Below are 288,358 nucleotides of genomic sequence, written 5' to 3'. Positions count from 1 at the left end.
AACTCTCATATCTCAGTGAGCCGCGGCGACCCGACTGGAGTCCTTTACATTACGCGATGCTCCATCACTCCCCCTGTAACCAGGTAACCGCTCTTCCGCAAGCACACGCCGAGGGAAGGTAGGCGTTGATATAAATCACTCCGGTGCTCGGCAGTTTGTGTTTATGTGTGTGAGCTTGGCTGTAAGGTACAGGCTGAAGTGAACGGTGTGTTTGCACTACCAGAAAAATCATTAAGACCGCAAGAAAGACTGCTGTGTGTTCATGTGCTGTATGATTGTTTTTCCCCAGGTATAGCAGGGACAAAGGCTTTTTCAAATTCATCAAGGGAGATCAATTCAGAGTAGACAGTGTCTAAATATTTTTTGTTCCAGAGTGTTCTTCAAGAAAAGCTTAAGGGAACAGCTGTGCTTTGGTTTACACTAGAATATTGACAAATCTTAAAACGTGCTTCTGTGGAGGGTTAAACAAGTAAAACCATAGTAACCACAAATCTACCATGATCTCAATACAGTAATGCATTCAGGTCTAAAACCTTACTAACTGCTAGTAATAATGATCTGAGAAACCAAGCTTTTCAACCTGGTTATCTTTTATAGAGATCGTCTTGGTTACGGATGTAACCTCAGTTCCCTGATGGAGGGAACGAGACGTTGTGTCGAGCCGACAGATGGGTTCGTCCCTGAGAACCAATCGCTTCCGACTTCTTAGAAAAGGCCAAAGAAAATTGGCGAATGAAATTTGCATGCCGGACTCCGTCCCCGGATATCCGGGTATAAAAGGGAGACGGCGTGCCTCATTCATTCACCTTAGTTCTGAGGAGCCTGAGACCTCTCACGACTGCTGCAGCGGGCAGCACGTGTTGTGGCAAGAAGGACACAACGTCTCGTTCCCTCCATCAGGGAACTGAGGTTACATCCGTAACCAAGACGTTCCCTTTCTGTCGGTCTCTCGACGTTGTGTCGAGCCGACAGATGGGGTTCCTATGGAAAATGCCACAACACTGTGCCCTGTCACAATCTCTAGCGAAGCGACGGTGACTGGCCTGGGCGTGTCAGCCGTGAGCGCTACCGCGAAATTGTAACCTACCAGTGGGTAGGTAGGGGGTCCCAGAGCTTTACTTGAAAGGTGAGAAGGCCCCTGCCTTCGGCCTCACAGGCGGCGGCCTTGTTTCTGTGGGGGAGCCCCCGGAGAGGAGATCGGCTCTGCAGTTTTACCTGCCTGGCGATGATGTAGCACAACGCACCATCGAATGAGAGTGCTTAGGCTGATGATTATCCTCGACATTGGGTCTTGCCGCAACGTCGAGTTGCCGAACACCGTGGTGTAGAGGGTGAGATAATTCCCAGAGAGAGAGAAAACTCTTAGAAGTGGGCTGTTGGGACAGGGCAGGAACCGTCCCGGATCGACCACCAGCTATGGAATGGCTGGGATCGGGCCCGAAGGTATTCTCGATCTCCCTGGGGTCTTCCCATGAGGGCCGTTTTGGCTTCCGCCGTGGCTGCTGACGGGGTGGTGGTCTGCTGGGAAGCAGACGGTGCATGGGATCTCGGCGGCCAGAGGGTGGTCGAGTCGCGGCTGGGGAGGATATACTTGATATCCTCTGTCTGCTCCTTTACTGTCGAGAACTGCAGCTCGACAGTATCACCAAACAGCCCCCCTTGCGAGATGGGTGCATCGAGAAAGCGGACTTTCTCGGCGTTACTCATCTGTGCAAGGTTCAGCCAGAGGTGTCTCTCCTGGACCACAAGTGTGGACATCGCCCGACCCAGGGCCCGCGCGATCACCTTGGTCACCCGTAGAGCGAGGTCGGTGACGCCGCGGAGTTCCTGCATAAGCGCTGGGTCGGTCTTACCCTCGTGGAGCTCTCTCCGCGCATTGGCCTGATGGACCTGCAGGATGGCCATAGCGTGGAGAGAGGAGACAGCTTGGCCCGCAGCAGAGTAAGCTCTCGACACCTCAGATGCCGAAAAGCCTACGTGCTTTGGACGGGAGTCTAGGTTGAGCCCCTGGGGGACATCGACGTATTCTCTAGCTGCCCCACCATCGAGGGAAGAAAGGGCGATGGAACTAGTTGACGTGTACGCGCCGAAGGGGAGCGTTCCAGGTCGTACTAGGTTCCTCATGCACTTCCGGGGAACACAGCACTGGGGGCGAGTGCGGCTTGGAGCCGCTCTCAAGCCCGATGTACCGTGTATCCAGCCGCGAGCGTTGGGAGAGGCAGTGCGGTGCACCGCAACCCAATGCCGGCGGCCCGGGAAAGCATGGCTGACATTTTGACGTCCGCTTCTTCCTGAGCTCGACCCCCTGAGGGAGGGAGCTTCAAGGAATCGTCGGAGTCTGATGCCAGTAAGTCACCCTCCGATGCTGCAACAGACATATCATCACGTACCGTGTCCGATACGTGATTGAGGAACAAGACGGTGGGACCGTCTCATGGGGAACGGTCAGACGAGCAAGACGAGGTGCGAACGGTCCGAGAGCCAGTGGCTGACGGATTAGCGCTCACAGTAATCCTCATATCACCCTCGCTGCTCGCCGTAGCGGGCGGCAGGGCCGTAGTCCTGCCGTCACGGAACGGGAAGCAGACGAGGTGGTGGCTGAGTCCCGTGGGAACGCAATGTCTGAATCGTCAACCGCCCGCAGTGCGGGCAGGACGTATCCACAACATCTGCCCCAGCGTACTGGAAGCAGACATCGTGTCCGTCCCCCTCCTCGATGAGTGTGTTGCACCCACGAGAACAGCGGGACATGCCACGCTGGAGAAATTTGCTCTTTTAGAGAAAAAACTCGAACACTTCTGGAACCGCCGAGACGCCCAGGGGAAGTCGCCACAGGAAGGGACAGTCCACTGCACCAAGTCGTAGAACAGGCAGTCTTGTAGTTGCTAATTGTAGCGAAGTCTGTTGATCATGAGCGAAGGCTCCGAAGAACAAAAGGTGAATGAATGAGGCACGCCGTCTCCCTTTTATACCCAGATATCCGGGGGCGGAGTCCGGCATGCAAATTTCATTCGCCAATTTTCTTTGGCCTTTTCTAAGAAGTCGGAAGCGATTGGTTCTCAGGGACGAACCCCATCTGTCGGCTCGACACAACGTCGAGAGACCGACAGAAAGGGAAAAACAATTAAAAGTATGCTTACGTAATAGAGCAACATTTAAAGAACTGCAAAAATGTAACCTTGAATTCTTTAAGAGACACAGAGTAATCAGTCAGATAATTCTGCAGTGATGTCTGCTAGAAGCTACATAATGAGATATTTGAGCTCAGGTTGAAAAGGATGAAGCTGCTAGCTGAATGTGACGTTTGGTGTGAGCAGCACCACTGTAAGATGGACATGAGGCAGTAAATGAAAAGACAAAGATGGTTGTGGGTTTTCATACTTAATTTGACAACAAAGTATTTTACGACACATTTGCTCCAGTTTTCTTAAATTTTTAGAAGCTCTGGTCAGTTTTTTAATATGATCATTTTTTATTTTCGTTTGATATCTTTAATCAAAATGCCATATGCAAAAACTTGCTAAACAATGAGATAAGGGATGTCACTTCACTTTGTAAAATCATGTTCAATATTAAAGGAGCTATGTGGAGCTTTTAGCGGCATCTAGTGGTTAGGTTGTGAATTGCAACCCACTTTCAAAGCACGACGGCAGCTGACACAGGACAAACATGTCATCACGTTTTCACTTCTTTCATAAAGTATTTACGAAATGCAAATAATAAAACATAACGCTTCATTATACAGCTCTGAAAACATACACGTAGGTATATTATATTGCATTTCTGTCAATAGATACTCCTAAATATTACACACAGCACCTTTAAATATAATATATAGCCTAGCATAGTTTCTAGTAAATGCACACCATGTATTGTGCAGACCTATCTTAAATGTTTTCTCTTGAAGAAGTATCGTGTAGAAAAGATTGCGGCTGTTTCTTTGTGAGTGAGCTATAAACCCGGTCCCAATCTGATGTTCTGCCATCAAGATTATGTCATTGGTTGCAGGAAATCAATAGCTCATTACTTGCACTTGACTCAAAGATCAGTGCCTTGTTTATTTGCAGCATCTATGGCATTTCAAAACTGTTGCTGTAGCAGCAAATCCCACCGGTGCTTTCTGAGATCCATCAAAACTCAAAGCCATAAGCATCCATTCAGTTCTTAAACCAGCCATACCAATTACACCATGCCTTTCTCATAGAAAAACGAGCTTCATTAGTGGCTGAACATGGTCATTTTTCTTATCCGAGTTCAGACGTAGGCCAGCTGACTAGCTGGGTTTGTAGGCCCGCTCCCATGATGTGCTAAAGGTCATTGCTCAGGTGCACTGGCTGGTTTTGTTCCTGCATCATTAAGCCAGCATGTGGCTTGTAAATGTCAACAGGTAAATCCTCCCCCCAAGCCTTTCACTATGCTTCAGACCATCATTTGTGCAAACTCTTCTTTTCATTTGCTGGCTTGCAAGCATCAGATATTGTCTAATTTCCAGTTTATCACAGACTGATATTGGCGTATCAGAATTGGTTAAGCGTTAGATTGACTGGCTCATGTGATCTAAAAACAGAGTAACACTTGGTTGTCATATATTCATAAAATTGTCAGTAGATTTAACAGTAAAATACCGTATAAATGCTACAGTATAAAACCGTATTTCATAAAACATGCGAAACCCGTAGAATTTACAGTGGAAAGATGTAATTAGTTTTACGGAGTAAGACCGTACATTTAACAGGTAAAAACATATGAAAATACGGTTTATTGGAGTAAAACATTACAGTACACTGTATTATTTGCCGTAAAAAAAGAACGTCTTAAAAATATTCTTATTACAAATAGGCTACATAAACATATCTGACTCCCCTGTGCAGTGTGCACTTAAACCAGTTTTAATATGTGTTATAAAATCATCTTTTTCTGTGTAAAGTTGTAATATAATGACTTCTATACATTGTTTAGCTTAAATTGTCTGCCTAAACCCCCCAAAAAATTTCACCTTGACATTTGTCACTTTTGATAATTTAAATATTGTTTTTATGTAATTAGCAGTGCTTTTACATTTTTAGATTGTGTGAAACAAATTTTTTGTCTCTGAACTCAAGAATGTATTTTATGGTAAAGCAATCAACTCAACAAGCATTTAAAACATAACCGTTAAGCATCATCCAATCAAGATATACGTTGCGCCTTGGCTTCGTGAACAAAGGATGTGATTGGTTGAATACTCATTGGCGCGGAGCACACAGTAACGTAAAGTTTGCGTTCCCGCGTTTCAACAGTGACGATTCTGATGAAGCACTGTCGGAGCTGAACTACAAATCAGTGGAATATATATATATATATATATGTATGGCATTGGGCATATTGGTAAGTTGGATTTAACGGTTTTAGCAGTGTGTGATTTTAAACACGAGTAGAATGTACACTGTTTTCACGGGGCATAAACATATTTAACTAGCCAGCGCATGTAGGCAGACTTGCAAGTCCTAAAGCGTGAGAGCTCTTGATCCGTGGAAATATTCTGTAAAATATATGTTTGTTAAGTACTTTTGCTAAATAGAATCAAGCAGTGCATCGTTTTAAATACGAGTAAGTTAGCATGTAGGCTACACTGTTTAAACATGTCTGGCAGCGGATGTAGTAAAACTCGCAAGCTCTAGATGTCCTGCCCAGTTTGTGAAATATAATTTATGTGTTTGAAACCGTAGTAGAGTGTGTATTTATTCACGTAGTTTAAATGTTTAGCTGTCAGTTCTGTGTGATATCAGTGCAAATCCTTAGGTAGCATGTTTTACATAACAAACTTCACCTTAAACCACGGTGCGTGTTCAAGTGTGCATTTTTACCGTAAACAAAATAGATTCACGTGTTGCTACTCCACATGCCCTTGCTGTCACAAAACTAGAAGTTTTGAGAGTACAGAAATGGTTGCTCAGAGGATGTGAAAGGCATGATTCTTCTACCTCTCTCCTGTTTTGATGAGAAAGAGGAGCTCCTCCATTATGTAGAAGAGACAAGCCTGGCAAAGGATGTGGAGTTAGAAAACCTGCCTGTGACGCCTTGCATTATTGTGTGTGTGGTAAGTGAACGTTTTGTTAATATACAGTAGAACCCTAAAGCTTTAATGATTAAATGTTTAACTATAAAGTTGAGTTTATAAGTTTACATGCCCCTTGCAGAGTATGCAAAATGATAGGGATTAAAGTGATAGTTCACCCACAAATGAAAATTCTGTCATCATTTACTCACCCTCTTATCATTTTAAACTAGAACACAAAAGAAGATATTTAAAAAAATGCTGGTAACCGAACAGCAGTGGCACCCATTCATTTCTATTGTATGGACACGAAACCAACACAAGTCAATGGGGGCCAGTTAACAACATTCTTCAAAATTGTGTTCTGCAGAAGAAAGTCATACAGGGTAAATGCTGAGACAATTTTAATTTTTGGTGAACTATCAATTTAAGAAATAAGATACAAATCATACAAATTGCAATTTTTAATTAGTTCTGCACAGAACAAACTGTTCCACATAATATATGTTTTACATATATTCCACAACACAGATTAATAACTCGGTTTACACAAATCTAAACTTTAGAACTGGTTTATTTCTATTATTTCTAAAATCTATTTTGTGAAATGGTTATTTCAGGGCAGTACTAAATAAACTGCAATTTGTATAATATTCTTGCCATACTGTATATGTAAATACACAATAATCTTACGTTCATAAATTTATGTATATTGCATTGAAATGTATCTACAGGACCCTCCTGCTATGCTGCTGTCCGATTCATGCTAGCTGTGGACCGCAAGATTGTGAATGATGACATCACTTCTTTCATCTCTGCTGTTTGCCTAATGTTCTGCAGTTATTACTGCTCCAAAATTAACTACCCTACTGAACTGGCGTCAGTGCTTGAATTCCTGCAAAGGTATGTAAAGAGACTTAGGAGGGGAGATTCATTACGGTGTAGCTTAATTTACAGACTTATAAATGTTTTTTTTTTCTTTTCAAGGTGTTTTTTTCATCCTCAATCCGGAGAAAGGGAATAAAGGAGGTGGAAAAGAAAAACAAAAAGCTACTCCCAGTCTTCACCCTAATCGCTGACCTTTCTGATCATGAATGGCGAGAGACTTTGTAAAGGTGGTCTGCAGACTGTTTCCAAGTTTATACTCGGGGTGAGAGACTTTGTAAAGGTGGCCTACAGACTGTTTCCAAGTTTTAATCTCTTAAAGGGTTATTTCAGGCTTGAATCAAATTTTCCCCATGTTTTACTTACCCTCAAGGCATCCTAAGTGAATGTAACTTTCTTCTTGAGGAATAATGGAGTCAGAGTAATAATACCACGTATCCTTTTACTTCCAAGCAGTAGAATGGGAGTGAATGGGGGGCAATTTTTTAAATCTCCAAAAAGTGCATCCATTGATCAAAGAGCGGCTCGACACGGCTCCGTGGTCTTAACAAAGGTCTTCTGAAGCGAATCCATGCGTTTGTTTAAGAGAAATATACATATTGACAACGCTATAAAGGATAATGTCCAACATCCGCTGCAGGCGAGCGAGAGGCTTGTTTCTCCGGCAAATGACGCAGAGTCTTCACCCTAAGTAAGTTCCTGTGACGAACACAATTTTTCGCCAATATAAACACCGCCTCTTCTGGGCGGGAGCTTTCGTCGCCATCATTTAACGGAAAAACAAGCCTCTCTTTCGCCTGCAGCGGCTGTTAGACATTATCCTTAATAGCGTTGTCAATATGCATATTTCTCTTAAACAAACGCATTGATTCGCTTCAGAAGACCTTTGTTAAGACCACGGAGCCGTGTCGAGCCGTTCTTCTTTCATCGATGGATGCACTTTTTGGAGCTTCAAAAAATCCCCCCCATTCACTCACATTCTGCCGCTTGGAAGTCAAAGAATACGTGGTATTATTACTTTGATTGCATTATTCTTCAAGAAGAAAGTCACATTCACTTAGGATGCCGTGAGGGTAAGTAAAACATGGGGAAATTTTGATTTTAAGCATGAAGTATCACTTTAAAGGGATAGTTCTCCCCAAAGTGAAAATTCTGTCATTTCCTCACTCTCAGGTTCTTCCAAACCTGTATACATTTTTTGTTCGGTTAAACAAAAAGGAAGCTATTTATAAGAATGTCAGTAACCAAACAGATCTTATCCCTCATTTACTGCCATAGTAGGGAAAAAAAATACTATGGGAGTCAATGGGGGATGAGATCTGTTTGGTAAATGACATTCTTACAAATATATTCCTTTGTGTTTAGCAGAACAAAGAAATATATACAGTACAGGTTTGACATGACAAGAGAGTGAGTAAATGATGACAGAATTTTCATTTTTGGGTGAAGCATCACTTTAAATGTAGACTGGACTGAACGATTTTAATTAAACCACTGTATACCAGTTGAAACACGAGAACAGAAAAATGCACTAATATTTTGTCTTAAATGCCTGCCAGTCTTTATTAAAGATACTTGGGACCTCACTGATGTCTTTGTCTTTTATAGATTTTGATGGGTTTTGATGATTTGATTTAGGTTTGCAAATGTAAGATATTTATCAATTAGTTTAATAGTAATTTTAATAGTTTCTTAAAGGTTAAATCTGAATGTTTAGCAAATAATTATAGGGTTTAACTGTAATTATTACAACATAAACCTTTAAATTAGACAGTGCTGAACTGTAAAAAAGATGGTTATGAACCGTAATTAATACAATGTAAACATTTATATTAGACAGTGTTGAACTGTAAAAAAGATGGTTATGAACCGTAATTAATACAATGTAAACCCTGGAATTTGACCGGTATAAACTGTTTTTATAACAGCACAAACAAGTAAATTAGACAGTTATGAACCGTAAAAAAGAAAATTATCAACTGTAAAATATATGGTACAGTGGGTGCAATCCCGTAAAACCAATAACGTTGCAACCGTATTTTTTACGGTGGATTTCTGGCTACCACAGCTGCCAGTTTTTCACCGTAAATTTTACGGATTTTTTTTTACAGTGTAAGTGTCATCCATCTGCCTCCAGGCTATGTATGTGATGATGTCAGCTGACATGCCAGTGCAATGCCGATGACAGTTTAGTCACTAAATATACAGGCTATACCATCTCCAACAAATTAGTGTTATCCAAGTCTTATCAAGTCATTCTGCTAGGTGGCATTCTTGCAAAGCCTGAATCTGGTGGCCATGCAAAGTTTCAATAACTAATCAAATATTTTAAATAACGAAAAACAAGCAAATAAACAAAAGTGCAATTTTAGGTAAAATCCTAAAATATTCTAATGCAGAGTAATAGGAGGAGGCAGTCTGATATATCAATAAGTCAACTAGATGTTTTAAACAAAAAGTTGGACGTCCCATACTACATTTCCATACGGAGTGCCTTAAAGTGGTCAATTTTTTCCTACTTGTAATGTCTCTGGTATTATTAGGTCGTGACCTCATTGTGCTGGTATATATTTGTATTCCACCAGTAGATGTCAGCACATTTGTAAACTTTCTGTAATCAATTTAAATATTGATTAACATTTTGCTTAAAGGTCCAGTGTGTATTTTTTTCGAGGATCTATTGACAGAAATGCAATATGATATACATAACTACAGTGGGGCAAATAAGTATTTGATACACTGCCGATTTTTCAAGTTTTCCCACTTACAAAGAATGGAGAGATCTGTAATTTTCATCGTAGGTACACCTCAACTGTGAGAGACAGAATGTAAAAAAAATCCAGAAAATCACAATGTATGGTTTTTAAATAATTAATTTCCATTTTATTGCATAAAATAAGTATTTGATACAATAGAAAAATAGAACTTAATATTTGGTACAGAAACCTTTGTTTACAATTACAGAGGTCAGACGTTTCCTGTAGTTCTTGACACACTGCAGCAGGGATTTTGGCCCACTCCTCCATACAGGTCTTCTCCAGATGTTTCAGGTTTTGGGGCTGTCGCTGGGCAACGCAGAGTTTCAGCTCCCTCCATAGATTTTCTATTGGGTTCAGATCTGGACACTGGCTAGGCCACTCCAGGACCTTGAAATGCTTCTTACGGAGCCACTCCTTAGCTGCCCTGGCTGTGTGTTTGGGGTCATTGTCATGCTGGAAGATCCAGCCACGACCCATCTTCAATGCTCTTACTGAGGGAAGGAGGTTGTTGCCCAAAATCTCGCGATACATGGCCCCATCCATCCTCCCCTCAATACGTTGAAGTCGTCCTGTCCCCTTTGCAGAAAAGCAACCCCAAAGCATGATGTTTCCACCCCCATGCTTCACGGTTGGGATGGTGTTCTTGGGATTGTACTCATCCTTCTTCTTCCTCCAAACACGGAGAGTGGAGTTTATACCAAAAAGTTCTATTTTGGTCTCATCTGACCACATGACCTTCTCCCATGCCTCCTCTGGATCATCCAGATGGTCTTTGGCAAACTTCAGACGGGCCTGGACATGTGCTGACTTGAGCAGGGGGACATTGCGTGCACTGCAGGATTTTAATCCATGGAGATGTAGTGTGTTACTAATGGTAACTGTTGAGACTGTGGTCCCAACTCTCTTCAGGTCATTGACCAGTTCCTCCCGTGTAGTTCTAGGCTGATCCCTCACCTTTCTCAGGATCATTGACACTCCACGAGGCGAGATCTTGCATGGAGCCCCAGTCCGGGGGAGATTGACAGTCATATTGAATTTCTTCCATTTTCTAATAATTGCGCCAACAGTTGTTGCCTTCTCACCAAGATGTTTGCCTATTGTCCTGTAGCCCATCCCAGCCTTGTGCAGGTCTACAATTTTGTCTCTGGTGTCCTTAGACAGCTCTTAGGTCTTGCCCATAATGGAGAGGTTGGAGTGTGATTGATTGAGTGTGTAGACAGGTGTCTTTTATACAGGTAACAAGTTCAAACAGGTGCAATTAATACAGGTAATGAGTGGAGGACAGGAGGGCTTCTTAAAGACAAACTAACAGGTCTGTGAGAGCCAGAATTCTTGCTGGTTGGTAGGTGATCAAATACTTATTTCATGCGATAAAATGGAAATTAATTATTTAAAAATCATATAATGTGATTTTCTGGATTTTTTTTACATTCTGTCTCTCACAGTTGAGGTGTACCTACGATGAAAATTACAGATCTCTCCATTCTTTGTAAGTGGGAAAACTTGAAAAATCGGCAGTGTATCAAATACTTATTTGCCCCACTGTATATGTTCAGAGGTGTATAAAGACCTTACAAAATGAAGCGTATCTACGCATATCTTAGAATGAGCTATATCTATCTACATACACCGCGGGTCCCCTTGCATGGAATTCGCCATGTTGTTTCTAGTAGCCCAATGAAGCAAAAACGCAACGACAAATTAGTCCTGTGTCATCCAACGTAGTGCTTCAGAAGGGAGGGGTGGAGTGAGCCGTTGGTTGCAATTTGCAACCTCACCACTAGATGCCGCTAAAATCTCCCCATTGCTCCTTCAAATCTAAATCTCAGATGATATGCAATTTCTATTTGCTGATTCACACATACACTGAAATAAAAAATTGTGAAACATAAGAGGGTAATAATAAAAAAGGCATTTTTTCCTATAGGTTTTGGAGTCTAAAATTGGCAGCAGATGGAGAATGCTGATTGTCCAACTATTTCGATGGGTAGTTATCTAAAATGAATTGTGTACCATTTGTACCATGTGTACCATCACTTTATATACGCCCTTTGTTTAGTCACGAGGCGTTAAAAGTCGACGATAAACGCGCGTGATTATCGTCCCGGTGTGGACAAGCCATTAGGCTTCATTTAAGTTCTGATGTATGAAATTTGATGTTGATAGATTGCTGTTGTATCAAAATCGATTATTTTATTCACTGCATTTGCAGTGCAAGTGGAACACTGGAAATGAGAGTGAGAAATCAGTCACAGACCATCAGACGCTGTCAATTTACGTAGCGTATCCATCAAGCTTACTCCCCAGAAGCCCTCTCTTTTGTTCCTTTCTGCTCAGAATAATCACGCAGATTGATATTCGGCTGGTGTTTTCGCTGAGAATACTCTCTAGCCTCATTACATTCCGAGTGACCTGAAGGATTCTGAAGATAACACAATACCTCACCAGATCCATGAGCCCAGCTTGGCCTAAAAGTCTGTTTGCGTTCACACACGCCGCCACATAAATTTATAGCCTCTTGGATGGCTGCATGGAAGCTGAACTCTCTTGACTCCACTTGATTGTGTTTGTGTTCCTCTCTTTCCCTCCCTCATCCTCTTTCAAATATCAGATTTCATTCGTTGGTCATTGCACTGACCCCCATCGCCGACTCTTAAAGCGCTTTATTTGTAAGTCAGTGTGATGTGTGAGTCATAGCAATTTCTCTCTGATTTACTGAAATAAATACTTGCGGAATGCGGAAAACAGAAAAATATTTTCTACCTTGAGGTGTTTATTCTTGCAAGTATAGCATCCAGTAATCTTCCCCTTCTGTTATGGAAAGCGATACTAATGTTACCTAGAAATAATAATTCTGCCATTCATGTAATTCAAAACACGTAACTCTTTCTTTTGAAGATATTTCGAGAAATGTTTTAGTGGTGTCCATACAATAAAAGTCAACGAGGGCCTGTAATTTGGTTATCGGTGTTCTTCAAAATATCTTGTGTTCTGCTAAAGAAAGACATTTAAGGTTTACCCTGTAAAAGTTATAGTTGAATGTGTGGTTGTTTAGGAAAACAATAGTTTCCCAACAAATAAAAAATCTGTCCATTTACTCAGCATCATGTTTCAAACCCCTATGTTTTTTCATCCGTACACAAAAGAAGAAATAATTTAAGTAATGTCTGGTTTGGTGGATTTAGAGCTACATTACTACTTTAAAGTTCAAGAAAGTATGTGTGACTCACTGCTCATTTTAAAGTACCATGATCTGAAGCAGCCTGATACTTTAGAATTTCACAGTAAAATCATGCCCTTGGATATGTCACCCCAAAGCCTTTTCACTGGCATACAAATATAAATGGGTACTGAAGTGTTTAATTAGAAAAAGCAAAAGTCTATTTAATCTCATTGCTGTCTAGGCGAAACAATTACGACATAAATGTTTTTTTATTAGGCCAGGTGACATGATTATCTAAGCTAATTATAAACATTTAATTTTACAATCTACTGTATAGCTAAATACTATTATACAAAACATGTAACGTGATATCATAAGGTGTCATAGCTACTGGCATGATTTTACTGTAAAATTATATATTAGGATGATTTTCAAACTTGAGGAAACCCTTCAGAATTACTTTAATGTAAACTAATTCTGTGAATAATTTGACTTTTAATTTGTCAATTAAACCAGTTAATCTAGATGTTACCACATAGAGCAAGCTGAAGTCAGCTGACAAACCATTTTCTACAATGTATACTCTGCAAAAAACAAGATCACCCATAATGCTGAGGCAGAGATGACGGATGGCGGCACATCTAGACTTGCAGTAAATGGCAGCACTTTGATGTTCGCTCATCACAGTCCTATTGAAGTCAACGTTTGGCATGTTGTCATGTCACAAAGTCCACAAGGCTAATAGGAGAAGCAAGGGTATAGATAATGTAAAAGAGTGTCAGCCTAACAAGAGACTTACTGTGTTACCCTGTCAGCAATGTAATGAGAAGTGAAATCTGTACTTTTCTATAGGAAAAAACACAGATAGTGGTTATTACATTCTCTTTGTCACGTACGCACAATAACGTATCAATAGGGCTAAATTGATACATCTATTGAAAACCAAGCACTGGTGTGTAATCAATGTAAATAGCGGCTATTTTAGTGTAAACTCATTAGAAAAGAGTTAAAAGAGAGAAATTAAGGGTTGTACAGTTTATTTTTGCCATTTCTTAAAAAGAACTATGCATGTATTAAATGTGAATGTGATTCACAGGTGTAAAATATTACCATCACTTGTACACATGTATTCCCGTTTCAGAAAATAGAATGGAAAGCAAAAATGTGATCCTTTCACACAATACATGACTGTATCCACATCAACTACAGCAAGCACAAATTTACACAGTACATCAGTTACTATATATTTGATTAAATACTTTGTCTTTTTTACACTTTAAAAATATTATTTCAGATGGTATTACTATGATGGTTTCAAGAGTTGTGTTGAGCTACAAAGAGAAGAAAGACTTTTGTAATTTAATGAAGTTCCATAAACACTTCTTTTTGACTCCTTGTTTGGTTGTCGAAGAAAACCAGTGGATTTCTTTAGTACCGCTGTTACAGTGAAGAATCTAAAGACAAAAAGAATAAAAGGTCACTTTTTGCATCTCTGCACATCCTCTTTTTTTTTAAAAAAAGAGAACATGTATCAAAATTACTGTCTTTAACTTCCACCTGAAAACTCGTCTGTAAGTCGCGTCAATTGCAAAGTAACATCAGAACAAAAGCCTTTCTCTGTAATTGAGGGGGCATCTGGAATCGTATGCGTGCACTTCTCCCCTATCTCTGACTCTGTCTGTCTCTCGAGAGAAGAACTTAGAAACAACACACACTCACAAATGTGTCATGTAGACTTAGAGCAGCAGACATCCCTTCTTCTTGACCTTTGTGGGTTGTGGGCAGAGCACAGCACGTATGGCTTCATCAAACACTGTCTTCAGACCTCTCTGAGTAAGAGCAGAACACTCCAGGTATTTTACTGCATCTGTTCCCACACAAACACGAGTACACATAACATATTTGTGTTTTAGAAGGAACAAACAAGTTTAATAGAATTTATTTGAGAACTAATGTAATGTTTTTATTAGGGCTGTCAAACGATTAATCGCGATTAATCGCATCCAGAATAAAAGTTTGTGTTTACATTATATATATATCTGTGTACAGTGCATATTAATTTTCTAAAATAAATGCATTTATGTGTATGTGTTCATAAATACAAAATTAATTAGCACAGTATACCGACATACATTACGTAAACACAAACTTTTATTCTGGATGCGATTAATCACGATTAATCGTTTGACAGCCAAAGTTTTTATTATATCAATATAGCTCATTTTTTAATATGCAGGGTTGTTCTCAAGAATACTGAAGCATTTCAGCCTACATTAACATAGACCCTTTGAGTGGGATACTTGGTACCAGATGTCTGGGTGTATTAGGTGTGCACCAATCTGTCATATCTGTGTGTGTAGGAGGACTAGCCCATGTGTTCTCCCAAATGCTAGTATGAATCACACTGAGAACCTTGCATTTGCATCTAAATATGTAATTTTGTGTATTCCGAGACAACGTTTTTATTATATTCTTCAAAGACACAGCAGAATAGGGAGGCTCAGAAATGACGTATTTTTGTATGCAAAACCCGGAAGCTAGTTAGCATTTTACTAACTTCCGGTTCCATCGCTCCAAAGTCTAAGGGATTTTTGAATGGGTTTTTGGTAAATTGCCCGTAATAAGGTCTTTGTATTTTTGTATAATGTGTCTATATTGTATTTTGGCTTCAAAAGTTAATTTGTAAAGATTATCTTGATAGACAAAATGTGTAAACATCATAAACCATTGTAAATCACAGAGCTTTTTTTGCGATCTTCCAAAAGCCTATGGGAAAAATCCCCATAGGCTTTCGGTCGAGGGAACCAGCGGGGTTACTTCCGGGTTAGCCTACAAAAATACGTCATCTCTGATCCTCTCCATAAACTGTATTCGGATGTGTATTTGTAATAGATTTTGTCTCTGTTTAAAATTGAGGCTATTTTTGTTATTAATGCATTCTTGCATATGCATATTAAAGGGATACTTTACTACCAAATCAAAATTTCCCCATGTTTTACTCACTCTCAAGGCATCCTAACTGAATATGGATTTCTTCTTGAAGAATAATGCAGTCGGAGTTATAATACCCCGTATCAATGTACTTCCAAGCGGTAGAATGGGTGTTGACTTTTTGAAGGTCCAAAAAGTGTATCCATCCATCAAAGAACTGCTCGACACGGCTCCGTGGTCTTAACACAGGTCTTCTGAAGCGAATCAATGCGTTTGTTTAAGAGAAATATCCATATTGACAGCGCTATTAACATTGATGTCTAGCTTTCGTCATCTCTCGAATGCGCGTGAACCAAAGGCTTGTTTTTCCAGCATATAACGCAAGTTCCAGTGACGAACGCTGCATTTTTTGTTTTGTTCCAATAGGAACTCCAGGTCTACTCTGGCGGGAGCTCTCGTCACCGCCATTTGCCGGAAAAACTAGCCTCTGGTTCACACGCATTCGAGAGATGATGGAAGCTAGACATCAACGTTAATAGCGCTGTCAATATGGATATTTCTCTTAAACGCATCGATTCACTTCAGAAGACCTGTGTTAAGCCCACGGAGCCGTGTCGAGCAGTTCTTTGATCGATGGATGCACTTTTCGGAGCTTCAAAAAGTCAACACCCATTCAGTCCCATTCTACCGCTTGGAAGTAAAATGATTCGTGGTATTATAACTCCGACTGCATTATTCTTCAAGAAGAAATCCATATTCAGTTAGGATGCCTTGAGGGTGAGTAAAATATGGGGAAATTTTGTTTGGTAGTAAAGTATCCCTTTAAAGTTCACCATCTTACCTATTTCTTTGGCCAATGCAAGACCCTGTGGGTAAGTGATTGGTGCCAGTTTTTTCTCCTTTAGCTTTTCAATGGTCTCCTTCTCGTCTCTCAGATCGAGCTTGGTGCCAACCAGAATTATTGGAGTGGAAGGGCAGTGGTGCCTCACCTCCGGGTACCACTAGAGGGAGCAAAATAGCAAACCAATAAAGTTTTTTGGGGTTTCTCTACAAGTTTGTCTTAAAGGTTTTCTATAAGGCATTTTATTAGTTGCATTTTGTTCATTGCATAGCAGATAAAAGAGATATATGGTGTACAAGGATTTGTGCTTCACAAGGACTGGCCTCTACATGGACTTTTTAATCTGAAACTCAAACATTATTGTTTCCACACACAAAGCAGAATCCGGAGCGGTCAATGCGCACAGTCATACTTCAACAACAAGAGAATCTCTAAGCCCACAACAGTCCTTGCCATCCAAAGACATGCAGAATTTTTTAAAGCTAAACATGGTTTAAAACACAGAAGTTAAATAGGTAATAATCAGGTCTGTTACAAGTCCAAGAAATTAAACACGATCCTTATAGTTTTAAGAATGCTGATGAACTGAACACTAACGCTGTACATGCACACAACAGATAATTTAAAGAACACTTAAAAAAGGAAAGAAATATCTTCTCAGGACAAACGCTGCTCATCCATGACTCAGGTTCTAAAATGAGCACGTGTTATTCATCTGTTCCTTGATGATCCCACGTCTGATCTACTGAAGGTAAATAGCTTACCTTCTGTAGATCAGATGTGGCATCTGTATGATCTGTACGTGGGCTTTTGTATGAAACTAAAGGTGTTTTTGTTTCCTCTCTTCAAGCCTATTAGTAAGAGACTTCAAAAGGGCTGACAGACACAAAATGGTGGCTGATCTGAGATCAGCATGTCTCCAGTGGCATTTACGAGTGTTTCTGATAGGCGTGTGGGTGGGGCCCCGATGCAGATTTCTGAGCCTCACTTTCTAATGCAGTCAAAGCATACCATTATTGCAGCACCCCATTTTCGCATTCTATCAGCCCGCGCCGGTAATGAGGAGTGATCTCTGAGCACTTAACTTGACAGGTGATTGCTTCTAGAGCGTGGATTTTGTTAGCACGGCCCATGTGACTTCCCACAGCCCTCCTGTACCACCCCGTCAACACGCTCTCCTACCCTCTTTAAATAGATTTTAATTTGTCTCCTCAACCTCGCACAATCTATCAAGACTGCATTAGCATATGGGCAGTGTTTCCATGGTTACTCCTTGAGAATATACTGTACAAATAATAAAGGAAAGGACCGGGAGGCTAGAGATAGCTTCTGAAGGTCTTTGATTGAGAGTGAAGTTTGTAAACTGACGTGGATTAAGCCTCAAAGGTTTCTGCAATTGTTGATTTAAAAAACTATTTGCTTTTCATTCCATCTTTCTCTTAAATGTGCTGCATGAGCCCTGATAAAGTCTAGCATAAAAGCAACAACTCAAAGGAAACTTCTTTCTTTCTCTTTTATTTCCAGCCTTTGTTCTTTATCTTTAAAAGATGAATGCCCGTTAAAATATGCCAAAATTAAAAAAAAAAAAGATCAGTCCTAATCTGTTTTTTTTTTCAATTCGTTTTGCAATTAGCATTACAAATGCAACTTTACATTACCAAGTTCGTTTCAGATTGTCCTCCTCCTATTCAGTATATTTAGTATTAGCAATACATTTACTATCACTCTACATAGCCAGACATACAGTCTGATCGTGAACTAACAAAGCTAGAAATCTAATTTGGTTCCCTTAAAACTGAAGATGATCTTCTGTTCAAAGCAAGCATGTAAACCAATCACATCACGCCTACCCATCTATTGTCATCTGTACTTTGATGTAAAGTCAGACCTTGTCCTCGAGAGTCCTTTCAAAGACTGAATGGTGTCCATGTTGTTTGTACAAACAATACTCTTTTAATAAGAGCAGGGACAACTCAAGGACATCTCTTTTTCTACTTTATAACTTTTCTTGTTCAAGCAATTGCTGTTGGAAGTAAAGACCACCGTAACTATACAAAATCCTAGAAACACAACCCAGATTCAACGTTCATCCAACTACCTGGATCTACCTTGGATCACTTGAGCTTTTATGGACCGTATCACACTTCTATCCCTCCTGCTCTATAGTTCACTAGATGTAGATCAGATCATCTGACAGTCCTTCATTTAAGGATCACTCTTCAAAATGCTCTCTGTCAGGTTGATACCATAACATGGTAACTTTAGTGTGACACTTAGTGCTGTATCTGTCTGGCATCTGTACACTTGCATATAATGGAGAACAGGCCAAGGTCATCTGAATTGCTCGCATCTTTATTATGCTCGCTCTGGGTTTTTGTGGGTGTGAGGCACATAAATAACTTTATAAAAAGACTTGGGATTTTATTCAAATGAATGTATTAAATGAAGCTTTTGACTTGGAAAAATATGCTGTGTGAAAAGGGCTGAATGCCAGCGATAAAACTCAGCCTTCGCTTCGTGAATGCCTGAATGCTAACAAGGCCAAAGCATTTTTACAGTGAATGATGTTGACATCAGGTACCCTTTATGACCAGTTCTCTTTTGTAAATATCAATGCGTCAGTGAAAGTTTGCAATGCATCAAGGATTAATGCACAGTGGCATCTAGTGTCTAGTGCAATGCAGAGCAAGTGTTTAAGAACAACATAGGGACATTCGCATAGCCAAAAAAGGTATTTAGACTGTATTTGTATTCCGTTAAGATCTACACTGATCTATGCGTGAGGACTCACCTTGGCTCTGACGTTTTCAAAAGATGCTGGGCTCACCAGGGAGAAACAGATGAGAAACACATCCTGCAAAACACATCAAAAGACCTTCATTTAATCATAAATAAACAGTGGTGGACAGTAATGAAGTAAATTTACCTGAGAACTGTACTTAAGTACACTTTTTGAATATCTGTACTTTACTTGAGTATTATTTTTTCTGAGTACTTGTACTTTAACTTCACTACATTTGAAAGACAAATATCATACTTTTTACTCCACTACATAAATAAAAAGGTCCAAAAGTAGAAAGTGGTTTCTATGCAGTTGGGTTTCCTGTGTGCGCAATTTATCTGGTTTGCGATCTGCCAGGACCTATTACTGTTGCCAAGTATTTCAGTTTTCTATGCTCGCGGTTTTCCGGCAAGCTTTGAATGGCCATTTGGCAGATATTTTTAACGCAAATCTGGCAACTCTGGGATCTTCCCCGCTAAACTAATGTAAACGTAGGCGCTGCTTCACCATTGATAGCGCTCTAAAAAGTCAAATAGAACAATAAAGACGAAAAAGGCACATGTTAAAGTGTGGTGTAATCATCTGTGAGTTACGATCAGTCAAAGATCGTAGAAACATTGTCATGAAAATGATAGGCATAACGGCTAAACGGTAAATAAGCATCACATACACCTTGAGCTACGTGTGCGTGTTAACTTCTGATCTGCTGCTATATCATTTAAAGCGATTTGGAAAATGAATGATGTTTTTACTGAAGTAACTATAGTTGAAGTATTCCTGTTGAAATAAAAACAATAGAACCCTGCCCAAAATACAACATAAAATGTAATGGATTTAATGGTAATAATGGAAATTGTACTATGGATACTTGTTGTCTACTTGTATGTGATGGATTCTATTGATGGGATGGTAAATCCTATTGGAATAAAACCCAAAACACACTACAAAGAGGAATTTAACTTAAAAATCTCATTCTAATTCAAAAATGCATTGTTTTTTTTCAGCAGGGATCCACCACAGTATCCACAAATTTACCATTTTCTATAAATAGGAAACATACTCCAATTAATATTCTTTAGTAAAACCACAGCAACTAAAAATACCATAGTTTCATTATAGGCTACTAGCTATAGTTTATGTTTGCAGTTAAATTATGGTAATACAAATGGTAATAAATCCAACAAACACATGGCTTCTACACTTTACTATTTACAAGAACCTTACTACTTACTGGTAAATTGCTGCTAAAACTGGTAAAGGGAATATACAAAATCAAAAAACACTGCTCATAAATTCATATAGGCCTAGGGGGCTAATGAGGATAATTAGACTAAATGATCATACAGGATTATATCTAAACGAAACATATATGTGCTAAACATATAAAGCTCTTAAAGGAGTTGCTCACTGCAAAATTTGCCCCCATTGACTTTCCATAGTAGGAATAAAAACGACTATGGAAAGTCAATGGGGGCAAATTTTGAAGATAACTAATCCTTTAATACAACTGATACTGTGAGCTACTCAGTGTATTCAGTAGGTTGCTTCAAAGGCAAAAGGTATACGACAATAAAACAATGCACAACTGACATAAAGGAAATTTACTTTTAATACTTGAGTACTTTTAAAAGCACGTACTTCTGTACTTTTACTTAAGTAAGAATCTGTCTTTACAACTTTTACTTGTAGTGGAGTAATATTTGACCAGTAGTATCTGTACTTTCACTCAAGTAAGGAAGTTGTGTACTTCGTCCACCTCTGTAAATAAATAAATAAAAAATGTGCACATTGCTTGCGAAACTTGTGTGTGTGCACATGTGAGCTGTTTTTATAGCTCCACTGGTAGAGCATTGAGCTAAGTGCAAAGGATTTTCGTTTGTTCCCAGGTAACACAAATACCGATGAAAAAACAAAAAAGATTAAGTGTATGCATCGCTTTGGATGAAAGCACCTATATGTGACAGCATACCGTCTGTGGGTAGGACAGTGGCCGCAGTCTGTCGTAGTCTTCCTGTCCAGCTGTATCCCAGAGACCCAGGTTGACTGGTTTGCTATCCACCATAACATTTGCTGAGTAGTTATCAAACCTAAGAGAGGATTGAGCTTATGAATGTCATGAACAACAAAAATTAACCACTAAACACATTTTCTGTAGTACTCACACTGTGGGAATGTACTCCCCAGGGAATGCATTAGTAGTGTAGCTGATGAGAAGGCAGGTCTTTCCCACAGCTCTGAAACATACAAACAACAAACAGAAATCTCTTAGTACAGTATGCTGAAAAATAAACAACACGGATGTACCTTCTGTCATATACAGCCGCGGAAAAATTAAGAGAGCATTTCAAAAAACATTTCAGCTTTTCTGAATTGAATATTTATAGGTATGTGTTTAGGTAAAATTATCGTTTCGTTTCATTCTGTGAACTACATACAATAATAAAATCGTTCTATTTGCATTTATTTGCAGAAAATGAAAAGATGCTCTGTATTTTTCACACCTAAAATACTGCAAAGAAAACAAGTTCATATTCACTTTTAAGCAATACAAAAATATTTGTACATGTATTTAGGAAAACTGCAAAAAATATTCATGTGTCTTGTCACGCTGTCAGTCTTACACATTACTGTTGGATGACATTATGTCACTCCTGAGGTTTGACTTTGTTGAAATTCAACAAACACTGGACGGGAATGACCACAATACAAAATTTTCTCCACGGTTGTACATGTTGCTAAAATGACATCAAAGTGTGCTATAGGTGGTGTACTGTAACCATCCTATAACAGGAACAACAGGCAGTGTACATCCATTGTAGACCCACCCTTTTATTTTTTTAATACAAAGAACATTCTTGTGGTGTTTTAATGTTCCCTTTTTCAAAAACAAGGATTATACTTTGAATGTTTAAAACATGACCACATAAAGAATTTCCATATGAAAGAAAAATATCTCTGTATCCTCACGATTGTCTTTGAGATGAAGTTCGTTTTGAGTTGAACAAACGTGCTGCTCCTAAAAATCCCATACTTACGTGCAGAGCTGTTTTTTATTCATGTACATTTTAATGTATTCTTGTATTAAAGTAACAGAAAAAAAACGATTGGAAAACCCTCAGGGCAAAATAATTCAGATGTACTCAAAATTGCATTCAGACAACTTGAAGTAAAATCTACTGTCACGTTGACATCACTGTGATGCTACATACAGTTCAGATCTATGACAACAAACAGAACAATTACATTTCAGGACAAATGTGTTTGTAGTGTAAAAATGACAGGATGACATTCAGTATGAAATGAGGTCACTTATACATAAACACGCTGGGAGGGTAGGAAAGAAAGATTTCAGGGAAGTGCATGTTGCTGCATGCAGACTGGGAGAATGTGGAATGCTGGGATTCAGCAGCCTATGGCTACGATTCTCTTGCATCACACTGCAGCTCCAACACTCGAGAGCAAGGCCAAAAACACAAACCTCAGGCTACGCACGTTCAGTCACATCGTAACTACCAGCTATCCTTCCTACTCTCATCCCTGCTGTTTCTAGAACTTGTGCATTCACATTCATGTCGAAACTATAAAATACAAAAGCACACACAACAAACACACGCCACTCAAGAGTTCTCTAGACTTGTGTGCACTTGACTCAAGGGCTGGGCCGTGGAGCACTGAACAGTAAAAGTTGTGCATTGAAAAAACCTTATTATGAAAAAATTATAAAAAGCTGAAATGTAACAATATCCGGAATTCAGTCACTGAACTCAAAGTCGAAATCAAACATGCCTTAAATAACCCAGCATACTACAACAAATTGCCATCTACACCAATTTCAGTACACACTTGAGGCAGCGCGCTAAAATCTTAATCAGAAAACAGCGGGAGATGACCGTAATGAGGTGCTTTCTGAAGCTCTTTGAAGTCGTGTTGTGATTCGGATACAGAGAGAAAGATAGATGCGGGGAAAAAAGAGCGAAAGGGAGCTCAGTATGGGGTCTGGCATTGTCGTGACAGGATGACAGGAAGTAGGGCGGTGTCTGCCAGGAAGAGAGACAGCAAGCCTCTTTTTGAAGTGTGTCTTTGAAAATGCTCCCTGGGTAGCTGAAACTTTCTCTTTTCTCCATTTCATTACACTCGATTGTTTCCTGCAATTCTGTCAATCCTAAAACAAACCGAAGGCTTTATGATAATCCATGTACGTCTGCTGTACTGTATGTTACAGATCTGTGAAAATGACATCAGTGAAACTGCAAGCCATCACTTATACCTTAGCGACGCTGGCTGGTGCAGAGAGACATGTAAACGGATACACGGAAGGGTTTCATAAATGACAGTAGGGCAGAACATGTCTACCCGGAAGTCAAGGCAATTCTGAAATTTGGAGAAAACAAGACATGCCATGATCAGGGTTAAATTAAATGCATGGTTCACCCGGTGTAACTGTAAAGTCAATGCACCTTTTTCAACCAACATGTATCAATGCAATAGAGGTCAACACATAACCCTGATAGACCTACGAGATGTTATTCTTAAATCCAGCAGGCTCAACCTCTGCATCACATTTATGACGTTAAAGGAATAGTTCACGCCCCCTTGTCATTTCAAACCTGTATGACTTTCTTTCTTCTGCAGAACACAAAAGAAGATATTTTGAAAAATGTCGGTAACAGAAAACCGTTGGTCCCCATTGACTTGCATTGGTTTTGTGTCCATACAATAGAAGTCAATGGGGATTGACGGTTTTGGGTTACCAACATTCTTCAAAATATCTTCTTTTGTGTTTTGCAGTAGAAAGAAAATCGCACAGGTATGAAATGACAACAGGGTGAGGTAATGATGACAGAATCTTCATTTTTGAAGGAGAACTATTCTTTTAAGTCCAGTACTATGAGGAACCTGTGTTACAGAGCAGCATCAAAATCGCTCTAGAGGAAGTGAACAGTTTCAAAATGGAGAACTGTGTACAGGGTTAAAACAGGATATCCTATAAGAGAAAGCAACCATCCTCCCCAATTCTCGCCTGCTGCCTTTTAAAGTGGCCAAATGAACAATGCACTCATAGTCACGAATTGAAACTCGCCTTAGTTATATGTCCACAGTAACACGTATTACTTTAAACCTACAGCCTACATGATTACATCCTGTGTAAACCTGCAGCAGCAACATGCTGCTTTCATTCTGGTCCTATAATTCATATGCATCGCCATTGCTTTCTTGAGTCACAGCATTATATAAAGCACTTGAGATGAAGTGATGTCGCCAGATGAAAACTTCATATATATATATATACTGTATATATATATATATACTCCATCGAAAATCCCCCCTCCCACTTTCTAAAATCAGCCTTTGACATTGAAGTGTGTTTCAGACTCATATGTTTCAACATCAAAGTCACCTCATCCTCCATCTTGAATCATCACTGCCTGAGAATCAACATTGTCTAGAAACACCTAAATTGTTTATCAGTGTTAAAGGCTTCAGATTACCAAACGGAAAGCCCATAATTAATATGATTTATTTAAAGTGATCATTTGCAAAGTTTAGGTGGTTCTATACAGTAACTGAAAATACTGTAAAGGCGGGAATGCTGCTTTGACTGCAAGACAAAAATGATCTGATAATTGGATTAAAACAGTTGATAAAACCAGTTGTATTCCTGGCACTGATATGGTGAACACTTCACGGAAATCCCATTCGGGTAACTAGAAACAACCCAGGTGTTTACACTGTAATGATGTGTCTTTTGAGAGATGTGATATGATGACGTTCTCATCATTCTTTTGTCACTCAGAATAAAGAAACCATACAGTATGAAAAACTTCCTCCACAGAAACATGACCCATGTGCTCTTTCCTTTTTCGATGAAAATCAGTTGCCATGCACTGAACTTCCTGCAATCTCAAAAACTCACTACAATAAAGACAGAATGTGTTCTGGTCTGTTTTTATATTAACTTGCCCGTAAAGAGAAGCTGAACGACAAGCCCTTGAATATATGTGCAACCTACAATCTGTCTGTCAGCAAAACAGTGCACATCTCTGTCATTTTTGCCAAACAGGAATGGAAATGTACAAAACCTGATTAACGTGACTATGGAGAAATCTACATCAGCTTTTTGTTTTTGATCCTTAAAATTAACAGAGATTAATAAGGAAAATATATATATTTTGAGCCTTAGGCTATATAAAGTCATGTAGGCTACTCAGTAACTCATGTGACTTTAACATTAAAAATGAGGAAATTAAAACAACTGAACAGCCTAAGTAAATACAGCAGTTAAAAGACCACACATGAACAAGTAGGCTACACTAAACAACAACAACAAACAACACCCTTGAAAAATGATGATAAACAGATATATGTATCAAAATGTATTGAAGAATCTCGTCACTCACCCATCTCCCACCACAACACACTTGATCGCTTGCATTTTGCGTTACTTTTTGAGAAAGTTTTGCCGGCTGTCGCTGTAAAACAACTGTTAAGGAACTAAGTTGTAATACAGGAAACAGATTTGCTTCTTCGGTATGTCAGTACCTCTCTCTATCACTCCCTCACTCTTTCCTTCTATGCTCACACGCTCATGTGGTTGTGACAGTTTTAAACGCGTCTGTGTCGATATGAGGAAGTGTTCAACTTTACTCTGAGGCATCCATACGCGCTTCATAAAAGTGCAAGGCACGAAAAAGGCCACACGAGGGCGTAAATGTGTAACAATTGTTGAACACAAAACGTTACAAATTAGTTTGTATAAAAAACAATAAATAAAAAATAAATATTATTTTGTGTTCGTGTAGCTCAATTGGTAAAACATTGCGTTAACAGCGCAAAAAATCAAGCGTTTAATTCCCCCACACAAACTGATTAAATGCGCAACCTAAAACCGTAAGTCGCTTATTTGGATAACTCTACCAAATGCATAAATGTAACTTAAATAGTTTACCATCAAACTACATAAGTGTGAGTTTAAATTCTATAAATTGTCATACTAGTAATAAAGGTTACTGCGAAGTATCGTTTATCGGTGTGATGCTCAGAACAGATAAGTTTGATGGAAACATGCTGACTTGAATTCTCAGAGTTCAGATGTCATTTATGGCTGTGACGTCACTCCAGTCGGCAACACTCTGCGCTTCTCTGTCAGTTTCATTGAGATTCTTACTCACTGGCAGCGACTGCCTGCTTACAGTTACACATATGAAGGTACGATTTTTTTTGTTATAGGTTTTCTTAGCTTTGGCAAGACATTATTCCTCCATTGTTACTTTGTAGTTTTTGTGTAACAGGTGTTACAGGCTACACATTTAAAGACTTTTCTATATATGCTACCTTTTCAACTTACCTGTTTGATCAGTCTCAGGAAATAATATTTACTTTAGCCTATTCATTTTTCTGATATATTTATTTTGCGCAATATGATTTTTCTGATGGACTGTTTTTTGTATTTACTATTATTTTGCTGTGTTATAATAGGCTATGTATGCTGAAAATGCATGACATAAAAATCATAATATGTGTCGATTTGATTATTACTAATAATGAAATATAGCGATAGCATCATGCAGTACTTTTAATACCACATTTAAAGGGTTGTAATATTTGACACTGATCTTACTGTTTTATCTCAGCATCCCTCTAACACAGTCAACATGGGATCCCAAAGAAAGGACAGTTTCCTCTGGGGAAAAGGTAAGCTGTGTTATTTTTATTTTTTATTGTTTGCTTGCTGTTTTGATGCTGCTTCATAAATTTGTCTATGAGCAGTTGTTGGACCCTTGTAATACTATCATCTAAACTTTTGTATCATCTAAACATCTATTAAACCGAATAATGCGCTTTTATACATCAGCAATCAGTGGTAAAATGATGGACTGCAGTTGTAATCGTTGCCCCTCTCGTGGGCTTTGTTAATAGGAGCGCTTCCTGTGACCCAAATTCGAGTCGATTCCTGTTCCCCTTTCTCTCCCCCATGAGTACACAGTTCCACAGTTTAATACATTACAAAAAAACAAGTAGATGTAAGTGAAGAAATCAAATTAAACTAATGCCAAATTGGATAGTCATTGGGATAGTTCTCCCCTTTTTAGTTCTTAATGGTAATTGAGATGTGATATGAGATGCTTGCTTAATGTTGATGTATTTCTGTTCTTATGCCATCATATCTTCAGCACCTTCAACCTTCACTCCAATAGAAAAGAAGCAGATTGAAGTCAATTATCACAAGCATGTAATTCTTGATGATATTCAGGTATATGCCATTACAGTCAAATTCAACACAAAACTCTTCCTCGTGTTAATTTAATAAATAACACCAAATATTATGTCTAATAAGCAATGCAAAACTAAAGTCTAGGGATGTATGTGACTTTGGGAGAATTTTACAGTATCTGCATGGTGCAGCTCATCCTATTTAAACTTTGTTTTTTTCTCACTGACAGAAACTCAGGCTGGAGATCGAAAACATGATGACAGAAATTCAAACAATGGAAGCTGATGAAGAGAAGTGAGTATTCACCACTGTCATTTGGTGCTGCGTTACCATGGTAGCAAGAGAAAGTATCGGTTCATTTTACAACTGAGTTTTCAAATCCCTACAGAGCATTTTGCTGTACAGTTTCCTCATTGATTTGATTTGTTTAATCATTAGCTGTTTTAAAATCCACTTTTATAATGATCACATCAGTGATATGGCACTGTGGTTGTTTGGCATTGCTGCTTAGATTAATGGTAAAATACACTAAAGTGATGGTTGAACTTACTTTTAAGAAAGCACAGTGGAGTATCTGTGATCAAATTAAACACTTATTCTTAACACCTATTAAACCCGTTAACTCTAATATGTCTGCAAGAGCTAAATGAAAATAAATATATCAGAATCAGAAGGAGCTTTATTGCCAAGTATGTTTACACACAGAAGGAATTTGACTTGGCGACAGGAGCTTAGTGCAGAAGAAAGTGTACACATGGTGCAAACATACATTAAATAAAAACAATAATGCACTATATACAAAAAGTGAAACAATATACAAAAAACAACATATCATTTTTTAAAAGAGTGTACAGATGTGTTATTTACAGAAATATATATATAGTGTGATTCACAGTTGAGGGCCTTTACATGGGCATTTTCATAGACCAAACAAATTGATGTGGCTCATAAACACTTGATCAGAGTCAGGAGTGCTCGGTGTGCTTTTATTGCCGTGTGTGCATGCATGACATTTTGCATGCACAGTTGCATCTGCAGCATGTTCATAGGATGTAATTCTAGCATGAATACAGTTAAAGGTTGAAGAGCAGCACACCGGCACTGTGCGTGGGCTTGTATCTGTTTCCTGTTTCTGGTTTAATTTTACGAGAAGAGGTTTAGCCCTAGATGTCAACCATAACACTCAACTTTATTTATACGGCGCTTTTTACAATTTTCATTGTTACAAAGCAGCTGTACATGAGACATATTGACTATAAGCAAAACAATTAAAGTTATACCTGTAAAAACAAGAAAACGGTGAAAACACAGAAGACAGACATACCCACATACAAAACACTCCACACACACAATATTCACACGTACTAACACACATAGACATAGACACACACACACACACACACGGACATGCACGCACGCACGCACAGTGAAAGCACACATTTAAGATAAAGGAGAGAGAAACACAGGTCAAAGATTAAACTATAAATTCCTATATGCAATATTAATTAAGTAAAACTTTAAAATTCTAACACAACCATCCCCCCACTCATCTATTTGTAAATCAACACCAGGATTCACCTAACACACATAAACACAATGGATATGTTTTGATGGCTGTATTTCATTTTTGTCGCCAGTTTTTAAAACCAGTTATTTCCCCCTAGTAAAAATGTGATGAAGAACAAGAGGATCCAATGTGGAAAAAAGAAGTTTAACATGGACCCAAAGAAGGTACAGTATAGTATAGTACAGTAAAGTATTTGGCTGTAGGACGAAGAGGATAAAAGCAAACAATGTCACACTGTGATGCATGTAAAGACACAGCTTGGAGATTTAGCTAAAGTAGGCCAGAGGAAGAGTGGGTGGAGAACGCTAGAGAATGAAGATAGAACCACATCCTGTGTTTTCAGCAGTACATGCAGCCTGAAGCCACATATCATTTTCTAAGTAGTCACAGGTCACTGTTTTTAAAAATAACCATTGCTTCACCAGTCCAGTGTGAATTAAATTTCACAATTTTAAACATCAGCGTGTATCTAAAATCTTTCAATAAAAGTTTAAAATTAAGCTTCAGTGAACAATCAATGTACTTCCAGATTGACTATTAGACTACAAAGTGATGCTTGCTCTTGTATGATACGTCTTATTAGCTGTTTGTCAATGAATGGTTGGTTTGCAGTGATGCCAGAGGTCTGTGGTATAATAAAATTGGGTTTTTACAATAAGGTGTTTATTTCCAGGGTATTCAGTACTTAGCAGATAATGGCCTATTGGAGTGGAAACCGGAGGCTGTGTCAGAGTTCCTCTACAAAGAGGAAGGCCTCAATAAAACAGCCATCGGCAACTTTTTAGGGGAGAGGTACGAGGACGATATATTATTCTGGAGAATGCTAACAGTGACTTTTTACTCTGATCTTTAAAATACAAAAGCAAATGTTCGGTTCTGTCCACAGGGAGGAGATCCACCTTCAGATCCTGCAAGCTTTTGTTGACCTTCATGAGTTCTCAAACCTTAATCTGGTCCAGGCTTTGAGGTGTGTGGAGAAGGTCATCTTTTCTAGTTTCATTTCTATGTCTCTAACATCATATCACACATTCCGATTGATTTGACTAATTGCCACCACTGTGACTGATTTTTATGTGGACACAGGCAGTTCCTGTGGAGTTTCCGTCTGCCTGGTGAGGCTCAGAAGATTGACCGTATGATGGAGGCTTTTGCTCTGCGCTACTGCACCTGTAACCCTGGGGTTTTTCAGTCCACAGGTACTAACACATTTAAAGGATAAATTTGGTGTTTTAACCTACATCTCATGATGTTATTTTTAAATGCGTCAGATGGTGAAGCTAGCTAAAGTAATGCTGATTTATTCATGAAAAAACACAGATTCACGACTATTTCAGTCACAAAGCACCCCAAACTGACTGTTCATGTTGTTGAATGGCAGCTTGTATTGCTTATTAACAGAAATATCTCATATATTACTAAGTAGAAATCACTTGTTGCTGTAGTTTGGTCAAATATAGTTTTAGGGCCTTTAATTAACAGTAGTCAATAGTCTTGCTGTATCTAAAATAAAATCTTTTTTTGTGATCAGACACTTCCCCGGCTGAAAAAGAACAGCGGTAAAACTGCAATAAACATTGAATTTGTGCTCAATTGTTTATGATCAAACTCTGTCATCTCAGAGCACAGGTTTCCACTCATAAGGAGAATATTAAAAAATCTAGTCTTGAGAATTCATATTTTTCAAATGCGCAGAATACAGCAAGATATTTATGTTGCTACTAAAAAAATAAAATAAACTTAAAATATTTCACCATCTTCAGTGTAGTTCCTTTTGGCTAGAAATGTTCTCTTGGCATTTTATCAAGCAGCTATTCTATTCTGTGCTCTTATTAGCTGCTCTTTCTTCATTATTCAGTCAAAAAGTCATTTATTTCAAATACATTTTATTAAATAAAACTAGCTTTGTAATAAAAAAAGGTTGTTTGCACAGTCATTTCTCTTTGAAACTAATTTCAGACACTTAAGCATAGACCTTGAGACAATGAGAAACATTTCACTCAAGTGTTCTTAAACTTTGGACCGTAAATATATATATCTTACATATTTATATATTTATATTAGATATATATATACCTAAAGTTGTTGTATAGTAATGGTCTTGCTGACACTAAACAGCTATGTATAACATCTATGCTTTTGTGTGTGTGTGTGTGTGTGTGCATGGCTGTTACAGACACCTGTTACATCCTTTCTTTTGCAATCATCATGCTCAACACAAGCTTGCACAACCCCAACCCCCCTTACATATTTATATATTTATATTAGATATATATATATATCTAAAGTTGTTGTATAGTAATGGTCTTGCTGACACTAAACAGCTATGTATAACATCTATGCTTTTGTGTGTGTGTGTGTGTGTGTGTGTGCATGGCTGTTACAGACACCTGTTACATCCTTTCTTTTGCAATCATCATGCTCAACACAAGCTTGCACAACCCCAATGTAAAAGACAAGACCACAATAGAGCGTTTCATCAGCATGAACAGAGGAATCAACAATGGAGAAGATCTCACCGATGACCTGCTGCAGGTGAGGGAGGTCACAAGGCCCTTACATCTAAAACAATCCAAAGCCAAACCATGACATCTGATAATTCAATGATGAGCTTGTCATCAAAAATAAGCGCTCATTTTTTCTCTTTTCTGGAATGTTTAGAAACTTTATGAAAGCATTAAGAATGAACCCTTCAAAATCCCAGAGGATGATGGTAATGACCTCACTCACACCTTCTTCAATCCTGATCGAGAGGGATGGCTTCTAAAAGAGGGTGTGTTACTCATTTCAACTGATTTTGTATAATAAAACTTTTGCTGAGCCAAAACCTAGATTCATTTTATAAAATACTTTTTTGTTTGCATTTTAAATTTGCTGTGTGTTAATTCAGAATGTTCATAACAATTCTGGTTAATCTATAGGTGGTAGAATCAAAACCTGGAAAAGGAGGTGGTTCATTTTGACAGATGGCTGTCTGTACTATTTCCAGTATACAACTGTAAGTACTCTTTTTTTTTTTTTACAAAAAACAAAACCCCTTAAAATCAGAAAAGTTGTCATTTTGGATCTTTTTCCATCTCAGGACAAAGAACCAAAGGGAATCATTCCACTGGAGAACTTAAGTGTTAGGGAGATGGAAGACACACACAAACAGGTACTTCCACGTTCTTTTCATTCCACCCGAGCGATTTATCAAACATGCTCAATGATCTAACAGATAGTGTATTTCCCTGTTAGACCTGTTGCTGTACTTTGTGGTTATATTAGTCATCTATGACGTATTACTATATCTCTGTGAGCTCAATCTAGATTTATTAGCTCTCTGTCCAGATCCTGATTACAAATTCTTTTTGAGTCAGCGTCTCATAATACAACATGACATTTAAATAAGCACGGTTAGCTGTTTGTCTGGAATGTAACCTTTTAAAAACTATGATGTATGCATTTCATCTTTGGAAATGTGTGTGTGTCTGTAGTACTGCTTGGAGTTGTTTAGCCCTCAACGCAAAGGGGAGACAATAAAAGCTTGTAAAACCGAAACAGACGGGAGGGTCGTGATGGGCAAACACCAGTCCTACAAGCTAAGTGCTGCTTCTGATGAGGAATGTGCAGAGTGGATTCAGGCCATCAGGTACCTGACAGCTCCTCATTCAACAGCACCATATACAAAAAAACATGGCAGTTCGAATTGAAAGTCTTAAAATAAATAAGATTGGTTTTGATACTATGCATATTTTATGAGTAAGCAAATGGTTAGAATTTGTGGGAAAGAGGAACTATGCACACACTTAATTATATATTTTTTCAAAGTAGCCATTTATGTATGTTGTCATTCACAGAGGAACTGAGAACACCAGCATCTCTCAATCTGTTTCCTCTCTTTTTCCCAGAGCCTGCATCACTAAAGATCCATTTTATGACCTGGTATCTGCACGCAAGAAGAAGATTATCAATACCGAACACCATGACTGAGGCAGATGAATGAAAGGCTGAACTGAATAGATTTGATTTTAGCAACACCTGACACAAGCCATCTGAACAGTTTGGAATAAAGAATCTCACCGTGCATGTAGCCATTGGTCTCGCTTAGTCAGCAGCGTTGTTGTGGTTGGGAGTTCTGTGAGGAACAATTTTAGTATTTATTTGAAACTACAAGAAATGTTACAGTACAAATCAGCTGTACATGACCCTTCGAATGTTTCTCTCTCTCTTATTTGTAAAATGTTGTAATATAATTGTAACTTGGCACTTTGTAAGAATAAATGTAAATAGTTTGTTTAGTGTTTTGAATAAAATATTTTGAAAGGACCACTTGGCACGTTTTTCCATTTGACCAGTATACAATTTTAGATTTTACAATTCTAGTTTTAATAAAAAATAATACAATTTCTTAACACAATCAGGTTGCGAATGCCTTTAAAATGCTTTATTTACTGCTTTATTTATTAAAGACACAAATCAACTTTATTAATACAACTACTAAATGACATTGGTTATTATTCTGAGGTAGCCTAAGTTTACTTTACAAGGCAATTTGTTAATGTATCAAACAATATAGGTGAATAAAGTGCACCTTAACACACTTAAATGTGCTTAAAGTGCTCTGTTTTCACGCACTAAAGTTGTACATGATACAACAATTTGTTTTTAGTACTTATTAGGATAAGCTTAAGTGTACTCAACTGTTATTTTGAGACAATACTTTTATATATTAAGTTAAAAAAATAATGTGTGACACTTAAAGTGCATTATGGAAGTGAAAATAAAGTGTACTTGATTACCTGGGAAGGCTCGTTTACGACAGACAATACACACAATCCTCCAGCAGAGGATGCTGACGATCAACCATTAAATTGCTACAAACGTTTGTATTTTCAAGGGTTGCAGCTGTTTTCTTTGCAAAAAAAAAACTCTATACTGTGCTTGTGGTCTAAAGAGCCAACTCCCCTCTTCCCCATCTTTTCATCTCCTTTCATTTCTTTTTGCTGCTGTATCAGATATTAACCTATGTGTCCATGTATCCCAGTCATACGCAAATTGATGACTGACTCAGTCTTGGCTCATACCTGAAACGCTTTGCTTTCTTCATGCGTAGGCCTAAACCATGAATATTTACATGCGTTAGCTACAGGACTAATAATACTCTTAACAAACAAGGGAGCACAAGTGTCGCGCCTTTGTTAGCCAAACAGAGCTGTTGACCTATCTCTGACGACGTCGTCTGGGATTCGAGTACCATGGCCTCGTTTTCTGGATTTTTTCAACCTTTTTAATGTATTAATAATGATAAATACGTGTTGTAATAATAAATACATAAAATACCTTTGTATGTATTTATAATAATAAGTGTAATTGTAGCTGTTAGCCACTTCACAACTGAATTTAATGAACGTTTAGCAGGTGAGGCTCATGGTCATTTCATTTTTCACAGGTAGTAAGTGCAAGATCACAGCTCGACAGAAGAAGTATAAAGAAAAAGGAAGTATCCGTTTATTTAAGGCCATGGTCCTTTCACATATTTGCACTCGCAATGAAAACGAATTGAATGCTTCACATCTATACTTAAGTGCAATGAGGAAATGACATTCTTTGAAGGAGCCGTAGCTACAGAGTGGGTGTTTGCTCAAATGCAGTGTTTGAAGTGCAACAAACTTGTATTAATCATCCCGCTCTGACGTAGGCCTAAAGCCAAAAAACCTCGGGGTTGCATTTTTCCGAAATCCGACAAGCTTCGCTGTAACTGATCAGGCACTTTTCATGTTTCACTTAGTTGCTTATTTGTCAACTGTGGACCTTTCCCCGCCTTTCTCTGATGGAGTCACACGCAGAGCATTGAGGAGGTGGAGCTGATTTTCACAGGGTATGTGGAGCAGAGATCATAAGCATCTATTGAACAGCAAATGTCTTTGATATACAAAATGAAAAGAAAAAGCATACATGCTCACACATACTAAACTTCATCGACCTATGCGTTCTAAGTCAGACAGGAAGTCACGTGACCTCTAAGTGAGGATTATGTTTCAGTCATTCTTTGTCACAGCAGTTTCTTGCAATGTCAGCATTTTGAAAGTTATTACAGTCGAACAACAATAACAACCTCACAATCTTGTCAAACTCATTTCAACCACCGACGTTATTTTATGGATAATCACCATCCACACCTTGTCCAATCTTGTTTCCATAATTGTTGGATGTGAGAAATTCCCTTTAATGTTACAGTATTTGCTGCTCATTTTCTTGTTCGACCTGTCCTAGTGTCTAAAGTCTTGATTTTCAAGCACATGTTCATGAATGAGATGAGAATGATATCTCAAGACTGAATGCAAGCCTTCTTCTGGTTACGCCTCCGCCCTCTCAGGCCTAAAAACAAACAAAAGAAGTCAAACAAACACGGTTAAAGATCGGGTATCATACTATGTCATGCACTCTGACTTCTTTACACTGTTAAAGCTTCTCATGCTTAACATGGTCAACTTGTTCAAAAACGAGTTGGACGTATGACGTAGTATTTCTGTACTTGATACACCCCCCGAGCACTCCAACTTGTTTCTGAAAGCTTTTTTATAATTCTGGATCCCTATTCCTTTTATTGGCCATTCTCCAGGAAAAGCACGGCAAGGCGAAAGAAAGAGCCCGCCCACGAGCCAACCTTCGAGCGAGACCCGCTTACCATCTAGGTTATCTGCGCTGCGTCAAGATGGGCTAGGTGTGAAGTATAGGTGTGTCTGTTTGTTCACGGCTTTCAGTGATGGATGTTATATAAACGGTGGATATAATGCTGGATTTGATAGAAACTGATAGATGGCGCGGTCCCAGTGCTAAAAGATGCCGGACATGAACTGCACCGCAGTAAGTCAAACTAAGTCATACGTCTGTGTTTTTTTGGCAATCGGCGTGTACATGCATAATGTACAAAACACGATGTGATGATGTGCTGTAGTTCCATCCCACTCTCCCCACTAGTCCCACCTCTAGCAGCTCGTGTTTTTCCGGAAATAATCGCACAGCTGTATCTCTCTTTTATAAATTTGATCAAACTAAATACTCTTCGAAGATACGACGTGTGCAATACTACTGTATAGGTACTCAAGATTCATATGAGATTGGCAGAAACTGCCTGTGATACGCCATCTTTAAAACAAACACTGCACCACAAAAGCATATATGGATGTAGTTTGGCATTCTTTACGTACCTTCCTCGCCGAATGTAGGAATAGCCTGAAGAGAGGAACTCCTCGGACCCATTTTGCTCTTTTTACTTTTAAACTTCACCTCTGGTGGATTTGCTATAATCTCAAAGGTGTCGTCAAGTTCATCTGTGCTGCCATTCTCCGAGTTCTTTTGAAGAGTTGTGGAAATACTGTCTTTGGATGCATCTCCCTTGGTCTGAGTGACCAACCAAGATGCTTCATTGGAGTTATTAGTAATCTTAGTGTCTTTATGACTGATCTGTTTGGGATCTGTGCTTTGATTGGTTGTTTTAGAGATTGTGTCTGGATTCTGATTGTTTGCTCTTCCTTTCAAGAAATGTCGGAAGGAACTGCGCTGCTTTTTAGAACCAAACGGAGAGAGTTTTTTCCCATCACCCTTACCGTCCTCTGTCGCACCCGGGGACTGTGTCTTGACAACGTCCCCGTTGGTGTAGATTTGTTTTTCAATATTATTCACAGAGTCATGATCATCATAGTCCCTAAGAGCTGAAAGATCCTGCAAGGAGCCAGTTATACCTAGACTGTTGCCGACAACCAAAGAGTACTTAGGATTGTGGTATTTATGTGCAGGAACCTTTAGGTCAGTCTTTTTGTTGTCCTCCAGCGAGACCTGGAAACGAGATGTGGACACAGGAACTGCAGGTCGGTTGGGTTCTGCTGGCGTTTTCAGCACGGGAACGGACAGAGATGGCTTGCTGATGTGAAACTCCTGGTATAGATCCACTTTATCGGACACTGCGTACAGCTCTCTGAAGTCATTGTCGAAGAAGTCAACGATTTGTCCTGACATCACAGTGATTGTGTTGCGGTTCATTCTGGAGGAGCTCCACGTAAAGCTATGGAGACGGAAAGGGTAAATAATTCATTACATTTATATAGCGCTTTTCTGGGTACTCAATTTTTTTAAGAAAATGTAATGAGGAAAAAAGTTAGTTCAGTTGTTGGGGTGTGTGAAGAGGAACAAACTAACCTGTATGATCCAGACATCACTTTCTCCCCATCCACCAACATATACTTGGAGCAGAGTGATCCTGGGAGACGACCGAAAGACAGAGCCAAGCCTGAGCCTCTCACGGTTCGCACCCGCAGGTTCTAAAACAAAGGAGCGCAATTGAAACGTGCTATAAAAATGCACGTAAAATGGTTGACAGGGTGATCTGGGTGATTCAAAGAAAGACTGAGGTGCTACACGCCTGACTTGGGCAAGCATCCAAGGCGAAATCGACAGTGTGAGGTTAATGGAAAAGAAATCCTTGCACACAGAGGTGTGGCGAATTCATTTGCACAGCGAAGACTCTAAAGAGAAGAAACCTGCGGTTACAAAAGCACCCTGAATAAAGCTCAAGCTGGCAAAGACGAGGGAATAGCAGAAGCGTGAGAGATGAGAGCTCTTCACGGCTCTCCTACATGAGATCAAGTTGCCTGTTTTTTCAGAGTTCTTTTGAAATCTGGCTGTTCTCTTTCAACATAACAATACTGAAGTCTGTTGCTCAGTGTACAGTCTCAGGAGAAAAGCCCAGTGTCCCATATTAAAAGCAATCACACAGATAATAGATGAGACTTGCTGGCAATGTATCGGTGCTATTCAGGGTAGTTATTTTGCGGAAAGCCCTGGGTTGTATTCTGCAGGAGCTGTGCAGGTGTCATGTGTGTACACAAAACCGGGAAGTCAGTTGAACCCTGTGGCAACAGACAGTCATCCAGAGATTCAAGTTCAAACACCTCCCCTCTAGGTCAGCTGACTCTGTGGTAACGTGTGCACTCATGCGTGATGTGGTAAATCACGTGTTAGTATTTCACCTATTCTAGAAGCAGTAGCGCATGATAAGGACCGTCTGGAGTTCTCTTAACATACGCATGTAATGATGTAGGTTTGGGATAGTTCACCCCAAAATTAAAATTCTGTCATTTATTCACCCTTGCGTCATTCACCATCTGTATACGACTGTATATGTTTTATCTGTGGAACACAAAAGAAGATATTTTGAGAAACATCTTCAAAATAGCTTTCTTTGTGTTGTGCAGAAGAAAGAAAGTCATACAGGTTTGGAATGACACGATGGGGAGTAAATCATGGAGAATTTAAATTTTGGGTGAATTTTCCCTTTTAAGGAAAGCATGTAGCTTCAACTTCATCTCAAACGTGTTTTTTTTCATTATAGCATTGCTTTATCAAACTCAATGCTATCTACCATCATACTTTATATGTCCAGTGTATGAAATTTAGCGGCATCTAGTGGTGAGGTCACTCCACCCCTCCCTTTCGAAGCACTACGGTGGCTGACACAGAACTAAGATGTCGTCACGTTTTTGCTTCTTTGTCGAAGAAGATAACATATTAACGAAACGCGCACTGTAGAGCAGTTTGTCCGTTTAGGGCTACTGTAGAAACAACATGTTGAATTCCCGTGGTGTAGATAGAAATGGTTCATTCTAAAGTAATAAAAACATAACGCTTCATTATGTAAGGTCTTTATACACCTCTGAAGACATAATTATGTATATTATATCGCATTTATGTCATAAGATTCTTCAAAAATTGACACACAGCACCTTTAACCAACATCTCTGAAGCAGAATTGCAGAGAGCTTGTGAATTGCTCACCCTCAGATGCTGTGCAGAAATCTGCAGTCTGCTGCTCATGTCCAGGAAGTGAGGCAAGCCGTTTTCCTCCAGCAGCAAGTACACAGCCACCCCCCTCTTACTCGCCGCGTCAAAGAGATCCTGCAGGATCAACAGGTCCGTCAACAGATCCATGACCACGGCCACCAACTGAAAACCAAGGAAAGTCTATGAGTGGTTAGCACTTAGCCCAATAAACTCCTTAAAAGGCAGTTGTATTGTTATTATCCATTTTTGATGACTCTAGTTGTTTGCACAGCCGGTCTCAGCTTGAATGAACATGTGCAGTCTTATAGTGGACAGGTGAAAAAAAGAGCATATATAATTCAGCACAGACACATTAAAGACAAGCTGATTTACAGGTTCAGACAAATCAATGAAAACAAACCTGACATGAATGTGAAAGTTGCTCAGCTATGAAAAAACTTGAAAGATCATTCAAGCAAAAATGGCCTGATAAAAACAAGATAATGTTGATTTTAGTTTCTTGTTTACTTGCTATTCTGAAGTTCGAGCAATTTACGGCTTTTAGTAAGACATGCAATACATGCAAATTTCTATGACAACTTGCTCTAATTTGTTTAGGGTGAACTAGCAAGCCTAGCAGGTGACTGATGCTTTTAGTTCTAATAGGCATACAATTAAAATAATGTTTTGTGGTTCTTTCCCATTCACTCTTTCCCAGCATGCACTGGGACATAAATAATTAATACAGTTGCATTGTTTTCTAGTTTGTTTTCTGGTTTTACTTTCACATTTACGAACTTAAAATGATTGTTCATGTGTTAATGTTGTGTGTTTTTACTGTATTTTTTTAATGTTCACACATTACACACTTGTAATTGACAAATGTATAACAAACACTTTTCTCTTAACATGAGAAAACTTGAGATATAGCACATATTCAGTATTCAAAGCCATGTAAATGACAGGAAGAATTTGCATAGAATGTTTGTTAGATTAGATTTAACGTTAGAAATCAATGATGGATTTAAACTCAAGGCAACGTGTCCTTTTAAAATCATTCAAGAACACAAATAAAACATGAACATATGATTTCATTTGAAGTTTTACGAACACATTTTGCCCAGAGCAAGCTATTCATGTCACACTTGCAAACAGACTGAATCAAAACGCATATGCGTTGAATATGTCAAATACAAACCACATAAAACATTGAAAATAAATGAAAACTAGAACAGCACAAAAGCTTAAGTATGTGAAAAAACCCGCTGTAAAGCCTAGTTATTTTCTGGTAACATTCCCTTTCTTCCTTACAAACTCACATCATACTCAAGATGCCCAAGTTCAGTTCTAGATAAAAACAGAAGGAAGTGATAAGCATTGAAGATAACTGTAACGATACATTCAAGGAAAAATCATTCCCAGGAATTTTTTGTTAACCCGTTGCCCATAACACTCAAGCACAGATTAAATGAATATAATTACAATATCAAATAACCATATACGAGAAAAAAAAAAGAATGTCGACAACAAATTGGACCATTTCAGAAAGGTTTTACCAGCCTAACCTGTTTGACTGATGGCAAACTGTCCATTTTCAAGCATTAAGGAACTTTAAGCACAGAAGTGGCAGTACAAAATGGGAATTTGGAAAAGACACCTTTATATTCATTTGGTCATGACATAAGTAAATACAATGTTCTGTTGACATAATCTAATGCTAACATTGACTGGATGATTGTTGACTGTGTTGTCAGGATATGTGTGTCACATAAACCATTAGAGTCTATTTGAATATATCAAGAACGTACAAAAATGGCAATTGGCTGTGTATGCCAATAAATGATTAAATAGTTTGAAATATAAACATTGTTGAAAGATTTACATGCCTTGTGTGACAGGACATTAGCAGCTATTGTAACCGGTGGAATGGAATGAAGTGGGACTCCAGCTCTTAAGCTTTCATAAATCATTAACCTTATGAATCATCAGTGTGTCATTATTACTAATTTAACACTGTTAAGGAAGAGACATCATCTATTTATGTGTGTAGAACTTGGTATTGGAACCCAAGGCTTCTGGTGGTGTGATTGACAAGGAAACAGGATAGAGGAGGGGTTGGGCACTTACAGTAAAACTCCAAGGATTTTACCTCCTGTCCTTACGTCACGTTTCTCACACAAGATAACGGTCATATGATCCATGACACTTTAACACCATTTTCGTCTTTGAGAGTGACTGGTCTGTAATCTTCATAATCACTGAACTCAATGGAACACAGAAAACTCACATCTTTGTACCTTGTATGTAATAGTTTGAGGAATTTGAGTAAATTTGACATAAAACAGAAATAACATAGATTACATATTATTTCCTAATTCCCAAACAGTGTTTGTTTATTTAGAAAACAATTCAGAATTACATTTTCATTTACAATGTTGAACTTCTATACTTTTTTATAAAATGCAGTGTCTCTGTTGCACGCTATTTAGTAGGACTAAACGTCAATGAACAAACATTCATGGTGATAGAGAAATAAGGCCTCAGGCCTGGTCAATTGCCACATAAATGCTCTTTCATTATTTAGTCCCACGACAGCTGTTTTTAAACACAGTGGGGGTGAACTTCATTTAAAGGTTGACGTCAAACTCAGAAAATAAACTTCCTGGCAGGGAATTTTACATACAGTCACATGACATAGGCTACATAATTACAGCCTCTCATAAACGTTTATGGAGCTGGTCAATATCATGTGCTTTCAAACACAAGGAACAAACAACAATCCCATTTTTTCCCCATGTTTTGTATGATAGTGGTCTGGGAACTTGTCATGGCCACAACCACAAAATAACACACACCAAATAAGGCTATTGAAGCAGCATGAGTTAAAAAATAAAATAAACTTTGTTTTGTATTAGCATCCGACTCAGGACACTTAACAGATGCTTACCTTTGTAGATTCTTGAATGAGTCTGCGCACTACTTCTTTAATATGCGGACTGTTGGTTTTGGGTGGGTGGGTGTAAACCGACACCCGTGTCACCCCTTTGTAATAGCCGTTGCTGGGCCAACCGATGTCCAGCGGAGGGATCTCTGTATCAGACATGGTCGGCCAGTAGGTAGAATGCACACCTGAGTCTTCGCTCGTATCATGGGGTGACTGTGAGCAACAGGTGTCCGAGTCACTGTCATATTCCTGAAAGGTATCCCGCATCAGTTTAATTTCCCTGGCGGAGAGAAAGTCTTTAATGTTGTCCTCTTTCAGACGCATCTTGAAAGCGCCGTCCCCGTTTTTCAAGAGCTGCTCGAGCGCGGCCCGCTGCTCCTCGCTGTAATAAAACGCCGGTCTACATTCCGGTATCTTCACGTTAACGTGTTCATCGTCCATGCATATCAACTGAGACTCAGCCATGGCAGCGGTGCTCCAACGGATCACCTGTGAAACACTCTTCCCACTTTTACCTGTTTGAATGGTTGATTCAGGTGAGTCAGCAAGAGATAAAAGAAGCGTGTGGGCGGGGGTTCGCTGGAACGGTGGGCGGGGGTTCGCTGGAACGGTGGGCGGAGCTTCATCTTACCGTAGCTGTGTGTGTAGGAGGATTCCGGTGTTGTACCTAAATTCGACTCCCCGTGAGATTAGGACTCGGATTTTGATACAACACTTTCATTGAGTGGCGTCATTGTTTTGTTTAATCACAAAATATCCGATAAAAACTAACAACTAGCTCCCAAAAATAATACTTATGTTTTAAAGCAAAAAGGTCATGTTTATTTAGAACATACCAATCATTTGTATTTTCCATTCTGCTTATCAAAACAATAATTATACAATAACTCTTCTGCCTGGTTTCTTATTTGTAAAAACATTATTACAATGTTTAGTGTCCTAAGGAAATAACTTCTTGACATGATGATGAATGAGATAAGAGGGTTATTGTATGAGGGCAATGTACAATTCAATATTTCATAAAGGAAATGATCACGTCCTTTGGGGAATTTGGCATATAAGGGTAATGGTCTATTTCTTCGTACCTTATTTATTAAATAAAACACTTGGAATCTCAGTTCTCTTGAACGGTGCTGCAGCCATCCTTCTAAAATCGAAATTCTTGAAATTATGGACCAGTCCGTACATTAGTCAATATGTTACAGACCGGCACTCTGAGACAGAATGCTATAAATTATGTTTTGACTGTTGGCAAGGTGGTTCCACTCCTCTGAGCAATGGGAAGGTGTCAGATCTGATCAGTGTAATTGGCAGGGAAAAGACCGGTCCTGCCACGCAATCGTCCTTTCCACCATGATGCATCAGAACGGTCCAGAACTTCAATGATGTCTCCTGCACTGAAGCCCAACTCATCATCTTCCTCGGCTGTGAAGTCATATACGGCTCTGACCTGTATGGTCGACCTCTGACAGACACAGACACATATATCAAAGTGTTAGTTCTGTATAAGGTGTCAGTTCACACACGACAAAAACACTGTCATTTATGACATCCATGAAAGCCGTGTGTGTGTGCATTTGTGTTTGTTAGAACTTTTAGTGTTGTACCGGAGCAGTTTCTGAGCTTCGTCGAGGAGCAGGGCTGTTCCTCCCGGCATGAGGCACAGTGTTAGCTTTGTCCTCAACACTTCCCCTCTTACTCTGAAAAAAGAGCACATTTACATTTCAGGGGAAACAATTATGTATAGACCTTTAGACTGAACTTTTAATTATTTTTTTACTGATAACTTTTGTCATGACTGTGAGAGCAGTTGTCAAGGTGAGTGAAGCATTGTGTACTTATACTGGAATTAAAAATTTTTTTTAAACATTTTTTTTAAAATAGTAAATTCATGCATGCTATATTTAAAAAATTTTTTTGTAAATGAATATGCATGAAACCAGTTCGGAATTTAGATTACATTTTTTTGGTCTGTGTTTGGAATAAGCTGATACCTTCTGGTTGTGATCTGCTGTGTTGCGGTGTTGTGTTGAAGATTGGGGACCACCATAGCCGCCACCTGGGGGGGATCGAACTTCCGGCTGACAAAAAAATGTACACATCACATCATTATTTATCTGCTGTGCGCAGATTCTTTCAAGTTAATTCAGCATATTTCGCAAAGATCTGATAAAAATCTGGAGCATATTTACAGGCTGAGGTGCTCTTGGCTCGGCTTCACTTCCATCTCTGAGAAAGATCTCTCTCTGCTTGGATATAGAGGTGGACTTGTAGAAGTCCACCAGCTTGTTGAGGGAGGTAAACCTCTCTGTCCACAGGTAATAATGGCCCTTATTATCCTTCATAACTTTAAAATGTTGTACGTCAAACTCGTGTCTGTGATGGAAAGAAATGAAAAAGAAATAATTGTACTGTACAATGTATAGTAATACAGCTTAGATTTAACACCTTTTGGAATTTTTCGTTCTATGTCATAATCCCCTTCATTTTGCTCATTTAGTGTTTAAAGTCAAATTTATAAAGGCATAATTATCACGTTTTAAAAGGAACTTTGCTTTAGCAAACGTTTTTGATTAACTTTTTGATTATCAGCCACAAGCATTGGTGAAAGAAGTTAAATGGTAAAATAAATGTGGTGAAGGTTGTTATAGAATAACATAGTCAAATTTCCATAGGTAATTAATTTATATATGGCAACTTCACAGTGTTTTAAAGCAGTTAATCCAGCTAAGCAGGCTGTTCGGGGTCACTTTACAGTGTAATTACAAGAAGGTGTGTTAGAGGATGGAACTAAACTCTTTAGGAAGCAAGATTATCTACTCCTGTATTAAAGTATTTAAGGTTTAAATCCTTAATTTGCTGTAAAAAGTAATCAAATAAAAAACTGAGAGCAAGTTTTATTAAAAGCATCATAGAGCTGCAAGACCCACTATATGCACTGGAGAGAGCTCTTATTTATTCATATTAAAGTATTTAAGGTTTAAATCCTTAATTTGCTGTAAAAAGTAATCAAATAAAAAACTGAGAGCAAGTTTTATTAAAAGGATCATAGAGCTGCAAGACCCACTATATGCACTGGAGGGAGCTCTTATTTATTCTCTCTATTTGTGAAGCTCGCTCTCCTAGCCTCCCACAATCCAGTCAGCGTGAAGCTTTAGGTGATTTATGACAGTATGGCTGAAACAAATGGACTTTCTGACTGCTGTAATAAGATGGATGTTGTTGATGCGTTATTGATGCATTATTGATGGAGTATTTCCATAAGCTCAGTGTGGGCTCAGGTGCAGGACTCTTGGGATATAAGGATCTTTTAGCTTTGTGGTTTATGACAATTTTGAGTATAATCTGTTCACAACACGGCAAGGTACAGTAGACAGTGTCGTGGCCAGATGAAATATGAGCATTTTAACCCAAGCAACATAATACTAACATAATTACACAGTGACTTTTATGGGATAGTTCACCCCAAAAAAATATTTCACACCCTTGTATGACTAGTACGAACACAAAAGAAGACATTTTGAAAAATGTTGGTAACCAAACAGCACTTGCACACACTGACTTCCATTGTTTGGACACAAAACCACAAGACATTTCTCAAAATATCTTCTTTTGTGTTCCACAGAAGAAACAGTCAGACAGGTTTTGAGTGACATAAGTGTGAATCATTATTTTTGGGTGACTTGTCCCATGTATGCAGGCAAAAAAGCACATAATATAAACAGATACACAGTATATTAGCGATGGCAATTCAAGTAACCTTTATAGGCAGGTACTCCAACACAGTGGTTTTCAAACTGGAATCCGGGTGCCCCCAGGGGCCGGGAAACTTCTTTAACCAAAGAGCTATTTTTGCAAACGAGCCATTGCAAAAACTACTATATATATATATCCTAACATCTTCAATAACTTAATTTATGTCCACAGACCACAGTCTATGGTCCCTGTGGGGATGAATTGTTCTTTTCCTTCGATAAGATAACGTCCACAGACAAGGCCAAAGCAGTGAAACAAACGAAACAGTGCATACATCTGGGGCTCCGAAAAATGATTTTCAATTACTTATAAACAACTTACAGGTTTACATTAGGCCTCCGATCAATTAAACTTCATTATCTAACATATAACTATTTTTTTAAAAGTGCACGTTCCTATAGTGCTGATACTCACAAAATACTGCATATGTGTCTTCTGACTTTGCATTAGGTATGTTCAACTTCTTGAAATGCTGCAGACCGATCGGCGAATTCAATTTGACATTTTATGTGTTTTTCTTATTTCCTCTTGCTGTATTTATGTTATTTGATTTTTTGTATGTATTAATCAATAATTTGTGACATTTGTGAGTAATACTGTAATTCTCTTTTGTTGTCAATACGTGTTATATGGCAATAAAAAAACACCTCATGAAAGCGAACATAACTAGTGTCTTGCTAATAGCTTTGTAGTTCGGTTCGTACGTGGTCTTTACATACTTACATACCGGCATTGAAACGCCTCTGTCAACCTTGACAGCTGTGTGTATGGACTTCATATGCGAGAAAGACTGCTCACACCGATATGAGGAGCTAAACACAGCGCATACTGACGCGTCGCAGTTTGCTTCCGTCTGCTCACCGGATACTTTGCTGCATGGTATGTTTTTAAAACATTTTACATTTGATTACATAGCGAGGCAACGATTTCTGTATCATACGCCACAACTTTCAACAAAAGCATGAGGCTCGCTCTTCTAAAGTCCTTGCGCTCCGCGCAGCTTGAATCTGGGCTGCGGGCGCGAGAGGTTACCATAGAAACGTTGTTTGCCGTTGATTAATGTCGTGACAATTGCACATAGCACTGCATGTGTGTATTGGCGAGGACAACCTGAAATATTCATATATATTATGATGTTTTTTAACGATCGACTGTTAGTGAAGGGTAAGACACCTGGGGAGCCACATGATTTTTGAAAAGAGCCATGTGTGGCTTGGGAGCCATAGGTTCCCGACCACTGTTCTCAGGGGTCCCCCAAATTCTTTTTAAGAAAAAGAAAATTTTGCTGAAGATTATTACAGTTTAATTTCTTCAAACCATATGTTGTCTTTATAATATGCCACTTACTATTAGTCTAACAGTTTAAATGCTTCTTTATATAAAAATAGATACATATTTTAGAAAAGGGGTCCCTGGCAAAAGGTTCATCATATTTGGGAGTCCTTTGCATGCAAAAGTTTGAAAACCCCTGCTCTAACACAAGATATTAACAAAAGTTAAAACAGGAAATGAGCTACTATAAACTTAAGTTAAAAAACTAAATATACCAATATCAATCTAAATATTGCTACATTTGGCCTAACCTTGACACATAAACCATCACCACAATGTCATGTTTCCACAACACCACCCAAAGCACCAGATTTAGGTGAGGTATTCAGTGGGGAAATACGTGTCTTCAGTGTAAACAGAAACATGCACAAAAGTAAATCAAGTCTATAAGTGTTTTACTAATAGACTAATTAGATCCACAACAAGTATTTGACTAGATGATCCCTACAAATCCACATATTGATTTTTTTCAGTTCTAAGCACCCCCAGGTCCATGCTTCCTGTTTTACCTGACTGAGATGGAAAAGTCTCCAGGAGAACTCTGACTGCCTCGGATCATAAAAGCTCCAACCTCCCGGGACATGAGTATTTCTTCAGCTGAACCACGGCTGGCAGTCTCTTTGAACCAGCTGCAGTGGACATACAAGTTAACTTTTATTTTCTTGCAGATATTACATTCTTTCTATTTATGTACTTAAAATACTTAACTATATTATCTATTACAGTACATGCTCATAAGGTATTTGCATGTGGCAAAAAAACAAGCAAACATTTAAGTGATAGTTCACCTAAAAATGAAAATTCTGTCATCATTTACTTACCCTCATGTAATTTCATACCTGTATAAATTACTTTGTTTTGATGAACACAGGGAAACATATATAGACGAATTTAGGCAATTTTCAGTTCTGGGACATCATTGACTACCATAGTAAGAAAATGAAATGGTAGTCAAATGTGCCCCAGAACTGTTTGCTTTCCTAAATTCTTCAAAATACCTCATTTTGTGTTCAACAGAACAAATATACAATATTTTTTTCCTACCAGGATAGTGGATGATGTCCCAGAACTGAAAATTGCTAACATTCTTACAAATATCTTCCTTTGTATTTAACAGAACAAAGTAATTTATACAGGTTTGAAACAACCCGAGGGTGGGTAAATGATGACAGAATTTTCATTTTAGGGTGAACTAGCCCTTTAACACCACAAGCATGTTCTCACCTTGGTGTTTGTCTCTCAACGTAGTTTTTGGGTATGTAGCCGTCATGACCATGTAGCTCTGCCTTAAACCAGTCGTCCTGAGATCCAAGGATCTGTGTACAAAAGATAAAATCTTTAATACCGAAAACTTTGTCTGAATTAAATTATAATGTAAACACAGTAGTTCACTTTTAAATTTGTTTGCTTTCAGTTTGCTAATGATTACCAGAAATAACATGAACCCACATTCAAAGAGCATTTTTTTTTATCTTTCTGTAATCTATCAAAGAGAAACGGCAGCTCTGTTAAATTAATGCTTTCATTGTTCACTATAAAATCACTTTCTCTGATGACACTGTATGCGTTGTCTTGTGGAACGCTCTCAAAAAAAGGTCATTTATTTAGATGACACTTGTATAAACTTTGTGTTTTGGTGTCACTCACCTTCAGAATGTCTCCTTTTCGAAAGCTGAGCTCATCCTCTGCCGTGCCATTAAAGTCATATTTTCCCCTGGCCTCCATAATAAAAGAGTGAAAGGTCGACCAGAGGAGAGGAATTACGGGCTACTATACAGACAAGAGACAAACGGGAGAATTATGTTAATGGTTAAAGAAAAGTGAATCAGAATGTGAGAGACCAGATAGGTCAAACACCTGCTGATGCTTTTGCTAAGCACAGATTTGCAGCTGTGGTTAGCTGGCTATCTGCACGTCTGCAAACGTGTGTCTTGTAACATGGAGTTATGGAGTCATAGGTCATATATTAACCTAAAAAATGGACCCTCCATGACCTCATGTAGTCCAAAAGCAGATTTTTTAAAGATTGGAGGAAAACACAGAGCAAGCCAGTTATTGCACTGGCCCATGCATGATTATAAATGAATTGGTGGTCTTACTGTAACAAGCTGCCTGTGATCCGAGGATGTTGAAAAACGTGTTTGGTTTCAAGGGGCCATCATAGCTTCACCTAAAGATGAGACAAAAGTAGATGTCAGTAAAGTAATAAATTGAATGGTTAAAGATCGTGTAACAGGCTATTTCATGCATTCTGACTTCTTTACACTGTTAAACGTGCTGGCTTCTCATGCTTAACATGGTCAACTTGAGTTGGACGTATGACGTAGTATTTCTGTGCTTGATACACTCCCCCAGCACTCCAACTTGTTTCTGAAAGTTTTTTATAAGTCCGGATCCCTGATTCGTAACAGGAATCCTATTCCTTTTATTGGGTAATTCTCCTGGAAAAGGCGAAAGAAATAGCCCACCCACGCGCCAACCGACGAGCGATAGGAAGACCCGCTTATCAAGATTGGCTTACTCATTACTAGTTGAGGTGTGTTTGTTTGTTCAGGCATTTCAGTGATGGATGTTATATAAACGGTGGGTTTAACGCTGGATTTGGAGATCGTTTGATCGTTTGCGGTCCCAGTGCTAAAAGATGCCGGACATGAACTGCACGCGGTAAGTCAAACTAAGTCATATGTCTGTGTTTTGTTGGCAATCGGCGCGTACGTGCATAATGTAAAAAACACGAAGGGATTAATGCGATGATGTATTGTGTGGTAGTTCCGTCCTCCCTGCCTGCCTCCAACAGCTCGTCTTTTTCCGGATATAATCGGTTTTATAAATTTGATCAAACTAAATACTCTTCGAAGATACAACGTATGCAATACTACTGTATAGGTACTCAAGATTAATATGAGATTGGCAGAAACTGCGAGTGTTTCCCGATCTTTAAAAAACTGATGCCTACCCAGGTCTATCACAGCACTAGCGATGGTGCTCTGGAGCGTATCATTACAGTCAAGTTTTAGTTCCTGCACAAGTGACACACAAAGTTAGTGAATATGGGACTGATATTGGGTGTGGCTGTGTTGACAACTTTACTCAAGTCACAAATATATATGGGTAGTAGACAAATAAACCGTATGTGCGAAGATAAATCTCTCTAAAATAATATATTATCAACAGTTTGTTTTATAACATTTTGCTGTCACACCATAGGACACATGGTACGGTTTATTTGTCAACTACCCTGATGCGAAATATACTCTCATGAGAATAAACATTGTAACGAAAACTCCCTCTTCGTCTTTGAAATGTGTGCATGGGAGTTTATCCTTAAGAGGATTTTTTTAACCAGACTGAATTACACACTATATAGGCTTAAAAGTAGTCTTTGTTTCCTTCTGAATTATGCTTTTCAGAGTAACGAAAAGAGACAGGCCTGACGATAATCACAATCATGGAAATGCAGATTAAATTACATTTAATTACTGCAGTATGATGTACAGTATGTTCTTGAGAGAGAGAGAGAGTTAGCAAATGTTAACAAAATACTATCTAAAAAAGTGTGGGTCTCTGTAACAGGATATTTGCAACAATTACAGATCACATAGATAAAAAGTTAATAAAAAGTGGAAGACACAAGAGATCACAAAAATGACACAATATTAAACTGTACTTTACATTTCTCCTTTAAATGGTGCAGCATGATTTTTGGCTAGATTTCCTAAAGATAAAAAAACAACCAACAAATATATATTTTTAATTCTTATGTGTATAGGTATATGTATAGGGCGCCTCATCATGCCACATCAATGATGAATTTTTTGTCACTATTTAGCCTATCATATGAATCTTGCATGATGCCTTTGGTCCAGCCATCCACGTGATGGTTGGAATATCCTTTAATATAAAATGTCACTCAGTAAAATACTCCAGACAACTAAGACATCACCTCAATGTCATCCATTTCAATTTGCCACCTCTAGATTACACTGAGACATGGATTTGTAGGCTCCCTCTCCCTTCTGGCCTTGTGAAAACCATTCTTGAGATGAGCAGCGATTAGTTGTGAGGGCTGATCTGTCAGTCATGTTAATGTTCTTTGTCAGATCCACATAATTCAGTTATTTTTATTCCTGAGCGCTTTGTCTGCCGTATAGCGGGGCACTCACGGACAGGGCTAAATGACTTGATCAGACAGCAACAATTTAACATTACTTGGAATGCAAAAATTTGACACATCAATTTGTTACATTTACAGTCACTTCAAATGTTTTAAAAACATCTGCATTTTCATCCAGATCCATAATTTGTGAATTAATCTGGTCAAGGGAGAGAATGTTTACATAAAGAAAACAATGAATAATGTGTGTGTCTTACACAAAAATGGACTCTTAATAGAAATGCGGACTGGGGAGCAAAACATGGATGCACATAGTAATAAAGATACAGGGCTCTAAAAACATGTCCAGAATAATACATGCACTGGAAGACATATCAAAAATAGAAAAACATTTCCCTGAGGGGAAGTTTGAAATGTGTCATTTCTTTAATAGAGTATGTATTCTCTGCTTCTTCATTCTGAATATATAACATGAACAGCTGAGCATAGAGTATGTACAAGTAAAACTATTTCTTTATTTTTAATGGATGCAACCTGAAATATTAAGATAACAACCCTTAGAAACATAAAAATGAGAATTGGATATTGAATAAAAAATACAACACTACCACTCAGTTCGGACACACCTTCCTATACTTTATTTAAGTTATCAATCTAGCGACCAAAATGTAAAATGTTAACAAATCAAATTTTACATGATACACAACCATCTTATTTTAGCTTTTTTAAGTAGCCACCCAGTGGGCATCTCTCAAGTTGATGAGTTATCTACAGTACGTATGAGTCTCCAAATATGCTTTTTTAAACTATTGCAGTTCACATACCTCAACATTTTCTTTACCTTGGGTTCAACTAAAGTTAATTTCAATTAATGTTTGTCCACGAAACTAACTACAAAATGGTTTTAAGATGACTAGAAATATAAAGAAGCGAAGCGAACATTTCAAACGAGCAGCTCACCGGCGCGCACCCAATCGCTCTGTAACGGTGCGTTGAAACTGGCAAACAACTTCACACATTTACTTTTGGTGCTGGCAACTTTTAGCCTGTTCTAATACTACAAACGAAGTAAAGCAAATATTTTTTTTACCGTTCTCTCGCTGCTCTACTGCGCGGCAACTTAGAATTGATGAAGCTCCTAGCTGTTATCCTTTATTGCGCTCCACGAATCATCCGCTACTCTGCTTCTACCTGCACGCGCGCCTCCGCGTCCTGAAACGCCACCCACGAGAACGAGCGGAACCATAACTCCGCCCGTTTGCAATCACAACGCATGTACTGCAGACTGTTACAATTGTAATAGTGCTTTTAAAATCTGTATTGTGACAAATGTATGTATTAAAACACATCTTTAAATATGTGTATATTCCCTATATGTGTTTACTGTTAAAGTGCTAAAATAACAAAGTCTATGTCGCTCATGTCTGCCAAGTAACACTTGCACGTATATAAAGGAACACGCAACTTCTGCTGTTCTGCTAAAGTAGCAAAGCATGCGACAGGAAGCTCAGCTGAGACGAAGTTGCTGGAAGTATGTGGTTTCTCTCTCTCTTTCTCACCATTTTGTCAGCAAATGAGTGTGCTTGTATGTACGCATTTGCAACACCCAAAATCAAAATGATACACTGGCTACATTTAAGCACGGATGAAGCTGGTTTCTGCTTATGATCATGGAAAGTTGACTCTGGAATGGAAACTCTGATGATATAAAGCCAGGTCAGGATGCAAAAAGCATTTGTGGTGCTCCCCCTTTTATGCACCTGCAGGAATCAGGCCAAGACCTCAAGCCACACACAACAGCTCAGACATGACTAAAAGTGTTTGTTGTGTTTTGAATATATGTTAATAATTGAATAAGAATTTGTACAAAGTGCAACAGAATGAGAAAATAAATCTTAGAAACAAGGCACTGCTATGGAAACGCCCAATTTTCTGAAATGTCCTTCACCATCTGTCAATAATATAAATTTGCAACCTGACTGAACACAGAACCAATTGGTCAGATTGCAGAACTGAGGGATCCCGACATGTTATATAGTTACAATCCAGTACAGGATATAAAAAGATGCCATTGTGTACCAGTTGCCCAAGCATCTGGTCAAGCTCGAACGGTTTGACTTTCTTTCTCTTGTGGAACACAAAGGAAGATACTTTGAAGAACCGGTAACCAAACAACATTAACCCCATTGTATGGACTCAAAAACACTAAAATATCTTCTGTTATGTTCTACATAAGAAATAATTCTTTTTGAATGACAGATGAATAAAGAATGACAGAATTTTTATTTTTGGGTGAACTATCCCTTTATTGAGCATCTAGTGAATCACAAATTGATTTTCAAATACAGGGGCCTTTAATAGGAAAGATTTTGCAGACTAAATGCAGGAAACTGCACTCATGTCACAACACGTGTTAAACAGTGGCTTCACACTTCTGGAGAATATGAGAGGGAAAAAAGTAATCTACGAGTCATTATAGTATGTGTGCTGAAATAAGAAATATAAAAGTGTATGCTTGAGTTTGTAGGTTTGTACGTAAAGTTTATTGGCACATAAAGAGCTTCTAGACTCTATGATCTAAAGTATTTGATGTCTATTTTTCTGTATGGAAACAGGCAAAGGTAGTCAATGGGTCTCACACTATACTTTCAGCAATGAATTCAGTAATACTGCAAAGAAATGTAATTAAGTGCTATAGGATGGAAGTGTTTTTATAATCAAGTACCATTATCTTGCAATTCATTTAGTGTAAAATCCCAAACAAAATAAGCGCTCAAATGCATGTTTAGAATGTTCACATAGCAAATCCAATCTTTTGTCTGCAAATGTAATCGTCACAATGATTTTCATGCTGTTTAAATGTCAGCTTTTGAAGTTAAAGGAGAAAAAAACCAACCTACTTTTGAAATGAAAGTTTGAGCATTTAGTGCAATCAGCAGTGTATCGAAAGCTGGAGAAGTTTTGGCACCTATAATTGCAATACCATCTCATTTATCCCTCAATATACTTACACTTCTGCCTAATTTATCTGCATCAGCAATGACAGCCTGCTTCTGCATTTCTTCACCACAGACACCATCTTTACCTCACAGAGAATGAACATGAAAATACATTAACGCTGTATCAACAAAATTTGGTTATGGGTAAGATTTTATCCAATGGAGATACAGATTTTGTGATGCTGTGCCAGTATCGCATCATATCTACACTCTAAAAATAGGGCACAATATAATGTTTTAAAATGAAGTAATTTTCCGTATTAATTTTTTACAGTTGTTTTACCTGTATTTTCATTTTGCACTGCATTAAATTACATTTTAGCATTAACGGAAATGTCCGTAAAATAAAGGAAAATGTACTGGTAATTTTCTGCCAGTACTTTATCCGATTTGTTGTGGGATTTTTTTTACAGTGTACACACACACTTTTGGGGGGACTTAATTGTTTTATATACATCTAATAATTACTGGACCAACCCTAACAAACCCATTTATGTAGTTTTTTTCACATTAAGGTAAAAATGTAATATATAAATTAAGTATACAAGAAGTTATATATGACATGCAATGTGCATAAAAATTCATTCTCAAACACTCAAACCTGGTTTTCTCTCCTCTACAATTTCCTTTCTTCATAATCGACCATTAATTTCAATTCAGACTCTAAGTCATTTCCTGGCTGCATATGCAGAAGCATGCACCATTTTGTAGCAAATTGAGAACATCACAGGAAAGAGTAAGGAGAGGATACATGTCTTCTGCTCCCTTCCAACCAATGTCTTCATTCTCCTGTTGGCGTTCTTTGTTTTTTAGTATCTGTTTAATGACACTTCTTCCTTTTTTCCTCTCAGCATGGGAGAGCATGGCCTCTGGAGTCACACTCCATGTGTTAAATCCAGCTGAGCTTCCCTAACTTACTCTGACACGATCAGTCATAATGCTCGTATGCATTTTCTAGGATAACTTTGTTGCTGACAATAGAGTTTCGTTTCTATGGCAACTGCTCGGACCTCGTTCTCTGTGCCAGTGAGGAGAGGAGGTGAGTACCTTGTATGCAGCAGATGGTCAGGAAGAGTAAACTGCTAAAGAGGCCAGAATATTGGCCAAAGAGAGAGAGAGAGAGAGCGCTCATGACCAATTATCAGTGGCTGAAAGGGATTTGCTGATGGCGTGCTGAATGAGTGACAATCCAGTCTATCATCATACCAGTACTCACTAAAAACACCAACAGGCACATCTGTGACCAGATAACCCCATGTTGTTACATTCTTGCTAATAGGAAATGCAGAATCTATGAAATCTATTGCACCTTCCCTTTCTCGAGATGGGGCAATAGATTTCAACTGACCCACTCTGCATTGAAATGAGAAAGAGAGAAAGCCTACGAGAGAGAGGTAAATGAATAGAAAGGATTGTTGGTTATATGTACGTTGGCAGATTGCCACCTTATATTGTTTGAAATCAGTTGGGTGTCTTTGTGGTGACCTGACCAGCCCACACTTACACTGACACAGAGCAGCACACTCAGGGTCTGTCACTCGCAGTGTAATTCATAGCCACCAGCCATCAGGTCAATGTACAGAGCGTGTTTAAGGAAGATCCTTGGGGCTTTCCTGCTCTTGGCTCTGGTCCAGATGGGACACACACACACACGCACACACGCGCGCACGCGCACACGCACGCGCACACGCACACACACACACACACACACACACACACACACACACACACACACACACACACACACACACAGACAGTTTGATAGAGAGCAGGAGATATAAATAAGAGGATTGGTTACTTCCTGATTTTACCATTACTTGATGGTCCAATAAAGGAATTTATTGAAGAACAATTTTAAATAGATTTATTGAAACATATTTAAAGTATAGAATATAGAAAGAATATAAAATGTTTCTGTAGCTCAATTGGAAGAGAATTGTGTCAGCCACACAAAGTCATAGTTTAGATTTCCAGGAAACACACATATTGAATAATAATAATAAACAGCATTTCATAAATGCACTATTGCTTTGGATAAATGGCAATAGCAGAAATGTAAATAATATTCCTTATATACATTTATCAAAGCTTAATATTTTTATTTATTCTCGTTTTATTTTTATTTTATTATTTATTCTTATTAGTGTCTTCATACATTCAATATAAATATTTAGGTACATATTTGTATATATAGCCACAGAAAAAGTTAAGAGACCATTTCAAAGACCATTGTATAGGTAATACTATGTATGTGTTGTATTAATTAGGTAAAATAATTATTTTGGTTTCATTCTGTGAACTACAAACAACATTTCTACCAAATTTAAAAAAAACATATTGTTTCTATTTGCATTTATTAGCACAAAAAGAAAACTGGAGAAACAGGTCAAAATAACAGAAAAGATGCTGTGTATTTTTTTCAGACCTCAAATACTGCAAAGAAAACAAGTTCATATTCACTTTTAAGCAATCTATATACTATGTATAATAATATTTGCACATGTATTCAAGAAAAGTTCAAGTTCATTACTAGAATTGCTGATAAAATGAAAATTTGGAATGTCTCTTAATTCTTTCCACGGCTGTACATTATAAAACAAAAATAAAGCATCACTATTATTTATTTAGTTGAAAACCATTTAGGTCCTTATATCTGACCAATGCGTAAATGTATGTAAATGTTTGACCTGAGGCATATCTGCTTAAATAAATCTATATTTCTATTGCAGCAAATTTAGTTGAATTTCTAAGGTTATCAGGTTGGTAAATCCGGTGTAGGACTGACCACAGCAGTCATGTGACATTATTAAGACTTGGCTCATCTCCGTCCACCTCTCTGACCCAAAGCTCAAGTCTGTCTCCATGGAGAGGTGAGAGCTCCCGCTGGAATTTTCTCTCTGTCCAGGAGAATTGATTACCAGATCGACACTCAGCCAAAAGAGAAACTGTCTTTGTGTGGCTGGTTTAGATCTGAGCATGCTTCACATCTGCGTTTACATCAAGCTTTGCATTATTTGACAGATGACATGCATAATTAGGTGACGGAAATAAGTTTCATACTCTACAAGTCTGATAAATGTGGTTTCCTGCCCTCACTTCTCATTTTAAGAGCTTAAGGGTTGAATACAGTATTGCCAAACATTTAGACTTCAGCAAATTGCATTTCAAAAGAAAGTGTGAACTATATGACTTTGCCCACTGTCACATTGCTACCTGTATAGAAAAACTTAATTTGTTCAACAGACCTCATACAAGACTCCTTAAAATTTCTAAAATTTCTAGTTTCTAAAAGCCTGTGGCCAGCAGGTGAGCAATAGAAATGTCTTTCTCTTTATGAGCAACAGGGGGCAGTGTTTAGCTTTTATCAGAACTACCACATCCGGAATGTAAAAAGACTTCTATGCTCTCTCTCTCTCTCTCTCGCTCTCTCTCTCTCTCACGCACGCACGCACGCACGCACACACACGCGCAAACACACGCATACACTGTGTGTGTCTTGTGTTTGTGTTCATGCATTCACACATGTGAAAAAAGAGAATGGAGCTGTAATTGTTTGCCACATATGTTTTCTAGACCATTCAAAACAACACTGTTGGGGGATGAAATTTAAGACCATGTTAATTTAACTAAACCGAAGAAATTCTTTGTTTTCTTTCTATTTGAATGTTCACATCCAATTACTCAACCGCAAATAAAACCCCATCTTTCTTTATCTTCCTCTCTTCGAGCAGATGGGCCCTCCATGGGTTGTGGCCCTCATGCCGACACCACAATGTCCCTTTACTGACTCCCAACAGTCACTCCTCTCCCTTCGTCCTCCATTTATACATGTTTATTGTTACTCTGTCCAGCATCCGCTTCCAATTTCATTCCCTTCAAGCATCATTCCCTCACACTGAGTTGCTTCAAGCAGTGCTTGCCTTCCTGGTCTTTGCCTCTCTCTGGAAAGAGATATGGATGGAGTCCAGATAGTGAGTTCTCACCGCTCTGCATTTCTGGTTAAATCACTGGTAATGTGATTCACAATCTATTTGACTTCAGCAGAGCGGAGGCAAGCAGGTGAGCTACGTGAAATTACTCCCCTCTCCATGGCAACGCTTCAAACCTGACCTCCCATAATCTGCATTGTAAAAGCCACACAATGAAAAGAAAAAAGAAGCACACTTACACACAATAAGCGAGCTGAAATACTTGTAATCTTAAATCTTGCTATCTGTTATTGACCTTTAAATGAGAGACTATGACAAAGAAGAGAGATGAATTATGGTGCACAATGTGTCGACGTAAAACATCAGGAATAAGTCTGTTCTTAATTTAAAGACCCTGTAAAATCAGATAGGCTTTTTGCGGCTTTTATTTCATTTATGCTATAGCTTTTAGTCCATTATATGCTAGCCATCTAAATGCAAAATTCATACGCACTTAAAATGCAATCAGTCTCTTCCTGAAAAACAGACTGAAATTATTGATGACTCATTTTATACACAGATTTTAATCCAAAACAAATGAACTCCAGACTCGCAAGCAGCAAATCACGGTTCATTGCTGTGACACAATTAAAGCTTTAAACAAAGCAACAAGCCCTTTCTGTTTCAATATGTGCTCATCATTACGTACTGTAACATGATCATGGACTTGTACATTTATACATTTGTACAGTCCTGATATGCACCTCATTTAAATTTAAATCTCATTATTTACATGACGAATATAAACATTGATTTGGTTGGATGTCCATTGAATGTTATTATAATTAGAAATACTGCTCATTTACACAATTTATGCATACAACTAAACTATTAGACAAACAGATTATTGTCCAGTGAAATGAGACCGATACTGTAGTTATTTGTGCAGTTCTTAAGATATCAATACTTATTGATTTGCAAAGGTCCTGGGGCTACTGTTTGTCTTTGTGTTGATTTATTAGACAGATTATGACATAAAGGTGACAACCCCCCCCAACACCAGCTATTATTGCAAATTAATTCATACACGATCATACTTAGTGATTATAAGATTTAAAGGTCCATTGTGTAATTTTGTGTAACATAATGAAGCGTTATGTTTTTATCATCTTAGAATGAGCTATTTCTATGTACATACACCCTGGGTCCCCTTGCATGGAATTCACCATGTTGTTTCTGCAGTAGCCCTAAACGGACAAACTGAGTGCGTTTCATGAACACGTTATCTCCTTCAGGAAAGAAACGAAAATGCGATGACATCTTTGTCCTGTGTCAGCTACCGTAGTGCTTTGAAAGGGAGGGGTTGATGGGTAGCGTGAGCCGTTGGTTGCAATTTGCAACCTCACCACTAGAAGCCGCTAAATTTTACAAATCGTAGAAAGTTTATATAATTTGCATTTTCATTTTTACTCATATATATGCAAACTTGTAAATGTATTTCTCTTCCCTCTCTCTCCATATGTACTGTATGTGTGTGTGATTAAATGCTCTGGCTGGTCAAAAGTGCAATGCCGAGCAATATAAGAGCATGAGTTGTAGCAGAGCTAGTCAGAAATGTGTAATGTTTGAATTGCCTTGAGCTCTGACCAAACAGAAGGTTTATCATCTGACTCACTGCACCTGCTCAACACATGCATTACTGAACATTATTTTGATTATCATAATGATGATTGCAGACTGTTTAACACACACGATCGCACACACACACACATGCAAATGCAATGCTAAAGAATAGCAACAGGAAATAGGAGGAGAGGCATAAATGATCATTTGGAATATGACTGGGGGAAATGGCTTGTGCATACAGCGACAGATTTTCTCCTGCACCCACACAGCGCAGTGACTGATGACTTTTACAGTAACGTGGTCTGCTGTGTCACCGTGGCTAGCCTCTAACAAGACCCCCTGGGTGGACAAGATAAGATCTTTCACTCTGTTTCGACGCGTCTGGTTTGGACCGCATGTGTGTCTGCATCATGGTCACACACACCTGCTTTAGCAGCGGTGGCTTTTGGTATTTTTATCTCTGAGGAACCTAAAGTAAAAACCTCAGTAAAGCATTTTACATGAGAAAATGGCAGTGTAGAGCTAAAATACACATTTTTAAAAGTCTCTCTGTGCATCACTTTATGGCATTTCATTTTTATAAAGCTTCTTTAGAGGAAAAATACACCACAGGCTCTAGTTTTACAATAAAGCCTGCAGACCAGCATGTGATGTATAACACATTCTGGCATGTTATTGTTTCGTCTAACAATATCCGCAGTGGGGCTGGAAATGACTGCACTGTGAAAAACAGTGTGGCACTTTAGTGCACAGAAGCTTAGTGTAGACCTAATGCTTATGGTAATGCAGAATTCTTTGCTTAACTGAGGGATATTAAAGGCAATATATTTTCTTTCTCTATCCACACACCTGCTGAAGCTCTTACAATTGCCAGAAATCCATGTGACACATCTAAAGTTACAAGCTGAAAACAATTCAACCTCTATACAGCCATAAGTGGATGGCTTATATGCATTATTGGGTCAGCCAGTCTTATTTTCATCTTTACCAGTTTTGTGTCATTTGTTTTGAATCAATCTATATGCAGGTGTACTTCTAAAAGTATTCTTAAAAATACCATATTTAGCTTAAATTTACAGTCTTGAATTTGGGAAAATAAAAAACACTGATAACTCATCCGGCACTACATATTTCCAATCAAATGTTGTCTAGAATGAAAATGTTCCTCCTCCTAATACCACCTATAAATAAATTCAATTCAAATATACTTATATAGTGCTTGTTACAATGTTGCATTGTTTCAAGGCAGCTTTAAATGAAAATATAGAACTTTTCTTATATACACTACATGTAATCGATATATATATATATTCAATGCAATACTTAAAGCCTTTATGTATAATGCATTATAAAGGGTTATCAAAGGGTATAGTGCATTGTATTGATTTGTAATACATCATATGTTGCTGTAAAGATTTATAACCAAATTATATATACAGTATACATATACTTTTTCTAATGACAATAATGACACAGAAAGAGAAAAGTCATACAGGAGTGTATCACACAAATAAAGCAGTGGAGGAGGGGTGAGGTGTAACATTGTGTGTGTGTAAAAGAGAAAAGGTGAGGTTGGAGCCCTCTGTCTTCTTGTGGTGTGTGTGTGTGTGTGCGTGTGTGTGTGTGTGTGGTGAAAGAGCTTCAGGCCACTGTCTCACGACTGCAAGGTCACACACAATAGGTTACTGTCAGACATGTGAAAGTAATGTGTGAGGTGTGTGTGAGAGAGAGAAAGACTCAAAGCCTTCGCGGCTATAATAATGTTAATAAGATGCTCATCATATCAGTGGATTAGTAGCAGGAGCTGACAGGGAGGTGAGAGATGCTCCGAGTCTAATATTCTGAGACTGAATCAGTATCTTAAACTCACCCATTAATTCTAATACTGACAGACACCACGGAGAGCGACAGAGTGAGATGCAGAAAATATACAAACTGATTATTCTAAAAAATGCCACATTCAGCAGATGATAAAGGAGACCGAGGAGTGTTGTAACACATTTTGTTCCAACGTCTGTTACCCCAGGTTTTTTATATGTAACTCAGATCTTGCCATGATATTCTCAAATTTATCTGCTAGAAATGACAACGGACGTACCTATTGACTTGCATTGCTTTTGTGTCCATAAAATAGAAGTGAATGGGTACCGCCGTTGTTCGGTTACCAACATGTTTCAAAATATCTTCTTTTGTGTTCTGCAAAAGAAAGAAAGTCTGAATAAATGATGACAGAAATTGTGTTTTCGTGTGAACTATCCCCTAACCAACAGTCTTTGGTCTCCCCTATATTTACTGCAACCATATCAGTAAGGTGTGAATGAATCACTGTCCCTCAGTATGACAGTCAAGCACTGATCAATGATGCTGCCCGGGATAGGGTCAAAGTTGTAGCGGCACAGGTAGACAGCTAAATACATCACCACATGCATTTACAGAGGCTCCACATTGTACAGAGGGGAAACAAAGGGATGGAAAAGACAGACCAGACAGAGGGAATAAGGTAATGATTGAGAGAGGCCTGTGGGTGTGGAGCTCATCACAAATCTTTGAGACCTGACCTGGGGTCAGTGTATTAACTGTCACTGAGGGCACGGGTCGTCACCATGACCTTTGATAATTGAGATGCCAGGAAGATTAATGGAGCCATCCTGTTGCCTCAGATACTCCTCTATTCTCTGTTAACATCCACTAGATTCTCATCATCTCATCGAGTCTATAGACTCTTCATTAATGGAAACACAACCTGGACTGGTGGAGTCTGTGTGATGAAGTTATATTGCTCCATGTCACAGAAATGTAACACATGCAAAAGCAGGTGAATTCCCTCTTAAGTCTCATGTGAAACCCATGGGATCACATGTGAAACATAATGACATGTTGTCCATATGTGGAGAGACATGTTGAAATTCAATGTGAAATTTATGTGTGTTTTCAGGATTTTTATGAAAAAAGCTTTTTGAATATTTAAATTTTTTTCTAGGTCACTAATCAAATGTAAATCAAATTGTGACATTAACAACGGTTACACCGAAAGGTCAGACCTCCTCTCTTCTACTAAAGCACACAAGATGCTCTTTTGAACATTCTGAGATGGTGTAGGGATCACATGGATCATCAGGGTTTGCACATGTGGAATCCACGTAAGCGCATGCCGTTGTTCAAACAAAAGTGGGACATGTATTCCTGTGAGAACTAATGCAAGTTCTAGAAGTAATGCCTAGCCTTACTATGTTTTTGCTTGTTCCATGTTGCACTGCCTGGTACCGATCATCTAAATAATCGAGCATCATCTCAGCCTCTTTTTTACATTTACATTTATGCATTTGGCAGACGCTTTTATCCAAAGCGACTTACATTGCATTGTATTATACATTTTGTTTCTGACTATATGCAATCCCCTGGGATCGAACCCATGACCTTGGCATTGCTAGTGCCATGCTTTAACCACTGAGCCAGTGGATGGCGGGGAGCAGCATGCAGTCTGTAAGAGAACTTCTGCCTCTCTCAGAGGGCTTTCACTTATTTTCCAGAATCTTTGATACTTCAGGATTTTTCCTGGTTTCTCAGCGTGCTCTGGCTGAACATGGTGCTGGTGAGGAGATAAGCTGATATACAGGAGGATTATGTCCTGTGGAGTAAAACCAAGATATGAGGGAACATGGCGGCATCTCTAAACATGGATGATATAGAAAATGGGGTTGGGTGTGTGCCATGCACTGCAAAAAATTTTTTCAAGTACTTATTTCAATAGTATTTGCTTGTTCTATAAATATCAAACAAAATTTTGTAACGTAAAAATGACCAAAACAATTTTACACAATTTTTCTTCCAAAGGTATTTTAAATGATTATTTATAAAGAATTCTAAAAACTAACACAGGTCTAGAATAAAACAGGTTAAGACATTTTTTGGCAATGTGTTTTGGCTCTAAGCATCCAGCTGTAATGACACTCATCTGCACTTGGCTGCAGGTCTGCCTCGCCTCGATATGCCACACCAATCACGTTTTAACATACTGGAAATTCTCCAATCAACACACATCACCTTAGGGGGCAGAGACGTGGAAGCCAGATGATGAGGGCTCGGGGAGAAAACCCAAGTCAGAAAACTAATGATGCATGGAAAGTGAAGAGCGCAAGTCAAGATCTGAAATTAAAAACATAAAAAAGAGTTTCAAGTTCCAGCTGGCAAATATCTGCTGCACATTGAGTGACTGATGATCTGGCTGCAGGTGTGTCTTAGTCCACAGAGGGATGAGCTGTTGCTGGTTGGGGCAAAATGGGGTGATGCTGCACTGAGCCAAAGCTTTCACACTGATCAACGCTTAAGTGCTTATGGATTTAACACTGTGACATGACCCAGGAGTTACACACCTGCAGTCCACATAACACTGAGCTGTTATACACATTGAACATGTAAACTCTATTCATTAACAATGAAATATGAATATTTAAAAACAAACAAATGTTATGACATAAAATAAATAATAAATATGAAATTTCCAATGTCTAGAGTAATCTAATTTGTAACATTACCAATTCCTTGTACAAAAGGTTTCCTTAATTCCATTGAAGCAACAACATGCTCTGGATCATTCTCAAATGATACTGGGTTGCCATGAATCATCAGGTTTACACAACTGTTCAAGCACATGCTATCACTAAAGCAAGGACTTCAGTCATCATGTTTATTCTAGTCTAGATGACACTGTAAATAATGAACCTTTCATCCAAGCTGCTACATCTCGCCTCAAGTGGCTTTTCAAAGTCGTGCTTTCACACCAATTCAGCTGAAAGGAATTTGCAACAGAGGCATTTTTCTTAATATATGAGTATTATGAGAGGAACGTGCTCAGGACAGATGAGTTTGTTTATTATCTACATCACACACACCCACGGGTCTCTTTTAGACACTTGCAAAGCAACCCTTACGCAAAGAAAACATATTTTCCTAAATATTAATTGTCAATATATTCAATCAATTAATATACGTTTGAAAATAATATTATTATAATACTATTTCGCACCTACTATTTAGTGACCCATAGCGCATTTAACTCTTTCCCCGCCAGCCCCCCTTTTTTAAATTGCCAGCGTTTTGGAACATTTTCACTAAATTTTGATGGCTCACAGTACATTTTCTGTAATTAATATATGAACAAACAATATATCAAATGAAAGAATAGAGTCTCTGCTTTTAAACAAAAGAAACCGTATTCTGCCATCTTCATTTGTTCTTTTTATCACCTCTTAAATGTGGGCAGGTTTCTTCAAAAATGTATCGTTTTGATTAAAAAGCTCAGAAAATTAACATTTTTTTGTCAAAGACTCCGCCCAGATTAGACTCAGAACGATGATTAAAAACAGATAAAATATTTACCCAAAAAACTGATCAAATATATACGTTCTAGATTCAGAGATTCTGTACTTTTTCCAAAGATGTGTAACAGCGCCACAACAGTACAAACACAGATTGCCGTAATAACTCGTCTTTGGCAGGGAACAGGTGATTTTTAAATGACGAGATAACTCGTCAATGGGAAAGAGTTAAGGTATAAACTATAAATTAAACCTATGACCTTGGTGTTATAAACACTTTATATCATATTGCTTTGACAATTCAGTGTGGTGGATGTTGATGTGTGAAAAAACACATAGGCCCGGTTTCATAGACAAGGTTTAGCCTAAACCAGGACTATGCCTTAGTTAATTTTGGCTATTTAAGTCGCTTTAATTAAAATGCCTTCGAAAAAAACATTACTGGTGTGCATCTTGAGAAAAAAACAATGGCACTGACATATTTCAAGATATGTCAGGGCAATGTATTTTCAGTTGAGACAGCTCAAAATTCATTTTAGTCTGGGACTAGTCTTAAGCCTTGTCTGTGAAACCCGTGCATAGTGACTAACTTAAGTAAATATTTCTGTCTGGATAGTCATCCATTGACTGCAAATGTTTAAAAGGATTGAGTTAAAGGGTTACCAGTGTCAAAGTATTGAAGTGTCCACATTGTGGTGCATTAAAGTGTGTGTGTGTGTGTGTGCGTGTGCGTGTGTGTGCGTGTGTGTGTCTGTCTCTTTACACCTGTGCCAAATGTGATTTTATCTACACAAAACTACAGACAAACACACTTTATTGGATTATTATCCATTCATTTTGCGTTTCAAAGCCACCAGGACTTCAAAACACAATCAGAGAGCAATTTTATTCCTGTCAACATTTGTTTAAAGTTTTGCAGAGAGAAAAGACATCTCGGTATAGCTTTGACCACTAAATGTTAACATCAGGTTGTCAATAATACTTACATTTTTGTTACTGAAAGTGCATAGCTGCATATGTGTTTGAGGCTTGAGATATTATTTTACTGCTCAGACTAACACACAATTCAACAGCGTGATGGGTAAGATTGATGTTCAGCAGTGTTGCTTTGGGCAAATAACAAAGTGGAAGATCTGGCATGCACACAAGCAAACATCTGTGGCAAGAAATGGATTAAAATGGTGCCATTGCCACAGAAACACAAACTGTTGGCTCCGTTTTCCCTGTAAGCACTGAACAGGGTCGTTGTGCATTGACAATGCCATCAGATTATATTAGAAAGAGGAAATTAACTAATGTCTGTGTCAATGAGGGCCAATTTACCTTAATCGGGCTGAATTCACACGCACACACAGTTATTGATGTGCTAGACAAACACTTACACAACATTAAACGATTTCTGTTGACATATCCCAAGGATAAATAAACAAACTAACAACACACTGCACAATGTTTTTCATAAAGTCTCAATATCTTAAATTTTATTTCATACAATACATTTTACAATGAAATCTTAAGCAGGACCGGTGGTACATGTACAAAGGTGAAAGAGGTCAGGACTCCTCAGTCTCAAATCGTCACCTCTTTATTGCCACCAGGCTGAGAATATGTACATTAAATTACAACTCGTTATTTTTTTCCTCCACTGTTCATTATTGCACAACTTTTTGTTTGGTTTTAATATGAACAGAATCAACAAAATAAAGCAATCAATTCATTTGGAGAATATAGTACAAAGAAAGCAAAAATAAAGTGTTATGTTTACATGTATCAATATATATATACACTGTATATTCATAAAGTCTTTCGTATAAACAGCCTTTCAAACGTGATAAAATCAGCAAAACTGCAGCAGAAAGTCAGAGAAGCGGTGGTGAGAAATGCCACGCCCCCATTGAGTTTGAGTGACAGCTCTTCTGATTGGGCTTGCTCATAAGAAGTACCTCCCATATGTATATGTTTGTTTGTAAAATGTAAGCACCCTTAAATATCATTACACTCCGGTCCACACACCGTATGATCATGCACGAATCTACGGCTCTAAATCTTCAAAAACATTAGCCTGTATTAAAAATCTATCCCAGACACAGGACACGTCGCACAATAACACGCTCAAAATATCAATCCTTTAAGGGCTCACGTCAAATCTGCGCAGCTGATTCTGAGGTATTGGTTTTCTCTGCAACTTAAATCCATCCAATCATGTTTCTCCACTCCTCAGTCCTTCGTGTGTCTCACTTTGAAACAGTCACAGTCACACAGTCTAAAGATCCACTTGATTTCTCACTCCATTGGCTGGCGTGTAAACACTTCATGAGGGAGTTGATGGTCTGTATGCCACCCAGGTTCAAGAAAGCGAGTTTGAGATTTGTGGTCTTGCGTCCCCTAGGGGCCCGTGATCTTTAATGATTCAATCGCTGCATTGGACTGCTGGGATAAAGGACATGTGGATTTTGCTTGAACAAATGTTAACGAATGTGAAATAGAAAGGCTGTGCTTCTTACAGTAAAAAAACTGATAATGACCTTTATCTTTCTCCGCTGCAATTCAAATACACCACACCATTTCACAACTATGAGGGTTATTAGAGAGCGAGTCCTCCCTTTGCTGCTATAACCACTTCCAATCTTCTGGAAAGGCTTTCTGCTAAATGTTGGAGCACGGCTGTGGGAATTTCTTTCATTCAGACTTAAAGGCATCAGTCATGTTGGACAATGGCATGCAGTTTGCCTTCCAGCTCTGTGGTTAGAGCATGGCGTTAGCAACCCCAAGGTCATGGGTACGATCCCAGGGTTTGCACATACTTTGAAACAAGTGTATAGTATAATGCAATGTAGGTCTGCCAAATGCGTAAATGTAAATAGGGTTTAAGTCGTCATGCAGGTGTAGAAATATTCAGTACAACTGAACGGTTGATATTCTACATGTGCTTGTAAATAGCCAAACCCTTTAATGAGAAGTGGGTTGTCCATGTACTTTAAAATCACCATGACACGGAAGTAGCGATTGTCTTCTTTTCCGTACCGTGACCTATATCCGAGTAAAACAGCTTCTGAAATGAGAGAAAAAATGTAGGGTGGGACTTGATTTTGTCCATCGAGACCTGAATGGATTGTTGGAAGTTGGGCGTTGCTAACAAAATGGAGGCAGATTTGAATGCCAGTTTGCAGTCAGTCAGTCAGTCAGTCAGTCAGTCATGGGAGCCCCGCCCTTGCGCCATTCCTTATGACTGGAAAAGCGGAGAGGACGTCTTTAGTCATGACCTCATCCACTATCCATCGTGATTCGCTTTCTAAATTATGCAACATAAACCTCATTCAAACATGAAAAGTCAGAATGCTCCGTCTTTCATCTCGCCCTCTCATGTTTTGCCATCTCTTTCTCCATCCTCTATTACCTCACTCACCATCTATCCCTCCTTTCTGTCCATCTTCCCAAACATCAAAGTAAGCAGACATCAGAGGGCCGATGCGAGGAGCTGCTAATGCAACTATTCATTCATTCATGCACGACTGGAACCGTTGCATCATAACTTTGCGCATTCAGCTGTGAATGCAGAGCCGGGGACTATAGGACCCTATCGTCTGCACGCATCCAGCGGGGCCTGAAAAGCTTCGAGGGCTGCTGGAATGTGCATCATTTTAAGTATTCTACCTGATATCTTCTTTATTACACTGTATAGTCTATAGATGTAAACCCGGTTTGGCAAATTTTTTGCAGGTCAATTCATACCCATACTGAGTGGATGACCACAATCTGATAGGTAGTGTATGTATTTTTTGATTTCTCTCTAATGTCTTATCCTCTTCATGAATGGCAAAACACAGGAGGGTTGAATCGTAGTAACGTGCACTGCAGTAACATCCTGTGCTGTAGGTTCTGGCTTTACTCTAGCTTCCCGTAGCCCGGGGCTATACAACATATGTCACCCAGACAAACAAGAGCTATTTTCAACCTCGGTTTGTAGATGTCTGCGTATGTTTGTGTGCTTGTGTACTGCATGTGTGAACCCTTATCACAGCTTTTCAGACCGCATACCCCCCCTCTCGCTTGAGCGCTTGGCGAGCAGCTATTTTCTCTAAAAGCAGAGTTGTACAGTGAAAAGGAGTGGCTGAGCTCTTGTTGGGGATGCGCAGAACACTGGGCTTGTAGCTGTAATGAAGAGTTTGAGTATCTCTCATGCATTCATGGAACATACAGGGGGGCACAAAAGCCACACGGTAAAGCCATATACAAGCCATTGAGATAAGCCGCTTTGAAACTCTGCGGCTCGTGCGGTACACACAGACTGCATCAATGCACAGGGCCATTTTAAATTGAAGGGCCCTTGCCTCGTAGACTTCCTAATTGTCATGATAAATATGTAATATAGTCCCCGAGGGCCGCCGCCGAGGGTGAACCCACAGTCGCAGCCATCTCATAACGCGCTCGGCACATGCTGGCTTCCAGCGGCATGTCAAAGACACGTGCAGCTGAACATTCATGAGAGAGAGAGAGCGTTTTGTTGTGACAGATCAGTAGCTGTGCATCAGTTCACAAAAAAATGGCAAATGCTATCTTTGCGTCTCTTTTATTCCCCACACAATAGGCCAGAATCATAATTGCTACAGAGAACATGACACATCGGAAATAAATTGCTAGTGATTTTTTGTCTCTCAGCCTCTATCTGCAACGCTGCATTAATGTCAACCCAGGAAACACAGTGGTTGAGGAATCTCTTTCCGATATTAACGCTTCACATTAGAATAGCAAAACAGATGAGATTTTTATCGAGTTAACCTGCTACACTGCATAAACGCCAACCAACAGGCACTTATTTGAAGCGGAATAAAGACAAAGAATCAGTCTTGAAGATTTACATTAAAGCCTCACATTAAAGTATTCATGGCCATCTAGCATTAAGTAACGCCATACCAAACCGACATCAAATATGTAATCATGAACGCAGCCTCGCGTGACCGAAACAACATTTTTATGTCATATGGAGCCAATTAACAAACTGTAGGGAAAGACGTGCAGGACTGTATATCCACAGGCCATTCGGAGAGGGTGTTGTGCGAGCTGTATAGAAACAAAATCAACCTTGTAAAATTGAAAACCGTGCCTCTAGCTTAAGCCTGGTTAAGAATTCATAGCTCAGCAAGCTCACTGAAAGTCCTGTACTGTATATATCAATGTATTTTACTGTGCGGTACTAATGCATATTTCCATACAGTGCAGTCATAAATAAACTAATAAGCCAATAAGTTTTAGCTGTTGTACCAATTTACCAAAAACAGAATTAAACACATTTTTTTCATAAAAACAAGATGATGCTTGTTAACACAAACAGTGACAGTGAATAATGATTTTGGTCTTTGAAACGTAGGAATTCCATTATACCTTTAAATAAACAAGTGCGCGAAGAGATGAAAATGAAATGCCTTCGGGGTACAGACACTACACGCTTAATTAATGTCAATGTAGCATAAATAAACAAACAGACTTGACATGCTTGAAATAAACATTTGCTGCACCGAGCATGTGTGGTAACACAGCAGACATCTGTGAACTAATGAAAACCTTATAGCCCAGAAATAAATTCGGGTGTGCTGTTTTTCAGCAAATATGATTTTGTTTCATATTGCTCGTTTTGGCTGTAAATGCTATTCTCTACAAAGAAATAAGTTGACAAAATGTTGCAACAAGCAAATCTATTGCTTAAATATACTTTAAAAAGGGCATTACCTGGAAAGAAATAGATTTCAAATAATTTCCTTAGGTTTACACAGCAGCTTTGAGTGATATTTTTATAAGATTAGTGTGTAGATGATTTTTCTTTTTGGCGAATCAGTAAGATTTAGGTATTAGTTTCCATGTGTTAACGTTTAAACAAAACCAGTCTGAAATTCTCAGTGCTCCAGGCATGTGAAGGATTTTTCATTTCAATGGTTCAATTCATCTGCCGAAACAATAAACGGCGCATTTAGTAGTGGTTCTCTAATTTAGATGCCAACTTTCCAGCCATGATTCAATCCCAGGCAAGGTGAGTCTGGGCAAACCTAATAACTAAAATTTGACACTTCATAAGGCTGTCGCAGTGATCACAGACAAGCCCAGACAGCCTCAGCGTTGCCTTATCCAAACAAGAAATGATGATGCCGTCATTACAAATAAGAATAATCATCAGTCTCATGACCAAAAAAAGATCTCCTTTGTTTCCAAGAAGAGTTCTGGGACACGGTGTTCAACCCAAAACACCTGCTGTCTCAATTGAGTATACGAATTTCGTTTTACAGATCTTGAGGATTCGAGAAGCCAGATGAGGTTAAACTTTACCGTGTTTTTAGGTTAGTAGAAGGAACAGGGATGAATATTCATTTCCCAAAGTAGTCTATTAAACATACATGAACTTTGACGTAACTCAGAAACAGGTGCAAGTTAAACAGTGAATTCGATTAACTGAAAGTGAACTCGCATTTACAAGCTCTCTGGAACATGAATATTAATGCACGTTTCCGCACGGACAACGTTTTAACGGAAAATTATCATTCAAACCTGGGAAGGTTCATGCAACACAAGCATAATCATGTTATATCTAAAAAACCTGCATAGCAATGAAAAGAAGTCTACAGGGAAACACACATTTGTATTCAAGTCGTTCGGTTTTGTAGTCAGACATGTCCTCATGTGCCTGATGGGAATAAAAGAAAACAAACTCTACATTCAGGCCTCATCTCTTAACAACATCTGACTCGAAGCACTTGTGAAGCCACACGCACAGAATAAAACCACCAGACTATACTCTCTCAATTAGCTTCTTAATACACAGCTGTCTATGGAATGAGCATCAAGGCCAGAGAGCTGGGTAATATCCAGACACACCTGCAGTCTGATGTTCAATAGAAAATGAAGGTATAGTTTCGGACATAAGTTCAAAACTGGCTTTGTCTGAGGGATTTTGCATCAAATGGCAACACAACATGAGACCAGTTTAGTGTACAAATGTTCACGGAAATGTCCCTAAATCAAACGTTCCGAAATCAAACATTTCTTATTTTAATAATTGTATTATCTACTCAGCCATTTTACTTTCTATTAAATATTAATGTATTTCTTTTTTTGGCAGCCAATAATGACATTGGCACTATTGATAACACCATGCCCAGTGTTGCCAAATTTATACTTTTCCAGCGGAATTAGGCTACTTTTAAACGGGTGTTTTTTATTCCGAGGGTTAAAGATGGAAAGATTTTGTTCGTCATTGGTCATTTTTAACTAAAGATGAAATTATTCATGTAAAAAGATGGTGTTTATGATCATTTATATACAGCGATTTTAATCAAAAGAAATTGTGTAATGCATTATATATTTTAGTAGAGACTTTTTTGAGTTTTGGTATTAGGGGTGGGGTAGTTGTGCTAGTCTTGGGCTAGTTTCGATTGGCCATTGGGTTAGTTTTGTAGGCAGATCTGGCATGACATTTATTTATAAAATTATACTACTACTACTACTACTACTACTACTAATAATAATAATGACAATTTAAGTACATTTGTGCTCAAACACAGGTAAATTTTATATATCTGATTTGACATGAGCAACAATATATGACAAAAAAAGAAAGACAAAAATGTTGTTGAAGCGAAAATATTTTGCTATAATGTCAGCTGCATTCTAACATTTGAAGTTAGTTTTTTTGCTACTCTCTGTGATCTTGTCTATAAGGTCAGACGTGCTGCCCACCAGTTAAGAAGCACACCGTAGATGACATTAGCCTAGCTTTATATCTACACCGTGTCTAATGGGGAAGATTGACAGCCATCGAGATTACATTCTGTCCTCTGTTCCTGTTGTTTATGGAGTATGTTTTTGTTTTGTGTCTTTTATCTCCTCATCTCTTTCTAATCTGCAATAAATGCGGTGGAGCTGCAGTAACAGAGCCCGAGCAGCGTGTCAGGAGCGATTTGCTTTGTGTCACCTTGATAAAACTGATGCGTGTGCGTGTGTGAGCAGAACACCATATTTCAGGTATGTGAAGCCGTGTGCTCAGCGATGAAGGAGTGCTAGTGCCTTGATTTAGTAACTGCCAAACAAACCAAATGAGGGAGGTGTACGGGGAAAAGGGAGAGCGAGAGATTAAGCGTCTCAAACACACCTACTCAGGGATGTACTCGAGCACACCAAGCTGCAATTTAGTCCAAAAATACAACACCTACAAATCAATTCAAGCATTTCTTATCCTTTCGAAACCGAGGTGCAGAAAATAGGGATACGTTAAAAGCTTTAGAGTACATCACAAGGGTATCTTTCCCATTGTCCTCTCGGAGGTGCCCTGGTCATTACCGAAGATCATTTTTTTGTCATTAAGTGGGAGGATCGTCTTTATTTGAACCGTGTGACTTTTCCTTAGCGCTTGCTTTATTCCAGGCAGACGGGGTAATTACTCAAGCTCCAGATAAAAAACTCACACAGCCATGATGTCAGAGGTTCTCCATACATCTCACAGACGTCCTCTGGTGCTGTAATGATTAGATAAGCCAGATTCAGAGCGTGTGAGTTAAACATATAAAGGACACGACCTCCATAACTTTACAAACTGCAGCTACAGCTATGCTACTCATTTACCATTCATACACAAGTGGTAACCAGATAACTTCGATATAATAAAATAACTAGATTTGTAGACCAGCGCAACAGCCTCAAGATTCCCTGGGCTGGTGACACCACGGCCCCATAAGTGTGCCGTCATGACTCGGAGCAGCAGAGCAGATGACATTTAAAGGACAGATAGCTGGAGGGCAGAGATGTTTAGGTGGAGACACAACACTTGTCCCATATGTGTCTCCGCCTCGGAGCTTTCTGACCCACCACATGGCCGTTCCCAAACCTGTCTGCTGTCAGAACCATCTTTTCAAGGCCATGCTACATGGGGCTTTATTGCTTTTTTACAAGGGGGATTTCAAGAATTTGAACTCTTTTGGGATATAAATGTCTAACAGGGGATCAAAGCTACTATAGTGGTTTGACTAGTGCCAACGGAGGAAATCAGTGGACAGGAAAACTAGTTTCATCAATAAAACATGGTTGCAAATGTGGGTTTACTGTACATCAATACAGATTTAACTCTTAAACAAGGAAGACTTGAGGGGTGGGGAAAAGAGAATAACATCTGTGTAAGCCTCAAACACTCTAAAACGCATGTATCATTGTCATTGGTCATAGCACACATGCAATTCAATTAATATAAAAGGATATGTACACGTTCAACCCATTGACAAGACACACCGAGCTCTGTATAAAATCCATTACTCAACATCAAACGCACCTCCTTAATAAATGCATCTTTAAGCTACATTATTACACGTATGTCAAACTATACAGCAACAGCTGTGAAGCACTTTACCTGTTGCTAATGTGAAACTGGCCACCGCTTCTGTTTTGCCGTGTTTGTGATGCAAACTTATCAGAGCATTAAAAGCGAAGCATTAAACATTACATTTACCACACAGTCCTTCTCGACTCCGCCATCTGTTTCCCTGAGGAAACGAGCAGTAAGTAGTGGTATTTCCAAGGCCCTGAGTTCTAAATGACTTCATTTGCTCATCTGAACCGTCGGCAGCCCATTTATTCGTATTTACGCGTAATGTGATCAGCCCTCACATTGTGCAGGAATTGTGACACTCTATGTGTGTGACTTGACAAAACGGCAATTGATAAGATCACTTCTTAAACAGATGAATGTGTAAATGATAGTTTGATTTTAATTCCTGTGGCATTGCGCTGGATGGCCACACCCACTGTTGAATCTCATTGGTCCAGCACTTCCCTATTAACTTATTTTGTTAAATATCCAATATCTTCACACCATGTGAGTGTAGTTAACAAGGTTAAATATTCTATTTTAAAATCATCACTGTGACATCATTATGTGTATTTGGGGCACACATAGCTACTGTTTATTGCTGTAGTGTCAGACTAAGCTTTGAAGTCATGCACACTAATAGCAAAATTGTCTTGTAAGATTCATGAACACCTTGAAAACTAAGTAAGCCCTTTGTTGTGGTGTTCTGCTGAAATCAATTTAACCCGTGAATGGAATAGGTAGGATAATGACAATCCTGCACTTGGTCCTGACTTAACCAAAACACAACGGATGTATGTACAGAAATCCAACATCATGTATTGACGATAACAACCAATCAAATGACAATGAAGTTCATCAACAGGCCTAATTTTGAGATTCAAGTAAATTAAAAGAAAAAAACCCACCAGGGGTACTAAATACAATAGCAGGCTAAACTAAGAATTCATCATATTTTGGATATTTGTCATACCTACATTTGAAACAAAAAAAGCTGCATTTGCACATGAATTCACATGACCAATTGAGTCTAAGCTACATGAAATAAAGATCAAACGAGTGCATTTTTTCAGGAGGAGGAGGAGGAGGAATAATAATAAGAGGTGGCCTACTGAAGTCCTGTAACCATGCTAAAGAAAATTCCTGCATAAATAATCGCGTCTGCTGCAAATCCAATTAACCTAGTTACTGTATGTCGAAATGAAAGCTAAATGTCACCATTGTACTCATCTGACATGCCATCCAAGGAACAAAATACAGTAGAAGCTCCAGGGTTCTTGAAGAAACATTAAATCCCATGGCCTGTTCACCATCCGTTGTCTGGCTGTGTACACATCATCCAAGAGTTTAATGTAATCCACAGTTTAAAATCCGTGGTTTTTTCTTTTTTTTTCAATCCATTGGTCCTTTACATCCAAGCATACAAAAAGTCCCCTCCACGTAACCAAAATTATAAAAATGGAAGCCACTTGCAGGGAATAAAGTCACACGTTTCGGGGTTGTGGAGAGGACTAAAGTGACAACCGTCACCTGTTTTTTTAAATCCAGAGCATATCAATAAAAAAATATCTGAGTAAAAACCTTTCTGCTCTCATCCAGCATTGACATCTTCATGTGGTATTTGTTAAACTGGTTGTCTTTGTAGAGACTCCATCATGCAGTGGACTGTCCAGTGTCCATATTTTTCCCTCCTAATGGAAAAGGTTTTGCATTACATTTGCCCTTTAATGAAATTCATAAATAATAAATAACCGAAACAATAAATAAATAGACATCAAAAAGACAGCATGCAACAGACAAAACCATAAACTGGAACGCCTTCCTCTCAACTACATTCAGACAAACTGACATAAACGGACAAGTAAATGCATAAACTACAAAAAAATGTGTTTAGTGAAAGAGTTAATGTCCTTGAATCATTATTAATTTAACTGAATGTAATCATAAAACCAGTCATGCCCTGTATTACAGAAGAAAACTTCTTTACTACTGTATGTTTATCGTTGGTTGCTCTCTTGCTCTTTCTCTCTATATGTTTATATATAGTTCATTTTTGATTTACCACCAACCACACAATTCCTCACGGGATTCAGCTTTGCGTGCACTGTTTGTTGTCTCCCTGACATGATAACTCGGGTCGTACAGACATCTGTGTGAACAGCCCCCTCTGAGTCTAGTCATGCACAGAGGGACCGAACACTTTTCTCTCAATTCCCTACAACCAGTGACTCTGTCGGACACTGACTGAAACCAGTCCAAGCAAATACAAAATGGTAACAGGTCACAAATGAAAACAGGGAGCTAGAGAGATTTTTTAGACGGAATGCCAAGAGTCAATCCGCTCTCTGAACAAAAAACAGAGAGATCGGGCAGTTGGCCTTAGAAATAACTAACACTAGGTAGAGTTTCATCTATTTTTGCTGGAGCCTACGATTGTTATTTGGCTTGTACTTTCCCCGTCCTTGCCCTGGGTTGCTTCCGACTGCTTCTCTCTTCCCCCTTCCTTCCGCTCTTTCCAGGGTCCGCTGAGATTACCCTGTGGCTCTTTTGCAAAAACGTGCCTGCCCTCCATTTCTTGGGATGTGACAGTCCCCTGGTCTAAGCTGCCAGTGCTGTTGCACTTTTTCACAGACGTAGATGCTAGAGAGCTCGGCAGAAACAACGACGTGAGCGAGAAGCTGCTCAGGGTCTCCGAGAGCTGCTGGCTGTCGCAAGTCTGGTTGGAGCTGCACCGTACCATCCCTGTATCGTCGTCGGATGGATCTACGGAGCCTTGCCTAGTGTTGGTTCCGCAGCTGCTCTTGCTACGCTGGTGCCCCCTGGTGGTGTGGAGGTTCTGGGCAGCTGGTGGGCTTGGTCTCAGGGTCTCTGTGGAGAGGTTGGTGTCCTCGTCAAGAGGCGTGTCTAGTAGGGGAAGGGTGAGCTCAGGGTTCTGTTGAGCAGATGCAATGAAACTGAGCATTTCTTCCATGGTTGTGGGGAGGCTGCCCTCTGAGCTGCCCGTAGCCAGAGAGGAGTCGCTGTGAGATGGATACTGAGGGCAAAGAGAGGAAGAGTGTTAAGCAGGAAATTAATAGTGAAATGCAAAAGAGTGCCACAAAAATAGATGAGGCTAAGGCGAGGATTTTTACACTAGGGCCTGTGGATCCCCAAGGGGCTTCAACAGCAAGCTAAGAGGTCAGTAAAAAAGGGGGCAGAGGAAAGGAAAACTGACTGCAAAATGCAATTAAAAAAGTAAGAAATAAAAACTAGGGATTTGTATGTCGCAATACAAAATATGTAATATATGTATATTTAAGAGGTACAGATTACAAATTATTGATTAATGATTACAATTAAGTCATTGTTTTGCAATATGGTGTCCGTTTAATCTTATTGTTAGAGCCGTCAACATGTGATCTGGGACAACTTCTATATTGTTTTGTGGGTTTTATTTTGTGCTTTTCCTACATTAAGATAAAGTTATAATGGTTCAGCTTTCTTAAAGAGTACATTCCTCGAGATCATAAAAAATACATTTCATGAAGTGTTTAATTTTGCCGTGTTTGAATGTAAGCAATCTGCCAAGTTGTAAATCCGAAGGTGAACGAATAACAAAGTTATTAGCTTATAAAAAAGGTAATCGACTCTGAATCACGCGAACAAGCCATGACCTGTCCGAATCTTTAACCACAATGTACCTACGTCACTAGAAAAATCCCCGCCTACTGACTGCGAAAACTTAACTCTCTCCTCCCCAAACACTGTACTAGCTCGTTCGTGACGTGTGCATCATGTCTAAGAGAAGCTGTGTTCTATGTAGTGAAACTAAGTCAGTCTTATTTTCACTACCAAAGGAAGAACTTCTGAGGAAAAAATGGTTACTATTTATTTTTCAAACGACACCAAAGGAGTATAAACCGAACGTTTTACTTTGCGCGCGTCATTTTACCGAAGATTGCTTCATCAATCTTGGCGCCTTTACTGCAGGATACATTAAACGTCTTTCCTTAAAAGATGTTGCAATACCAACTTTATTTGGACCTGTAAGCTCCACCGAATCACAACCTGTAAGTGTGACTCTTTATTTTTGTCTTTACTTAAAATTAAATTTGTGTGACGTTATCTCATGTCTGTGTTTAGCTAACGTTACCGTTATTTTTGGGGTTGTTACTGTTTGTTTACCTAACGTTAGCTATAAACTCGTTGCGCTAATGTAAGTGTTCAACCATATTAACTCGCAAAGTCTTTATTTCAAGAACTGCGTGGTGTACTATAGTTATAATAACATCTGAAGATACGAACACCGTACACTGTATGCCGTGATAACTAACTGTTACAAGAGAAGTGTCTAAAACAGTCCTTTTTCTTACTGGCATCTGTATAAGGATTAAAGAATGATTCGTCAGACTCGGGCTCGAACTGGTAAGGTAAAATCGACGCCATCTCTCTCTATACACTGTTAATATCCAACCACCTGCAAACCGTAATACAGCAGTAATGATAGGCGGTCCATTTGCGACACATGCTGAACGCGTTTGACCAATCACAGCAGACTAGACCATTTGACCAATCACAGCAGACTAGACCATCTGACCAATCACAGCAGACTACACTATCTGACCAATCAGATCAGACTACGCTGGCGGAAAGGCGGAGATTACACAGATGAATCGCGGAACGAATCATTTGAGAGTCAGTCAAGAAGTAAGGTAATAAAAACTGCTTATTATTACGAAATAATAGTATTTTTACATCATGTATGTACATAAACTTGTTGTCGGACACTCCATAAACCAAAATAAGCCCTTAAAAATATTGAGGAATGTACTCTTTAACAGATCTTTTGACAGATCTATTACATTTGTATTAATTTTACTAACCTTGAATTATTTAACAAAACAACAAATATTAATCAAAATTGTTAATGTTTTGGAAATTTTAATTAATTTCCCATTTTAATTGCAGTTCACAAATTTGTTCAAAATATTGTGATTTAATCATCTTACAGATTTCATTTTATAAATAGTTATGTAAAATACTACTGATAGAAACTTTAAAACAGATAAAAGAATAAATGTTTTTAAAGTTAAACATGTACGTGTGCTTTTAAATGACTGAAATATTTACTTAAAATCTTTAAGTAAATAATATAATTCAGAGGGGTTCAGCTGGAAAAAAAAACGTTTAAAATCCCGTGAACCGGAAGTTGCGATCGTTTTTACTTCCGTGTTTTGACGCATTTCCGAGTGAAATGGAATTTTGAATTGAAATGGAACTGGCAGCAGACTGGCAGTTGAAGGGGAGGAGTTAACTGATGCTCCGCCCAAGCCGTCTAACGTCATCTAAGATGGATAGTCATCACAGGACAGAAGTGCATTTTCAGATTTTAACTAAAGATTATGAGGGCACACGATTGTAATAAAGAGAATGACATTGATAAACTATTTACAAGAAACGCTGCTATATTTCATGAAAAAATAGGCTTTGTAATTTTTTATTTCACTGGGACTTTAAAAACATCTGGTGCGTCGTATTAGATTGTGAGCTGAAACTACACCCCAAATAAAAACAAATACGCTTAAAACTGCATATGCTGGAAACCTAAACATATCTAACATTGTATTCATATTATGCCATAATATTAAATAATATACATTTCTATTTTTAAAGAGGTTAGCCCAATAGTTTTTGATCCGCTTTGTTGTTTCTGAGGAACTACGTTTGGCGGAGAAATTATATTTTTTATTAATATCATTGCATATTATTTTCTGTGTTTTATTTCATGAAACGTTGCATATCGTATAACCATTTAATAAAAGCAATAAGCCCCGTGAAGCCTTGGTTTAGGTGATTGTATAAAAGTGAAACTTTGCGTTGTGCCTAACCACGCCTCTTATTATTATAAAATCACTGTAAACCAAGGCTTCTTGGGGTTTGTGGCTTCAATAAATCTCTACATAAAATCTGCATACATGAAAATAAATTGTTGTCTCATATTTAGCACCCATTTAGAAGGGGCTAAACCAATGTATAAGCTGTACATGTGTGTAAGCTCATACTTGTGTGGTGAGCAGTCTGGTATTGGCTCCAGGAGAGCGCAGAGAAGCCCATGAGGCTGGTGAAGTTAGCCGAAGCCCTCTTGGTTTGTGTCCCAGTCTGCCACTGGGAGGAGCAGGGAGGGCGGCGGCTGCCGGGTGGAAGAATTCAGCAGGGAGGCGAATGGGAGTGTTAGAGCCGCTCAAACCTCCAGAGACTCCTGCACACTCTCCATTACTGCTACAGGGAACTCCACCTTCACAGAGAGACAGCGGAACAACCTTACAGTCGATGAATAAGTGTGTTTACTTCACAGTATAAGTCATTCATTTTTCTCCAGTGCTGTGAAAGTGCCACATTACCAATGCTGTGACGAGCAGGTGTGTTGTGACATTGATGCGGACTTTGAAAACCAGCCCCCGTCGGCTCTTCCTCTGCCCCGGAGCTGTAAACTCGACAGGGTCTTTGCAACCTGCTGTGACCTTTCCCTCCTGGTTCTTCTGAGGTCAGAAACTCATCGCAGCCCTTTTCCTGAGAAGACAAATTTACATGTTAGCGCTTTCAGGATGCTGGGGAACCTCATTTAGGGCTCCGCTACAACAGTAATAGAGATCAAGGGATAATTTGGCTTCTGGTGGATCAACGGAGCAATCTGCAGCACATATTTTAAATAGCTGGAGATGTTGAAAGTCTTCAGAAGAATTAGGCTGCTTCCCCTTCCTGCGAAGAAGTACAAGCCCCATGAGGCTGTGAGATGTAGCGTAAGTGCTTGAGTAGTTATTTAATTTCTGTTAATGAGGGTGAGATTGTGGTCATTCTCACTGTTTAGAGTTCATTAAAGGCTCACGGTGTGAGATTGAAGAGTTTACATCACAAGATCAGAACATCCAATGTAAACATTTTCAGAGACAGATTTTATTTCAGTGATTGAGTATATGTGAACACACACAGCAAGATAATAAATAAACTATTTTTCAATTCGACAACCACCTTAAGGTCTGTCAGGCTAAAAATGTTTTTTCTCCTGGAAAGAGGCAAAATGTAAACACACATACGTGTTTTGCATAAACTAGCTACCAGATTACGGTGTTTACATGCTGAGCAAAATCAAGAAAAAAAATCTATGGGTGCTGATCATTTATAACCTTTACCCAAACAACACTGTTTAAATCAATTACACGACCTTCATTGTCAGGTTAATCAATCAATCATTGAATTCAGATAGTTTAAACAAAACGCGGAGCTTAAAGTGATAGTTCACCTTAAAATGAAAGTTATGTCATTATTTACTCACCCTCTTGACATTTCAAACCCGTATGGCCTACTTTCTTCCGTAAAAAACACAAAAGAAGCTATTTTAAGGAAAGTTTAAGCGGCACCCATTCACTTCTATTGTATGAACACAAAACCAATGAATATAATGTTAACTACATTCTTCAAAATATCTTGTTTTTGTGTTCTATGGAAAAGACTATGGAATACCCTTCCACCTGACATCAGATCCACACCCTCAGTTGATGTTTTTAAATCACGCGTGAAAACATACTTGTTTTCTACTGCTTTTAATTGTTGATTTTTGTAAGATGAATTGTTTTAATATTTCTTGCTTTCTGTTATGTTTGATCTTATAGTTATTTTCTTATTTTGTTGCGGTTGTACAGTCCTTTGGTCTACTTTGTAGTGGAAAGGGCTCTATAAATAAAGTAGACTTGAAAGTAGACTTCTGCCGGAAAAAAAAGAAAGCCATACAGGTTTGAAATGACAAGAGGGTGAGTAAATGATAACAGCATTTTAACATTCATCATCTCTGTTAAAAAACACAGGTTACATACTGTACTTAACTTTACATGTCATTTCCTGCAAAATCATATCCGTCAGATCAAATTATAAATCAGGATTATAAATTCACCATTGCAAATCATGGTAACAAGGACGATCACCGATTTATGCACTAGCTCAATAACTGATTTAATTTTACGGATTGTAGCTTTAAGAGGATAAACATATTAACATCTCAAATGATGAGTGTGAACAGTAAGATAATTGCATCAGATCTGTAGGGGTGAGGTACTTAGAAATAGACACGATCATATTTATTAGACAAAGTTTACCTTGCTCTCCTTTGCAGCCATCTGGTACACGCTCTGTTCATCCAGACTGAGGTCATCAGGCAGCGCTGGAGAAGATGACTTATCTGAGAGCTGCTCTGACCTTAAAGACGCCTGCTCCAGTTCAGCCATGTGGATCTGCTGTGGGTCACAATCAAACACGATAAAAATCAGAGAACATCCTTCCACAGCATTTCCATTCCTGCCTTGTTTTGAAATGTCGCTTTCAATTGCTATTTATTGTTGACAAGGTGATGATGTCTTTCCAAATAGACCAGGAAGAAATTTGCGTAATTCGAGCAGAGAGACGTTAAGAGTCACATGGAGTGGGACGGACTCATTGGAATCAGAGATGGATGATGAGCAGAGACAGGGGAGAGGAAAACAGACGGATAGGCTGACAGTCAGGCACAATGGAGGTATGACAGGTGTGGAGGTTACTGCTTGAATTACTCTCAACTGCCCTTGTCCTGTCTGTCACCTTGATGAATGCAACAGGAGATTGTGTGTGTACGTCAATGTTTATTCACATGCAGTGATGTTCTGTAGTGCAATAATAGATTAGCTGATATAATAGAATTGTTCTGTGATATCTTTAATGTTTTAATATAGCTAATGACATTACATGGAGAGCAAATGGAGACCCAAGCTTAATATCAGAAACTGTGCTCAGATGTGTCAAGATACCAAAGACCTCATATCATATTCATTGAAAAAGGATCTGATTTAATTCAGCTCCAGTGTGAGGGGGTACCTCCTGCGGATGAGTCCTGCAGTCTTTGCAGATGGGTGGGGAGGAATAATGATGGAAGACTGAGCCCGAGAGGTTGTCAATCATCAGCATCTCTCCTTCAAATGAGTCTTTGATGAGCAGAGAGACACTGTCCAGCCACAGGTTCTCCTGGGACACAAAAACACATCATCAGACTTCACATCACTGACTTAATACCAATAAATCTCCAGGACCATTGATTGGGGGGACAGCTGAGACCTTGGTTTCAGGACGATTAACTTTTTAAAAATGAGTAAAAAAATGAGATGCATCAAATGTATATATTTCTCTTTTACGTGCTGTACACAGAAATTCAATGTAGGGTCAGGATCTTGTTCACTGTCACAAATCTAAAGCATAGTTCATATTGCTACAGAACGTCCCCCACATTCCTACATACACTACACACAAACCATATAAACTCCACACACGCTCACACACACTCTACATCCACGCCCATACTCAAATCTGTTTGTACACACCTATACTTACTACACACACTTCACAAACATGGCTATAGACCGTTTCATCAGACGTTGCGTGCCTGGACTGCAGTTAACTTCCGGTCTGTGTTTGGCTAGTGTTTAATAATATAACCACGAAGTGGCATAGACACCTATTGCTTCCGTCAGTGTTCTTATTACTCTGCTTCTTCTTCTTCTGGCAGCCCTTAGAACCGTACATGGGAAAGTTGTGAAATTTGGCACACACATACAGGACATTCTGAAATGTTACCATGGCAAATATGGCAAATAAGCGCCACCAACAGTCCAAACTTCTACATACGTTTTTGCCTATAACTTTTGAACCGTACATCCTAGAAACAGAATTAGAATTCAAATTTTCTGTCATGAAAATTTTCCCGGCATTTAGAATTTTTCAAAAACCTACTTTTCTGACTCCTAGACGGTTTTGCACGAAATCTGGTATGCATCATCTAAAGCAGTAGTTCTCAAACTGGGGAGCGTGGCCCCTGGGGGGGCCCCGAGATGGATCCAGGGTGCCACAGATTTTGTGGTATTTTATGAAATATAGAAATTGATCCAACATCAGAAAAATAAGACCACCCGACAAAAGAATTGATGTTTCAGCATTGTATAACCGAATATGTTTTTGTTTAAATAAAAATATAAATCTAATATAAATATAAGTCTTTATTTGGGGGGCCACAAAGCGATGCACTCTACACAAAGGGGGCCTTACAACGAAAAAGTTTGAGAACCACTGATCTAAAGACACTGCAGACAAAAATGTACAGTATTAGAATATTTTTGATAGGCCAATCCATTATAGCACATCTACAAATGTGACGACGAGCATGCCAAAATGGATTTGATGCTTTATCTTCGCCAAACTTTTGTTTATCGACACGAAACTTGATGCATGTCATCGCAGTCATGACCTGAGTTAACATACACAGTTTTGGCACAGCGCCACCTACTGGTCCAGAGATTTAAAAATGGCTATTTTTGCTTATAACTTTTGAAAACTTTGGTGTAAAATCATAAGAGTGGTCTTCTTTGATTCCTCGAGGCATGGCGAGTTGAACCATACCCAATGTTCCTCATTCGTCCATTGTAGGCGTCGCCCGTTTTGAATTTCGTCATAAAATGCTGTATTTTACGAACGCAATAACATATCGCTCAGAAACTTGGCATGGTTCATCAAGGTCAAGTTCTGGGAGGACTTGTAAAGTAATAGGCCAGTGCCCCCTAGTGGTCAGGAGATATAATGAAATGTATTAAAATGCTTTTAACATATGAAGAAATCAACATAATGGTGTTCAATTAACACTAGTATATTTGTTGGCTCAAGCCGAGTTGTTTGATATCAGAGTTGTCATATTCCACCATACTTCCTGTCCGCCATATTGAATTATATAGAAAACTTACTTTTTCGAACTCCTCCTATAAAATTTGTCAGATTTGCACGAAATTTGGTATGCATCTGGATGTAAATTCAAAATATTTTTCCAGTTTTTCAGGAACTTGAAAAAAGTGTACATTTTAATTGATTAAATACTGTTGTCAAAGTTGACAAGCATTTTTAAACACTTTTTATTTGTTAGATATTTGCAAAACCCAGTGACAAACATAAATGGTGACTAATAACAATGATTTATGGCAACAAAAAAAATCATGAAATATGAAGATACAAGGTTTCAGAAGGACAGCAGCAATATGCAAAATTGTGACACACTACACACTCCTAACAGGGCTGGACTGGGCCTGTCGGTTCTGTCCGTGCGCGATTGCATTCCGGGTTTTCCGGCCCCTTTGTGACTGCGTTCCGTCCACAATTACGTTCCACGACTGTGTTTCACATTCTGGAGGGGTCTCCCACCGCGACCCACCGGGAAAATACCCAGTATGCCTGATTACCAACCCAGCCCTGACTCCAAATATACACCAAACACACTCTGTAAATGCAAAATTGTGACACACACCCTAAACACACTGTAGCAGTATGTAGAGTAGTTGCAGAATTCTTTAAGGACATACTGTAAATGTACAACATTAAAGTTCATATAAACAAACAAACAAACCACCTCAAAAGTTATCAAACAGAATTAGGCTTTGAGCTCCCTAAACACGATAACAAAAAACTTCAGACCGCATCCATCAATGTCTAGCTCACCGTACCTCATAAATGGCACGTCACTCAACGTTAATATCAAGATATTATAATAATGTTCTGTATGAATGATTCCAGACCAAATCGGATTTCCACGGAAGACTAAAGATCTGACCGTGGCCTTTCCGTGAGAGCTCAGCATTCAATTTACTCCACAGGGCAATAGAAGCAGCAGTCAACTAAAGGATCAATCTAACCCAATCAGAAGCGCTGTTATCTAATGACAAACACTTATTTTCTCAGGTAATTGTACGTTTTGCTCAACGCCAGCTTATTACGAGAGTCAAAAGCTTTTGATTTAACTCAAATAATTAAGTTGCAATGGCTAATTAGAGCTAGATGAAAATTGATCACACCGGGCATTATGTAGGATATAATTCTGAGTGCACTCGGTTATTAGCACACAAACTCTTACATAAAACAGAAGTCTTCACAGTGTGGGCTCTGTGTTTGTCCAAACAGTGTGGCAAAGTCCCAACATTCACCTCAGCAACACTAATGAGAGAAGGACTGTAATACTAGAGATTTGTAGCCCTATTCCAACTCACAAGCTGCTATTATCCCCTGAAGATTAGCATCTAGCGGCGCACAGTGTTAAGAGATCACACACACCTCTGTAGTTAAAGGTACGGTACAGAGTTTTAAGTAACCAATTTATGGTTCCAGACATGACCCACAGAGATAATGGACCGCTCGGGTCTGGCTGCGGTCACCGCTATGGGCACTGTGGTCACAGGCTGCAGTGGAAGAACAATCATTGTCATTATGTTTCTGAGAGCCACCTCTATGGTTGTTATGGTTTTACCGGCACATGCACGGCTCATAAACCATAGCAGGCACACGGAGCAGGAGAGTGCTGTATAATTGGCAGGGATGGATTTTTAATGACACTTTGGCACACCGGAGACCCAGCTCATCAGAATCACAGCATACAGGCACTTTAGAACTCTTAAAAATCACAGGTGGAATTTTACCTGGCTCGTCACAGTCCTGAAGCGTACACATGAGGTAGCGTACACATGCAGGGGTTGTCTTTTAATGAGAGTTCTGTCAGCCTCCCAGCGGCGGATCGTTCGGCACATGGCATGAACAAGTGTGAACTCGGGGAAGAGCAGCATTTCTCTGCCGGTCTTGCACTTTTAAGAAGGTTGTGCTGTACGAATGGATGAAAGACAGAGAGCATCTCTCTGCGGTCCTGTCTTTCTCATTCTCTATGTCTGCCTGTCTCTTTCTCCTCTGCTGACTCTGGCTGCGGTTTTGCACAATGCTGATCACGAGCAGATATGATGTGTTGTTGGGGAGTGTGCTGTACCTAATCAGGACATGTGCTGTTTCCTCCCAGAACCACACACCTGGGCTCATTGAGCAACCGAATATATACACTTTAAGAGATTATTTACACTTTAAAATCACTTTCACGTATTTTTCTGAATTTATGATTAAGTCTGACTTATTTTTGAAATAGAAAAATAATGTAATGTAAAAATAAAAGAATGGTGTTATTGGTGTTTATTTTGTTTTCAATTAGTTCTGACAATAGCACACTTGGAATGAGTGTAAACAAATTGATGTGCGTATCCACCTGTTTTACCTGAGAAGTTTTCTGTCCGCACAAAAAAGAACAGACAACCATTTCAATTTTTTTGATTGAATAATTATCAGTATTAATTATTAAAATGTCTGATACTGGAAAACAGGCAATAATAATAAAAGGTAAAAACATAGAAATCAGAAAGAAAGAAAGAAATAAAGAAAGGAAGGAAGGAAGAAAGAAAGAAAGAAAGAAAGAAAGAAAGAAAGGAAGGAAGGAAGAAAGAAAGAAAGAAAGAAAGAAAGAAAGAAAGAAAGAAAGAAAGAAAGAAAGAAAGAAAGAAAGAAAGAAAGAAAGAAAGAAAGAAAGAAAGAAAGAAAGAAAGAAAGAAAGAAAGAAAGAAAGAAAGAAAGAAAGAAAGAAAGAAAGAAAGAAAAGGAGCTTTATTGCCACGTGTGCTTCACACACAAGGAATTTTCTTTGGTACTTGGAGCTTCCAGTGTTGGCATCCAAAAAGGACATCAGAAACATAATAATGAAATAAATAGGATAATATAAAAAATATAAAGAGAAGATTGTAAACAACGAAGAAAAAATTATTGTTGAACTTTTCCTGAATACAAGTACAAATAGTACTGTTGTATTGCTATTATATGATATTGTGAATATAAACTTTTGTTTTTGAGATCTGAAAAAATACAGAGCAACTTTTCTGTTTTTTTAGCTGTTTTTCCAGTTTTCATTTTCTGCAAATAAATGCAAATTTACACAACACATTTGTTTGAAATTTGATATAAATATTGTTAATAGTTCACAGAATAAAACAAAAATAATAATTTTACCTAAACACATGCCTATAAATAGTAAATTCAGAAAAACTGAAAATGGTCTTTGAAATGGTTGAGCAGAAGCTCAAGTGCTTTGAGGATGAGAAGAGCTGTTCAGCAGAAATGCTGCAGTCAGTGTGTCAGTGCGCAAGGCACAATCCAGAAGACACGTTTGGAGTGGGAGGTGACTTCCCACCGCATTTAAAATATGTTCTTTAATAAATACACACTGAACTGTTGTTGAACCTGTGATCCAAACCCCTCTCAAAATGTGCCTTTCAATTTAATCGAGCTTTATCGGCATAGCAAGTAACTGTATGCCTGTATTGTCAGAGCAGATGGAGGCAGCTGATCTTTTGCCAAAGAGGAACAGTGCAAAACAACATCAAATACCACTACAATACTAATAAATCATCTTCACATTTAACGCAATTATTTAGCAGCATCAGAGAAGGGGTTGTTGATAAACCGTTGATAATCTAACAGACTGCCATACCTGCTCCTACAGAAATGCATGTAACCTTCACCTGCATCATGCTTCTGCGATGTGTTATGGTCATGAGCCTTCATTTGTTACAGCTTCAAAATATGAATGTAACAAGGTTTATTATTGGTTTCTTGGGATTTTATTTATATAAATAAATAAATGACATAAACCAAAACAAAATAAATCAACATACTGTAGCAGGGTGAGCTTCAGAGAGACGGGAGAGATAGAGCTCTCCTGAATAATTGACAATACACATATCTCAACTACATAATATGTGCTACTGTATTTCCTACAGAAAGACATAAAATGAATTGTTTTAGTCTGCTGACTTGGCTTCTGCTTCAAGTCAAACTATTTTTTTCCATTACTGTTCTGCTGACAGTCATACGCATCTCTTTCCTGTTTCTCTCCGTCTCTTTCCCCTCTCCGATTCTTAGTCCCCAAGCCTGCAGTTAGTGATAAGGAGTAAGCTCATTGCATGGAAAATCACTGTTTACTCTATGACGTTGTTTGTGCTTTTGTGTGAGTCTATCTAATACTTTCAACAGGTAAGGGACATCACTTCCTGTAGGCAGCGATCTGTTCTGTTGGATCAACATATTCAAGAGCATCTACTAGCATCATCATTGGGGTTACTGTAGCCCTAAGGACTTCACCTGCACAACCACAGCCGAAATGTTAACAGGAAAACAAAAACCATGAGGGTGCCACAACGGACTTTGAGTGTTTGATGCCTTAGTCATACTACATATATGCACGGTAAAAAAAAGTAAGCTCAGTGGTTAGAGCATGGCATTAGAAACGCCAAGGTCATGGGTTCGATCCCAGGGATTGCACATACTTAGAAACAAATGAATAGTGTATAGTATAATGCAATGTTAGTCGCTTTGGATAAAAGCGTCTGCCAAATGCGTAAATGTATTCAATGTTGTTTTTTTACCTGACTTGTAAATTTGCAGTATTTCAAAAATATGTACAATTCTGTAAAATAATCGTGAATTTCATAAACTGTTGTAGACTGTAAAATGACAGGGTTTTTTACAGTGTAGCTTTCCCTGATGAGGTCAAGTAAATGTTTTGTTTCTCTGATATACTAAACTGTCATTGTCAAAATATCAGATTTTTACTACATGGTTCCCGATTACCAAAATAATTCACTATTATTATATTATCGTGATATCTATTGAAATGTTTTTATATATATATAAATAAAGCTATAAGTCAAATTCATGTTTTGTTTTGTGTTTTCTTTTTTGTTTATCAAATAAATCACACTCAAAATACGAGTGTAGGGAGGTGGAGAGAGAGGCAGTTTGTAACAGATGCTCAATTATTAACTTAATTATATGTGGAGAATAATTATTGTTATTGCCAATGCAGGTATATTGTGACACCCTTACACTGTACTGTAACTTTTATTTCCTGAACTAAACATGTATTTTGGACGTACAACATTCAGTATAGCACTCTTAACTGTACAAACCTTTAAAGACGTGCAGTACAACAACAGCTAGATTTAACAAGGGCCAGATTTACTAACAGCATACGGTTGCTCAAACGCATCTTTTGGCGTAAAAAAAAAATATTGTCTGTATTTCCAAAAGACACGCAGTGAAAATTAGCGCTGAAAAGGCATGGACATGGCTGTTTCTGCGACTGAACTTCCTCTTCAGATGCAAAATTTATGGTAGGAGAGTATTTAAATGAATCACGCAATGCGATTTACTAAGGTTTGTGCTCGTCATTGTACTGGTATTTGAAGATTTATTTAACACCAAAAAAAATCATGTCTTAGGTCCGATTCACATTTAGCGTCTAAAACCGCACGGAAAACGCGAGCTGCACTGCGTTCTCCATTTTTTCCAAAGCGCCTGGTCTTTGCGCTCTCCTGGCGTCTGTCGTCGCTAAGCAACCATGGGCCACGATAGCCGTTGAGACGAGGAGGTATAAACAAAGGATATATGGATTAAATGCACTGAAAATAACTTGCAATAACTCTGCTACTAGATTTAATTATGCTGTGATCATTTGTGTCTCCATTTTCATTGATCTTGTCTATATTGGCTGATTGGTTCTTGTCACATGACCTGCGGTGCGCTTGCGGCTTTCTGAAAAGTTGAGATTTTGTCATCTCGATGTGGCGCCCCCTATTTGCGCGCGTCTACATTTAAAATAACGAATATGCACGCGGAAAAGACGCAAAATGTGAATCGGGCCTTAAACTCTGCACTTATTTGTGCTGCTCTTAGTAGATTCCGTAGGTCATTATTGGAATGAGATATTGTGACATATTGTGAGAAATGTCCACTCTCATTTAGTCAATCTGGCCCCAAGTACTTTCTGCGGAGCACACTTTATGTTCTCTATTCCATATTCAACAACAGTTTGTAAAGTTTGAGACCAATTTAATTGGGAAATTGTACATTTATAGCAGCACTTAGCAGTTTAGATCAAGAAATACCGCGGTTGTAAAAAAAACGAATTCTTGCTAAGTAGCATCAAAAGGCAATGTAAAGGTACTCCTGAACATATAAGAACGTACAAATCGCATGCACTCACAATCAGATGCATAAACACATGCAGCTTCACTAGCTACTGAATTCATGTGCTTAACATAAATTCAAACCTTCAATTACAGTAGCATTCCACTGCTCTGTCTCTCCCTGTCCTCCTACTCGCTTCCCTCTTCTCTCAGCAGTTACATAATCTGCTGCAGAAGCTAAAAATGGACAGGTAAAGACAATTATAGCTCCACAATAGCTGCCTGATGGTGAGTCATCATTGTGCGTGTGAGAGTGCACATATATACCAGTGCACCACAATATTTGTCATAATTCTGTTTTTAGCAGATCTGAGAACATGCCAGGTACTGACTCCTGATTCGCATTGATGGATCTGATTCACTAGTTAATCATTTGATCCCGAACTTAATTACAAAAAAAGGTGATTAATTGTAGCTCAGTGTTTACATGTCGCGGAGCGTCGGAGACCGACACAAACGTGTTGCCAGGACGACAGGACCCAAGCTGGGGCGAGTCCCGAGGCTCTCTAATGAAAACGTCTCATTCTGCGCCTTTTCTTCCCCCTCATTATGCCTCTTCTGCCCTTTTTAGCAGACCCAAATCATACTCTGACTTCACGAGCAAAGGGCAATAACATTTTTCTATGCATGAAGACAAATGATTGTGAGAAAACGCTACACTTGTTCACACCGTCCAGCAGATATCTACTCATTTATTCATCCATTGGACTATATAATCATTAATTCATTCCTCCATCAACCAGCCATTCATCATTCAATCATCAATCCATATATCCATTATTAATGTGACCATCCATCAATTCAAACAAACCTAATCTTAATCAATCCTCTCTCCATCCATCCATCATTCAATCAATAATCTCATCTCTCTCCCGAACAGCAATGTGAACATCCATCCATCCTTTGTCCACCAGATCATAAATTCAAGCCATTTTATAAATGCATTCAAGTTAAGAAGTGTAAAGGGGTAGTTGACACAAAAATGAAAATTCTTTGTCATTCTTATGTCATTCCAAACCTGTATGTGACCTTTTTTCTTCTGCTGAACAGAGATATTTTGAAGAACGTTGGAAACCAAACCTCATTGGACTCCATTGACTTCCATTGTATAGACACAAAACCACTGAGACATTCCTCATAATATCTTATTTTGTATTCAACAGAAGAAAGACTCATATACAGGTTTAAATGACATGGGGAGAATAAATAATGCAATTTTTTGGGGGGGGGCGCATTCCTCCATTAACAATTTGTCATTCAATCCATCCCTCAACCCCTGCCCATTGCTGAATGTGTCCTACCTGGGCGGGGGAGTAGAGTTTCCTGGCACTGTTGAGTTCACAGGCTCCTGTGTGTGTGTTTGGGCAGTGAGGTGGAATAGCAGAGCTTGGGCCAGCTGCCTGAAGCCCCCCTCCACTCCTCTCTCCCCCTCCTCCTCCCAACCCTCCGGTGCAGCAGAGCGTTCCCTGGGCCAGCTCCAGTTCAATCTCTGCATCCATCTCAGCCTCTTCCTGGGCTTCTTTGTTTGAGTCGTCCAGGTGTTTCATCAGCACCGCCACGACCACATTGATGAGAACAAACTGAGCTGTCAGAACGAAGCTCACAAAGTACAGCGGAGAGATGAACTGCAGGCTGGGATTGCAGGTGTATTCGCCGGACGGGCATTCGCGAAGAGTGTCCTGCAAGAGTCGGGAGAGAAAGAGGGAGAGGGTTAGGATAAATATATTTAATCAATAAGGTGCGAGAAATGTTAAAATACGTTCTCCAACTACTCATATCTATGCTTGAGTTAGGAACGGCTAGCAACCAATCAGCATGCAGGACTGAGGAATTAAAGGGATAATTCACCCAAAAATCATCATTTCCTCACACTGTTGTCATTTCAAACCTGTATGGATTTCTTTACTCTGTAGAAGACAAAAAATATATGTTGAAGAATGTTGGTGATGGCACCCATTGACTTGCATTGATTTTGTGTCCATACAATAGAAGTAAATGGGTACTGCTGTTGTTCGGTTACCAACATTCTTCAAAATTTCTTTTGTGTTTTGAAGAAGAAAAAAAGCCATAAATGACAAGAGGGTGAGTAAATGATGATAACATCTAAATTGTTAAAGCAATCATTAAACTACAAAAACATTTACCACGGGCTCTACCTCCTAGATGCGGCTAGTAACCTGTACAGTACTCAGCGTGACAGACTTCCCCCTACTCCTCATATCATGTGCGGCATGATTAGCATACGCACTGCCGTTTCAAACAATAGGAACAAATCCCAGAATGCCACTTTCATTCGAAATTATTCTGATGTAATATCAACACTCTCTCTTTTTATTCACTCCAAGGCTGCAGCAACTGAGTGGCAGATGGGTGCAAGCTCTTTCTGTAATTTTGCTTGGCCACTCATGCGTACGGCCCGGGAAAAAATATAGTGGCTCTCTGCAGGTACGCAGGAGCTCAGGTTGTAATTTACAACTTTGATTACGGTGCTTCAGCTGCCAGGAACCCACTGCAAGCTTCCATCACCTATAAACCTCATTGGGTGTGTGTGTCTAATGGGGGAGCTTGTCAACCTCCATCAAAAACCCTTTGGTGTGTGTGGGGGCTGTTCTGCATCGATATCGCACCGATATGTTCTCATTTATTCAGGTGCCCATTACCACTGGGCTGAATGCGCTGAGCTAGTAGTTTTTCCATTATATAGCTATATAAAATATAAAATCCCGGCCGGAGAGAAAATGTAAAACTAGGCAGATTCTCTTCATATAGGTTGATAAAAACTCAGTGCTTATAAACTTATTCTTATAGATTTGCATTAAAGATGATGAAAGAGGCTGTGGTAAAATACTGTGCAGAGGAAAATGAGGAATAAAGAAATGACACGTAAGGAATAAAGAGCTAAATCATCCAAATATGATATATCCAGATGAGCTAGACACATTGTGATATTTTAAATTTTTTCTCTATTTTGGTGGCGTAATGCAACGAATATTTCACATATTTACTGTCACTTTTTGGAAGAAAAAAATTGAAGAAACTTTAAATGAGATTTTATTGTATGTCTTTTGAATCTAACTTTTTACCTTCATAATACCGTTCCAGTTATCACCGGTGGAAACCTGGAAAAGCGTGAGGAACGCCATGCCGAAGTTCTCAAAGGTGGCGTGGCGACTCATGCCCTCACACGGGTAGTCCTCATTACACACTGCAAGAAACAAACAGAGCCATTAGACAAGGAAAAGAAAGAGAAAATGGGGGGCAACAAATAAACCAAAAAGAGGAAAGAAGAGTCATGTGTTTTTACCCAGCTCTCCAAACAGCTCCACCCCCAGAGCAGCATAAATAAAGAACAGAAGCATGAAGAGCAGGCCAAGATTCCCCACCTGAAATACACCAAATGAAAATCTCATTACTAAAACCAACACACATAAAGTAATCATTTAGCACATGCTTTTAAACCACCAACCTAAGTGAGGAAAAATAGAAGCAAACAAGCTTTTATTTACATAGATTTTAAGAATTTATAAGAGTTTATGTATTAAAACTCTTAAGCTCTGCAAAAGTCTTTAGTCTTATAGCTAAACTTTCTCAGTTCCCAAATCGCATGTGGAAATCCTTGTGTTGCAGAGGGAACGTCGCCCTGGGGCTCGGCACAGATGGAACGAGCGCCCGGAACAGACATAACAATAACAAAAAACAACGCAATCTTTGTTTCTGCAGTTTGTGTCCCTCCGCAGTCGTAGGCTAAGCCACTGTTGTACCGGTTTCCCTGCAGCTAAATGAAGCAGAACAAATGTGTGATTTTACAGAAAGCGCATAAATGATTGATGAGACTAGCGGTCATGTCACAGGCGCTGCTCTGGGAACAGAATTAACCCTCTTAAGGGAGGAAATGACCTGTGTCCTAACACAGCCAAACCTCATGGAGGCTCAAAACGCCAAAGCTAGCACAAGGATACATGTGAATTTAGGCTGGATTCAAAAGCACGCAGTCGATGCAAATCACAAAAAGAGCTAAGACAACAGTGAGGAAGAAAAACGCACAGGCGCTAAAAGCTAGCCTAAAGTGGCAGTAATTACTAAAACAGTGTGAGAGAAGCACTGAATGAGCAAATGGTGAATAAAACAATCAGCTTAGATCACGTTAAAGGGATAGTTCACCCAAAAATGAAAACTCTGTCATCATTTACTCACCCTTCATTCATCGGAATAAAGTAATTTATACAGATATGAAATTACTTTATTCCGATGAACAAACAGAAAGATATTTGGAAGACTGTTAGCAATTTTCAGGTCTGGGACATCATTGACTACCATAGTAAGAAGAATTAAATGGTTGTCAAAGGTGCTCGAGAACTCTTTGTTTTCCTAAATTCTTCAAAATACCTCAGTATAAAAAAATACAATATTTTTTTCTACTATGGTAATAGATGATGTCCCAGAACTGAAAATTGCTAACATTCTTCCAAATATCTTTCTCTGTGTTCATTGGAACAAAGAAATTTATACAGGTTTGAAACAACCTGAGGGTGAGTAAATGATGACAGATTTTTCATTTTTGGATGAACTATCCCTTTAATGTAATTTGTACAGTGGTGTAATGCGTTTGGTCATGTTGTTTTATAGGGCGTGTCAGTGGGTGTGATAAAACAACAGCTGAGCTTTAATACCATTTAATGCAAAGTAATGGCCTATCTTTCTGTAGCAGGACAAAATCTTTGTAGCGCTAGTGACAGACTAGAGAGAAACTGACTAGCTAAGCACTTTGAGAGAAATATTACAAACCGAAAAACCTTAATGTGTGTACAACAAAACTGCTTCATTTTACTAAAGAGGCCTTTGTGGTTGTGTTGTAAACAGTTTTGGATTCTTGGGTGTATTCTCTCTAGCTCTCTAGACCTGCCACGTGCCATCTCACTTTGTTGGCTCGAGCAAATAAAGTTTGATCTTTTGACACCTGGAACTTTCGTCTGCAAGATTTATCTTCAGCATTGAAAAGACAACACCAAGTGCCTATATTGCCCAAAATGATATGTACAATAGAAACTGTGGTAACAGATTACATTGAAAGCTTTAAAAGTGATAACATGATATTCAAAACATATCATAATACATAACACAATATCATTAACATGTATGATAGCAATTACACTGTCCATTAGCATCCCCATGAAATCAAAGTTTTTTCCCTGATAGCACACATACATCTTTGAGACGTCTATATGATGTCTGCATTAACATTTTGTCTGCAACGTATTTTTTGTTTGCTTCTGCAAAACGTCTTTGAGATGTCTCCTGTCAGATGTCTGTAAGATGTTTAGGATTTAGAATGTATGTAAAACTGCTTTTCCTAAGCTGTTTATAGCAAATGGTTTTGCACAGCAGATGTTTTCCAGATCTTTAGCAGACGGCTTACAGACAAACATGTGCTATCTGGTCTGGCTTTTGGTATGAATATGTTAACCTTGTAAGGATATCAATTAACTAGTGTGCTCAAAAAACATTTACAAAATCATTTTTAGAAAAAGAACATTAAAAACTAACAATATGAATTTGACATCATTTTTATGCACTTCTGCACTTCAATTTCTCAACAGACTTCAAGGTTGTGAGGTAAACTAAACACTATTGGCTAAACACTTAACATTCTTTTAAAAGGGGAGAAGCCACTCAATATGTCCCCATGAACTTCCTGCTTTAGTTGCCCTTTAAGGCACTTGAGTGGGTCTCTAAAGAATTCCATGGCACAACAAAACTGTGTATCTAAAACCAGTATTACAACATTGTACTTTAATTAGCATAGGCTATTTTGTTAGTGTAGTCTGTAGTGTCTGTGTAATATACTGAGAAAAATATAAATGACTAGTAATATACAAGTAGAATAAATGAGCAGCATTTCTAAAAGAACTAGAAAGAAAATGAAGAGGCATTTCTGGATGAATGTGCATAATGTGTGGCCGGTCTATGGGAAGTCTGCGTGAGAATTGTGTGGTGAGCTGGTGTGCCTGAGTGACTCTTTAATGGGCTGCAGTGTTAATTACCTCACAGATGCCATTGGGGATAAGACGTTGGGCCCAGCAGTAATGAACATGGGATCAATATCCACAGAGGAGTAACGGTTAACTCCACCCTAGAGATGTCTAGCCAGCAGATCTCTCCGGAGGCACTTACTGTACAATTCTGTTACCAACAACCTACTGTGTGTCTGGTATAATAACTGTGTGTGAATATGAGAGGGATTTCGAGGGCTTTGTTTTATTTTGAATTTTTTCATTTTACAGCTCCTCAAACTTTTCTACAGAACACTCTATGGGGTGTGGGTCACTTTCCTCTTATGCCCTCCCAGATAGCACAGGTATGTCTGTAAGATATCTACTAAAGATCTGGAAAACATCTGCTGTGTAAAAACATCTGCTGAGCATCTTAGAAAGAGCAGTTTTACATCCATTCTAAATAATATACGTCTTACAGACATCTTCTAGATGACATCTGACAGAAGATGTCTCAGAGACGTATTGCAGATGAGCGAACAATAAAAAATAAATTTTACAGATGTAAATGCAGACATCAAATAGATGTCTCCCAGATGTGTATGTGCTATCAAGGGTAAGAAACGTCTTACTTAGAAGTGCTTTTATTGGACTTATTCCCCTTTCGACAGCCTTATTTTTATTTCCCTATATACATATATACAGTAATGCATTTTAGAGTCAATGTGTCCCTTTTATGTTGTACGGTTTTCCGTTATATTGCACTTTTACTCTGTGAAGCACCTTAAAAAATGTTTGCTATATTAAAAACACTATTTTCACAGACAAGGCTTAAGACTAGTCCCAGACTAAAATGAATGTGTGACCTGTCATAACTGAATATAACTTGCCCAAAAATATATTAAAATATATCAGTGCCATTGTTTTGTTTCGAGATACACACCCGTAATGTATTCTTCTTCTAAGAAATTTTTATAAAAGCGACATATATATCTTAATTCAACTATAGTCCTGGTTTAAGATAAACTGTGTCTGGTTTATATCAGATTATAATAAAATGGTGCGTATGCAAAAGCAATCACTGCATTCTTATTCTGCTCTTATCTGCCCTTCAAGAGTGAGCTTGTGATTCCTCTGCATCACCAATTTTCATGGGCCGATGAGCAGCCTGTTCCTGTTGCCATCTCTGCTTGGATGACTTCCTCTTCCTCATCTCTTTGAGCCAAACCAAAACGTGACCAAAAAGAGATGAGGGTGACGGTGCCACGGTTCAAAAGATGTTGAAGTTTGTTGATGTATTGTTACCTGTGGCAGGGCTTGAACTACCGTATCCAGCAGGGCTCTCATTCCTGTGGCCATCTTTAATAGCTTTAACACTGTCAAAGAGAGAAAGAGAGAGAGATGTGAGCAAGAACGAGTTACCAGTCAGTGTGCGTTTGTCTGTGAACGGCTGAGCCTTTCAGAAGGAGAAAAACAAAGTCTATTAACAGAGAGCGGCGTAAATGACCCTCCCAAACCCCCGCCCACCTTGGTTTAATTCCAGCGTAAACAGCTAATGAGGAGGGAAAGAAAAGGTCAGGACTAAAATTAAACCTTCACACTGTTGCCGTCCGTCCATACGAAGCAGGCCACAGATAAAGAGTGATGGCACACTGACTCAAGTGATGGCTAGGATTAAATACCAGATAAAACTCTAGACAAACAGATCAATCCTTAATAATACAGCACCTCCGACCTGGGAAGATTATCATTTTGGGTATGGTGTCATTTCTAAAGCTCATACTGGGTAATGAGGCACGCGTACCGGCCACTGATCCGCTATTAGTGTGAAATGGTGAGAAGAAAATGAGAGGAATTTGCGAAGATAAATAGAATTACAAGAACATTTGTAACAATATTCTGTACATGAAGAAAGCTGGTTTACGTCCACCGAGTGATTTCAGGCTGGCTGATTGAAAGATGCACTTGTTAAACAGCACTTTGAGGGGAAACAGAGCTTGTACTGATGGGGTTCAAGTGACTGAACACGAGAACAGGCATCATTTACAGTATTCAGACGCGTTGGAAGCTCGCCCTAGCGGTTCAAGCACATGCAATACACATTGAGCCGTGGCGCTCATAACAAGTTCAAATCTGGTCTGCGATCCCATTCTCTCTCTCTCCTTCCATTATTTCCTTCCTCTCAATAAAAACAGATGAAAAAAAGATAAAAGGCATGAAACACCGGCTGTTGTGGAGAACCGCTGACTATATTTCAGAGATTAGGCTGGAAAGAATGTGTATCCAGGCGATTATAGGATTGTAGGTCTTATGCGGCCTGAGCCCCCTATCTGAACGTGAGCTGTGTGTCAGAGGAATCTCACAGTGTTTATGAGATCAAATCTGTTTTTTGAAATCAAGATCAAAACCGATAACTATATAATACACAAAAAAGTAAAATCCTAGATGAACTACTCGACCTCAATAACCTCCACAGCTGACGGACGATCGTGACGCATCCATACTCGTAAGAACTGGATTTAATGGCAAGTAACCATAGATAGCTTACTGTACCCCCTGTTTTCAGCAAATTTTCCCATAATCACACATTTTAAAGGGCACTGACAGCTTAATCGCAGATCTAAAGGGGAGCTGAGATAAAAGACGTGACTAACCACGGGCGATGCGCAGGACCCTCATGATGCGTATAATGGTGGGGTTGATAGGAAGAGCAGCACTGATCTCAATCTCCTCCAGTGTGATGCCCATGATTGACAGCAGAACTATAGCCAAATCCAGCTGGTTCCACCTGCACGTACACAAGGAACAGATTTGCTCATTTATGCCAAAATTCAACATTGATGCACAAGCTTTTCCGTTTAGTTTCGGTTTGCTCTGGTCATGTATTCTCCCAGAGAAGTGGCTCAAAAGATATTAACATTTGAAGCTCGGTCTGGTCCAACAAGCAGCTTGGGACCTGGACTGTTGCTAGGGCCCACTTAATAACACCCAATTAAGAAGAATTAAGGACCCACTCCAGCACAAGTGTGACCTCATTTGCTAATGCAAGACGGGGAAAGGCTTGGTTTTTACGCCACGGCACAAATCACAGCCGGCCACATCTGTAGCGCTGGAACTCGCCGACGCCACACCTGTCGGCACACACACCTCATTCTCCACGGCGCTCGTAATTGTGACCTAGTTAAGAGGCACAGGGAGCAACAACAATAAATAATGGCTGTTGAAAACTTTGTGGCGTCATGCGTGAATAAAAAAGACAAAGTGGAGAGCGGGAGCATGTTTGTTTTTCTTTATTTTTTTAAATGGGCCATTGCTGTATATATTCTCATAAAGTGCCAGGACATCTGCGGCCAGGCGAGAACCCATGCTCGCCCGACGCACACTGATACGTGTCAGTATTCGTTCATGACGGGCTGAAGAAAGCATTCCTGTAGTCTGTCTAATGATAGGAGTTCTATTAGGGGAAACAGACACAGGAGAGAGATTTCATTAAACCCCCGAGACAAATAACCCTATTCACACTCTCTCTCTTTCTCCCTCGCACTGCAGTCAGGTGCACTCTGCTCTATTAACACCACACAGGGCTAATTTTATTTCTATCTGCAGTCATAAATGCAAAAGCAGAACCAACATTTTTTGCCAAAATAGCACCCTACAGTGTCAGAAACAACACGGTAAAGTGGATTCGGTCAGGAATCATTCGTTCAATTATAGGAGCGGAAACATAAGAAGACCAGAAGAGAAAAAACCTGTGTGCCTCTGTTTAAATGTATTTTTAATTTAATCCAAATGCTTACATGCAAGGTTATTTTAGTTTACTAAAATTAAAACTTTGACACGTTTCTGTTCATTGAAATCAAATAAAATACTGACCTAAAAATTATTGGAAAAAACTTAACTGAAGGAAAAATGTAAATGTTGCCTCAAAAATAAACTGAAATAAGTTAAAATCATTAAAATTATAACAATAAAAACAAACTAAAAGCTTTAATAAAAATGTATTAATATTATATAGCAACATACTGTAAAAATAAACAAATAAATTATAAAATGCCAAAAGCATATTCCAAAATATTTCAAATAGCTAAAACTTTAAAATAAACTACAAATTAAAACTAAAAATCTAAAAAATAAAAGCTAGTTTAAAATATTACTAAAACTATAACGTCAATTTTTATATTTACTGTTATATTTATATTTGACCATTATATATTGCGTTTTATTCTTCACTTAGCATCTTGTTGTTATTGTATATTTCTTATTTTATGTAAAGTATAATGCTTGGGAAATATTGTAAGTACACAATCGTGCCAAGTACCTTTAAACTGAATTTCAAAAGAAATGAAAATGAGAAGAAGAGGAGATATTCAGAAGGGAGGAGAGAAAAAAGGTGAGGAGATGAGAGAAGACAGAAGTCGAGAACACGAAAGAGGAGACATGAAGAAAAGTAAGAACAGGAAAAAGGTAATGTGAGAGAGCAGATAAGAGGAGACGGGAGGAGACATGAAGAAAATAGCGGAGAGGAGAGGAACAAAGTAAATACCTGTCTTTGAAGAAACGTCGGAAGCCGAACGCGATGAGCTTTAGGACAGCCTCCAGCACAAAGGTGCTGGTGAAGAAATAATTACAGTATTTGAGCGCGATCTCCAGAGACTGAGGGGAGGAAAGATACAGAGAAAGAGGAAGCCGGAGAAACAGGAAGAAATCAAGAGAGATGTGAATGGTTAAAAGACTTTCGTCTCAGGTGCATAAAATCTGTCAAAGCGGCCACTCACACATTCGTAATATAAGAATACAATTGATTCCATCAATGTTATGGTAAAGCCCATTCAGTGTTGAATATTCATGAGGTAAAGTGACTTACATGTGGCTGGCTGTAGTGCTCGAGTGACATAGTCACGACGTTCACGCAGATGATGAAGGTGATGAAGATGTCCAGGTAGTGACTGGTGCAGAGTGTGTGGATCATCAAACGCACATGACTATAACTGGCGTAGTAGGGTAACTTCTGGGCCTCTGAGAGAAACAAGTACTTGAGTTTAGAGTGATTAGGGACCTTTGAAGCATGCCATTACAATCACCGACATGTGTGTGTATCTAAAGATAGCCCACCCACCCTCTCGCCATATGTAGGCTGGCGTAGGCAATGTCACACTCGGTGACTTCCGAACAAACTGCCATACATTTTTTTTTGTTTGTTTGTAGGGCACTGTTTACATGAGCCACTGATCACAAAACACCTGTGCGGTCTCTCCATCTGGTTAACACTATTACCACATGCCTGGAGAATCAAACTGGTTGTTCAGCAAATCATGTGCAAATCAAATCATCCGTTTTTATTCGTTACCACTGCACTCCCTCCTTCCAATCCCCTATCCTCCTTACTTCTTCTTTTCTTCTCCATGCGCCTCAGTCTCTTCTCTTCCCTCCTCTTGGCCTCCTCCACCTCCTGGTGCTGTCGGCACTTGTGGAAGTTCTCCACCACCACGCCCACGAACATGTTCAGCACGAAGAAGCTGACGATGAGGAGGAAGGAGATGAAGTACAGCAGCATCCACGGGTTGTTATTTATTGTGGGCTGATAAATGAAACATGGGAAAAACAACACAAGACATTGTCAGGGTTTCAAATGTAATTTAACAAGATGCAAAACAGAATCAACACAGCCCAGTCTAAAAATCAACACGCGGTCACTCATAAGCTTGAGGGTAAATTGGTCAAATTACGATAAAGTGAACTTCGCCGCGGCTTTTGCATGGTTGCTTAGCAGCGGCTTGATGTGAAACAAAGACGGCAAGTCTAAATTAGCTCATTGGAAAACAAAGGATGACCAAGCAAATGGTATGCGGGACACTTCCATCTGTTTTCACACGTAGATTAGATCCTGCAGCGGACTCTGATGAATGCAGATGGGGAAAGAGGATGCAGCGGGGAAATTACACGTGCTATTTAATCCATGATTTTTCGCTCTACGTTTGACTCTCTGGAGATGTTGGGCTTCTCCTCTGGGATGAGGTCTGGCTGGAGGCCTACACTTAATCAGTATGTGTCCGTCGGTTAAGGATGCAAGCTCACCGCTTTTTCGAACCGAGACTTTTGAAAGTGATTGCTTTTTAGCTTTGAAGCCAAAAGCATGTTAGTATTCATGAAGCTTATTGTTTGTAGTCGGGATTAAATGTTCACTGTTGAGTGTTTATTCCTTAAAGCTCTTTATTTAAATTTGAAGACAAAGGGAACACAAAACAAAGTGACTTTTCTTTTGTTTAAAGACCTTCAAATACTTTAAGAAAAAGTACAGCAGAAAAAAAATTAAACAGTTTTCTAGACCTAGACACTTCTAGACCTTTTAAACTCCGCATGATGCATGGATTGTCACTGCTGAATTACAATTATTCCATCATTTGTGCATTAAAAGTCTGTGTAAACAAGCTTTTTATTATATAAATGGAGGTTTAGCAGCGTGGCATCAAGGTGTGAATTCATTAATGACTACATTTTTGGTGTACTAGCTCATTTCATACTTAAAGGGATAGTCCACCAAACATGAAAATTCTGTCATGAATTATTCACCCTCAAGTTGCTCAAAACCTATATACATTTCTTTGTTCTGTGGAACACAAAGAAATATACTTGGATGAATGTTAGCAACTAACATTTCTGTGGCACCAGTGACTACCATAGTAAAGAATATTGTATATATTTTTCTGTTAAACACAAAAAAAGATATTTTGAAGAATTTAGGAAAACAAACAGTTCTAGGGCACCTCTGACTACCATTTTTTGACCATTACAGAAATCTCAGCTGCTCACATTCTTCTAAATATCTTTCTTTGTGTTTAACAGAACAATGAAATTTATACAGGTTTGGAACAACTTGAGGGTGAGTAAATGATGACAGAATCTCAGAATAGGTGTAGACCCTTCAACACCGTGTCTACACCGGACGCGACACGACAAAAGACATTAGAAACGCATTAGAACCCATTATAATTTAAAATTTTGTCCACACTGAATGCGGTGCGGTGCAAAGCAACAAACCCATTGAGAACAAACAGGTTGTCATGTCGCGTCCAGTGTAGACAATGTGTAAGACTTCATTTTATCAATGCCACAATGCCATCTTAATGTGTAAGAAACATATAGCCTTGGTTTATACTGCATTATCAGAGAATGGCTGTCAGGATGAGACATCCATCAACTTGATGGGATGTTACGTGAAGGAGACGGTACCTGCTGGTCAACTCCTACTGCATCCAGACCATGATACATGATATTGACCCAACCGTCCTTTGAAGCCAGAACAAACAGGGACATCAAAGCCTGTAGAAACACAAAGAAGTGCACACGTGCATATGGGAACATACAAGAACACACACAACTACATGTGATGCAGGTATGTAAGAAAGGTTGTTATAGAGATTTACATCTGGTAGATTCTTTAATCCAGTGCATTTAGTAGCGATGAACTAGAACTTTCCTTGCAACTAAACCCATGATCTTAACATTGTCACCATTTGAGCTATATTCATAGTATATAAGCTGTAATTATGGTATAAAAGAACACACAACTAAATAAACATGGACACTTGTTAAAGTATATCCAACATATTCACACAAATTGAGTCACTCAGTAATTGATATTTCGCGAATATGACATAATATGACGGACCTTTAAGATGCAGTGTGACAAGCCCAGTCTGAGAACAAACTAACCTGCCCCAGGTTGTCAAAGTTGTACTTGTGATGGACCCACTTGTAATTGGCCGAGAGACAGTCAGACTTGTTGGTGATGTTTTTGACATCCAGGCCTAAGCAGTAGTAAAACTTGCCTTTGAATAGCTGCTCAGGCAAAAAAACACAACACACACTTCCTGTCACTCAGCACCACACGTCTCAAGCATCACTTTAATAAAACTGTCAAAGCACTGTGGGATATTCGGAAGAATAACAGTGTTATGAAACGAGACCAGGAGAGAATAAAAAAGCATTTCTCTATAAACACCAAGATGTGGCACCAAAAAAAAAAACAGAAAGAGAACTAGAAAGGAACACGAAATTGAAAAAGAAGAAAGAAAGACAGACAAGAAAGACGGACGAATGGGGGTGTAACAGTGAATTTAACCTACAAGAAAATAAAAACCGAGGCACGGGGCCCCTGTGCTTTACCTGGACTCCCAGGATGCCAAAGATGATGAAAAAAGCACAGCAGATGAGAACTATGTTTCCTATAGGTTTCAGAGAGGTGATCAAAGTCTCCACAACCAGCTTGAGGCCAGGAGCTCGACTGATAACCCTGTCAGAAGGAAAGATGTGATTAGCACTCTTCACTCCACACACAATCTAAAAACAGCTCCATACGGGAAAAACAGACACATGCCGGGCGATACCATATGCATGCTCACAATGCTGATTCGTACCTGAGGGGTCGCAGCGTGCGCAGAAGCCTCAGAACCCTGAGCACGCCCAGAATCTTGGCCCCGCCCGCCATTGACACGACAATGTCAATCAATGAAACGAAAACCAAGAAACCATCCAGAATGTTCCAGCTGCTGCGCAGGTACGCCTGCTCGCCAATATACAAACCCATCGACACCACCTAGAGTTATACAAACACAGCTTAGAGGTTGTGAGCTCAAAGTAAATTGAAAGCCTTTATTTAATACAGATCTGTCTTTCAAATCCCACCTTATAGACTGTCCAAACTGTCATTGTGCAAGGCATGACATTTTATTTGTTTGTTTGAATAGTATAGCCATTATTCGCGATATCTACTCTGGCCGCCGTAGTCATGACTTAAAATGTCAGCATGACGCCAAGAGACATGCGAGTAGCTGTCTTTGTGGAGAACGGATGGAACTCAACTGGCTCCTGCTTACATCCATCATGACATCCTGCCATGGAGCTCAACTCAAACCATGCACTATGCAGGATGTGAGTGTATGTGAGTAAATTCAGACACTATTGTGCATTGTGTATGATGCTGAAGAGACGTAATCCCTGGAATGATGAATACATGACCTGAAATACCACTAGATCCACGGCTGCAGGGATTTGCTCCCATTCTGACACTGATGTTTGGTGATGGGTTCTGCCAAGCTATCAACATTCCAATTCATCCCAAAGGCGTTCGGTAGGACTCAGGTCTCAAATATGTTATTCCACAGCAGACTCCACAGGGGAATCATATTTATGGACCTCGGTTAGTGCACATGTAACCTTAATGAGACATTTCTGCCTGATCTGACCCTCACGTTTGTAACCCACTGGTTGATTCAGTCATATTAAGCAGCATTTATAACCTGGCAACTCTTTATTTAGATGTTAACACGTATTTTAAAACCTTTTCACAGTGTAGACGTATTTAGGAAACTGATGGCTGTGAGGAGACTCTTAAAAGAAGGGATTTATGAGAAACAACAAATAAGGTTAAAAGCGGAAAGTGAAGAATACAAAACACAAAGAGGTCTGAGAGTTGAGTCACCTTGAAGCTTCTGAGGCAAAATCATGTAACACTAACAAGACAAGTGACGGGAAAGAAACTCGCTCACACACTTAAAGGAACAGTACTGAAAAAACCAATAGAAACCATTACAGAAAATCAAATGGTTTCCATTAAAGGGACAGTTCACCACAAAATAAAAATTCTGTCATCATTTACTCACTCTCGAGTTGTTCCAAATCTGTATAAATTTCTGATGAACACAGAGAAAGATATTTGGAAGAATGCTTGTAACAGTTCTTGGCCACCATTGACTACCATAGAAGGAAATATTGCTTTATAAATGTCTTTGATATTTTGAAGAATGTAGGAAAGCAAACAGGGGCACCATTGATTATCATTATGAATTTTACTACTATGGTAGTCAATGGTGGCCAACTGTTTGGTTACACGCATTCTTCCAAATATCTTTCTCTGTGTTCATCAGAACAAAGACATTTATACAGATTTGGAACAACTCGAAGGTGAGTAAATGATGACAGAATTTTTATTTTTGGGTGAACCTTTAAAATGATTTCTGTTAATAATCCCTAAACCATACACTTTCAGGTATTAAACCATTATTTACTGTGTTTGATAAATACATTTATTTCCTTGGACGGTCCCTACAACATATGTGAAACCTAAACAACCCACATACACACAGTATGATGTCAACATCAGCTGAGGTCTAAAAGCGAACGTGGCACACAGAAGAAGAAATGAAAGCTGGAAAGAGTGATGTACATTTAAGAAATGAGATCTCCTATCTGCGTCTGCTCTTTCTTGGGATAAATTTGGGATGTATCAGCCTGACAGTTTCTTTACAATATTGCCAAAAAAGCCAATAATAAACCAGTGATGCACACCAAGGCGGCACAGTAATGTGACACTAACACGCTAGCAATTTAAAGAGATGATTTTTGAGCGAGAGCAGATCTGCTTGCAGAGCTCCTATTAGTGGAGTGTAGGTGGGTCGGGGACAGTAGAATCTGTCTTTGTCCCTCAGGCGATGTCACACCGGCAGGCATATTTCTGCAGCGGCTGCAGAATCTCCCTCCCCAAGAATGAAGTGTAATTGTTGACTTTCTGGTCAGTGAGAGAAAGGTGGAATAAGAGTTTGACTTGTGTCTCCCACTACAGGGGCGCTTTTAAAAATGTACAGAGTCCAGAATAAGCTCTGCATGATCTGTGAAATATCTGAACAACCTCTTATCTGCACTTCTTTGGCTTTAATTAAGATTAGGACCTCTATCCTCTGTGTAGGATATTGAGGTCAGATATCATTTTAGGAAAGTGTCTATTTTTTAATCTAGTATCTAATTCTAGACAACATCTATAATGCATTAGATAAAAATATTCAAGTTGACAGCAAACAACATGCCCTAAGTCCACAATTTAAAAGGATGTCAACCTGTCTGCTGAATCGACTACTTCAGTACCCGACTCATTAGAAAACTGTTTTTCAACTTGCAAAAAAACATCCTGCTGCAGGTGATCACACGGATTGTTCCTACTACGCAGCAAACTTGTTTTCTTTATCTAACTGAGATGTTCTTAATAAACCATATTCTATTCTACTTCTATTTGTATAATTGGTAATTATTTTATAGCTTTTTTCTGTTTCCTTAAAATCAATTTTTGTTAAATTCTCAAATATCACAACTACAAAATTCAGTGGAAATGGATACAAGTCACTCTTTATTTCCATCCTGTTAGCCATTCTACTACATGTTACTGTACGCCATTGTATCAATATTCATATTAAAATAGATCCTGAAAATCTGGCATACCTTTTAATAGAAAGATTACTGAATAGATTTTACATGAGGATAGATATATCACAGAAGAACAGATCCAAACACACTCTAATGCACAGTAGTCTGGGTCTATGGACACGTAGTGGTGCTTGTGACGGGTCCATCCTGTGTATGTTCCATTGGTTAATGATTTATTAGGTTACATAATTGATGACCTACAAGTGCCAAGTGCTCACAGCTGAATAGATGGGCCTGGCTGTAAGACTGACTGTGTCTGAAAGAGGAAACTGGCTCTAATTAATATCATTACTTAATTGCTTGTCATGAGAGAGCCAGCAAAGTAACCCAATCCCCTCTCAAGAGATTCAGACGAGAAAGTGAAATAAGAGCGTACGAGTGAAAGGAGAATGATGAAATGAGAGATGGATCAGAGGTAGATATGCAAAAACACAAGTGTGCACGCACACGCATGTAAGTACACAATTTTTAGATTATTACTCATTCTAACAACCACAGTGTTCAAACAGTTACTTAAACAAAGAACAAATGTGTGTGTGTGTGTGTGTGTGTGTGTGTGTGTGTGTGTGTGTGTGTGTGTGTGTGTGTGTGCGTGTGTATGTGCGTGATTTTTTTTCTCAGAATCTAAAAATGCAATATGACGTTACATGCTATGATATTCCTTAACCTACATAGTGGGGTCCAGAATTTGATATTTTTTTTCTTTAGAACAGATGAAATACACAGTTTTAATGTGTTTCAAAATCACACATATTGTAGACTCTGTTTTCAATGGTATTACTTGAATGAGCAAACCTGTTCATTTGTTATTTCATTTAAAATGTTCCACATAAAATAATCTTTGACATTTTTGCAAAGCATGCTGGGATAACAAGGATCACCATGTTATGCACACATTTGTGGGTCCATGCAGCTCCTGTGCCTGCTGTCAGTACACCAAAGGGGGAATAATAAACACTTAGTACTCGATTCAATTCTAATTTTATAATTGACCTTAACCTTATTTTTAATGGCCTCAAATGACTGATATTGTTATGCTAATAAAATACAATTGTAATGCTAAATGTGTATTAAATTAGAAAAGTGCAAAACAGAAGATTTTGCACTAATGGATCGCAGACTTTGAAACCCTAGTAAAAAACTCCTAAAAAAAGAGAACATTATCACAACATCCATTAGAATAAATACTATTTTATAGTAACAGTACAACTATCTGCATCCTGACTCAAAACAATCATTTTCTGCTGATTCCTCAACACATCTCAGATCATATGTAAATATTTACCTTGAGTGTCATTTCTCCCACAAATATGGCTGTGAAAATGTAATTGGACACGGTGAGAAAAAGCCTTTCCTGTAGAAGATTGAGAAAGACAGAAAGACAAAGATAGTCCAAAACTTTTTAACTTGTTTTTAAAAACATTTACATATGTTATGTTTTGCATGTTTATATACAGTAAATATAAATGTTTAATACGCACATGTGTACACCTTAATACAACAAATTGTTTAAGAATATTGTGTGAAGTGTGTCAAAGTCGAAAATGTTCATCTAACAATGTTCTTTCATGACATTTCAGTCAGACTAAAATGAGCTAAAATGTAAAAAATGTTCCACATTCATCAAGACAAAATATATCAATAATGAATCAATAATCAAATCTTATTTTGGTCTCAGTCTTACCAGGCTACCCTGAAGAATCTTGGGTCTCTCCAAAGCCACAGTGATGCAGTTTGAGAAGATGAAGACCAGAACCACATAGTCAAACAGTTTATGAGCTATGATGGACTGACACAACAACCTGAACCTGAGGGAGAGATCAGAAAAGTAAAAGATCAACATTTTTGTATTTGCAGCTCAAATTTTAGCTAGACATGAAAAACCAAGGCCAACACACCGAGGGTGGGAATAATAGGCTCCTATCTCACTGACACTGATCAATATCCTAATCAAGGCACTTTCTAAGGACCTGGCAGCCCATCAGTGCTATTGATCAGGCAGGGATAGCAGAATAACAGCTGGCTGAGGAGATGAGTTGTGGTGGTATCTTTCCTTCACTGTTACTCAGAGATGCCATCAGTGGCACTATGATGAGCAAACTGTGACATAAGGTTCTCTTTAGTTTCCTTAATTTCAGTCCTGTTCTTGGGTGTGAAGTGACTACTGATCTGTTTTGTCTCATTATAAGGTCAGGCTCTGTAAAAGAAATTTTGCAGCTGCACTTTTAAGTTTTGTTTAGTCTCACAACATTTGACTCTTTTCTCTTGAGTGGTTTTCTAAGCATAGTAAACAGATCTGTCAATTTAATATGCACATTTAATGCCATTAATTGTTGAAAATTAATGTTTATTATGTTTGTTTGAACAAAACATTAATCTGATTATAAGGAATGTTTATACTATACTGAAATTAGCACATTTGGGTCTTTGTGTGTCAGCGCCGCCCTAGCGGTTAGTGACAGTAATGCGTCTTTCATAAATGCGGTGTTCTCACATTAAAAGATTGCTAGGCAGAACGTAAGAAGATGGAAGAGAATGAATCTCAAGAAGAGTATTAGGGCATGTTTTTCAAGGTTGAACTACATTACTACCTTATTGCTTGACAAGCTGAAAAACAGTGCCAAACACGTCAATGTGCATATGATTAAAAACTGCTGGAAAACAGGAATGTGTCTGTTGCGAATGACCTCTAAGTCTAGCTAAAGAAATTGCTTGCAAAATACCTCAGCGTGGATTGTAATTGAACTTGCATTAAATTATATGGAAATCTATTCTGTGTTTTTATTTGCCATGATATTGTCTTGATAAGACTGGCAGCCTCAGTAATAAATTGTGTGTGAACAAGGTGAGCAGGTGAAAAGCTCATACAGCGAGTGCTGATGACTGTAATGTATTAGAAACATTTAAAGGACTGACTTGTTTTGTGGAGAGAAGAGGAACACGGACCAGTCTTCCCTGGTCTCACACCAGTCTGGTCTGTACACCTCCATCATCTTCTGGAGCCGGAAACATAAACTCTGCAGATGAAATAAAGCATGTGGGTTTATGATCTGGTGGCATTACCACACCGTGCTTGCAAAATGAGGGCTGGGTCAAATTCTGCAGCAAAGCATCCAATACAATGCTCAAACCATGTATTGGATGGTTGGAGCAGTTATGAAACAGATCTTTCCAATAACTCTGGTCCCATTGGAGCTGCCATTATGTTACTCTTAATTGCTTACAAAACAAGAGTCTGGCTGAAATTAAAAACTGAAAGGCTGCCGCCATCTGTTGTGTTTCACGACACAAGCAGATATTAATTGGGCCATTTTCATTGTTTGGTCGATTGGCTTATTGTACGGAAAATTGGCTTGGCTTAAAGAAGACCTATAAAAGCAGAATACTTTTTACAAACCTACGACAAATCTTACACCTCTCCATTCTCAGATTACCATATAAAAATGAACAAGTGCTGGTTCATATTATATAAAAGTGTACTTCATACAACCTCCAGATAGTTTGTTGACACTTACATAGTCCAGCTCATCGTCTAGATCCTCCCTGTCCTTGCGTGCATTGACCTGAGGGTAGACTTCATTGATGATCTGAGGTTGGACTGAGGGGGTCTTCCCATTACAGTCCTGGTGATCTCCAACACTTCCCTGCCCACCAGAGATGCTCTTCTTGCGCTGACGAGGGTGCAGAGGAGGCAAGGCCGGCCTGGGCACCTGCAGCAGCTCTGGGAGCTCCAGAGAGAGTGCCCTCCTTTCTTTGCGCAGTACGAAGTGTCTGGAGAGGATAGGCGGATGCAGGGCAGGTGGTGAGAGCAGGGACTCCTGCTCGGCGGGTCGGGAGTGAGGACTTCGGACCCTTAAACTTCCTCCTCCGCCCATCCCAAGGCATCTTGAGGATCGCCCCAAGCTATTCCAACTTGACCTGCGACTCCACACGCCTTGCCGGGCGGGCCGCCCCCAGTTGTGGTACAGAGAGGCTCGTCCAGGGCACTGATGCACACAGAACACAAGTACAGCTTTTACTGAACAGTCATGTGTATACCTTATTCACAAAATTGAGTAGCTGAGTCTGCCAAGAGACAATCCAAGAGACATTTCAGGTTTCCTTATGTTGCAATGGTGAAGCAACACCGTAAAGCCCCGGCAAGGTAAGCCAGATCAAAACAGTTTGCAGCCTACCACCACAATAAAGAACTGCGGCGTGCACACTTCATTCAACACTAAAATTTAGGGCGTGTTGTGTCGTTACCTAATTTGCATAATTCCTTTAGTGAATCTGCAAAACACAGACAGTGTGTGCAAATAAACCACACTATCTGCAGTCAATCCCCCCATCGCCATCTAGAACCCTTGTATAAAAACCAACCTCCTCACGAGGGCTGTTATTATTTCAACCATTGTAAAAAATAATTATCTGGCTTATAAGTTGCTCTCTGCTTTTCGAGTGCCTGCTCAATGACCCTCCGCGTGGATGCTAATACAGCACCGGCTAGACGAGCAGTTGTGACTCTCCAAGTGCTGAGTAAGGGTCTTATTAATGCTTCACTAAATGCTAATACATGCAGAGCTGATGAATAATTACTTTGTTCTTTGTGCTTTTTTAAAGGGGGTTTTGAATTGCTAGGATAGTATGATGCGGCCCTGGTGCCCTCTTGAAAAATCAAGTGTCTAAGATTGACCGCGGCATGAGAAATGGCTTACCAGAGTCGTCTGCTCCAGGCTAGCCCTGCCCAGAGAGCTCACGCTGCTCTTGCGAGAACCCAAGGCAGAACCCAAGGCAAAACTGAGCCTTTCTGATGGATACAGACCCCTGGCGTTGGGTGCAGGGGCCAAGTCCAGATGCCCATTAGGGGTCAAAGTTGAAATCTTGGGATCTATCCAGAGGACAGGACAACACACATCAAAACGGATTGGTCACAAATACAATTTTTTTAAAGCATTTAAGCCCTGAGAAACACTAGTTGGCTCATCGCAAGCCACAATGAGGGAAAACCACTTGTTTTGTGTTTGTGCTGGCGAATTAAAAACAAGTAGTTGCCAACAAGCCTATTAAAGTTTCAAGCTCCTGTGATTTCTGGTGTTTGTAAAGCTTCCTCTCACACCAGGAGACACTGATGGGAGCATGTAAGTCTGTCTTCTGTCTGTGGAGACACACTAAAGGCTTCAGCGTATACATTAATTATTCATCACAGTATGTCCTTAGATCTCACGGTGCAAGTTTTTTACTTTCTTTGTGACCCTTTAATGTGACATTTCAAAGTATAGTTCCAAATGAATGCAACGCAAGTTGAAGGTTGAGCCCCAAGGTTGGAAGACACTGTTCAAAGTAATGCACTGAGCATGTGCATGCTGTTATAATTTCACATTCATCCAAACCAATGTTTTTTTAAACAAAGTCTTTTTCATGCAATGTTACATTTTCAGTTTCCAAAAAGGACAAATTTAAATTTAAACGCATCATAAAAAATTAGAAAAACTATGGAGTTGACTATAAATTCTTCTAAAGCATAGCAGCAGCTTTGCTTATGTAAGAGACTCAAACAGTGCACAGGGCATATAGACTTTTAAAGCTCATTTTTTATGCTTTTTGCATTTTCTTTAAACCTGGCTGGCAGCCATACACATTATTTAGTGTGCAGTAAAACCCAAGACCCTTCAAAATTCCTTTATTGTGTTCAACAGAAAAAAGTATATCATGCTTTGGGGTGAGAGTCAAAAATCACAATATTTCCATTTTCAGGTGAACTGCCCCTTTAGAACACTTCCTTTAAGTGCACCTCTGTACCTGACAGCTGAAGAGAGTCTTTCTTTTCTGTTTCTTCTAAGTTACAGGAGGATCTGTCATCATCGGAGTAGGAACGGTTAGCGTCGCCCTGGAAAATAAAAACCCAAGGTCAACAAGACAAACAGAACAAGATTGAGTTACAGAAACAGAGAGGGAGAAACAGAAACAACAGACAATAGAGCCAGGAACACAAATGCTCTTATGAAATGACTAAACAGCCATGAGCATTCTTTAATAGATATGTCAATCTCTTTGCCCTCCCTTTGAAAGTCAACCGTGCCTGTTGTAGTTCCCTACTCACCCTCGCCAAACACTCTGTATCTCAGATATAGACTATAACCTGGAGGCCCACTTCTACACGTCCCCTGAGAGATAACCCACTCGTGTAGTCTACCTGCCTGCAAAGCCCTATTTAGATGCCAGTGCACTGAAAATACATTCAACCCCAAAGAACACAAAAGCTCAACAAAAGCCTCTCGAGAGCCTGTGATAAAAGGCCCCGGACCGCCCGGTAAGTTATCAAAGCCTTTGCGTGTTCTTCCTTTCATTTTATTGCTAAACACTGGCAAAAATGTGACCCCATTTTGAAAAGCATTATAGTTACAGTAAACAGATGCTACTTTTTCACATACTGTATTTAAATGGACTCTGTGTGACATTTTAATATTCAGCAGATAAACCCCCCAAATTCTGTCGGAAATTGTTTTGTGCATCAAGCAAAACGCTCAATTACCCTAAGCCCTAAGTTGAGCGGTTTTACCTCAGCCTGAAATCCCTCCACCAGGATGGCCACAAGCAGATTGAAGAGAACATAGTTCCCGAAGGTCATGAGGGCCACGAAATACAGGGCTGCCAGCGGGGAGGTAGAGGCCATGCCATTATAAAGAACCATGTTCCAGTCCTCCTGAGTTAAGATCTGTACACATACACACATAAGATATTTTAAGGTAAGTATTTATACAGTTCTATGCACTGTCTTAAGCCTGTTGTTTTAAAACTGTTGTTTTAATGAGCATTCATATCCATTTTCTGGTCTCGTTAGTAAGATATAAACTGAAACAATATAGGAAACATGTACACAAACAGAACAAAAATGCCTTCTTCGGGCAAAAGTCAATATTTGGTGTGACCTCCCTTGGCATTAAGCACATCTTGAACAATATTGGGGAGAGTGTTTTTTTGGTTGTATTAAAATAATAAATATAATACGGATCGTTATACAGTATATGGGCCATTATACCAGTGGGCAGCGTTATGGATGTGACATTTTCAGTCCAAACTTGAATGAATGTATTTATTACCAATATTACCAATATTATATATGACTAAACCACTGATGATAGAGTCCAAATATCACAAAATTAAACCGAGAGAAGAAATTTATGGATGTGAAAAAACAGGATGCACATTTTTGAGAGACAACATACTTTGTAGGATTTCTGTGCACTAAAATCTACAAACCAGAAGCAATAATACCCACCAAACGGAGAAGGTATGGCTCCTCATAGACCACAAAACACTTATTTCATTTTCATTTCCATGTGCCCCTTTATGAGGAATTGTTATGAATGTGACACTTACCTGACTAAAAACTATGTTTTAAAAACAAACAAACAAAAAATGCTTTAAAAACTTTTAATTTGCTAAAAAAAAAACTCTAAAAAGACTTAAGCACACTATTATACAGTATGGTGCTTAAACCTGAGTAGATAAGCAATGTTTCAAAGTATATGAAAAACAAAACTTTGATTATGCTGGCCCATTTAGAAAGTGTTTTTTGAAAAGAACTCATTTATGACAATAATCAATAATAGAAATGTATAAACAATTAAAGAGACTCTATATTGTATCTGTACATGGAGGTGTGAGTTTTCTTTTTAAAAAGCTGTAGAAATAATATTGCTTTACTGTTCTGAATAAATCTGCTATGATAAATCTGCTACTATGATAAAGTTATAGATTTTCTCAGCGGACATGTTGAAGCAGACGCAGGTAATCTCATACGCTCAGTCATTCAGTAGCAACAGAGGCTCAGATGCATCTTTCACATTGGCACCCGGCCCGCAAATCCCAAATCCATGATAGATCCACACAGAGAAGGGTTTTTTTCCACATCCTCTATTGTCTAATAGTCTGAACAGTGTAATTCCACCACAGTAAATTCCCAGGTGTGCATGATTAAATATTTTTACCTGACTCCCAGTCACCCTATGTTTCACCTGAAGCAGCACTTTCAAAAATGAGATGGGTTTTGACATCGCATCGCAACGCACCTGAAACACTGTGACAATGGCCCAAAGCAGAGAGTCAAAATTTTTTCTGTCAGGTACCGTGTCCCCAGCTTCTGTCTTCAGGCTAAACTTACAGCCAAAGATGTGCATTCCAAGAATACTGCAGAGAGGCAAGAAAACAGACAAAGACTGTTACTCACATTTAGCTATTCTGACACCGTATTTTTGCAATCAACCTCAACAGAATGTGAGATGTAAAGACGAATGAGTCTGCCGGAGATAAGCTTATAAAAATGTTATCAGTCTTGTGTAAGGACAGCTGCCAGGGATGTGACCAATCACAGATCACAGAATGCAATAATCAACGAGACAGACAGATGAGACAGTGGCGATATTACACACAAACCGCACAATGAAAGTACACAATACGAACACATTTGCGTACATTAGTCTACGCTGGTGATCTAAACCAGAGGTGTGTGTTGCCCTGTGGGTATTTGCCCAGGTTCAGTTGAGAAAAATTGGTGCTTTTTTAGACCAAAACCTAAATCGGTAATTATAAACTTGAAATAAAAATATTAAGCATGTCAAATAAATAAATGAGCTTGCTATTCGTTTTGTAGTCAATGGCTTAACACATTCTTCTCATTCAATCTAATTTGAAACTACATGCAGTTATGAAATAACAATCTGAAGACTGTTTTTTATGTTCAGTATATTTATGATAAAGGATATCCAATATAATACGAGTTAAAAGGAACACATTTCTGTTGCTGTGGATACTTGAGCTCCACTCATAGTGTACAAAGAGGAAATGTTCGGGAAACACTTTTATGCAACAGACAGCTTAAGAAGCAGATTGAAGGATTAATAATCGCCACAGCCGAAGCGTTCAGCCGACTATACCTTGCGAGAGCCCGCAGACCGGCCGGGGACGACTCCATCCATTTGAGAGACATAAATCAGGGCATTGTTTTTAGATGAGGGGTTATAAATTGAGATGCTCGAGGAGGGGGAAGACGCTGAAAGCCAAACGTGAGTGGGAAAGACGGATCGTCGGGATTGGTTAATGCACTCAATCGTGCTGTAACCTCCATCCGTCTCAGAGCACTCTGCTGGAATTGCAGAGCTGCAGGGGGAAGCGGGCGAGTCAGTGGCCACCAGGGGCCCGAGTGTTATTGTACCGCTCTCCATCAATCTTGCACTGATCCTTATGGGCCTGTCATTCGCAGCTCAAGCTAAGATGCGCTCTCAGCCCCCTGTGCAGCTGAGACACGCAGCCATGCCCAACCCAGCGTGATCCAGCTGTCAGGGGGGGGGATGGGGTGTCAGGTGTGTGATTTTATAAACCCTAGGTGCTTTATGGGAGAGGGATATAAAATTAAGCAACACTGAATTTGTTAGATTTGGCCATTAAGTTTCCCAAGGACTGCTTCGTTAAACTAATTTTGCAATTCACGTATGAGCCCTAAGAAACGTTTGAATAGCATCAAATTGTAATAGCAAAAATGCTGCCTAGTTGGTTACTTAATTCATTTCAGTAAAAAAAATATCGCAATTTACAGTTTATTAAGCATAAACCTCACTAAATTTTAGTTGATTTATGCTTAACAGAGTAATTCACCAGAAATTAAAATAACCCTATGCCATGCTAGGTGTATGACTTTCTTTCTTCTAGTCACAAGACATGTAAAAACCAATGAGATTCGACATGCCGCCATATCCATATATACACTTTTACTTATAGAATGTCTGTTTTTGTCTGTATACTGCTCATTTAAATGTGGTGATGTAACCGTTGCTAAATAAGCACATAATAGCAATCATTTTCTCTCACAAACATATCGTTTTGCTTCAGGAGACATTTATTAACCCACTGGTGATGGACAGATGTGCTTTCTGGAGCTTTTAAACCTTGGATCCAATTCCATGGCATTACAAAGATAGGAAGAGCCAGGATATTATATAACTTCGGCTGTGGAAAGACTTCCACATACCCAGAGGATGGCATGCGGGTGAGTAAATGAGTCATTTTTATTTTCCTGTAAACTATGCTTCGAACACTATAAACCTGTGTCTATGAGGTTAAAAATGAAAGCATTGTACAAAGTATTATTACTAGACAAGAGTACTAAAAAACAATTAAGTGTGCTTAACTTAATTAGACTTATTTCTATTTAAGATCTGTGCTGTATTGGAGCAACTCTGAACGTGAATCTGCCTGGCAACATCTTTAAAATTAGGTTTCCACTGAACAGAATTTTTTAAAACTGCATATATGTTAAACTCAGTAACCCCCAAAAATATGACCCACCTGAATATAAAGATAAAGAGCATTAGTAACATGCAGAAGGTGGCCACGTTGTCCATGGTCTTCATGAGGACCACCAGCTGTCTGCGCAGAGCTGGCATGAACCGCACCAGCTTTATGACCCTCAGCAGTCTGAACGTCCTCAGGACGGACAGACCTCCGTCAGACTGCCCGATGATCTCACAAACACTGTATACATACACAAAAAGAGGAGTGTATCTTAACATTAGCACTTCAATTCAATTACAAAATATGAATGAAAACTCAAGCATGTAATCGTATTCTTTTGTTGATTCAATAATGTCAATGACCGAACACTCCAATCACATAATCAATAAAAGTTATTTTATCCAATCCAAAAACACACATTAAACCTATGATAAGACATTAAACATTAAAGGTTCAATGCACTGACCTGATGATCACAATGATGCCATCAAAGATATTGTAGGGGTTTCTCAGATACTCAAAGAAGCCAAAGGCGGTGAGCTTGAGGATCATCTCCAGCGTAAACATGCTGGTGAACACTATATTACAAATTTCCAGGACATTAGTCAGCTCATCGGGCTGTAGAGAGAGAAAGAAAGAGAAAAGGTAAGGACATGAAGAGGGTTGGAAGAGAAAAAAAATAAGTGTAAAAAGCTGATTTCATTACATTCGTTACGGTATGGCACAGTAGCAGAAAATTCACAAAGATTAGCTGTGGCTACTGACACTTTGTGATGCTGGATAATTCAGAGATCGAGGCTCTGAAGGATGCATCAGACTACCGCAAACACTTAACTGGGACTGCACAGCATCACTCCGTCACTTTTGAACCCAGCACCTGAATCCTCTTAAGGCATGATCCACTGAGCTCAGGAGGAAATCAACATACCACCCTGATCAGAATGTGAAGCCTTGTCCGAGCTTTGATGTGATCTGACATCACGTAAATCCGCCACCTTATCTCAACCGATAACACTGTGTGTTTGTGCACGAGAGCAAGAAAGCAGAATTCCAGAAGAGAGAGATCTGATTCGAAAACACTTCCTTCATCGTGCCCTTTTGTTCCCTTGCAGACTATCCAAACCCTTCCTAAGATCAATATGTTTCCATTGACGAGTTAAGCCCGAGAAAACACAACTGAAGGGTGAATGAAAACCAAACCGCTGGCAGCTCGAGGGAGATGCCATTTAGAGAAATTGAATATTGACACAGCAATCGGGAGTAATAATCTCAAAACAATCCGGTGAAAAAACACCCATGGCTTCATCTCCCCCGTTCCATTTTTATAACTTCTTTTCTCTTCATCTTCCTCCAGACTACGCTGTCAGCTGGTCTTTATTCACTGCTGTGTTTCAGAAGCTCAATTGGTAGAGCGTTGCTTTAACAACTCAAAGGTCATGGGTTTGATCCCAGGGATCACAGAAATGCAATATAATATACATAACTATGTCTTCAGAGGTGTATAAAGAGCTTACGTAAATGAAGCGTTAGGTTTTTATCATCTTAGAATAAGCTGTTTCTATCTACATACACTGTGGGTCCTCTTACATGGAATTCACCATGTTGTTTCTGTGTGCGTTTCATAAATACATTATCTCCTTCAGGAAAGAAGCGAAAACATGACGACATCTCAGTTCTGTGTCAGCCGCTGTAGTGCTTCGAAAGGTAGGGGGAGGGGTGGAGTGAGCCGTGTGGTTGCAATTCGCAAACTCACCACTAGATGCCGCTAAATTTCATACACTGGACCTTTAAGCACTGAAGCCCCATCAACTCACTATCCACAGATTTTAAAACATTCATGACAAACGTCCTCCTTTTCACCTCACATTTTTTCGCTACTTCCATAAAGTTCAGCTCTTTTCAACTTATGGATTCTCAAATGACTAGCTCTGCTGTCAATCCCACAATCCCCTGCACGCACCTGCCACTCACTCACCTCCCATAGAGAATTAATTGAAAAGCAGGATGGTCCATACCTGCAGACTCAGACTGCAAACTTGCAGTTTTTTACACAATTGTGGGATCGAGCACATTGGCACTTATTTGTTCTGCATTTGTGTGCGAGCACAAAAACACACCCAACACCCACACATGTTTGGTAGTCAAGCTATAACATACCGAATCAGAATGATTTCATAAGAGAGTCATGACAAAAGATTGTTTCACATCAGAACGATCAGAACACAAACTCTTCCCTCCATCCCGTCACAAAAGGACTAGAGAAAAGGACTAGTTGCACAGATGCTGTTTGTATGTACAGGGACTTCTCTGCGTGCTTGTGTGGGCCGTATTTACAAGATGTCTCCGAGTCTGAATGTTGAGCGAGTTAAAAATGCTGTGTAATGAAAGCCGGTGGTGACTCTTTGTGCTTGTTGTTATTTTTAGTGCCCACAGAGAAGAGAAAACAGGCCCCAGTGCAGGCGAGGCAGCGAAGACATGAGGGGGCGGATGAGAGAGGGAGAGAGAGAGAGGGAGAGGGAGGGAAGCAGTGCGCAGTGTATATGAGATATCTACATCTTCAAAGGATAATTAAGTGCACTTTCATGGCAAAAAAAAAATGAACAAGACTCCAAAGGCCTTTCCACATGCTCTCATTAGTTTGAATGGCAGGCCCTGTGAAGACGATCAGCGCCCCAGAAAGAATCGGCCATTACAGTAATATCTGACATGATGAGGTTGAACAAGTCTTTAGAGCCGATTCATTATATGAACCAACTGTAACGTGGGTGCAATTACCTGGTTGTGGTGCTCGATGCCCATGCTGATTGTATTGATAAGGATGGCGATCATAATCCCTCTGTTGAAGTACTTGCTCTCCACGATACCCCAAAGCTTTACTCTCATTTCATCCCAAAGGTCTTTACATTTCACCAAACAGGTGCGTTTGCTCTTTTGCATTTCCTCTGTGTCTTCCTCATCCCCCCTCTCATCCAAGGGGTTCTCATCCGTGTCGCTCCCTCCTTCCTCCCCATTGGCCGAGTGGTCCAGCGACCCCGATCCCTCTTTGATCGACAGGGCAGCGGCACACTGCGAGCATTCCTCTGGGTTTGGAGTGACGGAGAGGGAAACGGCGTTCTCGAGAGTTTGGGAGCTGTGGTCCAACTTGCTTTCGTGAATACAGTCAGCCACTACAAGACAAAAGAGGAGATCAAAACTCAACAAATGTGTTTGACATTTTCAAATAATACAATAAAACGTTCGCCAGTCCTTTTTTTGGACAACTGCCATGCGCTTGGAATCAAAATGTCATTGGGCTGTAAAAGCAAACACCTATGAATTTGCTCGTGGTTTTATTTCAGCCTGCTTTTTGTTTTGATAACTCGCTATATGGCCAAAGTATTTTCATGGCACACTGCTATTTTCCGGACTCATGTCCCGCTCTCTCTGTTCCCCCCACTCACTCTGAGCTGAGTGGCAATGGTGTCTTTCTCCTCCGTTCACATTAGCTCCTCCCCCAACCGACTCCGGTCCTCCCCTACCACGCCCCCTTCCTCCCCCAGGGGGAGGGGCTTTGCCACGGAGCGTGTAGTAAAGGGCGGCTGAGCGGCGTCGGGCCTTGCGTAGGATGTGGCAGACCAGTTGGAAGAGCTCCTCATAGCAGTCTCCGGGCTCTGCGAGCGACGCCAGCGTGCTGGAGGACAGGCAGCGAGCACGCTGCTCCTGCATTAGCTGGTGTTCACGCTGTTTGGTCTCAGAAAACTGCGTAGCAATGACGACCAGGCACAGATTGATCATGAAGAAAGACCCAATCTAGAAAAGGAGAAAATAACAGTGAATCGTGCATATTGATAGTGTCATTTGTCTGCACATTTGTTTTTCTGTGTCGATTTGGCGCCTGATTTACTAATACAATTACAGAAATTAAGTAACAGCACAAACATGCACAAAAATGCCCGGTTTTATGCGCATCTCAATCGTTTGATCACCATTTGATAAATTACAGCTGCCTTGATCACCAGAAATGTACACAACCATATATTTTTTAACAAAACTCCACAGGCGGTAATAGTGCAGTGTTAATTGTGCCAGGCAAACAGGGCTCAATTTTGTGAGTCTAATTTGCATAGAAAGGTGGTGTGTTTGCGCAGAACAGAATGATAATGACCTCATTGAAACAATAATGGTGCAGTGCTTTTTCAGCACATTTTGCGCTTGGCTAAACTGGATTGCAGGCGCTTGGTGAAAAGCAGGTTTTTACTCTGAGATATTCATGCATAAGTGTCGTAACCCTCCTCTGCAAATTTGTCCCAGGGAGAGGGAGAAAGAGATCTTTAAAAACTTCACATATACATTTTGCTGCCATTACAGAGAAGCTTTATTGTCATTCCAGCCACATCAGGACAATGGTATTACATAAGACAACACAGCACTATGCTGAACAGACAACACAAGACAAGACATATTTAAATACTTCAAAAACACAAATATTAAAACGTTAAATAAGAACTAAAAATAAGAACTTATTTGAGAAGTAAACATTATACACAGACCACATAAAGTGCGTTACATTCTGTTCCCAGCTTATTACTGTGAGTATAAAATTCAATCCGCTTTAAATATCCAGCATGATAGCAAAATCCTCTGATGCAGTCTCCGCCGCAGTGTTTGGCATGAGCGCCGACCATAGCTGTCTAGATGAGCTGCTATAAACGGACCCTATGCTTGAAGAAGTCAGCAGACGCCCAAACAAGAGCCTGTTCTGTTGTGTATGCGCCCATACCTCTCTGGCTTTGATATGCTATAATTATCAGGCTGTTTCAAAGGAGCAAAACCTCCAAATATCTATAGTCCTCACCGAGAAAAACTAGATCCCTCTGCCAATGTGAAATGGATTAGAACCGGGAGCCAATCATTTTAACCATTGAGGGCAAGCCGGTTCCAGACTCATCAGAAAAGAGAGAACACACATGGGCAGACCTCAGGTCTTAATAAAAATAAAGCCACATGTGAAGTGGGGATCAGAGAGGATAGATGAGTCGTGAAGCAGATAGAAGAGGTGGAGAAAAGTACTGGACGGATGTGTGTGGGGGAGGATGTAGGGCATCTGTGCAGGTGTGTCCCTGCCTTCACATCTGCTCTTCTGATTTGGACTCTGATGTGTGACTGGACTTCAAATCAACAGCTGGACCTGCTCCGCTCACCTGGACTTATCACAGATTTATGCAGGGAGACACTTTCTTTCCCTGCAATCCTGTATCTGTTTGGCAGCTCCTCCACATTCTTTTCATTCGTTTGACAAACAGAAAGCTTCTCTCTTCTGTTTGTGGTGTTGGTTATTTAAACACAAAATAGGATCATACCACATGACAATTTGATTTAACACCATGGTCTAACCAGATGGCATGCAGCGTCGCAACACATTAAAAAAGGTATCTTTTCCATGTCGTTTAGAGTTTTTGTCCTAACCAGCCACAAAAAGGGAGAGTGGATTTTACATTAGTCTAAATAACAACACTTGTCGAGATAAACAGTGTAAATAATTTTAAATAAAAGAAAAAAAGTAAAAAGAAAGAAAGACAGATTGATGACCGACCTAGATAAGAAAGAGTGATTTGCCATTAATAGTACTATTTGTTTGCAGAAAGAAAGAAAGAAAGAAAGAAAGAGGAGGAGGGAGGGAGGGAGGGAGGGAAAGAAAGAAAGAAGTGGATGGAAAGAAAGAAAGAAAGAAAGAAAGAAAGAAAGAAAGAAAGAAAGAAAGAAAGAAAGAAAGAAAGAAAGAAAGAAAGAGGACGTGGATGGATGGATGGATGGATGGATGGAAAGAAGGAAGGAAGGAAGGAAGGAAAGAATGAAGAAAGAAAGAAAGAAAGAAAGAAAGAAAGAAAGAAAGAAAGAAAGAAAGAAAGAAAGAAAGAAAGAAAGATGGGTGAGAAAGGTCAGAGAGATGCTGGTTAGTCAGTATTCCTAAACTCTGTTACAGTTTGATCAAATATGACAGGTGATGATTTATACTCTCATTTAATGCTGTTATTTCAATGAAGGGGCCTGACTGCAGGCAAGGTGACATTAAGACTGCCTGTCCGAAGTATGAACAATAAGTAGAGCCTGACATTTCATTATTCTGCTCATTTTGACAGAACAAATATTCCCTGCACCTACTAAGACAACATACCATATCTAAATATGTAAATCATGTAATAAGACGACTGTGGAAAACAATGCAGTCGCGACCTCGTCCCACGACACCGGTGCAGCACGCCAAATATGTAACAGAATTTGTTAATATTTTGTTGCCTGTGTTGCCAGAGACTATGTATTTAATCTAATTATTTCCGTTCACTCGGCTCATTCACAGCGGCCCATCAGCGAACAGCTGAAGAGGAAAAACCGGGCACGGAGAAGCCGAGCCTGAATTAATTGCTCCGATGTTCAATAGAAGTGAATGCAAGTGAATAGATGCACATCGGTGGGGTGTAGGCTCTGTCGGCACACTATGGCCCACTCTCTACAGGTAGCGGCGGCTGGCTGTGTTGTTGCCTGGTTACAGACAGAGCAGAGCGTCAAGGAAGTAAATAAAAGTGCCCAGGGACACACATACAGTGAAAAGGTACGTCTTATTACCTTAAAGAGCTTAAATGACGTGGGGCACAGTGCTTTGAAACCACAAATAACTGAAATAACTAAAGCTTAGCAAATTTGAACTGACTTAAGATGTCAATATAGCTTGCTTTTTAAATATTGTAAGTGATTCTAGGATTTTTTTCCCAGAGGGACTCGGGGTGCATAATGCAGGTGGATTCAAGACCTCACACTGGCTGCTTTTCTTTCAAACTGTTAAAGAAACAAAAAGTTTACTGATAAATGTGACATTTTCACAAGGGCAGCATAAACAGGACAATAATCCTAAATTAATATTTTATGGCTGACATCACTGTCGCATTCCAGCAGTCAACGCATTAGCAGTCACTGTACAAGCTGTGTGCTGGTGCATGCTGGGAAGGATCACATGATGGCTTAGCAGGGTGTATGTGTCTGGGTGGCAGGGTCTCAGTCAGGAAGTGCGCGAGACTGCCGAGACGACAGCGGGGGTCTGCAAGTGTGATGGGCTCTAATTAAATGCTAATGCTTGCACTCCAATGACCTATACAGGATTAGCAGCACACACCCACACAAACACACACATCTTCCTCCACTTGCTATTTGGTAGTCTAAAATGTCTTTCGGTGTGTCGAAGCAGATCCGTCAGATGTCTGTGTGATGTCTAACAGACGCTCGATCGCAGGAAAGATGAAGAAAAGCAAAAATGACTACAACAAATATCAGCAGGCGTCTCCACTTTTGGACCTCAGCGTCTCCATTCCTAAATCTGTTCTATTCCTCTTTCATTCCCTCAGTCTCCTGCTGTCGCTCAGCCTCAGATCCTTTTTCCGACTTATCCTCGGGGCATTTCCCTCCGTTCTCTCTCTACTTTAATCGCGATGTTATCCAAAGCACATCTCACTGCAGGGGCTGTCTTGTTCACTGCTGTTTCTACCATTCAGAGAAAGGGGCCGGAGCGGAGCAAGAACGCGAAGAGAAATTCACTTTAGTATGTCCAGCTACAGTATATGTTGTTCATTGCCTAATTGATCTCCATGACCCTGCCTACTCTTAAATGTGCTTTTTAGCTATAATATCTGCATCTATGAAAGCTTCAGGGTATCAACAAGACTACCACAGATTCACTCTGGTCTGTCAATAAAGAACAGACTCATCTGTAGGAAACATTCGGTAAACTTATCTGTCCAACTGCAGTAATGCAACCAAAATAAAACCTTTTTTTTGCATACAGTATTACTGGTTCTTATTTCAAAATCACAACGATGCTTTTCGTTCCAACATACCATATGGTGAAGCTAATTAAAATGAAAATGCACTTAAAAATCTATTTCCTGTTTCATGGCCTTACATTAAATCTACCAGATTATGTTTGAGTTTACAGATGGTACTCCAAACATTACATATGCGTCCAGATTTCCACTTCACAAGGCGTTTATTTCAGATGAGACAAAGTAAATCATTTTTAGGTGAGATGAAAGTTTGAGCGGTGTGATGTAGGATACATTATTGTGTCCTAGGGACTGAGGTGACCTTTGTGTTCTTACAAGAGAGACCAAACATCCAGTGTTAAAGGTCACTAAACTTCATGCTTCTCTAAGACTACATGCATCATATAAAACACAGAATACAAACATTTTAAATACAACTACAGAAAAGGAAAGTTTGTTCAAATAAATAGTGAATGATGGCTTAAAAAAGATTTTAAAAAGCTTTGAAGCTCATAGGTTTTATGGTTCGTACGGACAGAGAGAGAGAAAAATAAACATATAGAAACAGATTGAGAAAAAGCTGTAGGAGTTACATTCAGTTTTGAGGTCTGTAAAGACAAGACTTACGATAATGAGGAATATAAAATAGATGAAGTTGTAGAAGGAATGAGCGTCCATGACGTAGTACATGATCTCCACCCAGCCCTCCAGAGTGATCACCTGCAGAAAACCAGACCATATTTAGTCCATAAATTTATATAGCGCTTTTTACAATTTTGCATTGTTGCAAAGCAGCTTTATAGAAAACACACGGTAGAATGATACAAAAACAGTAACGACATAAGAAAGAAGTATATAGAAATAATGAAAAAAGAAACAGGAAAAGTATTAAATACATGGTAATATTGAAAATCTTCTACAAGATGCCACCTGACTTCAACCTATACCTGAAATATGACGATCCAGGCATAACCAATGTTGTCGAAGTTGATGGCATCTTTATGAGGGTTTGTGTGTCCAGTGTGACAGCGGGTGTAGTACTGATTCCAGTTGATACAGAGCCCCATGGCGGAGGCACTGCCATTAACCAGCGGCTCCGCGCTGAGGCCCAGGGCCTGACGGTGCAGCGCATCTTCTTTATCCAGACAGCATTCCCGTCCGCCCTCTCGCCGAGCAGGCACATCGCTGCAGGACATGATGCCGTTATCCTGGGGCAGCGAACAGATGAAGGGCCGCTCGTCATCCTCCTCAGGCTGATAATACGGGGTGGGAAGAGTAATGCCAGATGTTCTAGGCACAAGACAAGAGGAGAACAGAAGTCATGCGTTTTTTGTGTAAAGTAAGTGTTTGAGGTCGGACAAAATAAAAGTGCGTTAGCAAGTACCTTCTGCAAAAATTCATTTTGTAATCACTATTAAGTCTAAACACTATTGGTTTACCAGTTAAAATCTTACATGAAACTATTAGATACATTTAGAAGAAGCATTACTGTAATATGGTTTAAGATATTAACACTTGTTTTCAGAGAAAATACAGGTTTGGACACTTTTTGGGCATTTAGGATCAATGTTATTGCATTTAATGTAGGACTGCATGTAGATGCATGTCCATTGCAATTATCTGACTGTATGAATGGAGTTCGTTAAAGGGACCGTTCAACCAAAAATCTAAAATTCTGTTTTCATTTACCCACTTTCAAATTGTTCCAAATCTGTATAAATTCCTTTGCTCTGATGAACACAGAGAAGGATATTTGGAAAGCTTGTAACCAAACAGTTTTTGGCTACCATTGACTACCTTAGTAGAAAAAATTGCTTTATAGATTTCTTTGATCCGTTGAACACAAAAGAAGATATTTTGAAGAAAGTAGGACAACAAGCAGTTCTGGGGCACTTTTGACTACCATTGTAATTGTTCCTACTATGGTAGTCAATGGTGTCCAAAAACTGTTTGGTTACAAGCATCTTCCAAATATATTTCTGTGTTCATCAGAACAAAGACATTTATACAGATTTGGAACAACTCAAGGGTGAGTAAATAAAAACAGAAGTTTTGTTCGTTTAACTATAAACACATTACACTAATATCTGACAACCATAAAGTTTCTATTGTTTACTACTTTGTTATATGACTCAAAACCTGAAAAAACAAATGCTAAATGACATTATTTTCCTAACCTACTGGAAGATTGTTTATGTATTATGTATTATGCTTTAGACGTACGTAGATAACAAAATGTAGGGAGGTTTATGCTTTAAACAATTAAAAAAGCACAAAACATTTACATTTAATCATTTGGCAGAAGCTTTTATCCAAAAAGACCTACAAATAGGAGAGCATATAAACATTTTGTCAACACGCTAAACAGTACCGTTAGTTTACAAGGCCATGCTACTAGGAGGACTAAAGCTGGAGTAAGCAAGGGAGAGAATGAACAAATTATTATTATTTATTTTTTTAGACACAAGACATAGACAGTTATTGGTTAGTCAAATAAGTCAAAGTCTGCTTTATTGTCAATTCTGCCACATGTACATTACATGCATATAGAGGATTGAAATTGCATTACTCTCAGACACATGGTGCATACAAATAACACTGCACAGAATAAAAAAAAATAGTTAAAAAATATAGATAAATACAGATTATACATGTCAAATACAGCGATTACAAGTAGGGATATTTTTTTAAAAAGAAAAAGAAGATAGGTAATGGCAGATAGAGTGCAAACCAGTGAAATATACAACAGTGCAGATGTAAGGTAGTGCAAAGAGCTTATTAGTCTGTTTAAAGTGACAAAGAGAGCAGGCTTTGATTAACCGGTCAGAAGAGGTAGTTGAAGAGGGGCAGACCAACGATGAATGAGGTTGACTGCACAAAGTGACTAGTGCGGGACAGTGTATGTTGTGGGGGGGGGAGTGATGAGTGGATGGACCTTCGGATGAGGTCAGAGTTCAGTGGTGCATGGGGCAAGAGAGGGGAGGGGGGCAGGTTCGGGAGGGAGTTTAGCTTCCTGACTGCCTGGTGGATGAAGCTCTCCTCTAGTCTGCTGGTCCTGGCCTGGAGACTCTGCAGTCTCCTCCCTGATGGCAGCAGCCTGAAGAAGCTGTGTGTTGGGTGGGTGGGATCACCTGCAATGCAGAGGGCTTTGCGGGTGAGACGGGTTCAATAAATGTCCGGGAGGGGCGGCAGAGAGACACCAATGATCTTCTCAGCTGCTCTCACTATGCGTTGGAGGGTCTTGCGGCAGGACGCGTTGCAGGCGCCATACCACACAGTGATGCAGACAGTCAGAAGGCTCTCGATGGTGCCTCTGTAGAAGGTGCACATGATGGGGGCTGGGGCTCTTCTCAGTTTGCGAAGGAAGTAGAGACGCTGCTGTGCTTTCTTGGCATGTGCGTGGTATGTGGTGTTAGTCCAGGAGAGATCCTCAGTGATGTGCACCCCCAGGAACTTGGTGCTGGTCACTCTCTCCACAGTCGCACCACTGACGGTCAGTGGAGCATGCTGAGTGTGTACTCTCCTGAAGTCAACAACAATCTCCTCCGTCTTCTCCACATTCAGAGAGAGTTGTTGTCACTGCAACACCTGGCCAGGTGGCTCACCTCGGTCCTGTAGTTTGTCTCATCTCTGTTGCTAATGAGACCCACCAAAGTCGTGTCATCGGCAAACTTGATAAAGAGGTTGGAGTCGTGTGACGGTGTGAAGTCGTGGGTCAGCATGGTGTAGAGGCGGGGGCTAAGCACGCATCCTTGGGGGGCCCCCGTGTTCAATGTGATGGTACTGGATGTGTTTGTTTTGGTGTGCCATGTGCTCTCCTGTCTTGTCACTTGACCCCGCCCACTCGTCTCCTCGTTAATCATCTTGTCAATTGTTTCATGCCCCTCACCTGCCTGCCCTCGTTATCCCCTTTAGTTTCTGCCCTTTTTATTGCCCTCGTGTTTGAGCCTTGTGCTTGTTCGTCTGTTATTGTGGAATGTTATACCTTGGTCCTTGTGAAAGTTTCAAGTCAAGTCAAGTCAAGTCAAGTCTGCCCCTCGTGGGCTTTTGTTCTTCCCTGAAGAACATCCTCATGTCTGCATCTGGGATCTGTCTGCCTCAGAATTATGTGAAAATAACAAGCACCACCTTTGATAATTTTAGTTTAAAGGAATTGTATCCTTTTTTATAATATTAAGCTATATTTGCTAGTAAATAAGACAACAAGATGCACTTGTTGCAATGCACACACACACACGCACACACACGCACACACACACACACACACACGCACACGCACACACACACACGCACACACACACACACACACACACACACGCACGCACGCACGCACGCACGCACGCACGCACACACACGCACACACACAGCTAAACACTAGGTCTATAGATTTGTCATGCAGGGTAGTGATATGTAATAAATAAAGCAGACAATACTCTCACAATCTCAGCACACGCAAAATTCCCAGTCTCAGTACTCTATTTTAACATAGCATAAAAACACCCCTTTTTGACATATGAAATTTGAATCACAAATCGTGTGACTTGTTGTCACAATAGTTTTAAATGCACTACGCAGATGCCCTCTTTTATGTTTCTGATCCTGTATTGGGGCCACATAGATGGACCTGCAGTAGAGTCACCATGGAAAAAACAACAGCTTCCGTTCTCTATCAATACACATCTTTCTGTTCTCCGTATATCTCTAATTCTGTCTGCAACCATGGCAACATATGGATTCAATTTTAGATGGGAAATCTGGAACAATGTTTATACAAACAACAATTACATTGTTAGCATGCACAGATTCCAGTCATGCAACCTGAACACAGAAACCTATGTCTACAGTATGTAAGACTGCTGAAAATCTCTAAGTACACCAGAATGGCATCCAGTCTAAAATTATTCTACAAAAGACAAATGTGTGTGCGCGTGTGAACAAGTGTAAGAAGCCCATTTCTCTGGAAGTGACCCATTGAGGCCAGCTTGCTCCTTAATCACAGTGTTTTACTGCCCAGAAATAACCGTTTCCATTAACTACTCATACTCTCATACATATAACAGGGTCTCAATGACCATTTACCCTCTATGTTCTTCTCTCTTATCTTTTCCCGCTTCTGACACTTAACCACACACATCCGCAAATATGAAGTAATTTACACACATACGACTCCATTTGTCATACCACCTACACTTACGATTTATGCGCGGCCATATTTTTTCACCCACCATGCAAGCCATCGTCACACTTACCAATCAATGCTCCCGTTGCTTTGCGGTCTAGACAGTTAATCTAAATGCGCGCACACACAAAGCTCCCAAGACGGCCATGTCGGAGGCATTGGAAGCCAAGAAAGGATTGGTTCATCATCCCCAGGGTGTAAATGGAGGACTTCTCCACAGACACACAGCTCAATAAAGGCCAAGAATATTTCTGCTGTCTTGGAGGACGTTTCTTTGCCCCTCGACACACAGCAACCTAAGAGCCCAACACACCTGTAATGAGCGTGGACATATCGGACCGCGCCAGAAAAACAATTTGTCTAGGTAGTCCTTTGTGGTGAAATACGTTCACTCGTGGATGGCTACACACAAGGACACACGTATGTACATTTCAAAGCGTCCACAGACACACACACGTGCAAAACTAATCAAAGCCACCGTGATATGGTAAATTGAACCAATGCATCAAACCATCATAGAGATGTATGAATCCCCCTACGGGGACTGTGCCGCACATGCTGAGATTTCTGCTATAAACGTCAGCTCTTATTTTCAACATGACTGTCAGACTGGACCACACGGCACTGCTTTCCTTAAAGAGCTCAGCAGTACCGCAACCACTGGGGGGTTGGTTGGGAGAGAGAGGGGAAGAGAGAGAGAATCAGTAGGTCTGTCAGGGCTCTGTAAGGCGTACTGGAGTGTGAATGATGTTAGTGCACTGCCAAGGCTTGGGCACAGCATGGCAACGGACTGAGATGCACAGCCCAGCTGCTACAACCCGCTGCGGCACAAAATGCCATTCCACTGCCAATAAGAGCGCTCCCGCACATAGAGATAATTGACCACTGACTGACAAATGCTGTCTGTGGGGTCGTCGTGGGTGGGTAGGTGTTAAGGAATGCACCATAAAAAGAGCACCAAAGGGCAGTGTGGGAATTGTACTGAACGATGACTTTTAGAGGGTTCAGTCTGTTCAATTGGTTTAGCATGTGCAACCCAGCGGAGTTAAGGGACCGTTGTACTTCTGTGTCTAATCTGTTCATAGTGTCCAAAGAGACTGTACTTAAAAATCTATGCTGCTGCTTCAACACCTTTTTGATACAGAAACCTGGGTTCTTATAGTTTATTAAAACTAAAAACTCTTAAAACATTTCTGTAAATTGAACTCAAACTATGAACCTAAAAATTAGAAAAACTTAACGCTAACACCGTGTCTACACTGGACGCTACAGGCGCGACGCAACATGACAACCTGCTTGTTCTTAATGGGTTTGTCGCGTCACGCTGAGTAGCATCCAGTGTGGACAAAATTTTAAATTATAATGGATTATAATTACTTTTATTACTTATTTATAACTTTTGTCGTGTCGCGCCGAGCCGGTCGCGTCCGTTGTAGACACGGTGTAAGTAAATTTCAGTAGCCTAAGCTATGAACTGAAATAACATGAATAAAAACTAAAACTAGAGATGAAAAGGAAATAAGTCAAACTTTTATAGTAACATTAAAATACATAAATAAATAAAATGGTAAAATGACAAAAGTGCATAAAAATTGCTAAACATTAAACAAAAATGAACATGAAAACTAAAATAAAAATATGAGTTAAAAATTATATTATTGTGACAACCTAATAAAATACATAAATAGGTCCTATGTGTTTACACTGCGTTCCAAATTATTATGCAAATTGGATTTAAGTGTCGTAAACATTTAATTTTATATTGTTCAATTAAACTTATGGATGGTATTGTGTCTCAGTGCTCTTTGGATCACTGAAATCAATCTCAGACACCTGTGATAAGTAGTTTGCCAGGTGAGCCCAATTAAAGGAAAACTACTTAAGAAGGACGTTCCACATTATTAAGCAGGCCACAGGTTTCAAGCAATATGGGAAAGAAAAAGGATCTGTCTGCTGCCGAAAAGCGTCAAATAGTGCAATGTCTTGGACAAGGTATGAAAACATTAGATATTTCACGAAAACTTAAGCGAGATCATCGTACAGTGAAGAGATTTGTGGCTGATTCAGAGCACAGAAGGGTTCGTGCAGATAAAGGCAGAATGAGGAAGGTTTCTTCCAGACAAATTCATCGGATTAAGAGAGCAGCTGCAAAAATGCCATTGCAAAGCAGCAAACAGGTATTTGAAGCTGCTGGTGCCTCGGGAGTCCCGAAAACCTCAAGGTGTAGGATCCTCCAGATGCTTGCAGTTGTGCATAAACCTACTATTCGGCCACCCCTAACCAATGCTCACAAGCAGAAACGGTTGCAGTGGGCCCACACATACATGAAGACTAATTTTCAAACAGTCTTGTTTACTGATGAGTGCCGTGCAACCCTGGATGGTCCAGATGGATGGAGTAGTGGATGGTTGGTGGATGGCCACCATGTCCCAACAAGGCTGCGACGTCAGCAAGGAGGTGGCGGAGTCATGTTTTGGGCTGGAATCATGGGGAGACAGCTGGTGGGCCCCTTTAGGGTCCCTGAAGGTGTGAAAATGAACTCTGCAAGGTATGTAGAGTTTCTGACTGAGCACTTTCTTCCATGGTACAAAAAGAAGAACCATGCCTTCCGTAGCAAAATCATCTTCATGCATGACAATGCACCATCTCATGCTGCAAAGAATACCTCTGTGTCATTGGCTGCTATGGGCATAAAAGGAGAGAAACTCATGGTGTGGCCACCATCCTCCCCTGACCTCAACCCTATTGAGAACCTTTGGAGCATCCTCAAGCGAAAGATCTATGATGGTGGGAGGCAGTTAGCATCAAAACAGCAGCTCTGGGAGGCTATTCTGACATCCTGCAAAGAAATTCAATCAGAAACTATCCAAAAACTCACAAGTTCAATGGATGCAAGAATTGTGAAGGTGATATCAAAGAAGGGGTCCTATGTTAACATGTAACTTGCCCTGTTAGGATGTTTTTGATTGAAATAGCTTTTGATTTCAGTAAATATGACCTCCTAATGCTGCAAATTCAACAAATGACCATTTTCAGTTTTTTACAACCTATGAAATGTTTTCAAACTCTGTTGTGCATAATAATTTGGAACAGTGCATTTTGAGTTTTTCATTTTTTAAATAAATACTGTTGTCAGTGGGAGGTTTGTTCAATAAAATTCCAAATGTACCCTAACTGTTGATTACTTGAAAATTATACTGACTGTCATTTGCATCGACAAATTAGGAAAACCAGAGAAAGATATCATTTGCATAATAATTTGGAACGCAGTGTAGTTGTTATTAGCATGCCTGTTATTGGCATATTGGCTGTTTATTAGTACTCATAAAGCACATATTCTGCATGACCATACTCTACATCCCTAATCCTACCCAATACCTGAAAAAAGTCTTAGTTAATGGTTTGTTAATAGCGGGAATTTCCCCCTATTCTGAAGTGTGACCCAGTGTAATTGTATATTATTACTGAGTAATAATAATTAACTACATGTACTTACTATAGGGTTAGTTACATGTAATAATGCCAAATTTATAGTAAAAACTAAAGTAACTACATATAAATTGTGTAGCTAAAGTTAAAATAAAGTGTTCCCCCAAATTGTCTTTCTCAGACTACTTCATGCTTTTTAAATAAATGTTTATATATGTACAATTAAAGAAATATAGTTTGAATTAAAATGAAAATATAATTCAAAGAAAATTTATGAAAATCAAATGTAATTTGATAATATATATATATATATATATTATTTATTGCAAGGGGTCAAACCCCTCATCAATGCACAAGAACATCAGATGCTTTCAAAAGAGACAGACTCTGAAAGACCCTCTATTCAAAACGCAATACATTATTCTCTGACTATAGTGCCAGTCTGTTAATATACCGCTACAAGACAATATATGACAATCAAACCTCAGCACTTAGTCATAACTCAGTCATACGCTTCTTTATCACAAGCACAAAGAAACAAACACACCGTTTCGCTGCTTCACACACCGCCATGCACCGTGAGTGCTTTCAAATCCAATCACAACGCACTGAGAGGCAGGCAGACCGCAGTTGGCACGGTAACCTCAGGCAGACACCCACTCATGAATATGGACGCCAATCTGAGTTTTAATCAACTGGAGCCAACGACTGGATAGAACCACATTTGCATTTTTAGTGGCAGGTAGACAGTAAAAACAAGAAGCGAAAAGATTACGCAGAAAGGATGCAGAGGAGAAATGAACGTGAGAGGATGGGTGAATCTGAAAAACTGCTGGAGTGGAACAGAGAAACGTATTTAGAAATGTGGTAAGGCTTACATGGAGTCGATTGGATCATTTGTTTATTGATCACATGTGGCCTTGAAATGACACAGCCATTACTTTCTGAGAAGAGAGGGGACGATTGAAATACAGTACGAGTTAGATCGGCGTTGGAATGACTTAGAAGATCCGTTCTTCTAAATTTAATCTCTTCACCCTTGTAAACCTGACCTGGCATCTCAATTAATCTAAAGTGTGGATTCAACACTCTGAAGTGCTCATTCTACTCTTCTGTTACCTTCTAAACAAGACTTTTCAGATGGACCTCAAAGAGTACAAAATACAGCCAATTGTCAGATTACAGTTTTTAAAGATAAAAAAAACCTTGACCTTCACTTTGGAGTCTAATGGCTGGAATACACTACAAGACTTTTAAAATCTGAATCGATTTTTTTTAAACTAGACATTATACATTTGCTGACATACTGACTTTTTGAAAGTTTCAGATAGAAACACACTAACTGATCCAATCTGCAGACTTGCACAGACTTTCTGCAACAAGTCCAGACTGAAAATCTGAGCAAAATCTGAGCAAAAGTCTTGTAGTGTATTTTAGCCTTAAGACTAATTTGCCCGCAGTACTCACAGGGTGAAGTTCTCCTCCGGGTAACAGCGATTTCTCAACAGTCCAGCCCACAACTGCACTCCAATGATGCCAAAAATGAAAAAGACAAAGAAACAGAGCAGGAGCACGTTTCCCAGCATGGGCAGAGTGTCCAGCAGCAGGTTGACCAGAATACGCATACCTGCACACAGGAAACAGAATTACTTCAAACAATCAAAACAACACATGAAATCAAAATTAGCCACATTTTCTTTTTTGATAAATGTTCCTGTTCCTATTAGATGTTTCATTAGGCATGTTACCTCTCTCAAATGTCTTCAATTGAAAAGGTACCAACCTTTTCCACTTCCATTTCTAATTCATCTTTTTTCATTTTTTGCATGGTGCTTTCTTGTGTCTATTTTTATTCCCCACTGAATATTCTGATTCCCTTCTAAACTGTGACATTACATTACCTACACGCCTTGCCAGGCTCAGTTATATTTTTAGACCATCCAAGTTATTTTTCTTCAGCTGATCTTTTATTTGAATATACCCTACAACCATTTGTGCTGGTACCGAGAGAACGACGAGTCAGTATGACAGACCACCCAGTGCCAACTTGTCAAAAACTTAATTTGTGTATTTACTTCTGCATCAGTGGGAATGCAAATGTGTGTACTTGTGTGTGAGAGTGAGTCAGTGTGCGTGTGTGTTTGTGAAGCACTGCTGGGATTGAATGAAGGGTGTGTGTCCCTTCTGATTGGAGAACAGCAGCGTGTGATTACAGCAGTGTGTGTGCGGTTAGAGGAAACACAACAGGGAGCTAACGCAACACAAATGGAAGACATTATCACAGAACCAGGTGTTTATTTGTGCTTTCTTAACACACCAATATTGTCCAGTCAAAGTTGAATATGTATTGTTGACTAGTAAACCAAAATCTTAACCACTGGGGAAAAAGCAGAATTATGTTTTGGCCTACCTACTGGTTTGGTAGCGGTACACATAAACAAAATTAAGGCTGTATTTGGATAGAGTATGCACTTTCATTTCTTGCACATATACTGCACATACATACAAAGGTTATCACACAAAGGTCCTACAAACATTTCCTGAAACATTTCTTTGAAACAGTCCCCTGGAATACGTTCCAGCTCTTCAACAAACCTTCAAGCGGCTGATTCAAATGCAAGCTAATTCAGTTAACATTCATTTTTAATGCATTACAGCATGGCCACGGGCACTAAAATATTGATAAACCCTGGTCTTCTTATGGAAGCTAAAAGAACGGCCACCATTTTTGAAAGGGCATGAACACGAGACAGAGGAATATGAATTATAGCATTTGCTCAAGGACAACTGTTTTTCTACTCAATTACAGGAGGAATTAATCTGGCTATGCTATTGGTGGTGGCAGACGTAATGGCTCTCAAATCCTGTTAGATTCATTCCAGCTCTTCTGTTCTGAACGATCTGCATGCCAAACACAAAGCTGCACAGCACATGCTACTCTGGGTTTGATAGGCCAGGGTTTGGAGCTGACAGATGAGTGTGTTTTTGGTGCTTGGCATCAATACAGAAAAATCCCACACATGCTGAATTTGAGCACGTTTTCCCCCTCGGGTTTGCAGATCGGTGATGATCACAGGTATTGAAGAGGAGTGTGTACTCACTGGGTACTCTGTTGATGGCTTTCAGGGGTCTGAGTACGCGCACTGTTCTGATGGCGGAGAAGTTGATGTTCTGGAGATCAAGGGAGTATTCCACAATCCTGAGAAGAAATAAAAAACACACAGAAAATGTTTGTCATGTTTGACAAAAATGTTTTTGTGCCTTTCATTTTTTACAAAGGGTCATTCTTTTGATACGTTTTATTTTTACATTTGGCCAACCAATATTTTTCCCAGAGTTTTTTGTTTGTTTGTTTTTTCCATTTTATGAATATAGTGTTTTCACAGTTTTGCATTGTTGCAAAGCAGCTTTACATACAATTAGGCAGTGGTTACTGTAGAAAAGAAAAAAAAAGAAAAATAAATGACTAAATGACACCATATGTGGTAATATTGAAATTTTCCTCCGTACAACATACATTGATGAAAAATAATTGAAATGAATAATTTGTTGAATTATCAACCAAAAGCTGTCGATTTTTTTAAAGCAGTATTACTGTATGCATAGTTTTAACACAATAGTGAAGTGTAAGTGTATATTAATATCCAACTAAACTAAGCTTTATTATGTAAACGTGGGAAGTCAATTTCTTCATATCTAACATTGTCATTATAATCACAAGGATTTCTAAGAGCTAACGCTACTGAAAAAAACAATAGAAACCCAATAGAAACCATCACAGAAAATCAAATGGTTTCCATTAAAGAGACAGTTCTCCCAAAAATGAAAATTCTGTCATGAATTACGTACTCTCTAGTTGTTCCAAACCTGTATAAATATATTTTTAGTTCGAACCAGGAGAAAGATATTTGGATGAATACTTGTACAACAGTTCTTGGACCCCATTGACTATAGTAGGAAAAATGACAGTGGTAGTCAAAAGTGCCCCAGAACTGTTTGCTTTCCTACATTCTTCAAAATATCTTCTTTTGTGTTCAACAGAACAAAAGATTATCAAGTAATTTTTCCTACTATGGTAGTCAATGGGTTCCAAGAACTGTTTAGTTATAAGCATTCTTCCAAATATCTTTCTCTGTGTTCATCAGAACAAAGAAATCTCTACAGATTTGGAACAACTCGAAGGTGAGTAAATGAGGACAGAATTTTTATTTTTGGGTGAACTATGCCTTTAAAAATACCATTATGAACCATTAGCTTTTTCCATTACAAACATTACAAAATTCCTTTTTAGTGTGTTCTGGGCATTATTCCAATAGAAATAATCTGCCAGATAACATCCCACCAATAGAATGCAATGCGTTTGGTTAGGTTTTTTTTCAGCATGGTAAGTGTTGTACAAGTCTGCTTAACCCATGTTTTTTTTGTTTTTAGGCTATGTCCTGTAGTTTGTTAGTAATTCACAGAAATTTGGCATTCGATGCGTGTCCACCTCATGCATCAGGTTCAGCCTAAAACACATGCTTGTAGGCGTGATACAGTTTCACAGACCAGCCATATACGCACCACAGACAGACACCTCCATTTAACACTCTGCCCCCAGAAAAAAAGCCATTGTAATGCAGGCAAAAGCACAATACACTTCATCACGGTCTGATCATGTGTGCTATATCAAAAACTGAAGTGGTGGAGATTTGACTCTCTCGTTTCTGTGAGAGCCGCTCGCTTTGCGACGGTTCCCGATTGCTCTCCGTATCAAAACGCCCTGAGGTACTCTGTTCTTGAGTGCTTTTAAAAATAGAGGCCAGAGGGTTTCATTTCCCCAGACAGAAACAGACATTATCTACTGCTGATCGGCGCTTTAATCTGCATGGTTCATCACCAAGAAGAACACATCGAGACACTGTTATATAGCAAACACCAGATAAACACACTAATACACACACAGCAGATTTATTCCCACCCAAGAGGGGGCCGTTTTCAAGCAGACACATTTCCCGCGATGTCACCAATCTGGACAGCCTGTCTTTGACCCCCATCTCCATGAGGTGTTTTTCAGTGGTGATGCATCCGAGCTGAGAGCTGAGTCACGGAACGAGATGAATGAGTCAACGGTCACTGAGAATATAATGACAGCGTCCCAAAGCCGCAGCACGGGGAGTCACACTCCGTTTCAACATGTCTGCCCAACCACACAGCGAGAAATACTCCACGGCTCTCCAGAGCCGCTATACTGCCAAATACCTCCCCACATACGCACAATTAAACAGTTCAGTAGCATTTTAACGTGACTGCACTGTTAAATGAAACCATTTAGACCAGCATGATTTCAATGTTGGTTAAGGTGCTGGTCATTCACCAGAAAAAATGACAATATAAAATCTGTCAAACTGAAAATAAGACTGGTTAAACGTATTAGTAATGCCAGCATCCAAAACAACATAGTTTCTGTGATGATTTTTTGAGGAAATGATGGACTAAGGATTTGCTAAATGATTTGATTAAAATTGTTATATTATTTAATAGTCCAAATATCCACCAATATAACTTGTATCTGTAAGCATGAATCAAATTAGTATTTGTAGCAGAATTGGCAGAACATTGTGCTAGCGATGCAAAGATTGTGTGTTCGATTTCCTGGGAAGACACATACTAACAAAACACTTAAGGTACAGTACAAGTAACTTAAAAGTTTGTGAATGATGTCCTTCAGAATTCTTGCAGGCCTACTTAGTTGAAAAAAGAGAAACAGCATCTTCATCCCTCTCCTCACCAATGAGTCTCATGAAGTACACTGCAGGGAGACTAAATTAAACAGAGGAGACCGTTATGTGATTGGACAGTTCAAGAGGTGCTTGCATCCAATCTACGCTTGCATTTGATTGGACGGTTAAAATCCAGACGGGTATTTCTTCCCCTTTTGCTTTCATCACACAGAACACCACCAAGTAGAAACAATGAGATAATTAAACTATACCAGGGAGACAAAACATCTGGTTTCAAGCACCACACTTCAATGGGCAGGTGTGGACATGCTGTACCTTGATTGTAAAAGTAACCAATTATTATGACTGGACCAATGAGACTGGATGTTAATAAAAGTTGTACAAAGGGTTTCTGGGATATTTGTCACCCCTGTGACATGGATTTGTCCAAATAACTTGGCTTAGGGAAAAGATTTAGTAATTCAAAGCTGGAAACAGGCCAAGAAGAGAGCGTACAAGGGAGAAAACCTGGTCGTTACCTATGAGGCTTCATTGCGTACTACCACACAAGAACGTCTGACTCTAGTGCTGTTGTCGCACTTGACAATCCCATTATGTCAATAACTGTCTGATTGACAGGAGTGTCAGCGCTCGCGAAGCTGTGAGAAGCTACCACACATATGGTGACTGCATATGAGGTGCACACAAACGTGTCGATCAAGCTTGCACTGACAGATACCTGTATTCTACTTCGGGAGCAGGGCAGAAAGTGGGCAATAATAACCATCCTCACAAAATCCAGCAGACATTTTCTCATAAGAAAGAGCCAAACGTCTGAATACATTGATGGTGCGAGAAGTTCCATAACATCCACGCGTTGCATAATTCACACAAGTTTGCATCTGAAGAGGAAACTCCTACAAACGCATACGCAGTAAGGTCTGTCGCAAAAACAGCTGTGTTTATGCCTTTTCTCATTTCTAAGAGCTAATTTTCACCGTGTGTCTTTAGTAAATACAGACACTAGTGTTTTTACGCCAAAAGAGGCATTTGCGCTGGTGCAAACTGATAGTAAATCTGGCCCTATGTATGGACACACTGTTCACGCTAATGTAAAAATATTCCCTTCTCTTCCTTTACTCGATTTCTCTGCTTTCCTCTGTGCCCATCATAAATTATGGAAAAGCTGCAGACTAGCATGGCTTCAGGTAAACTCCAAAGTTTGATGTGAACTACTGACCTACCTCTTCTCTTGATAATCTTCTCTCTTCAGTTCTCTCAGGTTGGTTTCACATTTATTTCGATTGCCTGGTCCGAACCCTAGTTCGATTGCTCCCCCCTCCCCCTGCACCCGCTGGACTGCGTTCATATTATTACTTTTTTGGTCCGAACCGCAGGTCGTTTGTGTCATCAAGCTTGCAGCTGTTTACCCTGTCGCTTGCAACGACAATGCATAACATTGCATAACATTGATCGCTTTACTTTTATACATTTAAGTTTTTGAACCGTTAGTTTTGTTTCCAAAGCTTCAGTACGGCACTTTCGTCTGTCTTATAAATGTACTGCAAATGCTCTTAAAGTGATACTTCATCCAAAAATGAAAATTATGTCATCCTTTACTCACCTTCGAGTTGTTCCAAATCTGTATACATTTCTTTGTTCTGATGAACACAGAGAAATATATTTGGAAGAATGCTTATAACCAAACAGATCTCAACACCCATTGACTACCATAGTAGGAAAAATTACTTTATCATTTTTTTCTTCTGCTGAACACAAAAGAAGACATTTTGAAGAATGTAGGAAAGCAAACAGTTCTGGGCCACATTTGACTCTTATTGTCTTTTTCCAACTATGGTAGTCAATGGGGGTTGAGATCTGTTTGGTTATAAGCATTCTTCAAAAATATATTTCTCTGTGTTCATTACATTTGGAACAACTCGAAGTTGAGTAAATGATGACAGAATTTTCATTTTTGGGTGAAGTGTCCCTTTAAGAACACTGAAGGCAAACAGAAATGAGATATAGGCTATTGTGCTTATGTGAAACCGCCCTAAACTCAAACACTCTCCTCCCTTCCTTTGCAGGCAGTATGCAGAAATAGGAAAACATTGATGCATGTTTACATAACATCCAGTATTCCAAGTTACCTCCTCCACCTCATTTCTTGCCTATTATATCCCACAATCCTGTGCGTTCCGTTCTGTGATTGGCTGAAAAATTAAAAACGGAGCATGCGGAAAGGAACAAAGTTTTGCAATATGTGACCCTGCCTTCTTGTGCTACTTGAAATCACAATGTAAAGAATATTCTGTGACAAAATAGCCTGGATATTTTTCATATTGTCTAAGGAAGGCCATGTCAAAAATTAAAATTATAGTAAAATTAATGGATAAAATCAAACTTGATGCTCATTTTCTCATAGATTTTGGGACTTTTACAGACTGGGTCAATATACTTTTTAAACTTACGTAGTCAACTAAATACATGCTCAATAATTAAGCTCACTTGAATTAAACTAATTCAAACTAAAGGACATTGGATTGTGACATTTATGGTGCCTTTACTACCTGTTTCCTATGTACTTCCCATCATACAAAAACACTGTGCGTAAATTCATTGGCTGCTTTCGCACACAGTCTGTGATTGCATCAAGCCATTCCTAACTTCCTCTCCCATCCCTGCTCATTCAATCTCAATCTGCTATGTAGAAAAATATTTCCTCTCCTCTTTCATTTCGAATTTCCACAACATCTTTACTTATTCACGCCCGGGCCTGCCGAGGAAGGCAGAGCCTGCAGCGCGCTGTCCATCACTCAATAAACACCTGCTAATCACATACAGCAGCTGGCCCGCTCATTAGCATACATAAATTATTCATTAATACAAAAAGATATGATTAGAATAGAGGATCAGAGAGGGGATTGGAGAGCTAAGTGAAGAACGCTACATGATGAGTTTTGTTTCAGGGTGAAGCCAATGATACCGGCGTATAATCGGACAACACTGTAGCACTCAGTTCTTCGCTGTTCCTGATTATGAATAAAAAACAGCTCCACTTAGACTCAAAAATAGGTACAAATGCGCGTGCACGCACACATACACACATTTACACTCTGTCAGAAGTCAGACTGACCATGGATGATCCAAAAATATCAGCAGCCCTTTTTTCCTTTTTGCGCTGTAGAATCAGTGGAAATGTCAGAGCGGCGATTGAAATGTCATATAAAAGTGAGAATACCTGAGAGAGCAGGATCTCACAGCTCTCCATTAACGCAATTTGCACAAACACCTTTTAATGGCTAGACCCTATTAGGGGGCCTCTCAACGTAATACACTAAAAATCGGTGAGTATGTGACTTTTCTTCACATTAGGACATTACATTAAGTATTGTGTGTCAAATTATTAATGTAATTTAGAATTATATCACAGCATACTGTAGGAAACACACGGGTGGCTTTCTTTGATCTCAAGGCTGAAATCCCTTTGGCCGGCGCTTAAAGGAACAGTTCACCCAAAAATGAAATATTTGGAAGAATGCTTGTAACAAAACAATTCTTCGCCACCATTGAGTACCATAGTAGGAAAAATTGCTTTGTAATTTTTTTGAAGAATGTAGGAAAGCAAACAGTTCTGGGCAAAGAACAGTTTGGTTACAAGCATTCTTTCAAATATCTTTCTCTGTGTTCATCAGAACAAAGACATTTATACAGATTTGGAACAACTCGAGGGTGAGGAAATGAATGAATTAGGCATTTATATAGCGCTTTTATTGTGTTTTGCTGTACATCTAAAGCGCTTTACAATATGGGTTGGAGAAAAAATCTTTTTCGATGAATATCGATTCAATCTGCTAGCGATTCGAATCGATTCACAAATAGAAAAAATAGATTTTTTTAAACGTTACTAAATATAATTACGTGACGTCTTTGGAACCAATAAGGCGGAAGTCAACTGCAAGAGCGGTGCAGCACCCGGACATTTAACGCGCAAACACAGCATAGAGCAATACCCTGCCTTCCAATTCGCCTACTTATACTAGCCCTAATAGTAGGTACTGTTTTTGTGTTGGAATAGTAGGTACTTTTGAGTGCATGGCAAATGCGATTGCACACACTGGGACATACTAACAGGAAACGGAAGTGGCCTTTGTTGCCTAGACAACATTGTAGCCAATAACTGTAACACACATCAAAATACAGCTCTTCTTCCCATGAAGGTATTTATTCATTCATTATTTTGTATGTAATGTTTACTGTATACTTACATATGTTAATTTACTGATGCATCAGTTATATCGTTTATTAATGCAGTGGAGCGTCATTAAACTCCGCCTACTCGCGGTGAGTTGTGGGTAATATCAGCCGTTAGAGTGTGCATCATTCTGCACTTCGAATTTCTACCGGAAGTAGTAGACCATCCGGGAATCTTTGGAAAACTATTTTCAACATACTACGATTTGGGACATACTAATTCTACTTTCGAAAACTATTAGGGCGGATAGTATGCTGAATAGAACGCATGGATAGAGAAAGAGAGAAATCCAAATACATTCAGCCCTTTAGGACAAACTGCAAGATCAACAAAATATTTTTTTAGGATGGTCTTTCTCTGCATCTGCTCTGTGCAGTGAGTGAGCGGCAGGGAGAAACAGCGCATTCGATTGACTAACGTTATACCGCAGCTGACTTGTTAGTACGTGCAAAATAGCGTTTAAGAACATGAACATACTTCTGTAAATATGCACAGTTTGTTAGCCAGACGGACGCGCTGGGTGCTCTGCATGGGACTAATACACTAATATTGGTAAAATAACCACTCTTTTAATGTATGTGTATGATGATTTTGTCATACGATGTGGCAATGCGTGGACGTGAAATAGTTTAACATACAGCACTAATGAGTTGCGTTTAATTACTATTATGTACTTGTTTTAATGTGTGCCAGCAGAATACGTCAATGAGAATGGCTTTACTGGGCACTCAGTTGTATTAAAATGCAATATGTGACAGTTCTAAGAGTAATTAGCCAAAGTACCAACACTAGTCTGACTCTAAGCGCAAACGTGACGCGATGACATCTTAAATCTTAAATATGCTAATGCTGAATCGAATCGTGAGGGACCAAACGATTCCCACCCCTACTTTACAATCATGTGAGGGGTCTCTCCTCAACCACCACCAGTGTGCAGCATCCTCCTGGATGATGCGATGGCAGCCACAGTACATCGGCGCCAGTGCGCTCACCACACACCAGCTATAGAGAGGAGAGAGATACAGAGCCAATTCTCTGGTGGGGATTAGAGGGTGGGGATTATTAGGAGGCCATGATTGACAAGGGCCAGTGGAGGGAATCTGGCCAGGACACCGGGGTTACACCTCTACTCTTTACGAGAAGTGCCATGGGATCTTTAATGACCACAGGGAGTCAGGACCTCGGTTTAACGTCTCATCCGAAGGACGAAATGATGACAGAATTTTTATTTTTGGGTGAACTGTCCCTTTAAGGACATTACGATTCCTACAATATGTTCTCCACACCATAAACACGCAGACAAACGTAAACGTAAACACACGCACACTGTACAGCGAGAGATTACAGCAGGAGGGCTTTTTGGAACACACATTAGAACAGCAACATCTGTTATACAGAAAAGCCATCAAACAAGACACATTTGTTAACTTATCATTATATGTAGGATGGATGGATGGATGGATGGGTGGATGGGTGGATGGGTGGATGGGTGGATAGATAGATAGATAGATAGATAGATAGATAGATAGATAGATAGATAGATAGATAGATAGATAGATAGATAGATAGATAGATAGATAGATGATAGATAGATAGATAGATAGATAGATAGATAGATAGATAGATAGATAGATAGATAGATAGATAGATAGATAGATAGATAGATAGATAGATATAGATAGACCCCCCCAGGTGAGTGTACCATATCTTCAACAATATAATTGAATTACAAATCAACCACGCTGTGCCAGGCAGTGAGGGAGCGTGCCAGTGAAAAGAGGAAAAATTAAAAGGAAGCCAGGAATACATGAGAAATATAAAAAGTCACAGCATATGTGAGGTATTGTGCAGAGAGACATAAATAAACGGAGGCGAATTCAGAACAGAGCATGAAAACGAAGAGAGAGAAAGAGTGAAAGGGAGTGTTCTCAGCCGTTTCAGCACACATCAATCAGCGTTTGTGTGTCTGATAGTAATTAGCTACCTGCCGACGGGCAGCATCTCTCTAATTGTTCTCTGCATCCTCTTTCTCCCGCTCTGCCTTCATCTGCCTCACTTTCATGCAGCGGCAGCCTTCTACAGTGTTAATGTGTGGGGTGACTGTGTGTGTACTGTTGTGTGCATCTTGTGAAATGAGACTGCAAAAATGATGACTCGTGTGTGGGTGTGGGGACGGAAGAGAGAGAGAGAGATAGCGACTAAAAAAGGCAGGAAGACAATCTGAGCTTGCAAGATGGCTTGAGAGACTAAACACATTGAGGGAATGTGTGTGTGAGAGGAAAAGGCATGTAATCTGGGTGTGTAGTTGAAGATAGCCTCAACAGAACAGGATTAGCCAAGAGTCGACAAGAAAAGATCTCACACACTGGAACACACACACAGCAAAAGGAGTGTTAAGAGAATTATATGTTAATAATTTAACAAAATAAACGCTAAACACTGCAGTTAATCACTTTGTTTCCATATAATATAAATGATGTTGTAAAGTGTAACTTAATTTGTTCAAATGCTGTTCTCTAAATGAGATCCTTATTGTTTCCGTGTCCGATAAATGCTGTTGTGATTGAATATTGCAAGGCTCTCTGGAATACTTGATTCAGATTCATCTTGTAATATCGTGGCAGTGTTCAGGTTGTTGCCAGGTCAATTGTTTTCTAATTTGTATTTGACTATTTTTTTAGCTTCAAGCTAATCTACATCAAGGTAATACAGTCATTTCAACTGAAATCAATATTTAATGCCCGTGTATTTGTTTACTTTGTAAGCAGTCCTCTAGCAAGCGGAATAATATACCACCAGCCAGTTAATATTGCAAAATAAACCCCTTCAGGGTAATACAAGACCATCTGCAGCTGTACATTATTCCTACAATAAACATAGCACTTGAAAGCATAACACAATACCAAAAACTCTATATCTGTCACGATCGGTATGGTGGAAGAACCCAAGTGCAGGCAACGGCGATGAAGGGGTTAACAGATAATATTTATTTGCAAAAACACACAAAACAAAAACCACGAGGGGGTATAAAACAGGAACTAAACTAAGAAACAAACTTGAAATAAAAGACTTCCCACGGGGGGGCAAAATGAAAACAAGACAAATAAACAAAACTCGAAGACACGACCAAACGTCTAAAATCAATACAAGGCATAAAACTCACAAAAACTCATAACACGAACAGGAACACGGGAAGCACATGAACAGGCAAGGAACAGGAACACAACACCATCTGGAACAACGCACATACATAGTACAATACACGAGCACAGGACAAAGAAACATGAGGGTATAAATAGGAACACAAACGAGGGATAACGACATGGGACAGGTGTGGGACATTAAACACTCAAGGAAGGATAACAAGGAAACGAGAGGAATGGGGCCAATGACAAGACACTGGAGAGAACGTATATTACTGTCAAACGGACAATAATATGTTTCTCTCCACACATAACCAAAGACTTTGTCATGGCTCTGCTACAGGACCAAGAAAAACATGACAAAGGAAGCAGAGCCATGACAGNGTTTAACATACAGCACTAATGAGTTGCGTTTATTACTATTATGTACTTGTTTTAATGTGTGCCAGCAGAATACGTCATGAGAATGGCTTTACTGGGCACTCAGTTTATTAAATATGCAATATGTGACATTCTAAGAGTAATTAGCCAAAGTACAAACACTAGTCTGACTCTAAGCGCAAACGTGACGCGATGACATCTTAAATTCTTAATATACTGCAATGCTGAATCGAATCGTGAGGGACCAAACGATTCCCACCCCTACTTACAATCATGTGAGGGGTCTCTCCTCAACCACCACCAGTGTGCAGCATCCCCTGGATGATGCGAGGCAGCCACAGTACACGGCCAGTGCGCTCACCACACACCAGCTATAGAGAGGAGAGAGATACAGAGCCAATTCTCTGGTGGGGATTAGAGGGTGGGGATTATTAGGAGGCCATGATTGACAAGGGCCAGTGGAGGGAATCTGGCCAGGACACCGGGGTTACACCCTACTCTTTACGAGAAGTGCCATGGGCTCTTTAATGACCACAGGGAGTCAGGACCTCGGTAACGTCTCATCCGAAGGACGAAATGATGACAGAATTTTTATTTTTGGGTAACTGTCCCTTTAAGGACATTACGATTCCTAACATATATGTTCTCCACACCATAAACACGCAGACAAACGTAAACGTAAACACACGACACTGTACAGCGAGAGATTACAGCAGGAGGGCTTTTGGAACACACATTAGAACAGCAACATCTGTTATACAGAAACCATCAAACAAGACACATTTGTTAACTTATCATTATATGTAGGATGGATGGATGGATGGATGGAGTGGATGGTGGATGGATGGATGGGTGGATAGATAGATAGATAGATAGATAGATAGATAGATAGATAGATAGATAGATAGATAGATAGATAGATAGATAGATAGATAGATAGATAGAACCAGTAGTGATCCAATTTACATATCAATAGTATAGATAAGGATGGATAGATAGATAGATAAATAGATGATAGATAGATAGATAGATAGATAGATAGATAGATAGATAGATAGATAGATAGATAGATAGATAGATAGATAGATAGATAGATAGATAGATAGATATAGATTAGATAGATAGATAGATAGATAGATAGATAGATAGATAGATAGATAGATAGATAGATATAGATAGATAGATAGATAGATAGATAGATAGATAGATAGATAGATAGATAGATAGATAGATAGATAGATAGATAGATAGATAGATAGATAGATAGATAGATAGATAGATAGATAGATAGATAGATAGATAGATAGATAGATAGATAGATAGATAATAGATAGATAGATAGATAGATAGATAGATAGATAGATAGATAGATAGATAGATGATAGATAGATAGATAGATAGATAGATAGATAGATGAGATAGATAGATAGATAGATAGATAGATAGATAGATAGATAGATAGATAGATAGATAGATAGATAGATAAGATGAGACTAAAAGCAGAACAGAGAAACGATAGATAGATAGATAGATAGATAGATAGATAGATAGATAGATAGATAGATAGATAGATAGATAGATAGATAGATAGATAGATAGATAGATATAGATAGACCCCCCCAGGTGAGTGTACCATATCTTCAACAATATAATTGAATTACAAATCAACCACGCTGTGCCAGGCAGTGAGGGAGCGTGCCAGTGAAAAGAGGAAAAATTAAAAGGAAGCCAGGAATACATGAGAAATATAAAAAGTCACAGCATATGTGAGGTATTGTGCAGAGAGACATAAATAAACGGAGGCGAATTCAGAACAGAGCATGAAAACGAAGAGAGAGAAAGAGTGAAAGGGAGTGTTCTCAGCCGTTTCAGCACACATCAATCAGCGTTTGTGTGTCTGATAGTAATTAGCTACCTGCCGACGGGCAGCATCTCTCTAATTGTTCTCTGCATCCTCTTTCTCCCGCTCTGCCTTCATCTGCCTCACTTTCATGCAGCGGCAGCCTTCTACAGTGTTAATGTGTGGGGTGACTGTGTGTGTACTGTTGTGTGCATCTTGTGAAATGAGACTGCAAAAATGATGACTCGTGTGTGGGTGTGGGGACGGAAGAGAGAGAGAGAGATAGCGACTAAAAAAGGCAGGAAGACAATCTGAGCTTGCAAGATGGCTTGAGAGACTAAACACATTGAGGGAATGTGTGTGTGAGAGGAAAAGGCATGTAATCTGGGTGTGTAGTTGAAGATAGCCTCAACAGAACAGGATTAGCCAAGAGTCGACAAGAAAAGATCTCACACACTGGAACACACACACAGCAAAAGGAGTGTTAAGAGAATTATATGTTAATAATTTAACAAAATAAACGCTAAACACTGCAGTTAATCACTTTGTTTCCATATAATATAAATGATGTTGTAAAGTGTAACTTAATTTGTTCAAATGCTGTTCTCTAAATGAGATCCTTATTGTTTCCGTGTCCGATAAATGCTGTTGTGATTGAATATTGCAAGGCTCTCTGGAATACTTGATTCAGATTCATCTTGTAATATCGTGGCAGTGTTCAGGTTGTTGCCAGGTCAATTGTTTTCTAATTTGTATTTGACTATTTTTTTAGCTTCAAGCTAATCTACATCAAGGTAATACAGTCATTTCAACTGAAATCAATATTTAATGCCCGTGTATTTGTTTACTTTGTAAGCAGTCCTCTAGCAAGCGGAATAATATACCACCAGCCAGTTAATATTGCAAAATAAACCCCTTCAGGGTAATACAAGACCATCTGCAGCTGTACATTATTCCTACAATAAACATAGCACTTGAAAGCATAACACAATACCAAAAACTCTATATCTGTCACGATCGGTATGGTGGAAGAACCCAAGTGCAGGCAACGGCGATGAAGGGGTTAACAGATAATATTTATTTGCAAAAACACACAAAACAAAAACCACGAGGGGGTATAAAACAGGAACTAAACTAAGAAACAAACTTGAAATAAAAGACTTCCCACGGGGGGGCAAAATGAAAACAAGACAAATAAACAAAACTCGAAGACACGACCAAACGTCTAAAATCAATACAAGGCATAAAACTCACAAAAACTCATAACACGAACAGGAACACGGGAAGCACATGAACAGGCAAGGAACAGGAACACAACACCATCTGGAACAACGCACATACATAGTACAATACACGAGCACAGGACAAAGAAACATGAGGGTATAAAATAGGAACACAAACGAGGGATAACGACATGGGACAGGTGTGGGACATTAAACACTCAGGGAAAGATAACAAGGAAACGAGAGGAATGGGGCCAATGACAAGACACTGGAGAGAACGTATATTACTGTCAAACGGACAATAATATGTTTCTCTCCACACATAACCAAAGACTTTGTCATGGCTCTGCTACAGGACCAAGAAAAACATGACAAAGGAAGCAGAGCCATGACAATATCTCACACATTTTAAACCCAAATGTTCTGAGATCAATCTCTTCTTGCTCATTTTGGGTTGCATAAGTCAAGGTATTTGATTTATGCATATTAAGACTAAGAAATATTTTAAATAAAGAAACTGAAAGAATTTAGTTTAGTTAACTTAAAAATGCAATTTAGGTGTACTTGATTGTTTAAGTTCTGTCTACTTAATTTCATAAAAAGGATCAATTCAATATTTAAGTCTCACTTGCTAAGATTTGGTAAGAACTTTAACTTAACAGTAATCAAAATTAAGTTCTGCTTACTTAAACCAAGAACCTCTAAAACTCAAAAATTAGTTTGAGTATTGCCAATTTATCCGGGTTTACAGTGCAGTACGGCCCACATTTGCCGGCTGTGTTTACATAAATACCCGCCAGACAGTGCAGCCTCACTAGATAAATTGATCTGCACTGCATGGTCAAAACGCGGCGTGGTTGGGTAGGACAAATTCATCCCTCTTTGGCTTTCCATTCAGCTAATAACTGAATAAAATAAATACATAAAACAAGTCCCCTGCATTTGCATAAAGTACCTCTTGCATTAATCATACCTCATAGTCACAGTAAGTTACACACGTAAGTTACACACAGTAAGTTACACAGTATGTTACACACATTATAATGCTCAGACAGAGCACAAAAAGAATGCAACCGTACCAAATTAAACAGCAACTCATTGGAAACTGCAATGCAAACCTATTTCTAACAAACCTACTTTCTTTTTGTTATGGCACAGATCTGTCCCATAACAGAAGGGCAGAGATGTGGATCGGGCTTACAGTATGTCTGTCATCATCACACATGGCCACATTATTGCCCATCTAGTTTTAATGACTCTAATCGTACCCTCAGCAGATCCTGCTTTGATGAATGTGGAATGAAGCTGTTCACCTTGTGCTAGCACATACCACTTGAAAGTGTGACTAAATTGGCATGTAAAGGTAGACAGGAAAGTATAAGCAGGTTAATGAGAAGAAAGAAAGATTGCGACAAGAACGTAGAGCCAATTAATGTAGCATATAATAAAGTATTAACAGCCCGTATCAAAAACTGTTTCAATTTGTTCAGCTCCTTTACTTATGATGAGCGTTTGTTTCTCGCGAGTTCATGTGGAATGTGTGTGAGAGAGAGACTGTGTGTGTAATCAAAAATAAAACGTTTCTTTTTCTCCAGCAGGTTTGTCCTGTTGATCTAACGCTTCTCTGCTCAGAGATCAGTGTCAAAGGAAGAGATGCTCTTAAATGTGCAGTCTCTTTAGAAGTTTGACAAATTATCATCACATTTCACACTTTTCAATTGTTTTTCTTCTTGCTAAGAACTGGAAAGAGCTAAAAACAGTACTAAATAAACAGTGGGGCACTTTTACTCAGCACGGTTATATAGGGCTGAAACATCAGTCGAAAGCGATCTGGAGGTAAAACAGCGTAAATGCTCAACATTCAGTCCTCTTTCAAACCAGGCACTACAGCTTTTCAGAAAAGCTGAAATGGACTGTCCATTACTACAGGTCACATAGTTCAGATGTTTCTATTGGGAGAAAGCACACTCTGTATATCCATGGCCCTTGTTTAACCTGGAGCCGGAGCAGCTGGTGTATCTGGAAAGGAGGAGAAAACAGCCCTTACCCTGCCATGACGATAAAAAAGTCCAGTCTGTTCCAAGTATCGCCAAGGTAACAGCGACGGCCAAAGATCCCCAGGGCCACCATCTTCACCACCATCTCCAGTGCAAAAAATATATAGATAAATGCATCGAATGCCTGAGAGAGAGTAAGAGAGAAAAAGGGACTTTAGACCAATATGAAAATACCTTGACCCATGAAATACCGTGACAAGCTTTTATGCATAGATGCATAAAATGCATACTGTTGAAACAGGAAGTTTGGGTGAGACATATAATAGCTCTTTAAAAGCTTTTTGATAGTTTGCAGCCATAATCTCATTCTACAGAGTTGTAAAAATTATAGTATGAATCATATGGCATGTTATCCTTGGAAGAAGACGACTTCAAATATTCAATGCAAATATATCACTATGTATTTGTAAATGGTAATAAAACACAAAACAAACATTTCATGGAGCTTTTCATGGTACTCTCTAGGAAGAAAAAAGTGAGGACAATATGGGATCATTTATATAAGATAATATACAGTAGTCTAAGACTACTATTTTTTTTGTAGTAATAGACAACTTTACATTTTCACACTCATTACATGACTACTTAACAAATAAAAAATGGATGTGATATACTTTGGTTCTATTTATTTTACTATGTCAGAAAAGCGATTTAAGAGTGAAACAAGGAACTGTAGGAAATCAGTTGTTTAAGGCAATGGTCAGTTATATATTTTTACTTCCCTGGACTATGATATCCACAACATTTCTGAGGCAGCTTAATAGCAGTATCGAATTCAAGTTCATAGAATTACACTTTCTAAATAAAAAAATAGGTCTGAACAATAATATTATACACTGTTTCAAAATGTTAAGAAATGTGTATTTCAGGAAAAATAATTGTAAAATGTATGTTAATTTCAAATGCAACAATAAAATAAATACACATTTTTAAACATCAATAATCAAAATTCTCTTCGAAAACTGTTGCTTTATCCATTATATATCACAAAAAATGACATTGTATTCCAAAAAACAAAAAGAACACAAAGGGACAAGTTTTTCTTACAGCAAGCGGCAGCGCAAATGCTTCTTTCGCATAAAAAACAGTATTTACAAAAGACATGCAGTGAATATGAGCTCTGAAAAGGCGTGGACAAGGCTGTTTTTGTGACTGATCTTATTGCATATGCAGCTGTAGGAGTTTCCTCTTCAGACGCAAACTTTATGGGAGGTGAGTAATCATGCAACTTTTATTAAAAAAAACAAAAAACATTAAATGACAAGTGTTTACTTTCGAGTACACGAGCGTACAGTACATATGAATTTATGAGAAATGATTAGCAGTCCAGGTGCAGTGGAGTGGTCGTGGGAGCAGATCTGCTGTGTGCTCCACTAATTGAGGACCTCTGCTCTCTTTATACTCCAGAGGAGGAATCTCTCACGATAACATTTGCTTAGGGAACACAGTGACAGACATACTAAGCAATGTGTGTGGCACGGCCTCATTTTTCAAAAACACAATATCTGACTGCCAATAAGAGCTAATGAGTTCCTGAGAGAAGTCCGGAACTCAAACTGTCGGAGTCTGATGGCTAAGATATTAAAGCTCTCATAAGAACCCTTGTGTACAGAATTATTGTCTTAAAGTCCAGTGAACACGCAGCCCAACGGGACGTTCTGTCTTGCGTCTCATCTAACCCTGGGGGGCCCATCTTGGATTTAGGAGAACGACTACATCTGAATTGTCTCTACATCAGAACAGACAAAGCATTTAATAGAAAGTGTTCCTTTCATAAACAATTGAGAATGTGGCACAAGTACATTTTAAGAGGGTTGTTAATTAGCTCCTTACAAACACTCAGACGTGCGATTGCCGCTTTCAAAGCCCCCCGTTGCGTTCTCATTATGACAGCACTGATAGCTGGGGTTTGTGTGACTGATTACATGGACCACTAAGACACAGCCTGCGATCGCCCTCATCACTTACTTTGTTTCTCCTCTCATGTCGGTTGTGTTTTTTTTTTCATTTCTGTGCTGTGTTATGCTCCTGGGGGGATAATTATAAAGATGTGAGAAGTATAATTTTCTTGCACGTAAGTCACACAAACAATGCAGAGATTGAAACGTCTGTTACACTGTGCCACGAACTGCCCCTAAGTCTTATTTTGCATGTCCACAGTTGCCAAGTAGAGCCGATACAGGTTTCGTTTCACACTACGGTGTATGTGTGTGTTGGCCGCTCTTCTGTTGTGCCAAGTTGGACAACTGCCTGCCAGCAGCCACGAAACAGAGTTTGAATCTGGGCAGCACTTAAGTTCCCCTCTGGGTCCAGTGGACGCAAACATCCCGGCTCCAAAAGAACGTTTCCTCTAAAGCACCTTCTTCCACACGCTGTACCTGACATATGTCTCTCTATACGAGACTGTACACACACAGCAAGCAGGAAAAAGACAGACTCTCATTCCTGCCCACACATTTTTTCGTTTGTGGTGTCACATTCAAAACAAATGGGAAAGAGTAAAATTATTGCACCGCTAAAGTTCTTCATTTGCATTTCTCTCTTCGAAGCTGTCTTAGCACGGAGAGTACAACTCCAAACATTCTCAACAAAGGGAGCCACCGGCTCTCAGCAAGAGCTGAATGTCGTACCGTCAGCCATCTTGGCTTTGCTCTACAAAAAGTTGAGTCGTGGCGCTATTTCAGCAGCACTTACGCTTTCCGCTGCTTTTGATCTGCTCTAAACGTGCTGTATGCCATATTCACACAGGTAAGCCTGAGATATGAGCTCAGCCCACAGTCAGCATTATCTCTTAATTGGGCCATGCATTGTAGAAACAGATTGGAAGCTGCAATAAAACTCCTTTTATTTGGCAGAGATCCCAGTCATTAGGAGAAAATGTTGATAACTTATCATCTCTTGGACTAAAGCCTGTGAGATCATTTAGAGTGCTTTGCCTATATTATTTCTGCTTCTGCTTTCAATCTTTACACCTTCATTACACAAAGATTTATGTAAAAGCCACCAAACTACTGTAATGATGACATGTTCAACAACTGCAGCATCATACTGCTCAAAACTACTGAACTGAAAAGTAGTAAACACAACATAATTATGGAATATCACAAATGTAACTATGTAAATTGAGATTAATCAAATTCCAAAATTAATCCAAACTTGTTATACTTTACATCTGTAAAGTAGTCACCTTTCACCTGAAATTTGCAGAAATGTTCTCTTGGAATTTTTTTTAACCAGCTTCTTTAGGTCCTACACTGGAACGCTTTACTGCAAAGTAGTTCCTGTGCTGGGCTCTTATTGGCTGCCATCATTAATAACCTCATAATTCAGCCCAAGTCATTCATTTAAAAAAGAATTGTGTTCAAAATATTACAAATATTAAAAATGTTAAATATGTAACCATAATAAAAACATCAAACATATTCAAAAAAGATTAAAACTACAATTTTGCACTATTATATTTTTGCCCACAAAATATTTGAGACATTTAAGCATATCCCTTGAGATCAAAAGGTTTGTAAGGGAATCATTTCACTCAAGTGACCTCAAACTTTAAACCAGTAGTGAATGTATAATATATATTGTATATGCATGTGTTTGGTTGTTGCGGGGAGGAGCAGGTTTATTTATCTGATACAGACGGATACATTCTGTCACGACCAGAGCGTGGTGGAAGAGAGAACCCAAGCGCAGGCAGGCAGTGAAGGGGTTAAACAAGATATATTTATTTATAACAGAACAAGACAAAACAAAAACCCACGATGGGGGAAAATCAACTAAGGATATATATATACACAAAACAAAAAGACTTCCCACGAGGAGGCAAAATGAAAACAAGACAAAGAACTAAACTCAAGGACACGACCAAACGTCTTAAATAATATCAGGCACAAAACTCACAACACACGAACAGACAAGGACCAGGAACACGACACCATCCAACATAACGTAACACCGAACAATCCACGAGCACAAGACAAAGAAACAAGAGGGTATTTATGGGAAACACAAACGAGGGATAACGACATGGGGCAGGTGTGAGACATTAAACACTCAGGGAAAGATTACGAGGAAACGAGAGGAATGGGACCAATGACAAGACACTGGAGAGAACGTATATTATTGTCAAACGGACAACAATATGTTTCTCTCCACACATAACCTAAGACTTTGTCATGACTCTGCTACAGGACCAAGAAAAACCTGACTAAGGAAGCAGAGCCATGACAGAATTCACTAAAACTGCAATATATTCACAGACAACATAAAGTTCAGCTAAATGCTAAATGTACTAAAATGAGTTCTATATTAAAAATAAAGATTTGCTATTATTTTCAGCCCAAAAATGCCTTCTATTTAAATTATTTTCTATGCTTATTGTTATGAGACAGACCTGGCACAATTAACATTACTCCGCTATTATCGCCTGTAGAGAACAGGTGGTAAATGAAATTTCAATTAGGAGATGTGTACGCTTTCACAAATTCTGTTCAGCACATATTTTGCAGCTTTGTTCTTGGGTTGCCATCAGATTCCGATCAACGCGCTGCAAGACAAACATTATGCAAATAAACATCACTATCAGAAGACGGTGTGCAATCCATCCTTTCTGAATTCCCCCCACTAACATTCGCATCGAAATCACCAAACTGCAATCATCCCTGATGACAATGTTCAACAACAGCAGCATACAGCTGTTCAAAATCATCTCATATTGATGGGTTGTGGCATGGGGCAGCCCACAAGAGTCACGTTTTATTTATGAGACACAGAGACAGTTTATCTTGAATAGATCTGTTAAAAAAAGAAAAATATACAGTATTGTAAGTGTTATTAGAGCATCACTTCCGAAAAAGTGTTTTAATGGAGGCCATTCATGTTCAAGTTATATCGTTATATATTATGAGAGTTGTTTGGTGAACTGAAACAGTGTCTACTGAAATAATTATTTTAACATGACCATCGTGTATTTTACGTAGGTTCTCTATGCGGACTCATCGGAGCCAGATGTTACAGGCGAGCTAATAAACGCAGCAGGGCCTCTGGACAGACAGTTTAGAGGACACAAGTCCCAAAAGAAGACATGAACATTTAAAGGCCATTCCTCTGTCAACACAATCCCCTCGAGTTCTGTCCGCTTCGTCAACCTCTCCGAGAGTTAGAGGCTCATTACCCAGAGAGAGACCAGAGGGGGGAAATTAATAAAAAGAACGCCTGTGTGCTGAGACACGACTGGACAGGAATCTGTGGCTGAACCATCAATTCTCAACAAATTACAAATTAGCATTTTAGCATTTATGTTCCGGGACATTTTTATTGTGCATCAGGTTAGCTTTACATATCTGAGAGGAGAGTGAGACAGATGGAGCTCTGTTCTAAAACCTAGTGAACTGCCCACAGAGGCAGCGTTTTATGGCACAATAGCCACGGTCTCGACACACAAGAAGATTTTGAATTCATTATGTTGCACCTTAAGGGATCTCGTTTTGCCAAATAGGAAGCAGAATTGCACATTTCTTTTATCATAGACACATATGTGACCCTGCCAATGAAAACTTTTGTGGGATAAATTTTGTGGAGAAAAACAGTAACTCACTTCAACATGATGTAAAAAACATGTCCAATGCATTGTGTAAAAATAGAACATTTTATATCTTTGACTTTAATTTTGAAGATGTAAGTAAGGTCATTGAAATCACTGTTTAGGAAGCCAGGTACTTTTTCTGCATAATTAATGTAGCATCAATAACATCATTTCAGAATTCTAAATAATTCATTTTAGCATTATAAATAAAAGAGTACTGTATACCAAAATCTATCATATATCATTTTTTTGGCTTCGCAAGATGTAAACACTGGTCCAGAACCACTTCCGGTGTCATTATTATTTATTTCATTTTTAAATATTAAATATATAATATAATCAAATATATTCGTTTTGATTCGATTATAAATGTTCTGTTGGTTGTATTTGGTTCAAATGTTTGTGCAGTGCTAAAAAACTGAAACAAGAAATTCATCTGGACCAGCGTTGGACCAACATTGTTTACATTTTCTGATGTGGTCTATACGATTTTCTAGATATGATGATGCTCCTAATCCCACAAACACAGAATAACACACATTTCCCACATGTATACACTGCCGTTCAAAAGTTTAGGATCACTCTTTATTCATATTTTTCCACAGTTTAGAATAACATTAACCAATCAAAACCATGAAATAACACAAATATAGCTATGGGAATTATGTTGTGACTAAAAGCGTCCAAAATAAATGAACTCGGTTATATTTTAGCATCTTTAAAGTAGCCACCCTTTGACTAGAATCGTACACTTTGCATTTTATCATCCAGCTTCTTGAGGTCTCAACCTGGGAAGCTTTTTATATAGTACTGAAGGAATTTCGACCTATGCTGGACTCTCATTGACTGCTTTTTATTTATTATTTGGTCCAAAAATATTTTTTTCTTATAAAAATTTGGTTTTCTAATTAAATAAATTGATATGTTGGCACATTTACTGTATATTTTTGTCTACAAAAGTGATTTCAAACATTGAAACACACACCTTCAAGACTTTTAAGAGTATGGGAAACATTTTTTTCAAGTGAACTTAAACATTTGATTGGTAGTGTAAATACAGTAATAGGTATAAACTTTATACATACAAAGCTAGTATGTTAGAATGTCCACACTGACCTGTAGAATCTGACAGCGTTCTGAGGTGCAGTCGATGTTCTCGCAGGGCTGGTACATTCCCAGAGTGACGCAGTTTAGCAGGATCACCATGATACTGATGCGCTCGAACCACGTGATGAATGAAAGGTTAAGGTCAACATTTAATAGAACACACATCAATACAACAACACGCATACCTAAACTTTGACATTTTGTTATGCCATTGCAACAAGTGTTTGCTAGGCCCTACTGTATAATGATATATGATATAACTGATGATATAATGATATACTGATGCATAGATGGCTCGGGTTCTCCTTCAATGCAAGCCTATGGGATTTTCAAAACCTTGAAAGTCAGCATAATTTAAAGTATTTTTATGCATGTGGAAACAACGGGTTACAACATATTAAGGTTTGATACATTGAGTTTGACATTAATTCACTGCTAAGTATGTGCAATAGTAATAATGATGCCTGCAAGCACCAATGGTAACACATCACAAATCGTGAAGAAAAAATGCAACTCTAGTTCACACCAACTGTATTGGTTGTTATTACAGTCACCATGGCAGGTCATGAATGAAGCGCACCAATTTCACTAGAGTCCAGCCAGTTAAGATAACTGCGTGAGAAAATAGTGAAACACCGTGAGTTTTTCACTGCAACCTCCTCAGGTCTGTTAGCTGGAGTGAGCTTCTCTCCTAAATCTGTACAAGCCTCATCTCCTCACCTTTATGGACCATTTCTTTTTCAATTTACTCTCAACTCCCTCTTTTCCTCCGGCTTGTCTAACCTTTTAGTGGGCATTTTTTTCAGTGTGCACATACTGTCTGCCCCTACTTTCTCTCTGCCTTCATCTCGCCTCTCATCTTTCAACGCTTATCTTTATTTCCTGCCTTTATGGCACATGCCACAGGGCAAAGGGGGCTGTTATTTCGCACTGTGCTTTATCTAACGGAGATCTCCTTAACACAAACACATACTTGCATCCCTGTGCACTCCTAAAAATGCACTCCACCCGAAAGAGGCTTGTGGCATAAAATGTAATATGTGGCCAATTTGTTTCATCCAATCTTTCAATGGGAGCAAACACACATTTCAATATGAATGTGCTATTAGACTCAAGCATTCGCCACAGCGTTGGACTTTGAACTTGGATGTGTAATATTGTAAAAAGCTCTGCTTTAATCATTAGAGTGGAGAACTCCATCCCCCAAAGGGCTAAAGTAAGCACCCGCATCATGAAGCAAAGCGCTCACTATGGTTACTTGTAGAAATTGCTCCTTTCTTTTTTTATTGTTGTTGATACCTCATCAGCTTCTGAGGTGGCTTTTGGCAGAAGGAAAAAAGCGCCCACAGAAACACTTAAATGACATTAAAGAGACAGAAGCAAAGAATCAATCTCAGGGGGAACGCATCAGAGAGAGAGAGAGAGAGAAATGGCTGCCAGAAACATTGCCTGATCTTTCTGACATTGCCTAAGAAAATAACGCAAAGGTGAGGGAGTGTGAAATGAGACATACATATATACACACAGAGAGAGAAAACACAGTTCACTTAAAAATGTAAACACTATCGATAAATTGATATTGTATATTTATTATTATAAATTGTTTGTCAAACTCTTGTACCGCATCGCTCATAGAAATCTGCACACAAGATTTTTACTCCCTGTACATCCATGCCAAATATATGAAAATAGTGAGTTATTTTAAATTGAATTTAACCTTTTTTCCTTTTCCCATGAATTGGGAGAATGTTTAAGATGTGCAAGCACAGCAAGAGTTGTTGTAGTAGTCAAGAGCATGATAGGTATTGTAATAATGTAGTGTTATGCTTATCAGTACACACATTACAACCCACCATCAAAACAAAAAACAACTAAAAACAAGCAAAATTCTGTAAAATCCAAGTTATATTCAATTTTATGGTGTAGTATATTGTATATGGGTATGACAAAATATAGGTTGACAAAATATACCTTAAATGTGTTGTATGGTGTGAAAGCAAAAATTTAGAAAAAACCTAACAACGAAGATAAATCTCTCATGCTATTTTATATTATATGAATATAAATATTAATAATATAAAATTATTAAGTATTTTTCTAAATTTTTAGAATTTATTTGTCAACCCATATGTCACATGATTCAGTGCACCTGTGGCAAGTTTACAAACATTCCTCAATGATAAAACCATGCATTGTTATATGAATGAATTCTCTAGATAGTTTTTTTTTTAAAGAAAAGGGTGGGTGAACCTCACAAGCGACCCAGACGATTAACAAGCGAGTAGACTCAATGGACTCACATACAGACCCCTCATCAGGCAAACAGCAGAGCACCTAAACCACACTGGGACTGCCAACACACATGCCATCAGTTTAAAAAATACATCAGTAGATTAAAAACAATATAAATTGGATTTCCTGTAATTGCCATCCTCAGACGAAGCAAACCAGAGACTGATGACACTGTGAAAGCTACCATTAGGACAGACAGAAGTCTGGACGGAGAGATGAGATGAGACGAGCTCTAGCAGAATGACCAGGGATGAACAGGTACAGAGGTGACCCTTTGTTCTGAAGAGCTATAGAAGCCCTGCAGGTTACTACACTCGTATAAAACAGACAGTCCCCGAAGATGGAAGAAAAGGATGAGGGTGTTCATACAAACACAGGCGGTAATGATGTGATGGTAATGATGTGTAGTGATGTAATGATGTGTGTGAATATGGGAGAAAGAAAAAGGGAAGGGTAGGGGGCTGCTGACAGTCCGAGGGTTGGAAACGACGGAGGAGGTTAATAAAGAAGAAGCAAACTATTTTAGGATATTCTGCTCCCCTGGAGACTTTAATAATGGGGCCAGAACTCCCAGTCCCACAGGGGACACCGAGTCCCCAGGATATATACAATATTTGTCTCGCCTTGCAAGAACAAACTCCAGATTTAAATGCACCAGCAGTTTTACACAGAGGAATCTTGAGCAGAAATAAGATGGACAAGGTATCATCAGTGGTGTAGTCGAGGGTATACGCCAGTCGGCATTGCGTGTCCCAACTTGTGTAGGGCAGGGTATGCACGGGTATACGGCCTACACCTTCGGTAGTTTTTCCAAGGTGTGTCATAAAAGTCATGAACAACAGGACAAACTGAATGAACTGCTGCCAATATTGTAGAAAACGTCTATGACTGATCTCAGATCTGATCTACCTCAGCGTTTTACAAGCGCTCATCGATCTAATTGAGATGGCCAATCAAATGAAGGAAGCTGAGCATTACTGTCCACTCAAATGAAAGAAGGCGGGAGTTGCTTTTGACAGAAGCCCAGCTCGAGGTCAGTGGTAGTTCACATGTCCCGTCTAAAAACGCGTGCAAAACGCAGGCTGCGTCGCTTTCTTCCTCTTTCCACAGCTCTTGGGAGTTTGCACGCCCGTGGTGTCGTTTACTGTGGGCGCGCTTGACCCACGTCAACATGGTAAACGACCGAATGTAAAATCTAGTCATGTAAACTACAAAAGGCCAAAAGCATTTACACTTTTCAGGTACTGTAATGTCAGTGTGACAAGACAAAAACATGAACAGACCTTCACTAGTTCATGCTAAAGCGCATGGCTTACTCAGGTGGGTTTAGGTTGTGGTTAAAACAGCTATAATGTTTGCAAATATTTCAAATGCATAACCTCTAAATGAATTCTCATTCTTTAATTCTGTTTCTATATTCTTTAAATGTTACCCGTTTTAAATAAAATAAAAAACAAGTATATTTTAACAAGTTAAATAACAAGTTTATTTGATGTCTATGTTATTACTCAAAAAGTGAAAGTTCACTCAAAACTGGACATTCTGTGATCACTTGTTTACCTTTATGTCATTTCAAACCCAAATGCTCTTTTGTGAAACATAGATTGCAGCCACGTGCAGAGGGGGGGGGGGGGGGTTGCTTGAGCACCTGGGCCCGGTTGCATAAAGCACCTTAAGTGTAATTTTCCCTTAAGTGTGTCCTTAAGTACACCTTAAGTTATTCTCCTATTGTCTTTGGTAAAGGGAAATCACCCCTTAAGTGTCATACTTAAGGGGAAAACTTAAGGTGCTTTATGCAACCGGGCCCTGCCTCTTTGGCCCGTAATGCCGAAAGTGCCCTTTTGTCAAGGCAAAAAATACATATTTTTTGTAATAAAAGGCCATTTTGTGAAGCCCAGCTCAATCTAACTATTAGTAAAATTAATGAATAATAATTTAACCCTAAATAAATGACTCACGTGATGACCTTTCACCTGATGGCCTCATCTGGGAGGACTCCTCACGTTCAGACGCCTTAGCGCATTTCCAGGATCTACATACTGTTCGCGGCTGCCGGGTAAGTGGTGTTTTCAGCGGAGCGGTGTGCTTGTTTACTTATTAGTGTATTTATTATTATTATAACTAAGTAGTAGTATTTCACAAGAACGCCGTGAAGAGAGCATGCACGGCTGTGTGTAGCCTGCTCTGAACTGACGTGACGTTAGCTGCAGCTAATGTTACTTCTACACACAGCAATATATAAACAAAGGTGCTTGTTCACTTTTTGAATCGATGTTTGCTGTTTGGGGGAGAAAAGTTTCACGGGCGTCGGGGGATCAGGTCTTTTTATATTGTTTGACTAAAACTATTAACACTTTGAAGTATTATTATTATTTACAGTATCACTGTAACACTGGTCAAACAGGCTTAAGCCATGTTGAGACATTACTTCTTTTTTAACAAGAAAAAGTTGACAAAGGCACTTTTTTAGTAAAAAAATACAAATATCAGCAGAACGCCATGACTTCGGAGGCAGCCCAGAGAAACAGATAGACAGCGTAACAGAAGTCTATTTGAATTACAAACAGAGTACGTCTTGCAATAAGTAATCACATATTTAAAAACTACATTACTTATTTCTCGCTAGAAATGCAATCAGAAATTGCTGAAAGTGAAAATTAAACTTACATTTATACAAAACTATCCAACGGGCGTTTCAGCCGCCATTTTATTTTTTAGAGCTTGAACCTTCTCGACCAATCACGTTCCTCGCATGTTGTCATGGAAACGACAGGTCTACCATTGGTTTGCTGTGAAAAGGGAGCTTGACGTAGGGCGTTTTTTTTTTCAGAAAAGTTGAACTTTTTTTCAACCTCAAAAGACGCTCTGAGCTGCAGAAAGAGACGACGGCGCTGGCGTTTAAAAAAGCGCTCAGCACTTTTTTGGAAAACACGGTTTATTACATAGGATTATAATTTAAAACAGACGCTAGCAGCTTCGAAAAAGAAGTCAAGTCTGAACATGGCCTTATTCTGATTTTCTAATCCTCCGACTTATACGTTCAATGCTTTTTTATTATCATAATTATATTTTTAATATGACAAAACTATTTTTTCTACAACAGCAAAGACAGCAACATCCCCAGCAGCCCCTCAACATCAGCTAAGATATTTGGAAGAATGTCAGTAACTAGACAGATCCATCCCCCATTGACTCCCATAGTATTTATTTTCCCTATACCATGGCAGTAAATGGGGGATGAGATCTGTTTGGTTACTGACATTCTTCCAAATATCTTTTGTTGTGTTCAACAGAACAAAAACATTTACACAGGTTTGGAATAATCTGAGGGTGAGTAAATGATGAAAGAATTTTCATTTTTGTGTGAACTATCCCTTTAAGGTTTTTGGACAACTTTATTCACTTAAGTTTCTAATCCCAGCATCATGGCATTTGCTGCTTTATCAATTACAGAAGCATCCGTATTGATACACGTATCAGCAAGGAATGCATCGCGATATACAGTATTGCTGTATTGATGTTTTGAGCACAGCCCTATTTAAAGCCTTGTTCCATGTGCTCCTTTTATACTTTGAGCACCTGCCTCTTTAAAGGTCTCTGCACGGCCCTGATAGATTGTATAATATTTGTATAAAAATACTGACCATGAGTTTACTTTTTTACTGATGCTGATAATCATGAAAAGACAGACATGGTTGTACGTTAGCGATTGTTATCTAATTTGCACCCTAAAAGACTTAAAATGCACATATATAGGAAGTCAAAAATTTTTAGGACATTGGTATTTCTAAAATCCTGCGTACTGCCCTGGTTGTCTATTCATATAGCCTGTAGGCCAGGATTGATTGCAGAATCTGCACCTCTTCTGTGGCCATCACTCATTTCTTATACAAAACTTCAAAATGTGCACAAAACCAGGGTGGAAACCTGGTTACATTACAATATGAGGCGTTCATCCTTTGCTGGGCCGCTTTAAAAATGGGGGCCTGAATTAACAGTATACCCACTTTTCCGGTCATCACTACACCGAGTATCATGGTGTGAACTAAGAATGAAAGCACATGCCATATGTGTTTCCATGAGCACAGAAAAAGCTGCAGGCATGACATTGGTCTTGTGCATGATCATGACTCGCTACACAAAATGCATGTCAATTGAGTCGAATGCATTCACAAAACAACTTTCATAGCATACAATTAATTTCATTCAATGAAGAACTGACCGCTGAAGCGTGTCTCGTAAATATGCTTATTTGTTTGATAACAAGTACATACTGTATCTTCATCAGTCTCAATCAGCGTCATAATTCTCAACAATAAATCACTGAGTCTCTTGAAAGAAAAAACTGAGGACAGGATATTGCAGACCTTCTCTCAGACTACCTCGATGTATCTTCTTTCTGTCATTTACTCTCTGATAGAGTTGTGAGGCGGGCTTGGCCTTCACCCAATGAATGCTCACGTCCCAGAGTGATGTGCAAAACCTCAAGCCCAGACCGACTTACAGCCGCGCACAGCCATGCAAATAACCGCAGCCATTCTTCAGCTGAATGCCTCTGTGCCCGCTTAGCCATTCCGCTTTAACCAGGAAAATTCTCAGAGGAACAGCGAACAAATTCCAAACGCCCCCCAACCTCTCTCTTCCCGTGTTCACATTAACTGTGCATATGTAGGCAGCGCGTGTGTTATGATTGAGTGTGACACATGCTCTGGGTATTTGTGTTAAGAGGTGTTAAGAGGAAGATTAATATTGGCAGTAAACTAAAACCTTTCACTGCTGTCTCACCATAAAACGAGTGTGCATCTCCCTCGAGTACACTGGAGCACTGAAGTGAAACGCTACGGCTCTCCCCTGTGTGCAGTAGACAAAGGACCTATGCCTGCATTACTGGCTTTAATTGTGTGGGTTTGTACATGCAGTTTGAACTTTGCATGCTGTTCATAGTGTGTGTGTTGCACTCTTGCACGCCTTGCTACATGAACGTGTGAAGCGTGAGCGTCTGTGTGAAGCGATGACGACGAAGGCCACAGTGACTCATGGACAAATCGCTGCCTATACAGTAGGAACAGACTCAACAATTATACCCAAAAAACAGCAACTGATCGCTAACCTGTGATGTAATAACGTGATCTCGCGGGTATTCGTAACTATTTTATGAGCTGGCTTATTTGTATGAATTCGTACGTTGTAAATAGTAAAAAAAACGTACAATTATTAGGGATGTTACGACCCAGCTAACACAGTTACGTTGTGACAACGTACCTGGACCGGACCAAATTCGTTGCCACGACGTACCATAATAATGATCCAGCGACGTAACTTTGTGATTCCCATATTCATCGTGACGACGTAAGATTGGAGGTTGTTGGGACATAGTGATTACCTCACTGAAGACATACCTGGAACGTACCATATTCGTCGCAGCGACATACCAAATAACGTTTCTAGGACGTGATGAGCATGTCCAAACAGTCACATTGTTAAAATCGTTTTTTTTTTTAAATTATCATCCCTCACATGGAGGATTAAAGTAATTTGTCATTTAATCTGTGCGTTAAAGATTCAATTGTATGCATAATTGGAGTAATTCTCAATTCAAATATGTATTATGCACAGTATAACGATTCTAAAACTCAACACAGCACTGTACATCACAATCAAAAGATATTTTATTTATACTGTAGTACATGACATAAATAATCAAAGACTGCAACACAATCTAGAGGATTTAAAGCAGATATTTATGACAGATACAAATAAACATTAAGCTTAACATTATATTCTTGTTTTACCACATAAGTTTAGCAGGTTGTCTGTTTTTAGAAACAAAAATCAAAAGCTTCTTTAGTCACACTCAAAAACATCAGGGTCCGTTCATTGAAACGCGCCAAATCGATCGAAAATCACAAAAAATTCTGTTTACTCTCACATCTGTAAGGTATAAAGTAAAGAAAGAATATTAATAAACCGCTAAAGTAATATATCAGGCAGTGATGTAAAAAGAAATGACCATTAACGTTTAAATGATGCGAGCGCACGGCTCTTTGCAGATCACAGAAGGCACATGCGCGCACATATCAGACACGCACACTAAATAAATAGAAATGTAGTTTTAATTGTGGTATCGAATTGAACTCCTGTTTAATAGCTGTCACAAGTCGGATTTAGAGCATTCATCTTCACATTATAACATAAAATGACTAGATTCATTGACCAAATGACCAGTGTCCAGGTTATCTGAAGACCAGTACATCACGTCGCTACAACGTTCTCCATGGGATTAATTCACGACGTTATTTGAGAACGTGGCTAGGACGTTTCTGGAACCTAAGCAAATATTCTAAGAAATGGAACATTGCCAATACTTCTTCAGAACGTGGTCAAAAAGTTATGTCACGTTGACCGAATGAAGACGAACTGGCGACGTCGTCAGAACGTACTGTGTTAGCTGGGGATTCATCAGCTCGCGATGCGATGCGATTCACGATACTGATCTCTCGATTTTTGAGAAATGAACAAGTGCCCTTTTATTATTTCTCAAATGCTAAAAATATATTTTATGTCAAATAACATAACTACATTTTTAAACAAACCTCTAATCAAATAAAAAAGGAGTAATACAAAAGTCTCTTTAATATAAACAAACTAAGACTGTGCTTTTCCTGATTTGGATTTTTTACATTTTTTTAAAGAAATATCAGCATATTCACATTTTCCAAGTTTGCAGTAAACACAGCGCGCCCCTGATTTTCAAAACATGTATCGTAATTCATTTAACCCGACTTGAATAGTCACATATTATAATTGATTTTCAACCGGCTCACGGTGAATTGTTACATCCCTCACGATTACTAGGAATAAAGTGATACTGAAGCCCCACCCCTAACGTAACTAGCACAAAAGAAAGTCGTACTAAAATGTATGAATGAGATCGTGCGACTTCATACGAATTAGCCACATCGTCATCACTTTATCACATGAACACCAAGAGAGCATGCCCCCATGGGTGGCAAAACACTCAGCAAAATGACTGCTTACAATATCAGGAAACGCAACATTTCTGTGTCCAGGAACACCTGATTCCTTTGTAAGTCGTAGGAAAGTCGTAAGGATCACCGTCAAGTCCAGCTGCTGGTAATTTCAGCAAATAATTGCGTGTTTTAGTCCCGGTTTCTTTGTTTCTCCTCTTCTCCTCTTTGCTGGGTGTTTTGCCACACAGGGGAGCGTGTCCCAGGGCATGTCCCAGGGCATGTCCTGACATGTTCACGTGGGAAAGTAACATCAATGCATACCCTCTATAGTTAAGCTTTTGCAGCTAGATTGTGTTGGATGTAATCACCTTATCGACTGAAGGCCAGATCCATGTTAGTATATTATCCAGATCCATCAGAAGAGCGGTGACATGTTAGATTGCATAACTTTTCATCTCGCTGCTGCAGGACTGCAGACACACCAGAATGGACCGGGTCCAACCCACTGCAGCATACCGAGGGTGTGGAGCGGAAGATGGTCTCTGTTGAAACGTGTTGCATCACGGCTGATTGTAACGTGGGTAATAACACACGCACACACTCAAAGGCGATAAACATTACATTACTGCAACGTGAGTAAGCGCCAAAGCCTCCAACACTGTCAGTCTACTCTGCATTTTCACAATCTGCTCGAGATCACTCATTCGTGACAAGCAGGACATTAGAAAGCCTAAATTCTTTGCTTCTCTCTGCAGTATATCACGGTTAATTCCTATATTTTCTGTCTCAATATTTTCCCATCTATTTAAGTGATGGAAGTTGTTGGCTGACCGTTGACTGTACGCACGGGTCTAGAACAAGCTCAACCTGAGGAGCGAGTACAAAGCTTCCAGCTGCTACATAAGTAGGCACACATCAGCTGGATATCACCACTCAAAATGATATATACTTCACTAACACCCCTGACAACTATTGACCTCCTCAACAGCTTTGTCATGTTTGAAGGACAGAAACTCCAGCCATCATCCACTAAACCTCAGCCTGGCACGTACACACACACACTTTATGGAGCTGAAGATGAATGCAGGAGGGCCGAAATAAAAATCTCACTTCCAAACTTCCAATTCCAATTTAACGACTGAATCCTTCAAATAAAAGGAAATGGATCAATTCACTACTGTGTATTGTGTAAATTCAATTCAAAGTTCTGGCAGGTCACGTGAGTCTAGCTTGCATCGGCCGATCACATCAGGTGCAGCAGACTGTGTCCTATTTAAGTTACCTTTCTTTGCTCCTTGTCAGCTGCTTAATCGTGCCGCACTCAAAACCCACCTCCATCCCCATCTCCTCCATATCTGCCCGTCTCTGTCAGATCATTTTAATTTAATCCTGTTAAGCATCATGAACTGTTCTGGTTCCCCAGGTGGGGGGACATGTATTGCTGCGATCCCACTGCGTCCATGCAACGCTGCATAGACAGGCGGAAAGTTTGCCCAGAACATTTTCAGTTTCATTCAGCCAACCTTAAATATAGCTAATGTTTAAATATTTGACGACAGTGGTCCTTACAGAAATAATCCTATTTGATTATGTAAAGTTAATTTACATTCAAAAAGAATACGGTAAGATTATACAACTCATTAAATATATATATATATATGACATGCATTGACTTACAACCACATGTGTTTTGATTGTACTTTTATATATAATTTAAGTAGGCAGGAATGACCTTTGACCTGCTCCCACTCAGGAACACGTAAACTATTGACCTCAAATCCTACATTACAGAGTCATGGGAGGCTTTACTTTTTCATCTTAAACATACACGGAGTACTTGCTGTAGTGAGTTGCGTACGTTCAAAAGCATCACATCCAGGCCCATATGTGTTTGCCTGAAACTGTGGGAGTTATTTCATACCATCTTTATTTTAAATAGTACAAATAGGCATTGTAATTTTATGAGGAGCCTGGAGCAAGAAGACATAGCTTCCTGTCAGATGAACAAATGAGCTAAATGAGCAAAGTGTGTTTAAGTTGCTGTGCTCGTCTCAGCTGGTTGAAAGTTGTTTGCATAGTCGAGAAGTGTTTCCATTTAACAGGAAAGAGAAGTGGAGTGGAGGAGATGGAGATGGAGAGGCCAGGGCACTATGAGGAAAAGAAATGATATACTGGGACAGAAACTTTCATAATCCGGTAATAGTAGGAAAATTGATTAATACATTTATTTGTTCTGTTGAACACAAAAGAAGATATTTGAAAAAATGTAGGAAAGCAAACAGTTCTGGGGCACTTTTGACTACCATTGTCATTTTTCCTACTATTGTAGTCAATGGTGGCCAAGAACTGTTTGGTTAAAAGCATTCTTCCAAATATCTTTCTCCGTGTTCATCAGAACAAAGACATTTACACAGATTTGGACAACTCACGGGTGAGTAAATGAAGACAGTATTTTCATTTTTGGGTTTACTGTCCCTTTAAAGATGCATAACGTGGTACAAGACACTGAAAAAAACAGCAAGATGTAATGTAATGGAATGATATGTATCACCTACTATAAATGTACAAACGCCTTTGTCCCAGTTAGGGAGCAAACTAGGTTTGGAAACACAGCTTCTGCCCAAACCTTTCACAAAAGTTACAATCATGAATGTCTATGGCAGTGGCACAGTTACACATAAAGTGACACAAGCACGCCAATACACAAACATGCACACATCCTGCCGGTAAGGGTGGGCTAGAATAGACTGAAGATGAGGGACTGTGTCTGTCTCCCAGACGTTTAACTTCACTGGACCCTGACAGTAGCCCAAGACAAACCGGGCCCTGTTGCCACAGCAACAGGATCATATGAGGTTCCTCCTCAGATACGGAGCTAAACACAGTGTCTCTCCTGTGTGGGGGAAACAAAATGGGAGATGCAAAAAGCGCACGAGAGCTTTGATTGTGCACATGAGACAGCGTTGAAAGATCGAGTTGTTCATTACTTCCACAGTTGCATAATTTCCATGGCAATGGCAATGACAATAATGAGGATGCTAATGAGGTGATGATGTCATAAATACTGTACCAGGATGTGATGCGTTGTTGAAAAAAGCACGCGGGATGCCCCCTCTCTCCTTTTATCACCTGTTCACATGCACACTCTCACCAGCTGGGTGCTAATTGATCCTCCAGTATCCCAGAAGGCTTTGATCTATTGATCGGAGCCGTGTTTTATCTACGAGTATGAGAACGCTTAGTAGGGTTTGATCTAGAGCCGTTTCATGTTGCAAGAGTGTGCGCTTATATGTGTGACCTCACCACGCACACTATCCTTTGACCTTAAACGGCTGCCCTTATGTACTTAAGTAAACTCCATCAGACTTCATCTTCAAGTCATGTTTATACAAAAGTACATTTAAAGAGAACAGAAGTAGACCTAAAGGGCTATAAAACTCAACAGATAATTGAATCCGAGAGAAAGAGGAAAAAATAAAAATTAATAAAGCATGAAAAATAAATAAAATAAAAGCACTATCAACAGCTAAGGAATACAAATAGGCATTTAATCTGGATATAAAAGTGTTTTTGATAGTCTTTATTTTCACATCAGGCTCTATTTCAATGCTTATGAAGTATGAACAAATAAATCTAATGACACATGTCTGATAAGACCTCAAACGCACGATAAGTAGTAAATATCAGCTGTTTGCCAGTGTTTCAGCGATAGCTAGTAAGTGTCAGCAATGATGAAAAGTATATAGCGGTGACTGATAAGGATGGAGTGATTGAGAGCGAATGACAGGTGGAGAGAGATTAGAAATGACAAAGTGAGAGAGAGAAGGAGATCAAAGGAGGGATGTAAAGTGACAAAGGAAATCGACTTCTGAACTCCAGCATGACGACAGACATCCCATGCAGCCACACCAGCCTCCTTCAGGCCATCTGTCGCTCTCTCCCTCCTTCTCCGTTTCTCCCTGTCTTTCCATATTTTCCTCAGTTTCTCTCTCTGTCCAATGCATAACGCTTCACTTCTGACCTTTACTGTCACGATGTTTGCCCCTGGCCCTGAGAGCGGAGAAGTACACAGCGATAAAGGGAACCCATGCGAACGAGAGATCTTACCCAAACCTCCAACATGAGGTTTCTGCTCTTTAAAAAGCCCTTGAATTTAAATTTTGATTTTTGTGGCTTTTATAATCTGTCTTTAGGCTTTAAAGCCATCTATATGCTAATGTATGCCTTAAAGTTGGCAAAATGAATCTTTAGCAGATACACACATTTAAGACGTTTTATGTTTAAGACCAAAAACAGTAATCCAGTCATCCTGCTTTAGAGGTTTTTGTCTAAAAAAGATGAGAATACCCCTCCTACTTGAAAACATGACTACCTGTACAGGCTGCTCTTATCTTTTTGTGCAATATTAGGTCTGTCAAACGATAAAACGTGATTAATGGCATCCATAAAAAAAGTTTGTGTTTACATAATGTATGTCTGTGTACAGTGCATATTCATTTATAAACACATACACATAGCCTACATGCATATGTTTAAAAAAATATAAAAATGTATAAACATTTATATATAATTTAAATATAAATGAATGCATGTACATTTTCCTAAATATGTATACATGTATCTGTATGTGTTTATTAATACAAAATTAATATGCAAAGCACTTATATTATGTAAACACAAACTTTTATTCTGGATACGATTAACCGCGATTAATCGCTTGACATCCCTATGCAATATACACTTTTGTAGACTTTAGCTTAATTTTTGTTTTGTATACACTGTGGCAATTTGAGAACATTTTTATATCTTGGAGCAATAATATCTCACTTCCTGTTTGGCAAACATGAAATGATAGAAACAGTGCGGATGATAGTGTTTCCATGAGATGGTGGTGCAGGACATGGCAAGTTAAGTGATTCTGAGAGCCCTGGAGCTCAAGATCTTCATTTATATTTCACATAGATATGATGCAGAGACATGCTCCATTTTACATAGAGAAGCCGGATCAGATGACCTGTGTGCAGCAAGGCATGTGACTAAAGACTGCCTGCTACTCTCACCTTCTCCTGAGGACATGGGAAAGAATAGAGAGTGTGATCAGATATCAAAGATAAAAGAGGGAAAATTGGAGGAACAGGGTGAAGGCAGAGCCTGGAACAGAACGAAAGAACAAAGACAGAATTACAGAACGAGGGAAAGACAATCTCTGCAAAAAAATCAGCTTAAGGTGGTTTAGAAACGGTACCTGGTCTCTAGCTTGTACAGTACAAAGGTTATTAGACTGGAATTGGCTGGTTAAGTAACTACTAACAGGTCTACCAGGTAGAAAAATGGAGTAAAATAATATATTATTTATATTAATATATATGAACTATCCCTTTAAGATGCATTTTTTAGTGGGGATATGAGAAGGCAGCAAGACTTGAGGAGCTGTGGTTTTCGTCTTGACGCAGCTTGGCTCATTTGCTCATCGTTATGTTTAATGAATGCCACTACAAGTGGCGTATAAATAACGCCTCTAACATGCCTCTCTGTCACCGATAATCAGACCCTGTGCCACTGCATTCATCAGACGAAACTCAATCAAAACCCTATTCACTCTTCAAATTTAAACTATTGACTATTAATTTCACAAAAACAGGGCTGTTTACGCAGAGAGAGGAACGGCGTTGTGTTCAGAGCATTACGAATCGGGCATGACGAAGCGCGGACCAGACCAGGTGTCACACAAGAGGAAAACAAACGCGCCGATGGCCTCGAAGGCCATATAATAGAAGCCAGTGGGCAAGAGAAAGGGAGCTAATTGCATTATTAATAGGTAGAGTCTGGGGCATTTTGTGATAGTAATTCGCAGAGTAGAAAGCGAGGGCCTGTCACTCTTTCATATGAATTCCGGCGGTGGACGTGAAGAGCTGAATAGCTGCTGCTAATGAGCCGGCCACGCTGAAGGAAGATGCATCTTTGGAGTGACAGCACATCAACAGATCTGTGATCTGTTGGTCTAGATTTCAGACGCAAGGGCGAAAGAGTCAGAATGCCAGGCTTTCCCTTTAATGCCACCTGTAGAGCAGGTGCTCGTAAGTACATACATAAAAATGGCTACGGTAAAGCAACAAACCACACCAAAAATTGGCACAAATAGAGGATGTAAAACATCATGCAAACGTAGTGTTGCAATAGAAAAATTTCAATTTCCTACTGCCCCTTCCACCCCGGGCATCATCTACCAATCTATGGACAAACAATTAGCCCCGCTCCTAAATCAAATCAATGGTTGAACCACAAACCGGGCTGCTCAATTAAAGATAGTGTCACACACTCAGTTTCTGCCAATCTCATTAATCTTGAGTGCCTATACAGATTGCATACATCGTATCTTCGAAGAATATTTAATTTATAAAAGAGAGATACAGCTGGACGATTAATTCCGGAAAAACACCAGCTGCTAGAGGTGGGACTAGTAGGGAGAGTGGGATGGAACTACAGCATGTGCAAGCAACACATTAATCCCTTCGTGTTTTGTACATTATGCACGTACATGCCGATTGCCAACAAAACACATGACTTAGTTTGACTTACTGCGTGCAGTTCATGTCCGGCATCTTTTAGCACTGGGACCACGCCATCTATCAGTTTCAAACGATCTCCAAATCCAGCGTTAAATCCACCATTTATATAACATCCATCACTGAAATGCCATGAACAAACAGTCACACCTAAACTTAACTATCGCAAGAGTAACGAACTGAAGCGCAGCGCAGCCCATCTTGACGCAGTGCAGATAACCTTGATGGTAAGCGGTTGGCTCGTGGGCGGGCTCTTTTGCCTTGCCGTGCTTTTGGTTAATAAAAGGAATAGGATCCTTGTGACAACACAGGGATCCAGAATTAGAAAAAACTTTCCAAAACAAGTTGGAGTGCTCGGGGGGTGCATCAAGTACAGAAGTACTATGTTATACGTCCAACTCGTTTTTGAACAAGTGAACAACATGTTAAGCATGAGAAGCCAGCACGTTTAACAGTGTAAAGAAATCAGAGTGCATAACATAGCATGATAGCTCCGCTTTAAACAAAACAATGTTCTGCAACACTCTTTGTGTTGAGAATTTTGAAGAACTTCTGACTGAGTGGGTCACATCAGATTCAAGAAAGCTTTTGATTGGTCAAAAACAGAGAAGCTGAAGTGCAGAATGATGTCATAAAAACTTTGAAGCTTTTATCTTCTAAATGTGAGTTTGTCAATGTTTAGGAGTACACCGGTACATCGATATCCTTAATAACATCATTCATACTAAGGCTGCATTTCATTCCAAAGGCTCAATTCTCCAGAGATCACATTTGTCGGCCACCTACATCATCAAAGTTGATTATGTCATGTTTTATTTTAGAAAAGAAATAGTTACATTTTGAATGTAAGAATGAAACTACAGTGATTGCATCTTACGAGAAGTAAATGTACATGTAATGTTTTTTAAATTTAATGAAATGACAACCTCAATGACGTCCAAGTATGTGGCCGACAGCCTTCGTAATGTGACGCAGCTTAAAAGCCAAAAAACTTCCATTGATTTCATGGAGGCCCTTTAGTGATTTGTTATGATTCTAAGAATAGCTTACTTTTAATAGTCTCGGCACACCATAGGCCGGGAAAGGAGAACATATTTTAACATAAAAAAACACAGTTCACCCTTAAATTTCCCTTGAGATTAATTAGATTCTCATTTGATGTTCTACAAAACATGTCCTACCCATGAGAGACCAAACTACAGTATATGTGAATGAGAATGTTGGTGAGGTACAACATTTGACCTGACAATAAGTGTTTACTGATGTAGCTATGATATTCTACAAAGAGGGGTCAGAAAGCCACAGCAATGAAAGCTCAAGGTAAACATTGCTGTGAAAGGATGCTAATCACTAAGGTTAACGTTTAGCTGGTTCCCTCTGAACCACTCTACAGAAACAAAGACCATTGGTTGCCAGCCAACTGCTTAAATATTAATACACTCACAGGCATAAATATGATAGTAGAGAATAGAAAAGAGAAAGCAGAAGGCTCAATAAAACAATGGATGTATCTGTTTAGTTTTTCCTCTCGGTTTTGGAGCTTGCTTCAGCTGTACTTACAAAGCTAAAATCAATTTTCCAGTAAGAACATCCAACATACTCAAAATCAAACAAAGAGAGAAATCAAACAAAATATAGTATTTATGAAAATTATGCTTAAAAGAGAAACTGCCAATAGGACAGAATGTTGATGGCCCGAAAGAGTATTCTATTCTCAATGCTATTCTCAATATTTGTTTTTATTTTAAATATAAACTTACTTTTAATTCTAAACAATTCAAAACGTAATAAATAAAAAAATTCTTAAACATTTGTTCTTAAAAGTTATAAAAATTTTGTCATTTGTCATTTTGCTAATCATATAGACCACTTTGCAAGATGCAAACACCAGAAGCACTTCCGGTTTAATTATGTTTTTTTTATTACTTTTTAATCATACATATAATAAAATTTTAAAGATGATCGTTTGACATTTTGGTGCAGTTATAAATGTTCTGTTGGTTGTATTTCATTCAAACTGTTGTGTAGTGTTAAAAAAATAGGAAGTTCTTCTGGACCAGCGAAGTGAAGTGGCCTAAACATGTTAAGAAAATATGAATAAAAAAAAAAAAAAAAAAAAAAAAAAAAAAATGTTGGGTGTGGATACCCAACATCATTCCAAAAATACTTTTTCTCTTGACCTTTCTCATCTCTCCTTCCCTAATCAATTGTCTTACTGTCTGACAATGAATACATTCCTTCCCACCACCTTCTCACATATACACCACATTACCTTCCTTACACTAAATATTTCTTATGTTCATGTTTCCTTCTGAATGTGTTACTTAAACCCCCGTCTCTGTGTTGTCTGAGATGCTTGGCTGCAAAGAGAGCAAAAAGCAGAGAATGTACTTTACTAATAGCAGCTTTCTACCAGTTACGTCAAGCCCAGCTAGAGATCCAATATTCCTGCCTTTTTTAATTACCATCTAACTGACTTTCAACAGTGTGATGCCTCAGTCAATTTCTCTCCCTCCTTTTCTTATTTTCTTATGCACACACAACGGGGCTCATCCTTCAGGAACCTCCGGTTATCCCTGCTCAGGACGATCTACATTTGGGTACATTTGGGCTGGGACCTGGCAATACTATAGGTTTCAACACAATATTATATTCCAAATGAATAAGAATATTGAGTTTTAAAATAACTAATTTCCATTTTATCCCCACACCCCCAATAGTCATAATAAAATGCATCACATCTCTTTCATGACCTTGATATTACTAAAGCATAACTTGACAAGAGATAGACGTCTACCTTTCAAAGGGTAAAACCTTACTAAACTGGGAGCAGTAAATCATTGTGTGTAATAAAATACTCTATAAAGAGTTATGAATATCGTTGATTCTTGTGGATTTGTATTCTCTGAATGTCAGTTTAACTCCTTTTAACATGACATGGCCATTCAGCTCCCAGCAATCACACTTCTCATTAGGACCATTACAGAAGTCAAGCCACTATAGTCGTCATTAAATGTGCTCATTAATACCGCTAATGCATTTAATTCCTACACCACTGGAGCCACAGTAGCACAGTGGGAAAGAGAAAAAGAACAAAGTCTTTCAGCTGGCTTAGTTTTACAGTTTCACCTGAGGTGGACCAACATGAAAGATGTAGCTATGGGACTGGAACACAAAATTGCAAATATATGCAACAGGAAATGATGTCATGGCTTCAGTTTTTAGGAAATAAATTACATTTAAAACAAACAAATATATAAAACCAAATAAATATATAATGAACCAAAATGTACCATTAATAAAATATAATGTGCCCAAATATCTATACCACTTTGTGTATTATCATGAAGCCAACATTACACATACCCAAATGCTCTCAGTCACTGGATACAAATCTTTCATCACTTTCCTGGGCAAAGAAAGAGATGAGCCAGCTGTGGCAAGCAAGACAGTTGGAACATGATGACAGCGACTCTAAGCATCTTGAAATCTCCTGCACATCGCAAGAGCACAAACACAGTCTTGGTCCAGAGGTCTGTCATTGTTACTCAGACTAATCACTCATCCAAAGAGCATTCGGAAAGTGCTGACATCATTACAAAAAAGCCACAAAATCCTCGACAAAGACCTTGACCATATACACGTCTTTCTCAAAACACAAGTCTCTCCGCTTCCTGCCATTTTGTCCTCTTCCATCTACCGGTTAAATCTGTTTGCAGTGCCGCACCGTTGAGAGCAAATCTAGGTCCCATGTCAGAACGGATGACAGCGGACGAGCTAAAGCCTCAGCCTGGGGGAAGGCAACAGTCTGGAGGCAAAGGTGTGACATTTTGACAAGACGCTTTTGACAAACTGACTTAAGGCCACAGCCAACTCTCGAACAGAGCGGCGAGTCCAATCGTCCCATCAGAGCACCTGCTGTCTTATTCACGAGAGGTTTGATTCATCTAAAAGCAGTTTGCATTTATTTTTTCCTGAGCACATCACAAGGCAACATGAGTTTTCTGGTTTTGTTTAAAACATCACTGTCACATGCGGTTGCCCAATGTGACGGCTCATCAGATTGTGGAGCTGCCAAACAAGAAACCCTAACCAAGCGAGCACACAAACATTTGTTTGTCAATCCCCCACGGGTTTTTATTGATGTCTACTATTTTATACTGCGCTAACACAACCTGGCTCATACAGCAGTACCCTAACCATCATAGAAACCATTTTAAAATTTCAATATGCATTATTTGATATGTTTTACGCTAAGCAAGGCCAAACTGACAAACTGTTATGACATGACACCCACTATATACCCAAACTCCTCTTTTATTTGTCAAAAGTACCATCGTGACTGCAATAATTCCATATTATTCCAAGCTTCATTTATGTTGTATCATACACACACAAAACAGTCAAGCCAAGACTAAATTTCCCATTCAGCCATGAGTCGGTTTAAGGCACCTATCGAAGACACACAGCAAACCTGTCCAACAGGTCCAATACTCTAAAGATGTATAAAACACCTGACAGCATACTCAGAAATACTACACAGGCACTCATTATACTTTTATTCTATGCAACATATATTCAAGAAGTTGTCTTGACCCATGTGTGACTGGCCGCTACGTGACCCCCTCCCAGGTGCTCACCTCTGTTTCCCCTTCATCGTAATTTGCGCATGTTATCTTGGCGCTACTGAAGCTCTCTGGCGGCGCATTACTTCAGCTCAGAGCACACAGCAGGCTGCCCACACTGATGCTGATGGATATTGGCAGCTCCTGGCCACTGCGAGGGCCGTCGTGGTTCAGTGGCCAGCAGGGGGTGATGTAGAGCGCAGATCGCACAGACACGTGCAAGCAGATGTACAAACACACCAGGGTCTGCCAGATGCCCGGCTTAACCCTCTGCCTTTATTCAATTTGCTATAGACCTCTATTGGCTGAGCTCTGAGGGCAGTAATACCGGCAAAAAGAGAGACATGCTGAAATTAGCCTCTGTGGAAATGTACAATCCGTTCCGAAAAGTAACACTTAGGTCAAGCAACGATAACAACATTTGTGATAAACAAAACACATCAGCAATATTTTTATTATAATATTTCAATATAATATATTTAGCTGTCCTCTCAGATCAATTTGAGACTGTTAGAACAATCCAACCATCTATCTGTAGGGTCACTATTCCAGCATCGTGGCCCTTGGCATCTGACAATCTAGGGGTGGAGCCGAACCCGAATACGGTATTCGGAAAGGCACAAATAGCGTGTTTTTTACGAATACTTATTTCGAACAAATACTAAAAAATATTTGTATTTGGGAACAAGAAAAACTTTATGTCAAAAAGCTGCGTTTTCTCACGAGACCGCAGTGCATGCCCGCATGAGTGAGTGAGTGAGTGAGTGACATTCAGGAGTCGGGGGGGTGGGGGGTAAAAGAGGTGACTGACACAGGCTGCTCCACACAGCAACAGAGAAGGCTCGGCTGAGCGAAAAAAGACTTCACTGCGTGCATCACTATTTTTGTTGAATAGATTTTTGTACCTTAACTGGGTTCCGGAGGCAGTTTATAACTTTCGGGAAGCGGAGTTTGATCAGGAGATTATTCCGTTACGCTGCATTATTGACGTCTGCAGTCGGGTGCTCTCATGTTCGCTCTGTTTACGTACACTATAACGTAAATTAGAAGTGTAACGCAAAAAACTGGATTTTTACGCCTATTTTGAATTTTACTCGAATACAAATACAAATACAAATACTTACCCCCCTCAACAAATAAAAATACAGATACAAATACCGGCTGCTTTGCACACCCTTGTGACAATCGTGTCCTAATTTGCATACCGTTTACTATTTTATTACTCATGCAAATTTGTGCAAAAAATGCATAAAATAGTTGAATGACCTACTATAATATGAACAGTATATAACCGAACACATTGTGTGGAAATATGTATTGCATAAAGAAGCTTGTATGCCATTCCAAAAGAAGATGTGTCCCAAATCATTGTAGGAAAGAGCATGTCAAAGTTGCCCAGATCAAATAAGTTTTCAAGTGGATTTTTGAAGCTGCGTATATTCATGCTAATCCCTGCATGACTAATACTGCCCACAACTACTTGCACAATAGAAGAGGAATTTGTGACGGCTCTCCGTCAAGAAATTGGAAAATGATGATAAAGAATGACACAGATGTTTTTTTAATGTATGAAGATAAAAGTTAAGTAATTATTCATTTTCGGGTAATTAGTTCACAGTACAATGTCAAGGCCATGAGGTCGAGTGCTGGAAAACACACAATCCGATATGCTTTAAACCCACTGTGAGTCATGTTATAAGTGTTTGAAGTCCATTTGTTTCTTATTTATCCTGAAAATGGTGCCGGTTGTTACAGAGATCCAACAGCAAGGACCTGCCATCGTATCACCGTATGTGCTGCTGAGCCAGTGCAGTACAGGAGCTATACACAACTGCTGTCTATCACTTACTGTAGATATGACAGACTCAAATAAGCCAGTCATGAGCGCACCACCCCCACATCTGTCCTTCACAACTACACAGATGGCTGCATTACAGCTCACAAAGCAAACCTGGCTGCAAATTTTTTTTTGAAAAATCAATTATAATCACATTTAAGTATCCAGAAAACCCACAGGGAAGCTGTCTATTTATGACAGTGTTTATAATGTTACATTAAAATAGTAAGAAAATCTTGAGATAGATGAAGTCATAACGTGGAGAATACAGACAGACAAAATTATGGGAATGATGTCATAGTGTTATGAGATGGTTTTAAAATATTATGACTTCATATGACTTTAAATTGATTGTGATCTTATAACTAAAAAACGCTATTCTTGAAAGGCGTATTATACAATTATTCTCAAAATATGACTCCCCAAAATACTCACTTTACTTAAAGTGATAGTTCACCCAAAAATGCTGTCATCATTTCCTCACCCTCATATCATTTCAAACCTGTATGACGTTCTTCAGCAGAACACAAAAGAAGATATTTTGAAGAATGTCGGTAACCGAACAATGACGGCACCTATTGACATTAGTTTTGTGTCCATACAAAAGAAGTGAAGCAGTTATTCGATTACCAACTTACTTCAAAATATCTTCTGTGTTCTGCAGAAGAAAGTCATTAAGGTTTGAAATGACAAGCGGGTGAGTAAATGATGAAAGAATTTCCATTTTTGTGTGAACTATCCCTAATTCAAACACTGGTCAACACTCTCAAACACTGGTGTATCTTTAAAAGGCCAACTTCTGACTAACAGCATTCCATTTTTTCCATTAGGATACCTATAATAATAATAAGATGGGTGTTCACATCATTCTCTTCAATCCTTACGGCCACTGAGAGTTTAGGTCATTTCTTTAAAAGTGCTTTATTGAAATTGGTTGAAATTGACCTGTTCCACATAAACCATTAAAGACAGACACAGCCGTAGCCCACAGCAGCCCTGTCAAGAGTTAGACGGACTCAGACACATTAACAAGGACCATCGTTTAGTCTGACCACTGGCCCAGCACAAGATAATTGTACCTCTTGAAAGAGAGGTAGAGAAAGATCTGCTCACAGGGGCCAGTTATACATGCTCCGTACAAAAAAACCAATAGGGTGTTAAATTAGCCCAATCCTGCCGCTTCCTCACTTTTAATATCACCCTGAGGACTCCTCTGCCACCCTCAATGCTGATTCTGCTGAACTCTGGCAGAGAGTAGAAACCACACACACACCTGATGACTTATGTGGTAATAAGTAAATTCACAATAGAACACAGATCATCTACTGCCAGTTCCCCCACCTGCCTGTCCAATAAAACACAGCTTTAAATGCTCTTCATTACAAAAGATATACAATGAATGGAGAGTCAATCGAATAGAATATAGTTTGCCATTTAGAACTGTGAACGTCTAAATACAGTTTGTTCCATTTGTCCCTTTTTTTGTCAAAAATAAATAAAACATTAGGCACTTTATCACACAAACACAACCATAAGGTGTATAAAGTACTGCAGGAATTACATATTTTTGTGTGCAAAACTCAGAAGAGCGTTAGCATTTTAGCACTTCTGGTACCTAAGTCTAAGGGTTTTTGGTTACATGTGTGTAATAAGGTCTGTGGTTAACAAAACCTCTAAATATTTCATGTTTTATTCTATGACATAAAACGTACCGGTTATAACCCGCGCGTGATTATTTAAATTTGAATGTTTTAAAAACGATGGTTGCTAACAAGTTGCTTAAATCGACAACATGCATTGACAGGGATTGAACGTCGTCATGCACAAAAATCTAACAAATAATGCAACATGGGCACAACTCTAAAAATGTGGATGGGAATTAATTCACGGAGTAATTACTTTCCAGGGAACACGTTTGAATAAAGTTTGAAAGTTGTCAGAGGCCTGGTGGTGGTGAGGTCATCAAGCGACCGTGTAGTCTGTTTATAGCCTCGTGTAAGCTTTTTAATTCTGCCGATTGTATTTAGGCTTTAAAAATCACAAGATTATCATGATAGACAAAACATGTAGGCCTTCCCTGTTGAAAAAAATATGCAGCATATGCTGGGTTAGGTACAGTATGTTTTGATGTTGGTTTGACCAGCTTAAACCATCTGACCAGTACATGACCAACTTAAACCAGCGCAAACCAGCATCAAAACATACCAAGCCAGCATATGCTAACAGGGTAAGTATCAAAAACCTTGTTGAGCTTATTTTTTGAGATCTTCTCAAAGTCTAGGAAAAATTCACAGGCTTTCAGTCGATGGAACCAGTGCTACGCTAACATCTGGGATGGCCTACAAAAATATGTCATCCCTGCAGCACTCTATTACACATTGGTTGAAGTGTTTGCCTACAAGTGATTTCAGTGACAGAACAGCAGGTGCGTTTTGTGTGCGTGTGTGTGTGTGTGTGCGTGTGTGTGTGTGTGTGTGTGTGCGTGTGGGTGTGTGTGTGTGTGCGTGGGTGTGGGAGATGTGTGTGTGTGCGGGCATGGGCGTGGGGTTCTGATGTCAGGTGAGCCGAGCAGGAGGACAGCCAGCAATGAGTCACACTCACAGCGGGGTCAAAAACAGACAAGTACATCCATGTGTGTATGTAAGAGCGAGAGAGGAGGAGGGAATTTGTAATACACTGTGACTACTGAAAAATTGCAACAAAAATTCTATCACAGGATTGTTTCTCACAAGGTTTGTTCATTTCTAAAAATACTGCCATCAAGCAGCACGTTAAATATGAACCACAGAGCAAAACAAACTCTCTCAGCTGTGGGTCTGAGAGTATACACCATGTCATTTATTCTGCACAGCAACACACACACACACATTTATGAGCTACCTGCAGAGCCAGAAGAATCTGCTGACGTTTTCACGTTTTCCGCTAAATACTGCCAAAAAGCACCACATGGCCAAAAGTATGCAGCTAAATAACAGGTTTAGCTCAATTACACCCATTACTAAAAGGTACACAAAATCGAGCAGACAGCCACACAATGTCCTTACAAACATTTTACACAGAATCACACTAAAGAGCTCAATATACCGAGGAACTTTCCTGTACTAAACTCCGAGCTGAATTGTGTGACAAATCGGAATGGAGACCGCAAACCAGGTTTGACAATATGCATTAATAAAACCATTACAGCTGTCAGTGCACCTTGATCTATACCAAGGCGGAGGTAATGAACGTTTGGGACTTTGTTTAAAAAGGAGAGATGGACTGAGGTTTGTGAGAGGCTGTTGTGGGCCGTGATAACATCATCTACACCTTGCTTGCATCTCCTGGGACTTCTCTGTCTGCTCCCTTAATTTGTCTGGGAAATTGGCCAAAAGAAATCATTCTGATGAACTGGAGCTCTGTGTCACTTCATGCTTTAAAAGTAAATTGAACTGAATTGCGCCGTCAATTCACATTTGGAGAAAATGCAAGAGTATCTAGTCAAAATATAGGTTTATATGCGGCGTTTCGAGGGATTTTATAATGCTGTGAATCACACACCTGTTATTACTGTTGTGTGCTCCTTTCAGCCAAAGTAACAGCAATGAATAGCAGCAGATGCCTGAGTGTATCTCAATAACAACTCAGCCATGTGTCTGAGCATGTAAGTGTTAAAGAGTCGGGATGTGTGTGTATGTAAGCACTGACGCATTTCCAGTTCAGAGCATTCCATCACATCAACCCATCACCTGTGATAACCACTTACACAAGACGAAAATCACATCTAAAAACACACAACACAACGTCCAGAGAGTCAATCTTAAACGTTAACCCCAGTTACCCAAAAGATATAAGATCACCTGAGGGCTGGGGTACTGTTATTTACATCATTAAAAACAAAAATGATTATATTACGGTGCACTTCCTGACAGGAGCAGTGTATGAGAAATCTTTACGGACTTGTTATTTAGAAAACATTTGTTATTTAAAGCATTTTACAGGACAGCAATTGTAGATACGGTCATCATAGAGAAACCTGGGGTTAAATGCCTCACTCAACAGCACAATAATGAGAAAATCTTTGTGTGGTAGGAAGAAAAAAGTCTAACATTGTACAATGAGAGATATGATAAACCGACAGAAATAATGGGAATTACATTAAAATAGAGGTCACGACCTGGATCAACATCCCTTGTGCTAGCGAGCAGAACGTCATATAAAATGTATTTTATTTACAGTACATCTCTCTCTCTCTCTCTCTCTCTCTCTCTCTCTCTCTCTCTTTCTCTATGAGAGATCAACCTCACCGTTTACAGAGAGTATTTTCTCTAAAAAGATGTCCTCATTTCAGTTAGTCAATAGGTTTCTGTTCTGTTCTCATTCGAGGTGTGTCGTGTTGAAGGATCAGGGAGATATNTTTTTTTTACATTAATCTGAATGTGAATGCCTGATTTTCTCTTTCTGGTTAATCTACTGACACCAAGAGAGCTGGGTGTCATTGGGAGCAGTAGGTCCACTGATCCAGGGTCAGTGAGAGTGAACGTCTTGATTACAGCTCTCCACAGGTCTAAGACAGAAGTGAATATCTGTGGATTAAGGGCCTATTACAATCTTTTCTGCTTGCTGCGTTTCAATAAGCCGAAAATGCGAGTTAGGTTTGACATCCGCCCTCCACAAACCGCCTTCAGATGACCCACCACAGTAAAAAAAATGTTCAGGTCACATTTACCCCCAAAATCAAGACAGAAATGTGAAATAATATACCATGTTATATACTTTGGGGAACAGCAACTCAAAAACAACATAGAGGTATAAACAGCATTTATTAATCTAGATTCATGCTTAATAACTGTACTTTTGTTTAGTGTTAGTTCATGTCCATTCATAGAACGTTCTTTTTTCATTTATTCATATTATATTTACAATTTATACAACTGTAAATGTAAAAGATGTACTGTATTCATTTTTGTAGATATTAAAGGAAAAGTCCACCTCAAAATCAAAATTGTGTTATTTTTTACTCACCCACATGACGTTCAATGTGTTTTATGATCTCCCTGCATCTTCGGAACACAAATAAAGACATTTTAGGTGACATCCGAGAGATTTCCAGGCCTCCTCATAGACATCGTGGTAATAGTGGTTGTCAAGGTCCAGAAAAGTACTAAAGACATCGCTAAATTGGTCTATTAGCTCATAGTGGCTCAATTGAATTGTTTTGAAGCTACGAGAATACTTAATGTGCGAAAACCAAACAAACTAACAAAATGTCTATGAGGAAGCTTGGAAATCTCTCGGATATCACCTAAAATATCTTTATTTGTGTTCCAAAGTCTTAAAACATGTTGAGCGTCATGTGAGAGTAAATTACACAATTTTGAGGTGAACTTTTCCTTTAACATTAACCATGATTAATAAATGCTGCTGTTGTTATTTTAAACTACTTCATTGCATTAACTAACATTAACTAATTGAATTAAAGTTAATTGAATTAAATTGAATTGTACAGTGTTACCTGTTTGTTCGGGTGCAATGTGACCTTGGCATGTTTTCATGAATAGCTCACTTCATGAGATTTTGAATATTTGGCAGAATACATGAATGTGTAAGTGAGGATACACAGTACATGCAGTATATACACATACAGTATGAATAAATGCATAGATTTTCCTGCACATGTGCCGTATATCTGCTGTCAGCACCATTATTGTATCACAGGTGGAGAACTGGTCCAATAGCGTTGACAGAGACAAAGCAATGCCATTTTACTCATATCCCAAGGCTCTCTCTCTATCTGTGCGAGATGAGTGCATCGGTGGCTTGGCTCTGTCAGAGGTGAAAGGTCACCGAGTAAAGCAAACACACAGACATTGTTCATCTCTCTCCATGCAGTACCTGTGGGAATAAATACAGTCTTCTAACCACTTTCTCTTCGTGCAGCCTCCTTCCATTCGCCTTTGTCTGCTGTTCATTCGTCTGCTCTCTCTATCTGTCACTGCTTCATGCTGTTCTGGGCACAGCCTATAACAGCCCCTGCCAACAGCACAGTTAGAGACTCAGTGGTCCACCTACCTGTTTATTGACAGAGACTCAACAGACAGCTCACACACACACACAGTGCAAAAGCTGAGAGCATCCATTGTGTGTCTCTCGTGTGTCTCTCTCCCTCCATCCCTCATACATGTTATCTGATTCAGATGATGGTGACAGTAAGTTTAATTGAAATGTTATTTGTTCTATGGGGATTCAAAGATCCTAGGTAATAAGACTAGGTAATCGGCAGCTGACCTGACTAAATCTCAAACTAGAAATGACCACAAATGGCACAAAACAGAGCGCAGTGATGCAAGCCTTTTCAGAGTGAGGATAAACATTATATAGGATAATATTCAATTCCCATTATAACCATTATACCAATTAGAATTTCTCTGATGGTTTTTATTGTTTTTCAGCAGGGCTCCCTGTTCTGAATAGAGATTACAAGTCTTTTAAAACGCAAACTGTATGACGTAACGGGCCACTAAACACTAGTTGTGTGCCTTTTACTCTTTAAAGAAGCGTGTTATAAATACCTACATCTGCAGAATTTAATCAGTTTCGTTATGACCCGGGACAAGGACACTAAACTTTACCATGCTAATATGAGAAAGAAGATGCATAAGAAAACTGTAAAACTTCTAATAATATGATAATAATTCAGATGAGCCATGTAGATATACTTAAATGAGAGGAATGTGTGCGAGAGAGAGAGAGAGAGAGAGAGAGAGAGAGAGAGAGAGAGTTGGCCTTCATCAGAAGTGTGCAGGCATTTATAGGTGCTGCTTGTGAGAAAAACAATCTGTTCTAACCTGCTGTTCAACACAGCGCCTAGAGACCACAGCACGAAAAGCTTTTAAAACAGATGGACCAGAAGACTAATCTCCCCAACTATTGTGTTCGCGTGTGCGTGGCTATTTGTTTTGAAGGCAAATCTACTTTCAGAGGGTCAATGTCGAGGAATCTGTACACCATTGACAAGTCCAATTTAAGCTTTAGAGGGCAGAGGGCAAATTACAGCTTCCATTATCATCCAGAAAGAAGAACAGAGTTTCCCAGCTGCAACAAGGCTAATGGCAAACAAGAACACCTGAAAAACAGAGTTCACGACAGACAAACAGATCTTTGTCTGAGAAATGAAACACACAGGCATTTGTTGCCGTGTCTGTGTACTTCCCCCACACTGGTGTTAGTCCAACACAGCTTCAGTTGTCTGACACCAACTGCATCAAACGAAACTTTTGAGCACCATCTGTTCTCAGACATGATACGTCTATGAGTAGTAGTATTCCATTCAAAAAGTGCTTTTCTCATGTGAATGTTAATATTATTTTACAAGGTTCTATACATGAACCTTGGTATGAAACACTGCCACCTTTCCTAAACTTTATGTGAGATCCAGTATTCTACAAAGCTCTTCTGATTGGACAAAAACCAGTGTATTGCAGATTATTCATCAACATACCATTTTCCTTGGAGGGTAAGGATGTACGTTTTAAACATCTTTATTAGCTAAAGCTTGATTTTGGCCACCATTATAAATTCACTAGCATATACAGTAGATCACATCAAAAGCTATTAGACATGAACTCCAAATCACAAAACTTCACAGGTTTTTGAAAGGTTAGCTCAACATTAGGCTGACTGATGATAAGAGCTGGTTCACCGTTCTGCCAAATTTCTACATGGGAGCTCAGGTCAGATTTACGAACACAGCCGCACCGCCCAAAGTGCACCTCATCTGGAATTAGAGCGCTGTACCATGACTCACCATATAGTGACTCTAACGTTCCATTACCACAGCTGATCCTCGCTCGGCCTAAATTTACTGCTAGTGTCAGATTCAGACACGCAGATAGTGTTGATCCGGTGTGCGTGTGCACGAGCGTATGAAGAGGAGGGAGGGGACGCAGGCGATAGACAGAGAGAGATGGTAGTCCTCAGTAATTACTTTAACATGCTGTGACATAAATCACACAGCAGAGAATTCTTATTGAGTGCCTGGCGAGAAAAGAGATAGAGGTGAAGGAGGTAGGAGGGAAGAAGGGATGGTGCGAGAGAGAGATACGGCAGGACAGTGAGAGGAAGAGAATGGAGAAAGTGTCTTTACTGTTAAAACCAAAGTTAACTTCCGGACTTGTGTTTGTTGATCGGTCTGGCTAGAGGCAAATAATATATTATTTAGATTAATAAATTTAGACAATTTGTTGAATGGGTCATGTGACTTTGTTGCATTTAAGTTTAGTCAAGTAGCCGGTTCTTCTACTGGTAAGCCCAAATAATACTGGCTAGACAAACTTTTAACTTGCTAGCTTACAATAATTTACTTCTTATTTCTTTTGCTTGTTATCGTAAATAATCTACTGAGACTCTATTCTTTGCGGATGTGTACCGGAAGTTAAGTGGGCCACAAAAGTGTGCATTGCGCAATAACGTTTGTTTATGTTGTTGCTTTGAAACCGTCTATACACAAGGTTTTAAAAATAAACTCATAGGTACATAAATATTTTAAAGTCTGTTTATTCAAACTATTGCATGAAAATGCGTGACAGCATTGGTATGTAAAAAGCCTATTTGGTAAAACTTTTAAAACAAACTTGAACTTTTAGGTTTTTTTGGGGGGCAGTTTGATGTCTGAAAAGCATGTGGAAGAAGAACTGAGAACAGGAGACACACAGGAAGAGACTGATAAGGTTGCGGAGGTGAGTGAGCATCTGTCTTGCGCTGTGTGATGAGCTGTCATAGCAACACAGCGTCAGAGAACATCCACAGGCCAATCAGACCTGAAGATCAGCATTATAACTCCTGTCTCTCATCCGGCACAGACACTGTGATGTACGCAAGAGATCAGGGTCTATTAACTACACGTTTTTTTACACACAGAGAAAATTCAAGACTCTAGGCATCTCTGATAGCAACATCCCGACACCACTCTTCAAATGATACATATTGCTCTATTTTAGAATGGTAACAAATTCCTTTTGACAGTTTCTATCACCATTGTGCTATACTCCAACAACGTCTATTAAAAGAACACAGAAGTGAAATACAAACAGTACAGACATCTGAGCCCATAGGAGAAATAAAGGTATAGACTGAAAACCAGTAATAAATATATTCAAAAGTGTTGACAGATTCTAATCTTCTCCTTTGTATTGGCAGTCAAAGGTCTGAAATATCATTATTCTATTACAGCATTAGGATGATGGGCATTGTTGATATGCTTCCGGGGGGGATTGGGTGGTTAGGGGTTGACTGATGTCTAAGGGGCATTGCACTTGGGAAGGAGTTGAAGGTTGAAGACTTTATTCAGTCTGCAAATAAAGCTCAGCATTCATAGGTCGCTCCAGGAATAAAGGCAGAATGTTAAATCAAAGCCTGTCAAACATTATTTTGAAATGTACACTTGCACAGTGGATGCCGTCTGGAGATTTATCATTTTAATAATGAGTTGAGGAAAGGCACAATCAGTTCACCCAAAATGTATAATTCTATAAATATTTATACATCCTCAAGTCATTATAAAATCTTTTACTTCTTTTGAGTAACAAGAAATGCTGAGAAATCCTATCCGAGCTCTTTTCTATACCACAATTCATACCGACCACAGCGGTCAAGTTTCAAAAAGATTCACCATAAAAGCCTCACAAATGGTTTCCTTTCAGGTTACTATCAAACTTCACTTCTAACAGAAAAAAGCCAAAGATTTTCTGTACAAAAATGACCCAAATTTCCATCTGCGCCTCACATAAAGCCACAGTGTGACATAAGATTATGGACTGCTTGGTGTTTTATGGTTTCTTTTAGACATTATGAACTATTATTATATGGAATATAGCTACATAAACATTTAAAAATTCTTCTTTTACATTACGATGCACACAAAGAAAATATTTGTAAGTACATATTCATATTGTAAACTATTCTTTTCAAGTTCATACTGCAAGTTCATATTCAAAGTTTAAATAAGAAAATGTGATGGATAAAAAGTTTTAAAGTTAAATGACATGCTGTTTATAAATATTTCACTCTGAACAGAATGTAAATCAGAAAGTAATTGGCTGTGAGACGCCCTGTGGTTACGCTGTACCTCATATACAAACAAACACTAAGTGACAGCAAACACTCTGGGGTCACATTTCTAAAACAATACATTACCAATTAAACTGTTTTGACAAGGGCAACAATGTGCAAAATACTATTAAAAAGATTATAATTCCATTTTCCAACATCTTACTGTAAACGTGCAGAAGGGATAATTCCCTCTCTCCCCTCCCTTATCTAATATCTAGTATTACTAAATAATTAGCAAATTGCCCCTTGGGCTTGATAAAAAGCACTACGCTTTAATTTCAACCTTTCTGAAATGTAAACCATCCGATATCAATAAGCCCCCGGTTCCCTGTTTCCCCTGAAGTGTGAAATGCTTGTCTTCCTCTGTAGAATTGCATATCCCATCTAAAATGTCCACGGTCCTTGTTAAACAATCTCAGCATACTTCTGACCATTAATGAAGTCATCACAGGTTCTCTTTATCAGCCTTCTTTCTCGCTCCCTCCCTCTCCACTCACACAATAAACTCCTAACAAGTTACTCAGACATCCTATTAAGGCACTGAAACAAATTTGGCATGCTGTGTAGATGCGAGCACCAACATCTCCTCCAAAACTGCCTCGGTGTGCAGAAATACGCCTCGCTCTCTCTAGCCGGCCAGCGACTGCAGACAGGTACAGCGATTGGCGCGGTCTGAGCGTGTTCTGCTCTGCGGTAACAGGGAACGATGCTGAATAGTGCCCCGCAGCTGTTAAGGCTACAGTACGGGAGATTTGGACCTCTATGGGTAAAGAAGACCTGTGCCTATCGTGTATAAAAGGCTTTCGCTGAGCCCAGCCAAATGAGAGTGTCAGCCAAACCGACGCAGAGACGTGAAATTCGATTTAAGACACTTTCCAAAGGAGTCTGAGGCCCCAAGGCAGTCGTGGCAGCCTGACAGAAAAGCACAAAAAGAGAAAAATCAACTTTCAAACTTCAAACGCCGAAGAAAACTCCAGGCTTGCCAAGCCGCGCCAAGAATACATTATCGATACGCTTTAAACCCTTACCTATGTAATTCCAGCTTTTCATCAATAATACAGTCCTGTAATTCATTATTTAACCACAAGAATTCGATATTGTATATTCATGCGTCTTGACACAACACTCCACCAACAAAATCTTTCAGGCTGTATTTTCACATTGAAACTGACATTTTACCGAAACTGTCGTGGTTCGGGACAACGAGCGAGAGGGACGCCAAACTGCTTACGTCAAGTTGTCAGCATCTGCGTTTAGATCATCTTGTCACAGCGATCCCACAGCACTTAATCACTGACTTGCTGACTAAACAGCAGCTGGAAGCTGGATTAAGTAAACTGGCTATTGTGTCTGTGTCAATTAAATACTTAAGTCAACTCGACACTACTTAGAACAGGACTTTTCATCTCCGGTCCTGGAGCACCACTGCGATTCAGAGTTTAGTTCCAATGCTTATCAATCATGCAAGTGTGTTGGATTAGGATTGCAGGACATTGACTCTCCAGGACCCTTGAGCTGAGTGGGATCGTTCACCCAAAAATCTTCAAAACCTGTCCCTGATAAACCTCTTTATGACAGACCCAAAAGAAGATATTTTGAGAAATGTCTCTGTGGTTTTGTGTCCATATAATGGAAGTCAATGTGGCCCAGCATTGTTTGGTTACCAACGTTCTTCCAAATATCTTCTTTTGTGTTCTGCAGAAGAAAGTCAAACAGGTTCGAAATGACATGACGGCCAGTAAATGATGACAGAATTTTCATTTTTGGGTGAAATACCCCTTTAAGAATCTCCACGGAAGCTGCGACCCAGGTAATAAAGGATATGGGCTCGACACCATGCGAATGCACCAGTTACGCGGGCAGGTGGTCTGCTTGAGACAGAAGAAAACCACAGGCGCCAACTCTGGAAACGGCACGACCAAGGTGCTGAGGTCGCTGCCGGCATCATCGCAAGGCCCCACCTCTTCGATGATGTCATCCCCTTGAGAGGAGCCAAAGTCCTCGAACCGCCTGGCCCCCACCTGGCTCACGCCAAGCGGCACAGGACACTCCTCGGTCGTCATGGCGACGGAGCAGCAGCCTAAGGAAGGAGAAGAAAGAGACATCAGTACCCGAGGGGGCAGTTCAGGTCAATAAAAACTCCACATACACTGAAATACGTCGAAACAAAGAATCACTCATAAAATAGAAAGAGAGAGAGTTGGGTTTGCTTATATTGTGCCAGTGCCATGTTCTGGCCGCTCGCGTGTGCCAACACTAAGCCGCTCCTTCATCTGCTCAGCTTTTGAGAAGACAGAAATATCAACAACTCCAAATCCGTAATAAATACACGACAGCATATTGTGTCACTGCTCATTCCCTGACTGCACGCAGCGCTGCGAGTGTGCACGAGGTTTACGCAGACACCTCCCTCACCTGACTCTCTCCGTCCTGCGGTACTCCATGAGGTTCCATTATCCCCGCTCACTTCAATTAAATCTAACAAGCCGCTTTTCTTTTGTCCCAGAACACGAAATCTACCTACTGTCAGTGTGTTGCTGTGGTGATGAGCTGAATCTAATTTGCCATTTTCCCCTTTTCCTCTCCCTGAGTAGCTGCTGAGGTGCCAGAGCTCCTCAACATCTAAAAAGCCTCCATTTGCAGCCATTATGACTGTAAACACAGCTAAACAGGACAAACGCAGTGACAGACAATCAGAGAGAGAGAGAACGATTAGAAACCGAGAAAAAAATAAGACTTCAGTGCACCGCCTTTGCTGTTTCAATCTCACCTTCATTTAGACATTTCACGCTCACTCCATAAATGCTCTTGATTTTGGAGTTGATTTCCTCAAAGTTTCACAGTTTCTTAATCTCTTTCCCGCTCGCTGTCGTCTCACTCTTTCAGTGAGAGCGCTGTGGTAAGTCTCTCTTGTGTTTTAACACTAAAACACATTAGCACTCCTAATGGGAGAATAGACACGCTCTCACACTCCACGCTAAAAGCCGCAGGAAGCTCTTGAGAGCTTGTGCTGACGCTTCTGTTGTCAAACAGCAGAACACCTCAGACCTAAGAACATACTGCATTTACCTTACATTAAAACAATTACAAACACACCATTCTTGTGGGAATGGCTGCATGTGCGCAGTTTATTTTAGCAAAATCTTTATTTGAATAGGAAGGATGTTTGCTCCTCGCTCAAAGTATTGCGTAAGACCCAAGGTCATGGGTTTTTTGGAAAAAAAACCTGAGAAAGGCGCACCCTTGAACATAAATGGCTTTGGATTAATTCACATTCTGTCTGATACCAGTGAGTAAGATAATGAAATATAAAAGTAATATAAAAAACATGTTGAAAACGTAATCCAGAGAGGGAGAGCCGTAGCTCAAGCGAAATGGTCAAACACATTAAAGCCTTTTGATATTTTCACAAGAGACACGCGCACACATACTAAAAGCTCTTTATATCCGTTTGACCGGGGTGCAGGTGTCTTTTTATCAGTCTTTTCCCTGGATATCACTTACCTAGCAATTGCTACAACAAGGCCACAATGTCAGGCTTTCTTCGTCTCTTTTAGTTTCCCACGTATGAATTTAATCAATTCAACAAAATATTCTATCAACAAATTAACTGTCCTTGAGCGTCAAGGGTTTAATTTGTAAAGCAATGGTATAGTGCTTTCATAACGTTTTCATTTGCTTTTCATTTATTCTCATTGCTGGAGTAGCAATTAAAAAGATCTTGTATGGGATTTTTTTTAACACTTTCTATGCCAATGTCATGGGTTCAAGTCCCAGGGAATGCACATAATGATAAAATGTAAAGCCTGAATGCACTGTATAAGTGAACCTGAAAAGTGATATACACTACCATTGCAATAGGAGGTTACAATCTCATTCTTTATTTATACTTTTTCCACATTTTAATAGTAATAGTAAAATAGTAAACTCATCAACACTACGGAAGAACACAATGTGACACTGGGATTTCTGGTGACTAACAAATCAAAAATAAATCAAAACTACTTTGTTATATTTCTGATCTTGGACCACAAACTTAGAACTTCTGCTGTCGGGTTCATCTTCTCTCCACAATGTCATTACAGCGGTAAGCCAATAGAGAGCATTAAAACAAACCTGTTCTTCTTAGCAACAGCCTGCTACAGCACCTCTGATATATAACGTTAAAGGCGACTTTCTCGATATTTCGATTTTTTTGCACCCTCAGATTCCAGATCTTCAAATAGTTGTATCTCCGCCAAATATTGTCCTATCCTACCAATCCTACCAAACCATACATCAATGGAAAGCTTATTTATTTAGCTTTCCATTTAAAAAAATTGACCCTTATGACTGTTTTTTTGGTTCAGGGTCACATTGCCTAAAAAATGTTTTTTTTTGGGGGGGGGGCATTTTATCAGACAGTTTCTAAAGTTCTTACACTGAGATGTTTTTCAAACAGTTTAAATAGAAACTAAATAAAGTTTTGTAGTAAAGGAAATTAATATGGTAGCACAACTATATATTTCCTCCACAACTAATTCCAAACATTCAGACATACACCATCAGACACAAGTTTTTTTTAATCATCTAAAACATTTCTGTCAACTGACCCTGAACTTTTATTGTATGCTGAAAAAGGACACCATTTTATAACTCTGCATTACCGGCCATCCTGTCTGGAGCCATTAACCAAAATGCATATTCACACCGCTACTGACCGTACACAAACCCCTACAATTAATTACTAAACCAAATGTGCGTACAATGGTGGAATAATGTGTACTCACTGAAACTAAATTGCTGCTTCTATTATGAATAAGACATTAGTCAGTATCTAATTTTGCTGACAATTATGTTTTGCCGCTCTCTGGCTTTCACATGCTCGCACCTGCCGTGGTGAGGTTTTTGGCAGCCGTACAATTCAATTTAAAGCTTCGAAAGTTGCATCACTATAAGGCTCTGTCACTACGTCTCTGGCCATGTGGTAAGCAGATTAAATTGGCCGGCATCATATGCTAACTCCATTTTTGTAGGAATCACAGCTACTGTACCCTGCGAAGTGTCACACATTTCCAACTCTTAAGAATAGCCTTGAGAGATAAAGGAGAACGAAACAGGAACAAATCCAATTTAATGACTCCGATAATGAATGTTACATGAATGGCTGGGCCTGAAAACGAATGAAAAATTAATAATACAAGCAAAATGGGAATGCAAGTGCTAGCTGCTGGAGCGTGACTGTCACGCCGAGCACAGGCTTGGGTAATCTGGACGAACCTTCACTCTGCTCTGTGACAAACATCATGGCCTCTGCTCGCTCGACGGATTTGCTGGGGTAACAAGGCATCATCTATAATTGAGCTTTGAAAACTACGTGGTCTCGCTTATCAACGCATGAATGCATCAGAGGCGCAACTGCAGTGTCTTAACGGGTTGCAAATGAATTCTGTCAGACTTTCTTGGTAGAATTCCAGTGTGACATCAATTTATGTTTATATTCTATGAGTACAGTCAGAGCCCAGCAGGGAGCCGGCCTTCAGAGCAAACACAGCCACGCTAGGGCTTTCTTCAACCCTGATAATTACAACATCAGTAATATTTCAGCAAACACACATTTATGCTGCAGCAGTCATAGGCCGGTATCAACAATGTAAAAAACATTACGTTGAATGTTATCAGAGGAAATAGTATTGTTCAGATTGATTCTCTAGCACAAAAAACATTGTTCCTCCTAAAATTCCTTACATAAAATCAACTAAGACACAAACTGAGTATACAAAGTAAACGTTAATGTGGAAAGTCTACACAATTTGGAGGAATTTCTTGAATAATATACTGATTTTGGCCTTTTAATTGCAAACTTTGATATCCGAGTACAGTCGGAGACAGGGGCGGTCCCCCTCCCCTGTCTCTAACCAAAACTTTCCTGTCTTTTGCACTGTCCTATCAAATAAAGACAAAAAGCCTGTAAAATATAACTTAAACAAAAAAAAAGAAAGAGGGAAAAAGCGACGCGGCCAGCATTTTGCACGTGTTTTTACACGCAATATGTGAATGGCCCTAACATTTCTATGATAAAACAGTTATCAAACATTAAACATTTAGCTACTTTCATCGCGCTGGCTCTTTCACAGTTAAAGCGGACCTTAACCTCGGCTTCTGTCCATAGCAAATCCCGCATTCTTTCGTTTGTTTGGTCACCTCAATTAGATTGATATTGACCAGCTCATATAAATTCAACTTCATTCCGTTTCGACACAGCAAGGTAAACAAGTAATGTTGTGCAATATACATTATACAATAATAATAAGAGTGTAAATGATTATATGTATTAAAATTATTAAATAGATGACAACTAATAAGGCCTCTCTACTACCCTTGAGGCTGAGCCTGGTTTCTCCCGAGGTTTTTTTTCTCCATTATTCATCATTGGAGTTTGGGTTCCTCGCCACAGCAGAGCAGTGCAGTGTTGGCTTGCTCACCGGGAGACTGCATTTATTTATTTATTTATTCATTTATTTATTAGATATTATTTATTATAATGATCTTGCTTGGTCTATAAACACCATGAACTGTGCTGTTTCTGTGTTTTTCTTATTTGCTCCTGTAAAGCTGCTTTGGAACAATGCACATTGTGAAAAGCGCTATATAAATAAAATTGAATTGAATTGAATACCCTTAACCTGTTAGCCATTTTCAAATATTTTCTTCATTTTGTTGAAAATAAATACCTGTATGATCTGATATGTGATGTGAATGTAGTTCAGCAAAAGGTGGATTCGATCTTGCACTCATATGTAGCATCAGCACAGTCACGCATCTTACTCACTACGCCACAGAAGCTGCTAGGAGAGCTCTGTTGTTTTTACACTCTAAATGTTTTCTTCCAAGAAGAAGGACTCACTCACATTTGCCCATGGGTAGACACGCAAAGGATGCAAAATGTAAACGGCGCCTAAGGGATTCGTATACGGCATGGTAATAAAACATTAGGGGCTTTACTGAAAACATTCGGGGCTTCAGCCCTCTTTGCCCACCCCTAGCGCCGGAACTGGTCGGAGACATTGTTAAATTCTCTTCTGAAACACTTGAGGAGACATCTTGAGGAGAAATAAGATTACTATGGTTTCTTAGGAAGATTTGATCCCCATTTAATCTCAGTGTTGTCTTGACCAAACATTTAAAATGGTTTTCTGTGGGTTGGCTTATTTCACGAGACAAATATATGATTGTAAAGATACCCAATGTACTCAAGCATTCGAAGCAAGTAATTTTAAACTGCATTTCACGCTGATCACGAATCTGACTGTTCTCCCATTTAATCCTTTTCTTTCTCACAATGTGCCAGGATCTTACCAGACCAAACAATTTCTCACAGTTCCTTCTCTAACCCTCCCCATTTTCTTGGAGATGGCCCCTGTAATGAGCTAAGTCACACTAAGGCCCCAGAGAATGAATACCAGTGGATTAGCAATTTGTTAGCACCATCGCTGCAATCTGTTTCAGCAGCATTTGCTAGGCCATGTTTGGCTATGCAGAACCGATGTTGTTTAGGGGTATTAGCATCAGAGAGCTTGCCATTTAGAGCTTTAGAGTTGAGGCTAAGTCCAGGAATGTTAATGTGAATGCATTAGATAATACAAAAAAAACACGCTCATTCCAAGGGGACCTAGAGGAGGCACTGCTCATCCAATTCTGTGGGCTGTCATGAAATGACTGCATCTTAAATAACAGGCCTCATGTCAACACAAAAATACAAATGAAACTCAGCAACGTTTCCAGGCCGATTTATACCAATGCAAAAAGAAACGAATGACAGCCAATTCAGCAGCTTTCACAAAAAATATATTTAAAATTCTATCAGAGGACATAGATCCTAGTGATGGGTCGTTCTTGAACGATTCGTTCATTTTGAACGAATCTTTAATGTGACTCGGGAAGAACGAGTCGTCGTAGGGAGTGATTCGTTCAGCCGCGCATGCGCATTGCGCAACATTCTATGGGTCCTGTACTGGAATTCAAGAAGAACGAACGATTCAAACCCGAAGACTCGAGAGGTGAACTAATCAATTCTCTTTCCGGCTCAGACTGCATTGGTTTAGCTTACGACGCTGTCACGTGATGAACGAACGATTCAAACCCGAAGACTCGAGAGGTGAACTAATCAATTCTCTTTCCGGCTCTGACTGCATTGGTTTAGCTTACGACGCTGTCACGTGATGAACGAAGGAGTCAAACCCGAGGACTTGTCAGATAAGAGGTGTGGTGAGCTAATCATAGACTAAAGACCCAGGTAAACAATGAATTAATCTTTTCTGTTTCTTATAGCATTATAGTTTTGTATTGTTTGTAATGTGATCAACGTTTGCATAATGAACGAAATGAACGATATGACTCGAAAAAAGATTCGTTCATTTTGCTGAACGAGACTCAAAGATCCGAGTCAGTAAAATGATCCGAACTTCCCATCACTAATAGATCCTAGAAAAGAGCACAGTATTAAGCTAGGTCTTTTCTGAAGAAAAGAGACAATGATGTGAGTGGTACTTTCCAGTGCAAAACTCATCACCACAACATTGGAGTAGAATGACATGCGTCAAGAAAGCCCACCTCTGATCCTCTATGATATTCTGGTGGTGAAACATTACAGAGGGATCTCAGGGGTCTCTAAATAACTAATGTAATAATATAACATGGCCCTGATGGTATTTTTTAATGAGTACATCTCTTTTTCTGAAAGACTGGATAGTTATGAATATACAGAATCTACTAACTTGTTTTGTAACATGGAGACCCTGCAGTGATGTTGAAGAGAGAGATAGGTATTCATGAGTACATTCAAATCCTATAATGCTGATTGTGCAATATGACAGTTACAAACAACCTGGCACACCTGGCTGCCAGGATAAAACAGCTTTTCGTGTGTGTGTGTGCGTACTAATCCTCCCCCTAAGAGGCCAGTCGGCATGGCACTCTGTGTGATTGACAGGTGGCTGGCACTGCCTAGGCTAATGTAGCCAACAGAGCAGTTTCAGCAGAAAAATACGCCAGCCCTCATACTGTTGGGCAAAAGGTAGAAAACAGAGATTTGATAACAAGGCAAATGTTATTGTTTAACGATTAAAAGAAATGGTAAGATAAGAGCAGCTCAACAGTCTTTTTTGAAAAGATCAGCATCGCTCATGCTTGCGAAAGGAAGTTTGAATTGTAAAGGAGAAAATGACAGCTATATATGGGTAGTTAACGAATAAACCGCACATTTGTCCTATGGTGTGACAGCAAAAAGTTTGAAAAAAACGAGCAAAGATAAATCTCTCTTATGCTATTTATTAATAATATAAAAAATATATTATTAAAAGTTTGTTTTTTGCTATGTCACGCCATAGGACACACGATATTTATTTTCTCAACTATCAATAGACACACTACAAATTTCTACAAAGCAGAGGCTATTTGTGTCTCCCATAAAGAAAAGTAGGATTAAAAAAAGACTAAAAATATAGCTGATACTCACTTCTTTTAGTCAAGAGATATATATTTTTATGAACAATAATCTATTTTTCCTTTGTTATACCGTATGTTTTTATGTTGCATAGCATACAACTTATTTCTATAGCAATATTACATATTTTTTTCAGCATTAAAGGCATGGTTCTTTACTCTCTATATCTTTATCTTATGTTTATTGTATTGTATTTCTTAATTTTTTATACCCATAGGCCCTTATTTAAATCATCTGTGTACTGTATTCTATTATGTTATGGTCTCTGTGTACTGTTGTTGCTGTTTCTGTGTACTGGATGCTCCTGTCACCAAAACAAATTCCTTGTATGTGCAAACATACTTGGCAATAAAGCTCTTTCTGATTCTGGTTCACCCAAAAATAAAAATTCTGTCATCATTTACTCACCCTCATGTTGTTTCAAACCTGTATAAATTACTTTTGATCTGTTGAACACAAAGAAAGATAATTGGAGAAATTTGGCAGTGGATGGTTCCAGAACTGAAAATTGCTAACATTCTTCCAAATATCTTGCTTTGTGTTCAACAGAAAAAGACATTTACAAGGGTCTGTAACAACTTCAGGGTGAGTAAATGGTGACATAATTTTCATTTTTGGGTGAACTGTCCCTTTAAATATCTTAAAGGCACCTTGCAGTGTCATATTACATTAATGCATAACATCTACAGATAAATGTAAATGTTTTTATCCAAAGAAACAAAAAATCCAAGCTATTTTATCAGTATGTGCCCCCAAGGCCGTAGCTAGAGGATTCGGGGCCCCCTGAAAAAATATTGATGTGGGCCCCCCACGCACACATATCATATACTGTACAATATACAAGCATGGAGGCCCACATATATCCACATATATCCTAATATAGCCATAACTTATGAAACACTATTTAAAGACGTCATGCACATATTTAAGACAAATTAATAAAAAACTACCAAAAGACAAAGGAATTATTAAATAATAATAAAAACCTTTTTTTAAAGGACCAGCAATATAATAGTTTTTCCCACCAGCCTGTTATAATTCTTAAATCAAAAAGTAAAAATTCAGAAACAGATAATAATGCAATCTAATGTAAAAATAAATAAATAATTAAATTAATAAATAAAACACTACTATTACTCGTTGTCTTAATTTAGATATTAAATGGTGCTGCATAATATATTATTGAACAAAGCTAATAGCTACATTTCTTCTTCCAAGAGCATTGTGTTGCATTCATGTTTTCTTGACCGTAACACAACCGGCAGGTCCGTAATGCTTGTCATAATGCGTCGTGGCTCGTGACAGTTTTTTTCTGTTTGTTATACAAACCAATTAACTCTATTTACAGTTGTGTTAAAAAAAAAAGACTGGGATTTTGACCACGCTATGCGGTCGGCGACCAACACGCGCTAGTAGCCTAAATAAAATTATGTGATGGCGGCAGCGGTGGTCGATAGTTTACATGACAACATACTAACCTGTCTTAAAGAAGGTCTTGATAGACTGGGATACAGCAATTCTCCTGGCCTCTCTCTCCTTCTTTTCATTCCGTTTCTGGTAACCTGATTTATATTTTCTTTTCCCCGACATTGTCAGTCAGCATGTACTGTATATCGCTAACTTCATCTGACGTCTCAACTCTGATTGGTCGTCTTGTTCACGAGCTGGGGTGGGACTTCTGAGAATACTTCGTATCAGACTAAACCATTTTTCGGGAGGGTTAGAGGAGCAAATATTAGAAAATTTCTTTAACCAAATTGCATGCTTTTTTGTGGCTTTCATAATATCTCAGTTATACAACTAATAAAATATTAGAATTATTCACAGAATATGGGCCTATATAGTATAATTCCTGGATTTTGTGGGGCCCCTGGGTGGTGGGGGCCCCTAGAATTGTCCTCACCTTTCACCCCACTAGCAACGGCCCTGTGTGCCCCCCGGATTAAAACCCATGACATTTGCGCTGCTAACACAATTTTCTACCCATTGAGTTACAGGAATTCATTTATAAGGCTTGTAAAGAAACATGAACAGGTAAAACCGTCAACCAGCAGACATTTACGTCCCAACATATATAAAAACGTATTTATTTTGCTTAAAATGCCACGATGCAATGTATTAACACTGAAAAAATGTTAATATCAAATAAATAATCTTATCAAACTCGAAAAGGCACCGTTTTATAAAACAACCCATATACGCTGATCCATCCACAACACACTAAAACATGCAGTCATAAAGCAAGTATAGAAACATCATACAGCAGCTCTTATGTCAAACACATTTAAAGCGATGTGACATTAAAGACGCTCAGTAGAAGTTAACCGTGAGTATTCAGCATGGCATCTGCCATAACATAACAGAGTGTGCCATACGCAATCTGCTATGAAGACGCTGCAATATGCATAGACAGCTGCGCAACATGCATGCGATATGTGCGTTACGCGTGAGGTTTAGCGCATTATACAGCCAGAGAGCCAATGAGCGTCTTTATAGGCCTCCGCGTTGATGCGTGTCAATCCCGACATGTGAAAAAAGAAGCAGGGGAAAGGCAACGGTGCAAATGAGAAGGAAAGAATCACAGGATGGAAAATGAGCTTTCGATTGACTGGCATTTCAATAGAGCGTCTAGGCTTTTGAGAGAGAGAGTGGAGAATATAGAGGGCGAACAGAGATATAAAGGAGTTTCAAAGCTATATTAGCTCTGGAGAACTCAATGTGCCAGAGTTCTTCTCGCGGCACAAAAAAACGGGTCCAGATCACAAAGCAGTTTAATGTCAGAGGCAGGAAGCACTATAGAGCACAACAACCAGATGACAGACTCACACACAGTGGATATACGCTGAAAAGAAGCACAATAGGGTTAGCTGGAGGTGGAGAACACGATGTGGCAGGATAGCACAGCGGTGCTCTTACGTGAAGAATACACACTACTTCCTAGGAACAACACTAGAATGGACGGATATTATTTCCCTTCCTCATTTTCCATCTGCCCCTACCCCAAAATAACACAATGCATCTTCCTAATGACCTGATTTACATAAACACGCATATAATCGGGAGGAGAATGCATGTGTATTTAGCAGAAAGGGAGGTGAATGCGGCAGACACATGCTCTCACGTGCTGTAGGTTGCAGGAGAGAAGCTTCTGCCTTTAATTTTCCTTCCTTCTTTCCACATTCAACGCTCTTTTCCTTTCCCCTCCTTCCCCTCATTCTCAATTAAGCATCCTGCCACATTCACAGTAAAATAAATCTATTCCAACTACACTCTTTTTTCAAAGTGTTCTTCCTATCTTCATGCCAGATTATGTGAGCGTTGCCAAGTGGAACCAAGGTGATTTTGCTTGGAACAAATAACTTTTTTTTTAAGTCAAAGCATCTGTTAATGGCCTATAATGCAGTAGAACAACTCTCACAAAGAGTTAGCAGTTAAAATGAAAACAGAAGAAATCTGTAGTTCTTGGTAAAACAAAGGTCCAGTGTGATTTTTTGGGGGGATCTATTGACAGAAATTCAATATAATATACATAACTTTGTGTTCAGAGGTATATAAATACTGTAACTTACATAATGAAGCGTTATGTTTTTATTACCTTAGAATAAGCTATTTCTATCTATCGATTTTAGAAGGGTAGTATCGTCCCAAATGGAATACTAAACGGTTTTATACTAACCGGAAGTATATCGGTTTCCCAGACGAGCGCAAATGACCTCAATCGCACGGCACAATGCATGTGAATAAAAATCTACTTGCACATTGTACATTTAATGTAGTTTTCATCTGTTTTGCCCAGCATTTCTTTAGTCATCTTTAGATGGAAGCGTTAACACTCTGCAGGAGAGTTTTGCTCGAGCAGCGTCTGATAGCCACGCCTCCCTTCCGCTACGTAAGCGAAACTGCAGCCGATGAGTGCGTGAAGTGTCAACAGTTACACTTGCACTTCTTCTTTGAGAATTTTCAATGCGAACGCACTACTCACACTATTTATACTACAAAATGGCATTAGAATAGAGCATAAGTGCGCGATTTGGGACGCACCTACTGACTTATAGGTAACAACAGAACAAATCCTGCTATGGGGATACTATGCATCCCACCTTTTAATATTTACACAATTTTAGTACATGTGTCTCTTTCCATGCACAAGCATCCAAACCCTCCACTTTCTATCTCTCCATTCACACCGCTCCGCTCATCCTCTCCTTCTCTATTCACTTCCTGTCATCCTGCTATCGCTGTGCTGTGTCAGCACTTCTCTCTTCTCCTCCAGTGCTGTGAAATTGGCTTTGAGTAAGGATTTGGGAATTGAAGCATTCTCTTATGAAAGGGACAGGAATGAAAGAAAGGACAGTGGCATCCAGAGAAGACAAGAACGCAAAGGTGCAGATGAAAGGATGGCATTGAGAAGGAAAATAAGATCTCTCCTCTCTCTTCTCTACTCAATAAATAAAATGCGGACTGGCTATTTTTATGGATCTAACTACAGACACTTTTATGTGTTAGTTTTATGAGACATTAAAACTGTCTGTAAAAGCATGCAAAATGGTAAAAAGCATGTTTTGAAACCGAGGGGCCCAGAAACTCGGCGCTCCTGAAACTAAATATATATATATAATATTATATGCAATATAACATTTAATACAAGTCTCAAAACATGCTTTATAAATATATATATACACAGCCGTGGAAAAAAATAAGAGACCTTTAAACAGCATTTCTGCATGCATTGTGGCAATTCCAGTCCAGTGTCTGTTATTTCAACAAAATCAAGCTTCAGGAAGTGCAAAAATGCATTAAAAATTCTGTATATAAATTTTTGAACTCATCCTAAAATGCAGTACATGTAAAAATATTAGCATTCTGTAGTTTAAACAAGAATATGAACTTTTTCCTTTACAGTATTCAAGATCTGCAAACACTGCATCTTGTCATTTTGATCAGTTTATCCTGTGTCAATGTTCTCTAAAGAAATGCAAATTACAACAATATCTTAATTGGAAATTTGGGAGTAAAGTTCACAGATGAAACAAAAACCATTTTTTATTTAAAGGCCATTTCAGCAGCAACAACATAAACAAACATTATGTGAAGGTGTAACTTCCGGTTGACCACCGCAAAGAATCAATAACTGTTGGGTAATTAAAATTAATTTAAAACAATGAATATACAATAAAATAGTAATATGAATTAATATTAAAATAAATCAAATATAAAATAAATTGTTATATTATAATCAAACACAGACCGGAAGTCAACTTCAGGCCAATTTTTATGAATTTTGGAGTGATTTTTTTCACGCTTTTTTTAACCCAAAAACAAAAAATCACTCGTAAACGGAATATTTTTATTTTGCATCACTTTCAATCAAGTTGTAATATTATATTATATGAGAGATAGATGTATTTGTCCAGAGATGCAAATGCTGTATATCCAATAAATACTGCTGTAAACAAACAAAAACAAACCAGTGAGTTTAAAAGTTCACAAGGTCAAAAGTGCCCGCAGTTGAAGAACCTTCCCTAAACGGAAAAAGAAAATGTCAAGTTTTGGCCAGACCCTTCCAAAACAAATATCTTAAGTGGATATGTACACTTAGTGCCGCTTAAACACACACATGCTGTCGGGAGACCGCCTGTCTCTCAGGTGTAAGGTGAAATAAAAAAATAAAAGAGAAAACAAGCTCAGCGCTCCTCGACAGAGGAAAGAGAGAGGGTGCTGAGGATAGAAAGGGAAGGAAGGAGAGAGAGAAGGCAAGAGGGTGGGAAAGGGACACAAAGACCGTCTTTGTTCCCTGCACTTGCTTTCTTTTGTGGAGGCAAAGAATGGCTGCGTTCCACTGGGTACTGTCAGTGCCATAAGCTCTGTGGATAAAGAGAAGGAGAGAGCTATTCTCACACACATCACCCACAAACACAGAGAACAATGCGTGTATCAAGTGATGCTTAAATGCGAATACACATGTGCATGCCGCTGTACTGACAGACACTTTTTGCTCTTATGATTCTTAACTTTTAGGCAAGCTATGAATCCTCCCAATTATAATTCAGAGGTAATAGAAAGAGACAGAAGCATCGCACGGTTCGCACCACCAATCACAGTGTGACCAGGCAGCCACAAGCCAATTAGGAGGGTGTCGTCGTGGCAACCAGGTGTCGGCGCGCCCGTGGGAGGAAACTTGGGGCAGGTGATTGGACTGGACCTCAAGATAAAAAAAACTCACAGCGGGAAATGTTGCAGTTATGTGTTTTAACAGTCTTACAGTTACAGGGGATGCTGAGGCAGCTTTGATATGACCTGGGACTATTATAGTGGCTCACAATATAATGAAAACAACTCGTAGTATAGTATGTCTGAGATCCGGGATTCACAAAAGGGAACAACCCTAGAAAACAATGGAACACTGTGTGGTCTGCGACTTTGATTTGATGTATTTTGGTCCAGTAGTCCACTGGGTAAATATATTGGAACTATTTTGAACGGGCTATTTCTCGAGGAACGTGAAAGATTTGAGCTCAGATTCGGCTAGGACAATCATCCGAGCAGTCGAGGGGAACAAATTGAATTTTGTTCCAATGAATGTACCGATTTTTTTTGTGCTAGAGCCATGCAGACAAGAAAATGCATTGCTTCAGTCGGCCTGTACAGAGGAAATGGTGGTGTGCACTGTGGTTGTAAGTAGCTCGGGTGTAGGGATGAAGAAACAGGAATAATAAACAGATAAGCTGACATGTGCATTCCTGGATACACACGGTGAGCGAACAGACCATGTAGGCAACAAGCTCCAATCATTCATTATGCAAGTTTATTTTTATAAATGTTCTTTATATTTAAAAAAGCTGTGACATATGGATACATTTTCCTGTCTTGTTCAAGCTCTCTTCTTGTCGGCATGTTTATTATAGAAACTGAAGAGCTGCATGGCACATCTTGTAAACACAATGTTTTCAAGGCCCTGGTTCCCTCAACCTTGATTTTATTCTGCCACATATACTGTAGCTGACAGATCAGCAGGTCCGACAGACGAAATTCATAAGCTCATTTTATTACAGATTCATCCTCACAACACTTCATAATAATTACCTTGGAATCAAAGCGATAGAACTACACATCTACAGTATACGCCTTTACCATCCCTTAAAGGTTAAGTGTGTAATTTCTGTGCAATTAGTGACGGCAAATAAAATTGTTTCCAAACAGGTTTCCTGCCCTTAGCTCTTACTTCAGATTGAACTTATCTCGGCACATTAAGCTCGGATAAGAGGAAATATTTTGACACTTAATAAACACAGTAATACAATCGTGCATTTTAAGTTGTTAAAGGGATAGTTCACCCTCATGTCATTTCTAACCTGTATGACTTCTTTCTTTTGGAGAACACAACCAATGATATTTTTAAGAATGTTGGTAACCGAAAAACAGCAGTACCCATTCACTTCTATTGTATGGACACAAAACCCATGCAAGTCAATGAGCACTTTTCCACCATCGCGCCGAATCATTCTCGTTGCTTAATCGTTCCACTCCGTGCCGATCCATGCCAGCCAGGACGTAAATGCTTTCATTTTCCACCGCAGGGCTGATAACGGAAATTTTTAGAATGTAAACACAAACGCGTCACGCGCTGCCTTGGTAAACACAAGAGTATGGAGTTTAAATAGACCCAAAACTCACGCGCGTTTGCGCGCATAATAACCACGCGCAGAAAGCTGCTCCGCGAGGGCGCATTTAAACTCCGCGAGTGAGCAGAACAGTATCCGCAAGCGGAAAAGAATCCTCGCGCGGGCGCATTTCTGCTCCGCGAGCAAAAACTCAGTCCGCGAGCAGAGGCTTTGACGAGCGGAGGCTTTTCTCTCTATGCTCTCGCAACTGCTCAACACTTGCTCGCTCGTTGAGTTGACTTCTGAGACTTTGGAGGCGGGACAATGCATGTTAAAAGTTACCAATCAAATGAGCGGAGACATCTGCATGTCTCCGCTCATTTGATTGGTAACTTTTAACATGCACTCACCTACATGCAGTCACCTACAGATTACATGTCTTACTACCGAATGATTAGTGTATTACCTTGCCTTAGCTATGTGTTAGTATTTTAACAAGTGACATTTTGATTTCTTACATCTGTCAACAAAAATTATGCTATATAATATAGCAGTTAAACTTACATGTCATGTATGACCTATTTAAAACATACTATAATAATATAATTAAATGTCTCCTGTAGTCATTAAATTTGAGTTATCTAATATCTGTTTACTGGCATACCCCGTTTTAATATTTTCAAAACAAATAAAGCAAAACAAATAAATTATTTAAATTAAATTTTAGAGAGTACATCATATTGTAATTTATAATAACTTGTGCGTTGAGTTATACTGTTGTAGCCATTTATTAATTCTCATTTCATAACAATTTCATGAAAATTATTAGCAATACAAAAGCAATTATGAATACACATACCAAACTATTTATTTCCAACTTCCTGTCAAGATGCCAAATATGTAGATCCAAAGCCAAGGGCATACATAACACTGTAACCCAAGTTTAAAAACGGAAAAAAGTATCGTGTTATGCCAAATTAAGACGTCTGTACAACGGGTAAGATACATGTCGGAGACTGTAGGTGAGTGCATGTTAAAAGTGACCAATCAAAGGATCGGAGAAGTCTGCCATTGTCCCGCCTTCAAAGACTCAGAAGTCAACTCAACGAGAGAGCAAGTGTTGAGCAGTTACGAGAGCATACAGTGAATTGCGCGCGAGCTCGTCAAAGCCTCTGCTCGCGGACTGAATTTTTGCTCGCGGAGCAGAAATGCGCCCGCGCGAGGATTCTTTTCCGCTCGCGGATACTGTTCTGCTCGCTCGCGGAGTATAAATGCGAGTGAGTTTTGGGTCTATTTAAACTCCATACAAGTGACTGAGCTATAACGGCTCTGCGCGCATTCATTAGCACAATGAAAATTCCGAGCTGAGAACAGTTTGTAATCGTGTCGTGTCGAACCAGGCTCACGTGGAAACATAACTGAAACCGTGTCAGACTGTGCTTAGAACGATTCAGAACGATGGTGGAAAAGCGCTCAGTGTCCCGCCATTGTCCGGTTACCAATTTCATTTGAATTTTCATTTTTGGGTGAACTATCCCTTTAAGGATAACAACTACCACAAAGACACTGGAATCACTGGAATAATCATTGTAATGCTTTTTTGTATGGCTGTTTAAGCCAAACATAGACATCTCTTTAAGTAATGTTAACCACAAACCTAAATCCACTCTAAATCGAAAAACCGCTAGTCTACAAACTCATTAGAAATTCCCAAAGGAACCCATAGATTGAAAATGTTAATTCTCTACCGGTTTTCTGGACAACAAACTTAACAGGTCTATTACTAAGCTTTTCCTCAGCATTAAGTGAGAAGCTTGGAATTGCAGCATAGGCCAGGAATGAGGAGTCAGCCACGTTTGGTTCTGCAGTAAAGCCTCTCAGCTGTCCGGACAATCAGGCTACAACAGTAAGCAGATTAATGAAGGAGCATTGCGGGATGGCTTTGGCTGATGGCCGCCTCTCTCTGAAACTTGTCTGAGTCAGGGCCCCGGAGCTGGGGATGCCAGGCTCGAGCTCTATTTGTCAGGAGTTGCATCCCTGCCTGAGGAACTGACTAATCTCCCGATTTCAATTTCAAAGTACTTGACTCTTTCTTCTATTCAGTCAATTCCTCTAACTTACAGATGCCAACAAATAAACTGCTGCCTGAAAGAGCATTAATCAGCAGTCCATGTTGATCTATAGACCACAACAAAATAGTCCTTCATTGAATTACATCTCTCTCTCACTACTTTTCAGTCACCGAACAGTGTCTCTCACCTGTGTCTCAGGGCCTCTTAAAGAGATAGTTCACCCAAAAATGAAATTTCTGTCATCGTTTACTCACTTTCAAGTGGTTACAAACCTATACAAGTTTCTTTGTTCTGCTGAACACAAAGGAAGATTTGGAAGAATGTCAGTAACCAAACAGATCTCATCCCCCAGTTACTGCCATAGTAGGGAAAATAAATACTATGGGAGTCAATGGACGATGAGATGTGTTTGGTTACTGACATTCTTCCAAATATCTTTCTTTGTGTTCAGCAGAACAAAGAAATGTATACAGATTGGAACAATCTGAGGGTGAGTAAATGATGACAGAAGTTTCCTTTTTGGGTGAACTATCCCTTTAATGACAACATACCTCAATGCTGTGGTACTCCATGTTCATAAAAACCTGAAAAATGTCACACCACTACTTCCGGATAATCTTTTCTCCGAATCAGATTAAAAACGAATCTTTAAACCAGCTGTAAAGAGGCCAAAGTTTAAATCAATGATGTGGCTTCTGTTTTCTTGCTCTGATGTTGTGGCACTCTCCTCACCTCTCCACTCTTTCTTTCGCTGACCCACAGAACCTCCAACACCCCCTTGGATTCAGAGCCCTGCATCCACAGAGCAGATGTTAAAATCTGGAGGTCCCTGTCAAACGTTCTTCTAGTCTCCTCATCCGACCTTAATGAAGAATGCCCACACACACTTGACATGTACAGTATACGCACACGCACATCCGTTGGATTACACACTGATTCATGTAAGCACCCTACTGTACACCCCCACAGTAGAAATAGTAGGAGCCCAAGAACGAGAAAGCGAGATGATGCTAGATCTAAAAAAAAAACGCCTGTGGCAGGTATGTATTGACTCGCATTTAAGTACTTTACGATGTAGTAAAACCCCAAAGTCCTATGGGACCCAGCAAAGTGTTAAAGCTGTTCAGATCCTTAATGGCAGTATCCAACATGTTTATCTGCCTTACAGGCATTGTAACACACACAGAGAGAACAACAGGTGACCACAGAAAGCAGCTGGCGGTGGACAGGATCTGAACTAGCACGCCACATAAAGTGAATTGCTGTAGTTTAGCAGCATGCGCATGAAAGGTGGCTGTTTATACAGTGATGCGTCAATATCTTGCACTGCTCTTGGCAGGATAGCGCTCTGGCCTTTCGCCTACTTTGCAAATCTCAGATGGTGATTTGTGTCAACCGAAAGTAAAGCCATACAGGATGTCTTCTCAGAGCCGTATGCATGGAGTAAAGTCAGGTTTACGGCAACACCTAACGTAAGTTACACATTATCACCAAAAACAAAACAAACGCATTAAAAGGCATTCCAATATCACCGCCATATCATCCCTCAACATTTTAATACAGCGCATCAGCGTTTGACATCAGTCAGACAAAAGAAAATGTAGACGATGAATGAATTTTCTAGGCTAACTGTTCCTTTAAATGTTATATGAGCACACACATGCACACCAAGCACGTATTCGCACAGACACAGACATACACCCCTAGTCAAGTCATCTATGGGCGCTCATAGGAGCACATGAAAAATGCCAGAGCCTGAGGGGGTTAGCAACACGTAATGACTTACTTGAAACAAATGACTATGTCTGGGCATAAATCACAGGCCAAACAATAATGTGCATATTAAACTGAACAACTGTCAAGGAAATGGGATCATTTAAATATAGCGGAAGTACTGAACATGTTTGGCACCAAGAAAAAAAATCAGCCTCCAGATTAAAGGGAACGCTTTGACAACACCAGACAATGTGCTATGTAGCCGACATTTACTTAGGCTAACGTAACTACAACCCCAAAATACTTCTGCCACGGTGACAAGACACGGTCATCTCTTCTGTCCTCTCCTCTTCCCATATTCTCGCTTTCCACCCCTCTTCTCCACTTCTCAAATTTTCTCTTATTTGTGCTAGGATCAACCCCGCTGCTTCCTCAAGAGACTTCTGGCCTTACAGTGACACAAAAACTTTAACAAATCTCTCTCACTCCCTTATGCACACGCTCCCAGGAGAGACGTACACATCGGCATACATAGAGGATGGGGTATGACTTTAGGATTCAGCATAGATGATCATTACAGGGCCTTTAGCTAAGCCTGGCGTCACAGAGAGAGATCTCCATCTATAGACAGAGAGATAAGAGAGGCGTGAGGCGCATTAAATGGAGCAGGAGCATGTATCAAAGGCAGAAGCCCACCTGCTCATCTTCAAAGGCCGCGTCTTTCCCCGTCTCTCTCGCCCTCTGTTATATCCTAAACAGTTTCCATAGTTTCCTTTCACGCCTCATGTCTCTCTCATGTTCTCTCAACCCGCAAAACCTTTTTATTCTTATCTTTCATGCTTTGCATTCGAACCGTCTGTTTTACCTGATCTAAACGTTGGGTTGTCAACATTGGCGTACTGTATCTGAGGGGAAAATTTTTGGTGGTTATCCTAAAATGTCCAGCCTACTTCCTTTTTGAGTAAATAAGTTATGACTACCAGCCAACATCACATAATTAATAGTCATGAGGCAGGCTTAGAATGTTTAAAATGTGATTTATTGTGATTTGGAGCTTGATTAAAACGAATGACAAAAGCAGACGCAGAGCAGTTAACACTGCAAGGCCTAATGCACAGATTTTAAATATTTAATTTTTTAGGTAATTTTTTGTTTACTATGGAATTTCTACCAAGCGCATTTGTACACATGCTCAGCCACATTCTTTGCACACTTACTGCTAAAACATTAAAGGGATTGTTCACTCAAAAATAAAAATCCTGTCAACATTTATTCACCGTCATGTTTATCGAAACCTGTATATGACTTTTTCTTCTGTGGAACACAAAAGAAGATATTTTGAGAAATGTCATGGTTTTGTGTCCATACAGTGCAGTACAGTCAATAAGGACCAATACTGTTTGGATACCAACGTTCACCAAAATATAGTATTTTGTGTTCCGTAGAAGAAATACAGGTCATACAGGTTTGGAATGACATGAGGATGAATAAATCATGAAATAATTTTTATTTTGGGGTATACTATCATATGCTTTAAGGCATGATTCCTGAAAAACTGCTTTGAAACACTGGATTGTAAAAGCTATAGAAATAAATGACGGCTGTCGAACTCTAATGGCCATTTGTATAGATTGGTATCATCTCATTTGTAAGTTTTGTATGTGATTTTGCAGGTTTAGAAGCCAACTTCAGTCTTCCTTTTTCCCTAATAATAAAAAAAGTATATAAATCATACACCACCTTGTCAAGTAGTTACATGTTCATATGAGGGGTCACGTTGGTCAGTCATAGCTACGACATTTGGGTTCTGAATTGAATTGGTAGCACTGAGCGTCATTCGTTTTCTTTTATAAGATTGTAAACTTGGTACCAACATTCCAATACTTGACATCTAAAGAATTAAACAAATGCAGGTTTATGCTTTCCAATGAAGCCGAGCGTACAGGCACAAGGCGCTCGGAGCAGAGACGCCGCCTTCAGTCTCCTGGTTTACGGCATGACTCATGCTCTTCTCTCTCTCTCTCCATCACAATCTCTGATTTCCCATTTCTAGTAAGCAAAAGACTCACACAACAACAATCAGATTGGCGTAAAAATAGAATTGCTCATTCGAGTGTGTTCATTATTCCTCAGTGTATATACCCTTTAATTTTCTCATTCAGTATTGACAAGTGACACCATCAGCCCCACAAGTCATAGAATGTCTAATCTAAGGGCTCAGAGATTCTGCCAGCCTATTCTGATGAATATAAACGCTTGGAGAAAGAATCAAGTGTGTTTCAAACTCACTCCCTGTGGACAAACTTTTGTTTCAACCATAGTTTGTGAGAGTATTTTGTCAAATTCATCCCTACAGGAAAGCTTGCTCAAAAATCACAAAAGCAGTACGGTTGTTTGACTGGTCCTGTATGGTTTCAGGAAACATTGGGCTGTGATTTGTAAAAGATGCTTTCTGATTTGCTCTAGCAGGCAAATTCTCTAAAGCTCTCTGTTTATCAGCCTGCAAGGCAGCAAAGTACTGTGAAAAGTGAGTGACGGAGAGAAACGATTTGTCACAGCGAGTGTGAAGGACACAATGTGACTTAAAATATTTTGCAAATAAGAAGATTTAAGATAAGATAACAAAAAAGAAGATTTTTTGAAGAATGTTGTTAACAGTTGCATTGGTTACAATAGAAGTGAATGGGGGGGGGGGCTGTGCTGTTCTGTTACCAACATTTTTCAAAATATCTTCTTTTGTGTTCTGCAGAAGAAAGTAAGTCATACAGGTTCGAAATGACAAGAGGGCATGTAAATGATGAAAGAATTTTCATTTTGAAAGTGAACTGCTCCTTTAATGCAGTCGTTACAGAACTGTTATATCACTTTATCAAGCTAAAATGAGGTTAATAAAAGTGTTCTAGTGTTAATTTGGCTTACAGACTAAATAAAAGCTATGCTTAGTTTATAAAATATCAGATGTTTAAATGGGATTGAAATGCGTCACGCTCATTGAAGTGGGGCGGTCCATTCATCTTCATGCAACATTTCCCTCACGATGCGGTTCAGATGAACAGGTGCTGTGTTGTCTCTGATGAATCGATTTAGATTGAGCTTTGAAGATGGATTGATCTCACCCTCTGATCTCTTGCATCAGGCCACTTGTGTACAAACAGCCTTAAAAACTAAAGAAACGCACGGTTATATCTGTCAACACAAAACCCAAAAGGCCTTTTGGGGAAAATGAGAATGCAGAAGAGTGCACGGAAAAAATAGAAGTTGGGTGGGTGCCGGATTCACAGCTCGAAACCAACATTAGGATGAAGTGGGAGTAGCACATTAACAAAGCAGAGGTACGTCCGCCCCTTCAAGGTGATCTCATTGTTGCACGCTGGCCTCTCAGCAAGCTCTCATGCTTTAACATCCCACCGAGTTTGGCAAACACCCCTCTCCCAGTGCAGTTGGTACGATCCACACACCCACACAGCGCCGAGGCTCTCCAGTGGGACCGGGCTGTTGTTGAGCGGTGCGGGGGGGTCTAGTCTGCTGCTGGGTAAATATTGATGCTGAAGCCTGATTTGGGAGCAGAGCCGTGTGAAAGAGGAGCGTGACAGAGAAGAAGAGTGGAGACTGCACACATGTACAGGGCAGTTGTGGCCTAATGGTTAGAGAGTCGGACTCATGACCAGAAGGTTGCCGGTTCGATTCCCAGGGCCGGCGGGTAACAACTGAGGTGCCCTTGAGCAAGGCACCTTACCCCTACTTGCTCCCCGGGCGCTGCAGTGATAGCTGCCCACTGCTCCGGGGGTACGTGTGTTCACTACTCTCTGGATGGGTTAAATGCAGAGGTCACATTTCGTTGCCTTGTACATGTGCAATGACAATAAATTGAATCTAAATCTAAATCTAAATCTAAAAAAAAAAAATGTACGTGACGTCATGTTACCTCATAATATAATGGTAAAGGTGGACAGAATATAACTTTAAAGTGATAGTTTGCCCAAAAATTTAAATTCTGTCATCATTTATTCACCCTCTTGTCATTTCAAACTTGTATCACTTTCTTTCTTCTGCACAACACAAAAGAAGATATTTTGAAGAATGTTGTTAACTGGCCCCAATTCACTTGCATTGGTTTTGTGTTCATACAATAGAAGTGAATGGGGGCCAGTGCTGTTCGGTTACCAAATTTCTTCAAAATATCTTTTGTGTTCTGCGGAAGAACAAAAGTCATACAGGTTTGAAATGACAAGAAGGTGAGTAAATGATGACAGAAATTTCATTTTGGGGTGAAATATCCCTTTAACAAAAGATTCAGCACTTGGCGGCCATATTTGATAGGGTCAAGACAGATGTTTTCACATCACTGAAACATATACCAACAAATACCCAACCAAACACAGAGAGCTTGGCTCAACCAATAGCGTGAGTTTGAGGTGGACGTATCTGATTGTCTGACCAATGGCAGATGACGGGAGTGTCTGGGAAACCCGTTCGGTGGCGCTAGTGTCATTTTAGCTACCTTACAATCCAACGCTGCATGTTCAAGGCAATGCAACAGAAGAGCGAAGCCAGAGACAGCAACAAAGACAAAGAAATGAGCTGGAAACGGGCGGTGAATGTATCTCTTGTATTCATGGGTGCCTCATCCCTAAGGGCACTGTAAAAATAGCAATACTTAACATGGTCTATTTAACCATGAATGCCGTTAGATGAAGGCATATTAGACAGTTTCCCTAATCACTTGTGGCGATTCACACGACTAACTCGCTGTGGGTGTCTAGTACCCTCACAAAGACGGGAGGTGGTTGAACCGCGTGTTGTTTCTGCATAGACTTTCTGAGTGCCGCTGGGCTGCTGGAAGATGCTGACGATGGTCCAGGACAGAAACCTGCTTCCGTGTCAACACTCTGACTGGCATCTCATTAGACTAAAATTTCGCAAGGCTTACCCGCAAGTTTCCCTCAAAAGAGTAAAGCATTCTTTATCCAGATTGGCACAATGTGCAGAGGACAAAAGACATAGTCTCAGCATTATAACACAAAATCTTACAGTACTTGACAGAGATTAACAAATACGAGAGTTAAAAAGAGTGAGGGTGAAAAAATGTTGTGTGGCTTGAAGTAGCTACAGAGAAAGTTTGAAAAGAAGATAAAAGATCCCTCTTCCCTCATTCTCTCTGTAAATTACACTCTTTCCCTTTCCTTTTCCCTCTCTCTCTCTCTCTCTCTCTCTCTCTCTCTCTCTCTCTCTCTCTCTCTCTCTGTATGCTCCCCAGCTGAGTGAGGACAGAGGTATGTGTTGGCTGTGAGAGTTGGAGAGTGACAAACTTAAGCAGTCAAGGCAGAATGGGGCAAACATTATCCCTCAATGATAACTGTGCTACAAGCATGCATTTCATAGTCTGCTCTGGGACCCCAGGAAATGAACTACTCATAAACCAGTGGCTTCATAATGTAGATCATGTTGGCTAATAGTTTGAAGCGTGTTTTTGCCAACAGGTCGTGTACTAAGCTGGAATATCTACAATTTACTATCAAAATTGTAAGAGTGTACTGCATATTTACCAGATTTTCTGAAGCTATAACTAGGGTCAATACAGTAGCAGCATAATATGAATCAAGTCTTCAGTGTAATGCTTAAAATATAAATAATATTTCCATATTATGAAAATATAAAAATAATTTTAAAATAAGACCTTTGGATCTACAAATGGCTTCAATGTTTTTAACTTTTTTGTATTCAAAATTGGTTTTACTGTATATAAGCCGACAAAAACAATATTCTTCTATTTTAGATCATTTTGTAAGTGATCCAATATGACCCCATCTCCCGCTTGACTGAGCTAATGTGCATGCATTAAAAGGTTATGCCTTATTGACCAGGGCACGTGGGACACGACAAGGGGTGAAAAAAGAGGGGTGAAAGATGTATGGGCCTCTCTGGAGTCGACCAAGAAGACACTGTATTAAGCTTTTGGCTTCTCATAAAGATCAAGTGCATTCTGACATGTTGTAGTGAATGCATGTGAGCCTGTGAGGGAACAAAATGCTCTAAATGTAGTTATTTTTATGCAAGACAAAAAAAAACTTTTTTTACATTTATCACACCCACTAAAATCTGTTAAAGCCGTGGGGAAACGGAGAACTCCTTCCTGAGTACCAGACAAAACCACCACCAAAACAAACAATAACAAAATAAACAAATGCCCTCCCAAATCCCTCCCACACATACATGTAGCCAAACAGCACACACACGCTCAACACCTCTGTGCACGTCTCCGTCTCCAGACGTCTCTTAATTGAATCTGGATTACAATAGTTGAGATTGATCTGGAAAATATAGCATGAAGACGCCCGCCACAATCAAATTACCCATGCGTAAATTGAGGTCGCCACACCGGCTACGATCAACACGAGCAGACCTGTTAGGCTCATAAAACAGGTGAGCGGGAGGGCCGGGCGTCTTCTCCACCCTCTTAGGGCCGATAAACAGGATGAAATTAAAGAGGGGATCTAATTAACCCCATACGGGAGGGATTACAGCCACCGGTCAAGTAAGTTCAGCGGAGTGGATCATGCAGAACACTTCACATTTCTGTCCCACCAACTGTAAGGCTTCCTATAAAGCTACTCGTTCCTCAAGACGGACACAGCAATGACACTTTACGTCACTATGGGCCAGATGAGAAGAGAAAAGATTAGAGGAATATGACCCTGGCGCACTTATCTTAAATACAGTTCGGAGTGACTGCTAACTCTTTAATCACATACATTTGGCCGGAGCTGGTGGCTAGATAACATAAAAAAGGGGAATTATTCAAGGGGCGCACAGGTCCAGCGCTTTTTAAAAAGCTTTTTTTTTAAAGAATTTTCGAAGACATAGGGCACACAGCTGTATACACTAAAGAGGCCCAAGACTCCCATCCACAACCCTGCATAGTCATACACACACAACCGTCTGTCATTAAAAAATGATATTTCAGCATCCACAAGGTGTTTACTGTCAAGGTTAAGCATGCCAATTTTTACAGCAACTACTCCCTTCTCGCTCGCCCTTACAAACGCCTGCAGATTACTGCACTTTCACTGTATTCATTTACCAAAACTACCATTATTCAGCAAATTACAACTGACCACTGTGAGCCCTGTTCTAACAAGCCCGACTCTCTAAAACACCTGTTATGGGTCCAATTTGAGCCCGCTCAATGAGTTTGCAAAGAGAAGTAAACACAGAACACAAGCAGCCCGGCGCGCTTCACATTCCATCAGCTCCACGGCAACTACACCACCCATCCAGATGAGCGATTTTAAGCCCTCAACAGCTGAATGGAGGCAGATGATGTCCCTGTTCTCAGTGTGGTCCTCTAGGAGCACCTGCAGCTGCTTTGTATGCAGACAGTGCTGCCCTCTATCCAGAGCGAACAGCTGGTGGCCATGAGGAATATTTCACATTTACTACCTCGTAATCTGATCAATTAGAAGTAGTTAAGGAAGGGAAGGCTGTGATTTGGTTTACAGATTTTGCAGCCAACTAACAAATCCTAACAACACACTGAGAGAGAAAGCGAGAGGTCGTTGTTTAGGCTCTTTATTTTTATTATTCTTCTCAATCGTAACATTTTACATTATTCTATTGCACATTGTAAACTGCAGAGCTGAAAAGGTTAAGGAAGGGACGATTACAGATTTTTAAAAGGAAGGATGAGATAGCATAAAACTGATACTTTACCGAACTACAGATGAAAACATTTTTAAATACTTAAAGTATTACATTAGTGCTACACAGTAATGGGAGTTTTACAGACAATATGGCTTTTAAGACAAAATGTTGAATGCTTTCTCATTTGCAAGTCACTTTGGATAAAAGTATCTGCTAAATGAATAAATGTAAATTTGCTTCTTCCTTTTTTTGTGTAAATTAAAAACAGGACATGGGAGCTTTTAGATGAGAGAGTTTGATCACACCATAAATCTCAATATCTTCTCATATATATTAAAGACTGATAGATTGCGAGATTATGACTCTCACCTTGCTATAAAGTTAATATTCTTTTTAATAGTTTGCAAACATCCAAGACTCCATTCTCTCCAAACAGTAAACCTTTTAACATAACTGTGCATTTAAAGGTCCAGTGTATGAAATTTAGTGCCATCTAGTGGTGAGATTGCGAATCGTTAAGCCCCACCCCCCTTAGATACTGTCGCTAACTCGGACAAACACTCAGATTTCGCTAATGTCTTACAATGAGAGCTGTCAGTGTGAAAGTTTTCACACATTTTGCACACACTCTCGTTGGGGAGCATTCTAGTGGGACTTAAATATATCATGGAGGGATATATAAAAGATTTTACAATAAATATGGAAAATAATAAAATTCATTTGGAAGCGAGAGTTTACAGATCACAATGCAAGTGGGAGAAGCTGGTCTTCATGATCGCAAGTGACAATACAGTTCATGTACCGCAGGGTATGATTAAATTAATTTACATTTAACCAGTTTAATATGGAGAGGCACTGACATGTAGAACCTTCGCTTGTGTGTTTTTGACCTGCAATGAACATGATGTGAGAACAGTTAGCTATTTAGGGCAGTATGTTAGCATGGACTCGCTAAATTTACAGTTTTTCGCCAGTGATACCTTGCTGAAGCACATGATGACATTAACGTTCCGCTTGAGCACATAAAAAATTATAAGTTTACATTTACATTTAGTCATTTAGCGGACGCTTTTATCCAAAGCGACTTACAAATGGGGTAAACAATGGAAGCAATTGGAACAACATTAGGACAACAAAAAGCATAAGTGGAATAAAACTGGTCTCACAAAGCCTACCACAGTATACAGAGCAGTATACAAGTTTTTTTTAATATATATAGAAAGAGATAGAAGTCAGAAATTCTCGGTCAGGTGCTAACGGAAGAGATTCTTGAAGATGGTCACAGAATCTGCTGATCTGCTGAACATGAGAGTGATTTTTTACCTTTTTGGGATGGCACCACAAGACGTCGTTCATTTGCAGAGCGTAGTGATCTGGCGGGTACATAAGTCTGCATTAGCAGATGAAGATAAGGGTGTGCTGAACCAGTGGTGGTCTTGTAGGCAAGGAGCAGAGTTTTGAATTTGATCCGAGCGACTATAGGGAGCCAATGTAACTTAATGAAGAGAGGAGTGACGTGTGCTCTCTTCGGTTCATTGAAGACCACTCTTGTCGTTATTATTATTAAGTTGTAATAATGATAGTAATGACAAATGATTTCTTTGGGATTTTCCAGGTTACTGCGCCCTCATTTTGCTCTGTCTTGTTTAGGTTTAGCAAATGTAATAAAATAATTTCCATTCCCAATCCCAATCCCCTCCGGATACCTGGAACACATCGTTTTGCCATTTTTGTAACATTAACACCGTAAAAAACGACGAGAGCTTCGGATTTTACAATGCTTCTCGATGCGCTGAAACCTCAAGTTGTCAGATTTCCGATCCCCGTGCAACTAATACTCAGCTGTCATTGGCTCAACTGCATTTGAGGGGAGGGCCGTAGCGATAGGTCAACTTCAACCAACGGCTCACTCCACCCCTCCCCCCTCGCTTTCGAAGCACTAGGACGCAAGACTAAGATGTCACGTTTTCGCTTCTTTGCCGAAGGAGATCACGTATTTACAAAATGCGCTCTGTAGAGCAGTTTGTCCGTTTAGGGCTAATGTAGAAACAACATGGCGAATTCCATGCAAGGGGACCCGTGGTGTATGTAGATAGAAAAAGCTCATTCTAACGTAATAAAAACATTATGTAAGGTCTTTATATACCTCTGAAGACATAGTTACTGTATATTATGAGGAGCCGCTAGGCCTTAATTATTGAAATGACTCTTACAAACACTAGTGAAATAAAAACATTGATCAAACTTAGTGAAATTCATTCATATGTATTACTGAAATACCTCTTACAAACACTACTGAAATAAAAACATTGACTTACCTTAGTGAAATTCATTCACATGTATTATTGAAAAACCTCTTACAAACACTAGTGAAATAAAAACAATGACTTACCTTAGTGAAATACATTCATATGTATTATTGAAATACCTCTTACTAGTGAAATAAAAACATCGATCGAATTTAGTGAAATTCATTCATATGTATTACTGAAATACATCTTACAAACATTACTGAAACCTTTCATATGTATAACTGCAATCTTTTACAAACACTATAACGAAAGTCATTCACATGTATTACTGAAAAGTCTTTTACAAAGACTAGTGAAATTCATTCATATGCATGCTAAACAGCCTCTTATAAACACAAGTGCACTACTGAGGCAACATATTTCAGGTATAGATGAAAGATTTCAGTGTAGTTGATGAGAGCTTATTTCACTTGAAAGGGAAGCTGCACCCGCACTTCCGTTTTTAGTTTGATTTGAGCCCAGGCAAACCTTTGTTATACATACATCTGTTGTTGTGTTGCAAAATGTATTTTTAAGAGTTCGACAGAGCACAACGTGGTTGTTTAAACTTGCAATCTGAGGCCTAATTATAAAGTCGTGACTGTTTTAAAATGTGCTCGGTCGTCAGTAGTCACGAGTCACGACCCGCTGAGAACAGTAATATCTGGCAGCACATGTAACTTGTCGCTGGTTCTGATGTCTCGACACACAGATTATGTATTAAATATATTTTGTTTTAGGTATAACGGGGGTCTTTTGACTTTTCATCTTGCCTGCGCGGTGTGACAGAGCTCGCGCTATGCGGAGCTGACCCGAGACATTTATCTTGCACGTTAACTACGCTCATATTCTGGTTTTATCTGCTCATAGTATTCTTTCTTTAGAAGGTGTGTAGTGAATTTCGCCATATTATCACTCTTTAAATGCACAGATTGAGCTTCATTGAGTATTTTAAAATGTCCCTAAATCTTTTATCCCCATACTATGATAAGGTATAGTGAGCCTCACACCACGCAGTTTATTGGGCAGATTGTGACTCCCCTAATTCTGATTGGTTTATTTATTGCGGATGCTGATACATGATTGGTCTTTAATCCTAAATCCCACCTCTGTAACTCATCCCTCACCCTTACCATAGTGGGGGGGCAGTGCTCGAATTGAGTCAAGTCTTATGGGGGTCCCCACCAAAAGATTTTTTTTGGTGGGGGTTAGTCTCGCAATATACAATTTATACAAAATACACAAAATATTTGAACATAATATGCATAATTATATACTATTTATTAAAACAGGCTTACATAAAAGAACAGACTTCTTTTACTGTATTTTGGATCAAATCAATGCAGGCTTGGTGAACAGAAATGACTTTTGAACAGTAGTTTACGTCAAACAGAATAATTCTAGCATTATTTACTAATGTAGTATTTACTATTTTCCCTAAATACAACTGGATGATTGACACTTTGTGATAATAATGTTTGTTCCAAAAGACTTGTTTAAATGCAAGAAACTAGTTTATTAGATATTAAAAATATCAATTGTGACAAGACCGGCTGTCAGTCTTTGTGTTAGTGTTGTGAGGATTTTTCAACGATTTCAGCGGCAAGGGACTGTTATGAGCGAGTCTGTCAGTCAGCAGACTATTCAACCATTTCAGTCCAAAAGTCTGTTTTATTCAGGAAATAACTACAGTATGGCTATCCAGTGGCGTAACTTTGTTTTGAAAAGTGGTGGGGACAAAGACGACACAAACAATACTTTAATAAATTGTTTCTGTAATAACTCGTTGGGAATATTCATGGACGTCACAAGCGCGAAAAATGTAGGTGACTCCTCCTCTAGAAAACAGTATAAAAACAGCGCCGCTTTATCGACGGCTTAAGTGTTGTAACGTTAGTGCGAAAGACGCATGACAAATAATATTGACACAGCCGTGAAGTAGGTTCGAATCCGCTGAACTCACTATTCCAAATTTTCACATCACATATCAGATCTGCTTCCATTTGTTTTTAAACTATATCATGTTTTCATCAATAGATCATTTAAAGCGTGTTGTGCTTTATTATATGTAAGGATGGCTGTTGCCGTACGTAATTAAACGTATTAATTCGTGATATAATAAAAACTATTGAAACAAATGTGTGTTTTCCCCATGTTAAAAATTTGGTGTTTGAACACAGATTACCTGTCGGTGGGTCAAGGATTGAGACGTTTGGGAACCCCCTGCTAATAAGGACAAACATTCAAGTATACTGGGGAAACAGATGGAAAAATAATATCTTTAAAAAATCTTATTTTCACTTATTACTACGGGTATTGCCAGATAGGCTACAAATATACAACAAACTTTCTAAATTTTGTTTTGAACTCAAGAAACTACAAAGTTGTGACTTTTTCCATTTATTGGAGTTTTCTATCAAGTAGCAAAATGTAATTAATCTTGCAATAGACGATAGCAACCGCATGTCGAGAACAATAAGGACGAATATATAGCACCAAAGTGCAATTAAGCGCAAAATGTTTGGTACATGTATGACTTGAACAGCCATTTTCAAATATTTTCATCGCTACGCCACTTGAATAGTATAAATAGCCATTTACAAAGCGGGCTACTTGCACGGTAAATAGACACTCCGTATTTTTTATTTCTTCCAATAAGTGGTGGGGACAAAATTGTCCCACCCGCAAATTACGCCTATGTGGCTATCAATATGTCAATCATAGCTATTTCAAGAGTGAATCCCGCATTTATATGCCGATGTAATTCCCGAAACTTTGCAGCGTGTATGTGGCTGTTGGTCTTAGCAGCATGAAAAACAAGTTTTATACAATTCTGAATGGATTAGCACAGAAACCGCACAACGAGCTTCCCGGCTGCGAGTGGAGGTTTATTAATCTCATTTTTTTAGCTGAAGTTATCTTAACCGGAGCGACGCCAATCAAGCAGTCACGTCAACGATGTCCTGCGCTTAGCGTTCTTTAGACGCAGGGCGGGGTGTTTAAAATTTAAAGAGACAAGACGACTAGCCCATAAACAAACTTAATATAAATTATTGTAAATAATTAATTAACGAAATTTATCACATCCATTGCATGAATTTAATCACATTTATCATTATCATTTTTACTCAAATAAAAATATCTGAGGGAACCCCCTAAGTCTATTTTTTACTTCTTATGGGGGGTCCCTAATGCCTTATGGGGGGTCCAGGATCCCCCCAGCCCCCCCTCAATTCGAGCACTGGGGGGGAGTTTTAGGGACATTTTATAACGCACAACAAAGCTCAATCTGTGCATTTAAAGAGTAATAAATGGTAGCCTATATATAAATAAAGAATACTATGAGCAGGTAAAACCAGAATATGAGTGCAACATGCAAGGTAAATGTCCCGGGTCACGTGTGTATAGCGCGATCTCAGTCACACCGGGCAAGCAGGATTAAAAGTGTGTTAAGGACACTGTTATAGCTAACAATTTGGTCAGAACGTGCTGCCAGATATTACTGTTCTCAGCGGGCCGTGACTCGTAGCCATTGACAGCCCGAACCTTGCACCTCCGAAAAAGACGGAGCACGTTTTTAAACAGTCGGGCCTTTATAATTCGGCCTCAAATTGTAAAGTTAGACAACCACATTGTGCTCTAACGAGCTCTTAAAACTACATTTTGCAACACAACAACAGATGTATAACAAAGGTTTGCCTGGGCTCAAATCAAACTAAACGGAAGTGCGGGTGCAGCTTCCCTTTCAAGTGAAATAAGCTCTCATCAACTACACTGAAATCTTTCATCAACTATACCTGAAGTATGTTGCCTCAGCAGTGCACTTGTGTTTATAAGAGGCTGTTTAGCATGCATATGAATGAATTTCACTAGTGTTTGTAAAAGACTTTTCAGTAATACATGTGAATGAATTTCACTAAGTTTGATCTGTTTTTATTTCACTATAGTGCTTGTAAGAGGTATTTCAGTAATACATGTGAATGAATTTCACTAAGGTAAGTCAATGTTTTTATTACACTAGCTTGTAAGAGGTATTTCAGTAATACATATGAATGAATTTCACTAAGTTTGATTAATGTTTTTATTTCAGTAGTGTTTGTAAGAGGTATTTCAGTAATACATATGAATGAATTTCACTAAGTTTGATTAATGTTTTTATTTCAGTAGTGTTTGTAAGAGGTTTTTCACTAATACATATGAATGAATTTCACTAAGTTCAATCAATGTTTTTATTTCACTAGTGTTTGTAAGAGTCATTTCAATAATTAAGGCCTAAACGGCTCCTCATAGTATATACAGTATTGCATTTCCGTCAATAGATCCTCCAAAAAATTAAGCATTGGACCTTTAATACTGCTACAGTATTCTCTCATAACCAATCTGCCTAGACTTCACAACACAAACTCCTATGACTGAATTTTATGCAGGTGTGAGTTTTAACATATAGCAGGACAGAAAGCATTGCTACATACTCCACAAGCAAGCACATATTCAGCGTTCGCAGACTGAACCTTAATTTTAGCCATAGCGTTACAACCTAATGAGTTTTAATGATCCTTGGGAATTTCACAATTATTAAGATCCTTAACAACAGCAACACAAATTGGAGCAGCAGCGCTTTAATGAATTTATGGCACATAGACTTATTACAGTACATTCCTGAGCGTAGGTAAACAGTGCTTGAAACAGGGCTTGAGTGTATTCAACAGGAACATTATACAAAATCCTTAGTGTGTACATCACTCAGCAGGGAAATTCAGACCGTAAAGCCATGACAGTCTGATGATCAGAGATGTGGTACGATTCGCAGCCCATTACCATCCTAAGCTTCAGAGATATAGCCAGTATGCAAACAATTCTTACAAATGCATGTGCAAATTCACATAGGCCTACACTCTTAAAAAAGGTGCTTTACGATGCCATAGAAGAACCATTTTTGGGTGAATGGTTCTATAAACAACCTATTCACAAAAGGTGGAAAAGGATCTTTAGATTATTAAAAGCAAAATAGAAATGGTTTTAACCTTTGAGTATATGGTTCTTCTATGGTATTACTGTTTTTTTTAAGAGTGTAGTCATGAATTCCTCTAGTATTCTTTGTCTAGGTAGTGGATTAGGGGTTGTTAGACTCAAGTATAGAGAGTTCGAGTCACTTTTTCCTGAGAAAGCAGAAGTACACCTGACTAACGTAAAAGACCCGCAGTGTATAGCTTTCACAACCTGGAGAGGACTCAAGCAGGTCCACCTCATTCCCTCCCCGTTGTCTTGCCTCTCCTGGTCCTTATATTGGCTATTAGATAAACACATGCTGTTTTGTTCTTTTATATACAGACAGCCTGGGCTGCAAACTTAAATACACTCCACACAATCAACAACGCTTTCTTTTCTCACACAGCTCTCTCTGTTACATTTATGCAATCAGCCAAACCTTCTATCCAAAGCCATTTAAAGTGCATTCGCAGTACCAAAGTACATATTTATCAGTGTACTTCTTCCTGAAAATTGAACCCTTGCTAATGCCAGTTGTGCTTACTCAGTCTCACACAATGCATGCATAAATCTCATGCTCTTCCAAATGGCATACATTAAATATATTTGAAGGAATAGCTCCAAGTAAATGTAGCAGCTGAGATTTTATGCATATGTAGCAGAGTGGATTACGTGTGCCTAGATGGCCAAGTTATTCCACTCATTTTTAATTTGTGGTCTGGAACTCGAGGGTATATAAGGGTGAGAGTTGTCCACCTGGACGTGCGTCATTGTTGATACTGCCCTTGGTGACGTTATCTGCTGTGGCCGAAGGAAGCGCATGTTTGCCCACTGGCCGAGTCCTGGCTGTCAATTTCTCTTATTAACCTCAGGCATTGCCTATTGCTCTGCCGCCATTGGCTGCCCTGTGTGTTAGTGTATTTTTTTTGTTTGTTTGTTTATTTTGCCATTGCCAACATGGTGGCGCATTTCCTGCTTTGCTCGCTTGTCCTGCTCTTTTACTGTATGAGCAGTGTAATGAGAGGTGAGCTCGTGAGGTAAGGCCATTGTTTTCATTGTATTTTCTTCTATTATGTTGAATTGATATTTAATTTCTAACGTATGTGTAATAGTTATTTTGTTTATACATTTTATAAGTGTTTTTTCTTTTCTTTTTATTGATTTGGGGGGGATTTGGAGGAGGAGGTTGCACATTTTGTTATAATTTTGGGGTTACACTGAATGCTGTTATTATTATTATTATTATTGTTTCTGTGGGTGTGTGTGAGGAATTTGGTTTGAGTACTTTCTTTCTAGTGTTGTCATTGGTTAGTAGCTAATCCATGCCTCTTCCCCCCAATTCACAATTGTCTTTTCTTTTATAGTTGTGAGTGTTTCGTACCTGAGCAGTTCAAATTAGCAATGGTACTAAAAGTTATTTTTTAGATATTTAAATAATTAGGACTTAATAAAGATCTTCTATATTTGTACCCACGTCTCTGGCCTTAAATATTTTCTCTCTGGTATTGAACCTGTGTGCCCTAATTGGGTCTGATTCCCCTAATTGTGGGGTGGCATAGTCAAGGAGTCATAAAACTTAGTTGAAATCTCTTTAAATATCTTTAAAAGGTCTTGGGCTGCTGCCTACTCGGTTACACATACATAATGCAATAGATTAAAGGCATAGCAAGAAATAAAAAAATTAATGCGTTTTAATCTTCTCAACGAGTGCAATATGATGTGTCATATAGTTAAATGTTAAATGCATGACAGACAATGCAAAAACAGCGACACAGGTGAAACAGCATACGTCACAATATAGTGGAGATGGCAACGTCACATTGTGTTGCGCAAAAGAGTCAACGTGCTTTATATTATTAGTTGCTTGGTAAATGCTGTGAGTCTTTAAGTAAATGAGATCTGCTTTCTTTAAACAAGCAGAATCATGATCCAAAGCAAACCGAAAAGTGTGTGCATTCAGCATTTGTCTGAGAAAGTGGCCTATAGGTCAATGTCGGGCACGATCTGTGCCAAATCGATCTGTCAGTGTTTTTGCAGGAATTAAATTCTGTCATTAAAATCTGAATAAAAATTTTGACCACTAATGTTCTTCTACCGATAAATCGACATGCAAAACTGACAGAAGCACTTCAAAGGCTTAACTAGTGCAATTACTGCAGACCGCAAGATTTTTTCTTTCATTCAAACTGTTGCATCGAAATGTAACTCCGCCAATAGTCTACCGTGGAGTTAGACACGCATAACGTGGGGAAATAAACGGCGACGTTTTGTTCTTACGTTCAGATTATTGTACAGACTTATTGCTTATAAGTATTCATTTTTCATCTTTCAAGTTTTGTGAGACCACAAAAATGCACAACAACGTATACATACGTGTTTCTCCTCGCGTCTTATCGCATGCATTGAATGTATACAATTCTATTGCGGGTTTAATTTGAACGCCTACTTTTAATTTTAGTCAACAGAACTGCAGATAATGTGCCACATTACAAAATTTAAAAAATTAAAAAAACTCACCAACAAGAAACGTTTTTAACTGTAGGCAATAGCAGATATCATAAAACATTAAAGATATTTTGAATCTTGAAGCCATTAATGCATAAAGAGACAATAAAGCGCAAGCTGCAATTAGAAGGTGTTGCCGTTTGTTCTTACCTCGTCTGACATCAAAATCGCGTGCCGCAGGGCACTAAAAAAAGCGACGTTGATTTTTAGCAAAGATCCTAGAAGGAAAAAAAGCCGTCTAATCAAACTGATGCAAAATTCCGGCTTAAAGCTCTGTGACAGGGAAATGTCATTCTCGGTGCTTGCATTACATAACCTCTGGTTAACCGTCCACAAAATGACTTGTCTTCAGCCAATTACATTACGAGCCAAAACTCAGAGAAGCACTGTGACAGTGATAAGTCATCACTATTGAGTTTTTTTCGTATTTTGGCAATCGATTTGTTCATTTAGACGAACAAACTAAATCTGCCCTCCTACATCCAGGAAATCCAAGTCATCGCTGTTATCCGTTGACGTTCTTTCCATGTTTACCCAGATGATAACTACTCCTTAAGTTTGACACTATACGCAAACGATCTGTCTGGAAAGAAAATAGCACTTTGTCTGAGGGTCTGCTATTGAAACTGTAAAATCCTCACTTGTGTGCGTTATTAGTCCATCCCAATCCTTAGCAAATTTGCAGATTTCGTTTTAATCAAATGGAAAGCAATCTTTGTGATCTTTTCCCTTACCGCGAATATATCAATTTTGGATGCTTCTTCGCGAGATCTGCAAGGAAGCGAGTTGCATCGCATTCGCTTAGGTTCACTTGCTCAGAGATGTATAATTAAAGCTCTCATTTATCTGCACAGTTAATAATCCACATAAAACGTGTCCTTAATTTTAATCCAAACATTGTGCGGTTTATTCTTCAAACAGCAACTTCTCCCAGCGCGTCAGTTTTCCCCGCAGCGTGATCACAGTGCTCCAGCAGGTGAATTCGCATTGCCTCACGCTCGTTGAACTGCGGAGCAGAACTCCATCTGAGCGACTCGGATGTGAGCGCGCACTGACGCGCCTGCCGCTGCCCCCTTCACCTGCGTCTCACGAGATGGGCTTTCAGATAGGGCTATGTTGAGCGCACACACGAGTGACTTGCTCTCGAGCTGAGTGTGCCGACACTCCCTTTTTCTCATGTGGCACTGCCGTGTCTTAAAAGATGAAAATAAGGCGGTTTGCAATAGAAAATGAGCTCGAAAAAATACTATTACCACAACGTTCCGCCTCAACGGGCTTCTGCGAGTTTATACAACAGTGTGACGGCGCGTTTGACGAATCTTAAAAACGCGCACGCACTGACAGGGCGCTCGTAAAACACACATTGAAGGTGTATTGAATCAAGTACTGTGGGGACTCGTCATCGTGGCATATTTTCATATGAGAAGACAAGGAGAGGTATTGCGCGCCGGTATCTCATAAACGGGTTTGCATTCAACATTATTATGCTATTTGTCATGCGTTTAAGCCGTCTACTTGGGAAAACTATGCGCCATTCGTTAAACGCAATGCCTTGTGGTTTCTTTTTTCTTCTGTAAAATATGATTCTGGAGTCGACAAGTGAAAGTCAATAACCAAATATATAATTCTCATTTGGGGGAACAGGATTTACCAACACACGGCGTTGGACACAAATCTGACGTGCAGTGTATGGTGGAACGGTAGATTTATTTCTGTAACAAATAAACAGCAATTTTATAATTTTCTATAGATAATTTGCATATTTATCATATTTTGCCTATGACAGAGTTTAATTAGACAGAGAAAATTAACCATGGAAGCCACGCTTGCTGCTGTGTGTACTGTTTCAGCACCATGGAAAGAGCGCGAGTGACGCTGTCCACGGTGCTGCACGCATGCAACACATTTATGGAGCGAAAGATGCCCGAGCACGTGTGATAAACTGCTTGCAGCTGATGCGTGGCTGGAAAATCTCGGCTGTACCTAAACTGCATTGAAATCATTCTTAATCTTCAAAGCATTTTCAAATTGGGCATTCTTATTTCAGTAAACAAATTGTGCTTTTTGATATATAATATGCGTTCTGCTCTTCACAGTTAAATAAAAGTGCATAGGAAAATTAATCATGGTTTTATCATAGTAGTGTAGTAACCATGTTTTTGGTGAATTGTTTACCATTCATTTTACCACAGTTTTACTACAAATATAACGATTAAACTGCAGTGAGTGCAGTTAGTATAAACACCATGGTTAATTTTCATAAGAGACAAAAGAGTTAACATGGCAAATATGGCACCATGCTTTGGAGAAAAAAAGAATTCCAGAGCTAATATCCTTTCACAAAGATATCAGAATAGCTACATGCACAGGAAGTAGTGGCATTCGAGCGACAAGGCAAGTGTTCTCTAAAACATGCATAGTAGACTAAAAGTCATTTCTAATAAATATTAATAAACAAAAAAACATGTCTTAAAGGTGCATGCACGATGACCATGAGTGTTTACTGAACAGGCAACTGGGCCTTGGTATACTCACTGTGTGTGGAGACCCAAAAACAAACAAAGGGCTAGATACAGTATAGCGTACCTAGGCCCATACAGGTAAAATATATAACTTATTTGCCACTACACAAAAAATTGCAAAAACAACGACCTGCTAAGAATGACATTGCTGCCAAGTTGGGTTTGTCAAGAATATCACTCAAAGAACCAGATCAGTGGTTTAAATGCATTTGGAGCAATATAATTACTGTATAAATGGCTTACTTACACTTTTCTCTTCATATTAAGATATTAAGGAATAAAAAAATTCAACATCAATAAAATGACACTTTTCACCCAAAAGTTCAGCTAAAAAAAACATATAAAGAGCAGTAAAGGACAGAGAGGTTAATAAGATCTCTTGGGCAGAACTAGGGATTTAAATTAATCTGGATTTGACTGTTTGACATATTGTCTACAAGGTGACTTCAGCATGTGAATGTGCTACTTTCATAACTTTGTTCTGTAGCCTTCCAAAGGTAAATCTTTGGGGTTCACTGAACCAAAGTCATACCTAAAGCCGGTAAAAGGGTTATGCAGGGTTGCTGTCAGCTAGGCAACCTCCTTAACTAAACACGGTACCAATACTAGAGCCAAGGCATAAGCCTTCATGAAATATTCAATGCAAAGGGGTGTCTACAGCTGTTCTCTTTTTGTTCATAGGACGAACCAAACAATGAAGCTATTTTGGGGTTCTATTCCTCTATGTATCATCTTCAAGCGTCCATCTTCAGGAACGGCAAGCCAGAACTCACACCACTAACCAAGCCACTAAAAAATTAAGATACCTACATCTCTGCCAAAAGCACTTTCAGAAATCACAGCTTACTGATCCCCAACAAGCTTGTGCGCAATAAGCAACCATAATAATGTAAAGACAATGGAGCCCTCCTGCATCCTCACTGCTGAAAATGGGGAATAATTTACAAAACTGCAGTTCAGTTGTTCGTCAACGACACACAAGCTTGCCCAGGTGAAACAAAGTGCACAATACACTTAAATGTACTTAAAGTGCTCCATTTTCACACACACATTTTGGAGATAATAAACAAAAAATGACTAACTTAAAGTGATCCAAGTGTACCGAACTGTGCGTTTTTGAGACACCATGAATAAAAGCACAAAGAAATATATTTTCAGCATACTAAGTACAAAGATAACGTGTAACAACAGAGCACTTTAAGTACATTATGGAAGTGTATTTCAATAAAGTGTACTTTTTTACCTGGGTCAGAGGTAGAAGCCCATGAAATAAACATCTTAAGAAAGAGTTCTTCAGGTAAAAAGTCATCAGCAGACAAGGTCACATTCAAATGTATTCCACACACAAACCACCTCTAATGTACACATTAACCTAAAGTTTTCAGTAATTTAAAAGTATATTCTTTAGTCTCACGCTCTCTAAAATAAGTTTTGCATGTTCTTCTGTGAATCATGTCTGCCTTTTAGAATTTGGCAGAAATCCAAGCCCATTATAAAATGGACCTCACAGTTGCTGCAGCAAAGTAGCGTCATTACATACATTTTTAAGGGTGAGGTATCGCACATGCCATCACTTTTAGGTTTAATATTAATAATCTAATTATGAGATCAATCCGGCATAAATACTCCTGACACGCTCTCCTGACGCATCGCATTAATCTTCCAATCAGAGCCCGCCTCAACAACATTCGATCCGCTCACAAGTCCATTCAGATGACGAATTAGCTTCTCCGGCTCTTAACAGACACGCACACTTAAAAACAGTGTGAGGGAATGTGAAATCTGGCATGTTCCCAACAATGCCGGTAGATTTTCTAAACTTTCCCTGTTGGCAACAGCACTGCACACAAGCTAAGCGAGTCCAGCTTGCGATCCCCCTTGCCGAGATTTTAAGAGCCAAGCTCTGATTGGTGTTCATTTCTCTAAACAACCCTGAATCTACCCACATGCTGTTTAATCCTCCCTGCCCCGCGTCTGCTCTAAGCCCATTGGAGATCGGAGGGAAGGTAAACAGAGAGTAGTTTGTTCTTCCATTACTGCTGTAATTCTATTATGGCTATTTGCGGTATCGATTCTCCAGTAGAGAGGAACAAGTTGCCCAGGCTGTACAGGAGCGCCACTGAGGATAGGCGAATAAAAAGTCATCGCTAACCCCAAGTGACACAAATTAGGGTGAGTGACATGAGTATTCTCTAAACTCAGTGGGGAACAATGATGTGGCATTGATTTGAATTATTCAAATGTCACTCCTGTCTTCTGAAGGGTAGTATGTTGGATGGCAATGCAATTTGTCACAGTGCCCCGTCTTTTTGAAGATGAGACAACAAAATTAGCAGCGCTCTGCTCTTCCAAGTCCAAATTCGCCCTGCAGTCATGGAGTGCTTCAGGGAAATGTAGTCACATACAGCAGGTTGCCCGCTTTTTCGCTTTTATCCTACTTGTTACTCAAACTCATCGTACACTGAATTAAAATGACAAAGTGGCAGACACAGAGCCACCGCCTTTGGCTGTATAGCTCAGCAGACAGTGTCACGATCTGGCAGAGTGGAAGAACCCAAATGCAGGCAGACAGTAAGGGGTTAACAAGAATATTTATTTACACAAAACACGCAAAACAAAAACCCACAGTGGGGAACAAAACACGATAATAAACGGAGGAACAAAACAGGCACATAAACTCACTAACCTAAAATACAAAGACTAAGGACCACACTGGAAAGACTACAATAAACTAACAGACACTAAACTCACGGAACAAACAGGCAAGGAACAGGATCTCGGACAAGAGCACGACCACGGTACAGGAACACACAGTACAGGCACCAAACACATACAATGCACGAGCACAAGACAAAGAAACAAGAGGGTATTTATAGGAAACACAAACGAGGGATAACGACATGGGGCAGGTGTGGGACATTAAACACTCAGGGAAAGATAACGAGGAAACAAGAGGGATGGGGCCAATGACAAGACACTGGAGAGAACGTATATTATTGTCAAACGGACAACAACATGTTTCTCTCCACACAAAACCAAAGACTTTGTCATGGCTCTGCTACAGGACCAAGAAAAACATGACTAAGGAAGCAGAGCCATGACAGACAGGGAAAATAGAAAATACTGTATTAGATCCTCAGGAAAGGATGGTGAGAGAACACTTTGGATGGAGCTTCAGGCGACCCATATCAGCAGGACAAAAAACTTGCTTTCTTCAACCATGAAACTATTAAGATCACAGACAAATACACATTTGTTCAATTCTTTTGTTCTACTTTTATTTTACCTAAGCTATTACGTAAAACCAAGCCTCACACTTTTAAAGACTCAGGCATTTTTAGATTTAAAGAGCTGTTTATTAAACTAATTTACTTATCCGTCTGCTGGCTGGTCTCAGCAATATAGGCAAACACCCCCCCCCCACCACACACACACAATACAAACTCTCTCACATAGACATGAACACATTTACACCCAAAGAAAACTTTACACCACCTGGGTGGTCAGACAGGGATGACAAGGCGCTTATCAGCTAGAACCGGGTGAGTCAAATGGGACCTGCATGAGAAATTGAAGGAGGAGAAAAAACGGGAAAGATGTTTGAGTGAGAAATGTGTGTGCGTGCGTGCGTGCGTGCGTGTGTGTGTGTGTGCGTGTGTGTGTGTGTGCGTGTGTGTGTGCGTGCGTGCGTGCGTGTGTGTGTGAAAGAGAGTCAAATCGGGTTACCCACCACTGCTCTCAAGGGCAAGAGATCCCTCATGCACACTCTTGATAAAATGAGACCTTGACAACAGAGAGTGCATACATCTGTATAATACACCGCAATGTGCTGATTTTAAACATGGAAAGATACCGAAGAGCTAGGGAAAACGGAAAATGACAACAACAACAACAAAAAACAAGTTACAGAAATACAATGGGAAGTAAATGACCATTACAACATTATCTTTGGTTGTATGATCTACTATATATTGAAAAATATCTTAATCTGAAATAAAACAAACAAAATTATTCAACATTAATTAAGACAAAAAGAATCATGGGATTAGCTATATTTAAACTATTCATTTATATAATAATGCAAAAACGTTCAAAAAAAATTTCATTAAAAAATACCATTACGGCTAACACTTTGTACTTATTAACATAGTAAATGCATTAACAAACATGAACTAACAATGACCAATATAGTTTTTCAGCATTTATTAATCTCTATATTAATGTTAAAGTCAATACAATTGATCTTGTTAGTTAATTGTGCATTAGGTTCAGTGTGTAGATTTTAGGGGGATCTATTGATAGAAATGCAAAATAATAGACATAACTATGTGTTCAGAGGTGTATAAAGACCTTAAGTAATCAAGCGTTATGTTTATATATAGCCCAAACTACAGACAAACTGCTCTAGCGTGCTTGGTAAATATGCCATCTCTTTTTGCAAAGAAGTGAAAATGTGAAAACATGTTAGTACTGTGTCAGCCACAGTAGTGCTTCGAAAGGGTAAGCAGTGGAATGAGCCGTTGGTTGCAATTCTCAACCTGACCGTGTCACGGTCCTACCGTCTTGTTTATGAAATTCTAGTCGTGTGGCGGGATCGGGACAGAGCCCTTAGGTTTTATGTGAGAAAACCATGAGTTGTTTGTTTTTACCTCTCATGTGTTTTCTCGTGTCTTGTCATTGGCCCCGCCCCTCTCGTCTCATGTATTGCCTTCCTCCCGTGTCTAATGTTTCCCACCTGCCTGTGTAATTATCCTTCGTTTGTCTCTCCTATTTAATGCCCTCTTGTTTCTTTGTCCTGTGCTGGTGTATTGTTTATGGTCAACGTTCCCGTTCTTGCTGTTCTGTGAGTTTCTCGTGTTGTTTCTGCCGTGTTATGCCTGTTAGTTTGTTTATTATTTAGTTCTCATTTTTGCCCCCTTGAGGGAAGTTGTTGTGTTTACTCTTTTATATATATATACTCTTAGTTCTATTTTCCCCATCGTGGGTGTTTTTGTTTCTTTGTATTTATATTAAAGTCTTGTGTTGTTAACCCCTTCATGCCTGCCTGCATCTGGATTCTTCCACTCCGTATTTCATGACAGAATACACCAGCCAGCAACTGAACCCAGCAGGCAGCCCATGGACAGGCTCCCAACCAGCCGGTGGCCGTGTACCGGCAACCCAGTATGGTGGGAGGCATTAACCTCCCAGTCACATGCCGGAGGTGGCCCGTTCCCGGCCCAGTGCCATCGGCCGTTACTGGACTTTGCTCGGGAGGTCGAGGCCAGGAAGGCATCGTTCCCCAAGGTACTGATGAGTGCCTACCTCATGGCCGGGATGGACGACCCACCATCTTTTCCGGAGCGGGAGGAGTTGGTTTACCAGCCGTTCCCACAGTTAGTGGAACGGTTGCAGCTTCGAGAGGAGTGTGGCAAAGACTCCTCTCCCAGCAATCATCCAATCTCCTCTCGTCCCGGTCTGGCGTCCATTCCGGAGGACCGTGTGGTGGGTGCTCTCACCTTGGGGAACTCCACGCCGTCATCCTCCTCACCTCCTGCAGCCTCCCTACCACCAGTCAGCCTCGGTGGGAAGCGGGGAAGGCGAGAGTCCTGGGCGTCATCCTCGGAGGACTCCAACCCGGAGCCAACCTTTCCGTTTGCCTTCTACTTGCAGCCGGCCACCGGGCGGGTGGCCAGACTCAAGAGAAAGAGGCAATGGCGAGCAGCGCGAGGTCGGGCCAGTCCGATGTCCAGTCTTGTGTCCAGTCCTGTGTCCAGTCCGGTGCAGCCGGCGTCCAGTCAGGTGCAGCCGGCGTCCAGTCAGGTGCAGCCGACGTCCAGTCCGGTGCAGCCGGCGTACAGTCCGGTGCAGCCGACGACCAGTCCGGTGCCCAGTCTTGTGTCCAGCCCGATATCCAGTCTTGTGTCCAGTCCTGTGTCCAGTCCGGTGGAGCCGGCGTCCAGTCCGGTGATCCAGCCGGCGTCCAGTCCGGTGATCCAGCCGGCGTCAAGTCCGGTGATCCAGCCGGCGTCAAGCCCTGTCCAGCCGGCCTTCCAGCCGGCGTCAAGCCCTGTCCAGCCGGCCTTCCAGCCGGCATCAAGCGCTGTCCAGCCAGCCTTCCAGCTGGCGTCAAGCCCTGTCCAGCCGGCCTTCCAGCCGGCCTTCCAGCTCTGTCCAGCCGGCCTTCCAGCCGGCGTCAAGCCCTGTCCAGCCGGCCTTCCAGCCGGCATCAAGCCCTGTCCAGCCGGCCTTCCAGCTGGCCTTCCAGCTAGTACCCAGTCCGGCAGCCAAGCCGGCCCCTGGGAAACTCCCAGGGTCAAGGACTGTCCCCCCCAGGACTTCCCCTAAGTCCCCCAGGACTCCGCGTCCTCGAGCGCAGCCGGGGACTAAGACTTGTTTCCCCAATCCGTTTGGTTTACCCCCCATGAACTCTTGTTTTGCCCCACCCCCCCTCCCATGTTTGTTATTTTTACTAAGTCACCCCAATCCTTTAGTCTTGTTGTCTTGTCTGCCCCTTGTCTTGTTCACCATGTTTGTCTGGTTGTTGTCTTTGGTCCATTCTGTCAGGTCTTGTTAGTCAACCCCTTGGTGAACACCTGGAGGTGTTCATTAAGGGGGGGCTCTGTCACGGTCCCACCGTCTTGTTTATGAAATTCTAGTCGTGTGGGGGATCGGGACAGAGCCCTTAGGTTTTATGTGAGAAAACCATGAGTTGTTTGTTTTTACCTCTCATGTGTTTTCTCGTGTCTTGTCATTGGCCCCGCCCCTCTCGTCTCATGTATTGCCTTCCTCCCGTGTCTAATGTTTCCCACCTGCCCTGTGTCATTATCCTTCGTTTGTCTCTCCTATTTAATGCCCTCTTGTTTCTTTGTCCTGTGCTGGTGTATTGTTTATGGTCAACGTTCCCGTTCTGAGTTTCTCGTGTTGTTTCTGCCGTGTTATGCCTGTTAGTTTGTGTGTTTAGTTCTGTTTTCCCCCCCCCCTTGAGGGAAGTTGTTGTGTTTACTCTTTTATATATATATATACTCTTAGTTCTTTTTCCCATCGTGGGTGTTTTTGTTTCTTTGTATTTATATTAAAGTCTTGTGTTGTTAACCCCTTCATGCCTGCCTGCATCTGGGTTCTTCCACTCCGTATTTCATGACAGACCGCTAGTTACCGCTAAATTCCATACACTGGACCTTTAACAGATATAACTTTTGATTTTTAAAAGTTTTAGTAAATGCTGAAATCAACATGAACTAACATTAATAAATGCTATAGAAGTTTAGTTCATTGTTAGTTCAATGTTAACAAAAACAACCTTATAGTAAAGTGTTAACGATTCCTATTTTTTCAGCATCTTTAGTCGTTGTTGGATTGGTATTCATTTGACCCTATGTTTAGGTGAACACAATATTTTTATTGTGTGCAATGTACGTTTTAACAAAAGATACTGAAAAATAACTAGCCATTCAGTCTGGATGTGGATGCAGACTCACCCACATGCAGGTATTCTCATGAATCACAGAATCTTCAGGCAACAAGGCAGTGCTCTTTCTCTCTCTAAAGCACAAAGCTGTATAAACAGACTTTCATTACCTTTCATTATCTGTCTGGGTCAATGAGCAGCTGCGGTCTGATGCACTGGAACCCAATAAAGCTGGTACTGAATGAGACCACCAGGACTCCTCCAACTGACTCATGCTGACATATTGTTACATATAGTCTTAATACTGGCCTCCCGAACGATTCGCCATAAATCCAACTTTAACCTTACGATTTAGAGCCAGACTGAGAGAATTAAATTGATGCACGTAGATTTACAAGCTAAGCTGAGTTAATAGAGATGGAGTGTTGTAATAAGAAAACTTGTATATTTACATACTGTTAACACACATTTTTTTTATTTAGGGGTCATGCGTGAACAGACAAAATGCTAAAAAGTCATTTTTCCCGGCTTCAGTTGTACATTGTTGGATGAATTCTGTATCGATTCAGTTGTGGAAATAAAGATTAACTGTTTATAATGTGCAAGTGGTCTTCCTAGTGGATGAAATGATTCAGGTAGTGACCTGTGCTTAAGTGTAAACAAACAGTTCCAAAATTAAAAACATCCATATGCTTTTGTCACATTGGAGTAAGCAATTTACCTCACTAGAGCTCAATTTTAACCATAATGGGTTAGATTGAATGCCAGCAGGAGACATTAAATGAGCTTTAGTTGTTCTAGGTCTGATCTCATTGCATATTCATATTAAAGGCTCCTTGGCCAAGCATCCTATAGAGAAGAAATGATTTAATCAGTCTGCTGTTGAAAACTGAGCCCCACACTGTGCGCATACGAGTGTGTGACATTGAGAGCGGATGCAGAGGGGGAATAGTAAAGGCAGGTTGGAGAGTGCTGAAGGTCAGATCAGAAGAGGAGCTCTGTGGACAGCCGCAGGGGTTATCTCACTGAGAGAGAGGGTGGCGGCGGGGAGCACGTCTTCACGCATTTAACACCACCTCAATGGCACCAGTGGGGATGAAGGTCAGCATGGTCAAAAATGCTTAAACATACACGCAACACATATACACAGAGAGGGATAACAGATTATTTAAAAGGTAATGACTTATCTTATGTTTCCTTTATCCTTACACATCCTGCATCCATCACACACACAAACCCTGCCTGATACACAATCCCACATAAGTTTGATACAAAATTCACTCACACATACAATGTGCACTTTCCATTATGTTTATTAAAGTGATAGTTGACCAAAAAATGAAAATTCTGTCTTCATTTACTCAGCCTCTTGTCATTTCAAACCTGTATGACTTTATTTCTGCTGCAAAACACAAAAGAAGATATTTTGAAGAATGTTCACGTCACTTCTATTGTATGGAAACAAAACCAATGCAAGTCAATGTGTGCTGGTTAACACAATTCTTGAACTATTCCTTAAATGCATTAGCTAACATTAACACATTTCTTTTAGCATTTATTGATAAACGTTTTGTTGATGTTACAACAGTATACACATTTTAAAATTGATACAAATAAAAGTTGTTCATTGTGTAATGATGTTAACAAACACATGAGTAGCTAAACTTAAATTTACATTAAATTAAAAATCTAAATTTACATTAAATTATACACTGCAAAAAAAAAAAAATGCAGTGAATGTCATTCCTTTGGGTGAAAGCAGAAGGGTATGGGAAGTTCGAGTCATTTTTGCAATTCGGATGTTTGAATCTCGTTCAGCAAAATGAACGAATCTTTTTTCGAGTCATTTTGTTCATCTGAGCATGAGTTAAATTAATGTTGCATGTTAATAGCCAAATTACCCCATAATGTTTATGTTTATGCTTGTTTTGATCAGATATATAATAAGAAATAACTTGTATTGTAGTTAGGGACAAGTTATGAGAAACAGTAATTTCATTATTTCCTGACAACCATATAAGCTCTGAAATCTGTACAAGAAACAAAAAGGATTATAGCTCAACTGAGACTTCATGCCCGAGTCATTCGTTATTTTGCCCATATAGGCTGCATTTACAGAAAACATAAATGATTACCGAGTCCGAGTCNGCACTTCTCGGGGTGGAACAGCTGCACTTTAACTCTGGAATACCCATCGCGCAAATCGCACCAATTGATCATTCTGTTGATGTTGGAAAAAAGGGTCTCCAGGGCATAAAGGTCAGCCCATTTGAACAAAAATTGCATCTCGTACATCTCGTGATGTTCGTTGTGCAGGATAGCCCCGGTGCGATCGCGAAGCTTTGTGTTGTCTTTGCAGAAGAAAAAGTAAACGCAGTCATGGTGTTTCTTTTTAGAATGATCGCCGACCACACGGTAACGACCGTTGGGCGTTACCGAGTCCCACTCTGCGATGTACAAAGGTTCTTCGCGACTGTCGTTTAAATCCTTCTAGACGTAGTTGTAAAACAACGTCCAGTCCTTGTCAGGGAACGCCACGCAGGTGTCTTGTCCAGGTACGTATTCGCCTTTTTTGTCAGCGCTGTAGAGGGTTACAACTCGAGACTCTTTGTTAAACGCGTAGCCTATCACGCGGTTACTCTCCATCAAAATTTCATCCGTCACGTTGTTCTTATTTTCGTGAAGAAACTTTGTCAGAGTATATCAGTTTGCACTCGGACCGGCACCCGGGTTATCCAACGCCGCTGCTCTGCTTTGCATTGTCACGCTGCTAATATGCGGTTCCTTTTCAGTTTGTTATATTGTTCTTGTGGATACATTTTAATTTGCATTGAATTCATTGCAAATTGCATTCCAAGCACTCTTTTTCTTTTGTTTTAGTAGTGTTTTTTCATACTCGCTAAAGTTCTTTTGAACGAATTGTTTTAGCCTCTGACATTGTTTTGTGTCTCTAAATGCACACCAATAACGTTTTCAATTCCATTTCAAGTTTTTATATGCACCATCAGACCAACGGCATGTGCTTATACTCAAACTAATCAGGTTTATCCCAGGTCATTTAGGCTTACTTAATTTACTCCAGGACTCTGTAGTCTCCGACTAACTAAACCTCTGTTAAGCCACGTTCATGAAAGGTATTTACTGTAAATGGCCTAGTTTAACTAGTACGCATTAAGGCTTACTCCTGGCTTAATGTAAGCCCTGTCTGTGAAACCGGGCCTTAGTGTCTCTATAAGTAAATTGAGGGAACGTCAAAATTATTTGCAAAATGGTGAATATATTTTGAGGACTTTCTAAAACATGGCTTGCATCAACCTCAGGCACAAACATGTGGTTCACAGTACCTTAAACAGGTATGAAGGCCATTACTGCAGCTTAGCCCACTCTCATACTTGCACTTGCGCATATACATAGCTCTGACAATTTTCCATTCCCACATTTGATAGATAGAGATCATTAGTGTCATTCTCCCAATGTCAGCAGGAAGGAGAAGCATCCGTCTGTCTCCAGCTTCTCCAAATGATGGGAAGATCTGTCACGCTGGCCTACTTTTCCTTGGCGTGTCATTTCATCCTATGTATTGTCCTTCATTATTCCCCCAACCATATTGCGGCCAGAATGTTGGAACTGAGTAATGTACTACTTGTGAACAACCACATGTTCACATAATTACTGCATGTGTTACACGGTGCATTAGGGGTCAGGTTATTATTGGGATGTATGAAGTTCTTAAAGGAATACCTTAAAATGAATGCCTGGTTTGAAAGCAGTGTGTATTCCCAGACACCATCACCCGTTTTAAATGCAAAAAGAATTACATGTTTTAAAATCCCGCCCCAAACTTATGCCAGTGGTTAAACCAAAGTTCATGATCAAGTATTGTTTTGATAGGACCACAGTGTGACTAGCATCAGAGAAAATCATCAGCCACACAAAAAAAAGGTGAAGAATGACCTAGTATGGAAACAATAAAAAGACCTAAAATGATTATTCTTATAATCAATGAGTGTCATTGATCAGAAAATGTAGACTCCATCATCTCTGTGGACTGCTGCATGTTTTGTTTCAGTAAGCATTCTGGAGGAATTTTCAAGAATACACATCAATAAATACACAGCCACACATGCCAAACTCCGTCGTCAGCAGAATATCCTCAGCAACCAGCAGCATTCAGGAGAGTGTCCCTTTGTGAGGTGTAGTGTGAATCTTTTCATCATTCCATACATGGATTCTTAGTACACCAGCTAAACATTGTGTTTTCCCATCTTCTTACAGGGAATCTTACACTGTGCACCACAGTCACTATATTCTTATTGACCTTTAAACAACATACTGTATATACTGAAATATACATTGAAGTATACTTTCAATTATTCTGATATAAAGTTGTTCCGGGAAAAGGATCAAAGGTGCACAACGACCTAACATTCTTTCTAAGGCAGCAGAAAATTCTTTACAACAAAATCAGAGCTAGCAGTTAGTTTCAGCCATATATACCTTGTACATAGGGAATCGAAAGTATGTTTCTCCAGAAATAAGGTGGAACAGTACATAAGACAAAACAAGACACACTTAACTATGTTAAAAATATTTCACGCAATTAACGCATCATCTGTATTTTCTTTGATCCTTTTGCAAGCGTTACATTATATGATCGCGCTCTTTTCATTCAAAGACTTTAAAGGGCTGCACTCTTATTAACTCCTGTCACCAATGTTAATAAAAGAACAAAAGAAAGCAAGAATTCCATGTGTTTTGTAGCTTCAATCAAAATTATTTTGTATTTAATGTCGATTTTAGCATTCAAGAATGTAAAGTGTCTGAGAACTTTCAAATTTTGCATATTTCATGCATTGTTAAAATTATATGATAATGGGCTTGTAAAGATTGTTTTAAAACCACTTAAATCAAAAGTTTTTTAAAGCCTACCAAATGTTAAACTTAATAGCTCTCAATCCTACTTCAATGTTGAATGGCTATAATTAATGTTAAAATTAATAAAAAATAATTTCATAGAAACATAGGACAGATATCAGTGATGCAGGTTTTCATTCATAAAATGATGGCATTAAAGATATATGAAAATAGACTGTCTTTATGTTGTTTCTACATTAATTTGGAGATTAGATGTGAAATTATTAGAATCTACAGTAAAAGTATATTTTAGAGCTTTAATGTTATCTGAAATTAGTCACGATTAATTTAACCAAAATTCTTTTTCATTACTTAGTTATTCTTTTTTGACAGCAACAGTTTATATGAATCACGTTATTAAGGGTCATTCGTGTAAAAAAGTGACACTTTCTTCTGCTTTCATATTGTTTTGCTGACAACAGATATCAGGCTGGTGAATGGTACCAACTTGTGTTCTGGAAGAGTGGAGGTTCTTCATAATGCAGTTTGGGGAACTGTGTGTGATGATGCTTGGGATCTATCAGATGCTGCAGTGGTGTGTCGACAGCTGGGCTGTGGTGCTGTTATAGAGGCAAAGAGCAGTGCTTATTTTGGACAAGGTTCAGGTCAAATATGGTTGGATAATGTAGCGTGTACAGGGAATGAAACGACACTGAAAAACTGTTCAGCGTCATCATGGGGAACACACAACTGTGGACACCATGAAGATGCTGGAGTCATCTGCCAATGTGAGTGACAACATTTTTCCACATTATTTACATGTTGTTTTACAAATATCTGATTGTACAACAAAGTGTTTTAAATATGGATGTTTTACGTTAGTTTGAGTTTATTTTTGTTGTAGCATCCCCCGTGGTAATTTTTTTATCCCATTTTTAAAGCTACGACTACATTTTATAGCTTTTTAACTATGTTTTACAACGTCTTAAGGTCCAGTTTTTAGTTTTAATGTTTCCTCTAAAAGGACAACATAAATATATTTGTCACTGGAGTATATTTAATTTTAACAATCTCTCTTTGTCTTTAGTTGGCTGGACAACTGCAACTGCAGCACCGAGGACAGGTAAATATAGACATTATAAAATAAGACAATTATTTTCTTGAAGGCTATAAAACACAGCTTTGTTGAATGAGTTAAACAGACATAAATCTCTGAAATTAATTTTGTTAGTTTAGAATATTCTTCAAAACTTTATTTGTCTTTCAGCTACACCAGTGATATTGAACACGTCCATCTCAGGAATCAAAGGTAATGATGTTCAATATGATATAACTTCCACCATTACTGCCTGTTTGTTTAGACTATCATCTTATATCATCGACTGAACAACTAATTGTTCTAATGTCAAGCTCCAGAATTTTGTTTTAATATGTCAAAAAGATGGCAAGATGCATGTCTGTCACGGTCCCACCGTCTTGTTTATGAAATTCTAGTCGTGTGGCGGGATCGGGACAGAGCCCTTAGGTTTTATGTGAGAAAACCATGAGTTGTTTGTTTTTACCTCTCATGTGTTTTCTCGTGTCTTGTCATTGGCCCCGCCCCTCTCGTCTCATGTATTGCCTTCCTCCCGTGTCTAATGTTTCCCACCTGCCTGTGTAATTATCCTTCGTTTGTCTCTCCTATTTAATGCCCTCTTGTTTCTTTGTCCTGTGCTGGTGTATTGTTTATGGTCAACGTTCCCGTTCTTGCTGTTCTGTGAGTTTCTCGTGTTGTTTCTGCCGTGTTATGCCTGTTAGTTTGTTTATTATTTAGTTGAAAATATACCCCCCCCCCTTGAGGGAAGTTGTTGTGTTTACTCTTTTATATATATATATACTCTTAGTTCTGTTTTCCCTATCGTGGGTGTTTTTGTTTCTTTGTATTTATATTAAAGTCTTGTGTTGTTAACCCCTTCATGCCTGCCTGCATCTGGGTTCTTCCACTCCGTATTTCATGACAGACCGCTAGTTACCGCTAAATTCCATACACTGGACCTTTAACAGATATAACTTTTGATTTTTAAAAGTTTTAGTAAATGCTGAAATCAACATGAACTAACATTAATAAATGCTATAGAAGTTTAGTTCATTGTTAGTTCAATGTTAACAAAAACAACCTTATAGTAAAGTGTTAACGATTCCTATTTTTTCAGCATCTTTAGTCGTTGTTGGATTGGTATTCATTTGACCCTATGTTTAGGTGAACACAATATTTTTATTGTGTGCAATGTACGTTTTAACAAAAGATACTGAAAAATAACTAGCCATTCAGTCTGGATGTGGATGCAGACTCACCCACATGCAGGTATTCTCATGAATCACAGAATCTTCAGGCAACAAGGCAGTGCTCTTTCTCTCTCTAAAGCACAAAGCTGTATAAACAGACTTTCATTACCTTTCATTATCTGTCTGGGTCAATGAGCAGCTGCGGTCTGATGCACTGGAACCCAATAAAGCTGGTACTGAATGAGACCACCAGGACTCCTCCAACTGACTCATGCTGACATATTGTTACATATAGTCTTAATACTGGCCTCCCGAACGATTCGCCATAAATCCAACTTTAACCTTACGATTTAGAGCCAGACTGAGAGAATTAAATTGATGCACGTAGATTTACAAGCTAAGCTGAGTTAATAGAGATGGAGTGTTGTAATAAGAAAACTTGTATATTTACATACTGTTAACACACATTTTTTTTATTTAGGGGTCATGCGTGAACAGACAAAATGCTAAAAAGTCATTTTTCCCGGCTTCAGTTGTACATTGTTGGATGAATTCTGTATCGATTCAGTTGTGGAAATAAAGATTAACTGTTTATAATGTGCAAGTGGTCTTCCTAGTGGATGAAATGATTCAGGTAGTGACCTGTGCTTAAGTGTAAACAAACAGTTCCAAAATTAAAAACATCCATATGCTTTTGTCACATTGGAGTAAGCAATTTACCTCACTAGAGCTCAATTTTAACCATAATGGGTTAGATTGAATGCCAGCAGGAGACATTAAATGAGCTTTAGTTGTTCTAGGTCTGATCTCATTGCATATTCATATTAAAGGCTCCTTGGCCAAGCATCCTATAGAGAAGAAATGATTTAATCAGTCTGCTGTTGAAAACTGAGCCCCACACTGTGCGCATACGAGTGTGTGACATTGAGAGCGGATGCAGAGGGGGAATAGTAAAGGCAGGTTGGAGAGTGCTGAAGGTCAGATCAGAAGAGGAGCTCTGTGGACAGCCGCAGGGGTTATCTCACTGAGAGAGAGGGTGGCGGCGGGGAGCACGTCTTCACGCATTTAACACCACCTCAATGGCACCAGTGGGGATGAAGGTCAGCATGGTCAAAAATGCTTAAACATACACGCAACACATATACACAGAGAGGGATAACAGATTATTTAAAAGGTAATGACTTATCTTATGTTTCCTTTATCCTTACACATCCTGCATCCATCACACACACAAACCCTGCCTGATACACAATCCCACATAAGTTTGATACAAAATTCACTCACACATACAATGTGCACTTTCCATTATGTTTATTAAAGTGATAGTTGACCAAAAAATGAAAATTCTGTCATCATTTACTCAGCCTCTTGTCATTTCAAACCTGTATGACTTTATTTCTGCAGCAAAACACAAAAGAAGATATTTTGAAGAATGTTCACGTCACTTCTATTGTATGGAAACAAAACCAATGCAAGTCAATGTGTGCTGGTTAACACAATTCTTGAACTATTCCTTAAATGCATTAGCTAACATTAACACATTTCTTTTAGCATTTATTGATAAACGTTTTGTTGATGTTACAACAGTATACACATTTTAAAATTGATACAAATAAAAGTTGTTCATTGTGTAATGATGTTAACAAACACATGAGTAGCTAAACTTAAATTTACATTAAATTAAAAATCTAAATTTACATTAAATTATACACTGCAAAAAAAAAAAAATGCAGTGAATGTCATTCCTTTGGGTGAAAGCAGAAGGGTATGGGAAGTTCGAGTCATTTTTGCAATTCGGATGTTTGAATCTCGTTCAGCAAAATGAACGAATCTTTTTTCGAGTCATTTTGTTCATCTGAGCATGAGTTAAATTAATGTTGCATGTTAATAGCCAAATTACCCCATAATGTTTATGTTTATGCTTGTTTTGATCAGATATATAATAAGAAATAACTTGTATTGTAGTTAGGGACAAGTTATGAGAAACAGTAATTTCATTATTTCCTGACAACCATATAAGCTCTGAAATCTGTACAAGAAACAAAAAGGATTATAGCTCAACTGAGACTTCATGCCCGAGTCATTCGTTATTTTGCCCATATAGGCTGCATTTACAGAAAACATAAATGATTACCGAGTCCGAGTCGTTCGTTCTTTTGTCACGTGACAACCCCATAGGCCAGTCTTTGCAGACTGTGCCGGAAACAGAAATGATTAGTTCATCTCCCGAGTCTTCGGGTTAGAGTTTTTCGTTCTTTTGTCACGTGATATGACAGATGCGTGTTTAATGTATAACATACAAAAATAACTTATCTCCTGACTTCCCTTACAAATATTCATGCAGTTTTTAACTCTTGCTTTTGATGCATTTCTGTAAAGTTATGTATTTATCATTAACAATTTTGGGTCACTCAGGTATGCAATAAGGTTTACAGGTTGTTGTTTTTTACTAAAAAGTCTCATGCAATTTGCAAAGTATATAATAATAGGCTATTGAAATCATTTATCATTTATCGTTCATGAACGACCCATCACTCTCGTCAAAGTCGGAGCTCATGTTTGCAGAAGGCTCCGCAAAATAATCTCTGGGAATGCGAATGTTTTCTCGGGGAAAGAAAAGTATTCTTGGGGAGACGCGAAAGTTTTGCAAAGGAACGCAATTTGGGGAGAGCGAAATATTTTAAATATTTTCGCTCCCTTTCCTATTTTTCCACCACCTGTAGCCTATGTCCCTCAGTACCGCATCGCAACTGTTTGAATGTGAAATAACAGTGTACATAAATACTTGCATATCAAAATTAGTAGCCTAACTGTTAAGTTTTGATAAACGCCTTCAATATGAGAGGATCCGCACGCAGCCAGTGTCTCGGAGCGACATCTTTGTACATGTCTTCATTGAACACTGTGGCGCGCTTGAGCATGCATGGATTTTTCTGATAAAAATGCCATTTTAATTAGTGTCTTATGAAATTTGTACAAATAACGGACAAAAGTGTTTTTCATGAAAAACCAAGGGACCCCCCAAGTTCATTATTTTAGAACTTATGAGGGGTCTCTTAAGGTTTATGAGGGGTCCGGGACCGTCCCAGTCCCCCCTCAATTCGAACCCTGTTGGGGTTCAAAATAACATGTTGGGAACAAAATAACACTGGCCTCCATTGACTTACATTTTGTATCTAATAGAAGTCAATGGGTTTCGCCATTGTTCATTTTCAGCAATCTTCAAGCTTCAAACATCTTCTAATCTGTTGTGTTCTGCAGAAGAAAGTCATACCGGTTTGAAATGACAAGAGGGTGAGGAAATGATGACAGAATTTTCATTTCTAGTTGAACTATCCCTTTAACCCAGGTGAAGATAAGTTAACTAACTTGCATTTTTAATTTTTAAGAGTTTAAGTGATGGAGATATGAAGTTTCATAGAGTTTACTGATTGCAGCTTACAGATTGCATCTTTAACTGTTAGCAAATGAAACCATAATATAACATCTTACTAAACACAGCAGAGAGGCAACAAAGGGATACACGAGAGTCATTTTTACATATCGCAAAGCATCTGTCTGATAAAACATGTAACAAAAGAGCACCATCCTGATACATTCCCCATACAGCAAAACAGCATTAGTTTAACACAGCAAAGCAGAAGCATTCTGACTGCGGTTTGTTCACGAGGAACACCGAGGCCCACACGCATATCAATGTGGTCGATCGCTCTGGTGCAGAAATCTGACGCTGTCTAAATTTAGAGATCGGGTTTATATAAGTCTAGGTGAATGATTCCCTTCTGCAGATTTCTTCTTGCACGCCCGCTCTCTCCCTCTGTTCCTCTAACCACAATCACAGACGTTGCAATAACCTGTCAGATGTTAAAAATACAAACAGCCAAGCACCATATAGATTTCAGACCTTTCTGAATAACAAATAAATGCATGTTCATGCAAACCTGTCTTTGTTTGTAAAAAAAACGCGGTTGTACATCTCTATTTCTATCCCTCACACATTCGCAAACATTTACTGGTACACACCCGGTGGTGCTATGTAATCTCCTCTATATTCAGTGATGTGGGAAATTGCTCTTAGTGAGGGTGGGTGATAGGGTGTAATATCTATAATGACACGCTGTGGCTGCAATGCTGTCAAACATATTAACCTGATTACACTCACACTGGCCCTATCAAACAGAAATGGCAAAATCATTGCCATCTGTTGAATGATAAGGCAGGAGAACATACTGTTGAGGAAGAATATAAGTGCTGCTTGAATGTGCCAAATATTCAGACTTCATTACCCACTTAAAAATATTAATTCATGTGAGATAATAACTGAAGCTCTGGTAATGTCAGACAAAGTTACTTTTTCACCCTTTGCTACTTTCTGTCCGTGTATAGTTTTCTGTGTGAGGGCGAGTGTGAATGTATTTTCAACCTGTGTGTGTGTGCGTGTGTGTGTGTGTGTGTGTGTGTGTGTGTGTAGGTAAGTGAGACTTTAAAGGTCCATCTGACAGAAATTCAGTTATGTCTTAATGAGAGAGATTTGACATGTGATATTTCATGCCAGATAGAGCAGCCGAAAATGAAAATACTGTCATCATTTACTCTCCCTCTTGTCATTTCAAACCTGTATGACTTCCTTCTGCAGAACAAAAAAGAAGATATTTAGAAAAATGTCGGTAACTGAACAACGGCGGTATATGAATTTTCTCCGTTCAATAGAAGTGAATGGGTACCGCCATCGTTTGGACATTATACTTCAGTATATCTGATCTTTTCAAAAATATACGTGATGTAACCAAGCCTATACACACACATATAAACACATGGAGGAGGTGAAGAAGGGACCAAGGATGAGTGGAGAAGTGGAGGGTAGAGAGAGGTCTAGAGACAAGGCTAAAAATACCTCAACGCTGAACTCGATGCTTTGACGCGTTCATGGAGCTCACACACACAAACAGACAGACCCGGCGAACAGTCATCTGGTTTGAAAATTTCTGTCTGAGACAAGCAAGGTGGGTTTGAGACATCTCTATGCAACAGCAAACGCGCACACAATCTCTAAACCAGAACCCACGCTTGCACAAGACCGCACAAAGACATTTAGTGTGATAGTAATTTGGCACTAAATGTTTTAGCGTGTGGAAGAAAATGAGGGAGCATAAAAAAAAGAAGTACAAATGAGAAACGTGTCAGCTGCGACACAAAGACGAAAGAAAACAAGAAAGCAAACTGACAGGAGAGACTCGGGATAAGATTCATAGTGAAAGAGTGAGGTCAGCTCTTTTTTATTTGTATCGTTCTTTTAACAATCCATGCTTCAAAATTCCATAAGACATGACAAGGTGAAGGAAAAAACTCACGACATAGCAGGGGGAGGGGGAGGGGGAGAGGGAGAGGGAGAGAGAGAGAGAGAGAGAGAGAGAGAGAGAGAGAGAGAGAGAGAGAGAGCAGTGACAACGGCTGACATAGGAGGCAGTAACCTGGTCGTCATGGTATCCAAATCTCTGCACTTCTCCTCTCCAGGGAGATGACCTCTGACCTCAGTGAGCCGATTACCATACTCACAACTGAGACTCACAAAATGCTGATGAAGCTTGTTGCACCTTAGGGTAAAACATAAAATTATAAAAAGCATGATAACCCCTTTACATTTTATTATGTTGGTAAAGATTTTTGTACTATTTACTGTTTTCCAAACAGATGTCATTGGCATGTTAACACTTCAGAACACGCTGTATTTAAAGGGACAGTTCACCCAAAAAAAGAAAACTTGAGTCATCATTTATTCATCCTCTTGTCATTTCAAACCTGTATTACTTTCTTTCTTCTGCAGAACACAATAGAAGATATTTTAAAGAATGTTGGTAACCGAACAATAGTTTTACCCATTGACTTGCATTGGTTTTGTGTCCATACAATAGAACTGAACGAGTACCACCGTTCTTCAGTTACCAACATTCTTCCAAATATCTTATTTTGTGTTTGATGAAGAAAGTCATACAGGTTTGAAATAACAAGAGGTTAAGTAAATGATGACAGAATACAGCTTTTAAAAAAACGTTTTACACTGTGTAGGTTTCTGTTTTATCATTCAGAAAGTTACACTATGTTTTCCTAATACAATCAACTCTTTTATCTTAAAAGAACAAAGCAAATTTGATTCCTCACGATATGACCGCTTTAAGCCCTGTTGTTCCCCGTGGCCTGGTTATTGGCTAGACTGTGTATCTGCGGCTCCATCATGAGACCTGTAACCCTTCAGAGTGAGGAGAATAATAATGAGGAGAAAGTTTTGGAACTTTGCCCTGCGGTTCCTGGTGTGTGAACCGTGAGTGTAATTTGCTATCTGTTGTAAAATAAAAATTTCACGTTTAACTGCTTTGTACTTTCTAGACTGCAAGCGTCCTTTATGCTTCAGGTGGGCAACCTTAGCTCCAACATCGCAGCATTCACAACACAGCATTTCCTCAGTAGTGTTACGTAAACTAGACAGATTGATAATGCTGTTTGATCCTTAAGCATATGAGCCAAGCTGCAATGTCAGCCATGTGACACATCATAGTCAAACTGCAGGATTTCATATAAAACCAAACGATGGCAACCCAAAAAAGCATCCGTTACATCTGCCTCGACTTCCAGTTGCAAATGAGACCTGTTTGTCTACCCACCTGTCTGCACACTGTCTCATTTGTTCGCTGTAATCCAAGGACTTTCACAGGGTTGCATTATCTTACATCAGATTACACGAGGACACAGATACGCAGGCATACAGTATATTGGTTGGTGCTGCAGTAAATTACAGTCAGGGGATCTGGTGACATGAGATTAAGAGGATCTGATGAGTCCGAGTCAAGTGCAGCAGGACGTGAAAGATGGACTGCAATAAGAGGAAGGGGGCAGAGAAAACAAGGCGATGAGAAAAAGAAGGAAAAAGAAGGCCTGGAAAGGCTGGAAAGTAAAAGGATCTACTGTCATGAGCATAATAAAAGGTAGGGAGAGAGGAAGATTCGGCCACCAGCTTTTAATCACCTTGCACATATCTGCGATATCACTGCAATAAGCAGCACATGTCAGTAGTCTTGGGCAGCACCACCCAGGAAAATTCCTCCGTCCATCCCACCACTGTGGGCTCAGCGATTCCAGCCCCAACAAGTCATGGACTCGGTTTCCAGCCGAATAAACGAACCAATTAAAAGCTTTTGAGCAGAACCAAGGACGACAAGGTACTTCCACACATTCTGTAATACAAGACAGGAGTCAGGATGTCCTCCGAGCTTGTGCTTCGATCCTAAATCAATGATCAGACAGAACAGATATCTCCACTGAGAGGTAAAATGCTTGGATGTTGCTCATTTATAGCATTCAAACACTTGACCAGGTACTCAGTTATCAGTCTGTCTCAACACATGTCTTATGTGTTTCTATAATACTTTCAAATAGACATAATTAAATCTTTTGGGGCGGTTTCTCGTACAGGGCTTAAGACTAGCCCTAGACTAAAACAAATGTGAGGGTGCGTTCATATTTGTAGTTCGGTTCTTTTGGTTATTTTGGTCCGGACCAAAAAAAAATAAAAAATTTAGTCCTGGTTCACCTAGGGTTCAGGCTGCATGCAAAAAAATATATACTAATTATACTATATTTTTGGTGAATTCTAATAGAAATATTTGAGTTACTCAGATTTACTTCTTTTATTATTTGCATTTACTCCATTTAAACAGTATATTTCATTAACTTCACAGCTTTAAAATTTTTGAGTGTAAATTGTTTCACATTTTTAGAGTGATGTGATTATAGAGACATGTTAAATAAACAACAATTCAACATTAATAATTAAAATAATAATCCAAATAAACAATGTGTCTTCTAGATACTGTACTATAACTCAGACTGTCAGACTGTATGCTGTTTGAGGTTGCTAGGCAACAGAATGTACTACTGTATGAAGCGTGCGTTTACTGTCATTTTACAGCGTTTACTGTGCGTTTACTGTCATTATTTCAGAATTCGGGGGGTTTTGGAAGCGTGCACAAAATAATTTAGTAAGTCTGAGTGACTTCAGTGGCATTTATACGCACGAGTCATCTATCTCACTTAGTCTCAGTCCTACACCTTAGCACAGACGTAACGGATGGGTCCCATTATCACCTTACTCTCTCACTGCCACTAAACACATTTCTCCACACAGGTTACTTATTCCATTTGTTTTTCATGTCAGGAGTGTCACCCCATCCGTTTAAATGGATAACGCATGGGCAGTGACAGCGAAACGTTGAGCAACCGACAGACAAAAGCAAAACTGTGCAAAAAACAACACAGGAATAGTCAGATCATTTAAAATAAAGAGAATAATATGATTTTTTCAGAAAGAGAGGTTAAGGAGAATGTGATCTTAAACCTTTGTTTAGGCACATGATGGGGTAAGAATGAGAAGTGAACGTGGCATCCTCCATAAATAATAAAATACAATACATAATAAAAAAATGTAAGCAGTGCTGCCCATACTTCACAAACACTTACAATTTTGTTCATCACACTGGCTAAAACAGCGTAAAATGAAGGAATCATGGTTCTGATTGCCCCATTAAACTCGATTATCCGCTCTTTAATTATAGCAATTAGTACAATCTTATATATGCTTTGTTTAACTGGTCAGAATAACATAACTGTATATTATGCTTTATGTAGCAAAATAATGGGCCCAGACTTCTCTAGCTCCATGAGATGAGTGGCACATCAATCTGTCTGTCTATGTCAAGAATCCGTATTATTTCATTGATGTGATAAGAGTCAAGTCAGCTAATCACTTATCCCAGCCTGTACTGCTAGGGCGGGCACAGCAGATGATGATTTAGGGTAAATGCCACCGTGTGACCTCCGTGAATGTTAAAACATGCTAATAACCGCTCCGTATCTCTGTGCACATGCCCAGTACAGACCGTCCTTCCCGATTATGCGTGTCCACTCTCAACACTCAGAATGTCAGCTCTCCATGGAAACCAGACCACCGAAATGCATCCAGTCAATGACAGAAGACATTCCATGGCAATGAGTTAACATCCGGTCGAACGACAAAGCAATCAAATGAAACAAACACAGAGAGATGACAGCCCCGGTCTCTGAAGTGACCATAGGGGAATTTGCTATTGTTATGATAGTAAGTGACAGTGATTACTTTTGTAAGCAGGGCATAAACAAAAGTGCTAATGTGCGCTGACAGGTTTTACCTTTGGTGTATTTTGAAAGACATTGTTTCTAGTCTATTTTCATCACACCTTTTTAGCTACTAATGGCATGGTTTTGGAGTGTGGTTACCCATAATAAGCTGTTCAGCAGGGTAGTATATCAGAACAAAGGAAGACATATATTAGAGAAGAAGACAAATCTGTTGCCATAAAATAAAATTGGATTTACAGGGTGGCGGACTTGAGGAAACATTTGGGATATGATGGAGACTACAGAGTTCATGCTGAGGTACTGTACATAACTTAGTTCTTACGGTTGTTCTCCAAATAAATTCATGAAACACACGTGAAGAAACATCCTACCTCATACCCTTGATGCGGCTCACGTCTGTCCTGTAAAAGGCTAAAGTTGTTCGAACACATTCCAGTTGGTGTCGCTGGACTCACAGAATGAACCCTTTAAATGTAAGATGTGCAAATGGAGAAAGGAAACCTTAATAAACCAATAAAAATGCTGCTTATAATTAATCTTTGTGACATTTTAATAATTACATTGGGTCATGTCAAATAAAAGAGGAAGGTCATATAGGACAATTCCATGCAAATGCCAAGTTTTTCCCCAAAGGCTCTATACTCATAGCTCAGATGTCAATATTTGCTGGTTTAAGAGGCCTTTAAAGGGATACTTCACCCAAAAATGCTACATCCTACATTGTATTCAACAGAACAAAAAAAAAATGATAAAGTAATTTTACCTACTGTGGGAGTCAATGGGGGGGCAAAATCTGTTTGGTTATAAGCATTCTTCCAAATATCTTTCTCTGTGTTCATCAGAACAAAGAAATGTATATAGATTTGGAAGTACTCGTAGATGAGTAAATGATGACTTGAATTGAATGAATTATCATTTTTGAGTGAAGTATCCCTTTGAGGTTTATAAAGCATTTTTCCAAGCATGATTTAGTTGCAGCTTTCAGAACAGTCACACGCATAACGGTCCATATTCCTGGACATTACCATAAAATAACTTTTATATTCTATGAAGAGCCCTCCCTTCTCCATTTGTTGAGTATTGCTTCAGTATGTTCTCTCTCAAAAACGTCTGTCCTTTTTGTCAAATCCATAACACTGGTATGCGTCCCTGATCTTAAATAGAAAACGTGTACAGGCTGATATTTTTCTGATTTATGAACTCTATCAACAGGGGTTTAGGAAAATATAGACAGAGGGTTCAGTATACTGATAATAAATACATTATTTGAGAGGTTTTATTTCATGTTTTGATTAAAAACGTCATATCCATGATGCTGGAATTGCCCTAAAACTTTTGATACTTATTCCAGAGTGGCAATGAAAGTGAAATACTAGAAATCAACTGACAGGTGTTTTTTTATTAAAGTTTGGCAGTAGCAGCTTATGCGGATAATGCCACACACAGAACCATCACAGGAGATTTCCATCCAACATTATAAAAGTCCCAACCACATAACAAAAGTGTGAGAGTTTTTCTATAGAGAACACAAATTACTTATTAATGAGAGTTTTTATAGGTCATACAGTAACTACCTTATACTGTATCACAGTTCCTGATACATGCACAAAGGTAGTTCTACAATGCAAAACAAACGTGGAACTGATGATGGGTGACTGCAATGGTGAGCTTTTGTTTTCGTTGTTTAATATAGTGCAAAACGTCTGATAATTCTGTGAAGCACATTTGACTTCATTTATTTGTTAAAATGGTAAAATTGCTACCTTTTGTGTCAATCCATATGATATGAGCATTAACAATGTACTATCACTTTAAGACAACGTGACCACTGAATAGTAAATTCGACGCAAAAACCACGGTGCAGTGTGAATGCGCTCGAAGCACAGAGCTGTAGTTCCAACCAGACTAAAAACTTGGTAAACACCGATTCGTTGAACTATACGACAGGACGTGCTAGTTGGTTAATGAGGCTTTTGGGAAACGCACACCTTGTTAACATGACGACGAAAAATACCTCCATTGTTAAACAAACTAACGTTAACGTTAGACAGTCAAGCACAAAAGTATTGCATAGGACTGATGCACTATTTAATAATGTATCTGAATGTATTTTATCTCTGTATGAGAAAAAATAAATAAACAAAGTTCATACCTTTAGGCATACTGTGAAACATCCAAATTCTGTAAACTTCTAATCAAAGAGCTTCACAAAACATGTCCATTGGGGCTGTAGTCCGAAGTGTGAACATTTAGGGGCAGTTCCCAGACAGGGATTAGACTAAAATAAAAGAGCTGTCCAAACGCAAAACAACTTGAACGGACATATCTTAAAATACATCATTGCCTTTGTGTTGTCTCAAAATACACACAAGGAATGTTATTAGTAAGGCAGGTTTGTTAAAATCACTTAATCACCTAATTAAACTAAGGCCTAGTCCTGGTTTAAAATAATCCCTGTCCGGGAAACCACCCCATAAAGACTGATGGATTCTATTTTAATATACAAAAACATTCCAAAAATATTCTGTTGTATGGTGAGTCAACGCAAAGCAAGGGAAATGTGCCACCTGCTGTACCGGAGTTGCACCTGTGTTATATTTGACTGCTAAATGCTGCTCAGGGGTTTACAGAGTTGCAAAAAATAATGTAAGGTTATTATTGTTTTGAATATAAAACGAATATGGGCCATTCTACAGAATTGGTGCAAAATAAAAAAAAACATCTTGAATAAAAATGTGTTTTTCCCCAGACTTTTATGTATGCAAACTGTATAATATCAAAGGTACACATTTCTGGTAATTGTGCAGTTAATTTTCATATTGTAATTTCAAAAGGTTTTGGGAAATTCTTCCTCTCCCCAAATTTTGTCACTACCGAAACACAATAATATATAATTGAGTAAGAAGGATTAAATTTACATATTTTAAGATTTTGTTTAAATCTAATTTTTAAATGTATTTTTTGATATTTAAAAAATGTTTCCACATGTAAATCAATAACATTTACAATTTTAACAATAGGCCTATTTCAAGTGTAATTTATGAGATTGTTGTATTTTGAATCCAATCTTTCTTTGTAAAAGGCATCAAATTGATCATACCGATTTCAAAGTTAAGGATTCATTAGTTTATGTATACAATGAACCAAACACTATCATAACATCTTAGTTGATAATTTAATATACTTTATTTTTGACAAAACATCCCATGTTTTAGTCGTGACACACACATTTTCAGTAGTGATGGTAATGTTTTGGTAGTGATCACAATATTTAATTTGTACAGCTGAATCAGACTTTCAACATTTTATGTTAATACAAATAACTAACTATGTTGCACATACGCAGCCAGCACATTAAGCAGACACACATCTGACAGTAAATATCTAATAGAAAACCTACAGCTCACATACTATATCACTACTAAAACAAACTAAAATACTAATGATTTGCAACAGAGTTCTGTTCATTTCCTCAAATAAAGGATTAAGTGTTACTTTTTCTCACTATACCGAAACAATTTTTGTCCCTTCCGAAACAATGTTACCCAGTGATACGTTTTGGTAGTGACAATTTTTGAATACTTTTGAGCCTAGCTCAAAGATGCTTATCAGCACATGGTTTGCAAGCACAGTTCTGAACAAATGTACACACATAAAAACTAATTTTTATGGAATAACACCTAAAAAAGTTTGCTTAATTGCAGAAAAAAGATGTAGTGACGTTCACACAGATTTTCAGACTTTTGAACACATTTACTTCAAAATGATAAAACCGATCTACTCACCATGTAGCTTAGAGAGAGTGACAGTAATAATTCTTGATAAAAAATGTAGGGGTGTGGCTAAAATCAGTTTCAGCCAATGGACTAAAACATACACTGTTTCGGTAGTGACATGAAAATCTGGGACACATTTTTTTACATAAAGTTTAATCATTTAAAAATAAAATAAATATATTTTTTAACTTCACTTTATAAAACATCAAAATTATATTTTTAAAAACAACAATGGAAAAAAATGATAAAACAATTTTTAAGTTTAAATTTAGGGGTTTGGGTTCGAGACACCCATCTCCAAATTGAAAGTACCCAATAAATTATGATTTTATATATATTAAGCTTACTGATATTATAAATATTATTGTGGGTTTCGAAAGATGATAGAAGGATCTTAATAAACAACTAAAATTTGAAAACTTGAATGCTTTTTAAATGTTTTTTTTTATGTGGGACAGCAGTTTGCTCGAATTCTGTAGAATGGCCCATATACAAATATAAAATTTCGTAAAATTCGTTATAAAGCTTTCAGTAGGCTATATCAGTGTAAGACCACCACCATTGTAAAATTTAACTGATATTTAGAAATACCTTTACTTTAAATTACACAATAGACAGTATACTTTATGAAATCTAAATGGACCCTATCTAATATTGATCCATCAGTGTGTACTTTTCTAAAGAGGGAATTTTTTATCTTTTTTTTAAATCAAAATAGCTTTTTTGTTTTCCATTTCAGAAATTCCTTAATTTCTATTAGTTCTTAACAAAATTCAATTACTAAATTTAAGACTGTTCGCTGTTTCAATGGCATAATCCTTTACAGTACCCTTCTACTGTTTCCAACCACTGAAAAAAGTGCTTCAGTCAAGAAACCTTTGAATTCTGATATTTGGATTCTCAAGCACTAAATCTTTTATTCGTGTTCTGAAGGAGCTGTTTAAACTGGTAGTGTAATGAGTATTTCTGCCATGTCATGAGAATGACAGAAAACCTGATGGAATATAAAGTTCTGTTTCATTATAAATGTTCTCCTTTTGTTTCTTCAACCCATCAAATGGGAGCACCTGCACTAAAGCACTAAAATATGTTTCATCATAAACATATAAAAATAGAGAAAAGATAAATGGGGCTTTGTTTATTGGTGAGAACATTTTATTTGAATTGCTAACACCAACAGGCTTATGTTATGAATGTGCTTTAGTAAAAAATCAGGAGAGATTGTGTTGTACTATAGGAAAACTTGAGAAAAGCACGTAAATAACCTAGTCTGGAAGACATCAACCACCTCCGACAATGTATTGGTTTACATTTACTCTAAAGCCCATGATAATTTACCGTAGTTTGGCTCTATCTTGTGGTTGATAATGGCATTACTACATCAGTATTTTTGCTAGTTTATGTTAATTCGGCATACAAATGAAAGAATGTTATTGAGAGACTTGAAAGATTACTGCCTCCACAGTGAGTAAAAATGGTAGAATAATACAGCTGAATAGATGACAATTTAAGACAGAAAATAAAGGACACATCAGTGAGCTTTATTAATCTAGTTCTCCTTTTGGACTAGTCTACTTGATTTCAATCCCATGGATCCTGACATCACCATCAAAATGCATGTACTTATACTTTTCAGCACCTGGACGGTTAGGGAAGTGAATCTCAGAGCCATCTGAAAGTATCACATGGAATTCCTCATTGGTGAACGTGATTTTTATCTAAAACAAGGAACAGAAAGTAAGCATGAACCAAATTTAATAATACTCCAATTTGAATATTACTCATCAAACTGACAAAAAGATGTTATTGCAATGGTTAATTTAAATCATTTTTCTTTTTAATTCTTTACTTTTTACGTTTTCATTTAGATTAGTCATTCATTAGATTAGAAAATTCATTAAAAATATAATTTGTGTAGAGAAATGAAAGTAAATGAAAGTCTTGCCTGGAACTGTTCGTTTAGATTAAATGGAAAGGAGCCCGATCTGTTCTCCTCACACCAGTTGCCATTCAAGTATGAATTGCACACTATAGTGCGGTGGTCACCATGGGCATCAAAACGAGGGTTAAAGTGTAGAGCGATTTCCTCAGGACTGTGACCAATGTTAATGGAAAAACTACAAAAAACAAACAAGATTTCCATTGGTTCTCTAAATATTACTCATTTGGCTTATTAAGCGAAACCAAGCAAATAATCATCTTACTTTGTAGATTCAGCATTGGGGACTCCTGTAGCCATAAGAGTCTGTCCCACTTTAAAGGACATGTTCTGCACGACCACACCCTGTTAAAGAGAGCCCAGACACAAACTACTTGAGATACACACTACTGGAACAGGAACATGTGAATCCACTTAAATTGAAATGTTACAGCTGGGCATAGTGCCTGTTTTTTCCTTAGAGACCTGAGAAAGAAGGCTGTAATGATGTAGCTGTAATGATGAAGGGCACAGAATGGGTCTGACAACGCAGTCAAATTTTCCTAAGTGCTTAAAAGGGAAAACCCTGCAAAGGCCAAAGGCAGAGAGCCAGACCCGAACTTTCAAAAAGCTGCAGATGTGGCAAGATTCCCCTTATGGAAAATCTCAGCAAGAAATAGACCAAAATAAGAGCTATTTCTCGATCATTAGACCTTTGATAACTACTTTCCAGCATATGAAGAGATTTGATATGTTGAGAAGTCGGGTCAGCAGCTGCGACATCACAAACTAGATTATACAAACAAAGCCTCTGTGTATGATTCACAGCTGACCAAGGAAAGCTGATTTTTATAGCTGTTTTAATGATGCCGGAGGGGACAGGCTACAGCTGACAAGAAGGTGGAAAGAAAGGGCAGTCAAACAAGAGAGAGAGTCAAAAAGAGAAACAGGAGGAGAAACAGAGACTTTTATTCCGCAGAATATGAAAGGCCAGATGTGTAACAGAGGTGAATTCTTTCCACATTAGTCACTCTAACTGAAAATAACAGTAACGTTGAGCTCTTAGATAGAATCTGTTGCAAAAATATCTCTAAAAAAAATAGTGCTATAGCACTAAAAGTGGTTCTTGGCTGGTAATCATATAGGGCAAACACTTTTAATGCTATATAGAACAATATCTTGGTGCTTCAGTGGTTCTACAGCGGTTCTTTGGGATGACTGAGGGGATATATAGAACTGCTGAAGAACCATACAGGGGCTTAACAGGTTCTTTATATGGAAACGGTGTTATATAGCACCTCAGTCACCCCAAAGAACCTCTGAAGAACCACTGAAGCACCAAGATATGGTGCTATATAGCACTAAAAGTTGTTCCGCTATGATTACGAGCAAATAACCACTTTTAGTGCTGCATAGCACGTCTCAACAGTGTCACATGCCTCACTCTCTCTTTCTGCAGTATATTATGCTCTCTTTGTTTCTGTTTAGACTGAAGAAGACAGCTGCGGGAAGCACCTTCTCTATAGGCACATTTCTGACAATGAGTGAATAAATCACATTGCCTTTTCTGGGCTTCAAATGAATGTGTGTTAAAGGTCTCCATTAACAAGTTACGTTTTCTATGCCCCTGTGTACTGTACGGGTTCAAATCACTGAGCTGAACAGCTTTGTAGCCTATTTCTGGTAGTCTTGCGTCATCTGTAAAATAGCAAATTATTTAACATTAAAGTCAGATGAATTATCTTACAATTTGTATATCTTTTCTGTCCAGCTATGAATCACAGAAAACAGAGGGTATAGCCTATGTGCTGTGAAAAAGCCTGTGATTCACTTTCCTGTGATGTGATCACGCAGCTGCATTGCCTCATGATAAGGCTCACTCAGATGCTTGTGACACATCGTTAAAAAATGTTAAAAACACAAGGATATTCAATTAAAGTATTGTAAAAAAAAACTATGTGTATGCAACTCTATGATTGATTGAATTGGATCTTACTCTAAAGAGAGTAAACTTAATTATTGGGGAAAAACATTCAGGACTTCCAACCCCCGTCTCACTTCCAATATTGATTATGCAATGAAAAACGACATTTCTTATTTTAGGAGCATAACAGATGCAGGGGACACACCCATGAATTCATGCACGTGGGGCGCTATAATAACTATTAATGGCCCAAACAGACAACATACTGTACAGTATCAAGCGACAGTTAAAACGTCAATTCAACTGCATTCATCTGTAAATCGGTGTAAAAGCATCTGTAAAAGCAGACTGTGCTTGTTACGCGAATACAGTAAAATAGAGATAAAGAGGGACTTTTAGACACATAGCCTATGCGCTCATCTTACTAAAACCAAATCTAAAACAATGTGACATGAAACTATAGTCAACGTTTTAAAAAAGTGTTTAAAAATACTCACGCTCATTGCTACGTCACTCTTTGAATCCAACAACGAACTGATTGAAACAAAGCGTCCAGAGAAAACTTGTGCCGTGTGGAGCGGTTCTTATGTCAACTGTGAGGCTGGAAGTAGACCATCGTTTGGTGACTGATATTGACCTCATCCAATCGGATTTCTTTGCGTATCTCTACTTTGACCAATTGCAAAAGAGGTAAGTGGACTTAAGAAATCTATTTCTAGTATCATACCCCAGTAATACTCTATAAATACCAACAATTTATTAAAACAGATGACTAACCATAACGAACACTGGTAGGCTAGATAGGCTATTGAGACGTAATTGAACGGCATAATCTAGTTTAAAAAAAATAAAGAAAATTATGAACAGGTTATGTTTTAAGTGAGCACATAGTGAAATCTTCAATGCTAATTCTAAAATGTCGTTTCTAATGGAAATTAATGTTCAAAATGTCCAAAACACACTAAATGAACTTTGTGAACTTTCCTATTACAGCTGTTCGTGATTAAAATTTTGTCTTTTAACTTAGTAGGCTACTGTACTATCAAGGAATTAGTAGCATAATGATCAGTTGATGTATTTCTGGTCAGTGTGCTACAATACTCGGTATTTCGAAGACTGTTGACATAAAGGTGGGGTACAGCCAATTTGCGCAGCATCGCGAAACTAACAGGCATTTTTACCATGACAGTGAAGTTTGTTTATTGAGCTGATTGCTTTTCCAAAGTTTTTAGTGGGTTTTAATGTATTTTATTATGTTTTACACATTACTTATTATATGGTTTCTTGATTCCTTTTTTCACAGGCAACCTGTCCCCTTTTTCACTGTGTTCTATTACACAACGTGTCATGTTGGCAGGCAAAAACAGTCGAACGAGATTGCTCAGATCTTCTTCTCATTTTGTAATCTTGTATAATCTTGTGACCGACGTTCTTACGACATATAGACCGCAAACGACTGCAAAAAACAGAGTAAATAAAAGTCTTAAACTGAAATACATTTCATTGACAGCGGAATCCTCAAATAGTAGTTTTTTTCATCATCATCATCAAGAACGGCCAGTTAGAAGACGCACAAATGCCAGTGGGCAATAATAAACAACCGACCCGCCAGGTGGCGCTAGAAACAAAACGTGTGGATTGACACATACACGAAGAAATTAACTGTGAAATTCTTCTTCACACATGCGTCTTACGTACCAACAACAGCAACAAGCCACTGTGAACGATGAACGAAACACATCATGTCACAGTCAAGGAAGAACAAAACATTATCGACAACACCAGAAAAGAGGTCACACACATCTTTCAAGTCAACTTCTTCGCTATGTGTCTTTTAAATACTTTTCCATGGGATGTAAGTACCTGACGTTACATCAATAACATACAAATAAGGTTTCATGTTAGCATTTGTATCATAAATAATACGATCTGTTTTATAGTTACTAGACCGAGAACTTAAAAGCTCAAAGACTTCGGACGTCATCTTAGAGATTCTTGATAAGGTAACGTAAATATAGTTTTTGATTTAATAAAGAATGTAGTGCCCGTTGTTTTTATTAATTCATTTGTTTATTTTGCAGACATGTTTAAATGCAGTTTGTCGCGAGAATCCCCCCTCTCTGAAATACAGGAGACGCTTCTTAACAGAATTGATAAAAAGGGTCGGCTCTGTTTTTTTCAATCACAAAAATACTTGAATTTCTAACTTTACGTGGCACGTTCTATATTTTTCATAAAGATGTATTTAGTTTTTATTTTAATTACATTTTAGCATGAGATGTTGGAAGCAGAGCCCCTGGATGCACTGTACGAAGCTCTGGGAGAGGTCATGTGCGCACAGGAGAGGGACACGTGCTACAAAACCTACCTATTGGTAAGGCATTGCAACTAAACATGACATTGATATATTATAACAGAAAGATCAATGCAAAATCATGACAGCCAACAGGAGATGCTGTTAGTCTAGCAGAGAACGTGGCACTTATCTCTGAGGGCACAACAGGTCTGGTTACCTGGGAAGCTGCTTTATACCTGGCTGAATGGGCTTTGGAAAACCCCCACATCTTCAAAAACAAGTAGGACTTTACTTTTTGCCATTTTCAGTTAAACCTAGAGATAAAGTTCCGAACAGCATAATGGAAAAAATGTAAGATGCTGGACATTTTAAGCAAACTTCCAGTATTGACTTTGACTCTTTTACTGTTGTTTGTGCTTTGCATGGCATTGTGTTGATACATCTGTGCGTGTAGGACTGTGCTTGAACTGGGCAGTGGGGTCGGACTCACTGGCATTGTTGTGTGTCGATCGTCGAGTCCAACCAAATACATTTTCAGTGACTGCCATCCGACTGTGCTTCAGCGGCTGAGGGACAATGTCACAAACTGCTTAACTAACCGTCACTGCAACAGCGTGCAAGTGTGTGTGGAGCAACAGGACTGGCAAAAGGTGACTGATGAGCAGTTGCGAAGAATTCACGCCGACACCATCATTGCTGCAGGTAATGTTTAGAAAACAAATGCACACAATATAATTTTTAAGTGGTTTTTTTTAATAATTTGTAAATTGTCTCTATTCAAAAAAAGCTGTATTGGTTCTAGTAACTGTTTGTTTTGTCATCAGATGTGGTGTATGATCCTGATATTATTAGCTGTTTGGTGAAATTGCTGGCAAGGCTTTTCAACTACAAGTTTCAAGAAAGCCATCCTGATGTTTACATTGCATCCACTGTACGCAACCCCCAGACATATGACTGCTTCAAGACAGAATTAGGTAGGTTTCATATCAATATTCTATACCATATCAATACTACTTTTGTTAATTCCTATTATTAACACAATTGTTCTTTTTATTTACAGAAAAGGCTGGACTAAAACATGACATCATTAAAGATGCTGTCACGCAAGTATTCCCATACAACAGAGTCTCCACAATAGAAATGATCAAAATACATGCATAACAAAACCTTCAATATCCTTTTGTATTAAAGTATTTATTTACATATTTACATAAATAGCGTGCTTTTATTCTCATGTTCAAGTCTTTTCCAATGCCGTTACTGGAATGCTGAGTGTCCCACTATGAGGACAGTTTAGAATTATTTACCCTGTGCGAATACCTGACAGTAACTTTCCATTAAAAATATTCAAGAGCCTGTTTCAAAAGCCCATCAATAAATTCTGCTGAAAATCAGTCACAATGCTCTTTAATGAGAGGCAGGACGTTACGGTCCCAGTTCTCGTCCCAGCGCTGCTGCCCGCTTTCCCTTAGACTCTTCCTGAAGTGGAAAAGTTTACCCTGTTCACCGGGGAAGTTTGAAAACAGAAGCTACAAAGATACAACATAGCAGAATTAGCTATGCACAAAATCAAATACGTCACATTTATTCATCTTCTAAAAAGTCATAGATATCTCACCTTTAGCTGTTCAGACAGCTCACTGGAGTCTTTAAAAACAAGTCCATTTTCTTCATGTTTCACTAGCTCGTGCAAACTACAAAGAATAGATCATCGGTTGCTACATCTCATCACTGAATGAGACTTAATGCATGGACAGAAACGCAGATCTCATAGTCTTACCACTGAAAATGTATGGCACAGACTGGCAAACAACATCCGAACATATCAACCACTTTCATAGGAAGATCCAAACCGCTGGAGGATTTGTGCAAGCAGACCCCAAGATCAGCAGAGCCTGTGGTGAAACACCAGAAAATGGCACGATCAGGTAAATACGTACACCCCAGCAAAATGTGAAAATCTGGTCTCTGAAACATGTTAGTTTGGTTCTCTCACCAAGTAAAACAGGATAGTCCTCTGCTTCCAGCCATGGAGTGCAAATCTTGACATGTTTAAACACCTTAGAGTCAATCAGCTTCTTGTAATGCTCCTTCTGAGGACCTTTACCTGCATTGAAACAAAAAAGCCAAAGTCTTTAAATTACACTAACTGCAGCTCTGATGTATAGTTTATTTTTTAGACTGTATAGTGTACCTGTAATTACACAGACCAATGATGGAAGTTTGTCCCCGGTCTCAACAAACTTCTCATAGTCTATTGGAGAAAGAAGGAAATCAAATATTAGTCTAATACACTCTGAAACATAAAAGATGACATTTATGTGTACAGAGTGTAGATGAAACATAACCTTCAAGTGCTTGTAAAAGAATTGAGAAGTCTTCATCCTCTGTTGAAAGAACATGATGAAGAATTATGACGTTTTAATTAAAAATTGAAGGACAGTATTTTAACCGCTCAGTTTGGAACCCGTACAATACTGACCAGTCCAGCTGGTGCTGCTGATAAGTAAAGCAGGTCGGCCAGCAGAGGGTGTCACACCTCCTGTTTGAGTATTACGCTCTGTGAAAGCTGTTATTTCCATGTGCTCCTTAGTGACCTCAGAACTGCAAAATCACACTGTCATGTTATAATCTCATCATAAGTATATGTGTAATAATTATGCAATGACAAAGACCTTTTCATGTGTGAAACTGCATGTAATGAAAGCAAACAGCTGGACTAACCTTGGCCTAAATGGTGAATAAACACTTGCCATTCTGACAAACAGCTCATGTTGAAGTTTTATAGGCGTTTCTCTAAATATTGAGGGTGGCTTGTCATATAAAGTGGTTGCGCTGCAATTGAAACAATGCATTAACTGGCCTTCAAATAAAAAAGATTGTTTGGTTTAAAAAAAATAATTGAAAACATACTCAATGTTCCAGTTCTTCTTAAGATCTTCCCTCATCGCATTAGTAACACATAGGTTGTGATCCGAGAAACAACCAAAGAGCTTCTCATACCTACCAACAACAAAGTTGAAAAAATTAACATTGTTCCCAAATACCACCACTTATTACATATTACAAGAATACCCATTATTTATATAGTTTAAAAAAACTTTGCTTACCATTTTGCCATCTTAACAACAAGATGATTCTCTCCATGAGTGAGGGCCATTATGGTGTATCCGTAGTTGTGCCAGTCTATGATAAACTGGTTTCCCCTTAAACGACTCGCCAGCCATGCCACTGCTATAGCTGGCAGTCCAGGGGGGTTCTACAACATGCAAAAAACGTGGACGATAATAAATCTGATATATTATCTACATTAAATATATAATATATAGAAAACACTTTGCATCAAGCTTAACAGAGAAGAAGAATACCTGCATAAGAATATAGCCTTGGTCCTCAATCTTCATCAACACATAGAATAGTTGAATAGACTGCAGTATCACCTTAGAGACATATGCGAAGATTTTAGGTCCAACTGAAAGGCAAGAGGCAGATGACATTGTTGTTCAAAGAAGAATTGTTGTGTTGTTAGTGTGCATCATCTTTTCACAAACTTCACGCGTCTTTCAAGTTTATACCTCTGAGCCCCTTTAGTTCTGAAATGGGGAGTATATCTATTCTTTCATCCTCCAGAATGTCTTGGTGAGGTTTAGTACCTATGTGGACACAATACCAGCATTAGAGATGCAATCACAAACCTCACCTGTATCCATACCGCATAATGTACAGTTAAGCCTGTAGTTAGAGTTTTATGTTTTGTTTATAATATGGGGGACTGTAAAATAATAGAAATTTGAATATCAAAATTTAAGCCGATAATAACGCAGGGAGACTCGCACGCAATGATAGAATCATACCAAGAAAGCCAATAACAGTGACATTGTATCCGTGTCGGCTAAGAGAGAGCGCTTGATACTGCATGCGAGGACTGCGCCCTATATCTCCCAGCACCAACACGCAAATGTTCAAATGCGCAAGTTCATCTCGTCCCTTTAATCCACTGGCTAGTATAAAAATAAGCACCACTACAGCGGCTGGGAGAAGAGCCCACGATAAGCTCAACCCCGATAAAAGTCCCAAAAGAACCAATGAAACAGTCACTACGGCCACTGCCGCATTGGCATCCGCCATTGTGTTTTCCTGCTTATGACGTGGTCGAATGTAGGGCAAGAAATTTAAAGAGACATGCACCACTGCTGAACAAATGGCGCGAATGAATAAATCAATAGGAAATAAATAATTTAATAATTATTATAAATTATTCAACATAATACATTGATTTTATAAAAATGGACATAAAATACACAACTGCTAAATTATTAAAATGGCCGCTAATACATGTTGTTAATTGTTGGCAAATTGTTTAAAGCTTACAGTTAACCAATAAATAAATGAAACCTTTAAATCTAAATCTATTTTCTGGATATCACAGTTCTCTGTAGTACATTTTCATTAGCATTTGGGTAGTTGACAGACTAATATGCAAATTTGTCCTACGGTGTGACGGAAAAAAATTAGGAAAAAAATCTAACAATGAAGATAAATCTCTCTTATGCTATTATATATGATAAATATTAATAATATAAGACAACGTAATATTAACTGTTTGTTTTGTAAATTTTGCTATGTCACACCATAGGGTATGATTTATTCGCCAACTATATCCATTTTCAGTTTATTTCTGGCTAAAAAACCGGAGAGAGAGAGATCAAAATGAAAGCTGCAAATGATGGGAAATATATATGAGGGGACATGCAAAAGCAAGTATTCAAACTATGTGGTACCCCAGGGATACAAGCCCTGAATCTCAGCGGACCTGAGCCACGTGATGACTTTGCTATGTCAACCAGCTTCGCCTCGGAAAATACGGGGAAAAGCTACTGGAGACGCATAGACTTTCCCATTTACGATTTCCCTGCATTTTTCAAGCTTTTAAAATGTTGTATCCGTTCTTTCTGCTTCTTATTCTCACGTCCACGGTAAATCTATCAGGGCAAGATGTGATTGATAATATCCTTCTGAGTTTATCCAAGGGAATTACATACTTTGAGAAACAAGGAAGAAATATCAACCTGGACGGTGTTGTCGGATATATAATACTTCAAGGTAAACCATTATATGTTAAACATATGTAATGCATTTTTAAATTAGATTGTTTACAACTTTTGAGTTACGGTTGGATTATGAACTATGACAAATGTAATGTTGCATTTGTCAAACCTCTTAGGTTGCAATCGCTTTTCGTATTTACTCGAGTATGGACGGGTCGAAAATCAGCTGAATATAATATGCGTTTAGGTAAACAACGCTTTCTCAATGGTTGTCTGTTGACTTTATCCAGCGCAGCTGCGGAAGGCGACGCGCACTTGGCCGGACTCAGATTTCCTGAGTCTCTCTCAGCGCTCAGCTACAGTTTCCATGCTGAAGGCACTGAACAAAAGCCTTTCTGCTGCTGTCAGTGCTCTTCAGGAGACAGATACGAAATACTTTAAAGGTAATTGTCGACGTGAAATAAAATCGGAAAAAAAGCTCGAAATGATGACTGCACTTTCTCCTATAGAGTTTGAGCCCATCTTGGACAGCTCCTTTTGGTCCCTGCCTTCAGAATGGAGTTCAACAGACCCCTCGCTGGTATACACTTCCGTCAGGTCTATGGAGTGCTATGATGAGCACCTGAGTGACAAGTGCATGACCCTCCTACTAGGAACATGGTATGAATGTTGTATAATTAAATACCAAATAAAAATTCAAGCCAATACTGCAGCTATTTGTGTTGTTTTATTACCAGGAAAGACAATGGAACGCCATGTATCGTGACTAAGTCCTGTAGAGATGTAATGACGCAATTTGGTTGTCCACACTATTCGCTTTCCCACCAGCTCCTCTACTTCATGATAGGGACAATGGTAAAGACTTGTGTTATAAAAATGTGAGATTTATGTCTGTTTGTCTTGAGTTTGAGACTTGTGTCCTCTCAGAAAGGGTGCTCGAGAATGCTGAAGGGAGATATGAGATTGTCTCGCGTCAACATAACCGTGGATCATTACAAGAGAATCTTCTGCTCCAACATGATAAAAAGCAACCAGGAGAGTTTCAAGAATGGTCTTACCAGCCAAATGCAAGACCTCTTTTTAGAAAACAGTCAGTATATGCCGGAGGTTTATGTGATGATTGAGTAAGACTTGTCGATGGGTTAAAAATGACATTTGTTGTTTTATTTGTTACAGTTCTTTTATGTGGTTTGGTGGGATTCTCAGATTTCTATAAATTGGAATGGTTACAGTCCATTCTAATATGGCAAGACCAAGAAGTGGGTTGTTTTGGCAAAGAAGGTGAGTTATATAGCCCATTTCACACAGAGATTGCAGAAAATACTTTTATAATCATCTTATTCTGAATATAAAGGGCAAACAGCAAGACATTAAACAGAACACTTATAAAGATGTCCAGATATTAAATTTATATATATATTTTCCCCAGATGATATCGCCCAGATATTTGAAGAATTTTTGGATGCACCTCACAAACGGGTGAAAAGAAGAGAAAAAACACTGAACGGTGCTTGTTCACTCATGTTGAGAAAAGTGCCAAAATTAATTTATGTTGCTACTTTTATTAGTCTCTCTAAAGCGATTTTTTCTTTTTTTATAGATGGCTGCTCAAGTCATATGACAGGAGTCACAGTCAGTGCATTAGGAGGTTTTCTCAACTATTACCTATCAGAGCAGGACATAACCAAGAGACCCTTAATCTAAAGACCATTCCTAATGGGACATTACGTCACATTTTTTGTTTTCCCACTTTACAAAGAGTTTTAGAATTCACTCTCCATTCACTGTGAAGGAGGAGTAGGTGCACTCATACTGTGTAGCTGAGAACACCATGCCGGACTAAAAAATATGAAGATGAGGAAAAAGCAGAAAGCAGGTTATAATCACAAATTCCTGTAGAATACCACTCATTAGAGTCGCATGAAATAAAGAAAACCTATTCTGTTGTGTAACATACCTTTTTAATTCTTACATCCAAATTGTACAATATTAATGTTTTTAATACATGAAGTTAAACAGAGGCATGTTTCATTTACTGCAAACACAGCTTCGTATAAATGATTAAAATGCCCATCTTCAGTGAATATAATCTCTCTGCTTTAACTAAACGTTCAGGTTTGGAGGGTATGAACCCCTGGTGGTGTATTATTACATAAACATGCTTAAAAATACATGTTTGACCACAGTCCAGAAACAGCAGTATCTTTAAAAAGCGGTTTAGAAAGTACAGAAACCCTTTTACTGTACATCAAACCCCAATTAAATCAATTTGGCTTGTGTTACTACATTTTCAAGAGCTGTATTTTAATGACACATCAAATAAAATTCCAGTGATAAAACCGTGGCTGTGGTCTGTGCTGAATATAAGGCCAATATTCAGTTCTAACACAGATACAAACATATCTGCAAGGATCACTCATTCCACCCCGTGACTTCATAGAAGAGAGCTTTGATCAGGCGTGATTCATACGTGACAGTGTTCTTGCCGATGTGCATGCGATCTTCCTCCAGTGGCTGCTCTATAATGGCAGGCACATCCTTCCCGTACACTTGAGGAGAGGGTAAAAAGAGTAATTAGTCCCATGGAGAATCTCCAGGTTTATTTAATTAGCATATCGGCTTTCAAAACAGGCATTTCATCCCCAGCTGAATGAAACAAATCTAATCACTGGATTGGTTTTTATTGCATTGCATAATACCGGAGCATCAAAGCCTGTTATACAGCACCTGTTGTGGATAGCACTTACATTCACAGTGCTCCAGAAACTGAATGCACTCCTGCACCACTGAATCCCGCAACATGATCATGTGTTTGGCCATGTTTTCCAGCAGTGAGAGGAAACATCTTTTAGCGTAGAACCAAGTGTCTGTTCCGAGCTGAAAACGTAATGAAACAATGTCAGTGTCATGCCAAGCAGTGTACTACGATAAATTTCACATGGGATTCAAGTTAAAAGGTATGATTATGCTTGTAAATAAAGACCCTGTTTTGATACAAGATAAATCTTTAGTTCTGACGCATCTAAAAGGGTTAAAGAAGACCAAAGCCAGAGAGCAACAGCCAACAACTTATGTGCATCTGTTGGCTGAGTTTCAGTAAGAATCCCAAGGTCTTTAAGTGACCCTGTTTTTGCAGCTGGTTACAGTGAAGACAACAGATATTTCTGGACTGACTAAAATAATCTTAAATGTGAAGTGAGATAAATACTATGAAATGTGAACAGAAAGTTTATGAAATCTTTATTACCTTTTTGTTGTATGGCTCCAAACTCTTTATGACACGTGAAATGCCAAAGTCATAGTTTCCTTTAGCACAATATAAAGTCCTGTAAAAATATGTATTATGTAAGTTATACAGGTCATGGTGACGTATGGTGAAAAGGATGTCTGTAAAATAAAAAGATATAGAATATTCCATTATTTCTGTGTTTTTTTTCTTTTAGCAGTATGAGAGCTGTCTACAGACTATCTATCACTTTGTGTTCAGAAAACCTAAAAATGTCCATACATTTAGGATAAAAATAAACGCTTCATAGTATTTTTCTTGCAGGGACAAATTGACACATTTTACAGTGTAATGTTGTGCGTGCGTACCCTATTACAAGATTAACAATACACAAATGAAATATTTTTTTGTCTGGGTCATCATAAGAGATTTGCTCCTCTTCTTTCTCGATCTTCCTCATCAGTTCTTCAGCCTTTACAAACACACACAGACAGGAAATAACAGTTAACAAAGAAAAGCTATTCTATTGCAAGTGATTTATAGATTATAGTTTCATATTAATATAATATATTAAATTTATAGTATATGAGATTATATTTATATTACAATAATAATATTTTATTTTTAAAAAGTTTTACCTCTTCGTTTTGACTGGTCATGATGTATGACACGCACAGGTTTGCAAGAACAATTGCACTGACGTTAAGGATCTGCGTGACAAAATGTGACTGTTAATTCTGTGCAACAATTCTAATAAAATCAGGCACACAAAATGAAACACCATGCAGAAAAACCCATGCACACGCAGCAAGACTCAAAGGGTCACAGGTCATTTTACCGAGGGCTTTGTTTTGCAGGGACACTCTTGAATGTTACACTGTTCCAGCTAGTAAGCAGGAGAGCAAAGAACATGTTTTCATTTTAAATGTTGATATTCACTATAGAATTTTCAGAGGAAATTCTTTAACGGAGAGTCTCCCCGCCGCTGTCAAAGTACATGTAGAAAGATTATTCCCAGAGACCCCTGGAAAGAGGGACATGAAAACCTCAGGGAACCTTTACCTTCTGGAAACCAGCTAAATCTTCCATTGTGTTATTTTACATATACGTACTTATATACTGTACATTGAACATGAGTAAACGATAAACTGCACAAAAAGTAAATGAAGACTAGCCTTTCACCAAACCCATACCTTTGTACCTGAGTAATATGGCAATGAGAACAATATTTAACATATTCTTATTTCCTTATCAAGGACTGCTGGTCCATAAATGGGCTTGAAACACAATTCAGTAAAATAAAACATTTAAGATATTGAAATGTTACACTTACATTCTCATAATGCTTTTTAACGATAGGCTCATAGAACCCAATGGCTTCTTTATATTTGTTATCTTGCATGAAGAGCACATGAGCAACATTGAGTTTCCAAGTATCATGCTCATTGCAGAACTCCAGGGATTTGTGGAAGATCTTCTCCACCGTGCTGTAGTTCTCACGATTCCAGTAGATTTTGGCCTGAGCCATTAATACAGGAATGTATCTTCATAAAAGTTCAAGAAAATACAAAGCATTAGAAATGACACATTTAAAGATTGACTTTGATAACAATGTCCAACAATCTGAATCTCAAATGTACTACTACTACTGTTAAACAAAACGTTTCTATTGCTTGCTTGGGTAACTCACAATCACAATATACCGTATTTGCATGTACTGTATGTTCCACACAACAACAAAACCCTTAAGTTTACCTCTCAAGAACTTCATCATAGTCTTGAACATATTTTTTTAAGGAGTCATCATCTCGGTTGTGTCTCGCTTCCTGCACCTTAGAGGAAACACAGGAGTAGCTTTAGAGTTTCCAGCTAATAAATTAGTTATCTCCATAGCATCCCTATATAGACGTGAGAATTCAGTTTGAAATTTGCTTTGTATTACATAGGCATTACATTTTATATTTTGATATCTTTATTATTATTATTAACAATAAACCTGTAAAGTATTTTGCTGTTACAAAAATGCAAACAGATAATGTATTACTTATGATATATAATACAAAGTCAGAAAAATATTTGACAGATACAGGCATGCATGCCGTAATTTTTTTGAAAATGCAGAGACGCAACCTGCTTCGTAACCTTGCGTAGTTGCTCAGTCAATTTTCCTGCAATTTCGTCAAATTTTCGAAAAGCCTATGAAAAATAAAAACTCTTTATTATTGAGAAACAAATGCTCAATACATCACTACATATTTGCCAATACAAAACTCAGCAAAAGATTGCTTGCCTCCTCAGGTGCCGTCTGGCATGTGATCATGGCATCCAGGAACTCAAACAGGTACTAGAAACAAGAGAACAAAACATGAGCCCTAAAGTCTTGTTGCAAGTTCTGATGTGTTCCTACTTGAAATGCCTTACGGCAAGAAAACCCAGTTAGTGCGGAGGTTAGTTTTGGAACTGGAATACTGAAAGTGTTTAAGGCTTGTGTCTACATGATTGCATTTGCATAAAACTAACACTATTTTACTGATAGAAAATTACTTTTGTTTAAGAAACATGTTGTGAAACAAACTACAAAACATGCTATGAAGTTTACTTACCGGTGTGAGAAATTTGTAAGTGAGATGGGCATTTTCAGCCAGAACATCAGCAGCGAGGTCAAAGTACTGTCAAAAATAGCAATAAATATAACAACTATAGCAAGAAATTGGCATTGTGCATTCAGACACGCTCCTCTTTATTAAGAACTATTATTATGGGACTTCTTGACTATATGACAACTTTTCACTAAAGTGCACTAACCTCATATTTGCAGTACAGCAATAGTAAATTGCCAAATGTGACAGGAGGGAAGGGGTTCTGCTGAAGTAGGAAAGCAAGTTTCTCGAAACCCTCTGTGGGCTTGGTGTCCATGTTCATTAGTGCCTGGTTGTGAAGAGTGACTGGATCCAGTTCCTGAATAGATTTCAAAAGAATTTGTTCTAAGAAAACAACACTTATGATTTTAGCGGGCATCAGTTATGTGGTTGGCAGCTTTTAACTGATCAGAAAGTTAAAGTAGTTAAAGACAAAAGATATGATAAATAATATGAATGAACTGTAAATTGTGAAGTCAAATCTATTGTTGAATCACCACTATTTCATTTCACTAGAGGGCAGCAGATGCTCATGTGAGCATTTTTCAAAACAAAAATATGTTATTTGTATTAATTCTTTCTATGGGTAGTGTACAGAGTGACCTATCTACACACTAATAGTAAATACATTTGTATACTGTAACTGTTCAATTATGGCTTTCAAAAGAAAAAAACCTCTCGTAAATACATTCCTCACCCTGGTCCAAGCTACAGATGCAGTGTTTAAAAATACCTTTCCTACAGGGAGAAACTGTGTATTTAATGAGTGCTTATGTAAGATGGATCACTGTTTGGACTCATTGACGTCTTCTAGATGCCAGCACAAACTAGCACAGAAACATGTCCCTGCAGTCCAGCATCATTTCAGCCAGCAGGTATGAGCTTACCAATTTACCAATCCCCACCGGAAAGAGAGTAAATCTCCACCAAAAAAAATCACTAAAACAGCAAATTCCAACTTCAGAATTTGAGCAAGCCCACTTTATAAGGATCTAAAAAATGATACCTAGTGGTTGAGCTATATAATGCTCATTTCCTTTTCTGTACAAGTAACAACACACCGCCTGTCAATGTAAAAGTTACGGTAAGCAAGATAAAAGTTAAGCAAGTGTGTGTGTGTGTGTGTGTGATTTGGCATTCCTATGACATTGACTCGCAAGAAGCAAGAGTGAGCACGCTCAGATCACGCAGCATAACTAATCGTGAAAATATTCTCATGACAGCCATCTCATCCGGAAGCCTTTGTTTTCTACATTGCTCTGGAAACACAGCTCACAGCTCAAAACTGAATTGAGAGTTACCAGGAAAGATATTTGAAAGTAATACCAAAGAGGCGATTTAAAGGTTTATTTTCCAAGTACCTCTTCCGATCGAGGGGGCATGTCAGTCAGAGCCTCTTGTGCTGCAGCATCTGCAGAAAGATACAGAATTATGGAGCCAATATTGTTGAGATGAGTTACATTTATAGAATTTTAATAGTAACCGCAACACTAGACAGACAGAACGGAGTGGTTTATCACCGCGGGCTGAATTACACAGAAAGTCAGCATCATTCCTAATGCAAATGATATTCTAAATCCTAAGAGGCCAGAAATTCTTTTGACAGATCTGTGGTTCATTATATGATAGGAATAGGAGTGCGCTTCAAGACAATAAGAAATCCAATGTGAAACATTAAATCACACTTTTTATCTGTACTTACAGTTTTTCAGCTGATATTCAATAGCCGATTTCAGATTAAAGGCTTCAATCAAAGCAGTTTCGTGCAGGACAAGAGTGTTGCCAACACTCCTTACATCAATGCCTTCCGTTGTCATGCCGATACTAAGTTCTACAGAAGTAAGAAATGCATTGCATAGATATTCACCAAACAATAAAATGCAACACAACAACAACACCCAAAGACTTTCAGATACACCTACCTGGATGCTCTCGGATTCCACGCTCAATAATTTCTGCAATATACTTGAGTGCTGCAGCATACTGCTTCAAACTGTAGTAACACAGCGCTATATTGTACGCCAAATCTGTAAGAAAAAAACCCAGACAAATTTAGAACGCATACCACTGTGTCAAAAGGTCACACACCACATCCATTTCCACAAAAATCTAAATGACTACCCTCAGGTAGTGTGGTCGAGTCAATGTGAAGTTTGTTACTGCTGGCGAAACGATTACTGGGGAACACCAGAGTGTGTGTTTATCTGTTTTGTTCTGTTTAGCTCCTGCGTGTAAACCACAAACACGTAACCAGTTGTAAATCGCTCACCTGGCTGGTAGCCTAGTACATTCATCGACGACATAAACTTCTTGCAAGCTTCTTCATACTCTCCCTCTTTATAGAGCAAACACCCAAGATCCACATCATAGTCGGGGTCCTCCTGTGGCAACTGCTCCACCAATGTCTGGAGAGACGAAACCAAATGTTCCATTTATGTAATAAATTGTCATTCTTGCTACACTTTGTGGTCAAATGGTGATTCATTTTCCACATGAGCCACGACTTAAGAGCTCTTACTGGACATTTCATGTAGTGGTCCCAAAAAGCATTTGGACATTTTAGTCATACTTTCAAGTGTATTATATAACAAAATGACATATTAAGTAAGTGTTATTTTAAAGAAAGCACAATCACACTTTTTAAAGGGATACTTCACCAAAAATGGAAGATTCTGTCATAATGTACTCCCCCTCAAGTTGTTCCAAACCTGTATAAATTTCTTTGTTCAGCTGAACACAAAGATATATATATATAGGCTACACGGAAGAAAGTTTGTAACCAAACAGTTCTGAGGCACTATTGACTACCATAGTAGGAAAAATAGCTTTCTTTGTGTTTAGCAGAACAAAAAAATCAAACAGATATGGAACATCTTGAGGGTGAGTAATTGATGATTTCATTTTTGGGTGAACTATCCCTTTACAACTTTGTAGTTTTTCGACCTTAAAATAATGTCTCAAAAATCATTTCAGTGGTAGAACAACTCTTAACCAGACAAATTCTACTGTCGCTGCTACCTGAGCAGCCTCATCAGGCTACAACCACACTCTGAACACAGTTCTGTGTTCGGGTCGGTACACACAGCCCCGCCCATGCCCTGCCTGCGGAAGAGTGTGACATGGTTTCCAAATGACGTTTCTGCATTCGCTGGTTCCATTGGCTGAGTAAACTTCAATTCAATTCAATTCAATTTTATTTATATAGCGCTTTTCACAATGTGCATTGTTCCAAAGCAGCTTACAGGAGAAAATAAGAAAAACTGAAAAACACAGAAAAGGTAAAACACAGCACAGTGCATGGTGTTTATAGAACAATCAAGATTATTCTAGCAAATAATATCTAATAAATGCAGTCTCCCGGTGGTTTATTTAGCATATTTTGCATTAAGTGAATGCTTGGCTGAAAAGATGTGTCTTTAATCTAGATTTAAATTGGGAGAGTGTGGCTGACCCTCGAATAGTATCGGGAAGGCTATTCCAGAGTTTAGGTGCTACGTATGAGAAAGCTCTACCCCCTTTGGTGGATTTAGTTATTCTAGGTGTTATCAAAAGTCTGGAGTTTTGAGATCTTAGAGAGCGTGATGGGTTGTAGTGTGGTAGAAGCTCTGTTATGTAGGTAGGGGATAAACCATTTAAAGATTTATAAGTCATTAAAAGAACTTTAAAGTCAATACGATACTTAATGGGTAACCAGTGAAGGGTTGATAACATTGGGGTTATGTGATCGTATTTTCTGGACCTGGTTAGAACTCTGGCGGCTGCATTCTGAACTAACTGTAGTTTGTTTATTGATGCTGCAGGACAACCACTAAGTAGTGCATTACAGTAGTCAAGTCTTGAGGTCACAAATGCATGAATAAGCTTCTCTGCGTCAGCCACATATAAAATATTTCGTAATTTGGCAACATTTCTAAGGTGGAAGAAGGCTGTTTTTGTGACATGTGAGATGTGATTTTTAAATGACAGGTTGCTGTCTAATATAACACCAAGGTCTTTAACTGTATTTGTTGGAGTAACAGTGCAGCCTTCAATTTGCAGGTTATAATCCAAAATATTCTGCTCACGTGTCTTTGGTCCGATAAGTAATATTTCTGTTTTATTAGAATTTAATAGAAGGAAATTACAAGTCATCCAATGTTTTATATCTTCGATGCACTCTGCCAATTTGGATAGCTGGAACGTATCATCTCTTGATGAGATATATAGCTGAGTATCATCTGCATAACAGCGGAAGCTAATTCCATGTTTTCTAATAATGTTTCCAAGGGGCAGCATGTATATGGAGAATAGCAAGGGTCCTAAAACCGATCTCTGAGGCAATCCATAATTTACTTGCGTTAGATTTGATGACTCCCCATTTAAGTGGACAAATTCACATGTATTGCTGTGCCCATGGGGAAGCTTATACAGCGACATTATTTACAACACCGGTCACATGCAATTGCGCTTATCAACCACATGGGGAACCTGCGAGCAAAAGTTCTATACTGTTGCTTTAAGCATAGCAGTTCACAAAACACGTTTGATTTAACATAATCTGAAATGTGCCTGGACAGTGTTAGTTCTAAGAAAAGGTCGTGCATAATTTATTGTGTAGATTCCAGATAACTCGGATGCTCGTGGAAATGTAATGTTACCTTTGCACCTGCAAAGTCCTCCTCGCCATATTTGATAGCAGCTTGCAATTTGATCATCTGTTTAGAAATTGGACAATGCATGTTTCAACGTCAAAAATATTTATATTTTATAAACTATTAAATGATAAACAGATTTAAGATTTTATTGCATCCGCACCTTAGTATGATTAGTTGAGCTGTCCAATAGGAATGTGGCCTTCATGGCCTCTGGGAAGGCACATGCTCCATAGAGAGACTGGGCATAATAGAGTTTATAGTCCTCCGCCTCTGGATGAAGCTGTGTCAGCTGTTCATAGCACTCTGCTGCATTAGTAAAGTCTTGCATGTGATAATAACAATAGCCGAGGAGTGACAGGGCAGCCCTGGACTAAAGATAGAGAACAAGATGAATAGGCTGCATTTTGCACCTTTATCATACAAGATCTTTTCCTATAGATGTGATTTAATGAACTTTTACCACATTTTTCACAAATCTAGACAAGTTCAAAGTTGTATTTGTCACTTATGCAAAGGCAGTGAAATCACTTATTGAATGATTAGTTATAAATGAATCAATAATTCTACCTAAGATTCAATACAATAAATCGTTTTACTTCCTTTTAGCTGTTTGTATAGCTGTATTCTTTTCCTTATAACAAAACTAATATTTAAGCACATAACGTAACGCTCATTGATTGGCTTAAAGAGTTAACATTAACGTTACTTACTTTGGTATGTTTCTGATGTTCTTTGCTCAAAATATGAATCGCGTCTCCATATCGCCCCTCTTTGATCTTAAATCAATGTCATAAACATTAGTCAACAGTCCTAAAACATTTTTCTTGAAAATTGCTCAATGAACTGTTTTTGCTGAAAGGGCACGTTAGCAAACAGACGGATTGTAAGTCTAACTGTTAGCCTGTTAGCTTGTGCAGCTAATAACTCACCATTTTGTACACGGTGGCCGTATACTCGCCATCTTTAATCATTGTCACTGGCATGATCGTACCCAAACGACAAGTATAATTTTAATCCATGTAACAAATGATCAAAGGTAAAAAGTTAAAGATGCGTCGCGCTATACAGAGACAAGGCTCGGGTCGCTTAGCAACCAACTCAGAAACGGATGTGACGTTTCGATGATGCGTCATTGGTTTTTAAAGAGCAGGATAAGAGGCATCTAGTTTTTGCTTATAAACAACAAAAAGATTGATAAGATGTTAACATTTATGGAGATATTTCTCTCAGATTAATATCCCGCCTCTTACCATACAATGTTTTTATAATTAATGTTTTTTTGTGTGTGTTTTGAATTTTGTTCATAGGACTGAAGGAAGGAATGTTTTTCTTTATTTTTCTCTCTTTTGTTTAATGCGTTTATTGATTATTAAAATATTGTAAGATTCAAATTATATCAATAATAAAAAAGAGGCATCTAGTTTATTGAGATTAGTTATACAATTGTCTTTTTGTACCTTATTTCTTTTTTCCTACTTGTGTTGTAAAAGCCATTATGATTGTTTATATCTTGAAAGTTAGATGAAAAGTAAGATGCATTTAGAAATAAAATGTGTTTAAAGGTAGTTTTGTTCATTTTTTTATTTAATGTGTAAAATACATTTATTTGTTTTTATTGATTTACAGTGCACTAAAACAGCACAAAGTAAACACACAAAACCTTCAGAAACCCCTTGGACCTCAGGGAAAAAATTATTTCATTCAAACCATAGTGGCTTGTTTATACAAGCCAAGGGTTTGGAAAAGATGTGTGATAGTGGCAACTTTTTTTTAAATGGGTGTGTTTTTCAGTACTGGGACAGGCACTTTTTGCAGAAGGGTGGTGCAGCTGTGTTTGGTGGAAACCAATTCACAGAACTCCAGAGACACTGTAAAGAACTCACATCTGTCCAAACTCTCTGATCGGTAAGTATGGATACTTAAGTACTATATACTTTTGTACTTACAAAGTTGTTTGTGAGTTTTCATTTTAAGATATATTTTATATGTATTAACTACATTTGTATTTAAGTATTGTATTTTTAATATATACTTTTAATAGGTTAATGCACACCAAATGGTTTCTGTTGTTGTTTTCATTGTGATTTAAGATTTAGTTTTACATGCAACTTTCAGCCAAATCAGTTCAGATGTTGCCCTGAAACTGCAAGGACAGTAAATGTAAATCCACACCAATATTATTTTTGGGATTAGGATTAACAATGGGTTTAGTATCATAGGAATTCATTTATCTCTTTGTAAACATGCACATCATCTGCATAACAGAGTATGAGGAGACACTATTTGGACAGTATCCATTTTAACTTTAGCTAGTAGAGAAAATAGACTTAAATGTGTAAATTCCAGTATATAGTGTAAGAAATAGTGTAAATAAAAAAAATGCTGGCTTGTACATGTGTAGGAACCCAAAAGAAGCAGGATGATCAAGGTGAGCCTGTTGTTCCTGACTATTGCTGTGGTCTTAGTCTGCGGACAGAGAAGACGACCTGCAAAAGAAGAGTGGAACTATCGTGATGGCTGTAAACTGATTTATTTTCTTTTAACAAAACACATTGTTAATGATAAAAAATATAGTATATGATGCATGCTTTCATTTTTTTCCATATGAACCTAAATAAATACAGACAATATTAATGTCGATAATAATAATTTTGTTCGGTTCCTCAGCTGAGAAAGTTAGCATGCGAGGAGTTGCAAACCTCACTCAAGTCCTTGATGATTGGAGATTTGGCATCCTAAACAAAGTAAAAGATCTTCTTCAGAATGACCATCAGTCTTTGCTGCCCGATTACTCCAGGTACAGTTATGTGAGCTTCAGTGTTACATCAGACCTCCAGATTCAAGCATTTTTCTGTGCACAGAAAGAAGTCAACAGGGACAGAAAGTTATTTAGGTATCAGCAGCTGTCAAAATCCCAAGCATACAGAATGCATTTTTTTTCAGAACATAACATTTCATTACACTGGAAAGCTGGAAAGTTCACAAAATTTCATGTGTTTAAAGGGGAATTTCCTGGCTCCTTATGGTTTGGAACTCAGTCGTGACCGTATTTATAGTTTTATGCCAACAGTAACACCATCACCAGTGACTGTGCTATACCATGTTCCCCTTCTCATGCTTTCTACTTTCCCTTTCTAAGGATTCAACCTCTCTCTGAAGCATTGGATGACCTGTACAAGGAGTTCAACGCCCTGAAAGCTCATCTGGGTGACCTGACTGAGAAGTTTGCACCTCTGGAGACCTTCATTGATGAGCTGAAGACAGAGAGAGCCAATGCGCAGAAGGGCAGTACCAACCCAATGCGCAGAAGGGTCATCAAAAAGACGACTCCTGTCTCCTAAATGCCTGAACTACAGTAGAGCTTGAACTCTCCTTACGGCGAATGACAACGATATAGATTCGTTTAGCAGTTGTTTTTCAGCCTTTTGGCATTTTGTTACTGCATGTTGCTGGGAAACAGGTAATAAACAATCTGCTAAACAAAGTAAATGCCCTGCATCCCAGGCCCCTGTGGTTTGAGAATCTAAAAGCAGCGACTTTAAATGTGAGGCTTATAACTCGCATTGCAAAAAATAATGATACAGCTGTAACCACAGGACATTGTTTTTTTTAAGCATATCTTGCATACTACAAAACAAAATAATACATTTTAAGTACGCCTTAGTTAGCTTAAGAGTTGTTCGATTTACAGACAATATCATTAATTCTTGGAATTTAAAATGGCTCTAGTGATATTTCGTATTTGCAGCTCTCACAATGATCAATGACTCATGCAGGTATAAACAGATTACGTACAAGCTAAGAACATTCAGGAGCACAATAAATTGTTTTTATATTGTGATTTTATGCTTGTAATTTGATAGAGCATGGTAAATAGATGCTTCACTTTGTCTCTGCTCATATTTGGAGTCTCATGTAAGCTATAATAAATTCAGTCTGTTGCATTCATTTCTAAGTCTTGGTGTTTAAGCTAACTTTTGACATAATTAGCTTTGTGCATAACAACGTGTTTGTTCTGTATAATAATCAACAAGCTTTCATTCCTGTATATCCTTTGGCTTTGTGTAAATTTCTCTTTGAATATTTTATAAACTTAAGAAGCTCCAGCAAAATGTACTGTTTTCAATTAGCTTAAAATTATGAAATTTTATTATGAATGTGTAATTGGTCACCAAAAGCATAAATTGTCAATTGTAATGTTTGCCCCAAGCAAATGACTACAGTTAATTGTTCTGTAATTGCATATAGTAAATGATAGCACAAGGACCAAACTTCTAAACTAAGAAAAGTTTGCTCATTTACTCACCCTTGTGTTCTTCCAAACCAGTAAGACTTTCTTGTAACTATGGAGACGAAGTTTTACAAACATCAGGTTTCCAAATACTTCTCTTAAGCAATATACAGTGAGGGAAATAAGTATTTGATCCCCTGCTGATTTTGTAAGTTTGCCTACTTACAAACAAATGAAGGGTCTATAATTTTTATGGTGGGTTTATTTTAACTGATAGACACAGAATATTAAAAAAAATCAGGGGAAAAAATGTTATATAAAGGTTATAAATTGATTTGCATTTCAGTCAGTGAAATAAGTATTTGATCCCCTACCAACTAGCAAGAATTCTGGCTCCACAGATTGGTTATGTGCCTATATGGACCACAGATTAGTCCTGTCACTTTAAGAAAGTACTCCTAAATCAGCTTGTTATGTATATAAAAGATGCCTGCCAACAGAATCTGTATCTTCCAGTTCAACCTCTCCACCACCATGGTCCAGACCAAATAGGTTTTAAAGGATGTCAGCGACAAGATTGGAGACCTGCACAAACCTTGAATAGGCTACAGACAGAAGCTTGGTGAGAAGGAGACAACTGTTGGTGTGATTATTTGGAAATAGAAGATATACAAAATAACTATCAAATGCCCTTGTTCTGGAGCTCCCTGCAATATTTCCCCAATGGGGTAAAGATGATCATGAGAAATGTTAAAGATCAGCCCAGAACTACACGGAAGAAGCCTGTTAATGATTTCAAGACAGTTGGGAACACAGTTAGCAAGCAAAACATTGGTAACACATTGGTAACACGCTATGCCACAGTAGACTGAAATCCTGAAGCACCCGCAAGGTCCTCCTGCCCAAGAAGGCCCGCCTGGCTCGTCTTAAGTTTGACAATGAACATCAAAATGATTCAGAAAAGGCTTTGGCGAAAGTGCTGGCACTGCTGTGAGACCAAAATGGACTCCTGTGTTTGGAGGGAGAGAAATGCTGACTATGAGCCCAAGAACATCATGTCTACAGAGAAGCACAGTGTTGGAAACATTCTGCTTTAGGGCTTTTTCTCTGCTACAGGTATACAGGATGACTTCACCGCATTGAGGGGATGAGGGACGGGCCCATGTACCGTAAAATCTTGGACGAGAACCTCCTCCCCTTAACTAGGTCACTGAAGATGGGTCATGGATGAGCCTTTAACATGACAAAGACGCAAAACATATTGCCAAGACAACCAAATAGTGGCTTAAGGAGAAGCACATTAAATGTCCTAGCCAGTCTCTAGACCCTAGTCCTATAGAACC

General features: G+C 39.0%; 12 protein-coding genes across 14 annotated transcripts in view; 4 read left to right on the top strand and 8 right to left on the bottom strand.

Annotated features, from left to right (window-relative positions):
• The window catches only part of sstr3 (somatostatin receptor 3), a 15,457-nt gene extending 15,398 nt beyond the window's left edge, over positions 1 to 59 (bottom strand). The window contains exon 1 of the mRNA XM_057346086.1: positions 1 to 59. This exon is cut by the window's left edge and continues 179 nt beyond it. The gene's annotated coding sequence lies outside the window, so the exon portion shown is untranslated.
• A 13,805-nt stretch (positions 60 to 13,864) lies between these two features.
• On the bottom strand, positions 13,865 to 26,004 carry rac2 (Rac family small GTPase 2). Its single transcript, XM_057346105.1, has 7 exons — positions 25,797 to 26,004; positions 21,561 to 21,632; positions 21,368 to 21,485; positions 19,408 to 19,470; positions 16,617 to 16,776; positions 14,564 to 14,711; positions 13,865 to 14,298 (listed from the first exon to the last, which is right to left on the bottom strand). The coding sequence occupies exons 1-6, from the start codon at positions 25,829 to 25,831 to the stop codon at positions 14,581 to 14,583; spliced, it is 579 nt and encodes a 192-aa protein (XP_057202088.1). The 5' UTR covers positions 25,832 to 26,004; the 3' UTR covers positions 13,865 to 14,298; positions 14,564 to 14,580.
• Positions 26,005 to 26,437: 433 nt separating this feature from the next.
• On the top strand, positions 26,438 to 33,477 carry cyth4a (cytohesin 4a). The gene is made up of 14 exons (XM_057346087.1): positions 26,438 to 26,604; positions 27,030 to 27,090; positions 27,570 to 27,649; positions 27,840 to 27,904; positions 29,275 to 29,341; positions 29,851 to 29,969; positions 30,064 to 30,144; positions 30,261 to 30,373; positions 31,561 to 31,709; positions 31,836 to 31,947; positions 32,096 to 32,172; positions 32,257 to 32,328; positions 32,651 to 32,805; positions 33,065 to 33,477. Exons 1-14 carry the CDS (start codon positions 26,488 to 26,490, stop codon positions 33,144 to 33,146), a joined length of 1,350 nt encoding a protein of 449 aa, XP_057202070.1. The 5' UTR covers positions 26,438 to 26,487; the 3' UTR covers positions 33,147 to 33,477.
• A 111-nt stretch (positions 33,478 to 33,588) lies between these two features.
• On the bottom strand, positions 33,589 to 42,647 carry fam83fa (family with sequence similarity 83 member Fa). The gene is made up of 5 exons (XM_057346082.1): positions 41,923 to 42,647; positions 38,991 to 39,158; positions 37,356 to 37,477; positions 36,368 to 37,221; positions 33,589 to 35,534 (listed from the first exon to the last, which is right to left on the bottom strand). Exons 1-5 carry the CDS (start codon positions 42,382 to 42,384, stop codon positions 35,485 to 35,487), a joined length of 1,656 nt encoding a protein of 551 aa, XP_057202065.1. The 5' UTR covers positions 42,385 to 42,647; the 3' UTR covers positions 33,589 to 35,484.
• Positions 42,648 to 42,704: 57 nt separating this feature from the next.
• grap2a (GRB2 related adaptor protein 2a) lies at positions 42,705 to 52,479 on the bottom strand. The gene is made up of 9 exons (XM_057346100.1): positions 52,212 to 52,479; positions 49,107 to 49,177; positions 48,655 to 48,777; positions 48,232 to 48,323; positions 47,517 to 47,636; positions 44,112 to 44,295; positions 43,914 to 44,000; positions 43,527 to 43,619; positions 42,705 to 43,384 (listed from the first exon to the last, which is right to left on the bottom strand). The coding sequence occupies exons 3-9, from the start codon at positions 48,730 to 48,732 to the stop codon at positions 43,208 to 43,210; spliced, it is 831 nt and encodes a 276-aa protein (XP_057202083.1). The 5' UTR covers positions 48,733 to 48,777; positions 49,107 to 49,177; positions 52,212 to 52,479; the 3' UTR covers positions 42,705 to 43,207.
• A 13,404-nt stretch (positions 52,480 to 65,883) lies between these two features.
• Positions 65,884 to 232,406, bottom strand: cacna1ia (calcium voltage-gated channel subunit alpha1 Ia). Of its 2 annotated transcripts, XM_057346063.1 has the most exons (38): positions 231,859 to 232,406; positions 231,275 to 231,342; positions 194,651 to 194,905; positions 160,455 to 160,567; positions 153,745 to 153,878; positions 138,255 to 138,352; positions 136,621 to 136,780; positions 127,493 to 127,835; positions 127,173 to 127,265; positions 122,196 to 122,544; positions 121,531 to 121,922; positions 119,222 to 119,373; positions 118,810 to 118,995; positions 116,538 to 116,655; positions 115,025 to 115,180; positions 114,265 to 114,352; positions 113,181 to 113,353; positions 111,999 to 112,469; positions 111,400 to 111,500; positions 110,168 to 110,291; positions 109,769 to 109,837; positions 105,645 to 105,823; positions 105,394 to 105,520; positions 104,941 to 105,066; positions 104,458 to 104,547; positions 102,613 to 102,805; positions 102,092 to 102,243; positions 101,771 to 101,880; positions 99,882 to 100,015; positions 98,533 to 98,603; positions 94,542 to 94,620; positions 94,321 to 94,442; positions 92,539 to 92,916; positions 83,196 to 83,342; positions 82,445 to 82,582; positions 80,696 to 80,864; positions 80,357 to 80,589; positions 65,884 to 77,349 (listed from the first exon to the last, which is right to left on the bottom strand). In XM_057346063.1, exons 3-38 carry the CDS (start codon positions 194,886 to 194,888, stop codon positions 76,723 to 76,725), a joined length of 6,633 nt encoding a protein of 2,210 aa, XP_057202046.1. In that variant the 5' UTR covers positions 194,889 to 194,905; positions 231,275 to 231,342; positions 231,859 to 232,406; the 3' UTR covers positions 65,884 to 76,722. The 2 variants fall into 2 exon arrangements, with proteins under 2 accessions (XP_057202046.1, XP_057202047.1); XM_057346064.1 differs by lacking the exon at positions 231,275 to 231,342.
• A 28,944-nt stretch (positions 232,407 to 261,350) lies between these two features.
• On the bottom strand, positions 261,351 to 265,571 carry lgals2a (lectin, galactoside-binding, soluble, 2a). Its single transcript, XM_057345650.1, has 4 exons — positions 265,439 to 265,571; positions 263,304 to 263,383; positions 263,045 to 263,216; positions 261,351 to 262,817 (listed from the first exon to the last, which is right to left on the bottom strand). The coding sequence occupies exons 1-4, from the start codon at positions 265,442 to 265,444 to the stop codon at positions 262,671 to 262,673; spliced, it is 405 nt and encodes a 134-aa protein (XP_057201633.1). The 5' UTR covers positions 265,445 to 265,571; the 3' UTR covers positions 261,351 to 262,670.
• A 1,058-nt stretch (positions 265,572 to 266,629) lies between these two features.
• eef2kmt (eukaryotic elongation factor 2 lysine methyltransferase) lies at positions 266,630 to 268,409 on the top strand. Its single transcript, XM_057345649.1, has 8 exons — positions 266,630 to 266,796; positions 266,882 to 266,944; positions 267,023 to 267,103; positions 267,214 to 267,315; positions 267,384 to 267,517; positions 267,692 to 267,939; positions 268,062 to 268,211; positions 268,298 to 268,409. The coding sequence occupies exons 1-8, from the start codon at positions 266,668 to 266,670 to the stop codon at positions 268,396 to 268,398; spliced, it is 1,008 nt and encodes a 335-aa protein (XP_057201632.1). The 5' UTR covers positions 266,630 to 266,667; the 3' UTR covers positions 268,399 to 268,409.
• A 219-nt stretch (positions 268,410 to 268,628) lies between these two features.
• alg1 (ALG1 chitobiosyldiphosphodolichol beta-mannosyltransferase) lies at positions 268,629 to 271,466 on the bottom strand. Its single transcript, XM_057345646.1, has 13 exons — positions 271,092 to 271,466; positions 270,813 to 270,890; positions 270,606 to 270,709; positions 270,348 to 270,496; positions 270,151 to 270,240; positions 269,962 to 270,072; positions 269,720 to 269,841; positions 269,586 to 269,624; positions 269,432 to 269,491; positions 269,234 to 269,344; positions 269,018 to 269,132; positions 268,856 to 268,931; positions 268,629 to 268,766 (listed from the first exon to the last, which is right to left on the bottom strand). The coding sequence occupies exons 1-13, from the start codon at positions 271,363 to 271,365 to the stop codon at positions 268,629 to 268,631; spliced, it is 1,467 nt and encodes a 488-aa protein (XP_057201629.1). The 5' UTR covers positions 271,366 to 271,466.
• Positions 271,467 to 271,872: 406 nt separating this feature from the next.
• On the top strand, positions 271,873 to 274,237 carry lg11h16orf89 (linkage group 11 C16orf89 homolog). The gene is made up of 8 exons (XM_057345648.1): positions 271,873 to 272,340; positions 272,576 to 272,728; positions 272,795 to 272,945; positions 273,023 to 273,140; positions 273,213 to 273,375; positions 273,462 to 273,566; positions 273,715 to 273,792; positions 273,886 to 274,237. Exons 1-8 carry the CDS (start codon positions 272,172 to 272,174, stop codon positions 273,987 to 273,989), a joined length of 1,041 nt encoding a protein of 346 aa, XP_057201631.1. The 5' UTR covers positions 271,873 to 272,171; the 3' UTR covers positions 273,990 to 274,237.
• Positions 274,238 to 274,355: 118 nt separating this feature from the next.
• On the bottom strand, positions 274,356 to 283,879 carry ift70 (intraflagellar transport 70). Of its 2 annotated transcripts, none has more exons than XM_057345644.1 (19): positions 283,714 to 283,879; positions 283,495 to 283,560; positions 282,945 to 283,154; positions 282,788 to 282,844; positions 280,420 to 280,555; positions 280,073 to 280,177; positions 279,853 to 279,981; positions 279,512 to 279,561; positions 278,317 to 278,469; positions 278,115 to 278,180; positions 277,802 to 277,855; positions 277,642 to 277,707; positions 277,267 to 277,343; positions 276,845 to 277,055; positions 276,150 to 276,221; positions 275,880 to 275,983; positions 275,533 to 275,611; positions 275,033 to 275,162; positions 274,356 to 274,834 (listed from the first exon to the last, which is right to left on the bottom strand). In XM_057345644.1, the coding sequence occupies exons 1-19, from the start codon at positions 283,765 to 283,767 to the stop codon at positions 274,698 to 274,700; spliced, it is 1,956 nt and encodes a 651-aa protein (XP_057201627.1). In that variant the 5' UTR covers positions 283,768 to 283,879; the 3' UTR covers positions 274,356 to 274,697. The 2 variants fall into 2 exon arrangements, with proteins under 2 accessions (XP_057201627.1, XP_057201628.1); XM_057345645.1 differs by having other exon boundaries at positions 277,267 to 277,337.
• Positions 283,880 to 284,568: 689 nt separating this feature from the next.
• si:ch211-76l23.4 (uncharacterized) lies at positions 284,569 to 286,732 on the top strand. The gene is made up of 4 exons (XM_057346524.1): positions 284,569 to 284,689; positions 285,186 to 285,303; positions 285,452 to 285,581; positions 285,924 to 286,732. The coding sequence occupies exons 2-4, from the start codon at positions 285,204 to 285,206 to the stop codon at positions 286,123 to 286,125; spliced, it is 432 nt and encodes a 143-aa protein (XP_057202507.1). The 5' UTR covers positions 284,569 to 284,689; positions 285,186 to 285,203; the 3' UTR covers positions 286,126 to 286,732.
• The last annotated feature ends 1,626 nt before the right edge of the window (positions 286,733 to 288,358 follow it).

Source organism: Triplophysa rosa, linkage group LG11, assembly GCF_024868665.1.
Source record: "Triplophysa rosa linkage group LG11, Trosa_1v2, whole genome shotgun sequence".
Lineage (NCBI taxonomy): Eukaryota > Metazoa > Chordata > Actinopteri > Cypriniformes > Nemacheilidae > Triplophysa > Triplophysa rosa.
This window is presented reverse-complemented; position numbering and strand designations above follow the sequence as displayed.

What these genes read in the sequence shown, in the direction of transcription:
- rac2 (XM_057346105.1), bottom strand. Translation starts at nt 25,831, where the DNA reads ATGCAAGCGATCAAGTGTGTTGTGGTGGGAGATGG. An exon ending in TGTGTTGTGGTGGGAGATGG is followed by an intron (nt 21,633 to 25,796) that starts GTGAGTGACGAG and finishes TGTATGTTTCAG; the next exon opens with AGCTGTGGGAAAGACCTGCC. An exon ending in TGCATTGGCCAAAGAAATAG is followed by an intron (nt 14,712 to 16,616) that starts GTAAGATGGTGA and finishes GTGTGGGAACAG; the next exon opens with ATGCAGTAAAATACCTGGAG.
- cyth4a (XM_057346087.1), top strand. Translation starts at nt 26,488, where the DNA reads ATGTCATTTATGGCTGTGACGTCACTCCAGTCGGCAACACTCTGCGCT. An exon ending in ATGGAAGCTGATGAAGAGAA is followed by an intron (nt 27,905 to 29,274) that starts GTGAGTATTCAC and finishes ATTTCCCCCTAG; the next exon opens with TAAAAATGTGATGAAGAACA. An exon ending in TTAACATGGACCCAAAGAAG is followed by an intron (nt 29,342 to 29,850) that starts GTACAGTATAGT and finishes GTTTATTTCCAG; the next exon opens with GGTATTCAGTACTTAGCAGA.
- fam83fa (XM_057346082.1), bottom strand. Translation starts at nt 42,384, where the DNA reads ATGGCTGAGTCTCAGTTGATATGCATGGACGATGAACACGTTAACGTG. An exon ending in TCATTCAAGAATCTACAAAG is followed by an intron (nt 39,159 to 41,922) that starts GTAAGCATCTGT and finishes CTTGGTTTTCAG; the next exon opens with TTGGTGGCCGTGGTCATGGA. An exon ending in TTTCTGCACAGCATCTGAGG is followed by an intron (nt 37,478 to 38,990) that starts GTGAGCAATTCA and finishes CCTTTGTTTTAG; the next exon opens with AACCTGCGGGTGCGAACCGT.
- grap2a (XM_057346100.1), bottom strand. Translation starts at nt 48,732, where the DNA reads ATGGAGGCCAGGGGAAAATATGACTTTAATGGCACGGCAGAGGATGAG. An exon ending in GTTGAGAGACAAACACCAAG is followed by an intron (nt 47,637 to 48,231) that starts GTGAGAACATGC and finishes TGTCCACTGCAG; the next exon opens with CTGGTTCAAAGAGACTGCCA. An exon ending in AGCCAAGAGCACCTCAGCCT is followed by an intron (nt 44,001 to 44,111) that starts GTAAATATGCTC and finishes TTTTTTTGTCAG; the next exon opens with CCGGAAGTTCGATCCCCCCC.
- cacna1ia (XM_057346063.1), bottom strand. Translation starts at nt 194,888, where the DNA reads ATGACGACCGAGGAGTGTCCTGTGCCGCTTGGCGTGAGCCAGGTGGGG. An exon ending in CTCTTCTCTCCACAAAACAA is followed by an intron (nt 110,292 to 111,399) that starts GTCAGTCCTTTA and finishes TCTCTCCCTCAG; the next exon opens with GTTCAGGTTGTTGTGTCAGT. An exon ending in AGATTCTTCAGGGTAGCCTG is followed by an intron (nt 109,838 to 110,167) that starts GTAAGACTGAGA and finishes AATCTTCTACAG; the next exon opens with GAAAGGCTTTTTCTCACCGT.
- lgals2a (XM_057345650.1), bottom strand. An exon ending in CCCAATGCTGAATCTACAAA is followed by an intron (nt 263,217 to 263,303) that starts GTAAGATGATTA and finishes TGTTTTTTGTAG; the next exon opens with TTTTTCCATTAACATTGGTC. An exon ending in ATCTAAACGAACAGTTCCAG is followed by an intron (nt 262,818 to 263,044) that starts GCAAGACTTTCA and finishes TCCTTGTTTTAG; the next exon opens with ATAAAAATCACGTTCACCAA.
- eef2kmt (XM_057345649.1), top strand. Translation starts at nt 266,668, where the DNA reads ATGAACGAAACACATCATGTCACAGTCAAGGAAGAACAAAACATTATC. An exon ending in CCCCACATCTTCAAAAACAA is followed by an intron (nt 267,518 to 267,691) that starts GTAGGACTTTAC and finishes CTGTGCGTGTAG; the next exon opens with GACTGTGCTTGAACTGGGCA. An exon ending in CGACACCATCATTGCTGCAG is followed by an intron (nt 267,940 to 268,061) that starts GTAATGTTTAGA and finishes TTTTGTCATCAG; the next exon opens with ATGTGGTGTATGATCCTGAT.
- alg1 (XM_057345646.1), bottom strand. Translation starts at nt 271,365, where the DNA reads ATGGCGGATGCCAATGCGGCAGTGGCCGTAGTGACTGTTTCATTGGTT. An exon ending in AGAACTAAAGGGGCTCAGAG is followed by an intron (nt 270,710 to 270,812) that starts GTATAAACTTGA and finishes CTTGCCTTTCAG; the next exon opens with TTGGACCTAAAATCTTCGCA. An exon ending in CAGCAGCACCAGCTGGACTG is followed by an intron (nt 269,625 to 269,719) that starts GTCAGTATTGTA and finishes TTCTTTCAACAG; the next exon opens with AGGATGAAGACTTCTCAATT.
- lg11h16orf89 (XM_057345648.1), top strand. Translation starts at nt 272,172, where the DNA reads ATGTTGTATCCGTTCTTTCTGCTTCTTATTCTCACGTCCACGGTAAAT. An exon ending in AGATACGAAATACTTTAAAG is followed by an intron (nt 272,729 to 272,794) that starts GTAATTGTCGAC and finishes TTTCTCCTATAG; the next exon opens with AGTTTGAGCCCATCTTGGAC. An exon ending in ACTTCATGATAGGGACAATG is followed by an intron (nt 273,141 to 273,212) that starts GTAAAGACTTGT and finishes GTGTCCTCTCAG; the next exon opens with AAAGGGTGCTCGAGAATGCT.
- ift70 (XM_057345644.1), bottom strand. Translation starts at nt 283,767, where the DNA reads ATGCCAGTGACAATGATTAAAGATGGCGAGTATACGGCCACCGTGTAC. An exon ending in TGTACTAGGCTACCAGCCAG is followed by an intron (nt 280,178 to 280,419) that starts GTGAGCGATTTA and finishes TTTTTCTTACAG; the next exon opens with ATTTGGCGTACAATATAGCG. An exon ending in TGGAATCCGAGAGCATCCAG is followed by an intron (nt 279,982 to 280,072) that starts GTAGGTGTATCT and finishes TTACTTCTGTAG; the next exon opens with AACTTAGTATCGGCATGACA.
- si:ch211-76l23.4 (XM_057346524.1), top strand. Translation starts at nt 285,204, where the DNA reads ATGATCAAGGTGAGCCTGTTGTTCCTGACTATTGCTGTGGTCTTAGTC. An exon ending in GTGGAACTATCGTGATGGCT is followed by an intron (nt 285,304 to 285,451) that starts GTAAACTGATTT and finishes TCGGTTCCTCAG; the next exon opens with CTGAGAAAGTTAGCATGCGA. An exon ending in TTGCTGCCCGATTACTCCAG is followed by an intron (nt 285,582 to 285,923) that starts GTACAGTTATGT and finishes TCCCTTTCTAAG; the next exon opens with GATTCAACCTCTCTCTGAAG.